We start from the raw sequence: 257,818 nt of genomic DNA, 5'->3' as shown, positions 1-257,818 counted from the left end.
GCGATCACTTAGGCTGCGGCGGCTTTCAAGTTTGGATCCTCCCACTGGGCATTCCCAAACTGTCCCCTCCGTAGGCCCATGGTGGGTGTCTCGGCTGGTCCCTCAAAATCTATGAGGGGAGGATGGGCTCCTCCTCCAGTTGTTCACCAGGGGGGATCGGGTTCCGGCACCCTCTCGGACTTGGACTCGAGAACAGTAGATACGGGTTTGTCAACCCCTTGTTTCTGGGCAGCTCATGCGACGGGTCATCCTCGATCTCATCCTCTGCTGGCTCGTACCTTTTTCCTCAGCTCGTGCCGTGAACAGCGGACAATCTCTGCCCACGAGGAGGGGTACTGGAAACTCGGATACGGCACCCACCCCCATCTGGCAGCTCCCTTGTGGTGTCATGATGTTGGCCTGTAACCTCGCTTCCTCAGTCCCTACCCCTGTGAACTGCCCTTCTGGCATCTTTGTGGGACTCGTACAGCTGGTGAGCAATCAGTGTCCTGATTAATCACTAACCACAATCAGCCCCAATTAGTCCTGGCCCGTCGAGAACTGGCACGTCCAGCAGAGGGAGCCATCGCCGCGTGATGTAGACTCCGTCTGTCACCAGATCTCAACGAGTCTCCCCTTGGTGGCTAACCTGCGGTACACCACACTACACACAATACACCATAATGACAAAGCGAAAACAGATTTTTAGAAATGTTTGCACATTTATTAAAAATTAAAAACATAAATAACTTATTTACATAGGTATTAAGACCCTTTGCTATGAGAAATTGAGCTCAGAAGTATCCTGTTTCCATTGATCATCCTTCAGATGTTTCGACAACTTGATTGGAGTCCACTGCGGTAAATTCAATTGATGGACATGATATGGAAAGACACACACCTGTCTATGTAAGGTCCCACAGTTGGCAGTTTGTCAGAGCAAAAACCAAGCCATGAGGTCGAAGGAATTGTGTCGAGGACGGGATTGTGTCGAGACACAGATCTGGGGAAGGGTACCAAAAAATGTCTGTAGCATTGAAGGTCCCCAAGAACACAGAGGCCTCCATCATTCTTAAATGGAAGAAGTTTGGAACCACCAATACTTTTCCTAGAGCTGGCCGACCAGCCAAACTAAACAATCGGGGGAGAAGGGCTTTGGTCAGGGAGGTGACCAAGAGCCTGATGGTCACTCTGACAGAGATCCAGAGGTCCTCTTTGGAGATGGGAAAACCTTCCAGAAGGACAACCACCTCTGCAGCACTCCACCAATCAGGCCTTTATGGTAGAGCGGCCAGATAGAAGCCACTCCTCGGTACAAGGCACATGACAGTCTGCTTGGAGTTTTCCAATAAGCACCTAAATGACTCAGACCATGAGAAACAAGATTCTCTGGTCTGATGAATCCTGGCACCATCCCTACGGTGAAGCATGGCTGTGGCATTATTATGCTTTGGGGATGTTTTTCAGTGGCAGGGACTAGGAGATTAGTCAGGATTGAGGGAAAGATGAACGGAGCAAAGTAGATAGAGATCCTTGATGAAAACCTGAATCCAGAGCGCTCAGGACCTCAGACTGGGGCTAAGATTCACCTTCCAACAGCACAATGACACTAGGCACACAGTCAAGACAGCACAGGAGTGGCTTTGGGACAAGTCTCTGAATATCCTTGAGTGGCCCAGCCAGAGCCCGGACTTGAACCCAATCGAACATCTCTGAAGAGGCCTGAAAATATCTGTGCAGCGACACTCCTCATCCAACCTGACAGAGCTTGAAAGGATCTGCAGAGAAGAATTGGAAAAACTCCCCAAATACAGGTGTGCCAAGCTTGTAGATTCATAAAGCATTGAGTAAAGGGTCTTAATGCTTATGTAATTGTGATATTTAAGTTTTTCATTAAAAACATGTTTTTCTTTTTTTTACTGTCATTACGGTGCATTGTGTGTAGATTGAAGAGGGCAAAAAAGAACAATTTAACACATTTTAGAATAAGGCTGTAATGTAACAAAATGTGGAAAAAGTCAAGGGGTCTGAATACTTTCAGAATGCACTGTATGTGTTGATTTCTAAGACAAACTAAGGTTTGTATCATTCAAAACTAAAGTTGCCAAATAACTCTACATCTAGCATATACAGTATGTTGGGAGAAATATGCCTTGCATTTTATTCAGCTAAGTTCAATTATGTTCTTCTTAAAATAAAATCATATAATATAAAAGAATGGCACGGGACGTATAAGCATATCTTGTCTGTTAAATGGACAAGCCTCTATCCTATTGCATGGCACATAGCATACAGTAGGCCAACTCATAGTCTGTTCTTCTGAAATACATTTTCTTCACATCATAATGTTCCTTTAGACCTGACTCAAATAAATCATGTATTTATTGGGATGGTGTATATCAAATACATGTATTATAAACATTTTTAAAGTAGATGTTCCAAGGCTTCGCATCAGTGGCTTGTATGCGGCTTGTACATTATGCCAGGAGGCCTGGAGATGCTAAACGGTTTGATGTTAATTAACGGTCAATTACCGTGGGACCAGCAGTCTTTTGCGTGACAATAACCAGCTGGCAACATTTCATGACAGCCACAGCCTTAATTCACCTTTGTTCTTTTTGTATGCATTTACTTGTAAGTAAATCTAACCTCTCTTGCCAGAAGTAATTATTATAATGTAGCAAGTAAAACCCGACACATTGCATTTACAGAAAATTACAGTATAAAATGACATTCTTGTTTAGAAGTCCATGCCACATATTGTATGAAATACTGACAGAACTTGTTTGTATTTACAAAGAGGTCTTTGAAGCGGGGCAGTCAGCTGTCCATGGCAATAACAAGCCATGGTATATTAAGGGCCTCGGTGATAAAATACCCACCCACACAGACATGCGTTTCACACAGCCTTTGTGCCTTTTTACCAGCTGATTACATAGCAAGCACATACATGTGTAGGATCTTAATTTAAAATCATCTGCAGCGACAGGAAATGTGAATTATTATGTGGATTATAATTCATAGACATTTTTGTAGGGGCTGATGCATTTTCCGTAAAGGAGCCTTTTTAAACCTCATGCATTGCAGGAAGGTTCTGCAATATGGTGATCAAATTAAGATCCGACATCTGTACACACGCCGTCATGTGCACACGCACGCATACATGTACCCATGCGTACACGCGTACACACGCGCACACACAAACACACAGCCATTGGGATAGTCAGTACCCTGACATATTGTCCTTTACCAATATTTCTACTTTATTCTCATATTGAAAATGTCCCTTTTCTCACATGGTGCACCCTTCCTCCTCCTCTTCCTCATCCTCTTCAACTTCCTTCTTCTCTTTGTATTAGTCAGTCTGTGTCTCATGGCTTTAAGAACACTGAGACAGAACACAGCTCCAAGGCTGCAGCGTTTTATCAATTTGGTCGCTCTCAGACATTAGCCGGGCAAGGCCAGCAGCCACTGTATCTGACATGTGACGACAGCCTTACAGCTACACCACATCCCCCCCACCATCATCTTATCATAGTCGAATATACAGCGTATCTGTTGGGTCCCAATGTGTTTCCTCATGTCTTTCTGTATCAGAGGGATCAACCATAACATATCCACCAGAGTGGCATGCCCATATTTTCTTTTAAATGTAGATATTTGTGGTTAAATGTTTTGTGGTTGTTTCTCTGTAATACTACTAGCCACCTATCTATTTTATGAAGTTGGCTGTAAGGGATTTCCTCCTCTTCTTCTGAAGAGGAGAGGGCGAAAAGGATCAGAGGACCAATATGTGGCGTGGTAAGTGTCCATGGTTCTTTTAATACGTAAATGTACACATGAATAACTGAATACAAAAACAAGAAACGTGAAAACCCCAAACAGTCCTATCTGGTGCAAACACAGAGACAGGAACAATCACCCACAAACACACAGTGAATCCCAGGCTACCTAAGTATGATTCTCAATCAGAGACAACTAATGATACCTGCCTCTGATTGAGAACCATACTAGGCCGAAACATAGAAATAACCAAATCATAGAAAAACAAACAGACTGCCCACCCCAACTCACGCCCTGACCATGCTAAATAATGACAAAACAAAGGAAATAAAGGTCAGAACGTGACATTGGCTTTAACTATCCCAGACTGGGAACCTGTCTCCCAACATCATAATTAGCTACCAAGAAGCCATTTCAGGGTATCAATCAAGTCAGAGTATTTAGCTTGTCTATCTATCTTAACTGGCATGCCTGCTGGCAAGGTAGGTAGACTTTAGAAAAGCAAACAATAACTAAATGTACTGAATTAGACTCTCATCCCTTTCAATATTTTACCCAGATTTTAGCAGAGAAGCATATATATATATATTTATTAAAAAGGTATGCTTAGATTTTCAGCAAAATAAACATAATGCTTAAGGCTCAAGATCGCAGGGAAAAGCTGTTTCAGGTGTTGGAGAATTTTTCAAACTTCCAGATGGGGGGCCTAATCCACCTCAGGACCACCGCCCAGCCATCCTCACGTGCATGACGCCCCTGATATCCTCAGCTCCTAATTAGATGCTAAGTTGCAGCAGCCTGGAGTAGAGAGAGGCTGACACACACTGACCACAGTACGTCTGAAGGTCATCAGGACCACTCATATGAATGGGCTATCAGAACTCACACTCTCACTCTGACCATGAAGAGAAGGCTCTGACTCACTCAGTCAAATGCAGCTCAAGTCACTTTTTATTTCCCCTGCTCACCTCTGCCCATTGCTCATCTCACTTTGCTCAATTCAACGGCTGTTTTCCACTCACAGTCACAGAGGGGGTGACTGCCTTCTGAGCAGCAGAGCTCTAGTCTGAATCACTGGTCTACTCTCAGACATACCTTTTTTGGTAACACTACTCAACTAGTCTAAAGAAGGCCAGTTTAATTGCTACTTTAATCAGCACAACTGTTTTCAGCTGTGCTAACATAATTAATTGCAAAAGGGTTTTCTAATGATCAATTAGCTTTTTCAAATGATAATCTTGGATTAGCTAACACAACGTGCCATTGGTTCACAGGAGTGATGGATGCTGATAATTAGCCTCTGCACAGCTATGTATAGTCATGACCAAAAGTTGAGATTGACACAAATATTAATTTTCACAAAGTCTACTGCCTCAGTTTGTATGATGGCAATTTGCATATACTCCAGAATGTTATGAAGAGTGATCAGATGAATTTCAATTAATTGCAAAGTCCCTCTTTGCCATGCAAATAAACTGAATCCCCCCAAAAAACAATTTCCACTGCATTTCAGCCCTGCCACAAAAGGACCAGCTGACATCATGTCAGTGATTATTTCGTTAACACAGGTGTGAATGTTGACGAGGACAAGGCTGGAGATCACTCTGTCATGCTGATTGAGTTTGAATAACAGACTGAAGCTTCAAAAGGAGGGTGGTGCTTGGAATCATTGTTCTTCCTGTGTCAATCATGGTTACAAAGGAAGGAAACACGTGCCGTCATCATTGCTTTGCACAAAAAGGGCTTCACAGGCAAGGATATTGCTGCCAGTGCTAAATCAACCATTTATCAGATCATCAAGAACTTCAAAGAGAGCGGTTCAATTGTTGTGAAGAAGGCCTCAGGGTGCCCAAGAAAGTCCAGCAAGCGCCAGGACCATCTCCTAAAGTTGATTCAGCTGCAGGATCGGGGCACCACCAGTACAGAGCTTGCTCAGTAATGGCAGCAGGCAGGTGTGAGTGCATCTGCACGCACAGTGAGGCAAATACTTTTGGAGGATGGCCTGGTGTCAAGAAGGGCACCAAAGAAGCCACTTCTCTCCAAGAAAAAACATCAGGTACAGACTGATATTCTGCAAAAGGTACAGGGATTGGTCTGCTGAGGACTGGGGTAAAGTCATTTTCTCTGATGAATCCCCTATCTGACTGTTTGGGGAAACCGGAAAAAAGCTTGTCCGGAGAAGACAAGGTGAGCACTACCATCAGTCCTGTGTCATGCTAACAGTAAGCATCCTGAGACCATTCATGTGTAGGGTTGCTTCTCAGCCAAGGGAGTGGGCTCACTCACAATTTTGCCTAAGAACACGAATAAAGAATGGTACCAACACATCCTCCACTTCTCCCAACCATCCAGGAACAGTTTGGTGATGAACAATGCATTTTCCAGCATGACGGAGCACCTTGCCATAAGGCAAAAGTGATAACTTAGTGGCTCAGGGAACATAACATCAATATTGTGGGTCCATGGCCAGGAAACTCCCCATACCTTAATCCCATTGAGAACTTGTGGAGGCGGGTGGACAAACAAAACCCCACAAATTCTGACAAACTCCAAGCATTGATTATGCAAGAATGGGCTGCCATCAGTGCCACTTCTGTGGCCCAGAAGTTAATTGACAGCATGCCAGGGCGGATTACAAAGGTCTTGAAAAAGAAGGGTCAACACTGCAAATATTGACTCGTTGCATCAACTTCATGTAATTGTCAATAAAAGCCTTTGACACTTATGAAATGCTTGTAATTATACTTCAGTATTCCATACTAACATCTGACAAAAATATCTAAAGACAGTGAAGCAGCAAAATTTGGGGAAATTAATATTTGTGTCACTCTCAAAACCTTTGGTCACGACTGATGACATTGCGTTAAAAATAAGACGTTTCCAGCTACAATAGTCATTTACAACATTAACAATGTCTACACTGTATTTCTGATCAATTTGATGTTATTTTAATGGACAAATTTGTTTGCTTTTCTTTCTAAAACAAGGACATTTCTAAGTGACCCCAAACGTTTGAACGGTAGTGTACCTATGCACACCCACACACTGACCATGACATGTATTCCTGATGGTTTCTGTTATTTGCCAAATAGAGAGAGACCCTGAAAACTTCCCAATGACTTTGTTATTGACTTTTAGCTTGACTGTCGTTACAGTGTATCACGAGTCGCAACACTCTGCATGGAGGTTCCACATATTGATTCCACACTGAAGTTAAAGTCAACCCCATCGCTGCTGGAGTGCCTGCTGCTCAGTGCTCTACACGTCCTTCAGAGTATCCATCCAACCTCAGCCACATAAAAACCTCCATAACGTCACACCCATGTGTGAGTCCCTACGTCCCATTACAAGAATGCTTTAACACACCATTCTGTGAACATTCACAGTGCCTCGCTGTTTTGCATACATAGAGGCAATGACATTTCCAATGACCCCACTTGGCCCTCACTGGCCCGAACACAGGGCACAGCAGCGGCATTACCAGCTGCCCTGTACTACACCATGTACAAACTGGCTGAGAACGCTGCATCCATCCGCTGTTATTGTAGTGATAATAGGTAACCAGGTAGTGAGTGCACAGAGAGCCTATGAGTATGTTATTACAACTCCAGCCTGCATTGCCTTCACAGGGAATTCTGTATACCAGCGGTTCCCAACCTTTTCCGTTCCGGGAACCACCAAATCACGGAAGTAAGCTTGAGGACGGCCTTTCAGGGAACTGTAATAAATCAATCATTGGAGATGTTTTCATGAAACACGTTTTACCCTTCAATGTGTTGTGTTATTATTTTATAGGTCACAATAAAGCTGTTCTTGATTCTGGCTCATGTGTTGCTTATGTTCATTCAGAATGGTTAATCACTGACTGCACAGTCATGTCTACATAATCAATGCAACAATTCAAACATGGATTATGTGTCAAATTCACCGGCATGGGCCGGGTCAATAACGTACAAAATGATTACGCTGAGAAATATACACTGACTGCACAAAACATTAGGAACACTTTCTCTTTCCATGAAAGCTATGATCCATTATTGATGTTACTTGTAAAATGCACTTCAACCAGTGTAGATGAAGGGGAGGAGACAGGTTAAAGAAGGGTTTTTAAGCATTGAGACAAGTGAGACATGGATTGTATACTGTATTTGCCATTCAGAGGGTGAATGGGCAAGACAAAATATTTAAGTGCCTTTGAACGGGGTATGGTAGTAGGTGCCTGACACACCATTTTGAGTGTGTGAAGAACTGCAACGGCGCTAGTGTTTTTCACACTCAACAGTTTCCCGTGTGTATCAAGAATGGTACACCAACAAAATGACATCCAGCCAACTTGACTCAACTTCGGGAAGCTTCAGAGTCAACATTGGCCGGGTATGGTTTTCAATCATGGACAGCTGTCGATCGTTGTCTCTGATTGAGAACTATACTTAGGTAGCCCTTTTTCCACCTATCGGTGTGGGAAGTTGACTTTGTTTAGGGCACATAGCCTTTGAGCTTCACGGTTTGTTTTTGTAGTGTTTGTAACGAAGTTCGTCTGTTGTTTGAAGAGAGTCAGACCGAAATGCAGCGTGTAGGTTACTCATGACTTTTAATGAAGATAATGCGGTACATGAAATAACTGAAAATACAAAAACAACAAACGAGAGAAACTAATTACAGCCTATCTGGTGACAAACACAGAGACAGGTACAATCACCCACGAAATACAACGCGCACTCAGGCTACCTAAATACGGTTCCCAATCCGAGACAACGAGAATCAGCTGACTCCAATTAGGAATCGCCTCAGGCAGCCAAGCCTAACTAGACACACCCCTAATAATACACACTCCCAATTAATAGAAACCCCAATACGAAATACAACATATAAACCCATGTCACACCCTGGCCTACCCAAACATATAACAAAAACACAAGATACAATGACCAAGGCGTGACAGGAGGGTCCGGGTGGGCGTCTGTCCATGGTGGCGGTTCTGGCTCGGGACGTGGACCCCACTCCATAAATGTCCTAGTTCCTCCCCTTCGCGTCCTAGGATAATCCACCTTCTCCGCCGACCATGGCCTAAAAGTCCTCACCCTGATCCCCACATAACTGAGGGGCAGCTCGGGACCGAGGGGCAGCTCGGGACAGAGGGGCAGCTCGGGACAGAGGGGCAGCTCGGGACAGAGGGGCAGCTCGGGACAGAGGGGCAGCTCGGGACAGAGGGGCAGCCCAGGATAGAGGGGCATCTCAGGACAGCAGGGCAGCTCAGGACAGAGGGGCATCTCAGGACAGAGGGGCAGCCCGGGACCGAAGCAGCCCGGTACTGAGGGGAAGCCCGGTACTGAGAGGGAGCCCAGTACAGAGAGGAAACCTAGTACTGAGAGGAAGCTCAGTACTGAGAGGAAGCTCAGTACTGAGAGGAAGCTCAGGCAGGTAGTAGGCTCCGGTAAATCCTGGCTGGCTGGTGGAACTGGATGATTCAGGTTGACGGGCAGATCTGGAAGATTCAGGTTGATGGGCAGATCTGGAAGAGACTGGTTGTCGGGCAGATCTGGAAGAGACTGGTTGTCGGGCAGATCTGGAAGAGACTGGTTGTCGGGCAGATCTGGAAGAGACTGGTTGTCTGGCAGATCTGGAAGAGACTGGTTGTCTGGCAGATCTGGAAGAGACTGGTTGTCTGGCAGATCTGGAAGAGACTGGTTGTCTGGCAGATCTGGAAGAGACTGGTTGTCTGGCAGATCTGGAAGAGACTGGTTGTCTGGCAGATCTGGAAGAGACTGGTTGTCTGGCGGCGCTGGGCTGACTGGCGGCACTGGCGGCGCTGGGCAGACTGGCGGTACTGGCGGCGCTGGGCAGACTGGCGGTACTGGCGGCGCTGGGCAGACTGGGAGCACTGGCGGCGCTGGGCAGACTGGGAGCACTAGCGGCGCTGGGCAGACTGGGAGCACTAGCGGTGCTGGGCAGACTGGCGGCGCTGGGCTGACTGGCGGCACTGGCGGTGCTGGGCAGACTGGGAGCTCTGGCGGCGCTGGGCAGACTGGGAGCTCTGGCGGCGCTGGGCAGACTGGGAGCTCTGGCGGCGCTAAACAGGCGAGGCGCACTGGACGCGCTGGGCCGACTGGTAGCACTGGTGGCGCTGGACAGACAGGAGACTCCGGCAGCGCAGGAGAGGAGAAAGGCTCTGGCTGCGCTGAACAGGCTGGAGACTCCGATAGCACAGGAGGGAGAAAAGCACTGGCTGTGCTGAACAGGCGATGCGCACTGGACGCGCTGGGCCGACTGGGAGCACTGGTGGCGCTGAACAGACAGGAGACTCCGGCAGCGCAAGAGGAGAGAAGGCTCTGGCTGCGCTAAACAGGCGGGAGACTCCGATAGCGCAGGAGAAGAGAACAGCTCTGGTTGCGCTAAACAAGCGGGAGACTCCGGCAGCGCAGGGAGGAGAAAAGCACTGGCTGCGCTGAACAGGCGAGGCGCACTGGAGGCCTGGTGCGTGGTGCTGGAACTGGTGGTACTGGCGCGAGGACACGCACAGGAAGCCTGGTGCGGGGAGCTGCTACCGGAGGACTGGTGTGTAGAGGTGGCTCTGGATAGACCGGACCGTGCAGGCGCACTGGAGCTCTTGAGCACCGAGCCTGCCCAAGCTTACCTGGCTCGATGCCCACTCTAGCCCGGCCAATAGGAAGGGCTGGTATGTGTCGCAGCTGGCTCTGCACCCACACCGTGCGCTCCATAGCATAACACGGTGCCTGCCCGGTCTCTCTAGCCCAACGGTGAGCACAGGGAGTATGTGCAGGTTTACTACCTGGCATAACTATTCTCCCTTTTAGCCCCCCAATATTTTTTGGGGGTGACTTTCCGGTTTCCAACCGCATCGCCGTGCTGCCTCCTCATACATGCGCCCTCCGCTTTAGCTGCCTCTATTTCCTGCTCCCAGGGTCCTTGGCCGTCTAATTCCTCCTCCCATGTCCAAATCTCCAAATGATGCAGTCTCTCCCATTGCAACTGCTCTTCACGATCAACAGGGAGAGTAGGCTCAGGTCTATTCTCTGACTCAGCCACTCTCTCTCTGCGCTTTCCCGTTACCTTCGGTTTTCGCTCTGTATAGCAATGCTTTCCTTCTCGATTCCATACGTGTATAGCCCTCTTCGCATTGCTGTAGGCCGCCCACCTGTCGACCTTTCTTCCCACGTCGTATAATCCCTGCTTCTGCCGTCCATAACGTCCTCCTTTAGATCCTGCCAGTTCACACGCTGCTCGGTCTGTGAATGGTGGTGGGTGATTCTGTAACGAAGTTCGTCTGTTGTTTGAAGAGAGTCAGACCGAAATGCAGCGTGTAGGTTACTCATGACTTTTAATGAAGATAATGCGGTACATGAAAATAACTGGAAATACAAAAACAACAAACGAGTGAAACTAATTACAGCCTATCTGGTGACTAACACTAAGACAGGTACAATCACCCACGAAATACAACGCGCACTCAGGCTGCCTAAATACGGTTCCCAATCCGAGACAACGAGAATCAGCTGACTCCAATTAGGAATCGCCTCAGGCAGCCAAGCCTAACTAGACACACCCCTAATAATACACACTCCCAATTAATACAAACCCCAATACGAAATACAACATATAAACCCATGTCACACCCTGGCCTACCCAAACATATAACAAAACAAACAAGATACAATGACCAAGGCGTGACAGTGTTTATTGTTTTGTCATTTGATTAATAACAGAAAATGTACGCTCACTACACTGCACCTTGGTCCTCTCCTTTCAACAGCCGTGACAGCAGGAGATCAAATACTTTTTTCCCTCAATGTATATACATACGATTGTATTTCTTTGCCTGTTTTGAATGTTAGTTTGGCTTTAATATGTGTCACATATCAGTTTGCAAACAATGTAAAAAAAAAAAAAATCCTTCAGTTAATAAAGCCACATACAAACATGGTCTCTTTTTTGCTTTCTTGAGTAAGGCAGCTCCAAAATGTAGGTGTTTCAGCCTAGCTCAGTGCTATCTGTGGTGGTGGGGCAGCCAGTGGAAAATACAAAGCGTAGGGGTTGGTAATGTTCCCTAGTAGCGATGTGATTGGCTCAATGTTCTGTCACTCATTTGGACACTATGTCACCGCACAATCTACAGGGAGAGCTCGAAAATCAAAGCCCCTTGGGTGCTGCCATAGATTTAAATTAAAAGTGCCCTACCAAGAAGGCTCAAGGTCATTGGCCACAGATGAAATTATGTCAAATCACGTTATATCTACCATAGCTTTGATTGGACTGATCATATCAACATCATACTTTGAAAATCTAAGCTAGCAAGTTAGACGAGCTGTCATCATCAGGAATCAATTCAACAATCTACTGGCAAATCCTTTTCAATCCTTGTTATGTGAAGAGAAATGATAGATTAAAACCTGCTCATCGGCCATTGGACATAAAAATTACACAACAAGTTGGAAAAAGCTCATTCAACAATGAGTGGTTTGGAAGGAATCAGTGGCTAACTGCAAGCTTTGCAAAGCAATCACTAGCCTGCTATTCAGTGGAGAGGGTGTGTGGTCAAAGTCTGGGTTTAAGTGTCTCTTTTCCAAGCTTAAAAGGATATACATTCAATTGCAACACACCATGGGCCAGAGAAGGTTCAATACATTGGCTGTGCTGTCAATCCACTGAAGATCAAGGGATGTCATGATTCTACCTTGTTTTTTTCTGAGTTCCCAGTTGTCTTGAAAGCACCATGAATCCAGAGAATGGCAGACTGTGATGATGAAATTTACCCACAAGAAGGACTGCCACTTCGCCTTCCTATTCAAGGGAGCACAGCACAACAAGGTGAGTCCAAAAATGCATTGTATGCTGCTGCATAAATTATGTAAAATGCCAGGGAGATATGTATACTGTAGCTAAGTAATACTAAGTGTATGTTGTGTAGTAAGCTGTTAGTAGCCCATATTCATCACCCTAATAATTTGGTCCCTTTCCCCCTTATAACTTAGCCTACTGTTCTGACTTGGTGGTGCACATGTAGCCTGTTTTAGAGAAATGTCATCAACGAATATTGTCTGCTTATATGCCCCCTTTATTTATCCTACGGTTCTGACTTGGTGTACAGTACAGGAAGAATACTGTAAGAACGTCCCATGTGTCACTGTACATTTCAAAAGTGCTGAACAAATAGTTGTATTGATCGTTCTAGCTCGCTCATTAATGTATTAATTGAAATTATGGATTGCCTCTTATCCGCTCATCATCCCCTTATGCCATAGTTTGTACCTCTCAATTGTCAGTAGAAAACACATTTGTTTAAGCAAGTCAGCCATATCAGCCATGTTGTTTTTTAAAAGGCAGTAAATGAGGCTGAATGAACTGTTTCGCTGTCAGACAAGGCTCCGCTGTTAGCCAGGTGTTGCGGTGATAAGGATTCACACAAAGAAAGATCTGCTGTTGGGACAGCTTTATGTAGGTCCTAACAGTTTGTATGCACCATTTGTCACCGTTATAATGCAATTAATGTATTGTTTAGTGTTGTGTAGTGCCTTTGCTGGCATGAATAAAAACAATTTGGGCGGGGAGTTGTGTGCGTGCATGCATATGAGTGTGTCTTTACATGCTAAAATCGCCACTGCTGATGAGCAAGATAAACCTCTAGCCCCTCATCCTGCTCTCTCTCCTGACAAACTAACTCCTCCAGAGGTGCAGCTTCCTCAGTCATTATCTCCTTTACCAATTAGAGTAGGTATAGGCACATGCCTTCACATAGGTAGGCAAGATGCAGAGATGTATATCAGTGTACACTGCAGTTAATTGGAGCTAATTGATATTGTTGGATGCTGTACATTTCAATGTATTGGATTTCAATTGTTTGGATTTAGATTGTGACGAAAATTAATTTTTGTGTGCTTTGGAATGTATGTGATTTGCATTAGTACATTTGCCAACATACTGTACTGAATGGGTCTTAAGAACGTGAAATGTCAGAAAAATAGTAGAGAGAATTATTTCTTTCATCACGTTCCCAGTCGGTCAGAAGTTTACATACACTCAATTAGTATTTGGTAGGATTGCTGTTAAATTGCTTAACTTGGGTCAAACGTTTTGGGTAGCCTTCCACAAGCTTCCCACAATAAGTTGGGCGAATTTTGGCTCATTCCTCCTGAAAGAGCTGGTGTAACTGAGTCAGGTTTGTTGGCCTCCTTGCTCGCACACGGTTTGCTGGCCTCCTTGCTCGCACACGCTAACCCTAAGCCCACAAATGTTCAATAGGATTGAGGTCAGGGCTTTGTAATGGCCACTCCAATACCTTGTCTTTGTGGTCCTTAAGCCATTTTGACACAACTTCGGAAGTATGCTTGGGGTCATTACCCATTTGGAAGACCCATTTGCGACTAAGCTTTAACTTCCTGACTGATGTCTTGAGATGTTGCTTCAATATATCCATACTTTTCCTACCTCATGATGCCATCTATTTTGTGAAGTGCACCAGTCGCTCCTCTAGCAAGGCATGCCCACAACATGATGCTGCCACCCCCGTGCTTCACGGTTGGGATTGTGTTCTTTGGCTTGCAAGCTTCCCCCTTTTTCCTCCAAACATAACAATGGTCATTATAGTTATATTTTCTTTCATCGGTCCAGAGGACATTTCTCCATAAAGTACAATCTTTGTCCCCATGTACAGTTGCACACCGTAGTCTGGCTTTTTGACGGTTTTGGAGCAGTGGTTTCTTCCTTGTTGAGTGGCCTTCCAGGTTATGTCGATTTTGGACCCGTTTTACTGTGGATATAGATACTTTTGAACCCGTTTCCTCCAGCATCTTCACAAGGTCCTTTGCTGTTGTTCTGGGAATGATTTGCACTTTTCGCACATTCATCTCTAGGAGACAGAACACGTCTCCTTCCTGAGCAGTATGACTGCTGCTTGGTCCCATGGTGTTTATACTTGCATACTATTGTTTGTACAGCTGAACGTGGTACCTTCAGGCGTTTGGAAATTGCTCCCAAGGATGAACCAGACTTATGGAGGTCTACAATTTTTTTTCTGGGGTCTTGGCTGATTTATTTTGATTTTCCCATGATGTTGAGCAAAGAGGCACTGAGTTTGAAGGTAGGCCTTGAAATACATCCACAGGTACACCTCCAATGGACTCAAATGATGTCAATTAGCTTATCAGAAGCTTTAAAGCCATGACATAATTTTCTGGATTTTTCCAAGCTGTTTATAGGGACATTCAACTTAGTGATTGTAAACCTCTGACCCACTGGAATTGTGATACAGTGAATTATAAGTGAAATCATACGTCTGTAAACAATTGTTGGAAAAATTACTTGTGTCATGCACAAAGTAGATGTCCTAACCGACTTGCCAAAACTATAGTTTGTTAACAAGACATTTGTGGAGTGGTTGAAAAATGACTCCAACCTAAGTGCATGTAAACTTCAACTGTATATTGTGTATGTACTGTATATATAGTGTTTGTACTGTATGTACAGTCCTGGCCAAAAGTTTTGAGAATGACACAAATATTAATTTTCACAAAGTCTGCTACCTCAGTTTATATGATGGCAATTTGCACATACTCCAGAATGTTATGAATGTCATCATTGCTTTGCACCTAAAGGTCTTCACAGGCAAGGATTTTGCTTCCAGTAAGATTGTACCTAAATCAACCATTTATTGGATAATCAAGAAAATCAAGAAGAGCGGTTCAATTGTTGTGAGGAAGGCTTCAGGGCGCCCAAGAAAGTCCAGCAAGCGCCAGGACCGTCTCCTAAAGTTGATTCAGCTGCGGGATCGGTGCACCACCAGTACAGAGCTTGCTCAGTAATGGCAGCAGGCAGGTGTGAGTGCATCTGCACGTGTTACGCCCTGAAAACGGGAGAAATAATCACGAGAGTGATACGGTGTTGTATTCTCAATTAAACTTTTAGTTCAATCCATTTCACAAAAGTAACACATTACAAAACAGAAAAAAAACATTATACAAATAACACAGCAAAATATCTTATTACCAATGCACATGTTCATTCACAATCGACATAAGATGGCAGCTACTCTCAGGACGATGCTATTCTTCGCTACAACCGAGCAGGGCTAATATTACTCTCTGAAAAACTTAACTCTAACTTCCTCAAGATGTTACTAAAACACACCTTGAAGACTCTTGACATGTTAGCGAGTTATAACATTTAAATTACTCTTTTTTATCATCAATAAAGTACCTGAAAACAGGGGAGAAATAATCACGAGTGATACGGTGTTGTATTCTCAATTCAACTTTTAGTTCAATGAGAAAAGACCGCGATTTCCCCAGGAATATGGGTGGAGACCAGAGCAATCGATCTCCGGCTCATAGATTAAGAGCATTTCGTAGATCACAGATTAACACTTTTAGGCAGCACAAAATAAAGTAATCAATATAATGTTTACACATTACTCTCACAATTCGTACCCTTTGTACACTTGATGGATTTTAACTTTAACACATGAATGTTATCAATCTCTATCAACTACTACTGAATGCATCTTTTAACCTTAGATGTTTTAAGATCCTCACATACTATGAACTTACTAATACTTTTTAATGTATAACAGGCTATGAATATTTCCTTTAACCTGTGCTCAGGAATGGCAGCAGGCAGGTGTGAGTGCATCTGCACGCACAGTGAGGCAAAGACTTTTGGAGGATGGCCTGGTGTCAAGAAGGGCAGCAAAGAAGCCACTTCTCTCCAGGAAAAACATCAGGGACAGACTGATATTCTTCAAAAGGTACAAGGATTGGACTGCTGAGGACTGGGGTAAAGTAATTATCATGATGAATCCCCTTTCCGATTGTTTGGGGCATCCGGGAAAAAAAGCGTGTCCGGAGAAGACAAGGTGAGCGCTACCATCATTCCTGCGTCATGCAGTAAAGCATCCTGAGACCATTCATGGGTGGAGTTGCTTCTCTGCCAAGGAAGTGGGCTCACTCACAATTTTGCCTAAAAACACAGCCGAGAACAAAGAATGGTACCAACACATCCTCCAAGAGCGACTTCTCCCAACCATCCAGGAACAGTTTGGTGATGATCGATGCCTTTTCCAGCATGACGGAGCACTTTGCCCAAAGTGTGTGCCAGTGGTGATTTTAGCATGTAAATCTTGCTGGGGCAAACTCCCCAATTTTTTTTAGAAGCATGCCAGCAAAGTCACTACAAAACAAAACACTAAACAACACATTAATTGCACTATAACGGTGACAAGAGGTGCCCCCAAACTGTAAGGGCCTACGTAAAGCTGTCCCAACAGCACCGCATTCCTTTCAGCACCATGGAGTGGAACCTTACCACCGCTACACTTGGCTATCACTGTATGTACTGTAAATGTTGTGTATGTACTATATTTACTCTATATATAGTGTATATACTGCATTACTGTATATAAAATGTATTTACTGTTTATATCATGTATGTGCTGTATATATAATGTATATATAGCGTATATATTGTATACACAGTGTATGTACTGTATGCACTGTATATACTTTACGTACTGCATATATAGTGTATGTACTGCATATATAGTGTATATACTGCATATATAAAGTGCATGTACTGTATGTACTTTATATGTAGTGTATATACTGTATATATAGTGTATGTACTGTTTGTACTTTATGTACTGTATGTACTGTATGAACTGTATATATAGTGTATGTACTGTGTATATAGCATTTGTACTTTTTATATAGTGTATTTTCCTGGGTCGACCACCCACCTGTCTATCTCTTCCCAAGTTGTATAGTCCAGATTCTGCTCCCAAATCCAATAATCCTGACATCGCTGCTCCTCCTGTCATCACGCTGCTTGGTCCTGTTTTGGTGGGTGATTCCATCACGGCTTTCTTCCTGGGAAGGAGAGGAGGACCAAAATGCAGCATGGTTAAAGTTAATGGTTCTTCAATAAGAAAAACTAAACATGAACACAAATACAAAATAAATAAAGTGAACTAGCAACGAAACAGTCCCGTGTGGCACAAACACTGACACAGGAAACAATCACCCACCAAAAACCCAAAGAATATGGCTGCCTAAATATGGTTCCCAATCAGAGACAACGATAGACAGCTGCCTCTAATTGAGAACCAATTGAGGCAACTGTAGACATACAATTTACCTAGAAAGGAAACAGCCCCATAAACTTACAAAACCCCTAGACAAGACAAACACATAAATCCCCATGCCACACCCTGACCTAACCAAAATAATAAAGAAAACAAAGATAACTAAGGCCAGGGCGTGACACTGGCAAACAGACTCAACAACATAATATTGTATCTCCTTCACGTCAAGAAAAGCACATGAGCTAATTATAATTCACAAAGTAAGCAAAACAATGAAATCATTCCAACACTGCCTACAATTATGAATAAGATACAGTATTAATGAGATATAAGCAATAGGCCTATAACAATGAGATGTATAAACAATGGCATAAGGCAACGATGAGCAGATTTGAGGCAATCCGTAATTTCCATTAAGACTAATGAGCGAGCTAAAATGGACGTAATCAATAGAACTATTTGTTCAGCACCTAAATGTACAGCAACATAATTCAGAACATGGGCTGTTCTTACAATTTTCTCCCTGTACACCAAGTCAGAATCATAGGATAAATAAATGGGGCATATAAGCAGACAAAGAAAGCTCTTACAACATTTGATGGTAACATTTCTCTAAAACAGGCTATAGGCTACATGTGCACCACCAAGTCAGAACAGAAGGCTAAGTGCTGAGGGGGAAATTATTTAGGGTGAGGCACATGGGCAATTTTGTCATCAAATTCTGGTATTCTCCGGATTTATGGTGCTTTCAAGACAAATGTGAAATCTGGGGGGACAAAACAAGGTTGAATCATGACGTCAGTGATCTTCAGGTCATAGCTCTAGAAAGAGACCTGAGTTCCTGACTTGGAATTACGAGTTGGATGACCGTTCAAGAAGTATTTTCCCAGTCAGTTAGTTTCTTTTCAGGGTTCCCATTTGTCTTGAACTCACTGAAGTCTGAGATTTCCCAGTTCCGAGTTTCAAATTGTTTTGAATGAGACAGAAGTCATGCTGAATTACATTGTTTGTAAATTTATATATAACAAGAATTAAAGACAAAACATGCAAAACAGGCAAAAAATATATATTTATATATATTCACTGATGTGTATGCATACGTGTGTGTGCGCATGTGTGTTTGTGTGACTGTATTTGTTGTCCAGTAAAGGCCATCAGTGTGTTGTCCCAGGGCCCAGCTGTAATAACCTGGCTCTCTGCCCTGTAGACCTCAGTTGCTGTCATCACGGTGACTGTAGAGCCAGGCTGGATGTCTGTAACCTGATATGCATCCTTTATCACTCCTCCCTCACTCTGGAACACTCTCTGGGAATGCATGCAAGAGATGCAGAAATGAATGGAAAAGCCTTTCTTACTTCCCTTAACAGTCTAATGGGACACTAGCAAAGGAGCCTGACTGAGATTCAAACTTGAGTTCCTGTGACTGTTAGTTCATCCATTATACCAAGAGGTCTGAACCTCTCCGCAAGGTCCCTAGGTGTATTACGAAGGTTGCTTCAAGGGCCCTTATTGTACCTGTACTGCCCTGAGGGCCCGGTTTGCATACAGGACCCCAGCGATGGTGTCTATGAGGGTCCCCTCCCCTGCCAGCAGGTTGACCTGGGGGAGCCTCTGGATGAACTCTTCTGGTCCCAGGGTCTCTGTGGGAACCTGGTTCTTCTCCAGGATGCTCTTGAACTGCTGGAAGTCCACATCATCAGGGCCCTTCAACAGGATACCAGTTCGCCTGGGAGTGGGAAGGGAAGAAACAAATGAAGTCCTACGGGTGTGTGGATGTTTGTGTATCATCAAGAGGAAATGTTACTGTTACCAGAGGCAGTTATTTAAGCACCATGCTTAAAGTGCCTAGTAAAAATAATGACATGGCATAAATGGAAACTGCAGTCTCCATTTTAAAGACAATATGTACATGAATAAACCATCTATAATAAGAAGCTTCCTTACAAACTCAGTCTGTGTGTAACATACAGTATAATACGGAAACTATTCAGATCTCTTCACTTTTTCCACATTGTGATCTGGGGAAGGGTACCAAAAAAGTTCTGAAGCATTGAAGGTTCCCAAGAACCTAGTGACCTCCGTCATTCTTAAATGGAAGAAGTTTGGAACCACCAAGATTCTTCCTAGAGCAGGGCTGCCTGGCCAAACTGAGCAATTGGGGGAGAGGGGCCTTGGTCAGGGAGGGGACCAAGAACCTGATGGTCACTCTCACAGAGCTCCAGGATTCCTCTGTGGAGATGGGAGAAACTTCCAAAAGGACAACCATCTCTGCAGCACTCTACTAATCAGGCCTTTATGGTACAGTGGCCAGACGGAAGCCACTCCTCAGTGAAAGGCACATGACCGCAGGCTTGGAGTTTGCCAAAAGGCATCTAAAGACTATCAGACCATGAGAAACAAGATTCTCTGGTCTGATGAAACCAAGATTGAACTCTTTGGCCTGAATGCCAAGCTCCCGCCTGGAGGAAACCTGTGTCGTGTTTTTGGCATCATTAAAGTGAAGACTGTAATTTTATCAAATCAATTCTCTGTAATTATTATTACGTGATTAAACTAATCATGTAAATGTAATTAACTAGGACGTCTGGGCACCAAGGAAAATCTTCAGATTACAAAGTTATAATTTCCTAATATAACTTTGCAGATAGTTTAATATCTGATCAATTAGGCTTCTAATTAATGAATTATACGTTACCTCACATTAGTCTCGTTCCAAGCGTCGTAAATTGTTGGTTATCTGCATGAACCCAGTCTGCCATGAATCATCCATATATCAATTGTCTTAATAATTTATTTACTAACTAACTAAATATTCCCAGAAATGCATAACAAACAACCAAGCAGTAGGGATGGTTACAAGGAAATGATAGGGGATGTGCCCTAGTGGGCTAAACCGGTACGGCGGCTTGGTAGACAAAGGGACTGAGAGGGCGTGAAAGACAAAAGACACTACACAGTTGATAATTATAATAATTGAAATGCTAATCTTTTGCACACTAACGCTTACTCATTCAGGAATAATTGCAATCAATATATGTATTTACGATCAGTGTGTCATTGTGATCTTTGTTGGAATCGTCCTTTTCTGTTGGAAAGTTCATCCGAGATTCTCTCTGCGTCCCTGGAGTCTTTGGTTAGATTGCATACTTCAGAGTAACATTCAGAAATGTTCTTACAGAATAGATGTTTCGGCGGTTGTCGGTCTTTTACGACCTGAGATAACAGATCCTGGGTGTAGGGGGAAGGGAGAGGTGGTGAGAGAGAGTTGGTGCTTGCTATATCCAAAGAGGGCCACGTCATGACACCTGGCACCATCCCTATGCTGAAGCATGGTGGTGGCAGCATCATGCTGTGGGGATGTTTTTCAGTGGCAGGGAATGAGAGACTAGTCAGGATCGAGGGAAAGTTGAATGGAGCAAAGAACAAAGAGATCCTTGATGAAAACCTTCTCCTTGATGAAAACCTTCTCCAGAGCACTCAGGACCTCAGACTTGAATGAAGGTTCACCTTCCAACAGGACAATGACCCTAAGCACACAGCCAAGACAATGCAGGGGTGACTTCGGGATAAGTCTTTGAATGTCCTTGAGTGGCTCAGCCAGATCCTGGACTTGAACCCGATCTAACCTCTCTGGAGAGACCTGAAAATTGCGACGCTCCCCATCCAACTTGAAAGAGCTTGAGAGGATCTGCAGAGAATAATGGGAGAAACTCCCCAAATACAGGTGTGCCAAGTTTGTAGCATCATACACAAGAAGACTTGAGGCTGCAATCTCTGCCAAAGGTGCTTCAACAAAGTACTGAGTAAAGGGTCTGAATACTAATGTAAAAGTGATTTTTCAGTTGTTTATTTTTTATAAACTAGCAAAAATTCTAAAAAACTGTTTTTACTTTGTCATAACGGGGTATTGTGTGTAGATTGATGAGGGAAATAAATTATTTAATTCATTTTAGAACAAGGCTGTAACGTAACAACATTTTGAAAAAATCAAGGGGTCTGAATACTTTCCGAATTCACCGTATGTTACCATGAAAGCATATAGTGAAAAAGGATTGAAACATAGCCTCTAAAATAAATAATGAATAAATTATTTTTTTTATGAATTTAGTTTGTTTTCAATTTATGAAAATAGTTTGTTGAGGTTTGTACTTGGCTAAGACTATGTTAACACAGTGGCCCTTTAAAGCAGCAATCAGCAGCTGAAACAATAACAAAGTTAATTCCCCGCCCCTGTATCGGTAAAACACTGAGGGATGTGGCTGGAGAAATGTAAACACTCTCAAATTCATAGACAGATGGCAGACTGTGAAGGAAAGAAGGCAGACTGAATGCAAGCAATGTAGATCACCTCAAGATAAAAATGTAATATTCAATATCGGTATGTTAGACTAAATATTAGCACTTCACAATCTGGTGGGTAATAACCTTCAATCTAGATAACAACGCAAAACAGATCATAAGACTAGAGAAATTTAGCGACAACTATTACGAAAACAAGCAACACCCAAACATGGTGATGTCTCAAAACGAAAACGTGACTCTTCTACAGACACAGACGATTTAATATTTTCACCACCAGGAATGGTAAAGGTCGAAACTGATCTGTTAAAATCAATAAATGACAAACTGGGCATACTTGCACTAGTCAGTAAGAATATAAAAGAGTTGAAGGCAAGCCTCAAGATGAGTGATGAAAAAGCGGCGATTTTTGAGAAAGACACAAACAAGCTAAAAGGGACAGTCAATAAGATTGAAACCGAAGTGAATGAACTTAAAAAGAAGATCATCGTTCTGAGAGAAGCCTTGCTTGACATACAGACTAGATCTATGAGAGAGAATCTGGTACTTACAGGTATCCAAGAAGAAGGAGAAGTTCCTGAATCTGTAGTTAGAAGGTTCCTCCTTACAACGCTTCAGAACCCAAGTGAAGCGCTTCAGAACCCGCGTGAAGCTGTCGACAAAATCCAACTTGAACGTGCACATCGCTTCGGACAGAGAGGGCAGAGGTATGAATGCCATGTTGCCAAATTTGCTTTCTTTAAAGATCAAATAATGGTTAAAAGCCTGGGTAAAAGACTTGCTGTCACGAAAATAAACATGAATGACCAGTTCCCCAAGGAAATTGCAGAATGAAGCAAAGTTCTGTATCCAAATTTCAAGGAAAATAGATTGGAAGGGAAACGCGTAGCTCACCTAGTCGATAAACTGTATATTGATAACCAATTGTTCAGAGACACAAAGACTACTTCATGGCTAACCGATGGTCTAACCGAATCAAGGGAATCGATTCCCTCCGGTCTCCGACCGGATGTTTTGGTCGAGCTCTCTCCAAGACATTTTTTCGAGACAGACACCTATAGAATTGACATCGCCTCCTGATGAATTTCATCGCTTATTAACGTGTACTAATACCTAAAGTTGCATTACAAAAGTATTTCGAAGTGTTTTGTGAAAGTTTATCGTCGACTTTTTGAATTTTAAAAAATGACGTTACGTTATGAAACGCTATTTTTTTCCGTTTATCACACAGTCTTCATAGATCGATATCTAGGCTATATATGGACCGATTTAATCGAAAAAAAGACCCAATAGTGATTATGGGACATCTAGGAGTGCCAACAAAGAAGATGGTCAAAGGTAATGAATGTTTTATATTTTATTTGTGCGGTTTGTGTAGCGACGGGTCTTTTGGGGTGTTACATGCTATCAGATAATAGCTTCTCATGCTTTCGCCGAAAAGCATTTTAAAAATCTGACTTGTTGCCTGGATTCACAACGAGTGTAGCTTTAATTCAATACCCTGCATGTGTATTTTAATGAACGTTTGAGTTTTAACTAATACTATTAGCATTTAGCGTAGCGCATTTGCATTTCCAGAGCTCTAGATGGGACGCCTGTGTGCCAGGTAGGAGCAAGAGGTTAATGCAACAGCTGTGTCAGATTTTTAAAAAACTTTCCGGAAAAAGCATAATCTGAGAACGGCGCTTAGAGCCCAAAACAGCCAGAGAAATATCCGCCATTTTGGAGTCAACAGAAGTTAGAAGTAACACCATAAATATTCACTTACCTTTGATGATCTTCATCAGAAAGCACTCCCAGGAATCCCAGTTCGACAATAAATGACTGATTTGTTCCATAAAGTTCCATAAAGTCCATCATTTATGTCCAAATAGCCACTTGTTGTTAGCGTGTTCAGCCCACTAATTAATCTTCATGAGGCGCAAGCACTTCGTCCAGACAAAAACTTGAAAAGTTCCGTTACAGGTCATAGAAACAACTCAAACGATGTATGGAATCAATCGTTAGGATGTTAACATAAAACATCAATAATGTTCCAACCGGAGAATTCCTATGTCTGAAGAAAAGCACTGGAACGAGAGGTAACTCTGTCGGGAACGCGCGTCACAAGCCTGAGATACTCTGCCAGACCACTGACTCAAAGAGGTCTCATGAGCCCCTCCTTCATAGTAGAATCCTCAAACCAGTTTCTAAAGACGGTTTACATCCAATGGAAGCCGTAGGAAGTGCAACTTGACTCCATAGACACTGTGTATTCGGTAGGCCAAGCTTTGAAAGAATACAAACCTCAGATGTCCCACTTCCTGGTTGGATTCTTCTCAGGTTTTCGCCTGCCATATGAGTTCTGTTATACTCACAGACATCATTCAAACAGTTTTAGAAACTTCAGAGTGTTTTCTATCCAATACTAATACTAATATGCATATATTAGCATGTGGGACAGAGTAGGAGTTCACGATGATTCACTCTGTTCACTCTGGGCACGCTATTCATCCAAAATTGAAAATGCTGCCCCCTATCCTAAAAAGGTTTTAAGAGAAGGAATATAATATATTGTTTACAGGAAACTCTTTCAACAATTTTAGATGAAGTTTTGTGGAAAAATGACTGGGGGATATATATATTTCTCCCACGGGCAAAGAAATTCAAATCGGGTGATGATATTAATTAACAGTCATTTTGATCCAAACTCGCAAATTGTCTAAACAGATCCTCAAAGTAGATGGATGATTTTAAATATGTTATTGGACCATAAACAGATATGGCTTAACCTATATGGTCAAAATAATGATGATCCAAGCTTCTTTGAAAATATATATAAGAATGTACCAACTCTACAAGCAACATTAGACTCTATTATTATGGTGGGGGATTTAAATACGGTTTTAAATACCTCTATGGACCGTAAAGGAGATCACACTACAAACTATCACCCTCAGGCACTTAAGGAAATCTATTTATTATTGCCATCGAAATGTTAGCTGTTAAAATTCGATCCAACAATATTATTAAGGGATTAGAAAGCCATGGCTGAATAACAAAGGTGTCATTGTATGCAGATAATTCTTGTTTTCTTTTAAAACCTCAATTGGAATCCCTCCACAGCATAGAAAATCTAGATACTTTTTCTAACCTCTCTGGATTTAAACCAAATATTACACATTGGATCACAAAAAAAATGCTACTTTTAAAATACTGTTGTAATGAATTCTCCTCTTCTTCCGAAGAGGAGAGGCGAAACGGATCAGAGGACCAATACGCGGCGTGGTAAGTATCCATGGTTCTTTTTAATACATTAAGGTACACATGAACAACTGACTACAAAAAAAAACAAGAAATGTGCAAACTCAAAACAGTCCTATCTGGTGCAAAGACAGAGACAGGAACAATCACCCACAAACACACAGTGAAACCCAGGCTACCTAAGTATGATTCTCAATCAGAGACAACTAATGACACCTGCCTCTGATTGAGAACCATACTAGGCCGAAACATAGAAATACCCAAAACCTAGAAAAACAAACATAGACTGCCCACCCAACTCACGCCCTGACCATACTAACTAAATACAAAACACAGGAAATAAAGGTCAGAACGTGACAACTGTGTAGTTTACCAATAAAATGGTCTGACGGGGATGTGGACATAATCGGTATACCTATCCCGAAATGAAGAAATGATCTCACTACAATACATTTTCATAGAAGGTTAGCAAAAATAGATAAGATCTTGCTACCATGGAAAGGAAAATACCTGTCTATTTGTTGAAAAATCACCCTGATTTAACTGTTTAGTCATATCACAGTTTACCTATTTGCATATGGTTTTTCCTACACCTAGTGACCTGCTTTTTAAATTATATGAACAAAAAATATGACTTTTGGGGGGGATTGTCAAGCCAGACAAAATTACAAGGGCCTATTTATATATTGAATATGAATTTGGAGGGCATAAATGATTAAAATGGAAATGTCTGCTCTTCCCAAAATTACAACTAATTGCAGCATTACCACACAAATGGAAGAGGCAAGTGGAAGGGGGAAAAGGTAAGGAAATTGTCTGTCGACCCTGCATGAAAGACCAAAAATGGTTAAAGAAAATTGTGATAAATAAAAATATATACCAGTTTCATTTCAGTACCAAAAAATGGACAGGTGTGCCATATAAATTGCAAAATAGTTGGGACGAGATTTTTTGATGTACCGATTCCTTGGCACATGGTTTATGAATTGACACTGAAAACGACACCGGATTAAACTTTGAATTTTTCAAATTAAATTATTATGCTAAATTCTTGCAACCAATATAATGTTATATAATATAATGTTACAATCTTCCCAGCTCGGCAGATTTTGCTGTGAGGAGGCAGAGTCATTAGACCATTTACTTTGGTACTGTCCAAACTGTATGTAGCTGGTCACAGGTCCAGGAATGGCTGAAGAAATGCAACATTTACCTACACTGCAGATAGCAATACTGGGTGATTTGAAAAGTCATAGTCAATCAATCAATAATATAATCATGATTTTAGCAACCATGTTTATATTTAATTTACAATCTGTAGAAACTATGAAAATAGGAACATTCAGTACTTTTGTGAAGCATCGCAGCACAGTTATATGGCAAATAGAAATCCAAAATGGATGGTGTTGAGAGATAGATGGGAGGGGTTGAATGGAGTTGAAGGGTGGGACTAATAACAACAAGATAACCAATGTAAAACATACGGGGTCTGTAAAATGAATATAGGTTCAGAAATGTTGTGAAATAGCACAGTTACAAATGGAAATCAAACTGGATGGACATCAGAAATAGAGGAAGGCCAGGACTAAAAACAAACAAAGACAGGACTAAAAACAAATATAACGATTGTAAAATAGACTGTGTCTGTAAAATGTGTATAGTATGTATAAACTGAAGGTAGAAGCCTAAGTGTTATTGTTTATTCGTTTACTCCAATTGGGGGAGGGGTGGAGGGTTTGCGAAGAATAATAAAGACATTTCCCCAAAAAGTGTGCATATGTATATATGTATATATTTATGTGTATATATAGTATGTGTATATATATGAATGTTTAGTGGATATGTATAAATATATATGATCATGAGGCATTTATAAGTTATATTCTTCAAGAATCAATGGGTACATATAGTATCATTTATTTTCTAGTCCAAAAATGGATGTGGGTGAAGGTATGGATGTGGTTGGAGTCCTGTCCTACCAACAGGTGCTTTCTTGAATTATGCTGCATTCATAACTAGTGGGAAATTCGGAAAATACTACTGGGTGCAAAAAGAGTTCTGTTTTTCATGTGTCTTGTATCATATTGTACAACAGCCGATGAAACCGATCACTGTAAAAGTGTGAAATAATTTGATCAGTGTTATTTCCTGATAGTTTCTGGTTGAAAATACAATATACACAGGACGTTCTAATCAGCAGGTTGTGCGTGGGTGGAGGAGTTTCAGCATCCCTGGTGACATCACCAGACGGTAAATAAGTTAATAGACAAAGAGACAAAGATAACAAAGATAACAAAGAGAGTTCCAAACCTCTCTGCCAAAAACAGCTTTTAGGTGTCCTCCCCCTTCCCAGCTCAGACCACTCCCAGACTGTCCTAACTATTTCTTGCTTAAGAAATAGTTTTTTGCTAAATATATGTTTTTGTTTCCTTTTGACCATTTTCATGGAAAACTATTACAGTAAGGTACTTAATTGTTACCCAGAAAGAATTTGATATTGATATAAAAACGTCAGCATTGGGACTTTATTAACCACAGTGTGGATCAATCCCCCAGAGTGGAGGGGCCTAATGAGAGGGATATATAACCTGAAAACTAGCTGTTATTGGCAGAGAGGTTTGGAAATCTCTTTGTTTGATCTGTTTATGCCACGTTCAAAACAACTTGGAACTCGGAAATCTCAGACTTCAGTGCGTTCAAGACAACTGGGAACTCAGAAAAAGATCTCCGAATGGGAAAAATCAATTTGAACAATCATCTGACTCTAAATTCCAAGTTGGGAATTTGGGCCTCTTTCTAGAGCTCCCACTCCGACATGAAGATCACTGAAATCATCGCTTGACTTCTTATTTTTTCTTAGTTCCCAGTTGAAAGCACCAATACTACCTGTTGATGTCACCAGGCAAAACTCCTCCCATATAAAACCTGCCGATTTTAACGGGCATGTGTGGATTTTCACACATTTACATTGTTAGTTTCATCAGCTGTTGTACAGTATGATACTAAATACAGGGAAACATTTACATTTTGACTGCAAAGTCTCTGGAAGGTTTGCAGAGACATAGAAAGAGAGAAAATAAACATTTGAGTGGGAAGACAATGGGTGTGAAAATGTTTAACCTATTACATTTCAGACTCAAAGCCATAAAAACTAACCAAGATAGTTTTCTGTAAAAAATGTAAGAGCCCTAATTGAACATTTTGAAAATGTGGCAGGTTGCTGTCATGCCAAATAGTGGCCACTGCCAGATAGTGGCCACCCTCTGCGTCACAATGAGCTAAAACAGGGTCACAAAGGGTGTTTTTTGGTCGTCTTACAAATCTTCATGGTATCAAAAGAATACACCTCACACACACATGGCTATTGGCTCAAATTGACGAAGACACTTGTACTTAAATGTATTTAAGTTTTAGTGTATATCCCCCCACGTATTGGATTATAAGTATTTATTTGATTTAGACTTAGACTATGCTTTTGGTAGGAAGGTTTTCAGTTACATTGTGCATTTTCTCATTGCACTTTTGGCCCCTACAGAACTATTCATTTGTTGTTGATGTTTGAATCCTTATTTTGTTGTTTATGCTGAACCCCTATGATTTTCTATTAATACCATTATTATTGCAGTGGCCAAGTTCCTCAATATCAAAGTTTGTGGTTTATGGAGAGGGCCGTGTTGTATGCTAGGGCCACCCGGGGCTGGCCTGAGCTGTAGGTATCTGAGTGGCTGCCTCTAATTGAATGGTCTGGGTGAGGGATGGTCTCTGGGGCGATGTATGACTGCTGTTTTCTCTGGTGCAGGCGGCCTGCTGTGATACATGTGCAGCACCACAGCCAGGAGACTGCTCCATTCATCAGCACTCCTCCCCCAACCCCCTAAGCCCGCTCCGCTGGGTGGGTGTAAATATGATCTGCACCCCAGTGCGGCCCGCCCGTCCTTGAGTGATGGGCACAGTGTCCGGAGGCTGCCCACAGGCATAGCTCTCATCTATCCTCCTCACTGAAGGATCCATTTGGCCGGTGAAATACATTCCAGGAACCTGGTATCGCTCACCAAGATTTACACAGCTTCCCCTCCTCTATCTTTCATTGTGTCAATGGTTTTTAAAGGTATACGCCAAGGACATCCCTGCAGTAAGCCCCACGCCTCAGCCCTTATGCCATCCTGTATATAACTTATACTGCACTGAGGGGATTCATGCTGGGGTTCAAATGCAGTTTGGAAGTCCTTCTTTTTCTTGCTGGTTTTGTAGTGTCATTTCACTCCCACACTAACATAGCTTCACCAGATCCCTGATAGCTCAGTGACCTTGAAAGGTATCCTATCAGCTTTGGTTTGTCTAAGCCAATGAGAACTGGCTCACAGTGGCATAATTGAATGCTTTCCAGTCATATCTATTCATGTAAATAAACATAGTGAGTGAAACTAGCCCAGGCTCAGTTCAGGGCACACTAGGCATAACAGTATAATGAGGAACAGGCTCCCCTTCTACATCATTTTTGATTAAGATAAAATAAAGTAGCAGCATACCTGAACAGTGTGACATGAGCCTCAGCCTCCAGTTTAGCCCAGAGCAGGTAGCATTCCTCCATCATGTGGGTGTAAAAGTCATGTTTATAAGCCTTCCCGATGATCCTGGTCTGGCCAAGGGAACTCCCCCGGGAGTGGGGCAGGATGAACGGAAGAATGACACAGCATAATGTCCTTATGGCTCTATATTGCAGTGTATGATTCTTATTGTGGTGCTCAATGGCCAGTAATGAGAAAAAGGTATCACTGATGAAGTGATATTGATTTGTAGCTTTGTGCTTATCCTGCAATGATAAGTGTTCTATTCTTACTGTATGTTACTGTCAGTTGAGCTATGTTAGATGTGTACACATGGAGTTTAAATATTAGGCCATAGACATGATGAATATACAGTGGGGCAAAAAAGTATTTAGTCAGCCACCAATAGTGCACGTTCTCCCACTTAAAAAGATGAGAGGCCTGTAATTTTCATCATTGGTACACTTCAACTATGACAGACAAAATGAGAAAAAAAATCCAGAAAATCACATTGTAAGATATTTAATGAATTTATTTGCATATTATGGTGGAAAATAAGTATTTGGTCAATAACAAAAGTTTATCTCAATACTTTGTTAAATACCCTTTGTTGGCAATGACAGAGGTCAAACGTGTTCTGTAAGTCTTCACAAGGTTTTCACACACTGTTGCTGGTATTTTGGCCCATTCCTCCATGCAGATCTCCTCTAGAGCAGTGATGTTTTGGGGCAGTTGCTTTGCAACATGGACTTTCAACTCCCTCCAAAGATTTTCTATGGGGTTGAGATCTGGAGACTGGCTAGGCCACTCCAGGACCTTGAAATGCTTCTTACGAAGCCACTCCTTCGTTGCCCGGCGGTGTGTTTGGGATCATTGTCATGCTGAAAGACCCAGCCACGTTTCATCTTTAATGCCCTTGCTGATGGTAGGCTTTGTTACTTTGGTCCCAGCTCTCTGCAGGTCATTCACAAGGTCCCCCCATGTGGTTCTGGGATTTTTGCTCACCGTTCTTGTGATCATTTTGACCCCACAGGGTGAGATCTTGTGTGGAGCCCCAGATCGAGGGAGATTATCAGTGGTCTTGTATGTCTTCCATTTCCTAATAATTGCTCCCACAGTTGATTTCTTCAAACCAAGCTGATTACCTATTGCAGATTCAGTCTTCCCAGCCTGGTGCAGAGCTACAATTTTGTTTCTGGTGTCCTTTGACAGCTCTTTGGTCTTGGCCATAGTGGAGTTTGGAGTGTGACTGTTTGAGGTTGTGGACAGGTGTCTTTTATACTGATAACAAGTTCAAACAGGTGCCATTAATACAGGTAACGAGTGGAGGACAGAGGAGCCTCTTAAAGAAGAAGTTACAGGTCTGTGAGAGCCAGAAATCTTGCTTGTTTGTTGGTGACCAAATACTTATTTTCCACCATAATTTGCTAATAAATTCATTAAAAATCCTACAATGTGATTTTCTGGATTTTCTTTTCTAATTTTGTTTGTCATAGTTGAAGTGTATCTATGATGAAAATTACAGGCCTCTCTCATCTTTTTAAGTGGGAGAACCTGCACAATTGGTGGCTGACTAAATACTTTTTTTGCCCCACTGTATAGTATATCTCAATTGTTTATTATTTTGAACAGCTGATGTAGTTGCATTTTGTATAAACAATCAAAATAATTTGGAGTTAGAATGTTATACATCACTTGAAAGGACACAACCTCTACTGCAGAGTTCCCCAACTGGCGGTCCGAGGGCTGAATTTGGCCCGAGGGTGATTTTATTTGGCCCCCAAGTTTTCTGAGCAATTAATTTTTAATTTAGGAAATCTGTTCCTAAGTATTCCCACTGATCATAAACAAATGCAAGCAAGATTTGAAATGATTATGATCAAATATTATATCTGTTTGGGCTTGCTGCCATAAATTTGCAGTCTACAAATTATTTTTTATTATGTTCTGGTCCCCCTACCATGCGCTCAAGATAAAAATCGGCCCACAGCTCAATCTAGTTGATGATACCTGCTCTACTGTCTACTTCAATGTCTGTACACAACTCTTGACGTTACAGTCAGCAAATAATGACATTTGAAAACATGACTAATCTGAAAATGTAAAAGGCACATACGGTTCTTGGTCTGTAGGGCTCAACTGTTAGGGATGATATGATAGTGATACTGTATGTAGAAGATCATAGAACATATGGATTTGACTGGATTCATCTGAAGAAGAAGAATCGGTCAGAACATAAGGAATAGTTTTAGAACATGTTATGACACCGTGAACATTGATGTTGTCGTTGTGAATAACTAATTCGAGCTACTATGTAGTGATGGCTCCTTTTTGAAGCCGTCTCTCTCTGACACAACTGATTTATCAAGAGACAAGATGATGACGACTGTGATTCTCTTCAATCTTCACAACAGTGAGATGTTATTTCCCACCCAGCGCTAGAAAGTCACAATGATTTGAAGTCAAAAGGGCAGATTATTTTCCATATAAGTAGGCCTACATACACCGCTCTCTTTGCTTCACACACTTCCAATCACCACTCTCACAGCATTAAAGACACAACAGACCAGTTCAGCATGTTAATGATCATCAACACATTGAGATTTGCACCCAACACAATTGCAGTTATCACACAAATGAAGAAATACATAGTGCATCGCGCACCAGAACAAAAGAGATGCATTCCAAATGCTCCAGTTTAATTAGAACTCAAACATGTGATACAGCAGAGTCGGGCATTCAGATGCATTTTGTTTTATTCATGGGACATTACTAGACGCTTTGCTTGTAGTGCTGTTGTTGTTCCCCTGTGCAAATTGCAGGGTTGGCACACATTGGCTCAATCATCAATCACACACTGCTGACTGCACACACACACACACACACACACACACACACACACACACACACACACACACACACACACACACACACACACACACACACACACACACACACACAGATATGACACCTAGGCATTTGAATCAGTTCCACAACCACACACTGCTGACCACACACACACACACACACACACTGATATGACACCTAGGGATTCAAATTAGTTCCACAACCACACAATGTTGACTGCACACACAATCATCAATCACACAGTGCTGACTGCACACACACGCACGCACACACGCACACACACACACTGATATGACACCTAGGCATTCAGATTAGTTCCACAACCACACACTGCTGACTACACACACACACTGATATGACACCTAGGCATTCAAATTAGTTCCACAATCTCTCTCACACACACACACACACTGATATGACACCTAGGCATTCAAATTAGTTCCACAATCTCTCTCTCACACACACACACACACACACACACACACACTGATATGACACCTAGGGATTCGAATTAGTTCCACAACCACACATTGCTGACTGCACACGCACACACACGCACACACACACACACACACACACACACACACACACACACACACACACACACACACACACACACACACACACACACACACACACACACACACACACACACACACACACAGATATGACACCTAGGCATTCAAACTAGCTCCACAACCACACACTGCTGACTACACACACACACACACACATATACGCACTGATATGACACCTAGGCATTCGAATTAGTTCCACAATCTCACACACACACACACACACTGATATGACACCTAGGCACACACAACACACACACACACACACACACACACACACACACACACACACACACACACACACACACACACACACACACACACACACACACACACACACACTGATATGACACCTATGGGATTCAAATTAGTTCCACAACCACACACACAATCATCAATCACACACTGCTGACTGCACACGCACGCACACACACACACACACACACACACACACACACACACACACACTGATAAGACACCTAGGCATTCGAATTAGTTCCACAATCTCACACACACACACACACACACACACACTGATATGACACCTAGGCATTCAAATTAGTTCCACAATCTCACACACACACACAATCACACACACACACACACACACACACACACACACACACACACACACACACACACACTGACGACACCTAGGCACAATCACACACACAATCACACACACACACACACACACACACACACACACACACACACACACACACACACACACACACACACACACTGATATGACACCTAGGCATTCGGATTAGTTCCACAATTCACACACACACACACACACACACACACTGATATGACACCTAGGCATTCAAATTAGTTCCACAATCTCACACACACACAATCTCACACACACACACACACACACACACACACACACACACACACACACACACACACACACACACACACACACACACACACACACACACACACACACTGATACGACACCTAGGCATTCGAATTAGTTCGACAACACACACACACACACACACACACACACACACACACACACACACACACACACACACACACACACACACACACTGATATGACACCTAGGGATTCAAATTAGTTCCACAACCACACACACAATCATCAATCACACACTGCTGACTGCACGCACGCACACACACACACACACACACACACACACACACACACACACACACACACACACACACACACACACACACACACACACACACACACACACACACACACACTGATATGACACCTAGGCATTCAAATTAGTTCCACAACCACACACTGCTGACTGCACACACAATCATCAATCACACACTGCTGACTGCACACACACACACACACACACACACACACACACACACACACACACACACACACACACACACACACACACACACACACACACACACACACACACACACACACACACACACACACACACACTGATGACACCTAGGCATTCTAATTAGTTCCACAACTAAGTATTCACCATAGTGGGGAGTAACAAGTGGAGCGTTGACTGTACTCTGACATCAAACTTCCAAGTTGCAAACTCTAAAGTGTTTCCCCCACTGTTTGCTTGATTGCTGCTTCATTGTAATGTGAGAGTGAGTGGGTGACGAAAACAATAACAAGCTCTCTTTTGATATATCTAATTTGGATTCAGGTACAGGAAAGGAGGCAAAAACTAAAGGCCACAGCTTTCTGATTATCACATGGGAGGAGAGAAAGAAGACACACTCATGCATGCACGCACACACATACGCTCACAAGCACGCTTGTTTATGCACACACACACATGCGTACTCGCACACACACTCCAAGCTTAAAGGCCCAGTGCTTTCAAAAACATGATTGTCCTGTGTTTTATATATATTTCCACACTATGAGGTTGGAATAATAATAAATAATACTGTGAAATTGTGAAAATGATGATAATGCCCTTTTAATGTAAGAGCTGTTTTGAACAGACCTCCTGAAGTGTCAGCCTGTTTAGGTGGGATGGAGTTTTGGCCTGCCTGGTGACATCTCCAGGTAGTAAATTAATTAATAGACCAATTAGAAAGAGAGTTACAAACTGCCAATAACAGCTAGTTTTCAGAGTTCTCCTCCCCACTCCTAGAGAATCCTAGCAAATGTATTTTGGACTATTTTAATCTGAAAAAAATCACACGATTTGTTACCCAGAAATGATTTGATATTGAGATACAAACAGTTGCATTGGACCTTTAAAGAGCTGAGGCACCCTGCTGCTCCTCCAAAATCACCATCTGCTGGCTGATATTTGACTCTCTGAGAGCATTTTATCCAGGCTGGCAGTACGCCTGCTCACCCTCCCACTCTGTGGGCTTTACCTCATCTTCTGAAACAATGCAATTTAAAGGGTAGCTCTTTGAAATATACTGAGTCAGGGTTTTGTCCCAGAGAACCGCTCAACACTGTATGCATTTGAGGGGCTATAAACATCGTCTTCAATCTATTTTCATGTGTGCTGCATGTCAACCTCAATGCGTTCTACATGCTCAGCTAAACCTATTTCTACGATATATAATATATAAACCAATAACCATGTTTCCATTCCCAGATTATTTATTCAGTGGTATAGCTCCAGATTAGTTTTGTCCCTGCACATAACCTATGTCCCTGGGATATCCTATACTAGCCTGTAATTAAATAGAAATCATTATTCAGTCATTTGTTTTGTTGTTGGGGCTCATACAGTTGATTCTGAGTAATAATTGACCCAGCTCACTTTAGACTGAAGAAAAACAAAATTCTAAAATGTACTAAAATGGTTCTAAAATGTACATAGTAGTCAGATGGAATAAACATACATATATTATATATAACAGCTCCTATAGATACTGTAGTGGAAATCCAAACCAGGGCGTATACATACGAGGGAAATGTCATTGTTAATCCATGTCCCCATGTGTTATTAAACATGATGCTGAGAGCTCCAGCTCAACCAACCAAAAGGGACTTAATTACCTTATATTTACAAGTTACACTATTTATTTCTGAACATGTCTAAATATAAGCCCTGCCTGTTGAATATTCATGTCCCCCATTGCTTGCACACAGGTTAATATTTGTCTGTGTCTGATGAATATCTGAAGGCTGATGAATAATGGATGTGCCTGGGCCTGCCTGTTATTTTTTTTATGACCAGCATTGGGTCTGCCTGGCTGAATCTGGCTGTGCCTGATGTGTCACGTGTCCATTCTGTCAGCTAGTGGAAGTGACTCCAGGGATCAGGTGTCTCTCTATGTCTGACACTGTTGCTGTACAGAGATCACCATTTGCTATCTACCCTGTTTTTTTTTTACACTTTTACGCAGTCAGCATTGCATAGCATGAGGACATGGTTTGGTTACTGGAGTTGAGCTTCTTGAGACCGGGACAAACTGTACTGAAGGAAATCTTAAAATGCCTCTTCTAAATGTTTTGTTTTGAAACCTCTACAGGATTGGTGTCCCCCCGCACAGGACGGTTAAACTAATGTAGGCTAATGTGATTAGCATGAGGTTGTAAGTAACATGAACATTTCCCAGGACATAGCCATATCTGATATGGGCAGAATGCTTAAATTCTTGTTAATCTAACTGCACTGTCCAATTTACAGTAGCTATTACAGTGAAATAATACCATGCTATAGTTTGAGGAGAGTGCACAATTACGAACTTGAAAATGCATTAATAAACCAATTAGGCACATTTGGGCAGTCTTGATACAATATTTGTAACAGACATGCAATGGTTCATTGGATCAGTCTAAAACGTTGCACATACACTGCTGCCATCTAGTGGTCAATATCTAAATTGCACTGGAATAATACATTATGGAATTTCTCTTGCATTTCAAAGATGATGGTACAAAAGAAATTCAAAATAATGGTTGTTTTTTTCTTTGTATTATCTTTTACCAGATCTAATGTCTTATGTTCTCTTGTATTCATTTAACATTTCCACAAATGTCAATGTGTTTCCTTTCAAATGGTATAAAAAGGTCCTGAGCAGTTGGATGTGGGTATGTCATTTAAGGCGAAAATTGAAAAAATGGGCGGATCCTTAAATGAAACAAAAATCTGTCTATTATTACTGTATTTAATACAAGGCACCATGAATCTACCTGATGTGTTTTAAAGTTCAGCCTCCTCTTTCCTTCCATGAGCAGCCTGTGTGTGTTTGGCTGCTGTGTCTGCTCCATCTGTGTTGTAGTCCTTTGACAGAGTGATTATGGATGTTGGTGTTCAGGCATGAAGAAGTGTCTGGCATGGCATGTGTTGCTCTAGAATCATTATGTGGAAATGACGAGACCGCAATTGGCAAACAAATATCACTTGTGATTTGACAACTATAATTGGAGTTATGGAATAGATCACACTAGTATTAAAACTAACTGCATATTAAAATAACTGAGCTAAGACAGATCATTGTTATTTGGATTAATTGTCAGGAATTGTGAAAAATGGAGTTTAAAGGTATTTGGCAATGGTGTATGTAAACTTCCGACTTCAACTGTATACAGTACATACACTACATATATAGTACATGAAGTACATATACTGAACATATAGTACATCCACTATATATAAGGTACATATAGTACATACACTATATATAAAATACATACCCGACCTACACAGTACATACACTAGATATACAGTACAAACAGTACCTAAGCTATATATACATAACATACAGTACAAACACTATATATACAGTACATACAGTACATACACTATACACACAGTACACACAGTACATACAGTACATACAGTACATACACTACACATACAGTACATATACTATACATACAGGACATACACTATCTATACAGTACATACACTAAACACACAGTACGTGCACTATAAATACACTACATACACTAAATATACAGTACAAACAGTAAGTACACTATAAATACAGCACATACAGTACACATACATACGCTATACATACAGTACATACACTATACACAGTACATACACTGTATATACAGTATATACACTGTAAATACAGTACATGCACTATATATACAGTATATACAGTACATCCCCTATATAGAGAGTAAATACACTATACATACAGTACATATACTATACATACAGTGCATATAATATCTATATAGTACATACACTATCTATACTGTACATATTCTAAACACACAGTGCATACACTAAATATACAGTACATACACCGTACATACAGTACATACACTATATATACATGATATACAGTACATACACCATATATAAAGTATATACACTATATGAAGTACATATAGAGTACATACAGTAAATACATTAGATATACATTAGATATAGCACATAAACTATACATACAGTACATACACTACGTATAGAGTACATGCACTATATATACAGTACATACAGTATATACACTACATATACAGCACAACCAGGACGTACACTATACATACAGTATATACACTCTATACACAGTACATACAGTACATACACTATATACACACACTATATATAGTATGTATATATAGTATACAGTATGTGCATTATGTATACAGTACATACAGTACGAACAATATATAGCCATTATATGTTTTATATATACAGCACATACAGCATATACACTACATATATTGTACATACAGTACATACATGATACATACAGTACATACACTATACATACAGTACATACACTACACTTACAGCGCATATACTATATATACAGTACATACAATACATACACTATACATACAGTACATACACTAAACATACAGTACATACACTATACATACAGTACATACACTATATACACAATATATACAGTGCATACAATATATATACAGTACATATATTACATACACTATATATACAAAAGTGTATGGACACCCATTCAAATGAGTGGAATCGACTTTTTCAACCACACCCATTGTTGACAAGTTTGTAAAGTCTAGCACACAGCCATTCGATCTCCATAGGAAAACATTGCCAGTAGAATGGCCTGACTGAAGAGCTCAGTGACTTTCAACCTGGCACCATCATAGGATGCCACCATCCTAACATGTCAGTTTGTCAAATTTCTGCGCTGCTTCCCGGGTCCACTGTAAGTGCTGTTATTGTGTAGTGGCAACATCTAGACGCAACAACGGCTCAGTCGCAGAGTGGTAGGGGTTTGGCATATGCCAGGAGAATGCTACCTGCCCCAATGCATAGTGCCAACTGTAAAGTTTGGTGGAGGAGGAATAATGGTCTGGGGCTGTTTTTCATGGTTCGGGCTAGGCCCCTTCGTTCCAGTGAAGGGAAATCTTCATGCTACAGCATACAATGACATTCTAGATGAGTCTGTGCCTCCAACTTTGTGGCAACAGTTTGGGGAAGGCCCTTTCCTGTTTGAGCATGACAATGCCCACATGCACAAAACGATGTTCATACAGAAATGGTTTGTCAAGATTGGTGTGGAAGAACTTGATTGGCCTGCACAGAGCCCTGACTTCAACCCCATCGAACACCTTTGGGATGAATTGGATCGCAGACTGCGAGCCAGGCCTAATCGCCCCACAGCAATGTTCCAACATCTAGTGTTAAACCTTCCCAGTTATAGCAGCAAAGGGGGGACCACCTCCATATTAATGCCCATGATTTTGGAATGAGATGTTCGATGAGCAGGTGTCCACATATTTCTGTTCATGTAGTGTATATAACGGCTGACATTTCATTCACCGACACACCAAGCTGACATGGGGACAATTGAAATCCACGTAAGTGTGTTCCTGTATTTAAACATTCCACTGTGTGTGGACCACACAGGTAAGAAGAGCACGATTCTGTATCTATTGTAACCTCTACTTTTCCTGGAACTACGTGAGAGCATATTTCCGTTTTTTTATCATAAATAAATAATCACCCTCTTGAGACCATAATCAGTGAATTATAGCGGTCTGTGTCTCTGACAGACACTGCAGGGTCAGACACAGGGCGGTAACAGGCACTGCGGGACACAGCCGGTCCGTCTCCAGAATAAATAACTCTATTTGTCCTCCCTTACTCTCAGCAGGGTCATGATTGAAAACACTTTCTATAATTCTGTAACTGAGATGATTTATAATCACATCTCTCAGGTCTGACTGCAGGAGAACAGACCCTTCATCTAGGGAAAACAAGACAATACGAGACACAAGGGCTTGAACATACAGAGAGGTTGACTACATGAATGTAACTACAGGAAACTATGTAATACAACCTACTGGGCACACCACGTAATTTCAACATGGACATTTGGGAAATATTTGGTTGAGACAGTGATCAATTCCAATTGAAAAACAATGTCTAAGTTTTGGTTATCACTTTGCTTTCAACCATTTAAAAGCACAAGAAAGTTCAAATGGGAATACAATATCAGATATTTTGTATTTAAATATAACGTGTTATCACTGTGCTTCATCTAATAGCACAACCAAATAACCTGGATTGCAGTTGAGATTACATTAAAAGTGGTCAATGCTGTTTGAGATTTTTCTCAAATTATTATTACAATATTGGGAAGATCTCCACAGACCTGTGACCTTTGTATGGTAACATGCTATCTTGAACATGCATGCTTCCTATGATTACATTTATAGTCACAATGTGGCCATGGGATGTATTATTCATTGTAAGGTTGAATAAATATTTCCATTTGTTTGAAAGATAGACTTAACTTTAGGCTTTTTACTGTATTGCAAAAGTAATCCTGAATTGTGTTTGGTTGTCAACGCAACCAAATATCAACATTTGAAGGAGATGTATCATCTGTGCCACTGACTTAGTTTGGATTTAATTACAGTTTGTCTAATTAATATTTGATATGTTGGTGTTAAGGGAATTTTTATCAATGATGACTAATTATGTATACATTTCAATCAGGACCGACTAATCCGAATACTATTATGCTACTGTACATGTATGAATTTTCTCTCTTGCTCCCAGTATTGAATATAATGTAGTGAATGTAGTCAAGAGTTTAGAACAATGACGGTCTGTTCCTTGGTACAAATTAATGAACTATGAATCCAGACTGTCTAGAATGCTTATCTACACTGACTGACCTTGGCTCTAGGCGAGGAGGGAATTCTTGAGAGCTATGGAGCTTTTCTACCTGTGTCAAGAAGAGAGGGAACATTTAGAAAACGCTGACGTCATTTTCAGTTTATAAAATAATGTGTATGAACTCAGTACTCTCTTGAATAAAGGCTGTTACTTGACTTTAAGACCGGGACTCTGTCCATTCCTATAAAATAAGGGTCTTACAAATTCTTATGAATTGACAGAGTGTTTAATTTGAATTGGGAATTAAAACAGAGGAATTCAATTCATTCAACAGTTGGATTCACCGTCTCCATCTCAACCAAAATTCAAAGTTAACGAATAGGACTAAATCACATCAAACTTTAAATGCACTTTTATTAAAGTTTGATGTGATTTTGTCATATTCTTTAACTTTGATTTTTGTTTGAGATGGAGGCATGAATCTTACATATAAATGATTCAATTGAAGATTCAATTTCAAGTCAATCAAAGTTTGAAACCGTCGGCATTTACAGTACAGGATGTATTGTCTATATTTAGTTGAACCCTGGGTTGAATATAAAACAATAGCTGTTGATGACGTCGCAAGTGGTACTGTACATATACCTAAATATGGATGATACTGTACACGACTTATAAAGTATGGTTACATTTCATTTGCTCTCTTAAACCTACCCTTTCAGGACTTCGATAGCAAGAGTATATATATATATATATAATATATAATATATAATATATATATATAATCATTCTCACGATAGCACATTGGTAGCAGTCAGGGACAATTATCAAAGCTGGGCTTGGTTAAAACCCTGCATGGGAGACCAAACGGATAACTGTAGATAGATCAATTCTCCAGTAGGAGGTGCTGCCCAAACTATAGTTTCTGATTGTTGATATAACGTAGAAGATCTGGTGTTGTTTCGAAGGTAAAAATTCAACATATTTTTTGCAAGGTTTGTCTATGTTGAAAATTGGTTACCGTGATGACATAACCCTTTGGTTGAAATTTCACCCTCAAAACATAGAAACACCAGCTAACTACAGCACAGGTAAATCCAGAGGATTCTGTACCGGGAGGGAGTGTGCGTTCTCTTCGAAGAAAGTCTGTTAAATGTGTCTGCCCTTATGTGCTGTGCTGCCGTTGCCAGGTGGTGAAGATCAATGTGTGCTACTGGAAGGAGAAGGTTCCGGGCACATATGACATCAGCTGCCCCATCCCTTGCTTTGTCCAGTTGGGAGTTGAGGGATCGCAGTACCACTTCTATGGCCTCCCACCCAATGAGTACCCAGGCCTGATGAAGGTGAGGAACACTGCCTGGATACGGTAAGTATCACCTTACTAACACTGAATAATGCAGGAACTATTAGAGTGCCATTTCCTTGGACAAAATGACTGCTGTCCTGTAGAGGGGATAGGCTAAAAGTAGCATTCCTTCACACTGTAATCAGATCCCTATTGTGAGGAATGAATACACAGAGGACGCTGTTTGTAGGGTTTGAGTGTATATCCCTAAGGATACATTGCATTTAGCTAGACAAACCCCACGTTCTACCCTTAATAAGACTTTAGAATATCACACCAACCAACGCATGTAATTAAGTCATAAACCTCAATGGTGAGAGATTCAGAATGTCTCTATGCTTCAGTAGTGGTATTGTCCTTGTGTTCATCAGATATGCTACCACATGGGCAGTGAGACGGAGCACAACGAGAGGGACCAACAGAGACAGGACGGACGTCCATCTCCTGTCCCAGTTTGTGTCCCACTACCTCCCGGGCCTGGAGCCAGAGCCAGCCGTGGTGGAGAGCTGCCTGTACACAGTTTCTCCAGTGGCGATTTTAGCATGTACATTTTGGTGGGGCAAACTCCCCAAAAAATGTTTAGATGCATGCCAGCAAAGCCACTACACAACACAAAAAATACAATAATTGCACTTGAACAGTGACAAACGGTGCCCACAAACTGTTAAGGTCTACATAAATCAAATCAAATGTATTTATATAGCCCTTCTTACATCAGCTGATATCTCAAAGTGCTGTATAGAAACCCAGCCTAAAACCCCAAACAGCAAGCAATGCAGGTGTTGAAGCACGGTGGCTAGGAAACACTCCCTAGAAAGGCCAAAACCTAAGAAGAAACCTAGAGAGGAACCAGGCTATGAGGGGTGGCCAGTCCTCTTCTGGCTGTGCCGGGTGGAGATTATAACAGAACATGGCCAAGATGTTAAAATGTTCATAAATGACCAGCATGGTGAAATAATAATCATCACAGTAGTTGTCGAGGGTGCAGCAAGTCAGCACCTCAGGAGTAAATGTCAGTTGGCTTTTCATAGCCGATCATTAAGAGTATTTCTACCGCTCCTGCTGTCTCTAGACAGTTGAAAACTGGGACAGGTAGCACGTCCGGTGAACAGGTCAGGGTCCCATAGCCGCAGGCAGAACAGTTGAAACTGGAGCAGCAGCATGGCCAGGTGGACTGTGGACAACAAGGAGTCGTCATGCCAGGTAGTCCTGAGGCATGGTCCTAGGGCTCAGGTCTTCCGAGAGAGAGAAAGAGAGAATTAGAGAGAGCATACTTAAATTCACACAGGACACCGGATAAGACATTAGAAGTACTCCAGATATAACAAACTGACCCTAGCCCCGACAAATAAACTACTGCAACATAAATACTGGAGGCTGAGAGAGGAGGGGTCAGGCGATTCTGTGGCCCCATCCGATGATACCCCCGGACAGGGCCAAACAGGAAGGATATAACCCTGTCGAGGGTGCACAGCCAAAGCACAGCCCACACACCACTAGAGGGATATCTTCAACCACCAACTTACCATCCTGAGACAAGGCCGAGTATAGCTCACAAAGATCTCCGCCACGGCACAACCAAATGGGGGGGCGCCAACCCAGACAGGAAGATCACGTCAGTGACTCAACCCACTCAAGTGACACACCCCTCCTAGGGACGGCATGAAAGAGCACCAGTAAGCCAGTGACTCAGCCCCTGTAATAGGGTTAGAGGCAGAGAATCCCAGTGGAGAGAGGGGAACCGGCCAGGCAGAGACAGCAAGGGTGGTTCGTTGCTCCAGAGCCTTTCCGTTCATCGTCACACTCCTGGGCCAGACTACACTCAATCATATGACCCACTGAAGAGATGAGTCTTCAGTAAAGACTTAAAGGTTGAGACCGAGTCTGCGTCTCTCACATGGGTAGGCAGACTATTCCATAAAAATGGAGCTCTATAGGAGAAAGCCCTGCCTCCAGCTGTTTGCTTCGAAATTCTAGGGACAATTAGGCGGCCTGCATCTTGTGACCATAGCGTATGTGTAGGTATGTACGGCAGGACCTAATCTGAGGTAGGAGCAAGCCCATGTGATGCTTTGTATGTTAGCAGTAAAACCTTCAAATCAGCCCTTGCCATAAAGCTATCCCAACAGCAGAGCTTTCTTTTCAGCACCATGGAGTGAATCCTTACCACTGCTACACCTGGCTATCAGCGGAGCCTTGTCTGCCAGCGAAACAGATCATTCAGCCTCACATAATTCCCTTCAAAAAACATATCTGATATGGCTGACTTGCTTAAACAAATATGGTTTCTACTGAGAATTGAGATGTACAAACTATGGCATAAGGGGATGATGAGGGGATAAGAGGCCATCCGTGATTTCAATTAAGACATTAATGAGCGAGCTAAAATGGACATAGTCAATATAACTATTTGTTCAGCACTTTTGAAATGTACAGTGACGGAATTCAGAACATGGGCTGTTCTTACAGTGTGCTCCCTGTACACCAAATCAGAAACGTGGGATAAATAAATAGGGTATATAAGCAGACACTGAAAGCTCTTACAATATTCGATGATTCCATTTCTCTAAATCAGAACAGTAGGCTAAGTTCTGAGTGGGAAAGGGACCAAATTATTAGGGTGAGGCACATGGGCTACTACCAGTTTACTGCACAACATACACTTAGTATTGCTTTCTTAGCTACATTATACATAAATCCCTGGCATATTACATCATTTATGCAGCAGCATACAAGATGTTTTTGGACTCCCCGTTGTTGTGCTGTGCTCACATGAACAGGAAGGTTGTGTGGTGGTTCTTGTGGGCAAATTTTGTCATCAAACTTTGTCATCAAAGTCGGGCATTCTCTGGATGTATTGTGCTTTCAAGACAACTGGGCACTTGGGAGGTTGAAAGGTTGAATCATGATGTCAGTGATCTTCACATCGGATCTCTAGAAAGAGGCCCGAGTTACGACTTGGAATTCCGAGTTGGATGGCTATTCAAATGTATTTTCCCAGCTCCCAGTTGTCTAGAAGTCACTGAAGTCAGAGATTTCCCAGTTCCAAATGTCCAGCTGTTTTGAACCTGGCAGAACTCATGCTGGATTGACAGCATGGCCAATGTATTCAACCTTTTCTGGCCCATTGTGTTGAATATTTATCCTTTTAAGCTTGGAAAAGAGACCCTTAAACCCAGAATTTGACCACACACCCACTCCACTGAATAGCAAGCTAGTGGTTGCTTTGCAACACTTGCAGTTAGCCACTCATTCCTTCCAAACCACTCATTGTTCAATTTGCGATTTCCAACTGGTTGTGTAATGTTTATGTCCAATGGCCGACGAGCACTGATACGTTCTACCTATTATTTCTTCATATGACAAGGATTGAAAAGGATTTGCCAGTAGATTGTCGACGTGATTCATGATGATGACTGCTTGTCTAGCTTGCTAACTAAGATTGGAAAGTATGATGTTGACATGATCAGTCCAATCAAAGCTACAGTAGATATAACCTGATTTGATGTCATTTTATCTGTGGTCAACTCTATGGCAGCACCCAAGGGGCTTGAATTATTTGATTTTTTTGCTGAACAGGTGGGGCTCTGAATGACGGGTCGCCACTGCTGCAGTCTCTGTACTACAGTAACCCAGAGCTGAACATTTCACTAGATTGGATTAATCCTCACAAATCTAACTAGAGACTTAGCCGTCTGACTAAACCATCAATATCATTAGTATTGGCTATTTTCAGAGCGTCGATAGAGGCTATCAACAATAACTGTAGAATGTGTTAATTCTAACAGCACTCATGACATTATGATTACAATGTTCTGTTGAGTGACTTAGTTGAGCGTGCGGATGGAACACAAGGTTAAGTTCAGCAATCCAGTTTGGATTCATGTAATTAGAATGAAAGCATTTGGCAAACTCTCAGAGAGACTCTAAACAACATTATTGAAGAGAGAACACTGAGACACATGTTCAGTACTCAAAACAACCCTCCAACCCTCCAACAAAGGCTCTTAATATTCTTGATTTACACTTGTAGATAAAATGTGGATAAGTTTACTGTACACAGGTGTACACTTTACAAGGAGTATGCATGCTCTCTTGTTGCCTGCAGGTCACAGCAGACCATCACTTTGTTCTAGATCGTCACCCTCACCACAACAACATCATCATTGGAGCAGGATTCTCAGGTATTTTACAGGAGTCCCTGTGTATTCACCTCTCACAGTATTGTGTTCTCAAATCTCTCTACAATATCTATCTGCACATTCCAGCAATATCTATCTGCACATGTCCCTAAAACCTACAGCCAAATGGCAACTTGTGTAAGTTTCTGCCAGCCCCTCAGTTGAAAGCCAGGTTTGTAGCCTGGCTGCGTCCCTTTTGATATTGACAGAATGTACTAATCCAGACTGGAAGACCATTCACTCATATCAGGAGACTTCCCAGAATGATTTCTGTCTGTTCAGCGGCTTCTGCTAAAGGATTCTGCAATTTTGCAAACTTGTAATTCATTTCTGCTCTTTAACAGTTTATAACCACGACCCGTACAACTTGGGGGGTTAGGAACTCCACCAAGCTCTGCCACAGCCCTGGCATGGTGCCAAAGCTATTCATCTTGCGGTGCATTGTCTTGCATGTAACGACACAACTGGAAAAACAACCGGCAGTCTGCTACGCTTAGCGTGCTCTATTGTTCTTCCAGCCTCCTCATATTCCTGGGGTTTATGGTTTATTACAAGCGTTCTATTGCTTTAATAAGGCATTAAGAGCAATGGACGGGGTCACCATGTATCACTATTAATTTGTTTGATGCTCTTATACCACCCACATATTGTTTACCGCGTTCACAGTGTAATACTCTCATATTGCACTTAAACCACTTATATTGTGCTCATCTAAATGGCTTACATGCTCGGTTCAGGTCTAATTCATCTGATTTGAATCTTTCTGTCATTTGAAAATATGAAATATATTATACTGGAATGCAATGGTAAATCATAAAGATATAGTAGCGCCAAATTTCAGGAAGGAATTTTCTGAACCTCGACTCATAATTATTGGGTTGTGCTACCTTTTGTCTACCCGAATAGTAATCAAGCAGACAGAATTAGACAAAAGAGATTCTGCTGGCCCTATTGTGTCTCCTCTCTCATTCTCTCTCCTTTCCCTCCATCCCTCCCTCCCCATCTCTTTGTGACACTGTATGCCTGTCGCGGCCAGGACCTGCTCCCCCAGGTCTACCATTGACCTCCTCTCACCTCAATAAGATTAATGTATTTTGGGCAGGCAGCACAATCACCCTTTGAGTGATCCACTCATCCCTCACCTTCGAAAAGCCTCCTTCCTCTCATCTGCTTGAACAGCTATTCTTAGAGAAAAGTGTGAGATGGAAAAAAAGTGAGAAGTGCAAAAAAAAGACTATTACCTGATTATAGTCATTCAAGTTCTACCTCATAATGCTCTCATTCTGTAGACGCTTTTGTTCGTAAATTACATACTCTACGTTTTACCCAGATTTATCTTTAGACATTGTATTATATGCACATATTTTAGACTGACATAAGGTCACTGAGCACTTTCTTTTCCCAGGTCATGGTTTCAAGTTTGGTCCAGTCATTGAGAAGGTGCTGTGTGAGCTGAGCCTTGGACAGATGCCCTCCTATGACCTCTCCCCATTCAAAATCCAGCAGTTCCAGTCCAACCCCAAATCCTCTTTATAGACCTACTGGAATCAGAAGCAAGTATTGATCCACTTTGGTTCATCTCAGTACAGACTGATTGACAAGGTCCAATGTGAACATTGTTGTGAATGTGAAGTATCCAAGTGCGTATGATGCCAATACCACCTCTCTTTGTGAATGTTGCACATACCATAGACTTCTGTATGATTTACAAACAAGGCAGCTACTCATTGACTTCATCAGAGCTGCATTATAAATCAAGATAATAATTCATGTAGATGATGAAGACTGAAACCTGTGTTGTTTATCTATAGGTTTTCAATCCCTGCCTTGGCACTCACTTTGATTTTCACCCCAGTGTTTCTCTCTGTAATGACAATCCCCCTCATAAAGCAAACACATTGTTAAAACGCCATCAGCTGTGGAGACATTAGTCTTTCTGCCGTGGAAGCTAACAGCTAACCCAGTAATGTTCCACAGTACCTGTTCTCTCTGTAAACATTTTCATCACTAATCAGCAAGTCACACAATGACCACAGTTCATCAGCTTCAATGGGGAAATTATACAGTGATCACCCTGGATATTTATTAACAGAGCTGGAAATGAATGTATTGATTGAGCTAGACAATGGCCACATTAAAAGGCCATTACATCAGCAGCACAGGGCTAAATCCATGCCTCTCCCTAAGCAGCAGCAGAGGCTGCATGAGCTGGGGCTGGGCCAGAGGCGGAGTGGTGCTTCATGCTGAGTAACCAGGGGAATACAGCACGTCAGAGGAGAGAAGAAGGCTAGAATTACATTACATTACACCACATGAGACATTCTCCAGACAAATTCATTTGTCAGGGGTGACTTCATCACTTGGGCCATTTTTACACCTCCTATATTCTGCTGTGTTACATTTTTACATTTTTATTTTGGAACAGTTGGATCTCTGCAATGTGCCTTGTATTAAAATAGCATGTTGAAATTTAGATTAGTATATAGGGTCATTTTTGTGTGTCAGTTGAAACAGGCAACACATTCAGAATAGCACCTGCAACACATTTCAAACGGTGGTCTAAGGTTCTGCGTTCAGCATGAAATGAGAAGCATTTTCATGCTCATTTTTCTAATTCCACCATTGTTTATCTAGCTGCACTCCTGTCCTCCATTCAAACCAAATTTGACAAAGTGAGATTCATGGCTGCTTTTAGGGAAACAGAAATGCAACGTTTAATGGTTTCTTTCCAGCTTTTCAATGCCGTATTTCGTGGTGGCCTAGATTACTTTTGATTTATACAGCAGAAAAGTTGGAAATTAAAACACAGGCATAGTAAATGCACTGTGTCAACAGGTAACTATGACAACACATTATTTTAAGGTAGAGAGGGCTGGTGGCTTACGCTAATGGAGGGGAATTATTGAGAGAGAAAGAACAGTGTGTATATCATTTTGAAGGGGGTGGGGGCTCACATTTGTGCCAAAATTCTACTGTATTGACATTCACTTCTTTAGCTTCTGATTCATTTTTTTTTAGATGGAGTTGAAGATCACAGACCTGGTCATTGGGGGACAAAATGCATGAGCTAAATTAATACGTCTAAAGGCAAACAATATTTCCCTTCAGCATCAGTTAAATGAAAAAGCTATGAAAATACTGTATCACAGAATGTGTTACTGCATCTGAAAGTTTGTGCATCATAGCTTTTAAAAGGAAAGTCTATGATGCACCAATGCCCTTGAATGTACTTAGTCAGATACAGCGCATTCGGAAAGCATTTTGTTACGTTACAGCCTTATTTCTAAAATGGATTCAATAAAACATCTTCAATCTAGACAAAATACCACATAATGACAGAGAAAACAGGTTTTTGGACATTGTAGCACACTTATTTAAAAAAAACTGATACCTTACTAACATAAGTATTTAGACCCTTTGTACTAGACTACAAATTGAGCTCAGGTGCATCCAGTTTCCACTGATCATCCTTGAGATGTTTCTACCACCTGTGGTCAATTCAATTGATTGGACATGATTTAGAAAGACATACACACCTGTCTATATAAGGACCCACAGTTGACAGTGCATGTCAGAGCAAAAACCAAGCCATGAGGTCGAAGGAATTGTCCGTAGAGCTCCGAGAAAGGATTGTGTCGGGGCACAGATTTCGGGAAGGGTACCAAAACATTTCTGCAGAATTTAAGGTCCCCAAGAACACAGTGGTCGCCATCATTCTTAAATGGAAGAAGTTTGGAACCACCAAGACTCTTCCTAGAGCTGGCACCCAGCCAAAAGGAGCAATCTGGGGAAAAGGTCTTTGGTCAGGGAGGTGACCAAGAACCAAATGGTCACTCAGAGAGCTCCAGAGTTCCTCTGTGGAGATGGGAGAACCTTCCAGAAGGACAACCATCTCTGCAGCACTCCACCAATCAGACATTTATAGTAGAGGGGTCAGACGGAAGCCACTCTTCAGTAAAAGGAAAATGACAGCCCGATTGGAGTTTGCCAAAAGGCACCTAAAGGACTCTGAAACAATGAGAAATAAGATTATCTGGCCTGATGAAACCAAGATTGAACTCTTTGGCCTGAATGCCAAGCGTCACGTCTGGAGGAAACCTGGCACCATCCCTACGGTGAAGCATGGTGGTGGCAGCATGCTGAGGGGATGTTTTTCAGTGGCAGTGACTGGGAGACTAGTCAGGATCGAGGCAAACATGAATGGAGCAAAGTACAGAGAGATCATTGATGAAAACCTACTCCAGAGCACTCAGGACCTCAGACTGGGATGAAGGTTCACCTTCCAACAGGACAACGACACTAAGCACACAGCCAAGACAACTCAGGAGTGGCTTCAGGACAAGTCTCTGAATTATCTTGAGTGGTCCAGCCAAAGCCCGGACTTGAACCTGATCGAACATCTCTGGAGAGACCTGAAAATAGCTGTGCTGTGACGCTCCCCATCCAACCTCACAGAGCTTGAGAGGATCTGCAGAGAAGAATGGGAGAAACTCCCCAAATACAGATGTGCCAAGCTTGTAGCGTCATACCCAAGAAGGCTGTAATTGCTCCCAAAGCTGCTTCAACAAAGTAAAGGGTCTGAATACTTATGTATGTAAATGTGATTTTTCAGTTTTTTATATTTAATACATTTATTTGCAGAAATGTCTAAAAACCTGTTTTTGCTTTGTCATTATGGGGTATTGTGTGTAGATTGAGGGGGGAAAACTTTTATCCATTTCAGAATAAGGCTGTAACGTAACAATGTGGACAAAGTGAAGGGGTCTGAATATTTTCCGAATACACTGTAAATATGGATATAACACCAAATCAAAGTTTAAAAAGAAAAGTATTCATCCTTATGAATGTTGCGAATAGGGAGACCAACAGGGCAGGCGAGCATAGAAACCAGCGGCAATATTTAGAATTGTAATGAGCTTGGTGCTTTTGGGAAGCTGTGAAAGTGTCAAACGATTTTTCTCCAGCTTCCCACTTTCAGAGGCCCATGTGGGAGGGTTCTCTCTCACTCTCTCCAATCCCTAAGACAGAGCAAGCTGCTCTGGGAAACATCCTGGGACCTCATCACAGAGGCACAGCACTTCCACTTTGGCAGGGACACAGAGCATGGCAGGAGTGTTTTGGCCACCTGCATGCTAGTAGTTGAAGATGGAAGAAGAGAACTCCAGTGCTGAATTTGGTTGGAGTCATAAAAGCTTTTGCTTTTTTCCACTCCAAAATGTTTCAGTAATTCTGTTTCTGGCTCACAGTCAGCTGTAATATGGCTGTATGGTAAGAAAACATTAAATCAAATATTTCTCCTCCACGATATCATTGAATCCCTTTCATGCTAAGTTCCACACACAGAGGGAAAACGGTTGTATTGTTCCTTAGGCCCTGTAAAGACCTATGCAAAATGTAAATATTGTTTGAGCTTACCTCTGAGCCCTCTGACAAAGGGCAACTACTGTGCAGTGTTCATTAGAGTGGAATTGACATGTGCAAACAAAGAAAAGCGCCCAAAGCAGCACCCTCCGCTGACTCTTCTCAGAGTTGCAAATGAATGCAGCTTCCTCACCTGGTCCCTGCAGGCGGTATCCTAGCGCCTCCAATCATCCTGTTATTGACAGAAGGCTGCCTGTGGAAAACTGTACGCACTAATCACAGAGGACGAGGCCTGAGTTAAGAAACATCCCCTCCTCTGCCTGCCTGTACCCCGGCAGGCCGTATTGCCTGAGAGAGGGGGCTCCATCCAAAGGGCAAAATGTGGAAATGTCCCCTGATCAAATGGAATGCAACACGTCAACACCTGCTGGGTGAGAAACTAATCCCCTATCATTCAGTGGCATCACACTTTAGAATGAATGAACCCAATCTCCTGGGTGAACTTGGACAGCATAGTCTAGACAGCAGAGCCAACAGCAGTGTCAAATGCAAGGTCACTGAATACTTCAAGTGTGGCCCTAGTAACATGGTGTGGCAGCATATCGACTCATTGCAATAGAGAGCTACGGGGGGCCACGACAGCGAGTGAAACTCAAATAACAGTTGTTGTAGCACTAAGGATTACTCACCCCGTACTGGAGGAATACTTTTTCTTTAACAAGACAGACGAGAAGGATTTACTTCAGACATCCGACAAGGCCCTCATCCCCATCATTCGCAGGAGAAAGAGATGGAGTTATGGAAGACGAAGGCCCGGGTGCCTTGTAAGGATCCGTCACCGAGAGGGTAATCCACCTTTACCGTCGGTCCTATTAGCCAACGTACGATCAATCGATAATAAAATAGACTTACTATGATCATGTATATCCTACCAACGGGACATTAAAAACTGTAATATCTTGTGTTTCACAGAGTCGTGGCTGAACGACGACATGAATAACATACAGCTGGCATGTTTTAAGCTTTTTTGGCAGGATAGAACAGCGGCCTCTGGTAAGACCAGGAGTGGCATTCTATGTATTTTGTAAACAACATCTGGTGCACGAAATCTAAGGAAGTCTCGAGGTTTTGCTCACCTGAGGTAGATTATCTCAAGATAAGCTGTAGACCACACTATTTACCAAGAGAGTTTTCATCTGTATTTTTCGTAGCCGTCTATTTACCACCACAAACCGATGCTGGCACTAAGACCGCAGTCAACCAGCTGTATAAGGCCGTAAGAAAACAGGAAAACGCTCATCTAGCAGCGCTCCTAGTGGCTGGGGACTTTAATTCAGGGAAACTTAAATCCATTTTACTTCATTTTTACCAGCATGTTAAATGTCCTAATCCAGGCACTTGTCATCTCCCGTCTGGATTACTGCAACTCGCTGTTGGCTGGGCTCCCTGCCTGTGCCATTAAACCCCTACAACTCATCCAGAACGCTGCAGCCCGTCTGGTGTTCAACCTTCCCAAGTTCTCTCACGTCACCCCGCTCCTCCGCTCTCTCCACTGGCTTCCAGTTGAAGCTCGCATCCGCTACAAGACCATGGTGCTTGCCTACGGAGCTGTGAGGGGAACGGCACCTCAGTACCTCCAGGCTCTGATCAGGCCCTACACCCAAACAAGGGCACTGCGTTCATCCACCTCTGGCCTGCTCGCCTCCCTACCACTGAGGAAGTACAGTTCCCGCTCAGCCCAGTCAAAACTGTTCGCTGCTCTGGCCCCCAATGGTGGAACAAACTCCCCCACGACGCCAGGACAGCGGAGTCAATCACCAGCTTCCGGAGACACCTGAAACCCCACCTCTTTAAGGAATACCTAGGATAGGATAAAGTAATCCTTCTCACCCCCCTTAAAAGATTTAGATGCACTATTGTAAAGTGGCTGTTCCACTGGATGTCATAAGGTGAATGCACCAATTTGTAAGTCGCTCTGGATAAGAGCGTCTGCTAAATGACTTAAATGTAAATGTAAATGTAAATGTGCAACCAGAAGAAAAATAACTCTAGACCACCTTTACTCCTCACACAGAGATGCAGACAAAGCTCTCCCTCACCCTCCATTTGGCAAATCTGACCATAACTCTATCCTCCTGATTCCTGCTTACAAGCAAAATCTAAAGCAGGAAGCACAAGGGACTCGGTCAATAAGAAAGTGGTCAGATGAAGCAGATGCTAAGCTATAGGACTGTTTTGCTAACACAGATTGGAATATGTTCTGGGATTCTTCCAAAGGCATTGAGGAGTACACCACATCACTGGCTTCATCAATAAGTGCCTCAACGATGTCATCCCCACAGTGATCGTACAAACATACCCCAACCAGAAGCCATGGATTACAGGCAAATATCTCACTGAGCTAAAGGGTAGAGCTTCTGCTTTCAAGGAGCGGGACTCTAACCTGGAATCTTATAAGAAATCACACTTTGCCCTCCGACGATCCATCAAACAGGCAAAGCATCAATACAGGACTAAGATTGAATCGTACTACACCGGCTCAGAAGCTCGTTGAATGTGGCAGGGCTTGCAACCTATTACAGACTACAAAGGGAAGCACAGCTGCGAGCTGCCCAGTGACACGAGCCTACCAGACGAGCTAAATTACTTATATGCTAGCTTCAAGGCAAGTAACACTGAAGCATGCATGAGAGCATCTGCAGTTCCGGACGACTGTGTGATCCCGCTCTCCGTAGCCGATGTAAGACCTTTAAACATGTCAACATTCACAAGGCCGCATGGCCAGACAGATTACCAGGACGTGTACTCCGAGCATGCGCTGACCATCTGGCAAGTGTCACCACTGACACTTCAACAACACATCTGCCACGCTGATCCTCAACACGGAGGCCCCTCAGGAGTGTTTGATCAGTCCCTCCTGTGCTCCCTGTTCACTCAGGACTGCATGGCCAGGCACGACTACAACACCATCATCAAGTTTGCAGATGACACAAGAGTGGTAGGCCTGATCACCAACAATGATGAGACAGCCTATAGGGAGGTCAGAGACCTGAACAGCTAATCAAAGAGTTACCCAGAACCTTCTTTTACGCTGCTGCTACTCTCTGTTCATTATCTATGCATAGTCACTTTAACTCTACCTACATGTACATTTTGCACATTGACTCTGTACCGGTACCCCCTGTATATACATTTACATTACATTTAAGTCATTTAGCAGACACTCTTATCCAGAGCGACTTATATAGCCTCGCTATTGTTATTTTACTGCTGCTGTTTAATTATTTACTTTTATTTTCAATTTTTTACTTAACACTTTTTTCTTAACTTCTTAAAGCATTGTTGGTTAAAGGGCTTGTAAGCATTTCTACACCTGTTGTATTTGGCGAATGTGACAAATAAAATATGATTTGGTAAACAACTAAAGAGCTCAGCTAAAAGCGCTGCCTGCCTTTGTTAGGCTGACCCCCCACCCCCCTCCACCGGGTTATGTAACAACGTTACTGCCGAAGAGGTGAAACCAGGAGAATTTAATCTGCCACTCAGTGGAAAGGATTGAAGTAAAGACAGACACACATCCACTCAGACTCACACTAGTCAGATTATGGGGACATCTCCCCTTCATAGGGTGCAGCACAGAACGGTTCGAGGTATAGAGGATTCCAGATTGGGTTGATGGGGGATTCGAGATACTAAACAGGGGATTCGTTTGAACATCAAAGTTAGTCTGAATGTCAACAAATGTACTACGCTATACTCATTAGTTACTTAGCATCTATGTAAGCCTCACTTCTCTAACACAATGCCTGATTGTCAAGTTTGTTTCTTATTGATTGCTTTTGTTGATGGAAATGTACCACGTTTAGGCCTAGATTCAATCAGATCGTTAACCGGCGAAAGCCGACACCCGCATAGCTAATGTTTTGGTGGTGTCAGAGGTGTAACTGCTTTGGAGCTGTCAAATGGGTGAGCAGCCACACCCCTCCCACTAACATTAGGTGTTCAGAACGTGTGTAGGCTTTATAGAAATAATGACGCAAATCTGATTTAATTGAGCCCTTTTAGCTTAATGTAAGATGATCTAGTTGCATAGTAGTGAGTGTGAGCAGTGTTCATACATTTGTCTGGTGTCTGGTTGTAATTATTAATTTCAATTGTGTTTGTTTTCCCTCTCCTCTACAGGGGGAAGATGGATGGTGTGATCAAGTGATGCACTTGAGGAGATGAGGAAAAACACTTCAGTAGAGCACATCAGTAAAATGTTCCTGCTGTTTTCAATAAATAACTTGCCTTATTTCCATCCAAACATTTCCGTATGATGACTAATTCAGCTCCAAACTATAACCGTATTACCATTCCACCATGCAATAAGACACAATATTACTGTAAACAAACCCCTGCATTTATTTACATTCAAATTCATGCCAAAAAAAGCATTCCTATCACAAGTGGTCAATTGTTCAATATCATGAAAATAAACAAACCTGTGAAAAGCTATGATGAATATACAATCAATTTCAAACATGTTATATATTAATATTTTGGAAAGCCAACAATGCCTATTCAGATGCAAAAACAAACATTCAACATACATATTTTTAACAAATCCCAACTCAGAAGCATTGACAAAGTGTCCAGTGTTCTGTATTATATTCGTACCTAATGCATAAAAAAAACTAGAAGTGTGAAAACAAGAAAATATATGCAAATAGTCTGTCCCACACACATGAACAGATAGAAGCAACGGAAACATGGAGACACACACAGATATACACTTGTGTACATACGCAAGCACCCGTCACCACACTATTCTACATAGAGATACAACATTTGCATATTTATATAAATTAATTAGGTCACGTTAATCTAAAGGATATCATTGTCACTCAGTAAGGCCAAATACAGATAGTGTATCCTACATGAGCAAATTCTTCCAGGGATCTCAGAGGATTTATACTGAACAAAAATATGAAACGCAACATGCAACAATTTCAAAATTTTTACTGAGTTACAGTTCATATAAGGAAATCAGTCAATTGAAATAAGTTGTCCCTCACCTGACTGGGCAGGGACGCAGCCGTGGTTGGGCCTATGAGAGATTGGCCCACCCACTGGAGAGCAAGGCACTGCAAATTAGAATGATTTTTTCTACACAAAAGTGTTTTTTTTTTACAGACAGGAATACTCCTTAGCTGTCCGGGTGGCTGGTCTCAAACGATCCAGCAGGTGAAGAAGCCAGATGTGGAGGTCCTGGGCTGGCGTGGCTACATGTGGTCTGTTGGACATACTGCCAAATTCTCTAAAACAACATTGGAGGCAGCTTATGGTAGAGAAATTAAATTCTCTGACAACAGCTCTGGTGGATATTCCTGCAGTCAGCATGCCAATTGCACACTCCTTCAAAACCTTGTGTTGTGCACATTTTAGAGCCATTTATATTGCGCAGCACAAGGTGCACCTGTGTAATGATCATGCTGTTTAATCGGCCTCTTGATATGCCACATCTGTCAGGTGGATGGATTCTCTTGGCAGAGGAGAAATGCTCACTAACAGGGATATAAAAAAAATGGGAGAAATCTCAAGATTTGAGAGAGATAAGTTTTCTGTGGATTTGGTAAAATTCTGGGATATTTTATTTCAGTTCATGAAATCATGATACCAACAATTCACATGTTGCGTTTATATTTTCGTTCAGAATACATTATAACTTTTGTCGCATACAGGTTTTTCCCCATAAGGGAGGTGGGCTTATAGCACTTAGGCCATTTGTCAAAAAAATAAGAAGATTTAATTATTATTCTTTTTTATATCCAGCGCATGTGTATCTTGAAAGATGAATATCCCTAGAAAGCCCCCCGTCACAACAGATAGTAAATATATTCCCTTTGAAAACCAACAGACATGACACGAGGAGACAAAAGCATGGCAGAGCTTTAAACGAGCAAGACCAAAAACCATTCCAGCATGAACTACTGTATGCAAATGTAGTAGATCCAATCCTTTTCCCTCAAAGCAGCTCCCCCTCCCGTTCAATAAGAACCATACTTTCCAACATTGATAGAAAAACAAAACAGTCTCGAAACAAGATAAGTCTTTCTTCTAGTTACTGATATTGGCTAAATATTGTTTGAAACGCATGACCAGAGACAGTCCGAACACATGTAGAGGAGACAATGGCATTTCTAAGTGCTAAGGAGGATAAGCTGGACTGTCAGGCATATGGGCCTGCAGTGAGAGGTCACATTGTAAGGGAGACTTAAACCGATCCTGCTACAGTCATTTGAATAAACCACAAGCTCTCCAGTCCTCAAACAACAGATGACAGCAGGAGCATAAGTTAGCCTATGAAAAGCAGTTCTCTTAAATAAGCCAGTGGTAATAAGCTCTACAGATATATCTTAAAATATGCCATTGGTGCTAAGCTCTATACTTATATTGATTCAAAGCTGCAGAGCTGAGGTGGCCACTATGCTGTAAGATTCTATGATGGAATTTCCCTTTTCCAAATCACCCTGTAAAGAATTCTTCAAAGCTCTTAGTAGCCACAGAAAATGGCTATGCCACATTCCATTTAGATTGAACCACGGCGAGTTCCACAGTATGTGCACTCTGACCTTCCGCTGTTCTTGCATCTGGTTCTAGCTAGCATTGCTCACCGATGTTCAAATGAGGATGGTATGGGGAGGTGCATTTTGATTAAATAAAGCATTATATCTGTCTCAGGTGTGTTCGTGTAGGATGGTGGTGGTAGTGAGAGATGTGACCGTCTCTGTTACGCTGTGGACTCTGCCAGCTTGCTATCACTGTCACTTTCCTTCAGGGAGTGTCTGCTCGAACGCGTCTCCTCTTTGTCCTCTTCACTGAGGTGTCTCCGGTACAGAGGAGGGCTGTGGGAGGAGAGAGGAGAAGAGAGAGCTTTTTATATAGGAGAAACGCTGCTGAATTGAACCCTGCCTGCAATCTATGGGTGCTTGAGATTTGCAGAGGTCACAGGTCACATATCAAGCCTACTGACTCCATCTTCCTCCGCGGGTCAGGGCCATGGTCAGCAGTATAAGCTGCTTGAATAGAAACGCAGCACATTACCCCCTTCAAAGTAACAAACAATGCTGGAGCAAAGATCATGCATGGCTGCCAATAGCCAAACAAACCAAAACACTGCAACATTACTAGATCCACAACACTAGTTTCATGCACAAAAAACAGTAAAGGTTTTCAAAATCAGAATGTGGACCTGTGTTTTTTCTCAGGTTTGTCCAGTGTTATATTCATTTATCTTGAAGCTTTCATAATCGCCATATGGTGAGATGGAAGGACAGGCTGAAAATAGAAAGGGTCCAAGGTAGGACAGTTTAGCATTCTGGTTTACGCTGTCATTACCCTTCGGGGGCTAACACAAAGCAGTGGTACAGTGACTATACACTACATGACCAAAAGTATGTGGACACCTGCTCATCAAACATCTCATTCCAAAATCATGGCCATTAATATGGAGTTGGTCCCCCTCTACTCTTTTGGGAAGGCTTTCCACTAGATGTTGGAACATTGCTGCAGGGACTTGCTTCAATTCAGCCACAATGGCATTATGTGTTCAATGGGGTTCAGGTTAGAGCTCTGTGCAGGCCACAATGATCTCGACAAACCATTTCTGTGTGGACCTTGCTTTGCGCACGGGGGCATTGTGATGCTAGACAATTTCGCTTCACAATAACAGCACTTACAGTTGACCGGGGCAGCTCTAGCAGGGGCAGACATTTCAGGAACTGACATATTGGAAAGGTGGCATCCTATGACAGTGCCATGTTGAAAGTCACTGAACTCTTCTGTACAGGCCATTCTACTGCCAATGTTTGTCTGTATAGATTGGATGGCTGTGTGCTCGATTTTATACACCAGTAGCCAAATCCACTCATTTGAAGGGGTGTCCATCTACTTTTGGCCATGTAGTGTGGCACGCAGACTCTGCAGGAAAGCTGAGTAACACCACCTCTTCAGACCAAGTGACTCTGCCCACTTGTTTCTATTATTATTGTCATGCTGTTGAAGTAACGGACCTACCGTATGTAAACGGTTCCCCTCAATCCAGCATATTAAATACATGGTGGATATATGCGAATGCAGTAATTAGTGTTCATGTTCAATCAGGTCTACAGTTATGTCTTGTTGAGGCCCGGAGGGAGCACATTTAAAGTGGCCATGCTTGATGGATGCTTGTCTATTAATATGTGCACCAACATGCAGTTAGCTTCCTCACCATCACCAAGCACCATGTTTAGGGAAGAAATCTCTATTGTCCCTTTGCACTCGTACCCGTATACGGGTTGAAAATGGAAGATTTAGGCACAGATAAACGCCTAAATTGGAACGCAGTGGCCATACAGTGACATGCTATACTGTACCTGACGTCAAAGCTCTGGCTCTTCGCATGACAGCCATTTTAAACTTGAGCACCTCGCACAAAAAGATGTTGTCCCCATCCCTCCTGCTAATTTGGCAACTTTTTGGGGGGCACATGTTTTGTTGTCGGGAGTGCGGGAAATGCTATAAATTAAGATGGTTATGTGTTTTGAAAGATGAGAAGTTGTGGATTATAATGAATACCGCTTTGATGTCATAAAAGCAAGCGCAACACTGGTGAATCCAAACGTGCACTTCACATTTCCACATCCGAAAGCTCAAGTCATACGCAGTGTCAAAGTTTCTGATCACTATGTTTGATGTACAGTTACAAGATGACATGGCATCATAACCCTGGGTTGTTCTGAACAGAAAGAGCCCGTTTGTCTATTGTGAAGAACATTTGCAGCAGCCCACCCACTATCATCGGTTTGCCTGAATTGCACTGTGAAAGCCTAACTCTGTAATCTCATATTTTATAACTTACCTAGTCATTTTGGCAATAGAACAGACTTTCAAAAACTGCCCACCTGACCTAGATTGTGATTTTTGGTTTGCGTAAACAACAGTAACTGTGTAATTGCGGGATGCAGGGTTGTGTTCCAAACAAAACAACTACAAGTGTGCTTGCCCTAGTTCCTCAACGGCACAGCTAGGAGAGCTCAAAAAACACCTTATAGTTGAAGACTCTTTTATGAGTCATGAAAGTGCATTGAAATTGCTTAGGAACTGTGCACACTTTGGAGAGACCAGATAGTCCTCTCAAACCCGTGTCTTTGTTTTTTGTCTTATGTCGCATCTACCTCACATTTTCCAGGAATATTCTTATCATGTGCATAATGTATCTAGACTATATCTTCAGATTTCTTTACCAACAAATGCACCAAAAAAGTACAGTCAATGTAAAACATAAAATCAACAGTGTAATATTTGGATTCAGTCTTGTGTCAGATGTTGTGACCTCGCCTTTGGTCTAATCATTTCCTCTTTCAACAGTTCCTTTCAAACGTTACAATTTCATTCATATGCTTTTCCTATTTTCTTCTGTAAGAAGTATCTCAATTTCGCCTCATCTATAGAGGCCAACTCCCACGAGTGTGAAGGGTTAACATGCAGAGACAATTATGTGTCCTGTTTTATTTGCTCAGGGACGGGAACCTGGCGCCACAACACATGTTTCATCTAGCAATGGTCATGAGTCATCACTACAATTCAGAAAGAAAGGCGTTGTGGTTTTTCACATCAACCCAGATACACATCGAGTGGAGGAACACTTATGGAATAAACTTGTGTTTATGTCAAATGAATAAGTAAGTAAAGAAATCAGACACACATGTTGATGGTAATAATGCTATAAAATAACTTTGTGGTCATACGCACATCCTTAAAAAAACATAGGGGCTGGGCTAATAAAGAATAATAGTATAGAACAGCACTTGATTGACAAGGTTCCATCCGAAATGGGATCTTCGTCAGGTCAAACACACCGAGTGCTCTTAATAAATATTTACAAAATGACAAAGTGGGTAACCTGGAAGGCAAGACAAATCAAAGTTAAGTGACATACTCAGGCAAGAAGTGGTCTGACATCAAACTCTTGATTCAGACCTCGAGGAGACATGGTACACAAACAGTGAATCCAATACAATTCTCTTCTCAACAATAGATTATCAGTATCTCGGCTCCACCTGGGAGTCATGACATGTTCGATGCCAATGTATCTCAGAGCGAATGTTGTGACGATATTTATTATGTTCTGGAACCATTCCATGCACCCATCTCATTGTTATTTCATTATTAGAGATATACAAATGTTCGTTGCACCCACCATGTGTCATGTCCGCAATGGTCATGTGAGGTGAAATGTGGATGTTTTGGGATGTGAACACTCAGTGTGTTTGACCTGACAAAAATCCATTTCGGATGGAAACCTTGTCAATAAAGTGGTGAATTGGGAGCTTTAACAGTGTGCGGGCCTTCTTGTTCTATACTATAAAGTCAACATGCTTGGTTAGTCACACCGTGCTTTCACTCCATTCCCAGGCATCACCTACTGCTGGCCAGGGGCTTTAGTCACTATCAGGCTTGTAGAGATATTTCATCACCATGCTGTCCATCTTCTTCTTCTTTTTCTTCTCATCCTTCTTACTTGGGGGTCTCTGTTCAGCGGCATCTTCCTCATCTGAGGCAGGGCGGGCTGGACCTCTCTTCACACTGTTGGAGCTGCGGTAGGAGACGGTGGAGGCCGAGCTGGAGGAAGAGGAGGACTCCGAAGAGGAAGATTCAGACTCGCTCTCTTTCTTCCTGGAGCCCTTCCTGGACTTCTTTCCCTTCTTCTTGGAGCTCTTCCTGCTGTGGCGGTCATCGGAGTCTGAGGAGCTGTCTGAGGAGCTCTTCTTCCTGGCCTTGCCTCTGCGGGAGCTGGAGCTGCTGGTGCTGTGGGAGCTGAAGCTGCTGGAGGACCTGGTGCTGTAGTCCACTGCCGAGCCAGACGCTGAGCGACGCACGCTGGATGCACTACGGCCCCGACCCTCGTCATCCCCCTTCACACTGTTCCGGTCATCCTCATCTTTATTTACCTCATTCTCTTCCTCGTCGTCAGACTCGTCCAGTTTGCTGCGTTTGAACTTGATGGGCTTGAAGCTGAGGACCTCGTTGATAGCCTTCTCCAGGTCAGGGTCAAGGTAGTTGCGGTGGGTGACAGCCTTAATGTCAGAGATGTCTGGGGGGTTGTCGTCAGAGGAGCGAGGCTGGGCCGGGGTGGAGAAGCTGCGGCCTTGGGAGTGGGGGCTGTAGGCAGAGGTTCCCTGACTGAAGGCCATGCTCAGAGCATCATCATCGTCGTCCATGCGCAGGCCGAACTCACTGAGTCGGCTGCTGCGGGCCACAGATATACGGGAGTCAGCCTTGCTCACGCTGCCTGGGCTGCGACCCCCAGTGCGCCTGCTCATGCTGGGGCTGACCGAGGTCCCGTATGAATCGCTACGCCCATCATCCTTCCAGGAGGTGCTACGCCGCAGGCCACGAGGGCTGGTACGACTAACACTGGTGATGCTGCTAATGGTGGACATATTGTCATCATCCATGTTTGGCATGGCTCTACGGCTGGACCTGCTAGGGGCCAGGGAGGACACCATGGAGTCCTTGTCAAAGTCAGGGCTGTGTGGGGCCCAGCGGCGCTCCAGACCCTTCCTGGCCCTGCTGGTGGCCTCAGAGTAGGCCTGGGAGATGACCGAACCACGGTCATCATCATCTTGTGACTTCTTCCTGTCATCCTGGTCTGTAGACTTAGACTTGGCCTTGCGTAGGGAGGAGCGGTCCGGGGTGTCGGACTGTTCTTTTAGCGTACTGAAGAGGGAGCTCTCGTCCCCCTGGCCTCCAATGGAGTCTTTCAGGTTGGAACGCTTCCTGTAGCTAAGGGAACTCATCACAGACACCGATCTGCTGTCTACTTCTTTGCCTTCCTTGCTACCTTCTGTAATCTCCTTAACCTCTTTGCCTCCCTTGGCATCTACATTCACTGCATATCTGAGATGCCATGAAGAGGAGGGTGTAGGAACAAGAACACCATGGAAACAATCAACAGAGACACAGAGAAACATAGAGAGAGAAAATATGAGAATTTACAGACAATGAAATTATGAAATTAAAAGTTCAGAAGGATGAAATACATATGATTGAATCCCTGAAGTGTAGAATGCTTGTCAACATTCCCCAAATATTCCAGCAGCATCTAACTGAAGTTCCTGATGACACTTTGTCCTCTGAAGTGAGTGTAATAAGGAAAGTTAAGTTGTGAGTCGATCTGCTAAAGCTCGTCAAAAAGAGCAGGTATATATTTGGGGCTATCCTGTGCTGTCTGCCAGGGGGGAGGAAATGCATTCATCTCAGGCAGAGCAGAGAGAGGGGCCATTTAGCAGGTTTGCCAGCTGGCCTTGGGCCACTTCAATAAATCTGACAGGCAGCACAGCACCCGTATCCCTCTTCCCTCTGCTGTGCCGGCTGCTGTCATTAGAGGGATGACAGGAAGGCAGAGAGAAATGACACCTAATCTCATGAAATACTCACCCTTCCATTCCACCCTGCCTCAGCTAATCCTGGGCTCTTTAGCTCTCAGCAGGGTAAACTCATATAGAAATGGGATGAGATTGAGGAAGCCATCACTGCTTTATCAGGGCCCAGCCAGAAGGAAGGGGGATGATAACATAATGAGGAGGCTGTCGACTGAGGAGGCTGATAGACAGACAAGTCAAGACAAGACTGACCTGGAGTTCTTCAGACTGCCCTCGTCTGACAGAGTCTTGGTGGAGCCCTTATTCTTGGACAGCCAGGACTTGACCCCGTCCACACGGTCCTCCACCTCTGAGTCCGTGTCCGACTCGTCACCACTGTGAGGAAGACAGGAGAGCAAACAGTGTTGTTATGTTGCTGTTGGTGTTGGCAGGAGGCAGAGCTGTTTAAAAAGAGTCATCTGGGAGGGTTAGCGAGGATCCACCATAGAGGAAACCTGTTGGTTTGGACAGGAAGTACAACACAGACAAATCCTATGTTTTGAATGTCATAAAGATAACAGCTTTCTGATTTAGTTAGTCAGACAGCATCTGTATTCCATTCATTGTGACAGTAACCTGGGATTGAGCAATGCAAAGGCAGACAGTCACAACAAGGTTTAGGAAGACAACAGCAGTCTGTTAACGTAGAGCGATGACAGACCTAGAATTTTGCACCCAGTCGCAAACTAGTTTACCAGTCAAAATCTAGTGTTGGACTCTGCTACTTCCTGGATATTGATACAAAAAAATATCAGCCACAAAGCTAAAGTTGGCCAAAGTAAGTTTGATGAAAAACCAAGAAGCCTCGTTTGAAATAGAGAAAAAAAATGATATTAGATATTGGTGCATCCATAAATATGAATGTGTATAGTCCTGAGTGCTTTCTCTTCCCCTGTTAAATGTATAATCACTTATGATGGGGGGCGGTCGAGCGAAACGAGTCATGGTGCCTCCGAGCACAGCGGAATGCAAATGAATGGAGCTCATGAAGGCGTAATTAACTCTGTGGCCATAGCAAGGCTTTTAGGATGTCTGTGGCGAGTGGCTGAGCGCGGCCTGTTGATGTAGATTGTTATTGGGGCTGAGCCGAAGAGATGGCCCTCTAGTCCTGGCCTTGACAATAACAAGCAGTAAACAGATACTGGAGGGAACCCGAGGAGAAATTATATTAGATCACGCTTGGGAAAGGTCGGCGGGAGCATTTCCATCCTGATTCATCTGTTCCTCAATCCTGCAGAGGTGAAGCTTCTCTGACACTGTATTATGCATCTGTTGCTTGATGGACGGGGGGGACGGACGGACGGACAGGGGAGTAGGAGAGGTGAGGGGAGAGGGGGACGGACAGGGGAGTAGGAGAGGTGAGGGGAGAGGGGGACGGACAGGGGAGTAGGAGAGGTGAGGGGAGAGGGACAGGGGAGTAGGAGAGGTGAGGGGAGAGGGGGACGGACAGGGGAGTAGGGAGGTGAGGGGAGAGGGACAGGGGAGTAGGAGAGGTGAGGGGAGAGGGGGACGGACAGGGGAGTAGGAGAGGTGAGGGGGCCACCCACAGGGGCTAAAGTCTTAGGTAATGGACAAACGTGTCTGGGAACAATTAAGCCTAGCAGTGTTCATTTGTTTCTAGTACCAGAATGAACTATACATGAACATTGACAGAAAAGAGCAACAATTTGGATCATAACCAACAACATTCAGTCTCTGCATCAATCCAAACAACAATTCCAGCGTCTGTTGTGACGTGACATCAATCGAAATGGCACTATTTTGAGACGAGTGATAAACACCAAAAGCAAAGGACAGGTTTCCTTTCTTCTTTGACCAGCTTATCTGGCAAGGCTGTGGAACAGGATGCAAAGTGCTTATCATGAGCCAACATAGTGCATCTTATTCAAAGAGGTCTCAGATGATGGCTTTCTTTAATGGTATAGACCGCTGGGCTGCATCGTCCTGCTCACATTTACATGCCTGCTATTAAAGCCTCCCACTGCAGAGAGCAATACAGCGGTATATCATACATTCAATCAAGTCTCCATGAACAAAGTGTTTGTGTTGCCTCCCCTCTCTGCATGTGCAGAACCACAGTTCCATGTACCTGCATAGAGATAGAGATGTGCTCTCAGAATGGATGGAGGCATACAGTACATAGCGGCAGGAAGTAGGGGTGCTGAGGGTGCTGCAACACCCCCTGATAAATCACAAAAAATTGTGGCCGTCTGGACATGGACATTTGCTACCTTACTAGACTCAGTCATTTAGGGTCTCTCTCATTTTCAATGTATCAAACAAAGCTTTCTGGGGAAAGATAGTTTACGGACTGTCTCCCACATGCAAGGCAAAACTAATCTCTTTTTCCCACAGACCGAAACACACAAACACCTGCACTGGAGCAGCTGTGGGACAGAGGCGCCTTGTAATCGAGTGCTTTGCAAATCGTGTCACACACAATTTATGTCTTTGGCCTCACACCACTGGCTAAGCAGCGCTGAGGCTCCAGGGAGCAAACAAGCACAGAGAATTTAGAGCCTGACATTAATCGCTTATGACAATCGGCCTCCACTGGTTGTATAGCTCTGTCCCACATACCTACAGTACATCCTCATGAAGCTCCATAGGGATGGTTCCTGTCTACAGTACATCCTCATGAAGCTCCATAGGGATGGTTCCTGTCTACAGTACATCCTCATGAAGCTCCATAGGGATGGTTCCCGTCTACAGTACATCCTCATGAAGCTCCATAGGGATGGTTCCCGTCTACAGTACATCCTCATGAAGCTCCATAGGGATGGTTCCCGTCTACAGTACATCCTCATGAAGCTCCATAGGGATGGTTCCTGTCTACAGTACATCCTCATGAAGCTCCATAGGGATGGTTCCTGTCTACAGTACATCCTCATGAAGCTCCATAGGGATGGTTCCCGTCTACAGTACAACCTCATGAAGCTCCATAGGGATGGTTCCTGTCTACAGTACATCCTCATGAAGCTCCATAGGGATGGTTCCCGTCTACAGTACAACCTCATGAAGCTCCATAGGGATGGTTCCCGTCTACAGTACATCCTCATGAAGCTCCATAGGGATGGTTCCCGTCTACAGTACAACCTCATGAAGCTCCATAGGGATGGTTCCCGTCTACAGTACAACCTCATGAAGCTCCATAGGGATGGTTCCTGTCTACAGTACATCCTCATGAAGCTCCATAGGGATGGTTCCCGTCTACAGTACAACCTCATGAAGCTCCAATGGCGATGGTTCCCGTCTACAGTACATCCTCATGAAGCTCCATAGGGATGGTTCCTGTCTACAGTACATCCTCAGGAAGCTCCATAGGGATGGTTCCTGTCTACAGTACATCCTCATGAAGCTCCATAGGGATGGTTCCTGTCTACAGTACATCCTCATGAAGCTCCATAGGGATGGTTCCCGTCTACAGTACATCCTCATGAAGCTCCATAGGGATGGTTCCTGTCTACAGTACATCCTCATGAAGCTCCATAGGGATGGTTCCTGTCTACAGTACATCCTCATGAAGCTCCATAGGGATGGTTCCTGTCTACAGTACATCATCATGAAGCTCCATAGGGATGGTTCCCGTCTACAGTACATCCTCATGAAGCTCCATAGGGATGGTTCCTGTCTACAGTACATCCTCATGAAGCTCCATAGGGATGGTTCCTGTCTACAGTACATCCTCATGAAGCTCCATAAGGATGGTTCCTGTCTACAGTAGATCCTCATGAAGCTCCATAGGGATGGTTCCTGTCTACAGTACATCCTCATGAAGCTCCATAAGGATGGTTCCTGTCTACAGTACATCCTCATGAAGCTCCATAGCGATGGTTCCTGTCTACAGTACATCCTCATGAAGCTCCATAGGGATGGTTCCTGTCTACAGTATTCTACACTTGCATCCTCTTGGTCCCAGCATTTCCTATCATGGTCAAACTGTTCACTGATTACGGCAGAGACAGGTCCATTAAATCCATGTTATTTGAGCAGTGTGCTGCAGTACACTGTGTACACACAGACTCACATACTCTACGGTCTTCAAAGGCCTGTACTGTTCAGGATATGTTTGTGTGATCTTCTTATGGCCATGAAAGGATACATTGGATAAAGAACTGCCTGAAAATGAAGTGTGCACTGGAAAGGTTGACACCCTTCCTTCCCTCTTAATGTTTCAAAGTACATCTCAGATAAGCTGGAAAGAGACGTCCAAGGGTTTCATACCGATTCATCATTTGTTATCCCCTTCACACGCACACAAAAACCATTCCTACCATTGTCACCTTTTATTGGTGCAATTACTCAAATCCAGATCAAAAATAAGTCCTAATCCTGCAGAACATTCCCTTCACAATTCGATGGCAAATCAATTCTTCCATTAATGTTTAGCTCGCTGCTGCTATTACATACAGATCAAAAGGGAGAACAAATTTGCTCCTAAGTAACCATGGTGATTCACTTTCTTTTCTCTTGAGCACAGCTAAGTGAGGAATCCACAAGCTTGATGCTGATGTACAGACAGACACCGTGCACTGTGCTGAATCACATGAGCTCGCCTGTCTGATGGCAAATGAATGAATAACAATGAGAGAAATTGACTCACAGGGCAGCGAAGTGTTCTCTCTTGGAACAAGCAATTAGAGGTTAATACTGACACAAATAAAACATGCTGCGAAAATGAACTGCAGACACTAACTACAAATCACATACAAAGCACCCTCTTTCATTCAAAATTGTGACGCACGTTTGCATTCTTCCATCAAGACATGACGAGCTACACTGGAAATGGAATGTTAACTTTAATTATGGGGCTTTAGAATAAATGATTTTATGTCCGAGTCCAAAGTGATTAAGACAGCACGGTGACTTGAGTAGAGCAAGCTAGGCGCTGCGAAACAAGCAGCTCAGCCAACCACACTCTACAGAGAGCAAACCTACCTTCCATCACAGAGAGATGGAAACAAGTAAACAAAGACTCAACCTTTTGTTATTAATAGGTTATACTGTATAGAAATCTACCAATGCTCTTGAACACAGTGAAATGAGTTAGTGGGTCCTCAAAAGCATGAATGTAAAATAGCATGAAGGTCCATGGTTGTTGCCTAAAATGGGACAATGGATCATGATATTTCATTGGAGAGTGATGCAGTATCGACAGGTATTCCATGACCGTGTTTAATAAAAAAAATAAAAAAAATAGATAGCATTTTTTTTCCACAGCGGTGAGCATCCCGCAAACAGTTAGGTTTGTAGAGATGCTAATCTTAAAGTAGTTTGAACTAAGTTCCTTCCGCTCAAAATGTCATCATTAAAACAGCAGAAGTGCAACGTCTCCCTAATACAGCATCATTCTCTCGTGGGACGAGGATTTTAAAACCTTGAAAGCAAAACAATAATGGGAAAAGAAAGGATGCATTGTCTGTTCTTACGTTTTGTTCTTTCGTTTCTGATACTTGGTCACCATGTCTTGTAAACTGGGCGATGAAGTGGGAGAGGAAACCAAAGAGAAAGAGAGAGGAACAGAAAAGGAGAAATACAGTTAACAGTTTGAGACCAACCCAACCGGGGATGTAGTGTGCCCCGGGATAGATAGAGCTTCATTGTGTGTGAAAAGAAGACAAGGGGGCTCAAAATAATTTGCTGCAGGAAATCTAATGAACATCTCTCCATAAGGTACGGTTTTGGGCAGTGATTCAGAATACCAGCTCACTCATCCTCTCTCTGACCTCATTGTTTAAAAGGGAGTCTAAACTCACTCTCAGAGGCCTTGTATGGCAACAGTGTTCATTTCACTGGGCCTCAGAGGTAGTGTAACCCTGAACATGCCAATAAAAGAGACCTCAGCAGGCAGCTAAACAAGAGGACAAACCAACAACGAATCAGGAAACAGGATTAAAGCAGGACAGACATTAAATAACAGGCAGTTGTTTTCTGTCAACTTTATTACAAAGAGAATCTGTCCTCTGACTGAAGAAGAGAGGGGGGCACCTACTTGTTCACGAGGTCATCGTCACCGTCACTGTCGACCATCTCATCCTCTATGGCGGCCTGCAAGTCTCCAATCCTCTTGAAGGCCAGCTTGAGGTCTGCCTGCAGACTCTGATTGGCTGCCTCCAGACTCTCTATGTCCATTTCCTAATGGATCATGATGCAGAGTAAGTGACTGTCACCCCAAACCCCTGTAAACCAAGACATCCCCACCCTAAATGAGGATATTAGCCCTGTATGACCTAACAAGGAGAGTTCAGTCCAAATGTCAGTACTCTGCTGACTGGGCCCTCTTCCTTACCAGCTCGTGCTTCTTGCGGCTGGCCTCGGCCTCCTTCTTGGACAGCTCAACCATCTCCTCTTTGATGTCCCTCATCTGTCTCTGTATGCGTTTGTTCTGCTCCTTCTCCCTGTTCTCTCCATTAACGCGGTGGTCTCTCTCCTCCGTCATCTTCTCCAGGTTCTCCTTCAGACGACCTGTAAGGCTCTGGGGACGAGGAGATGGAACTGGGTCAGAACCGCATAGAACACAGCTGAGACATCCAGCATAGGTGCCTGAGCAGTGAGCACATTTCACTTTGAGGTTTTTGGTGTGGTTAATGTAGTTGGAGAAGGGTCAAATTGAGGTCACTAAGAATTTCCAATTGAGCTCAGGTGTGCAGAAATCACAGCTGGCCAGAGAAAGATAGTATGGCTGTCGTAAAATATATGTCCCTCACAGCATTTGTTTAATGACCCAAAATGTGGCCTCACAGCTTGCCCTCTACCTCCCACATACAAGCCCCTCTCTCTTGCTCTCACACACACACTCCCTCCCCCTCCCTCCCACTCTCTCCCCTCCCACTCTCTCCCCCTCGCACTCACTCACTCCCTCCTTCTCCCCCTCACACTTTCCCCCTCTTTCTCCCTTTCTCCCCTCCCTCCCTCCCTCCCTCCCTCCCTCCCTCCCACTCACTCACTCACTCACTCACTCACTCACTCACTCACTCACTCACTCACTCACTCCCTCCTTCTCCCCCTCCCTCCCTCCTTCTCCCACTCCCTCCCTCCTTCTCCCACTCCCTTCCTCCTTCTCCCCCTCCCTCCCTCCTTCTCCCCCTTTCACTCTTTCTCCCCTTCCCTCCCTCCCCCTTCCCTCCCTCTTCCCATCCCTCTTCCCCTCCCGTCTCACCTCCAGGCGTTTGATCTGCGTCCTCTCGTACTCCAGCTTGGTCTCGAGCTCACGGATCTTGGCCTCCTGCCTGCTGACCAGGGACTTCTCCACCATGGACTGCTCCTGGAACTCCAGCTGGCTCTGCAGGGACTGCAACTGGAGGGGGGCAACACACACACAGTGACATACTGAAGCACTGATGACACCACACTGAACACCTCCACTCTGCCCTATGCAACCCTCCCTCTACTTCTTCTATAATCAATACTAGGCCTGCATTCAACAGATATGTGTTTATGCCCAAAATAAATGCCTTCGCCTCTTCCCTTCATCTGCATTGTGAATAGCATCCCCCCTGGCTGAAATGTTGGGAATCTAGCCAGCATTTTTGTTGCCTCTAATGTTAGTATTATCTGATGTGAATAGCCAATAAGCCGAGGATAGGATAACCCCAGTAGCCTCTACAGACCTAAATAACGATCACAGATCCCACTGCACAGCTTTGTGGAGGGGAATAAGATCAATGCTTTGCAAACTTGTTTCGTCTTAAGACTTTTCTCATATCTGATAAGAGGATGAAAGACATACACTAACTAAAAGTACCCAAAATGCACCAGGGCTCCTAATGAGGAGCTTTGCATCTGAGAGAAGGAGGATTTAGAGCTGGCCTTTCATGTCATTAAAGAACACAGTGTTCCTCTCATTGTGGATCTGTTAATCACTGCAGGGCTACAGGATTTAGATAGATACAATAGATAGATAGATAGCCATCTATCGCTGCCTTTGGTGGCAGCTCTTAAAACTACCTTACAGCAAAGCAGAGTGAGGGGTAAGATCAGGCTGTAAGCAAACAGACAGAGCTCTGATCCTCTCCAGGTGAATGTGCTGGTGTAGGTGTAGGACAACCTGTATGATTGTGCTGAGGGCATGATGTCCTCTGAGTGGCTGGTGAATGTGTGAGTAGATGGGGATGGGTGGGGGCAGGCAGGGGGATTGGGGCTCCCATGGCAGGCAGCCATGGCAGTGTGTAGTTACCTTGTCCTGGATCTCCTGCTTCTCCTTCATGGCTTCCTCCAGCTGGGCCTGCAGGTCACTGATCTGGGCCAGGTCTCTGGCAGACTGTCACATCACAAACACACAGAGATAGTTAGTTAGTTACAGTATTTGAAGAGTTTACTTCCAAAACAGTATATCCACCAATTTTTTACATTTGTGTTTTTTCATCAGCAATTATTGGTTATGCGTACCTTCAGGTGTGTGTAAAATATTACACATTTTTAATTCCTACATTTGAGATGTGTCTGAAATGTTCTATTTATTTTTTGCTAAATGCTATATATACAAACACACAGACACATTGTTTATCTCAAGTGAAATGTTCATATTTTTTTGCATTGTATTTGTCATTTAGCAGACACTCTTATCCAGAGAGACTTACTGGAGCTTCATTGCTCAAGGGCACAAACAGATGTTTCACCTACTTGGCTCAGGGATTTGGCCAACGCTCTTAGTCGAGAGGCTACCTGCTGCTCGTATATTTTACTGTGATATGTGGTCGTTCCACCTAGCCATCTTCATTTAAAGATGAATACCCTTACTGTAAGTCACTCTGAATAAGAGCAAAAATGTCAAATGTAAATGTTTTACATACAGATTTCATATTACTGTATCGAGTTATTTTTTTTTATTAAATATGGATGTCACGTATAATAATCAGCTGTGTAGCTGAGAGGGATGTACAGTATGTGTCATAGTTATAGTGCAGGTCTATAGACCAGAAGCTGTGTAGATGAGAGAGATGTACAGTATGTGTCATAGTTATAGTGCAGGTCTATAGACCAGAAGCTGTGTAGATGAGAGGGATGTACAGTATGTGTCATAGTTATAGTGCAGGTCTATAGACCAGAAGCTGTGTAGATGAGAGGGATGTACAGTATGTGTCATAGTTATAGTGCAGGTCTATAGACCAGAAGCTGTGTAGCTGAGAGGGATGTACTGTATGTGTCATAGTTATAGTGCAGGTCTATAGACCAGAAGCTGTGTAGATGAGAGGGATGTACAGTATGTGTCATAGTTATAGTGCAGGTCTATAGACCAGAAGCTGTGTAGCTGAGAGGGATGTACAGTATGTGTCATAGTTATAGTGCAGGTCTATAGACCAGAAGCTGTGTAGCTGAGAGGGATATACAGGATGTACAGTATGTGTCATAGTTATAGTGCAGGTCTATAGACCAGAAGCTGTGTAGCTGAGAGGGATGTACAGTATGTGTCATAGCTTTAGTGCAGGTCTACAGACCAGAAGCTGTGTAGCTGAGAGGGATGTACAGTATGTGTCATAGTTATAGTGCAGGTCTATAGACCAGAAGCTGTGTAGCTGAGAGGGATGTACAGTATGTGTCATAGTTATAGTGCAGGCCTATAGACCAGAAGCTGTGTAGCTGAGAGGATGTACAGGATGTACAGTATGTGTCATAGTTATAGTGCAGGTCTACAGACCAGAAGCTGTGTAGATGAGAGGGATGTACAGTATGTGTCATAGTTATAGTGCAGGTCTATAGACCAGAAGCTGTGTAGCTGAGAGGGATGTACAGTATGTGTCATAGTTATAGTGCAGGTCTATAGACCAGAAGCTGTGTAGCTGAGAGGGATGTACAGTATGTGTCATAGTTATAGTGCAGGTCTATAGACCAGAAGCTGTGTAGCTGAGAGGGATATACAGGATGTACAGTATGTGTCATAGTTATAGTGCAGGTCTACAGACCAGAAGCTGTGTAGATGAGAGGGATGTACAGTATGTGTCATAGTTATAGTGCAGGTCTATAGACCAGAAGCTGTGTAGCTGAGAGGGATGTACAGTATGTGTCATAGTTATAGTGCAGGTCTATAGACCAGAAGCTGTGTAGCTGAGAGGGATATACAGGATGTACAGTATGTGTCATAGTTATAGTGCAGGTCTATAGACCAGAAGCTGTGTAGCTGAGAGGGATGTACAGTATGTGTCATAGCTTTAGTGCAGGTCTACAGACCAGAAGCTGTGTAGCTGAGAGGGATGTACAGTATGTGTCATAGTTATAGTGCAGGTCTATAGACCAGAAGCTGTGTAGCTGAGAGGGATGTACAGTATGTGTATATATAATAGTCATAGTTATAGTGCAGGTCTATAGACCAGAAGCTGTGTAGCTGAGAGGGATGTACAGTATGTGTCATAGTTATAGTGCAGGTCTATAGACCAGAAGCTGTGTAGCTGAGAGGGATGTACAGTATGTGTCATAGTTATAGTGCAGGTCTATAGACCAGAAGCTGTGTAGCTGAGAGGGATGTACAGGATGTACAGTATGTGTCATAGTTATAGTGCAGGTCTACAGACCAGAAGCTGTGTAGATGAGAGGGATGTACAGTATGTGTCATAGTTATAGTGCAGGTCTATAGACCAGAAGCTGTGTAGCTGAGAGGGATGTACAGTATGTGTCATAGTTATAGTGCAGGTCTACAGACCAGAAGCTGTGTAGATGAGAGGGATGTACAGTATGTGTCATAGTTATAGTGCAGGTCTATAGACCAGAAGCTGTGTAGCTGAGAGGGATGTACAGTATGTGTCATAGTTATAGTGCAGGTCTACAGAAAAGAAGCTGTGTAGCTGAGAGGGATGTACAGTATGTGTCATAGTTATAGTGCAGGTCTATAGACCAGAAGCTGTGTAGCTGAGAGGGATGTACAGGATGTACAGTATGTGTCATAGTTATAGTGCAGGTCTACAGACCAGAAGCTGTGTAGATGAGAGGGATGTACAGTATGTGTCATAGTTATAGTGCAGGTCTATAGACCAGAAGCTGTGTAGCTGAGAGGGATGTACAGTATGTGTCATAGTTATAGTGCAGGTCTACAGACCAGAAGCTGTGTAGATGAGAGGGATGTACAGTATGTGTCATAGTTATAGTGCAGGTCTATAGACCAGAAGCTGTGTAGCTGAGAGGGATGTACTGTATGTGTCATAGTTATAGTGCAGGTCTATAGACCAGAAGCTGTGTAGATGAGAGGGATGTACAGTATGTGTCATAGTTATAGTGCAGGTCTATAGACCAGAAGCTGTGTAGATGAGAGGGATGTACAGTATGTGTCATAGTTATAGTGCAGGTCTATAGACCAGAAGCTGTTCAGGGGCAGGGTTTACCTGGGAGACGGCAGCCTTGTGTTTCTTCATCAGCTCGTTCATGTCCTCCTGGTCCTCCTCCATACGAGACTGCAGGTCGTTCTTCTCCCTTTGCAGGCGGGACACCTGCTCCTCAAGCTGAGAGAGAGGAAGAGGGGAAGAAAGAGAAATAAACTTTTTTTCAACCAGAGCCAGTGAAAGTAATCAATAGTCAAAAGCTGGCCAGTCATCTAATGGATATCTACCTGTGGCCTGACCCTGGTAGTGGATTAGTGTGATTTACTATAATCACACCTGATTGGGTCATTTAGGCCTGCAGACAGACCTTTGTGGCCAATGCACCATGTATTAGCTTGGAACTAGTGTCCTAAGGCAGATCATCAGATCTACTCTGGAGGGAAAGACACCCAGCCTCTTAGTATGCCATCCCAAACTGGAGACATTTAAAATACCTTTCATAGCCATAAATACACCAATTAGCAGCTCTACAGGGTCACTCTCCGTCCTCTCTCTGTCCCCAGAGGACCACAAGTGTCACTCTCTTCCCGCAATTTCCTCTAAAACACAGAAAGCACTCTCATGGGAAGTGATTATGGAACGCATTAATGAGGACATAAAAAACATCAACAATGCTAATTAAACCATTAGCACATAATCGAGAAATGGGCCATTTCCAGAAAAAACTAAAATGTCAATGATGATGGGGGGGGATTTGTGCATATTCGTGACAGTGTTTTAACACACACTAAAACAGTCTACCCTGTGTGAAAGGGCGCGTAAAAGAAACGACAGGCTCTACTACTGTTTTAATAACACTGTTTGGTTTTGTTGTGTAAAAAATGTCGTAAAGCGCTGTAATGACACAAATACGGAATGATTTCCTTAAAAAAATGTGTCGATTGTGTATCACTACAATAAACAGGGTCATCAAGCATGCAATCTCATTAGAATATACCAATCTGCATTTCTGTTCAATTAAATTAAAATTGCATGGACAGAAATGGTTCCTGTCACATAAACATGGAGTATAAAAAACATGAAGAACACCTGCTCTTTCCATGACAGACTGACCAGGTGAATCCAGGTGGAAGCTATGATCCCTTATTGATGCCACTTGTTCAATCCACTTCAATCAGTGTAGATCAGTTCCCAAACCGGGGTTACGGGGGTACGCGCAATGCTGTCGGGGGTACGCCAAATAAAACTGTGATTCACATTTTATTTTTAAACAGTACGTTTATATTTCCAGCTATACATTTGGGTGAGGTTTTTTCCCCTCGCCTGAGTAGCCCAATTTCACTGCCAAAAATAACATTTAACCAAGTAGTGTTCAGCTAAATAATAACATAATAACAAATAATTAACATCCAATCAGATTAAACATACCTCTCTTGCGGGAAGTCTTCACTCTTGCGCAGACATTTAGAAATGAAACATGACATTTCAAAAAATAAGCCACGGGAGTTTTTTGAGCGAGAAAAGACAACTTCAAGTAGTAAGACATGTATAAAAGCAACAGATACCATTAAATAGAAGGGGATAGAAGCGTCTTATATGGTGAGCTACCGAGTGGCTTGGACAGGCAAGGCCCATACTATTGTGGAGGACTTAATTCTTCCTGCTGCCGCGGACATGGCTGGGACAATGCTGGGGGAAAAAGGCCCAAAAAACTTTATCAAATAACACTGTTCACGACATGGCAGGTGATGTTTTGAAACAATTACTGCTTCGCATACAAGCCAGTGAATTATTGGCGTTACAGCTGGATGAGTCGACAGACGTGGAGGGCCTGGCACAGCTCATGCTATATGTCTGTTACAGCTGGATGAGTCAACAGACGTGGAGGGCCTGGCACAGCTCCTGGTATATGTCTGTTACAGCTGGATGAGTCAACAGACGTGGAGGGCCTGGCACAGCTCCTGCTATATGTCTGTTACAGCTGGATGTGTCAACAGACGTGGAGGGCCTGGCACAGCTCCTGCTATATGTCTGTTACAGCTGGATGTGTCAACAGACGTGGAGGGCCTGGCACAGCTCCTGCTAAATGTCTGTTACAGCTGGATGTGTCAACAGACGTGGAGGGCCTGGCACAGCTCCTGCTATATGTCTGTTACAGCTGGATGTGTCAACAGACGTGGAGGGCCTGGCACAGCTCCTGCTATATGTCTGTTACAGCTGGATGTGTCAACAGACGTGGAGGGCATGGCACAGCTCCTGCTAAATGTCTGTTACAGCTGGATGTGTCAACAGACGTGGAGGGCCTGGCACAGCTCCTGCTATATGTCTGTTACAGCTGGATGTGTCAACAGACGTGGAGGGCATGGCACAGCTCCTGCTATATGTCCAGGATATTTATGCAAACCAATGGAAACCAAGACAACATGAGAGGATATTTTTACGGGACAGCTTTGTGACATCCAATGGACTTTGGGTGTAAGATGTGTTGGTATCTGTACTAATGGCACAAAAGCCATGACAGGGAGACATAGTGGAATGGTAATGCGCGTGCAAGCAGTTGCACCCGATGCCACTTGATGTTAAAGCAAGGCCCCTGAACTCTCGTGTATTTTCTGTTTTTAATTGAGAGACGAGCTTAAAGTTTTCTTTACCGACCATAATTTTCACTTGTCTGACTGCTTGCATGATGACGAGTTTCTTACACGACTGGCCTGTCTGGGTGATGTTTTTCACTTGTCTGACCGCTTGCATGATGATGAGTTTCTCACACGACTGGCCTGTCTGGGTGATGTTTTTCACTTGTCTGACCGCTTGCATGATGACGAGTTTCTCACACGACTGGCCTATCTGGGTGATGTTTTTTCTCACCTGAATAATGTTCATCAAGTATTATTGGGACTCTCCACAACTATATTCAATGTGCGGGACAAAAATGAGGCCATGATTAAGAAGTTGGAGCTCTTTTCTGTCTGCATTAACAAGGAAAACACACAGGACTTTCCATCATTGTATGATTTTTTGTGTGCAAACAAACTCAGGCTTAAGGACAATATAGCGAAGCACCCGAGTGAGCTGGGTGCGCAATTACAAAGACACTTTCCCGAAAAACGGATGACACAAACAACTGGATTCGTTATCCATTTCATACCCTGCCTCCAGTCCATTTATCAATATCTGAACAAGAGAGTCTCATCGAAATTGCAACAAGCAGCTCTGTGAAAATTGAAATTAATCAGAAGCCACTGCCGGATTTCTGGATTGGGCTGCGCTCAGAGTATTATGCCTTGGCAAATCGTGCTGTTAAGACACTGATAACCTTTGCAACCACGTACCTATGTGAGAGTGGATTCTCGGCCCTCACTAACATGAAAACTAAATACAGGCACAGACTGTGTGTGGGAAATTATTTAAGACTCTCTCTAATACAACCCAACATTGCAGAGTTATGTGCATCCTTTCAAGCACACCCTCATTAACCTGTGGTGAATTATTCACCATTTGTGATGAACAAATAAAAGGTTTTGTAAGATGTAAGATGGCTAAATAAAGAACACAATTATTAATTATTATTATATTATAATTTTTGTCCTGGTCCTGTAACAGCTCTTTGTCACTTCCCACAAGCCGGGTTGTGACAAAAACTAACTCATATTCTTATGTTTAATAAATGTATTGTATAGTGTGTATGTGGCAGGCTTACAATGCTAGAAAAAAATAAACATTTGACAGTGCGCTGACCCAGGTCTAGAGGGGGTATATGCAGCTGGAGGTTGAATGTTCGAAGGGGTATGGGACTAAAAAAGGTTTGGGAACCACTGGTATAGATGAAGGGGAGGAGACAGGTTAAAGAAGGATGTTTAAGCCTTCGAGACAACTGAGACACACACAAAAGTACAGACACATGCATACGCACACATTGTGATATTGAACATTTTGTGATGTGGATATATGGTGGTCTAGGGATGTTATATGATGTACTGTTATCGTTAGCTCATTCAGTACGAACATAGTTCCCTGTTTTAGCTGTTGTTTTATATGCAATGTGGGTGCTTTGGTGTGTTTGGACCCCAGGAAGAGTAGCTGCTGCCTTGGCAGGAACTACTGGGTATCCATAATAAATACAAATACATGGATTGTGTATGTGTGCCATTCAGAGGGTGAATGGGCAAGACAAACGTGCCCTTGAACGGGTTACAGTAGTAGATGCCAGGCAAACCAGTTGGTGTCAAACTGCAACGCTGCTGGGTTTTTCATGCTCAACAGTTTTCTGTGTGTATCAGGAATGATCAACCACTCCAAAAGACATCCAGACAACGTGACACAACTGTAGGAGGCATTGGAGTCAACGTAGGCCAGCATCCTTTGACACCTTGTAGAGTCCATGCCCCAACTAATTGAGGCTGTCCAAAATGGGGGGGTGCAACTCAATATTAGGAAAGTGTTCCTAATGTTTGGCATACTCAGTGTATGTTTTACCTAGATAAATGGCTATCTTGTCTGATTTAACGAGGCTGTAAGCCCTTTTAAAAGGATATTGAAATACAGCACAGGATGTGGACGTACTCTGTGTGCAGTTCACACTAGGCAGCTATAATGGTAGGGAATCTTCTCATGTTGAGACGGGACAGCTGAGGGAGCTCTCACTCACCGACATCTTGACTTTGACCACGTCCTCCATCTGGATGTGCAAGTCCTCAATCTCTATCTCCATGCCCTTACGAGACTTCACCGCCGCCGCACACGTGAACTCTGACTCCTCCAGCTGTGAATGGATATATAACAGGAGGAGGAAGCGGAGGTGGTGTAAGAGGGGAAGAGAGGATTAGAAGGTCAAGGTCCGGGAAAATAAGAAATCTTCAGAAATCACTAAATGTAACACCCTGTCCTTGATCGGAAGAGCAAGTGCAATACATTTTTGACAGGACTATTTATAGTAGAAGAGCTGAGAATGTCACTGAAGCACCTGATTGACCTGATGTTAATAAGACGGGCCATGTCGTGTATTGTAGGGTGGTGTACCTGGTTTTTGAGCTGGGCGGTCTCTCTCTTGCTGGGGGCGTTGTTCTTTATGTGGTCCAGCATGATCTGTGCGTCAGCCAGCAGCACTTTGGTGCGTTTCAGGTCCTTCCTCAGCCTCTTCTCTGTCTCCACGTCCCTGCAGCCCACCTAGAGATGAACACGCAAACAGTCTCTGGGTCATTCCACCAATTCGGTAGAACTGACTTCTATTTTACAGGCTGACTACACTGCTCGCGTCGCGTGCGTTGCAAAATACATTTTGAAATCTATATTATTCAATTATTGCACCCACACTGCTCTCGCGCACCAACGAGCGTCTGCGTTGCCAAGGGCTAAATAGAAGTCAGTTCTATTTGTGACGCAGATCGCGCTACAAGTCCTGCCTCTCCCATCTCCTCATTGGTTTATAGAAACAGATACCCACATGCCATCTCCTCATTGGTTATACCCACGTGGGTGACTGAAAGACGAACGAGGTCGGTGGCGGTAATGCACCTAATTTATGAAAGCTGCCAATCGCAATATAAAGTCAAGAGAAGAAAAAGCCTAGAAGGCGGAGAGATGACTAGAAACGATTCGGTTGACTGTTTTATGTGTGGATTAATTGGCGGAGTAGAGGACCTTGTGCATTTCAGGTAAAATAACAACTCAATGTTTATATCCCAGGAAAAAATAGCTAGCAACAGCAAGCTAATTAAATAGGACAAATTAGCTAGCAAGTGCAAGCTAGCTAGCTAGCTAATTTGCCATACATGTTTAATGCTTTTCGACCTATCCCCAAATTAATATAATTGGTTCAGAGTTTGTTTTGATATTTTAACCTGCGTGTCGTGATTGCATTTGATGTGGGGGGACAAAATACATTTAAGCATGATGGCGCACGCGTGCAGCTGGTTTAGGTTCTGTGTTAGCCCTTGGCAATGCAGAAGCTCGTTGGCGCACGCATGCAGTGTGGGTGCAATAATTGAACAATATAGATTTCTACATTTATTTTGCAAAGCGACGTGAGCGGTGTAGACAACCTGTCAGAGCGATTTAAAAATGTATATTTAATTATTTTATTTATTTAACCTATATTTAACTTTGGAAATTCAGTTAAGAACAAATTCTTATTTATATTGACGGGGTGATGAGCACACACACATCAGTAACAGTGTGATGGGTTACCTGGTCCTGGGCAGACAGCAGTTTGGTCTCCAGCTCTCTCCTCTCACGCAGGACTTTCTGCTTGTCATCATACTCCTCCTCCAGCTGTACCTCCATCTGCTTCAGCTGTAGAATGGACATACAGACAGAGACAGCCAGGAAGAAGATAAGTAGACTCCGTAAACTTGGTCTCTGTGAATGGTTTGTCCTCTGACAAATCAACTGTAAATTTCGGTGTTCCTCAAGGCTCCGTTTTAGGACCGGTATTTATTTCACTATATATTTTACCTCTTGGGGATGTCATTCGGAAACATAATGTTATCTTTCACTGCTATGCGGACGACACACAACTGTACATTTCAATGGAACATGGTGAAGCCCCAAAATTGCCCTCCCTGGAAACCTGTGTTTCAGACATAAGAAAGTGTATGGCAGCAAATGTTCTACTTTTAAACTCAGACAAAACAGAGATGCTAGTTCTAGGTCCCAATAAACAAAAAGATCTTCTGTTGAATCTGACAATGAATCTTGATGGTTGTACAGTAATCTCAAATGAAACTGTGAAGGACCTCGGTGTTACTCTGGACCCTGATCTCTCTTTTCACGAACATAGAGACTGTTTCAAGGACAGCTTTTTCCATCTACATAACATTGCAAAAACCAGAAACTTTCTGTCCAAAAATGATGCCGAAAAATGTATCCATGATTTTGTCACTTCTAGGTTAGACTACTGCAATGCTCTACTTTTCGGCTACCCCGATAAAGCACTAAATACATTTCAGTTAGTGCTAAACACGGCTGCTAGACCCTTGACTAGAACCAAAAAATTTGATCATATTACTCCAGTGCTAGCCTCTCTACACTGGCTTCCTGTAAAGGCAAGGGCTGATTTCAAGGTTTTACGGCTAACCTACAAAGCATTACATGGGCTTGCTCCTACCCATCTTTCCGATTTGGTCCTGGCCGTACATACCTACACGTACGCTACGGTCACAAAATGCAGGCCTCCTTACTGTCCCTAGAATTTCTAAGCAAACAGCTGGAGGCAAGGCTTTCTCCTATAGAGCTCAATTTTTATGGAATAGTCTGCTTATCCGTGTGAGAGACGCAGACTTGGTCTCTATTGAAGGCTCATCTCTTCAATAGGTCCAATGATTGAGTGTAGTCTGGCCCAGGAGTGTGAAGGTGAACGGAAAGGCACTGGAGCAACGAACCGCCCTTGCTGTCTCTGGCTCGCCGGTTCCCCTCTCCCCAGTGGGATTCTCTGCCTCTAACCCTATTACAGGAGCTGAGTCACTGGCTAACTGATGCTCTTCCATGCCATCTCTAGGATGGGTGCGTCACTTGAGTGGGTTGAGTCTCTGACGTGGTCTTCCAGTCCGGGTTGGCGCCATCCCCTTGGGTTGTGCCGTGGGGTTATCTTTGTGAGCTATACTCGGCCTTGTCTCAGGATGGTAAGTTGGTGGTTGAATATATCCCTCTAGTGGTGTGGGGGCTATGCTTTGGCAAAGTGGGTGGGGTTATATCCTGCCTGTTTGGCCCTGTCCGGGGGTATCGTCGGACAGGGCCACAGTGGCTCCCGACCCCTCCTGTCTAAGCCTCCAGTATTTATTCTGCAATAGTTTGTGTGTCGGGGGGCTAGGGTCAGTCTGTTATATCTGGAGTATTTATCCTGTCTATCCGGTGTCCTGTGTTCATTTAAGTATTTTCTCTCTCTCTCTCTCGCTGTCCCCAGTCCACCTGGTCGTGCTGCTGCTCCAGTTTCAACTGTTCTGCCTGTGGCTATGGAACCCTGACCAGTTGACTGGACGTGCTACCTGTCCCAGAACTGCTGTTTTCAACTCTCTAGAGACAGCAGGAGCAGTAGAGATACTCTGAATTATCGGCTATGAAAAGCCAACTGACATTTACTCCTGAGGTGCTGACCTGTTGTACCCTCGACAACCACTGTGATTATTATTATTTGACCCTGCTGTTCATCTATAAACATCTGAACATCTTGGCCATGTTCTGTTATAATTTCCACCCGGCACATCCAGAAGAGGACTGGCCACCCCTCAGAGGGATCAATGTCATACTCTATGCGGCACTAAATGCCTGACTGTCAATGTGAAATTAATGTGGGTAAAAATGTATAAAGAATTATACAAGTACATAATCAAAACATTCCAAATGACGACAAATCACGTCAACAGTCATTTCCAGATATGGTTGCCATGACTTGTTGCTATTGGGGAAATTAAGGCAGTCAAGATAGGAATTCAGAGTGCAGCGTAATTTGACACGATTGCCTACACATTATTGTATGTGTTAGTTTAAGTGCCTGTCAGAGCTGTTGTATACTTGACATGGGTCGGCATGTTGTTTTTCTAAAGTAGGGAGGTTATGCATAGCTGATAAAACACAAATAGGACTGCTGTGGAAAATACAGTCGTGTGCTGAGTGTGAGCAGGCCTCCATACCTTCTTACTGCAGGACTGCCTGATCTCCTCCACCTCCTCATCTTTGCTCTCGATGTCTTTGGAGTGGGTCTGCCGCAGACTCACCATCTCCATCTCCAGACGCAGCTTGGCCTGAAGGACACGCACGAATAGACTGTTATAGACCGGCAACTCCTATAAGGGCTCTGTATTGTTCCCCTCTTCACCTCCTCTCCTCCTCCACTACCTGCTCCAGCATCTGGATGGTCCCGGCCTGCTCGTCCAGCTCCTCTTCCTGGTCTTTGACCTTGGCCTCCAGGTCGCGGAGGGTCTTCTTGGTCTTGGACAGCGACGCCTCGTCCTTGGACTCCTGGGAGGACAGGTCCTGTAGCTCCGCATCCAGCTGCTCCACCTTCAGCTGGACGGCACACAGCTCCATGTCTTTGTCCTGCAGACAGGCAAGCAGGTAGGCAGGGGGCAGTAAAAAGACAGAGATACTCAGAGGACTCCTGGACCAGGCCAGACATACAGAGGACATTGAGAACATGGTCTACGCAGGGGCAACGATAACATTATGATCTATCTTCCTTGTCCAGCTGGTACCTGCAGCTGCTGGCGCAGACTGAACAGCTCCCCAGTCATCATGTCTCTCTCCCGGCACAGCTTCTCTCTCAGGTTCTTCTCCCTCAGCACCTCGTCCTGGGCCTGGTTCTGCTCCAAGTCAAACCTGCAACACACAACACTCATGTTACACTACTGGCAGGCCGTCATACAGCCTCAAGACCTCTCCTAAGATCAAATATTTAACCAGGGCCATTTGTTGAGTTAAATCATTTACAACTGAATTCATTGCAATAAAAAACTATTTCACTTCCTCTCATCCCACTCAGGACTATAGCTAGCAGTATAGCTTCCATTTTAACCTCATTATCACTCACCTTTAAATGTTATGAGTGGCCTGTTAATTTACAATAGCATAATGTTCTATTCAATAGTCTGGGCCAGCTATACTTAGAAGTGTTCAGCTGAATTGTGAAGTGTTCTGAACTGTCAGGTCTCTTAATTCTCTTTTTCTTCTCTAAGAGGAGCCGTCCTCGGCTTTGCACAGCTGAAAATGATTACTCCCACAGAGCATCTTCAATTAGCCCCAGGGGAGAGATCACATTCTGTCACAGCACAAACCTCTCAAGTTCTAAAAGTCTGACTCATTCCCTTGGCTAATGCAATTCCACAGATTACAGCCAGTCTCTATTCTCTGTTCAAATGAAGAAATGTGTAGTTGTATCCTAGGTAGGTCACCTAGTGAGAGTGAGGAAATTTCAGCAGACAAAGAAACACGTTCATCACTTCTCCCTCTTTGGATGGTGTGTCATCTAGTGCTATATGTGACCGTCTCTTATATCTATAGTCAGTGTTAAATAACCAGAGCTGGTGAATGAAGGCTTTACCATTGTGTATTAGTGTGCGTGCGTGTACATACTTCCTCTGTTTCTTCTCCAGGTCGTGGTTGCGGCTCTGCTGGCCCTCCAGGTGCAGCTTGGTGTCCTGCAGCTCAGCTGTCAATCTGCTACACTTCTTCTTCAGCTGCTGCACAGAGCGCTGCACCTCATCACTGTCCGCCTGCAAGTCAGTCAGCTACACACACACCCACACAGTATGAGTGCTCTACTATCATACAGTATGAGACATCACTACAGTACACCAGGGAACAATATGGGATTAAGCATTAGTGTAAGACCAGGGCTGTACCCTTCTCTCCAGGTGTCTTTTATTCTGCTGCTCCGTCTCCAGCTTGTCTTCAAACTCCTGCTGGAGTCTCTTCTTGGTGAACTCAGTCTCCCGGATGGCTCGGTCGTACTTCAGCCGCCACTCTCCTCCTGTGAGACAGACCAAGGACAGTACATACGGTCAGGGAGTGACGGAAACAGACCATGGGACATTTGGAGTGACCAATCCTTTAATGCTAGATTGGCTGACTGAACGAGAATGGAGGCTCAATGTGACTGAGCCAGTGGATGCTGCTGAAGATCATTAGGTTAGAGACGATTTTCTGTGTCTCACATTCAAGCGTTGCCAACAACAGACACGGAAACTTCTACTAAACATTTCATCATAACTTGATAATACAAAGAAAAACCTTCAAGAAACTCAAGGGAACAAGAGTATCCCTCAAGATATCGTCTCTACTGAGGGACGATGACACTGAAAGTTCATCAACGACAAGGAGATTAATGTAAAAATGGACTTGACACCATTGAAAACAGAGTATAAAATCTGTAAGGGTTTATGGTGGAAGGGCAGAACCTAACAGCATAGCTACAGTTGTAAATGTGCATTTATTATTATTATTATTATTATTAATAATAATAATAATAATATTATAATATCATTCACTTCTCTTGTTTTGACCTATACTGTTGGAGCTCGGAGAATACGAATTTCACTGTACACTGCGATTACATCTGTGACCCTGTGCATGCGACTAATAAACTAATCTAATCAATCTAATCTAGAGCTTTAACTTGGCCCAGAGCTGTGGCTGTCAGAGACTATCTACACCAAAGCAGCAGAGACTAGAGGCGGGTCCAGGTTCATTTCTCAGACTTATCGTTTGAGAGGCTGTCCATTCCCCCTTCACACAGGAACACTGGGGCTTTCCATTACGAACAGACATTTGCATATATATAGTATAATGACAGCTTCCAGGGGCCACCGGCTCTGATCCACAAGATTATTTTCTAATTTATCTGAAACCTCCCCACTCTGGCTTTATGGAGGCCGGGTATTCGAGCTCCTTGACTCACGGGCACAGAGAGACTCAAGGACAATACACTCACAGCATGACACCTCACTCAATGCAGAAGATCAGAGGAGAGAGAGGACTCAGGCCTGACAATGGGCATCTTAATTCCACACTTGTAAATCCATAGAAGATCGGTCAATTCATGGGCCAGTTATATTATAATGCAACTATTGACCCAATTTCCTACTGTATGGAGTCTCAAATATTGTACTAAGGATGAGTCACACAATACCCTCATATTACCAGTTTGGAACTATTAAAGATGCACTATGCAGAAATCGCACCAGGTTGCAAAAATTCTAATAGTTTGCCTAATTTCAGTTTATTTGACAAAACAAGCAAGTATAGTGTAGAGATTCATTAAAACCATCCAAACCGCTGTGAAATATAGTTTCCATAACCACAAATATTGTATGAAACTTAAGAAAAAGCATAGAAATAGTGCACATAGAACAGATCTACCGCTTCTTAGGCTTGCTTTCAAACGAGAATGATAGATCTATAACGAGCATTTCTAGTGAATTTGGTCTGGTTGCCCAAAATGTTACATATTGCAGCTTTACATACCATTGGCCCCTTTCTAAGCTGTCTCTGTTAGCCTCTGAAAAACAAAGGTGATCATAATACAACTTACAACCCACTCTTCCGATGTCATTTGTGAGTAACCTCTTATACCAGTAGTCTTATACCAGTAGACAGTGCTATGGAGTGGGTTGAGAGCTTCAAGTTCTTTGGCGTCCACGTCACTAAGGACTTAAACATGGTCCACACACACCCACACAGTCGTGAAGAGGGCAAGACAGCGCCTCTTCCCCCTCAGGAGGCTGAAAAGATTTGGCATGGGTCCTCAAAAAGTTCTACAGCTGCACCATCAAGAGGATCTTGACTGGCTGCATCATCGCTTGGTATGATAATGCACCGCTGCACATTGATCTGGTACTGGTATTCCCTGTATATACAGTAGCTCCAGTCTCATGCATTTTATCAAGTATCAAGCCCCCTTTTTTCAAATGTTCACCTAAAATGACATACTCAAATCTAACTGCCTGTAGCTCAGGACCTGAAGCATTCATATGCATATTCTTGATACCATTTGAAAGGAAATACTTTGAAGTTTGTGGAAATGTGAAATTAATGTAGGATGATGTAACACATTAGATCTGGTATAAGATAGCACAAAGAAAAAAAAGCATGCGTTTTTTTTGTATTTTCTTTGGACCATCATCTTTGAAATGCAAGAGAAAGGCCATAATGTATTAATGCAGCCCAGGCGCAATTTAGATTTTGGCCACTGGATGGCAGCAGTGTATGTGCAAAGCTTTAGACTGATCCAATGAACCATTGCATTTCTGTTAAAACATGTGAATCGAGACTGCCCAAATGTGCCTACTTGGTTTATTAATACATTTTCAAGTTCAGAACTGTGCACTCTCCTCAAACAATAACATGGTATTCTTTCACTGTAATAGCTACTGTAAATTGGACAGTGCAGTTAACTTACGTTCTTGTTAATCTCTTAATCTCCAGTATCAGATATGTCTATGTCTTGGAAAATGTCCTTTTTACTTACTTATGTTACTTATGCTAATCACATTAACATCAACCGTCCCGCAGGGGACCCACCGATCCTCTAGAGGTTTTAAAGTCTACACCCGTTGTATTCGGCAAAGGACAAATACAATTTCATTTGATTTTTTATATTTATAATGCCATTCATTCACTCATAATGACAACAGAATAGTCATTCAATGGGTTTGTGTGGATAAGAGACTTTTGGCAGCAGAAGAACTCACCTGCATCATCATCGTCGTCGTCCATGTCCCCGTTGAGCTCTGCCGTTCTGATGAGACGAGCCTCCATCACCTCCATCTCCATACACTCCATCTGCTTCTTCATCAAGTCAAACTTAGCCTGAGGTAGACAGAGGTAGACAGAAAATGGAATATTCCCCCTACTAAATGTTATGTTCGTGCTCCATCTTCTCTGTCCTGTTATTTAGGCTCACAACATTAGTGTAAGTACAGACACTCAAGAGTGAGTGAGTCTGTCTGTACCTGTAGGTCCTTCATGTCTTTCTCCAGTCTCAGTCTCTCAGACGTCTCTGTCTCCAGCAGCTGGGAGGCCGACTCTCCAGTGTTCCTCTCATCCGCAAGCTCCGCTGACAACTCTGTGATCTGGAGGAACACACACACACACACACAGTATTTAATGTCTATGCCCCATGGCCTGGCCTATCTTCGGTCACAGTGCACTACAAACACACCCTCAAAAGGCTACCTATGAAGCCCGAGAGTCATATCCTCAGCCTACTTTTCTTATCACAGGCGGAGTCAAACACTGAACAAAGGTGGACTGTTTGAGTTGATAACCTGACACAGCTTCTGGTGAATGAAGACAGTATGACTGAGTTATACTACTCCTGCAGCAAACGCTGTCTCCCAGAATGCAGTGCATAGAAGAAAGGCCCCATGAGACTCACCCTGCTCTCCAGTCGATCACTGTTCAGTCTCAGTTCGTTCCTCTCTTTCTCAGTCTTCTCCAGCTTGCCCTTCAGATGCTGGATCTCCTCCTGGAAGAGAAAATACAGTACAAGCACAAATATAAGAACGGGAAAGAGACAGTAGAAAATAGCTACAGCAGAGGTAGCCATGTTGGAATCCTGTGCAACACTATGGAGATATTCACCACTCCCACCTGACATCATATAGCAACTCTGGAGACTTGACTCGTGGTCGTGGGTGTGCAATCACACATTTCCAAGTATGAAAACCCTTACTTTAGTCATGTGGAGCAGATTTGCAGTGGGTGAGGTTGGATGGCTAAACAGGCTTAGAGTCAGAAAGCGAGACAGAGATACTCACATCTTTTCCTCGAATCTGTTCCTCTGTGAGCTGCACCTCGATGAGCGGCCGTACGGTGGTGAACAGCTTCCACCAGGGCCAGCCCTTCACTCCCTTGTTCTTCTTGATGTTCTTCTGGATGCAGCGGATGGCCAGGTCGTGGGTCTGCTCAGCACACAGAGAAAGAGAGTGGGTGCGACGGTACTGGACTGTACTGTATGGGGCTGAGAGAGTGTGAATGCAGAGGAGAGAGTGGAAGCATAGTGCCGTACAGTGCAGAGGAGGTACAGTACAACAGAGCTAGCCCTACTACAGAAATAGAGACTATAGAGAATGAATATCTCATCAGATTAGTATTATCAGCCTAAACGTCACTGTGATTTACTCTTTGCTATTGAATAACGTGCTGTTTTTGATCTTGAGAAACCCTAGCCCTAGTCTCCATGTTATTGACATACAGAATGGCTGAACATGTACACATCCAATAATCATGTGTTGCAGCATCGGCAAACCAGCCAGGCCTCATCAGTCAAGCCTTCTCTGGAGAGTTGCTGCAGACCATTTTCCAAGGCTGGAAGCTCTTTTGATGAATTAAATCAAACATCAATACATCTTGGAAGCCGATTCCAAATGTTACACGATTTCCATGCAGCTTGTGCATGAGCATTTGTAGTGGCAGCAGATTATGGCAAAACCCAATTAGACAACACAATATTCCCAGCGTCAAGTAGATTCCGCCCCGAAGTCAGCCTCTATGGCCAATTAGGATTTGTTACGCCATGAAAGCCGTAACACAGTGCTACATTCAGCAAATCTCAGACAGACATATTCAACAGGACTCATTTGTGATGTTTAGACCTTAATGAATGAGGCAAACAGAAGAGAAATAAACAAAGGGCTATTCATATTGAGAGGGGGTCTGTCTGCTGTATGTCAGTCTGTTGAGAGGATGTGAATCGTGGGCCAAGATTCTGACATAATCATCTACACTCTTAGAAAAAAACGGTGTTATCTAGGGAACCGCCGAAGAACCCTTTTGGAACCCTTTTTTGTAAGAGTGTAGGGCTAGGTAGGAGTGGATGTCATTGCCTGGGTAATAGCTATGGTTCGGTGTGTCTCTCTCCTACCTGTGCATGAATGTGTGTGTGGCCTGCATGCATGTGTGTGTGTGCGTGCGCTGTGTTTGTGAAGACTGAGCTCTACTTGACGGTGCAGGAGAAGCACCCGCCCACACCACCTGCTTCCACTCAGTAGCGCACTCGCTGACTTAAAACAAGCGCTTAATTAGGAAGCCCATCGGCTGCTCTGTTCAATTCCCCCCGGCTCCCGGAGGTATACATGAGGAAAGAAAACACACAGAGGAAGACTGGGCTGTGTTTCAAAAGAAAACATCCTGTCTTCCATATGCCCTCCCTCCACTACTGTATGAGAGAGAGAGAGAGAGAGAGAGAGAGAGAGAGAGAGAGAGAGAGAGAGAGAGAGAGAGAGAGAGAGAGAGAGAGGAGATAGACACAGGCACACTTTCAAAAGGGAAATTGTTGCTTCTCGAAAGGGAGATATATATTCCTGGTGAAGTCATGCTGGGATGACTTCAAAAAGCTCTGGAAACCATGATAAATCAATCAAAAGTTACAGGACATTCTATGACACAGCCAGCCGCTTATCAAGCACCATGGGCTTTTCGTATGTTTGTCGCTGCCATAGAACACATTCCTAACACTCTCAGAGTGTATTTCCATCTAACCACGGCACATCTGTTGAGAACGGATACATCATACAGTGACATTATGGAAGCCTAATCAAATTTCATGAACGGGGTAGACGGAGTGAGAGCCCTAGTGGGTTTCATTATACAATCATTATTATAAGACAGGCCTCTGGATAGAGACACACTCCGTTAATCTTCCTGCTAGAGAGGGAGGAAGGAAAGAGGGAGGAGGGAACTCGATTCGCACAGTAATATACCACTTCACCGCATTCCTCCAATTACACTTTTCTATTTCTTGGGCTGGTGCATTTGGAATAACTACTTTTTTACAAACTGCATATATTTGTTAAATGTTATATATTTTCAGAGCAGACAGAGACACATGGCCTGGTCTATCATCATTACTATACTGACTAAACCAGACAGACTCAAGAAGTTTGCAATGAAAAACTCATTGTTTTATAGTTAATCTAGGGCGGCTAAGGTTTTGTGGTTTTTATCTGGTTAGGAGTGGTTGTTTCATATCAGTGTATGGAAACGGTTGTTTCTGTTCCAGTAGAAAAAGTCTAAAGAGTTGTTTGAGTAATTCTTGGTTTGGTGGTTCAATGTTCGCTGGAAATAATATCAGTTTTTTGACCTGATTGAACATTATATTAACATCATATTCATCAAGTCATGACTTCATATGTTTATGACTTTATATGACATTACAAACACATTATCTAAAAAGTTCATATAATGTTAAATCAAGTCAAAAACCTGATATTATTTCCAGCGAACAATGAACCACCAAACCAAGAATTACACAGACTTGGACTTTATTTTTCTACTGGAACAGAAACAACCGTTTCCATACACTGATATGAAACAACCACTCCTAACCAGATAAAAACCACAGAACCTTAGCTGTCACCCATAATTGAGTACTACATCTTACCTCACAAAAACCTGAACTTCAGTTCAGAGGCAAAGATTTTACAATAAAAAAAAATCAATTGAATCTTATCTTTCTATTAAAGATAAACGTACGGGAAGAAACAGAGGAGAAAGCATTCAGAAAAAAAATAGGCGACCCGAATAATGGATTTAGTAATGGTACAGTTAGCCTTCACACTGTTCCTCAGTGGTGATTTCCTGCCCTTTCCAGTGGATTATAAAGCGCTCCTCACCCTCAGTCTCTGAACGATGGCCTTTGAACTTAATAAGAGAAAACCTTGGCCTTTCCCGGGTTCCTATTTCCACCACATGCCCATTACTCAAAAGCTGCTTATTTTGTCATGAGGGCAAAACGAGAAGCACAAATCTTTAATAGAAGCAGAGATAACAAAAATGTATTAAGGCTAAAAACTTCAGCTTTTTGCTCAACTAGCTAAAAAATGATTCCCATAGGCCACCTTGGGAAGATACTGCAGCGTATGTCCATTTCTCAGAAAGCTTAAAGCCACATGGAGGCAACCTGGAAACAAAGAGAGTACAAAGACATGGCTGAAATGGAGGTAGTGTAGTGATGTCCTGTGGGTGGTGGTGAACCAGCCAGTGAGTGTAGTGATGTCCTGTGGGTGGTGGTGAACCAGCCAGTGAGTGTAGTGATGTCCTGTGGGTGGTGGTGAACCAGCCAGTGAGTGTAGGGATGTCCTGTGGGTGGTGGTGAACCAGCCAGTGAGTGTAGTGATGTCCTGTGGGTGGTGGTGAACCAGCCAGTGAGTGTAGTGATGTCCTGTGGGTGGTGGTGAACCAGCCAGTGAGTGTAGTGATGTCCTGTGGGTGGTGGTGAACCAGCCAGTGAGTGTAGTGATGTCCTGTGGGTGGTGGTGAACCAGCCAGTGAGTGTAGTGATGTCCTGTGGGTGGTGGTGAACCAGCCAGTGAGTGTAGTGATGTCCTGTGGGTGGTGGTGAACCAGCCAGTGAGTGTAGTGATGTCCTGTGGGTGGTTGTGTACCAGCCAGTGAACTCAGTTCTAGCCAGGCCAGATGAAGGCAGCCTGCTCACTCAGAGCGTAATCACACAGTGAAGGAGAGGAGTGCTGGATTCCATACATCAACTGCAAAAATGCTATCAGCGCCAGAGAGATGGCCCCATATCATGTGGAGAGAGATTAATGGAGGGACAAGGAGATAGAGCTGAGGAGAAGGAGATGCTGGCATGTATAATAGGGCTGCTTTTAAAAAGAGCTGATCAATGAGAGTGTGATTAAGGGGGACATGTCACCCCCCTGTCTCTGGTGCAGATAGTGACAGGGTGATTCAGGTGGGATGGGGGTGGGGTTAGGCCAATAGATTTACAGCAGAGCTAGCTGTAGTCCTATGGCGGAGAAAACAACCTTTAAAATGGGACGTGGAACAGGCTCCTTCACTCCAGACCCCGAGGCAACCACATCTCTCTATTTTAAATCACATGAAAGTTTGATTCTCTGTCTCTAAATCAATAGTAAAATATTGTTCTGTAGAGTTTACTGTAGAGCTTGCCGTAGTCTAAAAAAAGACTTCAGGGACAGGGGGAATATACAGTAGGAAGACTGAACTGTTCTCTACAACAAAAAACTATCAATGTAAATCATGGAAAATAAATCCTGGATTTCAAACTATAAAACAGTTTCTGATCATATTGGACAGTCACAGTCATAGCCTTGACATCCACAGTACGTCTTTTCCTCCTTCCCTGCTTCCATCTTTAAATCCTGCCTTTCTTCTGATGAAGTGAAGCCGTGGTGGAGTCATGCCTACCTTCCTCTTCTTGAAGGCCTGTCTGGCCAGGTACCCGCTGCAGGCTGCTTGGAACAGGGTGATGTTGCATCTGGTCTGCTCATCCCTCTGCTCCTCCAGTTTAGCCAAGGTCCCCGCTCTGAAGAACAACTGGGGAGGAAAGTACACACCTTTTAGTTCATCATCAAACAAAACAGATATAGTCACGTTTGTTCAAGTCTGGAGCTGATTTAAAACAAAATGGTCACATAATTGACTTGAAATTGACTTCAAGAGAGTATGCCTTTTTAGCACCTATTACACAAATATATTACATTACCAAGAAAGAGGTAGATCCATCCACTGTAGTCTAAAGACAACGGCCCTTTAATCCAAGAAGATTGGGTAATAAAGTAATTGAGCGTGTTTGAGTGGTAAGGTGAAAGCAACCGACTGTAGACGAAGGTCAAGGAGGGAAGTTGGGGAGGTATATCTTTGACAGCCGAAAGTCGGAAACTAAAAGGTGTTTATGAAAGTTTTTATTTATAATGTTGAAATATACATGTCTCCAACTCCAATAACACACACTCACAAACTGAAATCATATGTGTGTAGACTACATTGTACAAACAGTCAGTGAGAGAGCCTCAAATATCACATTCATTTGTATCACTCCACCATAGAAATGAATCGCACAAAAGCTCCTGTTTCAGTCATCCTTCCCCATTATGCAACAGACTTTGAAAGGCGCTGAAAAACGATGGTCACCGACTTAACAAAAGTGATCCGCTGGAACGCGCCTGTTATCTCTGCCAGAGAGTGTCAGCATTGTGTCCTCATTGGCCGGGTCAAAGATGAAACAGAGTTAAAGGGCCAGTAGAAGTGCCGTCACATGACAATCTCCTATCATTCACATACGCTCTGAGAGATATCATCAGGCCAGGGTCAGGCACAGTGTGAAGACTGGTGGGAGTCAGTCAGCTTAAAGGCGAAGGGTGGATGGGGATGGGAGAGTTGACAGGCTCCAGTGCTTTATAAAAGATCAAACCTCTCTGGCATACATGAAAGAACCAGTAGGTGGAACAGGCAAACACTTTTGTTATTTTACCTTTATTACTTAAGCAGGATATACTGTATTACCAATACGAAGAGGAGGGGTTCAGAAAACACACTGTACAGCAATGTTTAGAGGGATAATGTCATGAATTTGGCTTCAAAATAAAACAGTAAAGTCATGTTTGTCATATGCATTTTGTCCATAATGTAACTCTACATCAGAAAACCACAAGTTAGGAGATCTCTGGGTGTCGGCGTCATATTATGATCAGAATGGGTCAATCAAAGCGGACATGAGACGTGACTTCCTGTTGTGGCAGTGTTTACCACAGTGAGAGTTGTGTGGTGGACCCAGTGTCAGGAGAATATTTGGTGCTGCTGTTAATTGGCATTCTGCTGAGGCCACTGCTGTTGCTAGGACACAGTTGGAATGCTTTGTGAACCACCATCTTGGTGCTAATCTACTCCAAAGGCCATTTCAATCTCCAAACCCCGAAGGCAACAACAGCTGTCTCCCAAAAAATTACCATTTTTAATTACAATACTTTCTTGTTGGCTATGGGCCACTTCTCAGCTGATGGGATTAAACAGAAGTGTGCCAAGCAGTGTTTACTGTGATTAGTCTACAAGTGCCAGGGCGAAAGACAACATCGAAGACCATCACCTGCCAGAAATGACTCTATAACGACATGCATACAAAGGAGACATGATTGTGTGTCTCACGGTGAGGCTGGAAGGCAGGCATGCCTCTCAGACCCATCCTCCCCAGCCAAGAGACTTTCATGACAGGCAACACTTGTCAGACAGTTCACCCAGAGTCACAAACACATCCCCGCTAACAACAAACATTCCCACAACATTAGAGTCTCATTAGGTAATTAAATAACGTTTTCATAGGAATGTTCATGTGATGTTCAAGGAACGTTTCCAAGCGACCATTCCCTTAATGTCCAATAAAACTTACCCAGAACTTAAGATAATGTTCTAGACAGGTTTCATGGGAATGTTGCAAGAACATTCATGTGTCCAGTTTTCTGAGAGTTAGGAAATTATTCCATAAACCTCCTACCAAACATACACAGAACATGGTTGCCATGTTCTCACAACAAAACATATTAATATTCTAAACATGTTTTTATGGGAACGTTGCAAGAAGATACATTTTTTCCGCACCTCCTGTCATTACAGGCTGCATCACATTCGGTTGTGAATGGGAGTCCCATAGGGCGGCGCCTAATTGGCCCAGCGTCGTCCGGGTTTGGCTGTCATTGTAAATAACAATTTGTTCTTAACTGACTTGCCTAGTTAAATAAAAGTTAAATTAAATTATGCCATCCATGAGTAACGTGCGCAGGTAGCCTACATTAAGTAATAGTTTGACAATCAGTTAACATCATAACTAGCTGTGTTTATGCCACATTAAAAAGGGAGGCTAATACATTTTAAGTTAAAAGACATCTTTACTATTAGGTCCATAGAGATCCTATTAAATTAATATGGATTCTGTATGTAATTACTGTATATGATCAAATAGATATGTGCATGCACACATGGGAGGTCTCATATATAGAAATCCCTTCATTTGCTGAAATAAGTAAATCAAATCAATGATGAGAGACTAGTCAGAATAACTGATACCTGACATGGACATGGTGGCAGTGCAGGAAGATGGGAGTACAACGTCCCATGCAATGTACCATGAACCAAGAGGTTCTGAGTTCAAATCCCAGGAGAGGACATGTTGAATAATAATTACTGTATAAATAAACATGCACAAATATAATTGTGTGTCAAATATGTAAGTTGAAAGCACTCTGTTAAAAGCACTGTGTGTGTGTGAGTTGCCCGTACCTTGCCAAACTGAGAGATGAATGGATGAGTGGTTCACCAGTCAGGGCTTTGATTGGCTTGGCAAAAGTAACAAGATGTGATGTGAAATGACTTTCCTTTTTTCTTTTTTTTACACAAAAAATGATTATTTCAGCAAATGAAGGGCTGTTTGTGCATGCACTTATCTATTTGATCATATACAGTAATTACATACAGTATCCATATTAATTTAATAGGATCTCTATGGACCTAATAGTAAAGATGTCTTTTAACTTAAAATGTATTAGCCTCCCCTTTTTAATGTGGCATAAACACAGCTAGTTATGATGTTAACTGATTGTCAAACTATTACTTAATGTAGGCTACCTGCGCACGTTACTCATGGATGGCATAATGACAGGAGGTGCGGAATAAATACGTTTTAAGCCTCATTAAAATATATTTTTCTGCTTCGAATTTCCAACATTTGGTAGGCTATCAAATTGTCTATAATTAGATACATGCAGCTTCTCTTCTGTCATTACTTGATACTCGTCTAGAATATTAAATAAAGCCATGCTCACCAAATCGATAGAATGATCCATGTTTCATCAACAATCTAGTTGACATCGGTAAAGTTCTCTTTCATTTCTGCTTCTGTCACGGAGCGAGGACGTTAAGAAACCAGGGATAATTCCAAATGACATAATTATGACCGGATTTAAGGAATTTTAAAAAATGTGAAAAACAATCCTGCAAGTTTCTGATATTTTAGTGGACGCATATTTTTTGTGGTTGAAAATAAAATACGGTCAGCTTTTATGCTGCTGAAAGAAATTGCACGTAGGCCGGGAACACTTCATCCTTCAGAAGTTAATATTGTAATAGGCTCAATGTGAGGCCTATAGTCAGTGTCCAGACTTCTATTCCAACTATTAGGCTACTGGACGGAAATAATTCCGGCATCACGTCTAAATGAATGATATTCAGTGATTGTCATTCATTAAGCCTCCTACACTAAGCCTCCTACACAATTCTTGTAACTCCAATTGATGCATACACTGCTGTCCATGTGCGTCTTGGTCTCGGCCACTTATCTTTGCCTTGGCAAAAATGTGTTATCGTTGGAACACCGCATTTTGAGCGTATTCCACACGTTTTCAAGACTATTCACAAATTGTTCATGCGACTGACATGAGGTAATGATAAATACTGTGATAGCATACAGTTTTCATGGAATCTGTTTTCATTATTGTGATAGGCTCATGTTTTACCGGTATGGCGTACCACCACTATTTATTTTACCAGTAGTTCATACCGGACCATTCCAGTTTGCTTTCACCCCTGGAATAGTCAAAAATAACTGATAATGTACACAGACATGGTGACGTAGCAGAAATATATGACCGTTGTGAACCATAAGGTTGTGAGTTCAAATCCCAGGTAAGGACATATAATAATTACTGTATAAATGAACATGCACAATGTAATAATTTATGTGGTGTCAAATATGTACGGGGGCAGCAGGGTAGCCTAGTGGTTAGAGCGTTGGACTAGTAACCGGAAGGTTGCAAGTTCAAACCCCCGACCTAACAGGGTACAAATCTGTCTTTCTGCCCCTGAACAGTCAGTTAACCCACTGTTCCTAGACCATCATTGAAAATATAAATTTGTTCTTAACTGACTTGCCTAGTTAAATAAAGGTTTAAAAAAAAAATGTAAACATTGAAAGCACTGTGTGAGTATCCCTAACCATGCCAACAGGCAGAAAAAGAGCTGTGAATGGATCAGTGGTTCACCAATCAGGGCCTTGATGGGGTTGGCAACAGTTACAAGGTGTAATGTGTAATAAAAACACATTTTTCTAAGAACATGGCAACCATGTTCTGTGTATGTTTGGTAGAACGTTGATGTAATATTCTTCAAACCCTCAGAAAACTGGACACGCATGTTCTTGCAACGTCCCATAAAACACATCTAGAACATTAACATTGTAACCATGTTCTTAGTTAGATAAGTTCTGTTTGACATTAAGGGAATGTTCTCCTAACACAAACACATGCTAAAAAGGCTAAGAATGTTTTTTGCTAACAAAGATAGAATGTTCCCCTAACTAACGGAAAACTAGACCCCCAAACATTAGGGGGAAATTACGGGTAACATTATGAAAACGTTCTCTCTCAGAATTGTTACTGGGATTCCTCAAGGAAAAACGAAAAAGGAGGAATCTTTAGCTACAAGTTGAAGAAACCTACTGTATGCATGGGACAACATCTGTTTTCTGGGTTTCTATAACCCATTTTCACTCAATGTAATATGAACAGAGGTAGTTTAACCAGTGACTAATTCAAAGCGTGAAGTGTTTTAATGTTGTGGTAGTATTGGTACTCACCCTACTCAGTCCCATGTGATAGCTGCTCTTCTCCAGGTCCAGGGACTCCAGCAGCTCCTCTACCGCCTTGAAACGCACACAAACATACAGATCATTCCCTGCCCGTCTACCCCCTCTACAGCAGTCCCGCAAAGCTGCCAACTGACACAATCCCATCATCCCAACAACCACTCCTCTAATCAGACAGATTGACAGAATCCTGATCTGTCGTCCTTTCACATTCTACCTCACACATCCGGCCCGATTCCCACCCTCTCCTCTTCTATTCTCAAGGACACAGAGCATGTGCAGGGAGAGAGGCAAAAACTGACCAGACAGCTCGTCCTCCAGAATCCACCTTCTCCAAGCTTGTTCCTCCTGGCCCCGTGGTGGTCTCGGCCCCATAGCAGCCTTGAACACATACAGTCTCTGCAGAGGGGCACCACCTGCAGCTCTCCCTCTCTGTGTTACGGTCGGTCTCTGTGTGTCTCTCTACTGTCCCTTTCCCTGGGTGGTGTGGACAGGTCCACTTGAGCCCCCAGCCTGAAAGGCCCCATCTAGATTACACTGTGAGAGGAGCTGCAGCCCCGAGCACTGAGGGCCTTTTGTCTGACGCCGTTTCCACAGAAACCCCGCTACGAGACACTGACTGCTTTTCTCTCTCTGTACCACCTTCGCTCAGTCTCTCACACTCTTCTGTAAAGAGTAGCTTTTGTGTTCTTTTCCCCACCATTTCACTTCAGCCTGGCTCCTCTTTCAGGGGACCAATACACAATTGACCCTCATTGATAGTTAACCTCAGAGTGGAACCCTCATTAGAAATCCTCCCTTCACAGGTTGGGTCACACTAAAATATTTTTAGGCCCTCTCACCATTTACATTGCAGTGGAGAGTTCCTATCCTAAGAAAATCATTAGGGTAAAACCACCAGGCAGGCAGCCTCCAGAGTAGACAATATATTTCACAAAGTTGATAAGTTCAGCCCTAAACCCCAGTGCAATTAGAAGGCCTTTCCTTCCTGTCTCTGCTTCTGCCATGTTGATTAGGTCATCACAATGGCTCTGATTAACGGAGGTTTATTCCTCTGTCAGTGGGCTACTGACAGCCAGGAAGGAGACGGCCTCTTCAGATTATTAATGTAACACTACAGACCTCAGCTATGCTCCACACACACACACACAGAAAAATAGACTGACCCTCTTCTCATCCTTCACTATGTAGTTGCGGCCAAGTTTCTTGGTCAGGTGGGGTGCCAGCACATCGAAGCGGCGGCGGAATTCTGAGAAGACCATGTGATCAGGGTATCCTGTAAAGACAACGACATGGGGGCAAGGTTACGGAGCTACAATTTTTTACAGAACTATTTATTCTAACCACATAGTCTACATGACATACAGTAGAGCAGTGTTGGTCGTTTGGTTTGTTTGTGAAGGAAACTATACTCCAGTCTAGGCAGGTCAGAACCTTCCTCATCTAACAACCACAGCCTCTAGCTCTGTCAGCCTTCTCACCTTGTCTGTAGATTCTGAGGGCGTCCAGCAGCTTGGAGCCGCGGAGCTGGGACCGGAGCAGGGCCACATCCAGCTGCATCAGGCCAGAGTCTCCACTCTCCCCCTGGGCCTCCAACTCCCCTCTGCCCACCCGCAGGGCATCAGCATTGGGCAGCAAGCAGTGGACAAAGTGAACCCTGGACCTCCTTACCGTGTCCAGCAGAGCATCCTGAAGGAGAGAAGGGTTAGCTGGGACTCAAATGATAACAGTGATAGAGGGCTAGAGGATAGGGCAAGGCCTCACCGTGCACCGTGACTTACTCAAGGGTACATAGGCAGATGTTTCACCTAGTTGCCTTGGGGATTCGAACCAGCAACCTTTAGGTTACTGGACCAACGTTATTAACCACTAGGCTACCTGCCGCCCCAAACACTGTGTGAACACCTCTCTCAGAGGGAGGGCGTACATTAGGCAATGCTAATTAAAAGACTCCATTTACTAAATCAGCTCGTGTATAGGATTTAAATGAGGGGCTTGTGGCCCAACACCACGTGGATATACACATAATAAAACATGAACAGAAGTGAAAATATAATAAGTTATTTGGGGCCCTCTCGATCGCTCTCCCTCTCACAGTCCCTCGACCAGACCTGGCCCCTGCAGATGGCCCCTAGCCTCTCACCACTTGTAGTTTGATCTGGATACAGAGGGACTTCTTCTTGACGGCTGCCACCCCAGTGGTAAAGGTCTTCCTCATGCTGGTGGCACGCCGCAAGGTCAGCTGGGAAACGCCCTCGAGGCCAGCAATGGAGCCTGACAGGATGGTGGCCCCACCCCCTCGACTCATAAACAGACCACTGATGTTCTTCCTACAGAGGAGAGCGACAAATCCAACACGGTCAGAAATGTCTATTGCAAGTGTTGCTAATCAAGCTAAAACGTTATGTGGGACGGGTGTTACTTTTGGGAGTCCTGTAGGAGACTCCCTGCGTTGGTCGAGACAGGGTTCTGTTTAGCATGGCTCAGCCAACCACGGGCGTCATACTCCACCCAGTCTGTACCATGGCTGTGGCCCAGCAGGAAGTGATGTAGTCTCTCACTCTTCAACAGCAAGGTGTGACCTGACCAGTAGAGAGGATAAAGGAGTTGATAACAATTATGTATGCCAATGTTTGCGTGTATGGATGTCTACAGTATGTGTGGTAATGAACATTATGTGAAAAAGAAGAAAAACAACAAATCATTGTCACCTTTCAGCAGACAATATATTTTCTATAAACCTGTATTTTATGTGTTTTTGAAGTAAAATCATTTTAGAATATGGCAGTTTAGAAAACAGAGAATTCTTTGAACATAAACACTGTTTGCTGCTATAGTTTTCTCCCCATCGTTTTACAGTGAAGAATAATAGAAACAGAGTGGCACATTGCATACCACACCATATCTGGGTGATTAGTGCAGTTCTGTTAAAGTAATCTTTCAACTCTGCCACTGCATTGGTAGCCGGACTGCCAGTCTGTTAATACTCTCATCCCTACTCCTTATGGAATTGCCATGCAATTGTTTGGCTTGACAATCACAACGCAGGAGGCAAAAGCACAAACTGATCTGGGACCAGGCTAGTGTATTGGTGGGTTCAATGTAAAACTGACTTTACCTGATGATGCCATTCTGAATCATTAAAATCATCCAAAGGACAGTTGGTAGAATGTTTGAATGTAGAATGTCTGGTCGATAAGAGCGACAGTGTTGATTTGAACCCCATTTTATTGCTTTCCCATGGTGATTCTATTCATTAGAACGCAATTACATTTGAAAATGATGAAATCAAAATGTTTGTAGAATGAAGAACGTTAGAACAGTTGGTTGATAGGCACCAATGCTGATTTAGAAAATCCCTTTTGGTGGCAACAACCTCAAAACTAGACGTGCAGCTTGTTTCTGCTATCCAAGATTTTCAATTGTTAAATCGGTAGAGCATGACACTTGTAATGCCAGGGTAGTAGGTTCCATTTCCGGGACCAGCCATGCATAAAATGTACGCACGCATGACTGTATGTCGCTTTGGATAAAAGCATTTACTAAATGGCATATCATTTTACAAAATGAGCTTCTACACCCAGCAATTTAACCAGTCTGTACTATGGATGGCACAGGAGCATCGATATCTTCCTATCAAATATTTTTTTCTTATCAGTATTTGGTTAATTGCTTATTTTTGTGTATTATCGACACTCTATACTGAACAAAAAAAAACAACATGCAACAATTTTACTGAGTTACAGTTCATAAGGAAATCAGTCAATTGAAATTAATAAATTAGGCCCTAATCTATGGATTTCATATGACTAAGCAGGGGCGCAGCCATGGGTGGGCCTGGGAGGACATAGGCCCACCCACTGGGGAGCCAGGCCCACCCACTGGGGAGCCAGGCCCAGCCACTGGGGAGCCAGGCCCACCCACTGGGGAACCAGGCCCACCCACTGGGGAACCAGGCCCAGCCAATCAAAATAATTTATTTATTACAGACAGAAATACTCAGTATTTCATCAGCTGGCCGGGTGGCTGGTCTCAGACGATCCTGCAGGTGAAGAAGCCGTATGTTGTCACGCCCTGGTCGAGGTATTTTGTGTTTATCTTCATTTATTTGGTCAGGCCAGGGTGTGGCATGGGGTTTTTGTATGTGGTGTGTTGGTATTGGGATTGTAGCTTAGTGGGGTGTTCTAGTTAAGTCTATGGCTGTCTGAAGTGGTTCTCAATCAGAGGCAGGTGTTTGTCGTTGTCTCTGATTGGGAACCATATTTATGCAGCCATATTCTTTGTGTGTTTAGTGGGTGATTGTCCTTAGTGTCCTTGATACGGTCTCTGTGTTACTTTGCACCAGTATTAGGCTGTTTCGGTTTTCGTGGTACGTTTATTGTTTTTGTATTTGATTCGTGTTTACTTTGTTTCATTAAACATGGATCGCAATAGCCACGCTGCATTTTGGTCTGACTCTCCTTCACATACAGAAAACCGTTACAGAATAACCCACCACAGGACCAAGCAGCGTGTCAACAGGCAGGAGCCACAGGAGAAGCAACAAAGGCAGCAACAGCGGCGCAATGAGGAATGGACATGGGACGATATATTGGATGGCAAGGGTTGCTACACATGGGAGGAGATCCTGGCGGGAAGGGATCGCCTTCCATGGGAACAGGTGGAGGCAGCGAGGAGAGCAGAGGCAGCCGGAGAGAGGAGCCGGCGATATGAGGGAACGCGGTTGGCAAGGAAGCCTGGGAGACAGCCCCAAAAATTTCTTGGGGGGGGCTCACAGGGAGTATGGCTACGCCAGGTAGGAAACCTGCGCAAGCTCCCTGTGCTTACCGGGGGGCTAGAGAGACCGGGCAGGCACCGTGTTATGCTGTGGTGCGCACGGTGTCTCCAGTGCGGGTGCATAGCCCGGTGCGGTATATTCCAGCTCCGTGTATCGGCCGGGCTAGATTGAGCGTCAAGCCAAATGCCATGAAGCCGGCTCTACGCATCTGGTCCCCAGTGAGTCTCCTTGGGCCGGCTTACATGGCACCAGCCTTGCGCTCGGTGTCTCCGGTTCGCCTGCATAGCCCAGTGCGGGCTATTCCACCTCGCCGCACTGGCAGGGCGACCGAGAGCATTCAACCGGGTAAGGTTGGGCAGGCTCGGTGCTCAAGAGCTCCAGTGCGCCTGCACGGTCCGATCTATCCAGTACCACCTCCACACCCCAGCCCTCCGGTAGCAGCTCCCCGCACCAGGCTTCCTGTGCGTGTTCTTGGTCCAGTCCCACCAGTGCCAGCACCACGCATCAGGCCTACAGTGCGCCTCGCCTCTCCAGCGCTGCCGGAGTCTCCCGCCTGTTCAGCGCAGCCAAAGCCTTCCTCATCTCCAGCGCTGCCGGAGTCTCCCACCTGTTCAGCGCAGCCAGAGCCTTCCTCCTCTACAGCGCTGCTGGAGTTTCCCGCCTGTTCAGCGCTGCCAGAGCCCTCCTCCTCTACAGCGTGCTGGAGTCTCCTGCCTGTTCAGTGCAGCCAGAGCTGCCAGCCTGCATGGAGCAGCCAGAGCTGCCAGTCAACCAGACTCTTCCAGATCCGCCAGCCAGCCAGGATCTGCCGGAGCCAACTACCTGCCTGAGCTTCCTCTCAGTGCCGAGCTTCCTCTCAGTGCCGAGCTTCCCCTCAGTGCCGAGCTGCCCCTCAGTCCCGAGCTGCCCCTCAGTCCCGAGCTGCCCCTCAGTCCCGAGCTGCCCCTCAGTCCCGAGCTGCCCCTCAGTCCCGAGCTGCCCCTCAGTCCTGATCTGCTCCTCAGTCCAGTGGGGTTCTGGGTGAGGACTTCTAGGCCAAGGTCGGCGGCGAGGGTGGACTATCCAAGGACGCGAGGAGGAGGGACTAAGACGGTGATCGAGTGGGGTCCACGTCCCGCACCGGAGCCGCCACCATGGACAGACGCCCACCCCGGACCCTCCCTATTGTTTTGAGGTGCGTCCAGGAGTCCGCACCTGGGGGGGGTTCTGTCATGCCCTGGTCGAGCTATTTTGTGTTTATCTTCACTTATTTGGTCAGGCCAGGGTGTGGCATGGGGTTTTTGTATGTGGTGTGTTGGTATTGGGATTGTAGCTTGGTGGGGGGTTCTAGTTAAGTCTATGGCTGTCTGAAGTGGTTCTCAATCAGAGGCCGGTGTATGTCGTTGTCTCTGATTGGGAACCATATTTAGGCAGCCATATTCTTTGTGTTTAGTGGGTGATTGTCCTTAGTGTCCTTGTTACGGTCTCTGTGTTACTTTGCACCAGTATTAGGCTGTTTCGGTTTTCGTGGTACGTTTATTGTTTTTGTATTTGATTCGTGTTTACTTTGTTTCATTAAACATGGATCGCAATAGCCACGCTGCATTTTGGTCTGACTCTCCTTCACAGAAAACCGTTACAGATGTGGAGATCCTGGGCTGGCGGGGTTACACGTGGTCTGCGATTGTGAGGCCAGTTTAACGAACTGCCAAATTCTCTAAAACGACGTTGGAGGCGGCTAATGGTAGAGAAATTAACATTTAATTATCTGGCAACAGCTCTGGTGGACATTCCTGCAGTCAGCATGCCAATTGCACAGTCCCTCAAAACTTGAGATCTGTGGCATTATGTTGTGTGACTAAACTGCACATTTTAGAGTGGCCTTCTATTGTCCCCAACACAAGATGCACCTGTGTAATGATCATGCTGTTTAATCAGCTCCATGATATGCCACACCTGTCAGGTGGATGGATTATCTTGGCAAAGGAGAAATGCTCACTAACGGGGATGTAAACAAAATTAGAGAAATAAGCTTTTTGTGAATATGGAACAGTTCTGGGATTTTTATTTCAGCTCATGAAACTAACACTATATGCTGCGTTTACATTTTTGTTCAGTGTATGTTTAGAATGCACTTAGGTACATATAGAACCGGTTTTATGAGTGAATTTCTCAGATATCTGGCATTGTGAGTGCGACTGGAAGTCCCAGTCCCTAAATATGACCAGCTTCCGCTTCCACAAGCAGCACTGGCCTGAACAGGAGAAACGCAGGCTGTTCCACAAGCAGCACTGGCCTGAACAGCATAAATGCAGGCTGTTCCACAAGCAGCACTGGCCTGAACAGGAGAAACGCAGGCTGTTCCAAAAGCAGCACTGGCCTGAACAGGAGAAACGCAGGCTGTTCCACAAGCAGCACTGGCCTGAACAGGAGAAACGCAGGCTGTTCCACAAGCAGCACTGGCCTGAACAGGAGAAACGCAGGCTGTTCCACAAGCAGCACTGGCCTGAACAGGAGAAACGCAGGCTGTTCCACAAGCAGCACTGGCCTGAACAGGAGAAACGCAGGCTGTTCCACAAGCAGCACTGGCCTGAACAGGAGAAACGCAGGCTGTTCCACAAGCAGCACTGGCCTGAACAGGAGAAACGCAGGCTGTTCCAAAAGCAGCACTGGCCTGAACAGGAGAAACGCAGGCTGTTCCACAAGCAGCACTGGCCTGAACAGGAGAAACGCAGGCTGTTCCACAAGCAGCACTGGCCTGAACAGGAGAAACGCAGGCTGTTCCACAAGCACATGGCGGTGAGGTGCAAGGTTGAATTTTACAGTAAAGCGAGGAGGGAGTTCTATGATCAGCGTGTGACCTCAGGCAACAAGTTGCTGTTTTCTGATGAAGAGAGAAACTGGAAGCCATTCCAGGGGTGCTAGAGTTGGGCGCAGAGATGGGCTTCCTGTGAATCTCTGCCCCTCTGTTGAATTACTATTGATTTATTTTGGAGAAGTAGTATTAAGATAAGATTGGATGATATAAAACAAGATTGGTAGGCATAGTAGGTGTGATAAGTGTAGGTTAGTGTCTATTTTAATCAAAATAAATATTCAGTCAAAATAAATCACATTTGAAGTATAACAATAGTGCTGGATTTTTTTGTGAGGCGTGTGTGTCTCTGTACCTTTGCTCTCGCCCTCGGCAGGGCCGTAGTAGCTGAAGAGACGTCCCAGTAGAGTGTCCTCAGAGCCCCCAGGCTGCAGAGCCTCCTCCTCCATCAGCCACAACAGGCCCCTCGCCTCATCAGTCCTCAGCGTCCGCACCTGGCACACCCACAGGTCAGACTCGCTTCCAACCCCTCACCTCACTGAATAGATAACATCTACTGTACTCTTGACACATTTTCAGTCCTTCAGATGGTTGTAGAATCAACAGTCTCACCAAAATACACACAAACAGACTAACTGGGCATCCGTTTGCTTTTCAGCCTACACATACTGACTCACTTTAGCAAACACACCCAGCCAGCCAGCCCACTCCTACTCAAACTCCAAGGCCTGAAGCGAAGTCAGCTCTGATCTACTTTGTGGGAATCATTCTGTAAGCCTGAGGAAATTTCATCAGCATTTGTTGTAAGTCTTTCACCTGGAATACCACAACAACTCCCAACTCTCCGGACTATTTCCACAACAAACACTGACACAAAATAGTGTAAAGGAGTCAGTTTACCATATTTAGCACCAAAATACCCCGCTGACAATACAGTGAAACACTGCTTTCAGGTTCATGCTTTTTATTAAATAACAACCACAAAAAAATACAACAGTTTTTTTTCATAAAGCTTCATAAAGTTTTTTTAAGGTCCAGACAGCAGAGAGGGACAGGCCATTAGCCATGACTCTTGTTAGGCCTAATATCAGAGTAATAGCTCAGAGAGCACTGGAGCGTTCAGGAAGCCTGCTCTAAACAGGCCACTTCACAAATTACCACTAGAATGCTGGCCGCAAATGAGTTTTTTGGTATAATTGAACTCTAACCCCTTTTTCTCTTCAAATGGCTCTTTCTGAATTCAAATCAAATCAAATGTTATTTGTCACATGCACATGGTGAGCAGATGTTAATGCGAGTGTAGCGAAATGCTTGTGCTTCTAGTTCCGACAATGCAGTAATAACCAACAAGTAATCTAACTAACAATTCCAAAACTACTGTCTTATACACAGTGTAAGGGGATAAAGAATATGTACATAAAGATATATGAATGAGTGATGGTACAGAGCAGCATAGGCAAGATACAGTAGATGGTATCGAGTACAGTATATACATATGAGATGAGTATGTAAACAAAGTGGCATAGTTAAAGTGGCTAGTGATACATGTATTACATAAGGATGCAGTAGATGATATAGAGTACAGTATATACGTATGCATATGAGATGAATAATGTAGGGTATGTAACATTATATTAGGTAGCATTGTTTAAAGTGGCTAGTGATATATTTTACATCATTTCCCATCAATTCCCATTATTAAAGTGGCTGGAGTTGAGTCAGTGTTTTGGCAGCAGCCACTCAAAGTTAGTGGTGGCTGTTTAACAGTCTGATGGCCTTGAGATAGAAGCTGTTTTTCAGTCTCTCGGTCCCAGCTTTGATGCACCTGTACTGACCTCGCCTTCTGGATGATAGCGGGGTGAACAGGCAGTGGCTCGGGTGGTTGTTGTCCTTGATGATCTTTATGGCCTTCCTGTAACATCGGGTGGTGTAGGTGTCCTGGAGGGCAGGTAGTTTGCCCCCGGTGATGCGCTGTGCAGACCTCACTACCCTCTGGAGAGCCTTACGGTTGTGGGCGGAGCAGTTGCCGTACCAGGCGGTGATACAGCCCGCCAAGATGCTCTCGATTGTGCATCTGTAGAAGTTTGTGAGTGCCGAATTTCTTCAGCCTCCTGAGATTGAAGAGGCGCTGCTGCGCCTTCTTCACGATGCTGTCTGTGTGAGTGGACCAATTCAGTTTGTCTGTGATGTGTATGCCGAGGAACTTAAAACTTACTACCCTCTCCACTACTGTTCCATCGATGTGGATAGGGGGGTGTTCCCTCTGCTGTTTCCTGAAGTCCACAATCATCTCCTTGGTTTTGTTGACGTTGAGTGTGAGGTTATTTTCCTGACACCACACTCCGAGGGCCCTCACCTCCTCCCTTTCGGCCATCTCGTCGTCGTTGGTAATCAAGCCTACCACTGTTGTGTCGTCCACAAACTTGATGATTGAGTTGGAGGCGTGCGTGGCCACGCAGTCGTGGGTGAACAGGGAGTACAGGAGAGGGCTCAGAATGCACCCTTGTGGGGCCCCAGTGTTGAGGATCAGCGAGGTGGAGATGTTGTTGCCTACCCTCACCACCTGGGGGCGGACCGTCAGGAAGTCCAGTACCAGTTGCACAGGGCGGGGTCGAGACCCAGGGTCTCGAGCTTGATGACGAGCTTGGAGGGTACTATGGTGTTGAATGCCGAGCTGTAGTCGATGAACAGCATTCTCACATAGGTATTCCTCTTGTCCAGATGGGTTAGGGCAGTGTGCAGTGTGGTTGAGATTGCATCGTCTGTGGACCTATTTGGGCGGTAAGCAAATTGGAGTGGGTCTAGGGTGTCGGGTAGGGTGGAGGTGATATGGTCCTTGACTAGTCTCTCAAAGCACTTCATGATGACGGAAGTGAGTGCTACGGGGCGGTAGTCGTTTAGCTCAGTTACCTTAGCTTTCTTGGGAACAGGAACAATGGTGGCCCTCTTGAAGCATGTGGGAACAGCAGACTGTATAGGGATTGATTGAATATGTCCGTAAACACACCGGCCAGCTGGTCTGCGCATGCTCTGAGGGCGCGGCTGGGGATGCCGTCTGGGCCTGCAGCCTTGCGAGGGTTAACACGTTTAAATGGTTTACTCACCTCGGCGGCAGTGAAGGAGAGTCCGCATGTTTTCGTTGCAGGCCGTGTCAGTGGCAGTGTATTGTCCTCAAAGCTGGCAAAGAGTTATTTAGTCTGCCTGGGAACAAGACATCCTGGTCCGTGCCTGGGCTGGTTTTCTTCTTGTAGTCCGTGATTGACTGTAGACCCTGCCACATGCCTCTTGTGTCTGAGCCGTTGAATTGAGATTCTACTTTGTCTCTATACTGACGCTTAGCTTGTTTGATAGCCTTGCGGAGGGAATAGCTGCACTGTTTGTATTCGGTCATGTTACCAGTCATCTTGCCCTGATTAAAAGCAGTGGTTCACGCTTTCAGTTTCACACGAATGCTGCCATCAATCCACGGTTTCTGGTTAGGGAATGTTTTAATCGTTGCTATGGGAACGACGTCTTCAACGCACGTTCTAATGAACTCGCACACCGAATCAGCGTATTCGTCAATGTTGTTATCTGACGCAATACGAAACATATCCCAGTCCACGTGATGGAAGCAGTCTTGGAGTGTGGAATCAGCTTGGTCGGACCAGCGTTGGACAGACCTCAGCGTGGGAGCTTCTTGTTTTAGTTTCTGTCTGTAGGCAGGGATCAACAAAATGGAGTCGTGGTCAGCTTTTCCAAAAGGAGGGCGGGGCAGGGCCTTATATGCGTCGCGGAAGTTAGAGTAACAATGATCCAAGGTTTTTCCACCCCTGGTTGCGCAATCGATATGCTGATAAAATTTATGGAGTCTTGTTTTCAGATTAGCCTTGTTAAAATCCCCAGCTACAATGAATGCAGCCTCCGGATAAATGGATTCCAGTTTGCAAAGAGTCAAATAAAGTTCGTTCAGAGCCATCGATGTGTCTGCTTGGGGGGGAAATATATATGGCTGTGATTATAATCGAAGAGAATTCTCTTGGTAGATAATGCGGTCGACATTTGATTGTGAGGAATTCTAAATCAGGTGAACAGAAGGATTTGAGTTCCTGTATGTTTCTTTGATCACACCATGTCTCGTTAGCCATAAGGCACGCGCCCCCTCCCCTCTTCTTACCAGAAAGATGTTTGTTTCTGTCGGCGCGATGTGTGGAGAAACCCGCTGGCTGCACCACCTCGGATAGCGTCTCTCCAGTGAGCCATGTTTCCGTGAAGCAAAGAACGTTACAGTCTCTGATGTCCCTCTGGAATGCTACCCTTGCTCGGATTTCATCAACCTTGTTGTCAAGAGACTGGACATTGGCGAGAAGAATGCTAGGGAGTGGTGCACGATGTGCCCGTCTCCGGAGTCTGACCAGAAGACCGCCTCGTTTCCCTCTTTTACAGAGTCGGTTTTTTTTGGGGTCGCTGGCTGGGATCCATTCCGTTGTCCTGGTTGAAAGGCAGAACACAGGCTCCGCATCGCGAAAATCATATTCTTGGTCGTACTGATGGTGAGTTGACGCTGATCTTATATTCAGTAGTTCTTCTCGACTGTATGTAATGAAACCTAAGATGACCTGGGGTACTAATGTAAGAAATAACACGTAAAAAAAAAAAAAACTGCATAGTTTCCTAGCAACGCGAAGCGAGGCGGCCATCTCTGTCGGCGCCGGAAGTTCAAGAATATACAGTCTATACCCACCTACTGGTATAATCTGAAGAAAATGTTTTTTATCAGTGTTAGCACATTGTTATTATCAATAGAGAAAGATAACTACTGTAGTAGTGTTGAGTGCAATGGCCTTTTAGACCTAGAAAAAGCTCAGCAAAGCCATATAAAAGCTCTCTGTTAGACATACAAGTACACAGTAAAACCTGTTCCTGGGCCTCGCTAAAAGCCTTCACAGCAAGCAAACAGACCCCAGTGAACCCATGGGTACTGAGTCTTTTATGTCAGGGGACAACATTTGAAGTGTCAGTGTAAATCCAACTGTCAGCTTTCCTCCTAGTGTCTCGACATCAACAGAGAGTGATCTCTAAGAGCGTGGGCTGTGCTGTCCCATTCTTTTGTTTTTGTCAGCCTTCAAAGGCTTTGGCCTTCTGCAGCCATCTGCTATACCCTGGTTCAGTGCTTTTGATGACAGCTCCAGCAGGGCCAGGACCCCTTAAAAGGTAGAGCACTCAAACCAACTTATTACACCGCCGACCATGACACTCTCAACACCTTGTCATTTTTGGTTTCCACGGCACACACACTGGAGGAGAAGCAAAACACAGATTTTGTTTTCTTCCACCTGAGTGGGTTTTCTAGTCTTTTCCTTCAACCCTCTCTCTGTTGATTCCTCTACAGAAGCATTCGTATATTATGCTCACTGAAAATGTTTACAATAAACAGAAAACTCTCAAATCTGCAAAAATGCATACAACTGACTCATTGTGAGTCCCAAAGGACTCATGAATGTAATTATATGTGCATAGCAGTGCACGGTACACACGGTGTGGGCAGCGAGAGAGGCAGGGTGTCAGGACTACAAAACAAAGTGGCAAGAGCTTCAGAAGGGAGTTTAGATAATGATGCTCTGGAATGTGCCATTACTAAAGAGAAATGGCACAGAAAGGTGTAGACAGAGAGTACTGCTGTACAGCGTGACACTGCCATGGCCGTAAACTCTGTAACCAGGTAAACTCGTGTGAATATAGGTATTGAAAGGAGTGTCCTTACCAGTGCTTGACTTGACGCTTGGTCTACTGCAGCTACAGACAGAGAGGTGCTAGGTTCCATGTCATCTAATGGAAGCTCTATGTTCTCCTAGAGGGGTGATGAGGGGGGTTAGTAACCAATGACAACGACATAAGTCTGAAGACAGGGCGCCAAGTTTGAAGTTTTCTACTATAGAGATTAGTTCATCATCACCTACAGTATAGACATAATAACATAATAAATAGTAATACAATGTTGGAAACTGCTCATAAAATGCTGTTAAATGGCTACAGGCTATGAAAGTGAAAGCATTGTGTTTTTTACAATGGGAGTGATTAGACATACATTGGTTAGGACAGAGTGTTGGCAGGGATATTTCCGCCCTATTATGATGGGTGTATAGTCTAGTATTCTGCTATGAGAAGAGAGGGAGTTAGAGAGTGGGGAGTTATTCATCCTCGTCGAGCGAGCAGCTCCACTGCTGTGCAGCTCAGCCCAGTTCACACAGCCAGTGATGAGTGACCTCGCTTTGGGCTCGGCAGGGGAGGAGAAATGGCAATCATATGGCCATTATATAGGCTCACTGTGTGACACTATTAATGAGAGGGAGGAAACCATGAGCTCTATGTAGCTCTAACTTGCCATGGCTTACAGGCAGGAATAGTGCAGATTTTCTGTCCTGAAGTATGGATTCTATGGGAGTATGTATATTTGAATCCTTAAAGCAGGGTTCCACGACTGGCGGCCCGCGGTTCAGATTTGCCCCCCCAAGTTTTCTGAGAAAAAAAACCCTATAATATTTGTTTTATTGCTGGACATAAAGGACTGGAAAAACACTAGCAAATCAACTCCAAATAATTAAATTATTTGAAAATATATGTTCCAAAAGTATTCCCACGCATAATAGAGAGATATACAGTACAAACATAAGCAAGGTTTGAAATGATTACGTTTTAATCAAACACTAAATCTGTTTGGACTACTTGTAGTCAATTTGCAGTATACACATGTTTTCGAATTATGCTCCGCCCCCTGACCATCCACTCAAGAGAGAATTGCCCCGCATCTTAATCTAGTTGATGATCCCTGCCTTAAAGTTTGAACCAGCAGCTGCTACATCAGGGTTTCCTAAACTCGGTCCTGGAGACCCCAAGGGGAACACGTTTTGTTTTTTTCACCTAACACTACACAGCTGATTCCTATAAATCAACTAATCGTCAAGCTTTCATTATTTGAATCAGTTGTGTCAGGCGAGGCCAATAACCAAAACGTGCACCCCTTAGGGTCCCGAGGAGTTCAATTTTCTTACTTATTTATTTATAATATGCACCCAATGATTTATGTAGCACATAACTTATAAATACCTCATGAGCTTAGTTCAACTGTTGTACCCCATCAGAACCCAAAATATAAGCTTGTTATACTCCAAGGTTTGTAAATGTAAACAAACACTATATAGCCTCAAAACATGGTTAAAACATCATGAATGATCTGTCCTTGCATCCATAGCTCTGTCTATGAATTTGAGAGTGGTTACATTTCTCCAGTACCATCCCTCAGCTTTTTACCAAAACAGGGGCGGTGAAAATGCTTTGATATTGTTTTAACTGCTGATTGACGCTTTAAAGTGTGTGTGTGTTAGTGTATGTGTTTTAGTATGTGTGTATTAGTGTATGTGTTTTAGTGTGTGTGTATGTTAGTGTCTGTATGTTAGAGTGTGCGTCAGTTTATGTGTTTTAGTGTGTGTGTATGTATGTTAGTGTATGTGTTTTAGTGTGTGTGTATGTTAGTGTGTGTTAGTGTGTGTTAGTGTGTGTGTTAGTGTGTTAGTGTGTGTGTGTGTGTGTGTGTGTGTTAGTGCATGCGTTTGTGTGGGGTCAATATGTGTGTGTGTGTGCGCATTAGTGTTTATGTGTGTGTGTGTGTGTGTATATTAATATACCTCTTTGTATCTCTCTAGCTCCTGTACAAAGGTGCGCTGATAGAACAGTGTCTGCAGGCGCTCCTGGGTGTAGTTATGGCAGAGCTCTTCAAAGGTGGCTCCTCGCTCCCGCTTGGCCAGGCGAGGGTTCTGAAAGCCCGGGGTGTCCACGATGAGCAGGGAGCACAGAGAGTGCTGGCTGGACTTTAGAGCCCTGACACACACACACACACACACACACACACACACACACACACACACACACACACACACACACACACACACACACACACACACACACACACACACACACACACACACACACACACACACACACACACACACACACACACACACGAAGACAACCAACAACAACAAAAAGTCAGCAAGACAACAAGTACAAGGCAGCAGACTCTAAACAGAGAGGCCAGCTGTAGTGGTGTCCGTGCGTCATCTCCCTCCATCTCTGGTAAAGTAGTGACTAACCTGTTTATGAGGGAGATGAGGAGGGTGAAGAGCTCCGAGTACAGCCCAGATGCCATGGCTTCTAAACACTCCATGGCTGTGGTCTTGGAACCTGGTGGTAGAACAGGTGAGAAGAGAAACAAATTTACAGCAATATGCCTGTCATCAGATCAGACCGCATACATCACAGCAGAGGCATAGGATACTCTGCTCACTCCAGTAAGTGTTTGATTTGAAAATGGGAGAACTGCAGGGAACCAGCTAAGCCTAGTGCTATTGCCCTTCAATCTCAGAGATGGTGTGAGAGGAAGACAGGTGAATCACAACCATGTCTTATATGTGACAACGTGGGAGGGAGGGCAAGGTGGGAAGGAGGGCAAGGTAAAATAAAGGCTAACTGTCAAATTTTACTGTGATACGGTTCTGCCTATATGTCCTTCGAACTGTGCACGTCAACCTCTGATAAAACTCCCAGAGGTACTGTACATGTTGAAAAAAATCAATGGAATGCAATTATCATTTCAAGGGCAATGCATGGAGGACTTCTAAAATTCTCCTGATATATTTTTGTTATACCTACCTATCAATAACCACTCTGTTTCTGTGGTAGTCATTACTAAGATAAGCTTTAACGTTCAGAGACGTGTGTCATCTCCTCGAGGTGATGAGCTGGTGTGCGTGCATAGTCCCAGGTGTACCTGAGGCTTCTCCTGCTGCATCGTCTGTCCCCTGGCGTATAGAGCTGGCTCTGGGCAGGGTGCCTTTGGCCTGGTGCTTGAAGATGGAGGAGGAGAGCTCTTCCAGGGTGCAGCCCAGCAGGTAGGCAGCCTTCTGCGCCCACTCGTGACGTGCAAACTGCTTCCTACCGGCTGAGACGCACAAAAATAGCACCATTATCCCCTCTGCCAACAACCATACAGCTTCTATCCACGACAGGAGACTACAGTTACTGGAATAGGAGGTGTATGTATGGGTTTGATCGACCGTGCCCCAGGCTAACACCGCTGCGATGGTATAAAAGCTAATAATAATCCCCTCATCAGGACAGTGAAATGTAGCCTACAAAGGACATGCACGGTACTGGGCATCCAAATGGTACAAACCCAACATTTTCTCATTTGTCCACAGTCCCATTAGCTAAAAGCCTTTTTGCAGCTACTTTTTCAAATGTTATTTTTCTCACAGCTACAAGTCCTTCATCCACAGTACATGATTACAGGGACTATCATTCCAAAGTACAATGACTTTGCATTAACACGAGCCTCGGTCTGCAAACCAAGATTGACTTTAATCTGGTGGATGGGTGATGTGAGTGGATAGGAGTGGCTTTTCATTTCAGTGCGTTATTGGAGAGGAACCCTCCTCAGACACTTAAGAGGGTGACTGACTAGGGAACATAGAACAGTTGGGCTTCTGACTGAGGCATGCTGTAATCTCCCTGTTTCATCGGCCTATGAGAGCGGCACATGCCGCTGCGCTGTGACAAACAAGAGAGTTGTGAAGACGATCAAAGTGAAACACTGAGAACTTCATTAAAATGCTAATGACGCCATGTCTGCTCACAGTGATAAAAGCACAGAGGCAGGACATAACAATATGGAGAGGGGTGTGTTTACCTTTCTCTTCGTCTGCGATGCAAGGAGAGCGGCATGCAACATGCAAGTAAGAACAGGTAGTTAAAACAGTTAGTACAGAAGTCCTGTATACAGTGGATGAGCAGACAAACTGTGATCTGATAAGTTGATCTGATAAGCCTTCTCTCACACAAACACAAACATACACGCACGGCACTGACACACAAACAGCAGCAAGATCACATCGAGGTGCGGGGGGGAGAACGAGCATGCAGGTTCTGACTAACACGCGGCATTCAGGAGCTTTATCGAAAAACCTCTCCTGAGAGTTGAGGAATGAAACAGCCCACACTTGTCAGCACACCCAATCAACCTCCCATTCATTGTCAGATCTACTGGAAGGAGGTGCATAAAGTCATGCAATTCTTTAGTGTATCTACACTGCAACTCACGAATAAAGGTCTAGAGTGCCCTCTGGTGTTACCTAGTCAAACTGCACTGCTTATCATTCAAATGTGTTTCTGCAAACCTGCAAGGAACTCACCCGTTTCTCAACTCTCTATAATACTACTAAGATGTTTTAATATTACAAGAGGGCAACAAGTGGTAACTGATTTCCACCAAGTGGCAAACAACTAATTTTTGTGTCAATTATCTGACAGATTGTAACCCAACAAAATGTGTATATTTAGATTGTAGTTGATAAATTAACCCTGCAGAGGAAGAGAGGAAAATGAGATCAACACAGTAGAAGACACAGAAACACACAGAAGGGTGTTTGTTCGGGTTCATTACCAATTTCCTCGATGACTGACACTGCAGAGAAGGCAACGTTAGACAATGTGAATGAACATTCCAACTGCACTCAAACCCGTTTTTCATTACTACAGTGGAAAGAATCTGTCTTGTTCTGGGCTGTCAGGCAAATAGCAATCAAACATACTGGGTTGTTCCCTGCTGAGGTACAGCAGCAAGCAGACACTGGGAACAAGGCAAGGCATTTAGACAGCTTAAGGCTGATGTTGGGCTGGGACTTTGTCGCCTCGTAAGCTGGAATACTTAAAACTCTTCAGTTGTTGCACGACTGTCTCAAACTGACATCAACCAGTTTGGTTCTGTGTTACGCACGGCTGAACGGTAAAGGAATGCAATTAACATCTCCCCTGCAGACAGTAAAACTTGGCATTATTGACAGGGCCTCTAGAGTTCACAACTGTCTTTGTCACAAATGTTCTCTGCCCGAGAAGCTCCTTGAAACAAACAAATAAAGGCCCTGGATAGATGGCAGCTGTAGCATCATGAATTCTGTTATTTTGGAATAAACCCAATATCTCTTTGCTTGACTTTACTCTTGCAACTACACTATGTACATTCATAATATTTAGTTGAATCTGTCATTGTTAGTAGTAAATGATCTGTAATTGAAATACAGAACGCAGCTGCATTAACACTATAAGCCTCTGAATTAACATCTGACATAGTGACTGAGTGGGCTCCTGGTGTGTACTGTACTGTAATTCTTACCCTTGGTGGCCCCTGCAGCTCCTAGATGATAGATGGCCCCCAGGACCAGCCAGAAGGCCCTCTGCTCCTCCCCACTGATCCCCAGGACCTTCATAGCTGCCTGCAGCTTGGTGAACTGCTGGGAGGCCCGCTGCTTGTCTTCAGACTGGGCAAGCACGGGGGGAGAAACAACAGGAATCTATATGGACTGTCTTTATTATAAAAACCATAGTGTGAATCTATTCACTCAAAACCAAATAAAACGTTCCTGACAAAGGTCTTTGGGGCCCTGGCAAGAGTTACCTTGGGTTGAGGTATGATTCCGAAGGCGTTGTTTTCAGCAAAGTGGTTAAAGTGCAGCTCAGTCCTGGAATGGCAATCAAACAAGCTGTCAGTCAGTCACCATGACAAGACTATACCTGACAGAGCTACTCAGAGTTTCTGACCAACGGACACTCACAAGTAAATAAAGGACAGAGAGAGGAGAAAGAGAGAGAGGAGAGAGAAAGAGAGAGAGGAGAAAGAGAGAGAGGAGAGAGAAAGAGAGAGAGGAGAAAGATAGAGAGGAGAGAGAAAGAGAGAGAGGAGAAAGATAGAGAGGAGAGAAAAAGAGAGAGAGGAGAGAGAAAGAGAGGAGAAAGGGAGAGAGGAGAGAGAAAGAGAGGAGAAAGATAGAGAGGAGAGAGAGAGGAGAAAGATAGAGACGAGAGAGAAAGAGGGAGAGGAGAGAAAGAGAGGAGAAAGAGAGAGAGGAGAGAGAAAGAGTGAGAAAGAGAGAGAGGAGAGAGAAAGAGAGAGAAAGAGAGAGAGGAGAGAGAAAGAGAGGAGAAAGATAGAGAGGAGAGAGAAAGAGAGAGAAAGAGAGAATAGGTAAAGGTTCACTCTACACAGAGGTCTGAGGAAGATGACAGCTTACTTTAGAGAACTGTCGGCTCCAGCCATCATGTAGTAGAAGACATTGAAGGTGGACTCTCCCTCTGGCCGCCTGGTCACCCTTAGCTTCTCCAGCAGCATGGTCTGAATGGAGGCCGAGGCCACCTGGCCAGCCTGGTCAAAGTCCAGGGACACGATGTGGGAAAAGCGACTGGCATTCCCGTTCATGGAGGTGGAGCTGTTCCCAAAGGCCTCCAGGATGGTATAGACCGCCTGCCACTTCTCCGCTGGGAGACACACAGAAACAAGCCAAATAGTACATACATACATACGTTGCAAGTAAATATCAGACATACAGTGGACTGTGAAATGAAGAAGAAAAACAAGTTTTTCCCTAAACTGTGTTCTAACTTACTGCATGTTCTTTCCCCTGGAAACCTACCAGAGAAGGTCTTGCCAGTGCTGCCGGCGATGGTGACCAGGTACTGGACCAGGTGTTGACAGTTGATAGTCTTGCCGCTGCCGCTCTTGCCCAGCAGCACAATGGACTGGTCCTGACGCGTGGTCAACAGGTTCCTATAGGCTGACTGGGCAACACCATAGATGTGAGGTGCCGTGTCCTCCCTCCTGCACCCCTTAAACATGTGCATCACCTGGGGGGAGAGGGAGAGATGTCATTCTCACCATATAAAGCCCCACAAATTAAACAAACCCAGTCCTACTTGCCCTTCCTGGTTTACTTGCTACTCTAATAGAAGATATCCCCTCCCCATCCTGCTAACCCCAGGCTCCACCCAGGACTGTACCTTCTCAGAGTACATGGAGGGGGCGCTGATGGGGTTGATGACCACCATGTTGGGCCCAGCGTGGGTATGGATGAGGTTACCCCCGTAGCGCTGGCGCAGAGAGTGCATCACACTGGACTCATTGAGGTACTGCAGCGAGGACAGGTCCTCCACCCGGTCAAACAATGGAGGGTTGGCCTACACACAGGGGTCAGAGGTGAAAGAGATCATACATCCCAGACTTCAGATAATTAAACTAAAATTCAATAGGTGAAAATGTTTGGTGCCCTGCTGGGGCTAAACAGCATGTACATTTTGGTGAGTTTAGGCTAACCTTCTCCACATCATCTTCATCCACATCCAGCAACGAGCCGTCACTCTCCAGTCGGATCTTGACTTTCCCCTCTGGCAGACTGCCTGGCTCCGTCTTCAACAGGGTCGCTGTGGTGACAGAACAGGGTCAATAGGATCTACAGCCACTCATTAGCCACATATTTAGTCATCTAAAAATGGTGTGTTTGTCTAGGCTGGATGTGTTATATTCAATACAAGTGTGAAATAGTGCACAATCAATACAAATTTGGTTGACTATTTCTGTCAGATAAATCAACAAATGGAATCTGTGATGTACATGTAATATGTTTTAATGTGGCCCCTATTGTGGTGAATGGCCTAGTGATTCAGGTCTACTAACCCAAGGAGAATCCATCCTTGTGAACCAGCCATACTTTCTCTGTGCCGTACCAGGCCTTCTCAGCAGCTATTTGCTCCTCGGTCTTCACCTAGGAGAGAGAGAGGACAGACAGACAGGGTTAGTTCACTGCTATAAAGCTCAGAGGCAGGAGCAAAGGTGAATACCCAGAGAGAATAATTAGCTAGATGAATAACTCCAGTGGAGGGGGTATTGTCACCGCAGTAACCTGACAAAGTGGAACAGGAGGACAGGAACAGGTGTGGATTGAGGTCTGGTTTCCTCATCTCCTTAAGGGAGGAGTTTTGGGTTTCAGGTCTAGTTCTCCCCCACGCAGCATTTGACCCAACCACCCAGTAGTCCACCCACCCCAAACCCCCAACTCCACACCTAGCATCCACTCATGACCCACTAGGCAGGCCCCTGGTCCCCACTCTGTGTTTACCATCAGATCCCGCTCTGCAACCAAACTACTGAGAACCCACTCTCACTCACAATAACAGGACAGATGGTACATAACCCAATACAACAACACATGACTTGACTGGCTGCACATCAGTACCACATACTTCACCACAATGTTTATGAAGACTGTGGTAGACCTGCAGTATAATATGAGCAAACTAAAGACACATAATCCTATGACAATTTATATGTGGACACATCATGCAATTTGAGTAACTCGGTTTTCCTCAAACTCGACCTGAAAATCATAGTGAAAAGCAAGACTGGTAAAGCATAGACACTCAGTGCAAACCTACTACAGAATACTGAGGAACTCACTTCACCGGCAGTCAGAAAAGGTTTAATAAGTCATGTATTTCATGAGTTTCTCACTATTCTACTGGTTTATCATCACAGATACAAAATCCCAGATGAGGATGTTGGTTCTGTGATTTACACACAACAGCACACTCCAGGGAAGGGACTGAGGGAGATGCATGGGGTATTGCAATCAGGCATAGCAGTGGCCAGACCTTGGGTTGAGAGGCGGCCGTGTGGGCCGCCTGCAGGAGGGCCACGGGGTCCTGATCCAACTGTGTCTGGAAGAGGGCAGGAAGAGTTGGATGTAATCACGGTCAGAGGTCAACTTCGAAGTTCATACTGCATGCTCAAACATGCCAACAGCCACGTAACAAGTATATTCCGTGAATTTGCCTAGAGGGTAGCATAACACATGCAGATGAAGAAAACAACTGACACCCACACTTTTGCTGTGAGAAAAAAAAAAATGGGGGAAAAATTATAATCCTTCTAGCTTTACCAGTCTAAGTTACTAAGTCCAGCAGAGCCCGTCTGTGGGGGTGTGCTTAGGTCATATTACTGGGACTTCCAGCACTGCAGCACAGACACAGGGAAAGAATTCAGTCCGTAACAACATGGTGGGGGAATGATTAAGGGGCGCAGGCAGAACCCCAGGTGGGTGAGACAGAGGTTAGGGGACGGCGGGGTCAGTTAAGGAGAGCAGGCTTACACCCCAACATGAGACACAAGCACACAGTCCAGCCAGGCCGTGTGTGAGGGCGGTGGGTGAGTGGCGAGCGGTGTGACAAGGGACAGACAGTACCTATGAGGAGACCACCGGATAGCCACGGCCACGAGGACAGCAGCAAACAGCGGAGCAACACACAGAGGGGAGGGGAGAAGAGACAGCAGAAGATGGGAAGGAGGAGCCAGGAGATGAGAGGAAAGGGCGATATTAAAAACAGATCACAGAGGGGTTTTTAGAGTGGATGTGACAGCTGTGATCTGGGATCAATGGTTCAGTCTCAATCCAACATCAAAGAACACAATATCCTCACCAAGTGGATAAAAACAGACTTGGACTTCAAGGGAAATGAACACCCCTTTGTCAGAAAGTGAATGTCAAAAGGACAGAATACAAATGTAAGGACATAGATGTGTGAATCCGGCAAATGAGGACATGACTGAGTAATGATATTGCCTGTTAAAACAGAAGGGACAAAGAAAGGGAGAGAGAGGAGAGGAATAGTCTCTGCACATACATATGTGAAACAGGGTCCAAAAGTCAGCCACTGGAAAGCTGTGTGTGCAATGTCATATCAAAAGAATTAACATTTTCTCACTTGACTAAAATCTATATTGTGACTGTGCAAACATGTTGTAATTAGTTAGTTATAGCACTACATTATATTAAGTTTGAAAACCCAGCTGTGAAATCACACCAAAGCCTCCTCTCAGAGAGAGAGACAGTGCCCACCATGAACCCACACATAACCTCCATTCATATGAACCCTTATCTATATGACTTAGCCATGATGATAGGAGACCATAAGACTAAGACTGACAGACTCTGATCTCTAAGCTGATGAGACATAAAATGGACGCTGCTAATCGGGGTTCACATTACAGCACCACAGGGCACCTCATAATGCAAACCCTGCTACTAGTGGTCAACACCAGATTTGGGCCACATGCGACAGTGCACCTGTCCCCATGCGGGAGCACAGCAGGGTGGCACGGACCCATGGCAGGGGAAGATTTGGTAATAGTACAGCAGGGTGGCACGGACCCATGGCAGGGGAAGATTTGGTAATAGTACAGCAGGGTGGCACGGACCCATTGCAGGGGAAGATTTGGTAATAGTACAGCAGGGTGGCATGGACCCATGGCAGGGGAAGATTTGGTAATAGTACAGTAGGGTGGCATGGACCCATGGCAGGGGAAGATTTGGTAATAGTACAGCAGGGTGACATGTACCCATGGCAGGGGAAGATTTGGTAATAGTACAGCAGGGTGGCATGGACCCATGGCAGGGGAAGATTTGGTAATAGTACAGCAGGGTGACATGGACCCATGGCAGGGGAAGATTTGGTAATAGTACAGCAGGGTGGCATGGACCCATGGCAGGGGAAGATTTGGTAATAGTACAGCAGGGTGGCATGGACCCATGGCAGGGGAAGATTTGGTAATAGTACAGCAGGGTGACATGGAACCATGGCAGGGGAAGATTTGGTAATAGTACAGCAGGGTGGCATGGACCCATGGCAGGGGAAGATTTGGTAATAGTACAGCAGGGTGGCATGGACCCATGGCAGGGGAAGATTTGGTAATAGCACAACAGAGCAGGCAGACACACAGACTGAAAGAGAGAGGTGAAGTTACAGTAGAGCCAGCTCCGGTGAAGATCTTTCTCAGACGCCTGTGGTTCTCGTCTGTAGGGACCAGCTCTGGAACCTACAGGAGGTCACACCACCAACACCGGTGAGTCCTCACCCAGCCACTCCAGAGTCTATTGTTGCCATGGTGCTAAAGGTTTGTTATGCATGTTGGGGGCCCCTTGTATATGTCATTTCCTCTGGCCAATCCCAGGTCATTTACTCTTACTGTGATCCATCTAATGTCAATTCTGAATCATAAGGTAGGCTAAGTCAACCTAGCCTACATTAACAATATTTAAAAATACTGTAATTTACCATTGCACAGCATATTCTAACATCTACAACACCCAGACAATCAGAAGCATACCAGCTGCAGGACACACACCTGTTCTTTGGAGCCAGGGGTGCCCTGAGGCTGGGACTGAGTACTCCCAGAGGAGGGCTTCCCAGCAGGAGAAGAACCAGAAGCTGCTTTCACCTTGATATATCAACACACACACACACACACATATACACATACACACACACACACACACACACACACACACACACACACACACACACACACACACACACACACACACACACACACACACACACACACACACACACACACACACACACACACACACACACACACACACACACACACACAGGAGAGTCAGTGACCTCTTACAAAGTCTTCCACACACCATGCTCCTGATAAGGACAACACACTCAATCCCGTCATGCTCAAATCCTATAAAACACACAGCGTTCCTCAAGCCCATTCCAGTTGAAACAAAATCCTCATATTTTGGACAAGGATCTTCCCAACGTTTTGGTACATTATTCTCTACAATGTTCAATGGTTTTTCTTCATTAATAAGGCTGCCATTAGTTGTCCTCCGTGGTCTAGTGTTAGGCAAGTCTGGATAGTGTTCCCAGGGAGTTCCCCAAAGCCTGGTGAAAATGAGTAATGGCCCAGTGCCTCAGATCAGCCTGGCTCTCTGTGGACCAGCCATGACCAGACCCTTATACCTACTGATGAGGCTGAGATGGGAAATACTACCTTTTATTTAATTTTGTACCTTTTCTCACTGCAGGAAGACTACGGTTTGAAGTAAATGAGCCAGTTAGTAGCCAGTTAACACTTTGCTGATGCAAATGAATTAAGCAGCAGTTTCTACCATTGCAGCAAGACAAGAGAGATCCTGTGGAGAGACATACACTACATGACCAAAAGTTTGCTGCTCGTCGAACATCTCATTCCAAAATCGTGGGGATTAATATGGAGTTGTTCCCCCTTTGCTGCTATAACAGCTTCCGCTGTTCTGGGAAGGCTTTCCACTAGATGTTGGAACATTGCTGCGGGTGCCTTCTTCCATTCAGCCACAAGAGCATTAGTGAGGTTGGACACTGGTTAGGCGATTAGGCCTGGCTCGCAGTCGGTGCTCCAATTCATCCCATAGGTGTTCGATGGGGTTGAGGTCAGGGCTCTGTGCAGGCCAGTAAAGTTCTTCCACACCGATCTCAGCACACCATTTCTGTATGGACCTCGTTTTGTGCACAGGGGCATTGTCATGCTGAAACAGGAAAGGGTCTTCACCAAACTGTTGCCACAAAGTTGGAAGCACAGAATTGTCTCGAATGTCGTTGTACGCTGTAGCATTAAGATTTCCATTCACTCGAGCTAAAGGGCCTAACCCGAACCATGAAAAACAGCCCCGGACCATTAATCTTCCTCCACCAAACTTTACAGTTGGCACTATGCATTGGAGCAGGTAGCATTCTCCTGGCATCCACCAAATCCAGACTTGTCCATCTGGCTGCCAGATGGTAACGTTTGATTTATCACTCCAGAGGACGCGTTTCCACTGCTCCAGAGCCCAATGGCGGCGAGTTTTACACCACTCTAGCCAACGCTTGGCATTGCGTAGTGATCGAAAGGCTTGTGTGCTGCTGCTCGGCCATGGAACCGCATTTCATGAAGCTCCAGATGAACAATTATTGTACTGAAGTTACACCCAGAGACAGTTTGGAACTCGGTAGTGAGAATTGCAATTGAGGACAGGTGTTTTTTACGCGCTACACACTTCAGCACTCGGCGGCCCCGTTCTGTGAGCTTGTGTGGCCTACCACTTCGCGGCTGAGCCATTGTTGCTCCTAGACGTTTCCACTTCACAGTTGACAGGGGAAGCCAATGTTTGTCTAAGGAGATTGCATGGCTGTGTGCTCGATTTTGTACTCCTGTCAGCAAACAGGTGTGGCTGAAATAGCCGAATCCATTCATTTGAAGGGGTTTCCACATACTTTTCTATATATAGTGTATGATCCCTATCCACTCAGCATATTGTGAAAAGTCAAATCCATAGGCATAATTATTAATTGTGTTAATTTCACACACAGAATGGGTTAATAGGTGTTCAGTGCACACATCAGAACCGCATGCACCATTGAATTATGTAATACTCTCTTTAGGCAGGCATTTTGAGGGCACACACTCTGTACCTCTGGCTTCTTCACAGCCCATGAGCGAGGGGCAGGGACGAACCCTGGAGGAGGGGCAAGAGGGTCGGATTTCGGGGCAGGGATAAAACCTGGGGGGCGGGCAAGGGGATTTTGTCTTGGGGCAGGAATAAAGCCTGGAGGAGGGGCAAAATGGTTGTTTTTTGGCACAGGGGCAGGGATGAAACCTGGAGGGGGGGCAAGGGGGTTGACTTTGGTTTTGGGTGCAGGGATGAAGCCTGGAGGAGGGGCGAGGGGGTTGGCTTTCGGTGCGGGTGTGGGTATGAACCCTGTTGGAGGGATGGTGGGGTTTGATTTGGGGGGAGTAGGAGTGGACACGGAGGTGGACGGCGCCTCATCTTCTTTTACTGCTGGAGGCTCCTGGCTCTCTACCTCCTTCTCTTCCTCCTGTTCCTTCTCCTCCTCTTTATCCTCCTTGCGGTCTTGAGTACGCGTGCGAGGCCGGTGATCCTTGGTCCTCCCTCGGCCCATCAGGCTGGCCAGACCCATGGAGATGTCATCCTTCTCATCCTTTTTGCCGGAGAGGGGAGCAGTCTTGGGTACAGATGTGGCTATAGGGGCAGCTTTAGGAAGCTCTGTGCTGGGGGCCTGAGGCTGCTCCTCCACCCCAGGCACTACCCTCCTCACCACCCTCCTAATAACCTTCACCACCTTCTTCTGAGTGGGACCCTGGTCCTCTGTGCTCTCCTGCCTGGAGGAGGAGGCAGCTGGTGGGTCAGGGCCTCCCATGACACTGTCACTCCTGGTTGTGTCGCTGGTTGATGATGTCAACGGCTGTGGGTCACCACTTGTTTCTGTTTCAGCTTCCACACCATCAGACTAGACACACACACACACACACACACACAGGTATAAGTAAGGAGGAGCCAATATCAGAGATACTGTATAGAAGACCCAAAGCTGTAGAGTTGTGTTTCATAAACTAAACACCATCATTTTTCACTGGCCAAAGCCCATGCCATTGTTATGTTATTTAGAGTGGCTGTTTGCCATCCCGTAGTCTTCTTTACCAAGCATCTGTCTAGTCTACAGGAAGGAAAGCTGTGTCAAACATCCACCAGCACACAAACTACATGTCCAACTTGTTGGATGTGAGTAATTTATACACATGAATGTTTCTACTTTTTCATATTTCCTTTCGCTACACAGAGCTATAATACCTCAGATCATAAACCATGACTGGAAGAATTTCTTTCTCACAGATTGTCAACATCAGATTAAATGTGGTTTACGTTGGCTTATACAGGTCCCCCATTGCAAAGACCTCTTTCAGATAGAATCTGTGGAGCACTGTCTCACTGCCCAGGATTAGTCTTCCTGTACTGTTCATTACTCTGTGACTACATCAAGGCCTACAGGTGACACCTCTACTGCATGGCAATATGGTGCTATATTGAATAACCAACTAACGGCTAACCAACACCCTGAAAACCCTGAGAGTCAATGACACGGGTGAAGAGAGACTGCCACTTTGCTGGGAGAAGAAATCATCAAAGGTCCTACTCCTAGATTGGTAGATGCTACTATTAAAAAGCACACAGCGTTACACTTACATCTGAGGCTGGCTTGGTTTCAACTTCAACCTACAAGAGAGGATGGTCAAGAGAGGACGATCAAACCCGGAACTAAAGCTCACTCATGCAAGAACAACATGCTCATCTCTACCACGAACATCCTTCCTCTGTCCACAGAGAAGACAATCCTACTCTTCAGCCTAAAGCTCAGCTGACAACAGTACATGTGCAGGAATCTACTAAAGGTGCAAACACAAAGGTAAAACAAGACTTCCCTTTTGCCGCCAGAATGAAAAGCGTGAACTGTAAGCCATGGTAGTAGCCCAGAAGTCATGGGCTGAACCGGGAGAGTGGAGGTGAGGGGAAGGAGGGAGGGAGGGAGGGAGAGGAAGAGTGTAAGGTCGAGATAGACAGTACAGAGAGAGTAGAAAGAGAGGATATGAGGATGGACTGATGAGAGTGCGTGCGTTTCGGGGTGGACGGTAGGTAGGGGGACGAGGACTGGCGTCTTTCTTCACACTAGCTACTACCAACAGGGCAGTAGGACCATGCAGGCTGAGGCAGCACTGAGGACAGAAGACATGAAGAACAGGATGAAATGGATACATACAGTACAGGCAGACAGGAGAGACAATTTACCTCATGGAGACAGGACATCAGTTCACAAGCACACGATGGAAATAGATCAATCTTTTGCAAATCTTCTTATTTCTTCTAAAAAAGTATTTCAATATCAATAGAATCACAACTACATTTCATCATTATATATTCAAATATTCTCCTCCGCTTTTATTTGACTACAGTATGTCATATATTTGACATACGGGAGTAGTGCAATGTTGTGAATGCTGCATTAGGTCTGCCTGTTATTAGAGTGTATATGTCGGACATACCGGTGGTTTAATCTGCAGGCTAAGAGTGTCACTGACTCTATCGCTGCCATATCAGACTCAGCTTATCAGGTGAAACCCTGTGGTTTCTCTATGTTGTTAAGAGAGTTAAAAGTGAACATGTCAGTGAAAGGTGATCACAGGAGAATCAATTGTCACCAGACCTCAGATTTCTGCGTCAGTAGTAACAGTAGAAAAAAGGGTACAGGCCAAAATAGAACCAAGCAAACAGTCATACACACACAAACAACAGTTGTGGCTAGAATTTATATAGCTACGGATGGAAGTGCGGCATACATCGCAGGTTCGTAAGTTCTCCTAACCTGCTACAAAAAGTTAATTCTGTCAGTCGCGCTATGCCATCTAATTAAAACCACAAACATATGGATTTGTCTCATGTTGATGACATCACAAGAAGCAAACAATGACAACATAGAAGTGTAACTGACATGGACACCGCACCTAGGAGGCACTACACAGATCTGTGGTTCTGGCTATCCTTTGTAAACAAGCTACCAGGTCAACCTCTAAAGGCTAAATACATTAAGAGTATTACATAGTCTCCAATATTGTGTCTCCATCTCCAATATTGTTCCATTCAGATTTACCTTTCAGTTATAGCCAAGAACACTGCCAACTGTCATCTTAGCCCAAAACAAGTTCAAAACTGTGGTACATGACAGCCACGGGCTGTGCAGTACAGAAAGTAGGCACGCTGGGCATTCTCTATAAGCAGCAGGGCTGAAATGAGTGGCTCAGCAACGTGTTTCACCATTCTGCCCTAGCTTTCATCAGACAGCTTCCACTTCTATTAATAGTTATCAGCAGCAGAGGAGGCCATTCTGAGACGCAACTAGAGCCCTATTGCTCATGGTACAGCAGACAGACACAATCCGAAAGGAACACACTACCAGGCCCATACAGAGTCTGGGCAACTCTTCTGTTACCTTGTGTCGTCTGGAGGCCCGATCAGTTTTGTCTCCCTCACCGGATCAGGGAAGAATTGGATGTGGGTTTGAGGAGAACGCGGTTGCTCGCCCTGGTAGAGGAGGAGGTTGAGTAGAACCACAGGAGTTGAAATCGTCACAGCTAGCACTGCATGCAGAGCTGGGTTAGGGATCTGTCGTAACGCGATAGGACCCTGGGTGGAACGCTGGGAGGGCGGGGAGGGGGACAGACGGAAGGGGGACAGCTGCTGGGATACAGAGGAGGCTATAAATAGCAGCACACAACAAGCACCATGACACTACCATGCCAATTACCCCCAACCCCCTCTCTTATCTCCTGTAGTGTGTGCCCCACCCAGCAGAATGACAGGGAGAGATAGTTTAGGTCTTCTCTGTCCCTCTCAGGCCCAAATCACTGGCCCTCCCTACCTTTCCTTGTCCAGTCTTAGCGAGGCCTGTGTAGGCATGCCAGAGTAAATCTGGAGGGGCAATGGGAAAGTCTAATCCCTCCGTCTTTTAGAGCCACATACAGAGGTAGGTTAAAGACTTTGAACTACATTCATGATGTGTCAAACCAACACAGGACCTTCATGCGTTAAGTTCATAAAGACAGGTACACACAGGTACAAGCACAAATCATTCATGCCAATGACTGAAATAATGTAAAGCGCATCTTGATTTAGAATCACAGGTTTTTTTTTCTCCAAATGATGTTTACAGCATATAAAGGCATCAGAAAAGTAGGCATACTGATCAGTATCATTTGGGCTCAGAGAGCACAGACTACCACCAGAGGGACATTACTTTTCTCTTTGTTCGCCGAGTTTCACTTTGCATCCTACGCCACAAGAGGGAGCTATAAGCCTTTACAACATTTACTTCTGCTTTTCAATTCTAGGAAGGTATCAGTTAATCATTCTACTGCCCTATATTCAACATTCATATGAATTGTCATTTTACCAGAATTGGAGTTGAAAAAATACAACAAGACACATTGATAACAGTACGTGTTTAGCCTGTAGCTGAGAAAATAATATTACTCCAAAACAATCCATTGTGGGAAAACCGGTGTGACATAACATGTGGTCTGGGCCCGGAGGGAGAGAAGAGCATTCAGCTGCTGATTGGGTGAGGTGAGCAGGGGGAGTGGCTGCAGGAGGACAACACGGAACTGCAGGCGGTGAAGCCGGGCTCTGCTAGACCAGGCTGGTGGAATCCAATTTATCTGTTCCATCTAACACAGCCCAGCCGGTTAATCCTTCCTTCCCCACAGTGTGTGTGTGTGTGTGTGTGTGTGTGTGTGTGTGTGTGTGTGTCTATATATGTTAAACACTGATCAACGATTACTGACCTCCAACTCCACACACAGCTCTGATTCTGACCCAGTTCAAACTGAGGTTGGACCTATAAGATTTATGAGATTCTGTCATGAACATGACCTAGATTATCCAGAGTCACAGTAAATACAGACCTGATTACAGCACAAGTATAGAAAGCCAAGAGTTAGCATCAGAAAACACACAGATGGAGAGTAGCTTATAAACAACCTGCTACAGCTCTGTTAGAAAGAGGTGTGAACACACACAAGGCTGACAAATGACTTAAGAGGAAGTGATTATCAAGCTCAATTAGCGAGGTGAAAATGAGCTTTTAGAGGAAGGCAAGACAACCACATGGCAAATTGCTATTGTATTCAGCTGGTGAATTTAACAGGTGAATTACACTTCAACACGAGAGCAAAGTGTGTGTGGAAGCTGAAGGGAAATGGCAGCAGACAGTGAGCAGGTCTATGTAGGTTGACACAGACTGTGAGGAGAGTGAAGAACACTGCCAACAGGCTATCAGGCTATGGTCTGAGACATGTGAGGATACAAGAGGCACACCACCACACTGCCACTAATGACCCCATTGTGTCCCCTTCAGCCTGCCTCTCAGGGCACTGCACAACACCCATCACAAAACACACACACTCCGCAGTCCACACGCACACTAACACAAACACACACACCAACTCTGAAAACTCACAGGCAGGCAGAGGGGCAAGGCCAGGCTTATTATTTCCGCCACACTGTGGGCACCGTTCAGCCCCCAGACACAGAGAGACTGATGGCATGGGCACAAATAGCAGCATGGAGCCATTCACTGGGTTGAATAGAGGGGTGATCATGGAGTAGAGAAGAAAGGGAGAGGGGGCAGAGAGACCCACACACAGGGAGTCAGGAAACAGAACAGATTTGTTCCACTGTGAACTCCACTAGGGGTGTGACTGGGTGATCAAGCCAATCAAAACACCACACTCTACACCGATAAAAGAGTTTCGGGGCAATAACAATAGGTTAAGACCATTCCAGACATAAAACACACAGTGATGATTAAGCGCAATGGCAGCTGCTATTAGAAACCTGAAAGGCTGAGGGTGTGTCTGTTTGAGTGCCGATGTCCAAACACAGCAGGAGGACGAAGACTATGTCAATGAAATTCCTCAACACACCCGCTTTGCAGGCGCAACCACATTCAGAATGTTCATTCAGAATGATTTCCTATCAGAGATATTAAACTGCAAAAAAAGCATTCCCTTCCTGGTCTAAACTAGCATATGTGAGAGCTTGGCTTGCTACAGGGGTAGGAGTCATGATTCTATATATTTTTTAACAACTTTTATTTATTCCGGGGAGCCCAATTGAGACCATGGTCACATTCTCAATGGCACCCTGAGAACAAACAATTCGCCCCCCCCTGTAAACCTGACAGCTTTATTAGTAGCCACAGTAGCCCAGCCCATCTAATCCCAGTGTCTGTAGTGGACTAATGCTGAGTGTTTACTGTGAGAGCATTGCCTCACTGGGACTAGGGAGGATGTCATTGAACTGGGCTGCTGCTTGGGCGGGAGATTAAGACGATTTACTCATTTCCTAATGACAAAAGCTTGTCTGCAGCTAGGCAGGACATATGCCTGAGATAAAGTTATTAAGTCCACTCATGTTCCGCTACTTATAAGTGGGGCTGGGGTAACTGTACTAACTGGGGCTAAAAAGCTTTTGGGAGTCATTCCACCTCAAAAAAAAAGCACAAGAGGATTTTGACACTAACCAATCTCCGATTGATGTAGGAACAGATCCAATTTGCATTACTGAAGCATTATTTTGTTGAAATAGTATTTGATCTCTGAGAAATTAAGCTAATTGATTGCACCCAAATTGGCCATTTTAATTTATATGATTAATATAATATTCAGTAAATATAGTACTTAAACATCCCATTTAGACCTAAATTCTTCCTAACAATGAGTAAGGCATGAGGAATACAATAAAATGAAAAAAAGAAGCCAGCCCCGGACCCCACACACACAATGTATTTTCATCATGAGCAAAAGCTAAAGGTTTTCTACCCAAAGTTGCAAAGAAAATGGAGTGATTCATTTAATAAACCAGCAAAATTGACAAAAGGGTGTGGTGAAAGTAGAAGGAACCGCGGCATCTAGTGGGCAAAACCTGGTACTTTCACACTAATTTATAATAAATAATGCAAGCAACTTCAAATGGCTAATTTCTCTAAACAGGGGAGGGGGGCATCACCAGAATCACAGGGAACACATTACAAAATGGTGAACAAGTAATACTCGGAAGCCGCAGCTCCATACTACTTGTAAAACATAGAACTGATACTTTATACTGGTTGTGGAGGTGGGATTGGCATGTGATGTGTGGGGTCCATGGTTGGCTTCGGACCATATTATTGGATTCCTCATGCGTTACCTAGTGGTAGGGAGAAGTTTGGTCCAAATCAGGATGTTGGGTACAATCATTTGTGGAATATAATGTGAATGCTGTAAATGAAAAGGGCCAATTTGAAGCAAATCAATTAGCTTTAATTCTCAGAGATCAAATAAAATTTAAACAAAATAATGTTTCAGGAATCTTAAACGTACCTGTCTTTAACTACAGAAAATATTTCATAACAATCTGAGATGGTGGGTGTCAAGGCTTGCTGAAATGACATGGAATGACCCTGGGAGCTGGTCTGAGATGAGAGGAGTGGGGTAGCCAGGCGGTGATATCCGAGCTGCTGCATATGTCCATGGTGGACCAGTGTAATGGATCACTGGCTAAACTAATCAACCCCTGTTGAAACAACGGACTCTCTGCAGTGAGAACATCATGGGATAATTTGAGGACCTGGCACTTGAAAAGAACCAGACTGTTTCTGTGTGCTGCTCATAGCCACATACAGCTGCCGCAGCAGCCTTTCTAATATAATTTTTAGTCTACAGTACATTTTGTTGGCAGGTTAGACGGGGGGCTCCACTACTACACTGAGCATCTCAAACCAAATCACAGTTTATTTGTCAAGTGTGCCGAATACAACAGTGAAATGCTTACTTACAGGCTCTAACCAACAGTGCAAAAAGGTATTAGGTGAACAACAGGTAAGTTAAAGTAAAAACAACAGGTAAGTAAAGGCACAATGCAGATAGCCCAGTTAGCCAATGTGCGGGAGCACTGGTTGGTCGGCCCTATTGAGGTAGTATGTACATGAATGTATAGTTAAAGTGACGATGCATATATATCTCAGGAGCCAAGTTGAAGTACAGGAAGTTAAAACTGGTTCCCTTTTCAGTCATTTACCCCACAAGAAAACTCTTGAGCAAACTGGAATTTGACCTGTGCACACAGAAATAGGGGTTGACAGTAAAACAGGATAATTTCATCTCTCTGTGTGGCTGAGTCATTAAACAGAGAATCGGTGAGTGAGTGAGTTGTCTAGAGCTCCAAACGTACGTAAACAAACACAAATGTACACAATAACCAGGTGTGTCTTGTTGTGCCACAGAGTGAGATAGGAATATCAGTCTGAAGAGCATGTTGGTCCTAGTGGTATAGACAGGCAGACCACTCTCCACGAGGGGGCTAATGGGGAGTAGCCCCTCAGTTCAAACTTGAAACAAATGAGTGACAGGTTGGCATGAAAAAAAATCTGTATCTCTGCTGTGCTGAGTCAGCATAATGGTCAGAGCACACCGTGGTGTGTGTAGGGGGGCTATGGAAAACCACTGGGCAGTTAGGTATGACTTCTTCGGGTTTACATTTTTTAAAAACAGGGAGAAAGAAAACACTTCTCATCTCTGTAGTAGGTCAAATAAATAACGTGATACGCCTCCGCCTGTAATATTTGATTAATAAGGCCGGGGTTAAATTTACCAGTCGGGCCCTGGTGAGGACACTGTGTTGGAGGCCAAACTGTCTCACTTGTGCAGGAGTGTCTGCCCTATGATGGGGTGTGTGAGGATTTCATACCGACACTGACTGACAGTGAATTAATGATGACCGAGCTCTCTCCGGAGCCTGAAGAAGAGAGGGTGTTCTCCGACCCTTTCCCCAGGCTTGGAGAGAAAATGACTGCACCGCAAAATGTTCCTGGGTGTGGCAAGGAAGTTGCGTCACTGCTTGGGAGGTCTAGAGACAACCCCAATGTCCACTGTGCATCGTTCGGGAGAGAATGCTCCATTAATCTGCATCAGCTAAGGCCCATGCAGGGAAGTTTGTGCCCCCGCATCGCCAAACGGTTAGTGGATAGTGTTAAGGGCAAAGTGTTCATCTACCTTGAGGCAACTGCTATAATCCTTTATTTTTGCTCCACCAATCTACATGGACTTATAATGTTTGTCAATATGTACCATGTACTCGTTTTGGAATGTGCCCTTCTGTCTTGCAGTCACATGCCTATTAGTTTGAGTAGTGTGTGCGTTTAAGGGGGGTGGTCAAAAATACTGAACCGTAACGACTACAGTTGAAGGGAAAATGTCCACTGCTACATCCTGACAATGTTTATGAGGTTATTCCTTATGTGTGAGGTACGTGCCTCGGGCATCATTTCAAATGTCGAGGCCAGAATAAGGGGAGGGATGTGTGGCAAACTGGAATTTGACCTGTGCACACAGAAATAGGTGTTGACAGCAAAAAGACTGTAATTTAATGTCTCCGTTTGAATGAGTCAGTAATCAGCGAATCAGTGAGTCAGAATAAGTGAGTTGTCTGGAATTAAACACACACAAAATAACCAGGTGTGTCTTGTTGTGCCACAGAGTGAGATAGGAATATCAGTCTGAAGAGCATGTTGGTCCTAGTGGTATAGACAGGCATACCAGTCTCCACGAGGGGGATAAAGGGGCTTAGCCCCTCAGTTCAAACTTGTGCCCCCTCAGTTTTAGTTTTATGTCATTATATAAATATAGCAAAAAAGTTCAAATGATTGGATGACAGATTGGTGAGAGAAAAATCTATCTCCGCTGCACTGTGACAGCATAATGGACAGAGCACGCCGCGGTGTGTCGAGGGGCTATGGAAAGCCACTGGGCAGTTAGGTATGACTCCTTTGGGTTTCCATTAAAAAAACAGGGAAAAACACTTTTCATCTCTATAGTAGGTCAAGTAAATAACGTGATACGCCTCCGCTTGTTAAATTTGATTTTCATTTATAAAAATGGGCCAGTCGGACCCTGATAAGAACACCGTGTTGGAGGCCGAACGGTCTCATTTCTGAGGTGACTAGTAGACTCAAAGGGAGAGAAAATAAAGTGTGACGTTGAATCAAAGAGAGAGAAAGACAATAGTTAACCGTTGTGAACAAATTAATTTCTTTAAAAATGGATAAGCAAGAGAGAGAGAAAGAGAGAGCTAGCTATATTTCATTGTATTTTTTCACTTTCACTTAGCTAGCGAATGCAGCTAGCCATTTTAGCCTGCACAAACACCCAGCTCAAACAGAAAGGGATGCTATGTTAGCTAGCTGGCTATGGCTATCCAACACTGGAACTCTTCCAAGTCAAAGTAAGCTTTTGGTTTTATTAATTGATTGCAACCAGGGCCTGTGGGTGTAACTGCTAAACTGCTTGCTGACTGTACACTGTACTACATGATTGCATCAGATTTTCTAACGCGTTAGTTCTAGCAGCTATGTTGACTATGACGTTAGATAATATGGTGACAACGATGTAGGCCATGTGTAGCAGTTAGCGGTTATAATATGAAGGCTTGGCTTGGAAAGGTTTTCACCAGGTCACAGACAGTTGATGTGCTGTGCACTGAAGTCCACAAGCCAAGGGGAAAATGATCATGCTGTTTGTATGTGGCTGCAATGAAAGTGAACTGTATTTGCGTGTGATCAGGGGTGGATTCATTCAGCTAATTCTGTTGAAAAAAAATATCTTAAAACGGAAGCAAAGGCAACGAAACAGGCATAAACATACCAGAATTTGTCCAATAGAAACTCTTGCTTGCAGCTGTTGGACAAATGATTACACTCTAGATCAGCTAGATGCAGGCAAGAGCATGCAAGACGGTATAGAATGTGTCACCTTGATTACTCAAATTTCTCGACCTGCGCACCTAGCGTGTATTGTAAACGTTCACTCATAGGCTAGTTTGTAGCAACCTCATTATAGGGAACTGTTGAGTATCATGTAGTAGCCTAAACCTATCGATGTTACATTGAGCTCGGTGAATGGAATATGAATGGCAGAACCAATATGTTGTAATAGAAATAAGGCCATGCTCGTAAAAACAAATATCATCCTCCCTCATCCTCAACGTCACCGACCGCCACTGCTACTGAGTAACTGATCTGAAGGATCAGGGGCCTCAGTTGTAAGTGTTGCATAAATGTAACAGTAAATATCTGCGTACGCCATTTCTGAAAAGAATGGACATTTATCAACTTGACGCACGCCATAAATACACGTTTCCCGGTGTAAATCAGACCGGTCGTAAAACTGTGTGAACAATCATTTACTCTGCCTGAAAATACCCATCATTCACCTTTTATGGTATGGTGACAATAACACCCCTATTTGCTGTATAGTTTGGAAGTATTAGACCAAGACATTATCTAAAGGAAATAGCAATGGTGAACTTGATCAAATGTCTTTGGGAGGTGTTGGCAGAATGTTGTTTTCTTTTGCAGTGACATTTGTGGTATCTGACCGTTTCTGAAAAAAAACTATTGCAAATTGTTGTGGACCTGTAAACAGATCATTTGAATGCAATAATGTTTTGCGTTCACTTTTTCCCTAAACTGAATATGCTGCCCTGCCTGCGAATTCTGAAACATTGTCTACTCGGAAAAAAACTTTACAATTAAATGAGAGATGTAGTAGCCATAAAAAATGGCCATGCACGGGAATCAATGGTTTATAAATGAAATATTGTCTACACCGTTAAACTACGCTTCGGATCGCATAGAGAGAAATAGACAACTTGAAATAGCTTATCTATTTACTATTGTGAATTAAATTAAATGAGGTATCGGACAAATGGTAGTCTATCCTAACTTCTTGTATCACTATAGGCTATTTCGCAAGTAGCCTATGAAACCATAACAGTCAGAAAAGGTAAGGAATTTATTCTGCAATGATCATTGAAATATATGCCTATTTCTATTTCAGAGTGCAAACAGAAATAGATTTTCGTTTTTCTCACTAACGCCAAATTATTGCATCTTGTTATTATATTTAGCTAGGCTACCAGTGTTTCTGATATGAGTAAGAGTGTCATCATATATTCCCCAAGTAGCACAAGGCTACTTCTGCTTTCTTTCAATGCAATACTTCAACCACTAGAAACTGTGCATATGCATGGTCTAAAGTTTGCAGGAGGATAAGCACATTCTCACATCAAATTCAGTTTTATAAATGCCAACTCCTGCATGAAAATACTAAAGCTGATCTACCCCCTAAAATAGATATTTTTTAACATTTACGTGAGAATTGTTTACATCACAACTAATCAGAGATTAATTGACACCATCGTCAGACATCTGCCAACTTGGTCAAATCGAGCTAATTTATGCTAACCAACGTATAATAAGAAAAACAGAAGCCATTTACTACTGTGAGGTGTGGGTAAAATGCTGCATGATTATTTGCATCAGAGTGGCCATTTGTTTTGGAGCTGGCCAAACTGCCTGGCTGGTGCGCACCGGAATTAAAATGGTTCCCAGACCTAAACAAATGGTCCCCTAATGTGGTTTAAGCATGGTTGTGGAGACCTAAACAAATGGTCCCCTAATGTGGTTTAAGCATGGTTGTGGAGACCTAAACAAATGGTCCCCTAATGTGGTTTAAGCATGGTTGTGGAGACCTAAACAAATGGTCCCCTAATGTGGTTTAAGCATGGTTGTGGAGACCTAAACAAATGGTCCCCTAATGTGGTTTAAGCATGGTTGTGGAGACCTAAACAAATGGTCCCCTAATGTGGTTTAAGCATGGTTGTGGAGACCTAAACAAATGGTCCCCTAATGTGGTTTAAGCATGGTTGTGGAGATAGGAAAACAACAACATTGGATGTTGTTTTTTAAATGTTTTATATTGAGGCTGTTCTGAGGGCAAAAGAGGAAACTCAATATTAGGAAGGTGTTCCTAATATTTTGTACACTCAGTATATTACAAAATGATTGATATAAGCCTATAGCCTACATTATTTATACTTTAATGCTGTCATCTCAGTTTACGTTTGAAAAATATTTTTATACAGTGCGTTCGGACGTTTTCCACATTTTTTTATGTTACAGTCTTATTCTACAATGGATTCAATTGTTACTTCCCCCTCATTATTCTACACACAATTCCCCATAATGACGAAGCAAAAACAGGTTAGGAAATTTTTGCAAATATCACATTTACATAAGTATTCAGACCCTTTAATCAGTACTTTGTTGAGGCACCTTTGGCAGCGATTACAGCCTCGAGTCTTCTTGGGTATAACACTACAAGCTTGGCACATCTGTATTTGGGGAGTTTCTTCCATTCTTCTCTGCAGATCCTATCAAGCTCTGTCAGGTTGGATGGCGAGTGTTGCTGCACAGCTATTTTCAGGTCTCTCCAGAGATGTTCAATCTAGTTCAAGTCCGGTCTCTGGCTGGGCCATTCAATGACATTGAAACTTGTTCCGAAGCCACTCCTGCGTTGTCTTGGCTGTGTGCTTAGGGTTATTGTCCTGTTGATAGGTGAACCTTTGCCCTAGTCTGAGGTCCTGAGCACTCTGGAGTAGGTTTCCATCAAGGATCTCTCTGTACTTTGCTCTGTTCATTTTTCCCTTGATCCTGACTAGTCTCCCAGTCCCTGCCACTGAAAAACGTCCCCACAGCATTTATATATGAATGTTTCTGCTCAGTGTTCGAGATCAATTGACACCCTTTACTAAGGAGCATTGAGACGTATTCTAAACTGCAAAACCCTTACGCAACACAGCACTTTACATACCAGGGTTGGCTGGCCTTCTCTAGATCACTAGTAGGCTCAGTCACTGGTTTATTTTTTATTTACAAAGCCAATTTGGGTTTACTATTTCATTCAGCCCTTTTTATTGTTCAGAAATGTGGTGGAGACTGATTCCCTGACCTGTCAATGTTTTTAATTTCCTGTTTTATGATTGTTATACTTTTGTGAATTCTGTTTTCTTACTATATTACCTGTGGTTTTTCATGCTGTCTGTCTGTAATTGTGTAATGACTTGGTGCTGCCTATCTTGGACAGGACACTCTTGTAAAAGAGATTTCAAATCTCAATAAGCCCTTCCAAGTTAAATAAAGGTTAAATAAAATGTAAAGAATGCTGCCACCACCATGTTTCACCATAGGGATGGTACCAGGTTTCCTCTAAATGTGACACTTGGCATTCAGGCTAAAGATTCCAATCTGGGTTTCATCAGACCAGAGAATCTTGTTTCTCAAGTCTGAGAGTCCTTTAGGTGCCTTTTAGCAAACTATTAGCGGGCTGTCATGTGCCTTTTACCAAGGAGTGGCTTTTGTCTGGCCACTCTACCATAAAGGCCTGATTGTTGGAGTGCTGCAGAGATGGCTGTCCTTCTGGAATCTTCTCCCATGTCCACAGAGGAACTCTAGAACTCTGTCAGAGTGACCATCGGGTTCTTGGTCAACTCCCTGACCAAGGCCATTCTCCCCCGATTGCTCAGTTCAGCCGGGCGGCCAGCTCTAGGAAGAGTCTTGGTGGTTCTAAACTTCTTCCATTTAAGAACGATGGAGGCCACTATATTTTTGGGGACCTTCAATTCTACAGAAATGTTTTGTTAGACCTGAGCTCAATTTCAAGTCTCATAGCAAACGGTCTGAATACTTATGTAAATAAGTCATTTGTTTTAGATGTTTTATAAAATTGTAAACATTTCTCAAAACCTGTTTTCGCGTTGTCATTATTATTATTGGGTATTATTGGGTATTGTGTGTAGATTTATGAGGAACATTTCTTATTGAATCGATTTTAGAATAAGGCTGTAACGTAACAAAATGAAGAAAAAGTCAAGGGGTCGGAAACTTTCCGAATGCACGGTATGTCATTGGTTTGTATCAACTGCAAAAACATTGGCAACTTTGTATTTGTAGTCAACTTTGTTTTGAAATTATTGGCGGAGATCTATGTTTAGTGGAGATCTTCTGTGTAGAAAGTGACACAGGAGGGCAATGAAAGCATCCAACAACTCATTTAGCTGTTCTACTATTGGTCCGAGGCAGGTGTTTGATTACGAGTGTTTTCAAGTGCAAAGTTAATAACAACGGTTTTGGGAAACCGCTCAGAAATGTAACAATGCTCCTATGAACGATGAACTTAGCCTTAAGATGCTTTTGGGGAAACTGGGCCCAGATCATTATCAATTATACATTTAAGTGATAATGCCCAAGAAGCCGGTGTTTTGGAGGATATATTTGCACGGGTGTTGTTAGGCCCGAGAAGAAGTTGAGGGCCGGCAAACCGTGCCAATATGTCCTACAAACACCGGCTTCAAGGGCATTATCACTTTTATTCAACTGGTTACCAACATACAAATAATGATTGACATATTCCCATTAAAAACTTTATTTTGTTGAATTTATTCATACTATTTGATCTTTCCACAAGATATCGTCCCGACACAACTCCAGAGTTGCTATCCAAGCCGGCTGGTCGTTCTATCGGTTTGTTTGCCAGAGACGCGACCCAGTCGTTCAGTCTTTTTGTTCTGTATCTATCATTTGTGTTACCCCCCCCACCACCACCACGGTTTCATATGTGCGGATCAGTCGGGTTTTTGTTCTGTATCTAAATTGCAGAGTTGCAGTGAAAAGATAAAGACTAGACAGATGCTGTGTTTTACTCTGAAGCCTGAAGGTTGATTTGATCATTTTTTTAAAGCAGTTGTGTGTTCTGTACACGTGAACGTGGCATGTTGAATCCGAACTAATCATTCCTGGATGCTCGAGTTGCAAAAAGCAAAGAAGAAAAAAGAGCAGTGACAGCCATGGAGCTAGCGGAGGAGCTGAAGAACTGGAAAAGCCTCCCGCTTCATTTAAGTCTCATGTATGGGAGCATTTTGGCTTCCCTGTCAAATATGATGACGGAAGAAGGGTAATGGACAACACCACAGTGTGTAGGCATTACAGTGTGTAGGCATTGTGCATGGCCACACATTTAAAGCGTCATCCCCCTGGTGTGTCAGTGATGGAAGCCAACTCAGCCAAGAGAACTTCTCACCGCGGCATTTAAGCAGCCCTTTGCTGCAGAATCAGCACGGGCTAAAGCCATCACCAAATCTATTGGGATGTTTATCGCTGCAGACATGAGGCCATACTCTGTTGTGGAAAACAAAGGGTTAAAACATTGGGTGAAAGTGCTTGAGCCACGCTAGAAAATCCCCTGGCGCACCCACTTCAGTATGAAGATAATGTCAGATCTTTATGAACAGGAAAATATCAAAATTGTCCACAAATGATCCACGGCATCCTCTGTTGCCCTCACCACAGACGGGTGGACCTCCAGGGCAACGGAAAGCTATGTGACTGTGACTGCTCACTACCCCACAGAGGAGTGGGAGATGTAAAGTCCGGTGCTACAGACACGCCCCCTCTATGAGAGTCACACAGGCACAAATCTCGTGCAGGTACTGCTAGGAGCAGTAGCAGAGTGAAAGCTAGAGAGGCTTCAAGAAATATCCCAATTACCACAGATAATGCCAAGAACCAAGTAAATGCAGTGATAGAGGCTGGACTGGGGCCACAGATAGCTTGCTTTGCACATGTGATCAATTTAGCATCCCAAAAGGGAATCTCTGTGAACCAGATGAACCGCCTCCTTGGGAGGATCAGGAAGGTGGTTTCCTTTTTCCACCGAAGCACAACAATGTGCTTAAGACCAAGCAAGAAATGTTCCAGCTACCGACCCACAAGCTCATACACCATGTCACAACAAGATGGAACTCCACTTCTGATATGTTGGAGTGCTATCTTGAGCAGCAGGCAGCTGTATACTCTGCACTGACAGACAAGACCCTGGAAAAAATAAAGACATCGTCACCTTGTCTGATGATGACGTGAAAGTGGCAGGAGGTCCTCCAGGTGTTCAAACCCCTCAAAACGGTTACAACCCTATTGAGCACTGAAACTGTACCGTCTGTGTCCATGATCCTACTTCTGAAAACAAGGATTCTACAATCCATGGCTCCAGGTGAGGAAGACAGCACTATCACTAGAGAGGACCTGAACCCCAGATACCCCCCTAATGTACAGGACTACCTTCAGGTTCACGTCCCTGTCTCCCATAGACCCTGTCCTACACCGGAGGACATACAGTGATCTCACCACTTAGATTGTAGCCAATGAATAGGTTAAAAAAAAGTCAATTACTTTATTTATATACTGCAGTCTAATCTTAGTCTATACTATTGCTATTAGAATCATCCATTTTTTATTTGGAATAATAATGGCTTTTACCAAATGTTATTGCCACAATTATAGTTCTATGAAATATGAAAATAAATATGTAGTTGAATAGATCAAGTCATTTTTTTCTGCAGGGTCAAGCCACAGAGCCAACAGGAGCAGACTCAGAGGCATCTCCTCCACAAAATCATTTGGTCATGAAGGAGCTTTTTGGGGAGACCTTTGCGAGCAAGAATACAGGATTTACAGGCCATTTTTTCATTCACTATTGTTCAAAGGAAAAAGGTATCATGCCTCATATTGCACTTTAATTTAACAATCGAGTATTGAATGTTTTATTTAAAGATTTTATTATTTCAACATTGAAAAGTTCCTTGCTCCAAGTGTTCTTTAAGTAATAAATGGAAAGCAAAGTTATATTTGTCTCCCCCTTTTTTTTGCTGATCCGAAAAAATGATCCGATCCGTGACTCAGAACCGCGATCCGATCCATGAGTTTTGTGATCCGTTGCACCACTAGTATCTATAGATGCGACCCATTCATTCGTTCTAAAATGTTCCATTGCCATACTGGCAATGTTCTTATCCCGTGCTTGCTAGCTAGCCAACTACGGCTAACTTACAGTCACGTCAAAACAGTGCAGCCAGAATAACTACAGTAGCTGCATTTGCATTTGTTGAAGCTGTTTTCTAGTCACATTTATTTGGAAACATCCATAACAATGAGCTAATGAGGCACAATTTCGCCTGGAATAGAAAATGTGCTCTCTCGTCAGGACACGGTTGTTCACAGGAGCGAGCCAACATCACAGCGAACACAATAACTTCAAACTGAAGAAAAAGACTGCAAACTAGCTGCATTTTACCTTTTTCCAATTGACATTTCTTTATATATATCCATAAAAATTATGCCAACTGATTCATGATTTAGACTGGCTGAGAAACGTTGCATGCCTGACTGTCTCATCCCGACTCGTTCATTACTATGAGACAGCTGGAGATGGAATTAGAATATTGAAACAATGTTGCAAATGTCAGAGAATCAGACTGCAATGTTTATACAAATCTCCCCTGCTGAAAACGAAATGATATTCTAAAAGAAATGTGAGATGTTTTTATAGTGGAGATAAAGGTTATAAATTGCCTGGCTGGGCTGATGAGACAGTGGATTGTGCAGTCAGATGGAACAGAGTAAATAGGCATTTTAACGTCAGATTTAGCCGGTTATAACTTGTGGAATAGACACCGGCTGGAATGCGGTTTTAACCAATCAGCATTCAAGAATCGACCAACCCATTGTATAATTTAGTATAAAACAAATTATTGCGACCAAATAATCTGCTGGTGCCACCAACTGAAAAGGTTTGTAGCACAATTGCCACCAGTGGGAAAGGTTCATGTAGAACCCTGGCCCAGTTAAGCCCATTGAATGATATACTGTTGTTTAGTACTCATATTAACATGAACATATTCCTTATTTTCATACAGTCAATGATACGTTTACATTCTCCTTTTTGACTGTTCAATTAACGTTTCAACACCACAATTGAAACCAGTCGGGTCACTGTTGTGCAGCTCATTCTACAGCTGACTGACTCTGGAATGATGAGGACGTTTTCCTATGATTAAGAGAAAACTGATGAGAGTATCCTAATAGATAGGGAGTAAACCATACTGTCAGTGACAGAACACCAGCAGAATGTACACTGTGAAGGAGGTACACCTAGCAGCAGCCCATTGCAAAGCCATGCCCAGAATATACACAAATCTGTCTCACGCAAACTAGGTCCATCTTCCATAAAGAAACAAATGTCTATCATCTTCTTTTTTTAATCCTTCCACACTGAACACACTCATGAGCTCTGATTCTTACATAAGACCTTTAAGAGCATTCTTCCAGCTCTTCCAACAACATCTCCTTCAATTTAAATCAAACTAGAAGGTTGCACAGGATAAGCGCTAGCACTCAACTGTAATTTGATGCTTCAGTTGACTCTCGATGAGTAGCGTTACAGTAGTCTGATGTGAACAACTGATCCATCTTGCTCAAGCCGCTGAAGAAGAAGCTGTACGCTAATTTGAATTGCCTTCACTCTTACATAAATACAAATGCTTAACTAGGCACCAAGTACATGGGGAGTTAGGCCATGACAGACATTCAGTACATTTTTTTATTCAGTGACAGCCCCAAGTGAACAATGTACACTAGTCTCTATTTTAGCACATCATCGACTTCCAGAATCTGTCGGGAGCACATCTTGACCCATCATCTTTACACAAAGAACTTAATGGAGGACTCCTGGCAGTGGCCAGAGTGCAGCATAGCAGGCCGGTAGCCTGGGACAGAGTGTCTTCCTGCACACCACGGAGAGAGGAGAGGCCAGCGCTCAACAGCCACAGCTAGGGACACAGCTATGGATACACAGCTCCAAAACAGGCCAGGAAGCACACTGACAGCTCTGAGGAAGATAGGAAAACAGAAAGGCCTGTGCAGAAGAATACATCTTTAGAACCCTGTAGTGTAGACAGTGGCTGAGGTCCAACAGACAGACCCTTGTTTCCATTGATTCAGCAGCTGGTCCCGGGCCCCTGATTATCCATTACATAATCTAATTTGGTCCAAACATTCATTGTTGATCCATTCAGAAACAGTTTGTGCTAGACAACACGCTGTGAGCACTGGACATCAGTGGGCAATATCTTGAACCAAGCAGTGACAACTGTGTTGGAGGAATTGTGTAGTATTTGCTAACAGCTTCCAGCCTGTGGGGAAGGTTTTGGTATGCAAGCTAAATGCAAACCATCAGAGAGTGGTAAGGCGTGACCGCGCGCACGGACGCACACACACACACACACACACAGGTGAACTTCTGAAACCTGTCTGGCTGGTTTTTACAAAACAGGCTCACTTGTTGAGTCCTCAATCACTGACTGTACAGTATATGGCGCTGCATATTGGCTTCCATGTCCCTTGCAGACGTCACATAAAGTCATCTGTTGATAGTAAGCGAGAGCCATAAGCAGGTTTACACTGTCCAAAGATCATTGCAGGTGTATAATGTGGAAGTACATGGGTTAGCTACCCACTAGGCACAAACTGATTGAATTAACGTTGTTTCAACATCATTTGTAAATGTATTGTGACTTGGAATCTAAGTGGAAATGACTTTTGATTTGAAAAAAGTCACGGTTGTTTTGAGGGTGTCATTTCAACCACAGGATTATGTTATTGTAACCCATTTTAAACAGACACAAACCTTGTATAAAATACATTGAATTTGTACCTTTGATCTTAAAAGTTACAACCACTAACAGAAAAAAATAGGCTCAGCAGCACCTCCTACTGGAGAGTCAATTTACAGCTATTAATTTGCTCTCCCAACCAGGGTTTTAACCAAGCCCAGCTTTGATATGTCACCAACTACTACAAATGTGCAATTGTGAGAACGATTAGAGAGATCTCTTAATAACTAAATATATATTCAGTGTTGCTGTCAAAGTCATTCCAAAGGGTAGGTTTACAGTAACCATACTTTATATGTCATATATCATCAATGATACTATTTAGTCCAATAGAGCATTTGCAAAGTCATCATCAGCTATTGTCTCAATTCAACCCAGGGTTCAACTAAAAACCAAAAATACATACTGTATAGGACATGCATTTCAATCTTTGGTTGATTTCCAATGTAATCTTCACGTTAATCAATCATTAATATGTTAGATTCCCTTGTCAACCCAAAATCAAAGTTAAATCAAACTTTATTTCAATTTAATTGATTAGATTAGATTTAGTCCTATTCGTTAACTTAGATTTTTGGTTGAGATGGAGACAGGAATCCAACATATAAAATATACATTTATAGACAAACTGGATATTGAATTGTGTTTGGTTGTAAACACAACCAAATGTCAACATTTGAAGGATATGTATATGTATCTTCTACTTGGATAGTTCCATCTGTGCCACTGACTTAGTCTGGATTTAATTCCAACTGGTCTACAAACCAATAATTGATATGTTGGATTCACATCACCATTTCAACCAAAAACTGAAGTTAAAGAATAGGACTATATTACAATAAACTTTAATTGCACTTTACATAACGGGATTTCATTTAGCAAATTCTTTAACGATGATTCTTGGTTGAGATGGAGACATGAATCCAACATATCAATTTGAAAACGAACTGCAAACTCTGCGACAAACCATCAAACAGGCAAAGCGTCAAAACAGGGCTAAGATTGAATCATACTACACCGGCTCCAACGCTCGTCTTATGTGGCAGAGCTTGCAAACTATTACAGACTACAAAGGGAAGCACAGCCCCGAGCTGCCCAGTGACAAGAGCCTATCAGATGAGCTAAATCACTTCTTTTCTCGCTTCGAGGCAAGCAACACTGAGGCATGCATGAGAGCGTCAGCTGTTCCGGACGACGGCGTGATCACGCTCTCTGTAGCCAATGTGAGTAAGACCTTTAAACAGGTCAACATACACAAGGCTGTAGTGCCAGACGGATTGCCAGGATGTGTGCTAGCTAGCAGGTGTCTTCACTGACATTTTCAACATGTCCCTGATTGAGTCTGTAAAACCTGTTTCAAGCAGTCCACCATAGTCCCTGTGCCCAAGAACACAAATGAAAACTGCCTAAATGACTACAGACCCGTAGCACTCATGTCCATAGCCATGAAGTGCTTTGAAAGGCTGGTCATGGCTCACATCAACACACTTATCCCAGAAACTTTAGACCCACTCCAATTTGCATGCCACCCAAACAGATCCACAGATGATACAATCTCTATTGTACGCCACACTGCCTTTTCCCACCTGGACAAAAGGAACGCTTATGTGAGAATGCTATTCACAGCTCAGTGTTCAACACCATAGTACCCTCAAAGCTCATCACTAAGCTAAGGATCCTGGGATTAAACACCTCCCTCTGCAACTGGATCCTGGACTTCATGACAGGGCGCCCCCAGGTGGTGAGGGTAGAGAGCAACACATCTGCCACGCTGAGCCTCAACACTGGAGCACCCCAGGGGTGCGTGCTCAGTCCCCTCCTATACTCCCTGTTCACCCACAACTGCATGACCAGGCACGACTCCAACATTAAGTTTGCCGAAGACACAACAGTGGTAGGCCTGATCACTTGCACCATGTACTTTACATGTAATCTCAACTACAATCCAGGTCATTTGGTTGTGCACAGTGATAACCCATTACGTTGTTATATAAATAAACTGACATTTTATTCCCATTTGAACTTTGATGTGCTTTTAAAATGGTTGAAAGCGCAGTTATAACACATTTAGGTGACAACTAAACCAAAAATCAGACATTGTTTTTCCATTGAAATTTGGTTGTGCTTTTTGTATTGTGATAACACATCGGAAATTCACCAAATTTCTGTCTGTCTTTTTGAGTGGGTGAATAAATGTTGAAATTTCATTGATCGATGTCTGAACCAAATGTTACCCACATTTCCACTTGGAAAGGATGTGGTGTGCCCGGTGGGTACTAGATAGTGTTCTGGATCTAATTTCTTCTTCAAACAAATCCTATCCATTGTATCCATGCCAATAGATACATTTTTAAAGTGGCCTGATCATCCTTGCACAAATAGAAGTTGCCAGCCCATATTCAACAAAACAGAGTTCTACTTCCACAGCACTGACTTGATCTAGATCTTATTATAACATCCTATTAATAGAGCTGCTGGTTGGTTCTAGGTCACACTCTCATGCTATCATTTCTTACTGTTTCAAATGGCCTGTCTCTGACGATCATGGTCATGACCAGTGGTATCTGGGACATAGTGCCAGGGACGGGGGTCCCTCAGCTGGTTATAACCAACATACTCCATAGACCAATTAGACCCCGGCATCAATAGGCTCCTAAAGTTCTCTGGTTGCGATGTTGTGAGGTGGGATGGGCAGTTTGAACACTCAGAACAAACAGACTGCACCATGTTGAGTATACACACCTGTTTCATGGTGCATTCCACACAACTGTTCCTGACAGTCTTGTTCCTGTGACAAAGGGAGTTCCACACTCCAGGAGTCATACACTTTTACACTTGATCCCTATGGGTTGAAATTGCAAAGAGCCAATGTGATGCAGAGTTACAGATCCTGAAGGAGGAGCTCTGATGTGATGTGTTGGTTCAGACCAAAGTCTTCTATGGAGGAGATAAGAGGTTTAGAATGGAGAAACATGGTTTGTATGGTCAAAGTAGAGCTATCTACCCCCTCTTGGAGTTGACTGGAATTGGTGAAACCTGAAAGGCAGCCAGTAGAACTCAATCAAGTTAACAACTCCAGTGTCAGGTTAAAACAGATCTAAAACAGGAGGCATTTGGAGCCATTTTCACAAGTATATGGTGACTTTTCAAAGGTCTTAGTATAAAACTCAACCGGCAACACTTGTAAAAGTTTTACATCGATTCCCACTGCGGTCACATACCAAAATGTGTGGACTGACTGCTGTCACTTTGGATGAAAGGGTCTGCTACATAAATTGCGAAATGTTTATGTTTTTGTGTAGTTACCTTTTCAATTTAACTGCACAGGCACATTTAATTTGGAAGGTTTTTGGGAAAGCCTTTCCATCTTCCAGAATAGCGTTTAGGCCTTAGCATGTTAGCTTCGCAACATGTTTTACTGTTCCTTCATTGTTTGAAACCTGGACCTTTTACATCACATTATGAGGCATGTTTTACCTTGCTTCAAAGTAGCCCAAAATCCCACCATTAAAACATGGAGACAATCATCATATGCACTCTCCTGTTCTATTGGTTTTCAAAATCAACTTTCTTTCATTGTCTAGCAACCAAAGGCATTATCCTAGCCAAATGAGCATCTTATGATAGTTGTAGCATCCTTAGATCTCCCCTATTTTTCCTTTCCTCTCTGTCCATGAAACTGCTTGCAAGTGCAGTGCGCATTTCAGAACAGCGTTTTAGCGCAAATTGCAATTTGGAACATTTGCGAGCAATGGGACCTGCCGCGCAGGAATCTCAGCCCACATAGAAGCACGGGATTAAACTTCATTCAACTTTCTAGAGCAGTGGTCACCAACCGGTCGATTGCGATCTCCAAGGCACTCCTAATCGATCGCCAAACATTTCTGTAAAAAAAAAAAAGATAATGCCTTGTGTTACTATTTTTTGTTTTGTTATTAGTCTCAGGCTGTTGGCGGTAGATGCACCTAATTCAGCTGCCCTGACAGCCGGGTAGGAGAACTGTTGCCATTTTGATCCATTTAATGGATCTGGAGGTACAAACTCTACCTTCCCAGCAGGTCCAGAGAGCAAATCAAGTGCACTATAAGCCTACGCTGGCCAATCGGATGGCTCACATGACCGTGTCTGCAGTAACGTAGCAGACATAAAAGCAAGCTACAGAAAAGTTGACACAGATTTCAAAACATTTAGAACCATGAATAGAGCGCCTCTCGAGATGGGCAGTGGTGTAAGGCGGTGCACAGTTGGCCTAGTGTCGTCTGGGTTAGGGGAGGTTTGCCCGGCTGGGATGTCCTTGTCCCATCGCGCTCTAGTGACTCTTTGTGCATCCTTGTGCATGCACGCTGACTTCGGTCGCCAGGTGTACGGTGTTTCCTCCGACACATTGGTGCGGCTGGCTTCCGGGTTAAGCGAGCAGTGTATTAAGAATCAGCGTGATTTGGCACTCGACCTTCGCCTGTCCCTAGTCCATTGCAACAATGGGAGTTGCAGCAATGGAACAAGACTAACTACCAATTGGATATCACGAAATTGGGGAGAAGGGGTAAAAAGAGAGACTGTCAACAAATACAGCAAAGAGATGCTGTTTTTACAAGTGAGTTCATGTTTAAGTTCTTACTTAGCACTGTCAGCACTTTGTATTCAACACTTTTATGGCTACTGCTTGGCCTCTGACCGCAAGGCACCACAGAGGGTATTGTGTACGTCCCAGTACATCACTGGGGCCAAGCTTCCTGCCATCCAGGACCTCCATACCAGGGGGTGTCAGAGGAAGGCTCTAAAAAATTGCCAAAGTCTCCACCTGGCAAGTGGTACCAGACCTCCAAGTCTAGATCCAAAAGTCCTGATCAGGTCAGGTTACACGAGACCACAACCCTACAGATTATCTCTCAACCCCAACAGAGGAGGAGAGATCTAGGGGTCTGAAGATGTGTGGGTTTTATGACCCCTCACGCCCCTAGTAAATCTCAGGCCACAGACAAATTCCTTTGTCCCGTTACTATGGAGAACCAGCCTCAGAACATTAAACATGAAATAAAAGGGACTTTGGAACAATGGTTTTCGTCAGCCACAATGGTGGTCACATGACAATAGATGGAATATGAAAATGTATGTCATTTTTGTTTTGTTATTAAAGGTTAATAGATGACGTTATTACGAAAACATTATAACGTGAAGAGTCTTCCTAGTATATGTTTGATGTTTATACATTGTACGTTGTGTGGAAAATGTCCAAATCAAAGGGAATGTTTTGGTAAAGATGAAATGTTAAGTTAGTTGTCTAAAATTGGATTTGAATCAAAATCTAGACCTTGCCTCGTTAACTTGGTATGCCCAGAGAATTGCCCTAAAGGCGGTTACGCCCACTTCTGACCCAAGGGTATAAAACCTGTGAGTATAGAATTGACAGACTACGTGATCCATGCTGCAGCCAAGGTCTAAAAAGTCAACGAACCCAGAACGCAACACAAGTTCTAATCAATAGCCTATAATGTGTTTTGTCTATGTGTATCTTTTATCATCATTTTAGCTTTTTAGTAAATAAATATTCAACTAAGATTGGTGTGGTACGAACTCATTGGTGAGACCCGGGTCCGTGCAGATTCACGGGCTATACGATGTTCAGAACGAGATTGGTAGAGGTAACTGGTTAATTAGCGGCTGTTGTGAAATCGATATTCTGATATTCTTTGAGCTAATTTGGGAAGTAGAAACTCAATAAAAACTAGTTTTCCCATGGTGCCCTAGGTTAATGAGTTAATAATCGCTTGATTCGGTTAATCATGCAATTAGAAACTTTAACCATTCGATGAACAACAGTCGTCACATTAACTAATACAACGTCACGACATAACCATGCAAGAGATTTTGTTGAAGACAGAAAGCATCGGAGTAGGATTCTATTGCATTGACACACACTACTCAGTCCGTAATACCATGGTCAAAACATGTCGATACGACAGTAGCCAAGATGGGGAGAAGTTTGTCCATAATAAAGCGCTGCTCTGCCTTCTTGAAAACACTAAAAAAGGCAGGTCCTACAGGCCCTAGTTTTGTCGCACCTGGTCATGTGGTCAGGTGCCACAAAGAGGGACTTAGGAAATGTGCAATTGGCTCAGAACAGGATAGCACAGCTGGCCCTTAAATGTACAGCTAACAATGATATGCATGTCAATCTCTCCTGGCTCAAAGCGGAGGAGAGATTGACTTCATCACCACTTGTTTTTATATCACCTCTTATAAAAACAAGTGGTGATGAAGCCACCAAACTTATGGACAAACTTCTCCCCATCTTGGAACATGTCGTATCGACATGTTTTGACCATGGTAGTTTACAATCCAGGCTTACTCCAAGCAGTTTAGTCACCTCAACTTGCCCAGTTTCCACATTATTCATTACAAATTAATGCACCGAGCAGTCTGTTTACACTACTACACTAGCACACAACTCGGATACCCATGCATACCCACAAGGCATGGCACCAGAGGTCTCTTCACAATCCATAAGTCCAAAACAGACTGTGGGAAGCGCACAGTTCTAAATAGGGCCATGACTACATGGAACTCTATTCCACATCAGGTAACTGATGCAAGCAGTAGAATCAGATTTATTTTAAAACAGCAGCTAATTCCTAATAAAATACAAATGAGCGTGTGCACTGAGAGCTGCATGTAGCCACGTGTGCACATTTTGTTCATATCCTTTGCTAGTTAGTGAGTAATTAGCCCAGTTATAGATCATTTGTAGTCAGCAGTAGGGGAGTGATAGCTTCCTACAATAGAACAAAAACATATACATTGAGACATCTTTGAAAACCAAGTCAGGTAAGGAGCATTTTTTTGTCTTAAAAGGGGCCCTGTATTTTGAGACAGGCTTGAATAAGCTAAGTAGCCAATAGGCAGAGGGTAGCAGATTGTCTGGTTCTCATAATAGTGGTATGTAACTAATAATGCATTTTATTTTGTAAAGTGGTTTCTTGCATCAAACACCACAACATTGTCAGTCACCTCCTTGTTTGAAGGACACATGGATAAACAGGTTAATGTCAAGCCCTGTTGGCCTCATGGAATGTAGGCCTACATTAAACACCACACATTAGCTGCTACTTTAGGCTGAATGTTAGAACAGCTAATTCCAAGTGAAAATGTTATGGGATTCATTTTCAACCGGTAGGCTTTCTCCTTGACTAAACTAGGCTCGTAAAATAACATTTTATTCATATTTCCAGATCACATTCCAGTTTGTTATTGAAGCACAGGAAACTTCACATGTTCATGAAGGGATTTCTGCAACAATAAATAAATAAATACTGTGAAGTAGGTACCAGCGTCAAACGCCCACCTTCCTGAAACTAGTTACATTTCTCCTTTTCTGAAATATCCTCTTTGATATTGTGGGAGAAATGTCTGTGATTTCAATCTGCCGTTTATTCTATCCCACTCTCTCTTTTTGTGGGGAGGAAATGTCAAGTATTTCCTGAAGCTGGTGTGTGCGGTTGTCAAGGAGAGGTACCTTGAATTCTCTTGATTTTCTGCCATTATTCTGAGTAATTTCTTCTTTACAGTTTTTTAAATAGCTTTTGTTCAATTTTCACAAGTACACTATATAATAAACTCAGCAAAAAAAAGAAAAAAAGTCCTCTCACTGTCAGCTGCGTTTATTTTCAGCAAACTTAACGAGTGTAAATATTTGTATGAACATAAGATTCAACAGCTGAGACAAACTGGAATAATGTGTCCCTGAACGAAGAGGGGTCAAAATCAAAAGTAACCGTCAGTATCTGGTGTGGCCACCAGATGCATTAAGTACTGCAGTGCATCTCCTCCTCATGGACCGCACCAGGATTTGCCAGTTCTTGCTGTGAGATGTTACCCCACTCTTCCACCAAGGCATCGGACATTTCTGGAGGGAATGGCCCTAGCCCTCACCCTCCAATCCAACAGGTCCCAGACGTGCTCAATGGGATTGCGATCCTGGCTCTTCGCTGGCCATGGCAGAATACTGACATTCCTGTCTTGCAGGAAATCAGGCACAGAACGAGCAGTATGGCTGATGGCATTGTCATTCTGGAGGGTCATGTCAGGATGAGCCTGCAGGAAGGGTACCACATGAGGGAGGAGGATGTATTTCCTGTAACGCACAGTGTTGAGATTGCCTGCAATGACAACAAGCTCAGTCCGATGATGCTGTGACACACCGCCCCAGACCATGACGGAACCTCCACTTCAATCCCGCTCCAGAATACAGGCCTCGGTGTAAAACTCATTCCTTCGGCGATTAACGCGAATCCGACCATCACCAGTGGTGAGACAAAACCGCAACTCGTCAATGAAGAGCACTTTGTGCCAGTCCTGTCTGGTCCAGCGATGGTGGGTTTGTTCCCATAGGCGATGTTGTTGCCCTCAGTCCAGCCTCTCTCAGCCTATTGTGGACAGTCTGAGCACTGATGGAGGGATTGTGCGTTCCTGGTGTAACTCAGGCAGTTGTTGCCAACCTGTACCTGTCCCGCAGGTGTAATGTTCGAATGTACTGATCCAGTGCAGGTGTTACACATGGTCTGCCACTGCGAGGACGTTCAACTGTCTGTCCTGTAGCGCTATCTTAGGCATCTCACAGTACAGACAATGCAATTTATTGCCCTGGCCACATCTGCAGTCCTCATGCCTCCTTGCAGCATGCCTAAGGCACGTTCACGCAGATGAGCAGGGACCCTGGGCATCTTTTTTTTGTGTATTTCAGAGTCAGTAGAAAGGCCTCTTTAGTGTCCCAACTTTTCATAACTGTGACCTTAATTGTCTACCGTCTGTAAGCTGTTAGTGTCTTAACGACCGTTCCACAGGTGCATGTTCATTAATTGTTTATGGTTCATTGAACAAGCATGGGAAAGATCTGTTTAGTTATTTGGATTTTTACGAATTATCAGGGCCCTGAAAAAATAATGTTTATTTTTTTTGCTGAGTTTATACACAAAAGTGGTTATTTCAGCAACACCTGTTGCTGAGTTGTATGAAATCGAGCACACTGCCATGCAATCTCCATAGACAAATATTGGCAGTAGAATGGCCTTCCTGAAGAGCTCAGAGACTTTCAACGTGGCACTGTCATAGGATGCCCTATAACAGGGGCTGAGTCACTGTCTTACTGGTGCTCTTCCATGCCGTCCCTGGGAGGGGTTCAGGGTGGTAAGTTGGTGGTTGAAGGTTGAAGATATCCCTCTAGTGGTGTGGGGGCTGTGCTTTGGCAAAGTGGGTGGGGTTATATCCTGCCTGTTTGGCCCTGTCCGAGGGTATCGTTGGATGGGGCTACAGTGTCTCTTGACCACTCCTGTCTCAGCCTCCAGTATTTATGCTGCAGTAGTTGATGTGTCGGGGGGCTATGGCCAGTCTGTTATATCTGAAGTATTTTCCTGTCTTATTCGGGGTCCTGTGTGAATTTAAGTATGCTCTCTCTCTCTTTCTTTCTTTTTTTTTATCTCTCTCTCTCGGAGGACCTGAGCCCTAGGACCATGCCTCAGGCCTACCTGGCCTGATGACTCCTTGCTGTCCCCAGTCCACCTGGTCATGCTGCTGCTCCAGTTTCAACTGTTCTGCCTGCGGCTATAGAATCATGACCTGTTCACCGGACGTGCTACCTGTCCCAGACCTGCTGTTTTCAACTCTCTAGAGACAGCAGGAGCGGTAGAGATACTCTGAATGATCGGCTATGAAAAGCCAACTGACATTTACTCCTGAGGTGCTGACTTGTTGCACCCTCTACAACCACTGTGATTATTATTATTTGACCCTGCTGGTCATCTATGAACATCTTGGCCATGTTCTGTTATAATCTCCACCCGGCACAGCCAGAAGAGGACTGGCCACCCCTCATATTCTGGTTTCTCTAGGTTTCTTCCTAGGTTTTGGCCTTTCTAGGGAGTTTTTCCTAGCCATCATGCTTCAACACCTGCATTGCTTGCTGTTTGGGGTTTTAGGCTGGGTTTCTGTACAGCACTTTGAGATATCAGCTTTGAGATATCAAATATACATTTGATTCTGATTTGATGCCACCTTTCCAACAAGTCAGTTAGTCGAATTTCTGCCCTGCTAGTGATGCCCGAGACATCTGCAAGTGCTGTTATTGTGAAGTGGAAACGTCTAGGAGCAACAATGACTCAGCCGCGAAGTGGTAGGCCATAAAAGCTTACAGAATGGGACCACCGAGTGCTGAAGCTTGTAAAATTGGTCTGTACTCTGTTGCAACACTCACTACCGAGTGCCTCTGGAAGCAACGTCAGCACAAGAACTGTTCGTCCGGAGCTTCATGAAATGGGTTTCCATGCACAATGCCAAGCGTTGGCTGGAGTGGTGTAAAGCTCACCGCCATTGGACTCTGGAGCAGTGGAAACGGATTCTCTAGACTGAAGCTTCACCATCTGGTGGTCCGACAGACAAATCTGGGTTTGGGAGATGCCAGGAGAATGCTACCTGCCCAAATGCATAGTGCCAACTGTAAAGTTTGGTGGAGGAGGAATAATGGTCTGGGGCTGTTTTTCATAGTTCAGGCTAGGCCTCTTAGTTCCAGTGAATGGAACTCTTAATGCTACAGCATACAATGACATTCTAGAAGATTCTGTGTTTGACTGGCCTGAACGAAGCCCTGACCTCAACCCCATTGAACACCTTTGGGATGAATTGGAATGCCGACTGTGAGCCAGGCCTAATCGCCCAACATCAGCGCCCGACCTCACTAATGCTCGTGGCTGAAGAGAAGCAAGACCCCACAGCAATGTTCCAACATCTACTGGCAATCCTTCTCGGAAGAGTGGAGGCTATTATAGTAGCAAAAGGAGGACTAACTTCATATTGATGCCTATGATTCTGGAATGAGATGTTCGATAAACGGGTGTCCACTTTCCTTTGGCCATCTGGTGTATGTGGTAAATTTTCACTACAAAACTCATAACGGATCATCCAAAAGGCCGTTTCAAAACCCTAAGCTCATTTTCAATTGACGAAGTACAACACAAAAATTGTCACTTTTTTACCAATCAGTGTTCGATCTACAAATACATGTTTCTCATTGATATATATGTATAAAGTCATAATGTAGTGCTCACAATCTTTTCAATAAAATTCTCTTTTCTTTTGTTAACATACATCTGACTGCCTCCTGAGTGGCACTGCGGTGTATGGCACTGCATAACAGTGTTGCAGCATCACTACAGCCTGGGGTTCAATCCTGTATCACAACAGGCCGTGACCGGGGAGTCCAATAGGGCGGCGCACAATTGGCCCAGCGTCGTCCGGGTTAGGGGAGGGTTTGGCAGGGCTCATCGTGCTCTAGCAACCCCTTGTGGCAGGCCGGGCGCCTACAGGCTGACAACAGTCATCAGTTGAACGGTGTTTCCTCCGACACATTGGTGCAACATTTAAAAAGAATGTGGCCTTCCCTGGTCAGTATTGATAATATTTGCTGCCATAGATTTTTATAGACACAGCTATGGACAACTGCTAAAGTGATGCTACAGCGTTAAACAACATTGCTGCCCAGAATTTAGCTGGAGCTAAACAAAGGAGACGCATTCACAAAAATAAATGGGAAATCGTAGAGATGGGCAGGGCTAAGGCTTAAGAGGGTGTGAACAATGCTGAATGGGCATACACAAAGAAGAGCTCTCTAGCTAGTGTAAAATTCTCTACAAAATCTTTCAGCTACTTTTTCTCAAAAGTTCGGTTACAAGTTGATCAACTTTTAAAGTAGCATAACTTCGCCCAACTACAGTGTATGATATATCAGTTTGAAACTAAGTCTGTACTTTTTTAAAAATGCTTTTAAAAAGTTTGGGAAGAAAAGCCCAGATAGACTGTTGGTAGTTCGGTGAGCTTTGTCATGAAACAACTGTAGTTACATTCACACTCAGTAAAAAAAAATATATTTTTTTTTTTTCATGTTTACATATAACAATAGAAAAGGGGCCAAGAATAAAAACAAATATGATGCTAAGTATATTACAATGTTCACAGTGCCTTTATGTGTAAGCCTCTGAGCATCTGGTTGCCAGGTGTGTGGATCCTGCCTGTCAAGCCTGCATACTGGTGGTGGCTATGGGAGAGTAACGAGAAACACAACACCTTCACACTGCTTGTTTATGTGCAGTCCAGAGGCACAAAGTACATACCCACCCAGCCCCATCCATTTAACTAGCGGTGGTGACCTGGTCACATTGGCAATATGGACACGTATGAACACATACATTTGAGGAATTGTGAAATCAAATGGACAGTGCCGTATTCTGTGCAGTTCTATTTTAAAAATGTAGACTCTAGGTAGACAGCAGTACAGAGCAATGTCCACATTCCTGGGCAATGCAGGAAGAAAGCCAACATTCCACACACCTTGCCAAAAGAGAAGGAAATGGACTTTGATACTATAAATATTCTCAAAATGACATCTAGTGGTACAGCAACCAGAGAAAAGATCCTTTCTTTAGCACTCAGCTAGAGATCCATCTACCCAATCCATTCTAAACTCTCTGATTAACACAACGTGATTGTAAATTCCCCCTCCAGCTCCTTTAACCATCTGCAGAAAGTCACACATTCCCAGCACAACTCCATACCAACCCACAGCTTGCTGTACAGGACCAAGAGGACAATGGCCACAATACAAGGGTATGAAAAGAGGATATGATCAAGTACAGCACATTATGTAAATCAGAAGACCAGTCCAGACCTGTTTGATGGTGCTCTGCTAAGTCTACTAAATCTGACAACAATACCCCAGTCAGGGGTTTATCTGGAGCCTAAGTCAGTGGGGCATCTGTCTGTAGAGGGCATGGGCCTGCTGGGTGGTTGGTACTAAGCTTCTAAGCTAACCAACCCACTGCCCTGACCCAGCAGGGTGTGTGAAAGATAGGGCACACATCTGGGTAGAACCTCAGAATTGCCTTAGTAGTGAACCAGGATACAGACTAATACATACTCTGTCCAGGGAGTGGCAAAGGCTCGGACTGGACACCCTTCTCACATTTAGTCAGTAGATTTGAGTGATTTTTCCCAGGCTTTTATTCTGACTCTTGCTGAAGCCCTGCGTGCAGCAGGCATTGGGCACCAGAATAACAAACCCTCTGGTGACTGACATGGATATGTACCACCAGTCTAATAAAAAGAAGCTGTGATCTTCACTTCCTCTTCACACGAGGAAGCAAAAACACTCCCATTCAATTTCACTTCCATTTTAGACCATGTATTATGACTCAGCAGGATCCTTGAATTAGTGATGATGTTCCTGTATCTCTACACAACAAATGGACCGGATTAGGACCTAATCACCAGTAATAAAAAGTGGATAGTAAAATGTTGGGGAATCTTGTCATATACAGTAACTGCTGGAGAGGAGGAAAAGAGTAGGAATGACAGGAGTCCTACTCTGGTAGCCTACCAGAGAGACAGTAGAAAGACCTGCTACACGGGTGTCGGGTTTAAAAGGTTATATTTATGAACAGAGCATAGAGTATTGACCAAAAGTCCATCAAATCCTTATAAAAACCATGACAATATGCTTCTCTTGTAACTACTGCAGTGCAACTTGAACCAAAAAGTCATGTCATGAGATTGTAGACAACTGCAAACTGGTCCTTCACTTGTTATTGCAACAACATATGGCCATGGGGCTGTTGTAATCTTTGTGCCATTGTCCTTCAAACCCCCCCCCAGCTCTTCTTTGTTTGGAGTCAAAGGGGGAGGTGGGTATGGGATTACATACACCAAACACACACACACAGGACAGCGTCATCAAGCCTCTCCACTGAAGACAGCTCCTCACAGTTTTATTTCACCTTTATTTAACCAGGTAGGCCAGTTGAGAACAAGTTCTCATTTACAACTGACCTGGCCAAGATAAAGCAAAGCAGTGCGACACAAACACAGAGTTACACATGGAATAAACAAACGTACAGTCAATAACAATAGAAAGATATGTATACTGTGTGTGCAAATGAAGTAAGGAGGTAATGCAATAAATAGGCCATAGTGGCCAAGTAATGACAATTTAGCAATTAACACTGGAGTGATAGATGTGCAGATGTAAGTAGAAATAGTGGTGTGCAAAAGAGCAGAAAAACAAAAACGGGATGAGGTAGGTAGTTGGTTGGATGGACTATTTACAGATGGGCTGTGTACAGCTGCAGCGATCAGTAAATTGCCTGACAGCTGATGCTTAAAGTTAGTGAGGGAGATATAAGTCTCCAACTTCAGTGATTTTTGCAATGGGTTCCAGTCATTGGCAGCAGAGAACTGGAAGGAAAGGCGGCCAAAGGAGGTGTTGGCTTTTGAGATGACCAGTAAAATATACCTGCTGGAGCTCGTGCTACGAGTGGGTGTTGCTATGGTGAGCAGTGAGCTGAGATAAGGCGGAGCTTTACCTAGCAGAGAGTTATAGATGACCTGGAGGCAGTGGATTTGGCGACAAATATGTAGCGAGGGCCAGCCAACGAGTGCATACAGGTCGCAGTGGTGGGTAGTATATGGCTTTGGTATAAAAAATATATATAAAACCAGATGGCACTGTGATAGACACCCGGCATACAGAGAGAAACGTGTCACCCTCTCTGTGAGGGGTGGCCACCCTCTCTGAGGTGACTGTGGAACAATGTAGTGACTTCAGAAATTATTCACAGCACTTTACTTTTTCCACATTTTGTTGTGTTACATTTTAAATTCAGGCTGTATCACATTGACACTGTGTCACTTATCTACACACAATACCTCGTAATGTCAAAGTGGAATTTTGCTTGTCGATTTTTTCTTTTATTAAAATAAAAAATGTAAAGCTGAAATGTCTTGAGTCAATAAGTATTCAACCCCTTTGTTATGGCAAGCCTAAATAAGTTGAGGAGTAAAAATGTGCTTAACAAATCGCATAATTCAACCACAAAAAACAGGGAGGTTTTTCAATGCCTTGCAAAGAAGGGCACCGATTAGTAGATGTGTGAACAGACGCTGAATATCCCTTTGAGTATGGCAAAATTATTCATTACATTTTGGATGGTGTATCAAAACACCCAGTTACTACAAAGATACAGCTATCCTTCATAACTCAGTTGCTGGAGAGGAAGGAAACTGCACAGAGATTAAAACAGTTACAGAGTTTAATGGTTGTGATATGAGAAAACTGAGGATGGATCAACAACATTGTAATTACTTGACAATACTAACCCAAATGACAGAGTCAATAGAAGGAAGCCTGTACAGAATAAAAATATTCCAAAACATGCATCCTGTTTGCAACAAGGCACTTAAATAATACTGCAAATATTGTACAATCCAGATGTGCAAAGCTCTTAGAGACTTGCCCAAAAAGACTGTAATCGCCACCAAAGGTGCTTCTACAAAGTAGAACTCAGGGGTGTGAATACTTATGTAAATGACACATGCATTTCATTTCAATACATTTCTAAAAGCATGTTTTTACTTTGTCATTATGGGGTAGTGTGTGTAAATGGATGAGAACAAAGACCTATTGAATCGATTTTGAATTCAGGTAGTAGCCCAACAAAAATGTGGAATAAATCAAGGGGATTAATAATTTCTGAAGGCACTGCAGTACTGTGCTTACTGGTTTCCTAACTGAGAGGCAGGCATCCCTGCTGACGAATGCCAAACATGAGAAAACCCACTCAGTATGGGGCTGTACAGCCATGCTTCACATTCCCAGGTGAGACAAGTGTGGAAGGTAAACACTACTTCTCTTAATGACAACTAAATACTTAAACAGTATTTAGTCATCAACTGGATATAGGTAGGTAGGTTGAACCTGTAGGTTCATGCTCTACAACATCCGCAGAGTACGACCCTGCCTCACACAGGAAGCGGCGCAGGTCCTAATCCAGGCACTTGTCATCTCCCGTCTGGATTACTGCAACTCGCTGTTGGCTGGGCTCCCTGCCTGTGCCATTAAACCCCTACAACTCATCCAGAACGCCGCAGCCCGTCTGGTGTTCAACCTTCCCAAGTTCTCTCACGTCACCCCGCTCCTCCGCTCTCTCCACTGGCTTCCAGTTGAATCTCGCATCCGCTACAAGACCATGGTGCTTGCCTACGGAGCTGTGAGGGGAACGGCACCTCAGTACCTCCAGGCTCTGATCAGGCCCTACACCCAAACAAGGGCACTGCGTTCATCCACCTCTGGCCTGCTCGCCTCCCTACCACTGAGGAAGTACAGTTCCCGCTCAGCCCAGTCAAAACTGTTCGCTGCTCTGGCTCCCCAATGGTGGAACACACTCCCTCACGACGCCAGGACAGCGGAGTCAATCACCACCTTCCGGAGACACGGAGACACCTGAAACCCCACCTCTTTAAGGAATACCTAGGATAGGATAAAGTAATCCTTCTCCCCCCCTTAAAAGATTTAGATGCACTATTGTAAAGTGGCTGTTCCACTGGATGTCATAAGGTGAATGCACCAATTTGTAAGTCGCTCTGGATAAGAGCGTCTGCTAAATGACTTAAATGTATGTAAATGTAAATGGATATACAGGTCCAGAAACAGTCAACTCTTCCTGACACACACAGTTAATTTCAATGGAAGGGTAGTGATAAGCGTTTGATAGATTGCTGGAAAATTGTGTTTAGAAACTTATGATAAAAGCAGCACAGAGCATGTGCAGTGCAGTGTTCAACCTATAAGAAAATAAGATACCCACACTTCCTCATTAGGAACTGGCCTTTTCCAACAGGCCATTCACAAATTCTCTCAGGTACAGACTCACAGTCATCAGCATTCAGCAGAGTCCACTGATATGTGGAATCTATTACTGGCAGCACCTTGGTTGAAAAGGTTAAAAAGGCAAGAAAAATTAAGTACTTACATCGAAGGCCTCCCTGCGCAGCCACTCACTGCTCCTCAGCCAGCAGCGGCTCAGCTCACTCAGCTCCACGATGGGCTGAACCTTTAACCTCACAGAGTCCCCAGACTGACGGATCTTCTCCACGATCTCGTCCCGGCTCTTATTCTCCACGTTGTGCCCATTGATCTCCACCAACCTGTCTCCAGGCACCAGACCCAGCGCCAGGTCCTTGGTACCGGCTCCAGGCTCAGCAAAGTGGACCACCCTCCGGTAGACCCCACCGTCAGACCTCCGGTCCAACATGGTGGTGCGGCGCAAGGAGAAACCAAAGTCTCCTGTGTTGTGGCGCTGCAGCTCCAGTTCCCTGGGCTCAGGCATAGGTGGAGCCATGACGCCAGGCAGTCGCAGATCTGCAGGGAAGGTCTTCTCCACCACTTCTGGGATGTGAACCTTCTTCCCAGCCCTGCTGCGGACCTGGGGACGCTGCTGCGAACCCTGTCTGTGGTAGGTGTCAAACACCTTGTCCTCTAACTGGGGAGATGGTTGAGTTGAGCTTGGTGTGGAAGCCTCAGAGGCACTCTCCTCTTTGCTCCTCTGGGAGAAGGAGAAGGGCTTCATGATCTGGTCCACCTGGGAGTTCTGCTTGGCCAGACCACCGAACTTGGCCGCCCGCTCCTTCACAGAGATGCGATGGGGGTCCTGTCCCCCCTCCCCCTTGATGTCATTGCTGGAGCTGGCTGCACTCACCTGGCCCAGGTCCAGGACCATGCTGCCACGGTTACTGAAGCGATCAGCATCTAGATCAGTAAGGCTGAGCTCTGTGTTACTAGCCACCTTGATAGGGATGGGGCTGGAGATCTCCAGCTTGACCTTGGAGTCCCTCTTAGAGCCTCCTCGGTGGAGGTTGAAGAAGCCCCGCCTCTGGCTCATCTCGTCCAGGCTCGTCAGCTCTGCCTGGGACATCCTCTCCTTTTTGTCCTTCCTGTCTTTTTTCTCCTTCTTCCTCTCATCCTTGTCTTTCTTAATTAGATGGAACATATTTGGCTCCAGATAGCAACCCCCTCAAGGTTGGTTTGTGTCAGTTTACACCAGGGGAGGTTCCATACACAAGTGAAGTATCAGTTCACGTTTTTGACCCAGGTCATGGAAACATCTGGGTGACACTTTGAAATGTAATCAGAGGGGCCATGAGGAGAGAAGAGACAATCAAGTAAGTATTTGGCCAGGCCATTATAATCCAACAATCATCCAATACAATGGCAATGAGGTATCCTTACAGATCATGCCCATGGCTAGAGACGATGACTCATCACAGAGAGAGTGTTTGTTACCCGGGAATGTCTAGGCTCATTTAAAGTAGCTGTCCAGATTTCTATGAAATATGACCTATAATTACAATGAGTGAGATAGTTATTTCCAATTTCTTTATTAAGTACGTTAACGGCCTAGATACAGTGAACATGTGAAAATTATGATCATGCCCTTTTAGTGTAAGAGCTGTTTGAAATGACTACATTAAATTTCTGCCAGTTTTTGTGGGATGCAATTTTGGTCTACCAGGTGACATCATGTAATCTAAATTGTAATCTAAGTAATCCCCATAAGTAATCTTTTAGCATAACAGGGCCATAAACAATAACTAGTAATGCTGCATACACCAAAGGAAACATCTTTCTTGTAAAAATGTGTTAAATTGCTGAGGTGTAGTCACTTCTGAGGACATAAGCTACACAGTACAAATATGATACAAATATTTTATATGTATTTCCTATTGAACAAAACTGTATGAATAAGGATTGAAGTGACCGACTTAAGCTTTCTAAATATAATCAAATTATAAAATGGCCAAGTGTAAGAGTTCACCTTCCTTATAAATGTAAAATGCATATTTGCATATTTTCTAAAGGTCTCTCTTGATCAAAATGTCTGTCCCAACTGTTTTGAACGTCACACCGAGCTCTGGCTTGGCTTCCTGAACTTGTTAAAAAACGATTTCTGTTTGTCATAGAGAGACAATATTAATATGAGATAAAAGGAGAGTTCCTTTTATCTCATATTAATATTGTCTATGACAAGCAGAAATTGTTTTTGGTTTAAAATCTATTAATTATTTTAGATGACTTTGATCAAGTTGGCTATAAAATGGACCTGCTAGTGATGAAACCTGCTGCGCTACCATGTAAGGATTGCAGACGTGTGCTTTGTCAGTCTCTGGGAAGTAGGGTTCAGCCAGTAGTCAACATCTTGAATGTAATGGCAAAATGTAGCATTCCACCTAACTTGACATACCCAAAAATAACAGCTATTCATGTGTAATTACATGGTTCTGACATGCAAAAACTTGGAAAGACATCTGGGAGATGAGGAAATGATCAGAAGACAGGAGTTACATAGTTCAGAATACACAAGATCAAGTATACATAAAAATATATATATATATATATCAAAGTTATCAAACAAACTTGGTTACACAATTGTTCTTTATTAAAGAAAAAAAAATAGAAATAAGCTGAACTATTTACAAAATGGCATTTGTTTTACATCACAGGTGTAAATTATTAGATTTCACTTTCACCATTCTTGTGCACGTCGTGAAAGTCTCTGCCAGGAAACAAAAAGCAAACTGGCATTTCGAACAGAAGATCTGGCATTTCCCCATTTTTCCCTCCTGTGTTTGGTTCAATGCTTGCAGTTCTTCCTTTTGGCATGTGTGTTGGATAGTGGCGCTCACCTTGAGTGGGGGGTCTTGTGATGGTTGTGAGGTTGCTTTGGGCCTCCAATTCAGTCATTTCCAACACCAGCTGCTCTCAGAAGGCCAACCAGGAGACGGGTTTGACCTTTTGCTTTGGCCATCTGCTTGTAGAGAATGAAAACATTTACTGTAGCAATGTCCACAAAGTGGTCGAAAAAAGTCTTCCTGGTCTTGTGGAGGACCTGGTAGTAGCCTATCAGAGCATCAGATAGGTCGACACCCCCCATGATGGCATTGTAGTCCTTCACAGAAATAGGGACATTCTCACCCGTGCCCCATTGGCATTTTCCACCCTCCTTGAGACATGGTCATTATTGAATGCCTTATGCTGTGTGGTGAGCATGGTTACTCTTCTAGTGTCCTTCCATTTCACAAAACGCAGCTTGTTAGTCCTGATCCGACATTGGGTCCCCCTCTCCACTGTCTTTGTCATGTCGTTTACCTTGGTCTTGGGGGAAAAGATTCTGTTCGGATGAATGGTGCCATAGGCTCTTATTTTCTTGTTCAGGAGGTCTATGAAAAGTATGGAACTAGTATACAAATGATCCACAAAGAGCTTGTACCCACTGCCAAGTAAGGGGAAGTCCATCAGCTGCATGACAGTCATAACTAAGGCCCTTAGTTATGTGGGTGTTATCGCCTTGCCTTCATAAATGAAAAAGTTCCATGTGTAGTCGGAGGCTGAATCGGCTGGTTGACTTATTTGTCATATATTGCTTCAATGAGGCAACCATGCGCTCATCTATAGATAGATTTTGAGCAGGCTGGATGTAAGTTTTGCATGCCTCCACCATGTCATGATAAAGGGGCTTGACTCTTGCAAGACGATTGCAGCCCCCTTCTTATGGACATTCCCTGATCCTTTTGTGGGTTACTCATGTGAAGAGTACGGTTGATGGTCAAGAATCGGTTTTCACTCATGATGGAGGTGGGGAACTTGAACCGATAGAGTGGGGACTCTAGTTGTCAACTAGTCTTGATACATTTACCAGTCCCATGTAAATCACCAAGGAAATGTAGTTGATCATGTCACCCCTGGTGACAGGTTTCCAGGACATCTTCCTTCCCCCTGCAGCTTCATGTCCCCATACTTGTTATTACTAATTAGCATCCCCAGTACAGAGGTGGTAAAGTAGAGCTGAAACATCTGTAAGGGGGTGTATGTTTCATCACTAAACTTTATCTGTACAGTTACTCACAAAGAAGGTCTGAAGAACACACACAATGCAAAGAGTAACACTTTGGAGACAAATGCAGAGGTGAGAACCACAAATAAACAATAGCCATGAGAGTTTAGTGGCCTCTCCAAAGTTACCAGGACGAAACTTAGAACAGCAAACAGTGAACTAATATGAAACATAGACAATAACTACTTTGGAATTATATAACATTGAAATTACTTGTTACATAGGCCTATGTAAACTAAATCCAAAGCACAAAAAGTAGACAACTTATAAAAAATGAAATACATATAGTAAATTAGCCATACAGAGTCATGAAAATAATTTGCTTACAGATCTAAAAGTGGATCCTTCTCGAAAGCAATCTTCGTCGGCCAAGTCCAAATCCTCATTGTTGTCCAAATCGCTCCCCTGATCCGAGTCCGACTCCAGTATTTTATTCAAAGCTTCTATGTCTGTGTACTTATTCATAGCTGCCTTCTTTTAAGCTTCCTGTTCAATATTCTTAGTTTTTACCTTTTTATTCCCCCGTGAGAAGCCATCTTTTATGCTAAAGCGATGAAATCTGTTTACAATGTAATGTAGTGTGCTCGGTGCGTCTCATCTCTGAGCCAGGTAGCAATAGTTTGCATTACGCATAAAGGTTCTAAGCCTTGCTTTGTTCCACCCAGGTCAACTGTATATCCCTGGAAAGCTTTTCTCATTGGCTACAAGACTGTCAAGGTCCCATAGTAGCCCTGTGTAATGGATGCCTACAGATGTGCAAAGAGTCATTCGGTGGACACTCGATGTTGCCATTAAGTCATACATCATCAAATAACATTGGCAATATGCTAGATTTGTTTCTACCAAACTAATGATTAGCCCCATGTAGCGTTAGCTCAAACACAGACCAAATTGAAGCTTACCTTGTAAGATGTTTACTGTTTGGTGAAAACTTTGTGTAAAATAAACATTTTGACCCTCGGGGCTGGTGATCAATAACAGTAGGTCACAGACAGACAAATAAGATATCCTCATGATCTGTGGAGTCCCGGCTTTCAGTGTGTATGACTGTATTCTGTGTTTATTTTGTTTATGCTCACAACACTAACCGGAATGTAGGTCTCAGCCCACTTTAAATGAGGTCATCGGCTCGGCCTCTCCTTATAAATTAGTATGTCCATACATGGTAGTAAGTCACAAAGATTTGAAGGTACAGATCAATGCCAAGATACTAATGTATGCACACATGACTGTAAGTCGCTTTGGATAAAAGCGTCTGCTAAATGGCATATATTATTATTATTATATATTACTTAGCTTTCCGCAGGCACCCTGCTTTTGCAGATAGGGGCTACCGTTCTCATACTAGACTATATTGAATAGGGTCCCCAAATATGGGGACTTTACATTTAAGAGGTTAATGGACAGTCGGAAGAGAGAATGAAATTGTAGGAGAGACACCAATCTTCAATTGGTGTCAGAGTTCACGTCATACTTCAGAAGTAATTATACCCATATACAGACAATGAGCAGAGAGGAAGAGGCTAAGCAAAAGAAACAACCAAAAGGTTCATGGCTAGAATGAATCCAGCTTTTGTGAATTTATCATCAGATTTCACTTTAATTAACCAAGCAGGTTAGAATAATTAGGTTAACGTTAGGAAAAAGGCCAAAACGCTAAAACACAAACAATAAAATGAACTTTTGATGTTATTTTGATACAAGCTGGATCCCTTCTAGCCATGAGAGGCCCAACTCCACAAAATCGGTCTTCTATAGCAGGTGGCATTACTAGGTTTCTTCCGGTACCCAAGTGAGGAGTTTTTGTATGGAGGTCAAAGAGAGTCAAATTTGGTCAACAAAAAAATCGAAATGTCTTATTTGCTACGTGAGGTTTATTTGATTGAATAGAAGTGGACTAAGTTTTGTACACTTCACCTTTTCCCAAAGTTTAAAAAAGGGTGCTGTTTAGAAGTGCAAGAGCTAATTGAGTTATTGCACATGCGCACTTCACAGACTAGAAGTTCCCTAATGGAAATAGATGCTTGAACACGCTAATAGGCTCTCGTTAGCTCGTGCTTGGCTCTGCTCCTTGATTGTTCTGCCCGATAGGATTCATTTGCTCCCATTGGAAACAACAGGTTGTGGTCTATCTTGGGTTAGTTGTATATCCAAAGATTTTTACATCTGTGTCCGTGAAAACCATAACTACCGCTCAATGCAAGCAATTATGATCTACGGTGTACACAGATCCATTCATAAGCGAAAATGTCAGTCGGAACCAGTACCAGAACCACGCAGGTCCCCTAAACAAGGGACTTAATATTTAACTGGTTTAATAGACCAATAACAAAAGAGAGTTCCAAACCTCTTTTCCAATAACAGCACATTTTTGCAGTTACTTCCAATTTAAAGATACAGTATATTATGCTGGAATATAGAAAAGTACTCTTATGAACATGCAAATCAAATTTAAAAGACCCAATGCAGCGGCTTTAATATTAATATCAATTCATTTCCCAGTAACAATTTAGTGCCTAACTAATATATTTCCATTAAAATTGGCCCAAAAAAATAGCAAAAAACTATTTCTCAAGTGAACATTTTGCTAGTGTAACGGATGTGAAACGGCTAGCTTAGTTAGCGGTGTGCGCTAAATAGCGTTTCAATCGGTGACGTCAAATGCTCTGAGACCTTGAAGTAGTAGTTCCCCTTGCTCTGCAAGGGCTGTGGCTTTTGTGGAGTGATGGGTAACGATGCTTCGTGGGTGACTGTTGTTGATGTGTGCAGAGGGTCCCTGGTTCGCGCCCGGGTATGGGCAAGGGGACGGTCTAAAGTTATACGGTACACTAGGACTGTCTGGGAGTGGTCTGCGTGGGGAGGAGAAAACTGAAAACAAACTTTTGTTGGCAGATGGAGTTGGAACTCTTTCTTTTTGGTCTACTAACCAATTTACTGCATGGTGATATCACCATGGAAAGCCGAAACTCCCGCCCATGCAAACCCGCAGTTTAGAAGGTCCTGTGTAGATTCTATTTTCAACCAGCAACTATCAGGAAATAACACTAATCAATGTTTTTCCATCGGCTGTTGTACAACATGATACAAAACATAGGAAAACAGAATTTTGACTGCACTTGGCCTTTAAACTGCCAGGGCCTGGGAGTGGGTCAGCTTTACACAGCAATTCATTTCAATGTGTCAATTAACTTAGTCACCAAGGGCTAGGTAGAAGCAACCAGACACCATTGTTGTAGCGAAGGTATCAAATGTGTTGGAGGCTGCCTTTCATTAAATAACAATGTTGCTGCTTTTCTGTCAGTAAACTGTTCAAAACCACTACACTTACAAGTGATATTCCACAATTTCAGGCAGATTACTGTGGGGTTTCCAAAACAAGTTGGTATGCTGATATGACTTTTGTAAGTTTCCATTGACGTGACACAAGTAATGTTCTTTCCAAGTTGTAAGTGGGAGGGAAAAGAGAGTGTGTCCCTGTTGACCCTTCATTGAAACCTAATGTGCCCGAAGAAAAAGGGACCAGGGTTTCCGAAGTAGACTCCCTTTATACAGGTACAGTCCCAGTCCTGAGGGGCCAAAGAGTGTGCTGGCTTTTATCTCATCTTAATCAATTATAATCGCAAAACAACTGGGAACTCGGATATCTCCGACTTCCGACTGGGGAAAATAATTTTGAACGGTCATTCAACTCGGCATCTTTCGAGAGCTCTGACTTTCCAACCTGAAAATCACAGACGTCATGATTTGACCTTCCTTTATACCGAGTTCCCATTTGTCTTGAAAACATCATATATTGGATCATGTATGGATCTTCATCTTCCAATCAGGTTGCTGAATCGGAAGCCATTCCCTTCCTGACCACCTCACTCCAACCACGCCCTGCAGCTGAAGGCTGTCAGTGAATTAGTGGGGATAAGCGTTCTCTTTACTATTGCAACACATTGATAAACCACACTAGACAAAAATAAATAAGACACTGCCATTCTCCAATTTACATGGGAATATCAATAAAGTTACACAAACTAGGCTACTGACCCTCCTCCCCATGCGTCTCGTGCCGCACAGCACTGCTATGAGAAGCAGTCATGCATGGACAAATTTGACCACTATCTAAAAACAAAAAGATAAGCCTATAAACTGAATATGAACAGTAGCATATATTATCTGCGATATGATTGCCTATAGCCTATGCGAGCCATACGTCTAGTGGGAATTACAAACAAATTAACAAATGTAACCACCAAGGGTAAAAACTGGTTGAATTAATGTTATTTCCACGTAATTTCAACCCCCAAAATCTGTGATGATGTTGAATCAACGCGAAAAACTGATTGGATTTGCAAAAAGTCAACGAAAGGGCATTTCGTTTTTTTTTTTTTTTTACCTAACTTTTAACCTAAATCCAATGACATGGTGACACGTGTTGTTGATATCACGTTGAATTCATGTTAAATTGACAACTCAACCAATTGTAAATCAAAACTATACGTTGAAAGGACGTCTGTGCCATTGGGCTGTTCGGTTATACCTGCAACAACATATTCCTGAAATAATGTATACATCGTTGCTGAATTATTGCCTACTCGTATCCAACACGGTGGAGAGTTTATTGTCGCTGTAGTCACAGCTTGGTCATAATGCGCTCCCTTTAAGCTGCTTTGCCCTCATTCTTTATCACACTGGTGGCTTCACATGACCAACAGTTTAATCGAGAGCAGAAAGATGTAGCATACACACCGTGGTCTAATTACAAAATAAAAACGAATATTAAGTTACTCACCGCTCAGTGATATGCTGGTTTAGTGTTGGTGAGCAGTCCGATGAAGGGTTGAGTAAGATTGTAAGTAGCTTCAGCAGTTTTATTGCAGTGTCTGCCTTTGCAGGGCAGTCCAGTCGATTAAGGCATGACTTAGAGTCAGCTAGTTTGCAGTGGCCCCTACTGGCTTGTTTGGGGACATTAGACTATAGGGACAGAGGGATCATATGGAAGACCAAACGTGCCATAATTAGAATTAAATTAATAAATGCACACATAAATAGATACATATATGAATAAATAAATAAATGCACAAATAAATAGATAAATAAATGAATGAATGATTGCACATATAAATAGATTAATAAAATAATGAATTAATGGTTGCACATATAAATAGATAAATGAATTGAAATGAAATGATTGATGATTTATTTATGTATTTCTTCCTCCAATATAAGGCACCGGACTACAGCCATATAGTTTTGAACCTAGAAGAAGACGGTGTCACAAAGACGGTGTCACAAAGTGCTATTTTAATTTTAAAAAATTTAATTGTACCTTTATTTAACCAGGCAAGTCAGTTAAGAACATATTCTTATTTTCAGCCTGGGAACAGTGGGTTAACTGCCTGTTCAGGTACAAAACTACAGATTTGTACCTTGTCAGCTGAGGGGTTTGAACTCGCAACCTTCCGGTTACTAGTCCAACACTCTAACCACTAGGCTACGCTGCCGCCCACTATACAGAAACCCAGCCTAAAACCCCAAACAGCAAGCAATGCAGATGTAGAAGCACATGACTTGGAAAAACTCCCTAGACAGGCAGGTTCCTAGGAAAAAACCTAGAGAGGAACCAGGCTCTGAGGGGTGGCCACTCCTCTGCTTGGTGGAGATTATAACAGAACATGGCCATTAAGGCCAGATTGTTCTTCAAGATGTTCAAACGTTCATAGATGACCAGAAGGGTCAAATAACAATAATCACAGTGGTTGTAGAGGGTGCAACAGGTCAGCACCTCAGGAGTAAATGTCAGTTGGCTTTTCATAGCAGAGCATTCAGACAGCAGGTGCTGTAGAGAGAGAGTCAAAAACAGCAGGTCCGGGACAAGGTAGCACGTCCGGTGAACAGGTCAGGGTTCCATAGACGGAGGCAGGACAGTTGAAACTGGAGCAGCAGAACGACCGGACTGGAGACAGATCACTTATTAAACAATAGTAGACACTTAATTAATAAGCTAGCAGCTAGCTAACTATAGTTAAATAAAGAGGAGCATGTTTTCGTGATGGAATAAATAACTAATGTTCGCCTTAGCAATTGTTACTGAGATGAGAGTTGTAAATTCACTTGTATGCAATGTCATTTGCTGATAACTACTTTTTTGAGCCAAAGTGTACTTACTATGCCTGTGATACGTGGTTGTATGCACTAACTGTAAGTCACTCTGGATAAGAGTAAATATGTCATAGCCATTATAACAAAATGGCTTGGATACTTTTAATCAGATCTATTGCTGTCATTTAAAGACATAAATGTGACATAGGTACTTGAATCCTAAATACAGGTACCATTTTCTTTTGTTAAGCTCTGCAGATTTGTCATCTGATTTCTGGAGCCTGGTGGAGATGGATGCAACCATACCACAAGGCAGGGAATTTCTCTGCATCCAGGTTGAGCCATGCTACCAGCAGGAACATGGTGCATCCTGGCAGTAAGTCATGTTTGTCACTAACTTCTATGGTATCTGAAACACAAAGACAACACTTAGAGTTTATGATTCAAAAGGTGTAAAGTAAATGCAAGTCTCATGTCCAGGGTGAATACATTGTTATTAAAGTATACCCCCCCCCCTGCCCTGGCGTCCTACCTGGTCGCATACCTGGTTGACCGGGATGCCAGCGTTGGACATCTGCTACGCCTGGGTCCAGGATGTCCCTAGAGGGGAGGGCCCACCGGCCTCTCTTCCAGGTATGACGACAGCGGCGGAAGAACATCTGGTCCTAATGTAACAGTATAACTTTAGACCGTCCCCTCGCCCACACCCGGGCGCGAACCAGGGACCCTCTGCACACATCAACAACAGTCACCCACGAAGCATCGTTACCCATCGCTCCACAAAAGCCACTGCCCTTGCAGAGCAAGGGGAACCACTACTTCAAGGTCTCAGAGCAAGTGACGTCACCGATTGAAACGCTATTTAGCGCGAACCACCGCTAACGAAACTAGCCGTTTCACATCCGTTACACTAAGGTATGCCAACATCTTCCTGCTCAGGGAAGAGTGGGGACAAGGGGCGATAGACCCATGGCAGAGCAAGGAAGGGTGTTATGGGCGTATTCGACCCACACTAGTTGCTGGCTCCAGGTGGTGGGGTTGTTTTCCACCATAATTTGCAAAAACATTCATTAAAAATTCCTACAATGTGATTTTCTGGGAAAAAAATTCTCATTTTGTCTGTCATAGTTGAAGTACCTATGATGAAATTACCGGCCTCTCTCATCTTTTTAAGTGGAAGAACAATTGGTGGCTGACTAAATACTTTTTTGCCCCACTGTATCTCACATGATGACCATTGGGAAAACAAAACAGATTTTTTTAACACAATAGCATCCTCATCTGGACTGAAGTTGAATGGCATTTGGTTCCTCATATCCAAATGACCATTATTAAGTTCATATGTAGGTGTAGCCTATATCCTTCTTTGTTCTTTGCCTGTTTTGATTATATTTGTATTTTCATACATGGAACAAAACACAATGGTATCCACTGTTTATCCTGGAATTATTTTATTCAATAATCTACTCAATCATGATAACATTGCATTGTTTCAGCTCAGTCAGTAGGGCTGAATCTGTTGTGAAAGTCAGTAAGATAAGCAAAAAACAGCTCAAATCAGCTCAGTAGCGATTTTATACAGCATTGATTAATGGCAGGGATGAAAGATGCCTGGTACACAGTATTTAAAAGTCAATGACATCAATTAACACCAAACAGAACATCTTCATGACACCCCAAAAAAATGTATGACAAAAGAAATCCTGGAGATCAAATTTACCAAACCAGTGTTTGATTATGAAATGAGCTCCCAGTTCTACAAGGCATTTATTTATTTTTTTGTGACCAACTTTTTATTTCATTTTTTCAGAAGGGGGGTTACAGGTACAGTACAGGTATAACAAGTCATATACACTATCAGTCCAAAAATCTAGAACACCTACTCATTCAAGGGTTTTTCTTATTTTTTACTATTTTCTACATTGTAGAATAATAATGAAGACATCAAAACTATGAAATAACACATATGGAGTCATGTAGTAACCAAAGAAGTGTTAAACAAATCTAAATATATGTCATATTTGAGATTCTTCAAATAGCCACCCTTTGCCTTGATGACAGCTTTGCACACTCTTGGCATTCTCTCAACCAGCTTCACCTGGAATGCTTTTCCGACAGCCTTGAAGGAGTACCCACATATGCTGAGCACTTGTTGGCTGCTTTTCCTTCACTCTGCGGTCGAACTCTTTCCCAAACTATCTCCATTTAGTTGAGGTTGGGTGATTGTGGAGGCCAAGTCATCTGATGCAGCACTCCATCACTCTCCTTCTTGGTAAAATAGCCCTTACACAGCCTGGAGGTGTGATGGGTCATTGTCCTGTTGGAAAATAAATGATAGTCCCACTAAGCGCAAACCAGATGGGATGGTGTATCACTGCAGAATGCTGTGGTAGCCATGCTGGTTAAGTGTGCCTTGAATTCTAAATAAATCAGAGACAGTGTCACCAGCAAAGCAGCCCACATCATAACACCTCCTCCTTCATGCTTTACGGTGGGAAATACACATGCAGAGATCATCCGTTCACCCACACAACGTCTCACAAAACACGGCGGTTGGAACCAAAATATCCAATTTGGACTCCAGAATAGACTCCAGACCAAAGGACAAATTTCCACCGGTCTAATGTCCATTGCTCATGTTTCTGTCCATTGCTCATGTTTCTGCCCCAACAAGTCTCTTCTTATTGGTGTCCTTTAGTAGTGGTTTCTTTGCAGCAATTCGACCGTGAAGACCTGATTCATGCAGTCTCCTCTGAACAGTTGATGTTGGGATGTGTCTGTTACTTGAACACTGTGAAGCATTTATTTGGGCTGCAATTTCTGAGGCTGGTTACTCAAATTAACTTATCCTCTGCAGCAGAGGTAACTCTGGGTCTTCCATTCTTGTGGCGGTCCCCGTGATTGCCAGTTTCATCATAGCGCTTGATGGTTTTTGCGACTGAATTTGAAGAAACTTTCAAAGTTCTTGAAATGTTCCATCTTGACTGACCTGATCTTAAAATAATGATGCATTGTTTTTATTTTCTTATTTGAGCTGTTCTTGCCATAATATGGACTTAAACTTTTACCAAATATTCTGTATACCCCCCTTAAAAATATACTTTAAGGAAAATGTTTTTATATACAGTACCAGTCAAAAGTTTGGACACACCTACTCATTCAAGGGGTTTTCTTTCTTTTTACTATTTTCTACATTGTAGAATAATAGTGAAGACATCAAAACGTTGAAATAACACATTCTTCAAATAGCCACACTTTGCCTTGATGACAGCTTTGCACACTCCTGGTATTCTCTCACTCACCTGCTCTCAAGATACCTTGTTAAAGTTACTAAAGTAATCTTCTAATCAAGAGAAAGGGGCCATCTTCTCTTAGATTTTCTAGATATTAGCATGAGGTAAAACTGGTAGTGTAACTAAGAAGAACATTTTATGACAAAAACTGCCAACAAACCACTTTTGTAATAATAACTTGATAAATTGTTTTTTTTTTTTAAGTTTTTATTTTGTATTTAAATGTATATTATATTTGTTGAAATTGTGGCAAGTATAATTTCCTTTTGAAACCATTTCATTGGTTAAATTACAGATGTGATATGAATAGTTGGGTTGTTCGACAATATTAGTGCTTTCTGCATCACTTTGACATTCTAAGTAAAGGTTTTGCACAAATAAAAGCCTGTTATATTTAATAAAGTGCCCTGTAATATAGACCACATGGAAAATTAAATCAATCAGATTTTGTATATGAATTCAACTTACTAAAGTGCCTCTGTGCATCCTCTGTGACTTTTAGGAAGATTTTAAAGATTTTTAACCCACTTAACCACAACATTTCTCCAAGTTTTCACCATCATTATAAAGCCTTGGTTATGTTGGAAAAGTCATTTCTGAAGAGTATTATTTATTTTATGTCATTAGTGATTCATTTTAAGATTATATTTTTTTAGGTCAACCCTGTTATCTCAACTGGACTGTTTGAGTATGGTTAAACTATTCAAAAGAGACACTGAACATGATCTCATAGTCAAATCATTGTGTATATGCCAGTTCTACTCTTTATGACCATTTTCTGGTGTTTTGTGGTGGAAAATCAAGCAGGTCCAGCATAACACATCAATCCTATTACCCCTAGATAGGCCAGAAATTATTTAACAATTAAACATTTTTGGTGAAGCTTGCATTCAATTGCCCCTCCCTGTTGCACACAACAAGCTTCCATTCCCCCTGTCACAGGGGGATTTATTGCTGATTTAAGATTAAATCACCACCCTGTTACGGTCAACCTTGTTACTTTATTTGGCACTTATTAGGCACATACTATAGTCGTTTGTTTTATGTAACCTACTGAAATGGGCAAATGGGTTTTTCATTAGGCTGTACATGTGCTCTTTATGATAGAATGTTAAAATTAGGTGAAATAAAACTTCCTATTTTTTTTCAATACTCAAACGGCACCAAAGTGGTTACATATTAAAGTTGATCATTTCTACCCATGTACACAGAAATGTGAGCACATCCAGTTTTCAATGCTTTTGCTGGCTATGGGTACTCCTATGGAATTTCTAAAGATTCACTGCAAAAGACTCAAAGGACTATTACTTTTGCAGTCTTACTGTAAACAACTGTAATCCATCTTCAGTTGATTGGAAGAAGCAAAAGAAGAATATTCAACGGAAAGAAAAAATACACAGTTTGACAGTTCACAGCCAGGATTTCTTGCCTCTGCCTATTTTAGTTATGTTGGCCAGTTTGGCCTTAGTGCGTTCTTTCTCATCTGGGCTTCTCTTGGAGGTGCACTCTACTGTGGAGTCAGTCTCAAAGGAGATGGCTGGGGTGTGGGTGGGCAACACTCCACTGCTCTTCTCCTGGGACATGGGAGGGGAGGTCTGCAGGACCACCCTGCCTCGTAGGGAGTGTTTGAGCTGCAGCAGCAGAGGGTTGTGGTTGTGATACAGGTCCACAAGTTCCACAGGGTCCCTCTCTGGCTCGCAGCATGTAGAGCAGGCAGAGCACAGCACACGGAAAATATAGACCCAGCCCAGGTAGTGCAGCTCCACAATGTTCAGGATGAAGCATCCCAGGCTGATGCTGAACATGAAGTTGAGGAAGATGGTCTTCTCTGTGGCACGAGACACAAAACAGTCAGTCCAGTTAGGACAGGGGTAGGTCTCACAGCGGAACAGTTGAGGCACTTCAAAGCCAAACAGGTAGTACTGGCCCACCAGGAAGGCTATCTCCATGATGGAGCGCAGCACCACGTGAATGATGTAGGTCAGCAGCACTTGGCTGGACAGCTCGGTGGGATCCTTCCCCACCTCCCGCAAGTCCTCCTCCAGCAGGCTCTGCTCCAAATACCCCCCCTCCCGGGCGCCCCACTCCTTCTCATAGCAGGGGTTGAAGGAGCGGTTGCTGGCCTCCAGGGTTTCCCCATCCTCCACCCCTACATGTTTGAGACTTTCACGTGCAGGAGGAGGCTTGGCGACCTCATGGATCTTCTCAGGCTCTAACTTCTCATCCTTGGCTATCTTGTGCAACACATAGACAATGTAGAAGATAGACGGTGTGGAGACGAGCACTATCTGGAAGACCCAGAAACGCAGGTGTGAGACTGGGGCGAAGGTGTCGTAGCAGACGTTGTTGCAACCAGGCTGCAGGGTGTTGCAGGTGAACTTGGACTGCTCATCGCTGTACACTGCATCCCCCACCAGGGTCACCAGCAGGATGCGGAAGATGAGGAGCATGGTCAGCCAGATCTTGCCGATCACCGTGGAGTGGTTCTGAACCTCCGTTAAGAAGCGACCAAGAATGGACCAGTCTCCCATTTCTTAACCTGGGGGAACACAGATGAAAAACAAACAGCAGAGGCCTATGGTGTGTTGAACCCACCACACTACAATATTATGCCCCACAGGCAAATCAACATTAGTGCTACAGTCTTTGAAGGAGTGAAACATGGATGGAACCTGCGCATCTGCAGCGCTGATGTATTTCCTTGTAATTTATCAAGGTCTTTAATGAGTGAGCCATCAGCACAGTTTAGTCTCACTACTGAATATGAAGTGTCTATTGCGGGAGGGGCACATGCTAAGTCAGCAGAACCATGAAGCCATAAAACAGGTCAACACATAATATGTCATCCAACATCCTCCAAGAGGGGCCTCAAAATACTTTCACAATGTCACACAACATACTTAAGACACAGTATACTGTAGACTATGTTGGAACATGTCTCTATGTGTTATGTAGATGTACTTGGCTCAAGGGATCTGGAATATTCTAAATAATATGAGAAAATGCTTAATTTGATACATGAAATGATTATGTAGAAAGAGAAAATTAAATATAGGTTATTCTCCATAATACCAACACAACTCTTCATTATCCCTGACAGACTCCGCTCTTCATTATCCCTGACAGACACAGCTCTACACGATCCCTGACAGACACCGCTCTTCCTTATCCCTGACAGACACCACTCTTCATTATCCCTGACAGACACCGCTCTTCATTATCCCTGACAGACACTGCCCTACATTAACCCTGACAGACACCGCTCTACATTATCCCTGACAGACACAGCTCTACATTATTCCTGACAGACACTGCCCTACATTAACCCTGACAGACACCCCTCTACATTATCCCCGACAGACACAGATCTACACGATCCCTGACAGACACCCCTCTACATTATCCCTGACAGACACTGCCCTACATTAACCCTGACAGACACCGCTCTACATTATCCCTGACAGACACAGCTCTTCATTATCCCTGACAGACACTGCTCTACATTATCCCTGACAGACACCGCTCTACATTATCCCTGACAGACACCGCTCTACATTATCCCTGATAGACACTGGTCTTCATGATCCCTGACAGACACCGCTCTACATTATCCCTGATAGACACCGATCTTCATTATCCCTGACAGACACCGCTCTACATCATTCCTGACAGACACCGCTCTACATTATTCCTGACAGACACACAAACTACAGTACATCATGAACTAATAAGAACAATACCTCAATAATTGTATAAATCTCAATCATTTGTAAATGTAGCCTACCCCTCCACTCAACCTAGTCCATAACAGTCCATAGTGAAAAGAAAAACACTGACTGCAGACTGTCATTGTCCAAAAATAAAATCCTAATGAGTGATTATTGGAGGAACTTACCTTGGGAAAATGTATTTCTTTCCGATCCAAATCTGGAAAAATGCCAAAGCAAGCAATCTGCATAACTATCTTTGAAGTGGGAGCTGGTCGTTGGACGTTATGGAGTCTATTGAGCTGGATGAGGAGAGAATGGGCTGACCACACATATTCCCTAACTCCATCTGAAACACTCATTGTACTGTATGTGAACAAAGGCGTTCAATGTACAGTGGGACAAAGATTTAAATGCACAATGGGGGGCACCTTTTCTAAACAGCCGTTCAGTCAAGCACAGAGTTCAAAGAACGTGCTGGAAAAATTGTCAACAATACTAATTCGTAAATAGATATTTGTTTGCCTTTAAAAGGTAGAGCTGAGGAATTGGAATAAAAATAAATCATGTGCGACTGCTTATACACCCATACCTACTTTTACTCTTATTTACTTTAAAAGGTTATGTAATATTGTAACAGTATAATATTTACCTCATCTATCATAAATGCAATAATCACAAATTAACCAATAAAACTAAGAATTATTATTAATGTTATTAATGACACTGTTATTAATGAGGCTGGGTTTGGGTCAATTTGGTGTACAGTGCATTCGGAAAGTATACAGAACCCTTGATTTTTGACCCGTTTTGCTACATTATAGCCTTATTTCAAAATGGATGAAATAGTTTCTTCCCTCATCAATCTACACACAATACCACATAATAACAAAGCAAAAACTGGTTTTCATAAAAAGTTAAATATCACATTTACACAAGTATTCAGACCCTTTGCTCAGTACTTTGTTGAAGAACCTTTGGCAGTGACTAGAGCCTTGATTCTTCTTGGAAATTATGCTAACAGCTTGACACACCTGCATTTGTGGAGTTTCTCTCATTCTTCTCTGCAGATCCTCTCAAGCTCTGTCTAGTTGGATGGGGAGCGTCGCTGCGTAGCTCTTTTCAGGTCTCTCCAGAGATGTTCGATCAGGTTCAAGTTCGGGCTCCGGCTAGGCCACTCAAGGACATTCAGAGACTTGTCCCGAAGTCACTGTGTGCTTGGGGTCATTGTCCTGTTGGAAGGTGAACCTTCACCCCAGTCTGAGGTCCTGAGCACTCTGGAGCAGGTTTTCATCAAGGATCTATCTGTACTTTGCTCTATTCATCTTGCCCTCAACCCTGACTAGTCTCCCAATCCATGCCGATGAAAAACATCCCCACAGCATGATGCTGCCACCACCATGCTACACCGTAGGGATGGTGCCAGGTTTCCTCCAGATGTGACGCATGGCATTTATGCATTTAGGCCAGTTCCATCTTGGTTTCATCAGGCCAGAGGATCTTGTTTCTCATGGTCTGAGTCCTTTTAAGTGCCTTGGCAAACTTCAAGTGAGCTGTCTTGTGCCTTTTACTGAGGAGTGGCCACTCTACTATAAAAACCTGATTGGTGGAGTGCTGCAGAGATGGTTGTCCTTCTGGAAGGTTCTCCACAGAGGAACTCTGGAGCTCTGTCAGAGTGACCATCAGGTTTTTGGTCAAATCCTTGACCAAGGCCCTTTACCACGATTGCTTAGTTTGGTCGGGTGACCAGCTCTAGTCTCGGTGGTTCCAAACTTCAACCATTTAAAAATGATCAATGGAAACATTATGCACGTGAGCACATTTCGAGTCTCATAGCAAAGGGTCTGAATACTTATTTAAATAAGGTATTTCTATTTCTGTTTGTATACATTTGTAAAAATGTCTAAACATCTGTTTTTGCTTGTTCTTGAAGAGAGGTGCATTCCATATGGTTTAGTCTGACGGTAAGAAGCACGCTCTCTCCTCTCACCTGTGATAACACTTCCTGGTCACCTGTAGACCTGTGACCAATGACCTATAACCAACATAGAGATGGAAAGAGGTCTCAACTTTGTATCTGTGCCATTGTGGCGACTGTGACAGCATGGGAAGTGCCATTGGAGCTATCTCCAGGGTCTTCACTAGTTACCACAGACTCAAATTCATAATTATGTCTAAACCCCACCTCTTTCTAAAATGTACTTTTTAAAATCTGATTTTAAACCAAACCCTAGCCTTAACCGTAACCAAACTGCTAATCTTATGCCTAACCCCAACCTTAAATTAAGACCAAAAAGCTCATTTGAGTCTTTATTCATTTTTAAGATAGACTTTGTGGCTTTGGTAACGAGTGACAACCATGTTTGAAAGAAGTTTAAAGCTAATATTGGTGATGTACCGCCACCTGCAGTGCTGGAGTCCTGAACCAGATCATACGTGTCATTAATTTATTGTGGCCACTAGATGGCGGTGATATAGCTTAAAGCCATTTACAAATCATAGCAAGACATTGCTCTGATCATTGTCTGATTGCTCCCAACTAATTACTGTATATATGAATGAACAACGCAATTGACACCATTCATTCCTATATGAAGACTCAATTAATTTATCCTTAACTTCTTCTTTATGAGATTTTTAAATAATCAGTTCAAAGACATACATCTGGAGTATTAGAAACTATTATTAGTACCATGATTGTCTTCAAGAACGGCTTTATCTCTTGAGAGGGGGCAGTCGTTCTCCCCTGCTCCCAACCCATTGTAATCTCCACCCAGTTGACTACTGTGCTGCATGGCTATGTCCATGCAAAAATGGGTCATATCCAAGTTGATATCTCTATGCATATAAACCCCCTCCCTGACACCCAAAAGTGCTCATTACATTTTGAATGCTTAGCAGGACAGAAAATGGTCCAAATCACACACTTATCAAGAGAACATTCCTGGTCATCCCTACTGCCTCTGATCTGGCGGACTCACAAAGTGTTGGAGTGAGTGTTGGAGTGTGACCGTGGCAATCTGTAAATGTAAAAAACAAGAGAATTGTACCATCTCATTTGCTTAATATAAGGAATTTTTAATTATTCATACTTTTGATACTTAAGTATATTTTAGCAACTACATGTTGATACTTAAGTATATTTAAAAACAAATACTTTTAGAAATTGACTCAAGTAGTATTTTACTGGGTGCCTTTCACTTTTACTTGAGTCATTTTCTATTGAGGTATCTTTCCTTTAACTCAAGTATGATAATTGAGTACTTTTTCCTCCACTGCTATTTTATACATATAAATTGGATGACATATTCAGCAAATTACCAGCAGAGGGAGTTCCCTTTGAATCCATTTGCCCATTCACTGTGTTGGTGGTGCTCAAAACATGTATAACTTCAGAAGTAGCAGAGAGCCCCACACTGGAAATGTAATGTACTTGTAGAGTATATTGGACTCATCATTGTAGTGTCTTAAAGAAAGACCAAAATATTTTAAATTCCCCAACTTTATTCAATTATTTCTCAATAACACTTTTGGATACAGACTTCAAAGGTACAGTTGAAGTCAGAAGTTACGTACACATTTTTGTTTTTCAAGTGTTTTTCAAGCACTCCACACATTTCTTGTTAACAAACTATAGTTTTGGCAAGTCGGTTAGGACATCTACTTTGTGCATGACACAAGTAATCTTTCCAACAATTGTTTACAGAGAGATGATTTCACTTATCACAATTCCAGTGGGTCAGAAGTTTACATACACTAAGTTGACTGTGCCTTTAAACAGCTTGGAAAGATCCAGAAAATGATGTCATGGCTTTAGAAGCTTCTGATAGGCTATTTGACATCATTTGAGTCCATTGGAGGTGTACCTGTGGATGTATTTCAAGGCCTATCTTCACACTCAGTGCCTCTTTGCTCAACATCATGGGAAAATCTAAATAAATCAGCCAAGACCTCTGAAAAAAAATTGTAGACCTCCATATGTCTGGTTCATCCTTGGGAGCAATTTCCAAATGCCTGAAGGTACCACATTCATCTGTACAAACAATAGTATGCAAGTATAAACACCATGGGACCACACAGCTGTCATACCGCTCAGGAAGGAGATGCGTTCTGTCTCCTAGAGATGAATGTACTTTGGTGCAAAAAGTGCAAATCAATCCCAGAACAACAGCAAAGGACCATGTGAAGATGCTGGAGGAAACCAGTACAAAATTATCTATATCCACAGTAAAACGAGTCCTATATCGACATAACCTGAAAGGCCGCTCAGCATGGAAGAAGCCACTGCTCCAAAACCGCCATAAAAAAGCCAGACTACGGTTTGCAACTACACATGGGGACAAATATCGTACTTTTTGGAGAAATGTCCTCTGGTCTGATGAAACAAAAATATAACTGTTTGGCCATAATGTCCATTGGGGGGAAAAAGGGGAGGCTTTCAAGCCGAAGAACACCATCCCAACCACAGGGGTGGCAGCATCATGTTGTGGGGGTGTTTTGATGCAGGAGGGACTGGTGCCCTTCACAAAATAGATGGCATCGTGAGGAAGGACAATGATGTGGATATATTGAAGCAACATCTCAAGACATCAGTCAGGAAGTTAAAGCTTGGTCGCAAATGGGTCTTCCAAATGGACAATGACCCCAAGCAGACGACCAAAGTTGTTGCAAAATGGCTGAAGGACAACAAAGTCAAGGTACTGGAGTGGCCATCACAAAGCCCTGACCTCAATCCTATAGAATATATCTGGGCAGAACTGAAAAAGTGTGTGCAAGCAAGGAGGCCTACAAACCTGACTCAGTTACGCCAGCTCTGTCAGGAGGAATAGGCCAAAATTCACCCAACTTATTGTGGGAATCTTGTGGAAGGCTACCCGAAATGTTTGACCCAAGTTAAACAATTGAATGGCAATGCTACCAAATACCATTTGAGTGTATGTAAACTTCTGACCCACTGGGAATGTGATGAAAGAAATAAAAACTGAAATAAATCATTTTCTCTACTATTATTCTGACATTTCACATTCTTAAAACAAAGTGGTGATCCTAACTGACCTAAAATGGGGAATGTTTACTAGGATTAAATGTCATGAATTGTGAAAAACTGAGTTTAAATGTATTTGGCTAAGGTGTATGTAAACTTCCGACTTCAACTGTATGCCAAACGTCATACCCCAAAGAACCTTTCTATGGATTTAATTTCAGGAAGCTTCAAAACATTATAACACAACGTGCACAAACTGGTTGAATCAACCAAGTCTCAACGTAATTTGCCAATGTATTCTGAATTCGAATCTACATTGAAAATACATTTTGATTTGAAAAAAGTCATCAAAAAGTAATCAACTGTTGTTTTGAGCATGACATTTCAACCACAGGATTATGTCATCATGGTAACTACATTTCAACATAGACAAACCCTGTGTAAAATATGAATTTGTACCTTTAAAACAACAGCAGATTTTCAAAGTTACTGTATAAACACTATCAGAAAACAAAAAACAATTGGCTGGGCATCATCTCCTACTGGAGAACATATCTATGTAAAGCTACCTTTTGGTCTTTCATCCAGGTACTATAGCTGCTCTTAGCAATGTGGGTGTATTTACATACTCTAGTGTTGCTTTCAATTGTTTGGGTTACACAAAAACAGTCCACGGGAAGGCAGAAGTTAAATACTATTCTATTTCTACCTACAGGGCTGGTGGGCAGGTCATTTGGTTGTTATTGCAGGGGGATTTGAGACCAAAAATAATCGTATTATTAAACAGACTTGTGGGGGAAATTTATCTTGACATGAGGTAAGCAGAGATGAAGTGGGTTACTTTAAATGGATTAAAAATGAAAAGCTGAAATGTCTTGAATCAATAAGTATTCAACCCCTTTCATGGCAAGTCTAAATAAGTTCAGGAGTAAAACTTTGCTTATCAAGTAACATAATAAGTTGCATGGGCTCACACTGTTTAACATGATTTTTGAATGACTACCTCATCTCTCTATCCCACGCATACAATTATCTGTAAGGTCCTTCAATCGAGCAGTGAATTTCAAACACAGATTCAACCACAAAGACCAGGGAAGTTTTCCAATGCTTTGCAAAGAAGGGCACCTATAGGTATAAAAAATCTGACATTGAACATCCCTTTGAGCATGGTGAAGTTATTAATTACATGTTGGATAGTGTATCAATACACTCAGTCACTACAAAGATACAAGCATCCTTCCTTGCAGACAAGCTAAATGACTTCTATGTGCACTTTGAGGCAAGCAACACTGAAGCATGCATGAGAGCACCAGCTGTTCCGGACAACTGTGTGATCACACTCTCCGTAGCCGATGTGAGTAAGACCTTTAAACAGGTCAACATTCACAAGGCCATGGGGCCAGATGGATTACCAGAATGTGTGCTCAGAGCATGCGCTGACCAACTGGCGAGAGTTTTCATTGACATTTTTAAACTGTCCCTGACCGACTCTGTAATACCTACATGTTTCAAGCAGGCCACCATAGTCCCAGTGACCAAGAACCCTAAGGTAACCTGCCTAAATGACTCCTGAACCGTAGAACTCACATCTGTGGCCATTAAGTGCTTTGAAAGGCTGGTCATGGCTCACATCAACATCATCATCCCAGAAACTCTAGACCCACCCTAATTTGCATAACAACAGATCCATAGATGACGCCATCTCTATTGCATGATCGCACCTAGACAAAAGGAACACCTACGTGAGAATGCTATTCATTGACTACAGCTCAGCGTTCAACACCATAGTGCCCTCAAAGCTCATCACTAAGCTAAGGACCCTGAGACTAAACACCTCCCTCTGCAACTGGATCCTGGACTTCCTGATGGGCCGTCCCCAGGTGGTAAGGGTAGGCAAAAACACATCTGCCACGCTGATCCTCAACAAAGGAGCCCCTCAGGGGTGTGTGCTTAGTCCCCTCATGTGTTCCCTGTTCACCCACTACTACGAAGCCAACCACAACTTTAACACCATCATTAAGTTTGCTGACAGCACAATGGTGGTAGGTCTGATCACCGACAACGATGAGATAGCCTATAGGGAGGAGATCCGAGACCTGGCGGTGTGGTGCCAGTGTAACGGATGTGAAACGGCTAGCTTAGTTAGCGGTGGTACGCGCTAAATAGCATTTCAATCGATGACGTCACTTGCTCTGAGACCTTGAAGTAGTAGTTCCCCTTGCTCTGCAAGGGCCGCGGCTTTTGTGGAGCGATGGGTAACGATGCTTCGTGGGTGACTGTTGTTGATGTGTGCAGAGGGTCCCTGGTTCGCGCCCGGGTATGCGCGAGGGAACGGTCTAAAGTTATACTGTTACACCAGGACAACAACCTCTCCTTCAACGTGATCAAGACAAATGATCTGATCGTGGACTACAGGAAAAGGAGGGGCGAGCACGCCCCCATTCACATTGACGGGGCTGTAGTGGAGCAGGTCGAGAGCTTCAAGCTCATTAGTGTCCACATCACCAACAAATTACCATGGTCCAAACACACCAACACAGTCATGAAGAGGGCAAGAGGGCCTATTTCCCCTCAGGAGACTGAAAAGATTTGGCATGGGTCCTCAGATCCTCAAAAAGTTCTACAGCTGCACCATCGAGAGCATCCTGGCTAGTTGCATCGTCGCCTGGTATGGCAACTGCTCAGCATCCAACCGCACGGCGCTACAGAGGGTAGTGTGTACGGGCCAGTACATCACTGGGGCCAAGCTTCCTGCCATCCAGGACTTTTATACCAGGCGATGTCAAAGACTCCAGTCACCCTAGTCATAGACTTATCTCTGCTACCGCACGGCCAACGGTACCAGAGCGCCAAGTCAAGGTCCAAAAGGCTCCTTTAACAACTTTTACCCCCAAGCCATAAGACTGCTGAACAGTTAATCAAATGGCTACCTGGACTATTTTCCATTGACCCCACCTATTTTTTTTTACGCTGCCGCTACTCAGTTTATTATCTATGCATAGTCACTTTACCCCTACCTGCATGTACATATTACCTCAATTTCCTCGACTAACCTGTACCCTCGTACATTGACTCGATACCGGTACCCCCTGTATATAGTCTCGTTATTGTTATTTTATTGTGTTACCTTTATTTTTTACTTTAGTTTATTTAGTTCATATTTTCTTAACTCTTATTTTTCTTAAAACTACATGTTTGGTTAAGGGCTTGTAAGTAAGCATTTCACGGTAAGTCTACACTTGTTGTATTCGGCACAAAATAACATTTAATTTAATTTGAATAACCATTGAGCACAAATGTATTGCTCTGACAATGTTTAACGTCAGATTAGTTAACAAGTCTGTACTGAAAACAGAAATTAACTATTATTTCTGGAACATAACCTCCAGGCAGGGATGCCATCTAAATGTGGAAGAGTCACTGCTCGGGCAGCTCCAACATTATGCTATAGGCTATAACTGGAGGTATTTCACAGCTGGTACTTACAGGGCATAGGTGGAGAGAAAGAAAAAACTCCTGAGGCTAACCTATATGAAATGAATACTTGGGGTAGCCTTTTAAAATACTCTAGGGGAGATTGGGTCATATAGGAGAAGGTCATTGTTGCTATTCTCTAGATTATTGCCATGCTACCCTGCTGCCAACATACTTGGGATCAATGAGTGAATGAGGGCTCCAGAGGGGAGAGGTGTTTAGCGTGAGTTATACGGATACAGAAGCCAGTGTCACAAAGCCTTACGATCAGGAAGAAGGCAGCCAGTGACACACACATCTCTTACATTTTATTTTATGTAATTTTAACTCAGTTGCTGGAGAGGGAGGAAACTGCTCAGGGATTTCACCATGAGGCCCACTGTGACATTAAAACAGTTACAGAGTTTAATGGCTGTGATAGGAGAAAACTGAGGCTGTATCAACAACATAGTTACTCCACAATACTAACCTAATTGACAGAGTGAAAAGAAGGAAGCCTGTACAAAACATGCATCCTGTTTGCAACAAGGCACTAAAGTAATGCTACAACAAATGTGTCAAAGCATGTGTCCTGAATACAAAGTGTTATGTTTTGGGCAAATCCAATACAACATATTACTGAGGACAGCTCTCCATACATTCAAGCATAGTGGTGGCTGCATCATATTATGGGTATGCTTGTAATCGTTCGGGATTGGGGAGATTTTCAGGATAGAAAAAAAAGACAAAATGGAACTAAGCCCAGGCAAAATCCTAGAAAAAACCCTGTTTCAGTCTGCTATCCACCAGACACTGGGAGATGAATTCACCTTTCAGCAGGACAATAATCTAAAACACAAGGCCAAATTTACACAGGAGTTGCTTGCCAAGAGGACAGTGAATGTTCCTGAGTGGCCGAGTTACAGTTTTGACTTAAATCTGCTTGAACAACTAAGGAAAGACCTGAAAATGATTGTCTAGCAATTATCAACAAACAATTTGACAGAGGTTGGGCCAGGTTACTGGATCGAATCCAGGAGCTGACGAGGTAAACATCTGTCGTTCTGCCCACTGTTCCCCTGTAGGCCGTCATTGTAAATAAGAATTTGTTCTTAACTGACTTGCCTGGTTAAAAAAATGTTTAAAGTGTTTTTATCAAAAGCAATTACTTGTGCATGTGAGAACATAGAATCATACTAATTGCATGCTTAATATGGCCTAGGCTACGTCACTTTTGTTTTGAGCCGACTTCGCCATGGACTTTGAACGGGGCACCTGGCTCATGCACGGGATGTAGCCCGGTTCAAAAAACTAATGCAACCCGTAGTCTGACGACTCCCGCTTAAATTATTCCGCTGCTTTGTCGTTCGCTACATACTTTCATTGCCGAGAATAAACTAACGTCCGTCGATGTAGCGTAGCGTTTGACCGGAGCAAGGTGTTTGTGTAACCAGGCAAGGTAGCCCGTACCAGTTAGTCGAATACCCTCACTGATCAACTCTACCATTTATTTAATGCCCCCTCACGTAGTTATATATTGTATTTAATATATGTTGGATATTCATTCTATATAATTACTATTTATGTGAATCATTTGTTGTGCTAAAAATAAGTGATACACTTTGATATGACAACTACAGTACTACCCCCCACACAAAAAAATGCTTTAGAAGTGGAACAGTCCAAGGGTTACAGGAAGTTGTAGCAGCTGCCATGTTTGGCTGCTTTGTTCAGGTTTCTTGAAGGTTTCCTGCAGATTTTTTTAAAGTGTTGCAATGGAACCGAGCTGGAGTACATTTCTATTTCAAGTAAGTACCTTTTGATACCCGAAAAGTACGACAATTGACGGAATAACTAGCAAACTCAAGACATTTATGGTTTGACGTTTTTCAAATGTATAATTTTAGGTAAAGCTATCCAAGCAAAACAATGGTAAATAACATCCAGGCTTCCAGCTGTGAGGTAGCTAGGGCATGACGCTAAGATAAATCAGTTATTTTCGCTTTCATTTTTTTTGTATTACTATGGTGGTAAATATTTTTTTTAACTTAATTATTATTTAAGTTAGCTTGTTAGATCAACGCCGGCAAACACCAGGGATCACTCGCAGGCTCCAAGAACGCCACCGTTACGAGCCAGCCAATCTGTCTCTTGTTTTTTGTTGTTGCCCCGAACCATTGATGCGTTTTTTTGCTGTTTGATGGTGGGAATTTACTTTATAAACAACGTCTCCATATAGCTAAAATATTCGTCCAGACATAACTCGAAAACGAAAAATACTTTACCGATTGACTTTTACTTCCTTACTATTTCGCTCGTCAGCGTTGAACGTTTCCCTTACCACCTCAAGTCGAAATAGCCAACTAGTTAACTAGCTTAGCTAGCTAAACATTGTGACTGCGGGTAGAGAGAGAATTCAAACTATGCACGCATGAAAGCAGTGTTGTTGCCCCATTTATTTCAGTGTGCGACATCCTGATTCAGTGATGGAGATTTCAATCTATAACGTCACTGTATACATATCTCCGATATAGCTCGACGAACTAACGTCAGAAGTTCAACTAGATTGTTCAACATGGGTAACTGGTCACATTTGTCTATTTTTGTCTTTGGCCTGCATTCAAGCAAATGACTTCTCTTACCAGTTTCCATTACTAGTCTACATCATACTCGCTGCACCAACTTGTATCGTATTTGGTTTATCATAAAATAGGACATGTTCTTTTTAGTGTGCATTCAGTCAAATGTTGTCCCCAGTTTAGTTTATACAGCTACTGCGTGTTTTGGCAAGAAGCTATAAACACAGGCATAGCCTACAACTGTGGCAGTGAGGGGGTAAAAAAATCGATAGATACATCGGGATATTATTTTTAATGATAGTCAAAACTATTGGATATTTCGTAATATAATTGTTGTACTAGTTTGCTGTGCCTGCACCAAAATTCCAGAATTTTTCCTTAACTTTTTCTCTATCTTCTATTTTAAATAGGGAACAAATGTGTTTTCATCACTTATTTTGGTGACTGATAAACATTTTCTAATGGCTCTCTTGTCCCTCTGCAATATGTTTGGAACATGGAATTGCAATAAATTCACTGTCAAATCATGATACATATCGTATAGGCACTGAAGTACTGTGATATCGTTTCGTGTGGTCAGTGGCAAGTAGCAGCCCTAATATGTGGTGGAATGATTTTGATTAGTGCTTGTTTTTCAACAAATTAAGGTCAAGGAAACATCATAGCCTCGGATGTTATACATTAGCTGACTTCTTGTGTTTTGTCTATTGGATCCTTAAGGAGAGTTGTGGCAAGCTCCACAAAAACAAAACTATTCAACCCATTAGGCCTACACAGATATGGGCCTACAATGTGGCATTTCAAGTAATGGTGTTCAAACTGCTTTCAACCTGAATATAACATTCCAGATGGCTGATATACAGTTGAAGTCGGAAGTTTACACTTAGGTTGGAGTCATTTAAAACTCATTTCAACCACTCTGCAAATTTCTTGTTAACAAACTATAGTTTTGGCAAGTCTGTTAGGACATCTACTTTATGCATGACACAAGTCATTTTCAATTGTTTACAATTGTTTCACTTATAATTCACTGTATCACAATTCCAGTGGGTCAGAAGTTTACATACACTAAGTTGACTGTGCCTTTAATAACCTGTTAAGGAAGTAGAGAATTCAGGCAGCTTTTCGCAGCTTTTTGTTAAAAATCGCGCAACATTTCAGCGCCCTGCTATTCATGCCAGGAATATAGTATATGCATATGATTAGTATGTGTGGATAGAAAACACTCAGACGTTTCTAAAACTGTTTCAATCACGGCTGTGGCTTTAACAGAACGTGCGTTTCATCCAAAAGTGCAGGGAAATCTGTTTACTGAAAATGGAAAAATATATCCTTCCGCGACGTAAAGGAATTGTTCAAAGTGAACCGAATTAAATAGGGCCGAGTTTACATTGCCTACAGCTTCCACAGGGTCTCGAGTCATGTAATTTGATTCGCAATTGATTCTTGGTCTAACCCAAACAAGGGAACTCCTTCCCTGCTGTCTCCGACGGGATGATTGGTCGACCTCTTTTCAGACATGTTTTTCTACATGGAGAGCTCCTGATGAATTGTATCGCTTATTAACGTGTACTAATACCTAAAGTTGCATTAGAACAGTATTTCGAAGTGTTTTGTGAAAGTTTATCGTCGACTTTTTGAATTTAAAAAAATGACGTTACGTTATGAAACACTTTTTTTCCATTTATCACACATTATTCTTAGATCGATATCTAGGCTATATATGGACCGATTTAATCGAAAAAAGACCCTAAATGATGTTTATGGGACATCTAGGAGTGCGAAGAAAGAAGCCCGTCAAAGGTAATTAATGTTTTATATTTTATTTCAGCGTTTTGGTTTGCGACGGATAACGCAAAATCTGCCGTGTTGGGTGACGTTGCAGTATTTTGAGGGTGCATGGTATCAGATAATAGCTTCTCATGCTTTCGCCGAAAAGCATTTTACAAATCTGACTCGGTGGATAGATTCACAACGAGTGTAGCTTTAATTCAGTATATTGTATGTCAATTTTAATGAAAGTTTGAGTTTTATCAAAAACTATACGTGGCGCACTTGAAATTTCCGCTGATTTGATCCCCACAGCGGGAGCACTTCCCTAATTAAACAGCTTGGAAAATTCCAGAAAATTATGGGTTTAGAAGCTTCTGATAGGCTCATTAACATAATTTGAGTCAATTGGAGGTGTACCTGTGGATGTATTTCAAGGCCTATCTTCAAACTCAGTGCCTCTTTGCTTGACATCATGGGAAAATCAAAAGAAATCAGCCAAGACCCCAGACTTTTTTGTAGACCTCCACAAGTCTGGTTCATCCTTGGGAACAATTTCCAAATGCCTGAAGGTACCCCGTTCAGCTGTACAAACAACAGTACGCAAGTATAAACACCATGGGACCACGCACCAGTCACACCGCTCAGGAAGGAGACACGTTCTGTCTCCTAGAGATGAATGTACTTTGGTGCAAAAAGTGCAAATCAATCCCAGAACAACAGCAAAGGACCATGTGAAGATGCTGGAGGAAACCAGTACAAAATTATCTATATCCACAGTAAAACGAGTCCTATATCGACATAACCTGAAAGGCCGCTCAGCATGGAAGAAGCCACTGCTCCAAAATCACTATAAAAAAGCCAGACTACAGTTTGCAACTGCATATGGGGACAAAAATTTGTACTTTTTGGAGAAATGTCCTCTGGTTTGATGAAACAGAAACAGAACTGTTTGGCCATAATGGCCATTGTTATGTTTGGAGGAAAAATGGAGAGGCTTGCAAGCTGAAGAACACCATCCCAACCGTGAAGCACGGGGGTGGGAGCATCATGTTGTGGGAGGGCTTTCCTGCAGGAGAAACTGGTGCACTTCACAAAATAGATGGCATCATGTGGAAGGACAATTATGTGGATATATTGAAGCAGCATCTCAAGACCTCAATCAGGAAGTTAAAGCTTGGTGGCAAATTGGTCTTCCAAATGGACAATGACCCCAAGCATACTTCCAAAAATGTGGAAAAATGCCTAAGGACAACAAAGTCAAGGTATTGGAGTGACCATCACAAAGCCCTGACCTCAATCCTATAGAAAATATGTGGGCAGAACTGAAAAAGTCTGCGTGAGCAAGGAGGCCTATGAATCGGAGTCAGTTACTCCAGCTCTGTCAGGAGGAATGGGCCAAAATTCGCTCAACTTATTGTGGGAAGCTTGTGGAAGGCTACCTGAAACGTTTGACCCAAGTTAAACAATTTAAAGGCAATGCTACCAAATACGAATTGAGTGTATTTAAACTTCTGACCCACTGGGAATGTGATGAAAGAAATAAAAGCTTAAATAAATCATTCTCTTCTATTATTCTGAAATTTCACATTCTAAAAATAAAGTGGGGATCCTAACTGAACTAAAACTGGGAATTTTTACGAGGATTACTTGTCAGGAATTGTGAAACAGAGTTCAAATGTATTTGGCTAAGGTGTATGTAAACTTCCGACTTCAACTGTATGTCCTCGTTATGGTATCACACATTTTATACTTTAGATTATAAACATTCCTTGCAGTTGATCTCCCCCAGTGGCAAATGGCTCCACCTTCAAAAATACATTATTTTGAATGGGAGCTCAGATTATTGGAGTGATTCAAATATTTACTCTCTGGGCAAGCTCTTAGCCCTGTTTCTGCTTTGAAGTTATTATTGTAATTGTCCCAGCTAACTTCTATTTCCAACGTTCAGACATGTGTAGCTGTTGCTTGCTAATTGTAATGGGCCCAGAGCCTGTCTAGGCTAAGTGGCAGTTTGTCTCCAAATACTGAGTACAGTGCAGCCATTTTGCTGAGTTTGGGATGGTGTTTGTGTGATGTGGTTATGCTAATGTCAACAGTCATTGATCATTAGGTGTTAGGAAGTGACACATGGGATGAAAGTTAATGCAGCACTCTTGCTGATTTCTCAAACACAACTGCTAGTGGTCATGAATCATTGTGTCTTGTATGTCATTTTCACATTCAGTGAGATTAAAGGACTTTTTCCTCATCTTGTGTGCAGTGCAGCAAACCAAAATACTGTCTGCTTAGCGTAACATATGATTACTATGTCAGTTGTCTTTTATGTTTAATTGATTCATAAGCATTTTGATGCACATGCAATAACTCTGTAGGCGACCAATAACATTTAATTTGATCCTATTCCTACCAGATTCTTTCGCCCATATGGAGCAGCACTGTTTATTGTGTTGTCTGAGTGAGCGTTGTCTTTTATGCTATCTCATCAGACTTTGAACCACCGTTTAGTCAAACGGTAGCAGCTGGGGGCCAGTGGGTTCAACTCTCCATCACTACTCAAGAGCAGATGGGAAAAATCTTTTCATTTTGATTTCCCATTTTATGATTAAAGTGGTGCTTGACAAAGGTAAGGTTAATGTGCTCTCTGAGTGAGCTAAAGTACTATAATCCTTTATTACTCACCTGCAACGGCAAAAAATACAAGATTTGTTTGTGTCACTGGCTGCCTTGTTCCTGACAGAAAGGCTTTGTGACACTGGCTTCTGCATCTGCATGACTCCCACTAAACACCTCTCCCCTCTGGAGCCCTCATTCACTCATTGATCCCAAGTATGTTGGCAGCAGGGTAGCATGGCAATGATCTAGAGAATAGCAACAATGACCTTCTCCTATATGACCCAATCTCCCCTAGAGTATTTTAAAAGGCTACCCCAAGTATTCATTTCATATAGGTTAGCCTCAGGAGTTTTTTCTTTCTCTCCACCTATGCCCTGTAAGTACCAGCTGTGAAATACCTCCAGTTATAGCCTATAGCATAATGTTGGAGCTGCCCGAGCAGTGACTCTTCCACATTTAGATGGCCTACTAGAATACATCCCTGCCTGGAGGTTATGTTCCAGAAATAATAGTTCATTTCTGTTTTCAGTACAGACTTGTTAACTAATCTGACGTTAAACATTGTCAGAGCAATACATTTGTGCTCAATAGTTATTCAAATTTAAATAATTTTATTTGTCACATGCTCCAAATACAACAAGTGTAGACCTTACAGTGAAATTCTTACATACAAGCCCTTAACCAACAGGGCAGTTCAAGAAGAAGTAAGAAAATATTTTCCAACTAAAGTAAAAAATTAAGTAACTCAAGAATGATGCTCAAGTTTGTTATTAAGGTGCATGAAAGTATGTTCCAGAGGGCATTTCTGCTAAAATACAAATTTACATTTTTTTTATTTTTTTTTATGGCTCTCCTGTGAAGTCGTGACTTGCGACTTACTCCTACTTTCCTGAAACGGATCACATGTATTTAAATGTATTGATTTCCTTATATTTATTAGGCATAGGCCCACCCACTTGGGAGCCAGGCCCAGCCAATCAGAATTTGTTATTCCCCACAAAAGGGCTTTATTACAGACAGAAATACTCCTCAGTTTCATCAGCTGTCCTGGTGGCTGATCTCAGACGATCCCACAGGTTAGGAAGCCGGATGTGGAGGTCCTGGGCTGGCGTGGTTACACGCGGCCTGCGGTTGTGATGCTGGTTGGATGTTCTGCCAAAATCTCTAAAACAACATTGGAGGTGGCTTATGGTAGAGAAATGAACATTTAAAATCTCTGGCAACAGCTCTGGTGGACATTCCTGCATTCAGGATGCCAATTGCACGCTCCCTCAACTTGAGACATCTGTGGCGTTGTGTAACAAAACTGCACATATTAGTGGCCTTTTGCCCTCAGCACAAGGTGCACCTGTGTAATGATCATGCTCTTTAATCAGCTTCTTGATATCCCACACATTTCATGTGGATGGATTATCTTCGCAATGGAGAAATACTCACGAACAGGGATGTTAACAAATTTGTGCTCAACATTTTGAGCGAAATAAGCTTTCTGTGCGTATGTATAACTTTTTATTTCAGCTCATGAAACATATGACCAACACTTTGCATGTTGCGATTTTATATTTTTGTTCAGTATATTTCACATGGAATTAAAAGCCAGTCGCCAATCAGTACTGTTAGTCTTTTTCAGAATCCTTTATTCTCCCTGCCTTCCAGTTTGATGTTATTTATGTTGGAGTGACCTTAGTCTTCAGAGCACATTTGTATCAAAATGGTCAGAGTGGCATGAAAGCACAGCAGGCTGCAGGTCAAGGACCTCTGTCTTTGGGCCAGGCTGTCTGGATCAGTGGGTCGGAGACAGACAGACAGAAAGAGGGCTAGAAAATGATGACTAATCCTGGAAGGTATCGAGCGTGAGCAGGTGCGCAGACAATAGGGGCCGGTGGGCACGGTGGCTTTCTTCCTGAGCTACCAGGTCCCCCTGGGTCTGAGAGCGTGACTGCTTGTCTGGGCTGAGGCTTGTCTGGGCTGAGTGTGTATGTGTGTGTGTGTGTGTGGAGAAATGCAGCCCCTGTCCCATGAATACAGGAGCCAAATCAGAGAAGATGCGCACACACAAAGACTTCCTGTTGGGCACTGGGTGCATCTTTCACAATAGGGCAGATGAAGTAAGGAGGAGAATGTGGGATTTGTTTTTAGTTTCTCATCTGTTCCCTCTTAGCTGGCCTTGTTGGCTGGATGGCTGAACGTGAAAGGGAAGGGTAGGATATTTAACCTTGCCCTTTCGTGCTTTTTGCGGAAGAGAACATGGTTGTCTTAATTGCAGCATCCCCCCCACCCCCTCTTTTATTTCAGTTGGTCACTGTAAGACGGGTGGGTTTGTCTGTCTCCAGACAGTTATGTTTCTTTTGGTGAAAAAACTGTGAATATAGTGTCAACGTATTTCCCCCAGCATCACCCATATCATAAATCTCTCAATAGAACAAGTGCGGGTTCCAAATGAACTGAACCTTGCTTGGATTATCAGACTACGCAAGACAAGTAGTAAGGTAGACCAAGGTTACTACAGGCCTGTATCTATTCTGGGAGTCCTTTCCAAAGTCCTGGGGCCTAAATTAATAAATGTTATGTAAATTTCACAGTTTCCATTTCTGAAGTCTGTGTATGTACAAAATATAGAGATTTATGAACTTGGCGCACGCCATACATAAACATGTTTCCCATTATAAATTTGACCGGTCTGTCATAAAACTGCGTGCATTAGCGAGTATTTTAAATCCACCATTCACCTTTTATGGTAACAATAACGGCCTCTTATTTGCTGTATAATTTGGAACTGTTGTCATTAGGCCACGGCATGCAAAATACCATGTGTTGTTTAATATTTAGTTTTATCAATAGATTATTGGGTTTCAATGAGTATGTTTACATTGTCGTGGTAATTTCCTGTATTACTAAACATTGAGAGAGCAAACCACACACAAGTCAGTTATATTATAAAGTCCATCTTTAATTATATGAGCTTCACCATAGCCCTTTTTGACTCTTAGATCAGTTCAGTGTCTATAAATGAATTCTCAGTGCTTACAAAACAATTCTTAGTATCATTTATAGCCAAGACACACCGCTCCCAACTCGCATGACGAATAACAGATCTTAGGAACATTACAAAGGGCCTTTTACTTGAAAGAGGAGTATCCCATCCAGACAGCATTAGCTATAAATTATCGTTCAGTTTGGTCTCTTTAGATGAGATTCTAATCTCGTTCTTGGTACCACTTAGGACCAAAACATTAACTCATCCAATGGCATATATCAATTGTCAATTCTAGATACTCCCATCTCAAATTACAACCCTCCTGGACAAGCTCACGGAGAGGAGTGAGCCTCTAGGTCAAGATGAGGGGACATACAATAGTTAGACACATTCCCATAAGAAGACAAGCCTCCATTCTGTCCTCCTCCCCTTCTTATATTCTTCATAGCATCACATGGTTTAGCAGATACATTGACATACGAAGACAAGCCTGACCTTTCCCCTCTCTGGGCCCCAAGTGACTAAGCCCGAGCTGAGAAGGGATAACTGCAACTGCCAACAGTATAGTCCAAAAGAAGACATTCTAATGACAAGAATAGGATAAAACATATTATTTATCTATGTTACCTAACTATTTATGATTCAGCCACGACAACATGCACACTAATACTTTTCTGAGCAATCTTTCAAATTATTAGGACGTGTAATCGCCTTGGTTGGTGTTCCAGCTGTGAGTTTGATCTGCGTAAAGCCAAGAGTGTGCAAAGCTGTCATCAAGGCAAAGGGTGGCTACACTTTTTAAGAATCTCAAATATAGTTTTATTTAACACTTTAAAAAAAAAGGTTGCTACATGATGCCATATGTGTTATTTCATAGTTTTATTCTACAATGTAGAAAATAGTAAAAATAAAGAAAAACCCTTGAATGAGTAGGTGTGTCCAAACTTTAGAATGGTACTGTATATTTTAAGAATATAATGGAATATAGAATTCAATTTTTGTTTCTCTTAGAATAAAAACCTTTGAAACAGTTTTAGTAAGTTATAAGCTATGGTCCAGTTGCAGCTTTTTCTGACAGGTGAAAGTTTATTTATTTATTTTTTTGATTGTGTGCGTGTGACAAAGGATGAGCAATTCTTATTAAACAAACACTCAAATAGGCAACGGAAGCAGGAACAGCATAGGGCTGAGTGACTCACTCATTCCTGGCTTTCGTTCAAAATAAGTTATTATAATGCAGAGTTAAAGACAAATTATTTCTGATTGTCGTTAGCATGCATTCTCTCCTCACTGAAGCTAATTTTGTTTTAAATTGTGTAGATTATAATAAATGAATGTTTGTAGGAGTTGATGTGTTTTTTGCTAGGGCAAATCTGGCCTGTGATATTGAGTTAGAAATTTAAAACATTAGTACTTAAGCATCGAATACATTGCAAGTTTTCCTTTTTCGGGTTATTAGGCTACACTTTATGGTAGGACTCAACTCTGACTGCAGCACCTATCTGTAGTATAAACTGTGTCACATGTTTTTTTTCTCACACCACAGCCAACCTATTAGACTGTCCTTTTGGAAGTTAATGGAGGTGTGAATGTTTGTCAGTCTCTCCCACCGCACGAGTCCTGCATCAGGCAACAACAAAAATTAGCTGGCAGGTGGTCCCGGAGTTGAGTAAATACAGTGGCGCAATTACACCTGAATGTGGACTGACGATTTTCAAAAATAGGATACTTGTGCCTTACAGCCCGTTACATAAACGAAGAGTGGATGTTCTACAGTGCCGCTCAAACTGCAGAAAACATAAGGCCAGCTATTGTGAAAGAATACTTGTGGATCTGGTTGATTTTTCACTTCAAGAGCCCTACTGTCCACCTGGTAATTGTGTGGTTTCAAAGGATATAGCGTCACCTTGAGATGGATGTGTGGTTTCAGAGAGAAGTCAGCTGCGAGCCTGCGACCAGGCACGGTGGATGACATCCTTTTCCTTGCACAGCAATTTGAAGAAATCCAGTGATTAATGGACTGTTTTTGGAGTTGTTATAGTATATTTATTTGTCTAATGTTAGACTCTTTAAAGCAATTTGAGTTGTCAGTGTGCTGCATTGCATTGTGGATATATATATATATATATATATATATATATATATATATATTTTCTTAATTCATGGCAGGGTTTCTTTTTAGCCAAATGATGAAAAGACATGCAGACAATTTAATTAATGCAGGAAAAGAGAAATAATAGCCTACTGTCTGTAGTCGTAAAAACAATTATGCTAAATAAATTGATATTTTGTTGGGTAATTGATCGGCTCTCGGAACTCATTAAGAGATTGATTCGATCTTCAATATAATAATTCAGAAGGTTAAACCCATAGGTTTTAGGTTGTGTTGGGGAGAGTGATGCGGGCACTGGAGATGTTAGGTCTGGGCAGGCGGTGGTGTGTTCTTTTTTTTTTTTTTGTCTAAAAAGACTAAATAAAATCTTACAGAAAAATTTAAGGAAAAATGACAAGCTTGCAACACGCATCTGATTTATTAATTATGAATAGGATTTATTTGATTTTTGTTAACATTCATTGTAACCACAATGTCACAAATAATTGAACACATACACCATGAGCAGATGAAGTTGTTAAACTTTTTTTTTTAAATGGCAATTTTTTCTTTTTTACCCCCTTTTCTCCCCAATTTCGATCTGGTCTCGACGCTGCAACTCCCCAACAGGCTCAGGAGGCGAAGGTCGAGTCATGCGTCCTCTGAAAAAATACATGGCCAGCAAAACCGCACATCTTCACAAAACATATTTCAACCCTGCAGGCGCGACACAACACATGCCGTAACTTTGTCAAGCATCTTCTGTTGGCACTCCAATATGTCCCATAAACATCAGATATGGTCCATTTTGTTCAATTTAATTCCGTCGATTATATATCCAAAATGTCCATTTATTTGGTGCGTTTATCCAGAAAAACACTGGTTCCAACTTGCGCAACGTGATTACAAAATATCTCAAAAGTTACCTGTAAACTTTGCCAAAACATTTCAAACTACTTCATTTTGAACAGGGCTACTTCTTCATAACACAAAGGAAAAACCTCAACCAATTTCTAAAGACTGGTGACATCCAGTGGAAGCGGTAGGAACTGCAAGAAGGTCCCTTAGAAATCTGGATTCCCAATGAAAACTCATTGAAAAGAGGGTGACCTCAAATAAATATCTGAATGGTTTTTCCTCTGGGTTTCGCCTGCCATATAAGTTCTGCTATTCTCAGACACGATACAAACAGTTTTAGAATCTTCAGAGTGTTTTCTATCCAAATCTACTAATAATATGAATATCTTATCTTCTGTGGATGAGTAGCAAGCAGTTGAATTTGGCCATGCATTTCATCCGGATGTGAAAATACTGCCCCCTGTCACCAAGAAGTTAAGCAAAATGCATCGGGAGAGGAAGGCAATGTTGGTAGTTTCCGGTTTATTGTCCCAGCTCTATTACAGTACACAGTTGTTGCGTGGTATACTGGTACCTTGGTAATATCACGATACCAAAACGTCATACGGATACCAACATTTTAGAATACCGTAGTACAGTTTCATATGATTCTGACATTTTCATCCCTACTGCTCTAAAGAACCTGCTGGTACCTGTTATAAAATGTTTTGTCAGTTTGTTTATAAATTCAGTTGAATTGAAGCAACAGCTACTAGTCTCTTGTATGCACAGGTACAATATCCACTTAACTTTTATACTCGCATCAGGTGTAGCAGCTGTAATCAGCCAGCCGCATCCCCTACCAGCCCTCTCACCTGCCCCCCCCCCCGTCCGCTCTTCATGTCTATTCCTCATCAGTTAAAAGTATATATATATTTTAGCTGGGATGTAGAACCAGACGCTGGTGAGTCTTCTGTTGGTAGGTTTGTACATTGGAGCAGCCTGTAAAGCGAGCTATGTTGATGTAGCATTGCATCACCTGTTGTATAACCAAGAGCACAGACCATTCTGAGTAGACTTTGAGTTCACTGTCATGCAGCCTCAGTGTCGGATAGGGAAAGTGGAGCGCCGCTTCACGACAGCCATGCTTGCAGCTTTACAGTAAAGACAATGACTTCTCTAGTCTAAACGTTTTTTTTTCTCTCTTTCTTTTGGTAGTAGCGCGCATTTTACACTGAACAAAAATATAAACGCAACATGCAACAATTTCAGATTTGACTGAGTTACAGTTCATATAAGGAAATCAGTCAAATGAAATAAATACATTGGTCCCTAATCTATGGATCTCACATGCCTGGGCAGGGTTACAGCCATGGGTGGGCCTTGGAGGGCATAGGCCTACCCACTTGGGGAGCCAGACCCAGTCTGGTTGTCTGTGGTTGTGAGGCCAGTTGGACCTACTGCCAAGTTCTCTAAAACTATGTTGGAGGCAGCTTATGGTTGAGAAATGAACCTTCAATTATCTGGCGATAGCTCTGTTGGACAAACCTGCAGTCAGCATGCCAATTCTGTTTGGTGCTAACGTTTTAAGTTGGGACTAGTGTGTGTATGCATGTTTGAGAGAGACTCTGTGTTAACTGAAGCGTAAAGGTTTCATGACGTGTTTTCCTCTTACTGACACAATGACATGCATGTCATTATGCATGTACAGTGCATTCGGAAAGTATTCAGACCCCTTAACTTTTTCCACATTTTGTAACGTTACAGCCTTATCCTAAAATGGAATTGTTTTCTTTACTCAACAATTTACACACAATACCCCGTAATGACAAAGCAAAACAGGTTTTTAGAAATGTTTGCAAATGTATTATACATTTTTCTTTAAATATCACATTTACATAAGTATTCAGACCCTTTACTCTGTACTTTGTTGAAGCACCTTTGGCAGCGATTACAGCCTTGACTCTTCTTGGGTATGACGCTACAAGCTTGGCACATCTGTATTTGGAGCTCTGTCAGGTTGGATGGGGAGCGTTGCTGCACAAATATTTTTTAGGTCTTTCCAGAGATGTTCGATCAGGTTCAAGTCCGGGCTCTGGCTTGGCCACTCAAGGACATTCCCGAGACTTGTCCCGAAGCCACTCCTGCGTTGTCTTGGCTGTGTGCTTAGGGTCGTTGTCCTGTTGGAAGGTGAACCTTCACCCCAGTCTGAGAACCTGCTCCAGAGTGCTCAGGACTTCATCAAGGATCTCTGTACTTTTCTCCGTTCCTCTTTCCCTCGGTCCTTACTAGTCTCCCAGTCCCTGCCGCTGAAAAACATCCACACAGCATGATGCTGCCACCATGCTTCACCGTAGGCATGGTGCCAGGTTTCCTCCAGGCGTGAGCTTGGCATACAGGCCAGAGTTCAATCTTCAAATCAAATTTATTTGTCACATACCCAATCTTGGTTTCATCAGACCAGAGAATATTGTTTGTCATGGTCTGAGTCCTTCAGGTGCCTTTTGGTTTACTTAAAGTAGGCGGTCATGTGCCTTTTTACTGAGGTGCTTCCGTCTGGCCACTCTACCATAAAGGCCTGATTGGTGGAGTGCTGCAGAGGTGGCTGTCCTTCTTGAAGGTTCTCCCATCTCCACAGAGGAACTCTGGAGCTCTGTCAGAGTGACCATAGGGTTCTTGGTCACCTCCCGGACCAAGGACCTTCTCCCCGATTGCTCAGTTTTGCCGGGTGCCAGCTATAGGAAGAGTCTTGGTGGTTCCAAACTTTCTCCATTTATGAATGATGGAGGCCACCGTGCTCTCGGGGACCTTCAATATTGCAGAAATGTTTTAGTGCCATTCCCCAGATCTGTGCCTCAACACAATCCTGTCTCGGCGCTCTACGGACAATTCCTACAGCACGGTCTACAGCACTGCATCTCAGTGCTAGAGGAGTCACTACAGTCCCTGGTTCGAATCCAGGCTGTGTCACATCTGTGATTGGGAGTCCCACAGTGTTGTCTGGGTTTGGCCAGGGTAGGCAGTCATTGTAAAAAATAATTTGTTCTTAACTGACTTGCCTAGTTAAATAAAGGTTTACATTTTTTTGGGTTTGCTATTTTAGTACTAAGTTCGCTGTCTATCTAGGTGGTTAGCTTCTTCCAAAATCAAGCATTCGCTTGGTAACAGTAGAGCATCCCCTTCTGGATCAAGAGCCTTGCTGTTTAATATTTGTGTGTGCAGCAGACTGTGAGTAGCAATTTTGAGTTACTTGTATGACTTTATAAGCTGGAATGTCGTCTGTTCTGAAAATAGTTTAGGTCAGACTGAAATGTACTCTTTAGCATTTAGTTAGCATTCTCAATGGGATTTTACATGTACTTGTTAGCATTATTAACCTTCGGATTACAGAGGCTGTGTGGTTAGAAAATAGTGTTCGGTGGCGGTATTACTGAATATCCTGGTATGACAATCTGGATACCGCCCAAGCCTACTGTTTAGTTCGCACTGAAGCTGAGGAGACAGGCAGACAGACTAGGTTTTCCAGCACTGCGTGTGATTTTATTTATTAATGTCAGTCGACGTGGGTAACTTCCAGCTTTGACGTCACTAACCTTTTCCCACAGCTGGGGACCTCTGCCTGCTGTGCAGTACAACCATGTGCTCTTATAACTGAACTGCCTGATTTTAGCAGCAGCAGCACATTAAGGCCCCTCCCCTCTCCGCCAGATCTTTTCCAATTGGGCTGCTTTGGGTGGTGGCTGGACGTGGCGGTTCTCTATTGGGGTGGCGGGTTTGTAAAGGCCTGAGTTAAACAGAACACTGATAGGAATTCCTTTTAAAATTACATTAAAATGTTGTAATTTCTCAATACCACAAGACAAACTTTTCTGATTATAGTTGTTTTTGTCATCACTTCATGTTAGTTTTATGTACACATATTTGGATAAAGAACAAGATACACCACAGATTAAGCCAAAATTACTAAACTATGCATTTTATTTTTCTGAAAATGTCCTTAATATTGGTGCATGCTGGTTTCAGAGATGAGACTGCATGTTTTGGACTGTTGCGTAGTTTTCTATTGGAAAAACTGCACTGAGCTCTATTAGAGATTCAGTAACCCAATAGATCACATTTTTATTTGTTTATCCCAAATTACTCTCTCAATTCTAAAATCACTGATCTTAATACAATTGACTAAAATACAACTTATTTTAGCATAAGTATTTTCAAAAGTCAAATGTGGACTTAAGCATAAAAAGTGACTTTTCTATAGGAACGGTTATTACTCCAAGATCTTAACAGGTAGTATTGGTATATTAGGATGTGGATATGTGTGTTTCTAAGGTACTTTAGATGCATTTCTAAATTGAATGGAATCCTTTAGGCAAATGGCATAACATGACATGCCTATAAAGTATCTAAATATGTGAGGTATGGACCAAGACTGTATTGGGAAATCAAACAACAGTATAGGCAAGTGCTAAAACAGTCACAATGAGGGATATCCTGGGGCGGCAGCGTAGCCTAGTGGTTAGAGCGTTGGACTAGTAACCAGAAGTTTGCGAGTTCAAAACCCCCGAGCTGACAAGGTACAAATCTGTCGTTCTGCCCCTGAACAGGCAGTTAACCCACTGTTCCCAGGCAGTCATTGAAAATAAGAATATGTTCTTAACTGACTTGCCTGGTTAAATAAAGGTTAAAAAAAAAAATCCTCCGTTAAGAGGTGGGATTTCTCTTTGCTGAAACATTCTAGATTGTGGCTTTAACTAAATTTTAAAATGGTTTTTATACACCCATATTTCTTGACAACCTCTGTTAAACATCAGTTATTTGAATAAGTAATCTATACAGTAGGTGTAAGCAGTGGTCCTAGTAAATAAAATAAGCAGCACCGCACAACCATTGACTACATTAGAATTGACTTATTCTCATTACCGAAAAGGACCTAAAAATTATGCAGTAATGAGAAATGTGTTTCCAGTAAAGAGGCCCTTAGCTTAATCTGCAAGTAGTAGGAGACAGCCAATGAGTCGGCAAACAATTGACTTCATCGCAAAAGCCCATTCATTTCTAGGCCTGTGGCGGTCAAGAAATTGTCAGCCGGTTATTGTCATGCAAAAGTATGCCAGTCTCCCCATAATTGATCGATAATTGGCATAACATTTTTTAGCATCTACAGGCCTCCTCATGCAAATCAAATCAAACTTTATTTGTCACATGCAACATGTGTAGATCTTACCGTGAAATGCTTACTTACAAGCTCCGAACCAACAATGCACTTCAGTAAAGAGTTCAAATATTTACGAAATAAACTAAAGTAATAAATAAATAACGAGGTTATATACAGGGGGTACCGGTACCGACTCAATATGCGTAGGTACAGGTTAGTTGAGGTCATTTGTACATGCAGGTAGAGGTGAAGTGACTATGCGTAGATAATAAACAGCGAGTAGCAGCTGTGTAAAAACAAATGGGGTCAATGTAAGTAGTCTGGGTGGCCATTTGAAGAATTGTTCAGCAGTCTTATGGCTTGGGGGTAGAAGCTGTTGAGGGTCCTTTTGGTCCTAGACTTGGCAGTCCGATACCGCTTGTCTTGCGGTAGCAGAGAGAATAGTCTATGACTTGGGTGACTGGAGTCTTTGACTATTTTTGGGGCTTTCCTCTGACATTGCCTAGTGTATATAGGTCCTGTATGCCATGAAGCGTGGTCCCAGTGATGTACTGTGCCGTACACCCAGTGATGTACATGCCGCTGATGCACGGCTTTGTAATATACACCATCAAATCAAAGTTTATTTGTCACGTGTGCCCAATACAACAGGTGTAGGTAGACCTTACAGTAAAATGCTTACTTACAGGCTCTAACCAATAGTGCAAAAAAGTTATTCGGTGAACAATAGGTAAGTAAAGATACACACAATATTTATTTTAGTCAGGTCGAAAGAAACGTATGAAGAAAATGTATTTCAGAAGAATAGTCTTGTTAATTTAGCTGACAAGATATCCTTGTCTCATGCCATTATTTAAAATCTGATTTTATAGTAAGAAGCTTCACAGCTGTTCTCATCAAGTGATCATATTTTCACCAATCAGACTATTCTCAAATGAATCTAATCTTAACAAATTGTACATATTAGTATTGAATTAAATGGCCCATTTATCAAAGGGGCAGGGGGGGAATACATGCCATCTGTATGCATTCAAATAGCGAATGGAGGCCACACGCTTTCCGCCAGTCAGATTTGTAGGCTACATCATTTTTCATAGCAGAGCATGTGCTTCATATGAGTAGCTGATGAATAAATTTAAGAACACTTCATTCACTCCCAGCATCAACCAGTGTTTGAGGAGCATGATCTCGCTGCCCGACAGGTGATATTCCATCCGCACTCTGTATGCCATAGGCTCTCCATGTTTTTTTGCAACAAAACATATTTCTGTAAACTGTTGACAGCCCGTCAGCGTGGTAGAGAAAGGAATAAAGGAGAGAGCAGTTGAAACGCATGGTGCTGAGATTCTGTATAGCTTAATAGTGTCACCCAATTCATTATGGAAATGTTAACAATGCCCTGTTACTAGGCTATTCAAGATCAAATACAAATGCACTAATTGTAGGCTTACTGTAAGCCGCCCTGCACAATCAATGAACCAACAGCATCGCCTAGGGCTATACAGTGCATTTGGAAATGTTACATAAGTATTCAGACGCTTTACTCGGTACTTTGTTGAAGCACCTTTGGTAATGATTACAGCATTGGGTCTTCTTGGGTATAACGCTACACACAAGCTTGGCTCACTTGTATTTGGGGAGTTTCTCCCATTCTTCTCTGAGAATCCTCTCAAGCTCTGTCAGGTTGGATGCGGAGCATTGCTGCACAGATATTTTCAGATCTCTCCAGAGATGTTCAAATCCGGGCTCTGGCTGGGCCACTCAAGGACATTCAGAGTCTTGTCCCGAAGCCACTCCTGCGTTGTCTTGGCTGTGTGCTTAGGGTCATTGTCCTGTTGGAAGGTGAACCTTCACCCAGTCGGAGGTCCTGAGTGCTCTGGAGCAGGTTTTCATTAAGGATCTCTCTGTACTTTGCTCCGTTCAACTTTCCCTTGATCCTGACTAGTCTCCCAGTCCCTGCTGCTAAAATAATATCCCCAGCATGATTTTGCAACCACCATGCTTCACCGTAGGGATGGTGCCAGGTTTCTTCCAGATGTGACGCTTGGCATTCAGGCCAAAGAGTTCAATCTTGGTTTAATCAGATCAGAGAATCTTGTTTCTCTTGGTCTAGGAGTTTGCCAAAAGGCACATAAAGGACTCTTAAACTGGCTGTCATGCCTTTTTATGAAGTAGTGGTTTTGTCTGGCCACTCCACCATAAAGGCCCTATTGGTGGAGTGCTTCAGAGATGGTTGTCCTTCTGGAAGGTTCTTTCATCTTCACAGAGGAACTCTGGAGCTCTGTCAGAGTGACCATCAGGTTCTTGGTTACCTCTCTGACCAAGGCCCTTCTCCCACGATTGCTCAGTTTGGCTGGGCGGCCAGCTCTAGGAAGAGCCTTGCTGGTTCCAAACTTCTTCCATTTAACAAGGATGGAGACCACTGCGTTCTTGGGGACCTTCAATGCTGCAGAAATGTTTTGGTACCCTGCCCCAGATCTGTGCCTCGACACAATCCTGTCTCGGAGTTCTACTGACAATTCCTTCAACCTGATGGCTTGGTTTTTGCTCTGACATGCGCTGTCAACTGTGGGACCTTATATAGACAGTGGTGTGCCTTTCCAAGTCATGTCCAATCAATTGCATTTACAACAGGTAGACTCCAATCAAGTTGTAGAATCTCAAGGATGATCAATCGATATCGGATGCACCTGAGCTCAATTTTGAATCTCAGAGCAAAGGGTCTGAATACTTATCTAAATACTTTATTTTAAAAATATTTTATTCGTAAATAAATGTCAAAGCTTTTCTAAAATCCTGTTTTTCGCTTTGCCATTATGGGGTATTGTGTGGAGATTTTTTAAAATTGTATTTCACCCATTTTAGAATAAGGCTGTAACGAAACAAAATGTGCAGAAGGGGTCTGAATACTTTCCGAGTGCACTGTACTTTCTCTCCCGGACTCATGGATAGAAAGTCTGGAGCGTAGCATAAGGTAACCAGTCCATCCAGTATGCATCATAATACGGTCCACACTCAAATGTGTTTACTAGAGTTTGTTTAAATTTGGAGTATTGGCTAGACAAATTATGCACCAAAGACAACTTAAATCTATGTTTTTGCATGTTTTCCAGCTGTGTGTAATATGCGGTAGGCTATGTATTGTATTGCAGCATAATGATCATTTTAATTCAGGCTTTTCTTTCTGGCTTGGGCTCATAAGCCTATGCATAAACTCTAATATGCTATAGGTGTTTTTGAATTCATCACATTAGAAAGCATTTCCCATTTTGTTGTGTTAGGCCTTGAAACAACATCCACAACCATGTTTCAACCTGCTGTTGAACTTCTGATCATTGATCATCACAGTGAGGTACATTTTAAAAGTAAGAGACGCCTACTGTTTTGATGATAAGTGTATGCTGTGCTTTTCAATTGTGACATCAATGCAAACAGTGGTTAGAGGAACAACAGCGCCTGCAGTACTATTAGGACCTGATGGTAGTTAGCAAGTTGGGTAATACCAAAGCATGTCCAGAGTGCATAAAAGGAGATTACCATGTCACATGGAATTTTACTGCGGTCATGACTCATGACATCCGGTGTGGCAGTAATATGGTCACTGCAACACCCCTATGCATGCCTCTATGTTGGTATGTTAATGGATCTCTCTTAAGTTTTTCCCAATTTTAGTTATTTTTGTTGTTTTCGCTAACGAGAAGATTAAGTGTCGTGAAGGGGTTGTTTGAGAATACAATCCTTATTCTGGAGTTATAGCTTCTAAGTGAAGAAATGAAATGAACTTGTGCTCCTCCAAGGACTACTTCTTTAGATCAGGAGTCTTAAACTTTTTCAGTCTGGGACCCAAATGAGAAATTCTGTGTTTTCCTGGGACCCAATCTTAGGAAAATATGCAACTACACATAAATAACGGTACATTTCATTGCCCCTAAGCCTAAAACATATGCAATATAGACAAAAACAAATAACAAATGTTTTATTTTCTCGTATTAAAACACTCTAACATATCTGTCTACGTTGGAACTGTTACTGTTAAAATACAATAAATAATTTCATTCTGAACTGGAATAAACAGATTAATCACATCACACAGATGTGGACCCGAAAACACACACACAGTCCTAATGAGAGCATGTCTATTCTGGGCTCTGTTTTTGACAGTGTAACACTGAGGTTATGCTCAGCCTTGAAACAGTTTCTGTACTTGTTTTTTAAACTGGATCAGAACTTCTACTGCGTTCTCAGTCAGGCAGGAGACTACTTCCTGTTGTAGATGAACAACCCAGAACTGTGTGAGTGTGCCTCAAAAACATCTCGCTTCAATCAGTTTATTCCAGTTAAGAATAAAAAATATGATTCTATTTTAACAGCAACAGTTCCAACCTAAACTAGTTTTCAACAATAATTTCTACAGTAAGATGTACAGCGGGCCTGATCATTTCTACATTGAAATGTACAGTGGGCCTGATTTTAAATAAAAAAATATTTTTAAAAAATCATCTTCATCTGTATTGTTACTTAAGGCTGCACATCCGTAGCTACTTTGCTTTGGTGAATGTTAGTGATTTAGCTGTGTACAAGGCCAGGGGATTGTTTGAAAAACTCAGTTAGTTAGTACTCCCTTATTTCTGCTTATCAACACCTGTTATAAAATGACAACAATGTCTTGCTAGCTGACTAACTTTTCCACTGTCAAATCACTGTTTCCTGAAGCATTCTGCCCTGTTCTGAAAGAACTTCCTGGGTTTACCATCATTCTGTGGATGTTTTGGTCAGGACTTGTCATTTATTAATTTGTTCGTTATGAGACTCATTACTACTAAACTCTTCACCGCACAAAACACACTGTGGGCGCTCCTCGTTATACATTTGTATGAAAGATAAATTCATCACTGTATATTTTTTGGTTCCTGACAATTGAGCTCCGTCAGAACTTGTGGCTAGCATGAGTCCATTTGATGACAGCGGTGAGTGATGGCGAGTGGGGATGCGTAGTCATTGGCAGATGGCGCATCATCTGCTGCTGAACGACAGCGCTGCATCGTGTGTGTGTGTTGCAGTGATCTTCAAGAAAACTGCTGTAAACAGCGAAGCACACGGGCAACTCCCTCTCACTCACGCAGCTGGCAGACTGAGCAGAGACCGCTGCTAAATAGACTGCGCAGATGCACTTGACCAATAGCCATTACACGGGAGACAATGCCATCCTGTCTGATGTTCAGACTCTGCTTGCAGATGTAAGAGATCTGTACTGCTCTTCCCCCTTCACTGTTGCTCCAAGCAGAGGAAATGCATCAAAAGTGTGAAGGCTTCTGCCTGAAGCCCATACACGCCCAGAGTACATGTTGGACACTAAGTATGCTGTCTCCGCTTGAGGTCGACCGATTAATCGGAATGGCCGATTTTAATTAGGACTGATTTCAAGTTTTCACAACCATCGGAAATCGATATATATATATATATATATATTTTTTTTACACCTTTATCTAATTAGGCAAGTCAGTTAACACATTCTTATTTTCAATGACGGCCTAGGAACGGTGGGTTAACTGCTTCGTTTCAGGGGCAGAAAGACAGATTTTCACCTCGTCAGCTCGGGGATCCAATCTTGCAACCTTACAGTTAACTAGTCCAACGAAATAACGACCTGCCTCTCTCTCGTGGCACTCCACAAGGAGACTTGTTACGCAAATGCAGTAAGCCAAGGTAAGTTGCTAGCTAGCATTACATTTATCTTATTAAAAACAATCATAATCACTAGTTAACTACACATGGTTGATGATATTACTAGATATTATCTAGCGTGTCCTGCGTTATAATCTGACTGAGCATACAAGTATCTGACTGAGCGGTGGTAGGCAGAAGCAGGCGCGTAAACATTAATTCAAACAGCACTTTTGTGCGTTTTGCCAGCTGCTCTGCGTTGTGCTTCAATCATTGCACTGTTTATGACTTCAAGCCTATCAGCTCCCGAGATGAGGCTGGTGTAACCGAAGTGAAATGGCTGGCTAGTTAGCGCGCGGTAATAGCGTTTCAAACTTCACTCGCTCTGAGCCTTGGGGTGGTTGTTTCCCTTGCTCTGCATGGGTAACGCTGCTTCGATGTGGTGGCTGTTGTGTTGCTGGTTCGAGCCCAGGGAGGAGCGAGGAGAGGGACGGAAGCTATACTGTTACACTGGCAATACTAAAGTGCCTATAAGAACATCCAATAGTCAAAGATTAATGAAATACAAATGGTATAGAGGGAAATAGTCCTATAATAACTACAACCTAAAACTTCTTACCCAGAATATTGAAGACTCATGCTAAAAGGAACCACCAGCTTTCATAATGTTCTCATGTTCTGAGCAAGGAACTGAAACGCTAGCTTTCTTACATAGGACATATTGCACTTTTACTTTCTTCTCCAACACTTTGTTTTTGCATTAAGTTAAAATAAGTGTTAATTCAGTATTGTTGTATACAGTTATTTTTTTAATCGTCCGATAAATCGGTATCAGCTTTTTTGGTCCTCCAATAAAATCTGTATCGGCTCTGAAAAATCATCGGTCAACCTCTAGTCTCCGCCACCTTGGCCTGGATGAGGTCAAGGTTCTTGGCAGTCTGGCGAAGTACACTTCCAAGCAGGGTCTTTGGGATGGAGATGCAATATGTCAGTCGTGCCAACATATCTCATCAGCCACCTGGTGGAAAGGACTTTGTGGATCTGAGGCTCTTTCCCCTGTTGCTTCCATCATCCTCCAAATCCCACCAACATCAGCCGCCTCAACTGGTCTTTGCTTGGGAACACACACCAAAGCACACAACAGGCTGAACAATACAAGGGTTGAACAATTGGTGGCCATCAGTTTGAATTTGAGGCTTTTTGAGCCTGATAACGAGCCATCCTCAACAAGGTTGGAAATTGACAGTGAAGATGAGGCCTCGGAGTCTGATGTTCAAGAGGTGGACATTGTGGAGGTCCAAGGAGAATACATGGAAGCCTGAGAGGAAGACAACCAAATCTTTAGTATTTACATTTACATTTAAGTCATTTAGCAGACGCTCTTATCCAGAGCGACTTACAAATTGGTGCATACACCTTATGACATCCAGTGGAACAGCCACTTACAATAGTGCATCTAAATCTTTTTAGGGGGGGAGAAGGATTACTTACCCTATCCTAGGTATCCTAGGTATTCCTTGAAGAGGTGGGGTTTCAGGTGTCTCCGGAAGGTGGTGATTGACTCCGCTGTCCTGGCGTCGTGAGGGAGTTTGTTCCACCATTGGGGGCCAGAGCAGCGAACAGTTTTGACTGGGCTGAGCGGGAACTGTACTTCCTCAGTGGTAGGGAGGCGAGCAGGCCAGAGGTGGATGAACGCAGTGCCCTTGTTTGGGTGTAGGGCCTGATCAGAGCCTGGAGGTACTGAGGTGCCGTTCCCCTCACAGCTCCGTAGGCAAGCACCATGGTCTTGTAGCGGATGCGAGCTTCAACTGGAAGCCAGTGGAGAGAGCGGAGGAGCGGGGTGACGTGAGAGAACTTGGGAAGGTTGAACACCAGACGGGCTGCGGCGTTCTGGATGAGTTGTAGGGGTTTAATGGCACAGGCAGGGAGCCCAGCCAACAGCGAGTTGCAGTAATCAAGACGGGAGATGACAAGTGCCTGGATTAGGACCTGCGCCGCTTCCTGTGTGAGGCAGGGTCGTACTCTGCGGATGTTGTAGAGCATGAACCTACAGGAACGGGACACCGCCTTGATGTTAGTTGAGTATCTAGACTCTCATTTTACAGATGTATGTTGAAATTGTTTTTGGGAGATGCGCTGGATCATTCAATATTCCCTTTTGTTGTTCAATGACATCATCCCATGTGATGAGTCAAATTGAATTAAAGTTCAATTCGTAACTTTTTTTCTATTGGAAGGATTTAATCATTTGTAATTGTCTACTTATGATAAGGTTACATGTTTGTTTCTGTTTCTATATGATAGGGTAAATATATCCAATGCAAAAAACATCTACAATTTTAAATTGTATAAATATTAATGTGCATATATTCCCGTTAATTCCCACGGAAAGTTCCCCAAAATGTGCAACCCTAATCAAGGGTGAAATAAAACATTTATTAAAAAAATGATTGGAGTTTTTATAGCAAGTGTTACGGTAATGAGAAACATTTCCAGTGTTTTCATGTAATACGTATTATAATTGAATGTAGACTTCAACTAGTATCCACGTTTTATGATTTAAGGACAAACACCATGTATGTTATTCAAATAAGTTTTGTTTTATAAAATGACCTGAATTGAATGAGAATTTAGGGTTGAAAATGTACAAAATTCAGGTGAAACTAGAATGTATTTCAAATAAGGCACTGCTATAAACTAGGCATCTTACTCTTCAGATTGATCGTTAATAGTTGCAGATGCGTCAGAGTTTTCTAACTCCATTTGCTACTGCAGTGGTTCGAATCACCCAGTATACCAGGGCCTTGTCTGGCTGAGCTCATGCCCAGGTTGCTGCTGTATTTTGGCAGGCTACTTTTACAGTCACATGAAGAGTGCACCATCATGGCGGGGGATCATTTTTCATATATGCTAGCAGGTTTGGATCCCACAGCAGGAGCAGCAGCAGGCTGCTAGTGTGCCTCCTCACTAATGACAGAGCCAGGGCCTATTTTTGTCCCTTTAAAACACCAACAGTCACTGACCCTGCTTATTTTGCGTGATTCATCGAATAGATGCCCCAGACATCAATACTGTGGCTTGGTACAAAGGTGATTGTTTATAAGGGACTTGGATGTCAATAGATTACAGTAGCAACTATGTGCAGTAAAGGACTTTGGAAAATGATATTCCTAGTTGCTGTGGTTTTAGACTAGAGACCAGGGTTGTTGTGGCGATTTATCTGGTTGAATGTTTTCAGGTTTTCCAGTACATTTCCTCCCGTTGTATTTTCAGCTGACTGAAGTCACTCTTGCATGTCATTAGTCATTCAGCAGAGTGGCGGTAGTGCTGACTGCTATGTTCTGTCCTCTGTGGTCTACTCTGCGATGCCACATGCGCCAAGAAGGACTAACTGTCTATTTTGGTGTTGCTTCCGATGCAATGGCTTTTGCCTCGCAATCACACCTGCAGCCAGCCACGCTTTAACTCTCCAACTCTCTACAGCCTCACTTCAGCGGAGGAGCTGTGAACTAACTCAAAGGGCACAAGCTCTGTGTGAAATTGAATAACCACCACACAGAGTGTGTTCAATCTCCATGTGTTGTGCAAACTCATGTAGCTTCTAGGCCCAAGCTATGGCTGAGGTGGACGAGTCACCAAAGCAAAGCCGCCCCAGCAGCACTGGAGCGTTTTAAGATGTAGCCTTTGAATGGCATTGAGATTTTCCTGTTCCTAATAGTTGTTGCATGTGAATGGCTCCCAGATTAGGCTATTCCCAGTAGGCCATCTAAGACAGCAACACAACACAAAGAGAGCCTAATGCTAAATTAATTTCCTCCCAAACTAATATCCCCACCGCAAGAGTGCTTATATTAAGGAGGAATGTGAAGATGTAGGCTAATCTCCAAAAAGTGTCAGGTTACATAAAGGAGAAAGGCAGAGCTACAAGGATGTGAAGTGAATGTGGCTGTTTTGAGTAACACAAACCTGAACTTTCAGTGAGCTATCTCTTACAGCTAGCCTGTAGCAGACAGCAAGAATGGCCCATGGTAGTTTCAACCTGTAATTCTACCCTGTCTGTTCCAACAGGGAGGCCACCTGCTACACGTTCAGACAACTAAATACTGTAATATTGTGTTGATTGAAAATTGAACTTATGTTGATCTGTGTTTCACCTTGCTCTGATGTGATGTCTCTACAGCAGGCCAATGAAGCCCTCCACCACCAGCACCAGGTGGCCCAGAACAGCCTGCTGCCACTGCTCAACTCTGGGAGTGAGCCGGTGGACCAGAAGCCTGTAATGCCCATCCTCCTGGACCAGAAACCCCCTGCCAGTGCCGCCGAGCTCCTCAAAGACAATGTGGCCTGCGGGACTGGCAGCGGCAGGGGACCCATGCCCTTAGTAAAGAAGGAGCACAAGAGCAAGACACCCTTCATCTGTGGCTACTGCAACAAGGCCTTCCGTGACAGCTACCACCTGCGTCGCCACGAATCCTGCCACACGGGCGTCAAGATGGTGTCCCGGCCCAAGAAGACGGCTCAGACAGCCCCCACCATGGTGCCTCTCATCTCCACCCTGCCCAGGGAGAATAGTGGGCAGCCCTCCTACATATCCACCATCGCAGGCATCCTCACCACGGCCACCCCCTCTGTGTCTTCAGCCTCCAGCATCATGTCTCCAGCCTCTATGATCAATATACCCCAGCAGAGCCAGCCCAAAAGGCCTGCCAAGCCAGTGAAGAAGAACCACGGCTGTGAGATGTGTGGCAAGGCCTTCCGAGATGTCTACCACCTGAACCGTCACAAGCTGTCCCACTCGGACGAGAAGCCCTACGAGTGCCCCATCTGCCAGCAGCGTTTCAAGAGGAAGGACCGCATGACCTACCACGTGCGCTCTCACGACGGTGGAGTCCACAAGCCCTATGTCTGTTCCGTGTGTGGGAAAGGCTTCTCCAGGTAGGCCAATCATGCACATTCACAACCACTCGCCAGCTGCCATACATTTCAAGTATAAGTGCTTGCTATATATTACAGACTCAACTAATTCAGATCATGTAGGTACACAGGTGTTAGTCTACACATTCTATAGTGTTAGACAAGCACTTATAGAGACACTCTATCTCTGTGCATGACCATCAGTTGCTCAATGTGACATTAACGTGGTGCACGTCCCATTTGGCTGCTGCCCTCACGGATTTATAGTAGCGTTGAATGCTCTTGACTCGGTGCCTTTGTGGTCCCCAGCATGTTTAAACAGTCACGCTTTAGAGTGCAGTTCAACTCCAGCGTCCAAAAGTTCCCCCCTGCGAGGACAGGCATGCAGGCAGAGAGGAGTGAGGCAGGGGGAGGGGAAAGGCGGCTTTGATTTGTGCGTCATGCTGTGGTTCCCGCCAGCTCGTCAACCCTTCCCCAGGGAATGCCATTTAAAACAGACCTAGGAGGCAGGAGCCTGGGATTTCCTCTTTTACACACACACACACACACACACACACACACACACACACACACAGCGGATCCCATTCTGCTCCTGTGCTGCTGCTTAAGGCCGTTACACACTTTACTCAAACGCAGCGTCAGGGGTGTCGTTTTCTATAGTTCTATGTACTTTTGTGCGCCCAAAATGTATACCATGCGCCATCACTCTGTTTGCGTAGGGTGTTTAGTGCCCTTTACAGGGCCCAGTTTGTTTTAAGTCTAACCCACCTGGAATGACTGTTCATTCCATTCTTTCCAAGCATAGCCAACAGTGGCCTTGTAAGATTTCCTCTTTCAACATTTACTGCAACATCCACTCACTACTTCCAGCTATGCGTCACTAGTAATCTGTGGGCGTGGCAAATTGACTTCACTTTCGAAGAAGCAAAGGGCTCCTCTTACAGCTTGTTTAAAACAGTACTGTAGCAATGAGGTTTGTGCAGTAGGCTACAGTATAGGCCCAATACATTATTGCTGCATATTGGCTTTGCTTTATTTGCCCTGTTTGTTTGCTGGGCTGATGGTGTCTGCATCTGATGGTCAGTGTAGGGAAAGAGCAGCAGATGTCCCTGGTGTCTGCATCTGATGGTCAGTGTAGGGAAGGAGCAGCAGACGTCCCTGGTGTCTGCATCTGATGGTCAGTGTAGGGAAGGAGCAGCAGATGTCCCTGGTGTCTGCATCTGATGGTCAGTGTTGAAGGAGCAGCAGACGTCCCTGGTGTCTGCATCTGACGGTCAGTGTAGGGAAAGAGCAGCAGACGTCCCTGGTGTCTGCATCTGACGGTCAGTGTAGGGAAGGAGCAGCAGACGTCCCTGGTGTCTCCATCTGATGGTCAGTGTAGGGAAGGAGCAGCAGATGTCCCTGGTGTCTGCATCTGATGGTCAGTGTAGGGAAGGAGCAGCAGACGTCCCTGGTGTCTGCATCTGATGGTCAGTGTAGGGAAAGAGCAGCAGACGTCCCTGGTGTCTGCATCTGACGGTCAGTGTAGGGAAGGAGCAGCAGACGTCCCTGGTGTCTGCATCTGATGGTCAGTGTAGGGAAAGAGCAGCAGACTGAGCTCTCTCTTTCCACCGCTGACCAAAAAGGGACATCAGTCTTCCAGCTGATGGCGAAACTCATGTCGCGCCGCATTATTTCTGCCTCATGCACAAATTCATGTCATGTTAGTTCTATGAACGGAGAAAGTGAAATATTCCTCGATATAAAATAATTTTCGCAAATCATTCATTCATTACAGCTGCAGTGTTGGTTGTAGTGTGAGTGGAAGTAGGAAGAATATGCATTTTATGGCATTGTATTGAATAAAAAGTGCTGACAGTGCTGAGCAAGAACTTAAACATGAACTCACTCATAAAAACAGCTGTTCTTGGCTGTATTCATTGAGTCTCTCATCTTTATTATTATGATTTTTTAATCTGTCGACTTTGCTTTAGTTTTCTTTTACGCCTGCTATGTTACGGCAGACACGGTAATCTGAGTCATCCGATTGGCCAGCGGTAGGCCTATAGTGCACTTGATTTGCTCTCTGGGCCCGCTGGGGAGGTGGACACATGAAATGGTTCAAAATGAGAACACTTCGCCTACCCGGTGTGCATTGCAACGGAACCGGGTAATCGAGTACATTATTAATCACATACAACTAATCGTTCGAGTTTTCTCTACAATATTATAACCTTAATGTGCTTTTACTTAACTGATTAAATTAGGGGGGAAATGGTTTTATTCGATTTCTGTTAAAACGCTAAGAGAAAGTAAGACAATTCCATGTGAATTCACAATGCAGATGGTCTGTCGTGTTTCCTGTGGAGAGAGAAAATGTTATAATTTATGATGCTGCTGCACTTGCTTTTCACGAGAGGGGCGCGTGTAGCTTTTTGTTGTCGTCCAATCACAAGTCATGTGGCAAGTTAAGATTTCAGTACTGGCTCCGAAGCAGCATGTGTATGCTACATGTTGTGTCTGTAGAGTTGCTAGGGCAACAGGCCTGCCTGCTCTGCTCGGAGAACAGGACGAGAGCATCAAGATGGTGGCAGCTGTACGAATAACTCATCCAAAGGGCTTTGACTTCTCAAACACAGCAGAAAGCTAACACAATATGATGCCCCATCTTAATTCAGCCACTCACTTAGATCAAATAGCAAGCTAATCTTAGGTGTGTGTTTTTCACACAGGAAAACAATCAAATAAAAATACATTTCACCTTTTATTTAACCAGGTAGGCCAGTTGAGAACAAGTTCTCATTTACAACTGCGACCTGGCCAAGATAAAGCAAAGCAGTGCCACTAAAAACAATAGTTACACACAAACAAATGTACAGTCAATAACAGTAGAAAAATCTATGTACAGTGTGTGCAAATGTAAAAGAGTAAGGATGTAAGGCAATAAATCGGCCACTGAAGCAAAATAATTACAATTTAGCATTAACACTGGAGTAATAAATGTGCAGATGATGATGTGCAAGTAGAGATACTGGGGTGCAAGAGGATAAGTAACAATATGGGAATGAGGTAGTTTGGTGTGCTATTTACAGATTGGCTGTGTACAGTGATCAGTTTTTCCAGTCATTGGCAGCAGAGAACTGGAAGGAAAGGCAGCCAAAGGAAGTGTTTGCTTTGGGGATGACCAGTGAAATATACCTGCTGGTGCGTGTGCTATGGGAGGGTTTTACTATGGTGACCAGTGAGCTGAGAAGGCAGGGCTTTACCTACAAAAACTTATAGATGGCCTGGAGCCAGTGGGTTTGGCAACGAATATGAAGTGATGGCCAGCCAACAAGAGCATACAGGTCACAGTGGTGGGTAGTATTGGGCTTTGGTGACAAACCAGGTGGCACTGTGATAAACTACATCCAGTTTGCTGAGTAGTGTTGGAGGCTATTTTGTAAATGACATCACCGAAGTCAAGGATCGGTGGGATAGTCAGTTTTACAAGGGTATGTTTGGAGGCTTTGTTGCGAAATAGGAAGCCGATTCATGATTTATTTTTGGATTGGAGATGTTTAATGTGAGTCTGGAAGGAGAGTTTACAGTCTAACCAGACACTTAGAATATGTGGACAACTACAAATACCTAAGTCTGAACCGTCCAGAGTGGTGATGCTAGTCGGGCGGGTGCGGGCAGTGATCGGTTGAAGAGCATGTATTTAGTTTTACTAGCATTTAAGAACAGTTGGAGGCCACGGAAGGAGTGTTGTATGGCATTGAAGCTTGTTTGTTAGTTATCGAAAGTAAGGCGCAAAAACTAAACTTAAGAATGGGAAGCATAGAAATAGTACACATAGACATGCTTTCAAAAGAGTGACTGATCTATAATGTACATTTCTATGTGAATTTGATCAGATCACCTAAAAGTTATATTACAACTTTAAATGTTTTAACATTGAAACGTTAACACCCCTAGATTAAATAAGACATTCGTTTGTTGTGACCATTGCTAGTTTAAACTGCTCAGCTCTTGGTTGTATCTCCTCCATTTTTTTGATGTTGGGAGTTGGTAACATTTGGAGGCGTTTCCATGCTTTGGACCAATCAAAATCAACTTGATACTCGTGTCATTTTCATCAACAGATCTGTGGTTTTGTATTCCTCTAACCCAGGTCAATCAACGATGCGGGGCCGTTTCTATGGCGGTTTAAAGGGAAAGACTCATAAATACACCATGAAAACTGGAACAGATTGTCTTCGGGGAGGGGAGATATTTATATTTTGTAAATTAATATATAGACCCAATTTTGTTTTGTAGACAGCCAATTTAATTTAGAAAAAAAACCTATCACACTAACCTGCAGCCACTAGCTAGTTTGTCAGTTGACATTTTGAAGTTGGTGCCATTCTGCCCGCGGAGCAGTGTCTTGTTTATTTTGAGCAGCGTCCACTTTTTGACCATGGCTGTAATGACATTGTATTCACTCTAATCATGCTAAATTCTGAGTAAATTGTCTGTAACTTGTTAACCATATACGGTAGACATAGGGTCTTGACTATTGTTTTTCCAATGCAATTCTCTGTTTCTTTATGACTATTGAATGAAATAATAATTTTATGGGTTGGGTGAACACCCTACATTATGCTCTCTGTCCAAACTGGAATCTTAGAGCTGGGCAGTTAAGGGAAGAACCCGGCTTGGTTCCAACACAGTGACGCAGAGGTTTATCAGCACATTGAAAAGTGAGGTCCGGCCAGCAGAATAACGTAACTCTGAGTCACTGTCAGACAGCCAGCCAGCCAGGTCTGCAGGCGCTCCCTCTCTCTTCTTGCGCCCCTCTCTTCTCTGTGTGTGTGTGTGGTGTGTGTGTGTGTGTGGAAGCTGCTGTCCTCCTCGGTTAAAGAAGAGAAGTCATTCTGGTTCACAGCACCTCTGAAAAGATTCCACTTGACTCATCTCCTTTGTAACAAAACCACTACCAGTGTGAAACTGTCTCACTTTGGCCCAGCTGTTAGTTTTGGAGTTCTCCACACCATTCCTTATGACAGTGATGAAATGATTTAGCTCCTAGCCTGTCTGCTGTTGTCCAGGTTTTCAGTCAAACTAATGGGAGCTGCGATGAATGGGATGTGTGAACAGTGGAGTCTCACTGGAAAGGTCAAAAGTTAAGAAACAGACTGTTGTGTGTCTATTAATATTCTACAGCAAGATTCACTTTTTTTCACCTCTCTCCTCCAGGCCAGACCACCTGAGCTGCCACGTGAAGCATGTCCACTCCTCAGAAAGACCATTCAAATGCCAAGTAACGGTGAGAGAGAGAGCTGTACTGTGTGGCCTTATTAGGGCCACTTGTCAACAGCTCATAGGGCCAATTGTCATAGGGCCACTTGTCAACTAGCTGACATTTCTGTCAGCTAGCATGAACTCTCCCACTTTGCACTTCCTTCTCTGCCGGCGCTGACAGTACTTGTTAGTTTCCAGCATCAAAAGGAATGATTATAACTGTGCCCAACTAGTGTCTTTAAAATGAGCCGTAATTGCAGTCGGTTCATGACACCATACTCCAGTAGGCTATGCCCTGTGACTCCAGTAGGCTATGCCCTGTGGCCCCAGTAGATATTTATGATGATCTATAAGCCTTTATAGTTGGACATGTTCCTTGCAGTCTGAATGATGAAAGCTGGCTGTGTTAGATAAATGATTAAAGCTGCACTTGGCACAAAGCTGGGTGGCACTATGAATAGTAGTGTGCCTCTGGCCTGACCTTATGACCCTGTTCTCCTCTCCTCCCCCAGGCCTGTACTTCTGCCTTCGCCACCAAAGACAGACTGCGCTCCCACATGATCCGACATGAAGGGAAGGTCACCTGCAACATCTGCGGCAAGATGCTGAGCGCAGCCTACATCACCAGCCATCTAAAGACACACGGCCAGACCAACTTTAATTCCTCTAACAAAGGTAAGTCACGTAAGTCACGTTAGCCCTATCTCACCAGCCCCCCCCCCCAACTCAAACTGTCTTTCTAATTTGATTGATTTAATACTTTATTGTCCCTTTAGGTGAACAGCAGCTCCTGGCATACACATACACACAAAATCAAAAAACAGGACAAAGCCAACACAACTTCACTTATGGACAAGACATACATTTGATCATGTAGTGTATGTGGACACCTGTTCGTCAAACATCTCATTCCAAAAATCATGGACTTTAATATGGAGTTGGCCCACCCTTTGCTGCTATAACAGCTGTTACTCTTCTGGGAATGCGTTCCACTAAATGTTGGAACATTGGGGCGGCAGGGTAGCCTAGTGGTTAGAGCGTTGGACTAGTAACTGAGCTGACAAGGTACAAATCTGTCGTTATGCCCCTGAACAGGCAGTTAACCCACTGTTCCTAGGCCGTCATTGAAAATAAGAATTTGTTCTTAACTGCCTTGCCTAGTAAAATAAAGGTAAAATAAAATTGCTGCAAGGACTTGCTTCCAGTCAGCCACGAGCATTAGTGAGGTCGGGCACTGATGTTGCGTGATTAGGCTTGGCTCGCAGTCTGTTCCGATTCATCCCAACTGTGTTTGAGCGGGTTGAGGTCAGGGCTCTGTGCAGGCCAGTCAAGTTCTTCCACACCCATCTTGACAAACCATTTCTGTATGGACCTTGCATTGCATGGGGGCATTGTCATGCTGAAACAGGAAAGGGTCTTCCCCAAACTGGTGCCACAGATTTGGAAGCACAGAATTGTCTAGAATGTCGTATTCTGTAGCGTGAAGATTTCCTTTCACTGGAACTAAGGGGCCTAGAACCATGAAAAACAGCCCCAGACCATTATTCTGCCTCCACCAAACTTTACAGTTGGCACTATGCATTTGGGCAAGTAGTGTTCTCCTGGCATCCGCTAAACCCATATTCATCCGTCAAACGGCCAGATTAAGTGTGATTCATCACTCCAGAGATGGCGTTTCCACTGCTCCAGAGTCCAATGGCGGCAAGCATTTTACCACTCCAGCCAATACCTGGCATTGGAGATCTTAGGCTTGTATGGAGTTCCTCGGCCATGGAAACACATTTCATGAAGTTCCCAACTAACAGTTCTTGTGCTAATGTTGCTTCCAGAGGCAGTTTGGAACTGTGTTGCAACAAAGGACAGACAATTTTTACGTGCTTCACGTTCTGTGAGGTTGTGTGGCCTATCACTTCGTTCCTGAGCAGTTATTGCTCCTAGAGATTTCCACTTCACAATAACGCCACTTACAGTTGACCGGGGAAGCTATAGCAGTGCAGAAATTTGACAAACTGCTGACTTGTTGGAAAGGTGGCATCCTATGACAGAGTTTTTCAGTAAGGTCATTCTACTGCCAATGCTTTTGTCTATGGAGATTGCATGGCAGTGTGCTCTATTTTATACTCCTGTCAGCAACGGATGTGGCTGAAATAGCCAAATCCACTAATTTGAAGGGGTGTCCACATACTTTTGTATATACATTGCATTTGGTACGTTTTCAAGAGCCCTTTACGTTTGCCACATTTTGTTACTTTGCAGCCTTATTCTAAAATGGATTAAATTGCCCCCCCCCTTCGTCGATCTACACACAGTACCCCATAATGACAAAGAATAAAAAGGTTTTTAGAATTTTTTGCAAATGTATATATAAAAATACAAAACTGAAATATCACATTTACATAAGTATTCAGACCCTTTACTCAGTACTTTGTTGAAGCACCTTTGGCAGTGATTACAGCCTTGAGTCTTGGGTATGATGCCATACAACTCTCCTTCCGTGGCCTCAAATTGCTCTTAAATACAAGTAAAACTAAATGCATGCTCTTCAACTGATCGCTGCCCGCACCTGCCCGCCCGTCCAACATCACTACTCTGGACGTTTCTGACTTAGAAATGTGGACAACTACAAATACCTAGGTGTCTGGTTAGACTGTAAACTCTCCTTCCAGACTCACATTAAGCACCAATCCAAAGTTAAATCTAGAATCGGCTTCCTATTTCGCAACAAAGCATCCTTCACTCATGCTGCCAAACATACCCTCGTAATACTGACCATCCTACTGATCCTCCTACTGATCCTACTACCCACCACTGCGACCTGTATGCTCTCGTTGGCTGACCCTCGCTTCATACTCGTTGTAAAACCCACTGGCTCCATGTCATCTACAAGACCCTGCTAGGTAAAGTCTCCCCTTATCTCAGTTCGCTGGTCACCATAGCAACACCCACCTGTAGCACACGCGCCAGCAGGTATATCTCTCTGGTCACTCCCAAAACCAATTCTTCCTTTGGCCGCCTCTCCTTCCAGTTCTCTGCTGCCAATGAGTGGAACGAACTACAAAAATCTCTGAAACTGAAAACCTTTATCTCCCTCACTAACGTTAAGCACCAGCTGTCAGAGCAGCTCACAGATTACTGCACCTGTACATAGCCCATCTATAATTTAGCCCAAAAAACAACCTCTTTCCCCCTGCTGTATTTATTTATTTAGCTCCTTTGCACCCCATTATTTATATCTCTACCTTGCACATTCTTCCACTGCAAATCTACCATTCCAGTGTTTTACTTGCTATATTATATATATATATATACTATGACCCGTTCCGTCCTTCCCCTAAGGACGTAGGCCAGGGTGTGTGCCACTTCTGGTGTTTGTACCAACCTTGCCCACCTGAGGTGGGGCCTGTAGAGTGCACTGAGTGACACCCTGACCCTAGCGCAGCAGCCTTGGCTGGCCTGCAGACAACCTTTTATAACACCTATGTGTCTATTTCTGAATAGGGGACTGGCAGTGGAACTCCTCAGGGGGACAAAAAGGTAATAATAATAATGTAGCATTGTGTGAAAACCAAACCTTACCCCAAACCCCCTGCCTGCAACCCTGCCTGCAACCCAAGATTACACACAGTCACATCACACACACAAGTATAAGGCAAGGATAAATCGATGTTAGGATGTGGGTAAACTCCCAAAAGGGGGGCAGCGGTGCATTTCTGCTGAGAGCCAAATGAATATAGGGAAAACGCTGCATGATAGTATGTCACTTCATTTACAAACATTGCATCATTAGATTCCACAGAAATTTCTGTGCCCTAATTTTACAACTGTTTTACTATACTATGTACAGCAAGAATGACCGCTAGAGAGTTTTATTTTTACTGTTTAACCTATACATGATTTACCTGCTTCAGTATTTCTTTAGAAAAGCATGCATTTGTCGCATTAAAGAAGTGTGAAATGGTTGTTATTATGGTCAGTTTTAGTTTAATCTGTGCTGCAGGTGAGTCAAGGCAGTAAAGAGAGGAATACTGAAGGTGTATACTGCAGAAATACTCTGTATACTGCAAAAATAGTCTCTGTACACTGCAAAAAAGAATCTCTGCAAAATAGTCAAGTACAGACCTCATTCCTCCCTCTGTTTTAATGGCGGGGAATAACCAGTAAGTCTGTGTGTACAGGTATTTGTTTGATTTAGCAGTGAACCTTAAACACTATATCCTCTATCCCGTTCTCTAGACAGTAATGATGTCCACAACTCTGCCTCAGCCACACCTGTAACAGGCTCCGCCACCATCACCACGATGAACAGGGGAAACTCCATCAACAACCCCGTCACCTTAGCGTCGCAAATGAACATTTCCACCAACACGGTGAACGTCAGCCTCCAGCACCCAGTCACCATCACTGGACCCATCAACATCGCCTCGCTCAACATCCCTACCACGGCACACATGAATATTGCCCACCCTCTGGCCATCAGCACCCCAATGGCCATGACAATGTCCGGGCCCCTCAACATCGCCATGAGGTCCATGGAGAGTATGCCTTTTCTGTCCCAAGTCCTGCCTTCGTCCCCACCCTGGTAAAAAAAAAAAAAAGGTGGAGAGAATTAGGCAAAACAAGAGATGATGATGCCTCCTCCTTACCCCCATCTTTCCCCAGCCCACTACTCAGACCTGGAAATGAAAGTTTAGCCTACTTGTGCCGTGCAGCGGGAGAGACCCTCCCTGTCACATGGCTCCAACCCAACCGATGCTACATCACAGAAAAGAGAACCAGAACAGTTGTGTAGAAGTTAGGTTGGGTTTTGTCTTATCTGAATTACTTCAAAATTAGATGTAGTGAGTCGAAGTGTTCTACAGTGATGCCTACATTAGTCGGGATAGGATGAACAAGAGGGGAGGACTCCTCAAGTCTCGCTAAACGCCCATACCTTTGCAATTGGAAGATCGTTTTTAAAAGCACTAATGCAATAAGTATGAATTTCTGGTTTTATAGTTCCATAGGTTCTCTTACAAAGCCAGTGGGTGTTTCTTATAAGTTGTTTTTATCTATAGCCTGCTAATCAGTATTTAATATTTTTAGGAGAGCAGTCAAACAAAAGGGACAAAGACTTCCATTTGGACGGAAGGTTATTTTTTCACAGCTGTGAAACTTTGTTTTTCAAATAAGAGGTCTTGAGGTACATGTTAATGTATTCTCACCATCAATAATTGAATCTGTATTTTGTTGAAGTGGATATCTGGAAATTGTCCCTCTTGACTGTTAAATATGTGTACAGTTAGTTTTTTTTCTCTGTGTTAGGGATGGCAGAGGTGTGCTTCTTTTGTTTGGTCATCAGTTGACGTAAATTGTTTTACACAACCTGAAAGAGGACTGAATTGCACTGAAAGCATATCCCATGTGTCACTTAACTGCAGTATTATCAATGATCAAATTGGAGTGTTGGGTAACCAGCCTACATAATAACAGGGCCATCTAGTGGCTTGCAAATGCCATTGAGGAAATTATCCCGAAGTTCACAAATGTGTATTTCTTTTATTATTATTATTATTATTATCACATTGGTGATGGTTTATAGTTTAGTTACAAATATTTGATACCCTTTTTAATATTGGTTTTGATGATCCTGATAGTATGGACATTCTGCTCAGATAACACACTGAGAGTAGCCCTGTAAACTTTATTTTTTGTTTTATGTTATTGAATTCACATCTAACAAACTTGATCCTTTTCCCATGTTACCTTGTAAATATTTAACCATATACCTTTTTTTGCTAAAAGAAAATGTAGAAGTCCTTAAGACTAGGGATCTAAGAACTCTTTAATTTTGTGAACATAGCTGTCCATTTTAATAATCATGTCAGCAAACTATACTTTCAATCAAACATCCATTGTCTCCGCCTGTGTCATGGTGATTTATGGATGAGGTGACGGATGTATTTAGAACAAAACACTAATGGTTTTTGAGAAGTGTATGAAAGTAATTTACTACTAGATCATGTTGTAGTGTGATGCAGACAATTTAGTTGAGCCAACATGGCCTCAGCAGCACATCTCAAGCATTGAGACCCATAGATTACTAGATAAGACGTTCTTACTTGGCCATATCACTTTTGCAAGGTTTCTGTGCTGTGTGAGGTATAGTATTCCCTGAAAGATCACACAAGATGCAGGCACATTTTTCCCACAAGTTCATTCAAAGAAAATCCAATGCTGAGCGTTTTCTTGTGCATTGAGTAGATTAACTATAATTGCCTGTTCTGTTTGCCAAATTTGATACATTGAGGTTCAAATAAGATAATATTTTGAATTGAATATTTCATCATTTTAAACTAGAAGAAAATAACAATGATTTGGAAATTATTGGACCTCTGTGAAGGCATTGAATGTATATCTTTGTACAAAACTATTTTAGTTCTGAGAATGTCAGCTACAATAGACATGTGAAAGAATCTTTTTATAAATATTTTGTATTAGAACATTAACAATGGTAATTTTGTATATACCTATGAAGACTAGGCTTTCTGATTAGCAGAAAGGTAAAACATTCCTACATTTTTTTTAATGTATGTTTGAAATTATTACGTAAACATGCTCAATGTTTTATGTGCCTTTTTTTTATTTGGATTGTCTAAATAAAATAAAACATGATGGGTGGGCTTTGTGGCTGTGTGCCATTTCCTGGTGAGTGAGCCTATGGTGGGAGGCTAGCTGTTCCACTCATTAGAGCCTCTACACTCATACCCCACAGTAGTACAGATGTTCACACACTTTTTTGACAACAGTCGTGTTTCCTCTTGTCAGATTGCTTTGTGCCTTTTTTGGCTTTTAGGCCATTTGGGGCCTTGTTCTGTGATTTGAGACACCAAGGGGCTGCCGAGTGGCGCAGTGGTCTGAGGCACTGCATCGATTCCAGGCTGTATCACAACCGGCCTTGATGGGGAGTCCAGTAGGGCGGCCCACAATTGGCTCAGTGTCGAGTTAGGGTTTGGCTGACGTAAGCAGTCATTGTAAATAAGAATTTGTTATTAACTGACTTGCCTAGTTAAATAAGGGTTTTTAAAACAAAAACGGTCCAGTTTGCCAGACACAGATTAAGCCTAGTCAGACAACATTTTTCAATAGTTTCACCATTGAAATTGCTACCTTGTCCAAGTCTAAGCTTTGTTTGTGCGAAACCTGATGGGGTTGATGCTCTATTGAGTTACTGATGATGTGTGAATGACCTTTCCAGTCTTTATTGCCTGCTGCAGAATAAATTACTACTGTTTTATTCAGGTCAATTGCCCACTCATTTTCACCTGATCCTCCTTTGATGTGTCCACAGTTCAAGGTGGCTAGATGATGCTCCCTATTTAAAATGGTAAAATATTTGAAAAGATAAAGGAGATTAGTCTTAAATATTGCATATTTTCATTTAGAAACGATCTACAGTATTTGGTTAGTATATTCAGTAGACTGATATGTAGGCCAACATTCTGCTATCTCAGCTGACCATCAACAGCTAAAATTAAGTTTTATTGCTGTAAACGTTCTTGATATTTATCTGAGAGCCTGTCATAGCTTACACAACCAAAAACCCAATTTCATTCAAGTGTGAACATTCTTAGAGGCTCAGTTTAAATTGAATTGTGAGTACCCCAAATGAAAAACAAGTGTGGGAAGAAGGAAGCAGGTGTTTTTTGTTTTGAGCCTTGTCTCCTCTCCAAAAGAGAATGAATACAACTATTTTCGAGTGAATCTATTATGAATTAACACATAACACCAGTTAATAACATATAAAAGCAAAAATATGGCGATTACAATTTTGCTATGCTTCTCATTTTTAAATATTTTTTATACATAAAATCAAATAGGACGTAGATTGCATAATTGCTGTTTTCCCCTATCCAAACATACTTACTTACAAACGTGTAACAAATAAGACCCTGCCCCCACTGATAAAAGTATCTTTGTTGCCTTATGTGCAAATTTCATATTTCTCCGCTAGGCTCCTCTCTTGCGCCATCTGTCTGAAGCCCAAATACATGGTCAAGCAAGGCTATCCGCGCCCAACTGTATTTGCGTGATGGCTTGACGGTCGTAGAGAGGTGGTAAGAGGGAGACGACACTGGTCACGTTCAGGACCATCAGTCAATGGATGACAGCACAGCATTCAGTCGCAACCGCAGCTTGCGCCAAGAGAAAACACCACTTTTGGTCAACGTTTACCCTCGACCCTCGGGTAAACCAAGCATTGTCTTTTAATGTTGATAATAGGAACGGGGTGGCTAACGTCATTTTTCTATCTTCAGATGTTCGTCCGCTCTTCACCTGGTAAGGGGGTTTACATTTCACACATCAAACATTTAGCTTACAAACCCTATCTAGCTACATTTCAATTGCGCAAACGTTCAAATGTGTCGCTTTATGTTTTAAATACTAATACGCTATTCAATGTTAGGTATCTTATAGATAGCAAGCAGCAACATGCAAACCTGTAAAAAAAAATACTATCCGTCAACTCGTCAGCTAGCTAGAAGATAACCAACCAGCTAGCCTGTCTGGTAAGGCGGGGGGATGAGAAGTCGCGTACTTCACTGGTCCACGGAACTAATTACTTGCTATCAGGGATTCTTGACGTCGTCCAAATTGAAGTTGAAATTTAAGAGCGTTAAGGTCAGGGTATGGACATCCCAAGGATTCTAGATAGTACTAAGCGTGTTTCACTAGCCATATAGCTGGGTGCACCAGGAGCAATCGCGGGGTCTTTGATCTTATGCTGCTGCCTTTGCCCGGCTCAGGTGTCAATGGCCGGGGTTAATTATGTTTTAATAGCAGGTGCATCTGTATGCTATAATCACCTATTTATCATGTTATCTCTGGTTAGCAGATTTGTCATTCCCGCCGCCTATTGTATTCTTGTAATACATTGTGTTTCAGAAAGCACTAAATAAATATTTGAATGTGCCTTTTATAATTTTCCCAGAGCTATATATTTACAGTATGGCTCTGGACACAAGATCACACCATGCCAGCGTAGATCCATTATTCTGTCAATTCTCACATAGAAACTATTAGGGATCAATGAAAGAAAGATTTGTTTGTTAGGGCCAGGATGATATCACAATATTCATTAGTTTTATTTATTTTACCAGGCAAGTCAGTTAAGAACAAATTCTTATTTTCAATGAAGGCCTAGTTCAGGGGCAGAACAACAGTTTTTTTTTTTTTTTTACCTTGTCAGCTGGGAGATTTGTACTTGCAACCTTTCAGTTACTAGTCCAATGTTCTAACCACTAGGCTACCCTGCCACCCCAACTGTATGCCACTGAACCTTGAGAGTAGAGGTCGACCGATTATGATTTTTCAACGCTGATACTGATTATCGGAGGACCAAAAACATCCCATACCGATTAATCGGCCGATTTATAAAAAATAAAAATAAAAATAAAATAATAATAATATATATTTTTAAAAATATATGTATTTGTAATAATGACAATTACAACAATACTGAATGAACACTTATTTTAACTTTATTTTATTTTATACATCAATAAAATCAATTTAGCCTCAAATAAATAATGAAACATATTCAATTTGGTTTAAATAATGCAAAAACAAAGTGTTGGAGAAGAAAGTAAAAGTGCAATATGTGCCATGTAAGAAAGCTAATGTTTAAGTTCCTTCCTCAGAACATGAGAACATATGAAAGCTGGTGGTTCCTTTTAACATCAGTCTTCAATATTCCCAGGTAAGAAGTTTTAGGTTGTAGTTATTATAGGACTATTTCTCTCTATACCATTTGTATTTCATATACCTTTGACTATTGGATGTTCTTATAGGCACTTTAGTATTGCCAGTGTAACAGTATAGCTTCCATCCCTCTCCTCCCCGCTACCTGGGCTCAAAACAGGAACACATCGACAACAGCCACCCTCGAAGCAGCGTTACCCATGCAGAGCAAAGGGAACAACTACTCCAAGTCTCAGAGCGAGTGACGTTTGAAACGCTATTAGCGCTCACCCTGCTAACTAGCTAGCCATTTCACATCATTACACCAGCCTAATCTCGGAAGTTGATAGGCTTGAAGTCATAAACTGCGCAATGCTTGAAGCATTGCGAATAGCTGCTGGCAAAACGCACTAAAGTGCAGTTTGAATGAATGCTTACGAGCCTGCTGGTGCCTACCATCGCTCAGTCAGACTGCTCTATCACATCATAGACTTAATTATAAAATAATAACACACAGAACTACGAGCCTTAGGTCATTAATATGGTCGAATCCGTAAACTAATTTCAAAAACAAAACTTTTATTCTTTCTGTGAAATACGGAACCGTTCCGTATTTTATCTAACGGGTGGCATCCCTAAGTCTAAATATTGCTGTTACATTGCACAACCTTCAATGTTATGTCATCATTATGTAAAATTCTGGCAAATTAGTCCGCAATGCGCCAGGCGGCCCAAACTGTTGTATATACCCTGACTCTGCGTGCAATGAACGCAAGAGAAGTGACACAATTTCACCTGGTTAATATTGCCTGCTACCCTGGATTTATTTTAGCTAAATATGCAGGTTTAAAAATATATACTTCTGTATATTAATTTTAAGAAAGGCATTGATTTTTATTTTTTATTTCACCTTTATTTAACCAGGTAGGCAAGTTGAAAACAAGTTCTCATTTACAATTGCGACCTGGCCAAGATAAAGCAAAGCAGTTCGACACATACAACGACACAGAGTTACACATGGAGTAAAACAAACATACAGTCAATAATACAGTATAAACAAGTCTATATACGATGTGAGCAAATGAGGTGAGATAAGGGAGGTAAAGGCAAAAAAAAGGCCACGGTGGCAAAGTAAATACAATATAGCAAGTAAAACACTGGAATGCTAGATTTGCAGTGGAAGAATGTGCAAAGTATAAATAAAAATAATGGGGTGCAAATGAGCAAAATTAATTAATTTATTAAATACAGTAGGGAAAGAGGTAGTTATTTGGGCTAAATTATAGGTGGGATATGTACAGGTGCAGTAATCTGTGAGCTGCTCTGACAGTTGGTGCTTAAAGCTAGTGAGGGAGGTAAGTGTTTCCAGTTTCAGAGATTTTTGTAGTTCGTTCCAGTCATTGGCAGCAGAGAACTGGAAGGAGAGGCGGCCAAAGAAAGAATTGGTTTTGGGGGTGACTAGAGAGAAATACCTGCAGGAGCGTGTGCTACAGGTGGGAGATGCTATGGTGACCAGCGAGCTGAGATAAGGGGGACTTTACCTAGCAGGGTCTTGTAGATGACATGGAGCCAGTGGGTTTGGCGACGACTATGAAGCGAGTGCCAGCCAACGAGAGCGTACAGGTCGCAATGGTGGGTAGTATATGGGGCTTTGGTGACAAAACGGATTGCACTGTGATAGACTGCATCCAATTTGTTGAGTAGGGTATTGGAGGCTATTTTGTAAATGACATCGCCAAAGTTTTACAAGGGTATGTTTGGCAGCGTGAGTGAAGGATGCTTTGTTGCGAAATAGGAAGCCAATTCTAGATTTAACTTTGGATTGGAGATGTTTGATATGGGTCTGGAAGGAGAGTTTACAGTCTAACCAGACACCTAAGTATTTGTAGTTGTCCACGTATTCTAAGTCAGAGCCGTCCAGAGTAGTGATGTTGGACAGGCGGGCAGGTGCAGGTAGCGATCGGTTGAAGAGCATGCATTTAGTTTTACTTGTATTTAAGAGCAATTGGAGGCCACGGAAGGAGAGTTGTATGGCATTGAATCTTGCCTGGAGGGTTGTTAACACAGTGTCCAAAGAAGGGCCAGAAGTATACAGATGTTTATGGTTAGGTACACATTGGAGCAACGGCGGTCCTTTTTCACGAATGCGCACCGCATCGATTATATGCAACGCAGGACACTCTAGATAAACTAGTAATATCATCAACCATGTGTTGATAACTAGTGATTATGATTTATTGTTTTTTAGAAGATAAGTTTAATGCTAGCTAGCAACTTACCTTGGCTTCTTACTGCATTTGCGTAACAGGCAGGCTCCTCGTGAGGCAGGTGGTTAGAGCGTTGGACTAGTTAACCGCAATAATAGGAATTGAATCCCTGAGCTGACAAGGTAAAAATCTGTCGTTCTGCCACTGAACAAGGCAGTTAACCCACCATTCCTAAGCCGTCATTGAAAATAAGAATGTGACTTGCCTAGTTAAATAAAGTTGTAAAAAAAAAAAAAACGGCAAAATCGGCATTCAAAAGTACACATTTCCGATTGTTATGAAAACTTGAAATCGGCCCTAATTAATCGGCCATTCCGATTAATCGGTCGACCTCTACTTGAGATGCAAGCATAGTCATAGTGGCACTGCTTAGTGTCTTTTCAACAGTCTCCTTATTCTTATGTGAAACCAATAGGGCAGAATCATCTGCATACAGGAACAGAGGGCATGAACAGGCAGAGTCCATGTCATGTATGTAGAGCAAAAAAGCAAAGGCCCCAAAACACTCCCCTGGGGGACACCACAATTTATCTCATTAGCATCAGACAGCGGCACGCCCACATACACATCAGTTAGGTATGCATTCACCCATAATAAGGAGTTGGTGCCAAAACCAATTGCTTACAGTTTGTGCAATAAAATATCATGGTTCACAGTATCAAATGCTTTTTGTAGGTCAACCATTACCATATCACAGAAGTTGCCCTTGTCGATTTCTTGCTTGATCAAATCATTCAAGTATAGTAAACGTGTCAGTAGAATAGGATTGTCTAAAACCGAACTGAAGGTCATATAAAATGTTATGGTCATCAATGTGCTTTAGGATCTGTTCACAGATTCACTTATTTCATAAGGTCCAATACGATCAGCAGCATCACACAGAAATCTAGCCTGGATGTTATACAGTCCTGTAGCTTTCTGTTTGTCAAGGTATTTAAGTCTTTGTAACATCTGAGGTGGAAACCTGGGAAAATCCAAATTGTCCTTCGGAGATGCCCTTGGCTGAATAATAGGTTTGAATAGGATGGTTGGAGTTGGCCAACATGGTTGCTGGCAATGGTGGTGAACAATTCATTAAAATGATCAGCCACCTGTGCTCTGTCAAAAGGTTTACAGTACCATTGATGTTCAGTCCAATGCTGTTTGACTGTTTTTGGCTTGTTGCAAGTGCCTAGATCCTTGAGAGTAGAATCCAGTAGAATCACTCCAGAGTTAAGTAAGCCACAATATGCAGTACATATATTTGAAGGATCTCGTTAAAGTAACTCTGGTCTGGAGGTCTATACAGAGCCGCTACCAAAATTGGTTTGCTCTTAGGTAAAATATATATCTAGCCAAACTGCTTCCATGCGATCATGGTTTAAATCAGTTCTCATGTCAAAACTAATGTCCGCTCTGACATAGATGTACACATCCCCTTCTCTCTGATTTCTGTCCTTTTGGGTAATTAGGAAGTTTCCTCTTTCTGGCGAGCAAGCAAATCTCATCTATTTTTTGGCAGTAGACTGCATACATTAAGATGTAGACCAGTGATCACCAACCTTTTCTGATTCAAGATCACTTCCCTAGTCAAAAAGCAAGCTGAGATCTACTGCTCAGATATTTGTTTTTACATTAACCTCACACAGTTTTGTAGGAATGAAGTTTGGGCAGTAGGTCTAATACATTATCACAGCATATTGGCTATATGATTGGCCTGCCAATATTGTTAATCAGACCATATTATATTTCAAAACTCAAGCTTTGGTAACAAAATACATTAGTTGGTTTAGCACTTGTGAGGCACTGTGGAGCATGAATTGAAATCATTTGCTTTTTTATTTTACTGGACTGATGGAACCTGCATCTGATGGTCAACGAGGTCAAATCACGACATCAGTGATCTTCAGGTCGAAAAGTCAAAGCTCTAGAAAGATCCCCGAGTTTCCGACTTGGAATTCCGAGTTCGATGACCATTCAAAACTATTTTTCCCAACTGCCTCTCACGGTCCCTGCTTTCTCCTTCCTTTCCTCCGGTGAGACTGACCAGAGAGAGGGGACATCGTCTTCCACCTGATGGCGAAACTCGAGTCGCACCGCATCTGCCTCATGCACAAATTCATGTTGTTCCTATGACCAGAGAAAGTTAAATATTCCTTAATATTAAAACCGACATGACGAGCTGCTGGTGATTTGAGCTATCCGAATGGACAGAGCAGTAGGTGCACTCAATTTAGTCACAGATTTGCCGGTCCGCCGGGCAGGCGTAGGTTATCTTATGGGAACACTTTTCTACCCGGTGAGCAGGACTTTTGAATCAAGTGCACTTACCGGCAACAGCTCAACACGATTTTAAAGAAGGAGCGCAAGCCTTTATCGTTTGATGGCTTTTCTACAGAAATATTTGGTGATCGACCGGTTGGCGACCACTGATGTAGACAATGCCAACCTCTGTGGGCGAGGGGCTTGACTCTGGATGATGTTGTCATCTAGAGTCACACGTATTTATTTTCCAACCTATAGCACACAATATTTTACAAACAGCAGGTTTTTAGAGGACCAGTGTTTTAATTTTTGCCATGAAAAAAATATTGGGATACTGGTCGTCACAGCCCTAATATTCATCAAATGTTCAGCACCAATTGGTAGATAAATTGGTTCAGCACCAATTGGTAGATAAAACAAATACTGATCATGTATATTATTTAGGGTAAGGAAAATATATATAAATAATAAAAAAATATATATATAGTTTGGAAAGCATTTACACACTAAATACAGTGAGCTCCAAAAGTATTGGGACAGTGACACGTTGTTTTTTTTGGCTCTCTACTCTGGCACTTTGGATTTGAAATCATACAATAAGGTGACACGTGCAGGGTATTTTCATCCATATCGTGTGAAATGTTTTGAAATTACAGCACTTTTTGCGTATAGTCCCCCCATTTTAGGGGACCAAAAGTATTGGGACAAATTCACTTAAATGCAGGGTATTTTCATCCATATCGTGTGAAATGTTTAGAAATTACAGCACTTTTTGCGTATAGTCCCCCCATTTTAGGGGACCAAAGGTATTGGGACAAATTCACTTAAATGCAGGGTATTTTCATCCATATCGTGTGAAATGTTTAGAAATTACAGCACTTTTTGCGTATAGTCCCCCCATTTTAGGGGACCAAAAGTATTGGGACAAATTCACTTAAATGCATCCAACAAGTTGGAAGAGTCACAAGCTTGATGTAATCATTGCATGCTAGGAATATGGGACCAAACACTAAACGTTTGACTACTTTAATACACATGCTGTTTGTTTTGGTTTGTGTTTCAGATTTTTTCATGCCCAATAATGTATTGTGTCCTTTTGGAGTCACTTTTATTGTAAATAAGAATATAATATGTTTCTAAACACTTCTCCATTTAATGTGGATGCTGCCATGATTACGGATAATCCAGAATTAATTGTGAATAAAATGAGTGAGAAAGTTAGATGCACAAATATCATACCCCGAAGACATGCTCACATCTCACCACTACAATAACAAGGCAGGTTAGCATTTTTCTAATGTTTTGTACACTATATTGGTGAATGAAAATACAGTGGTTTGATTCATCTAAAAAGTTGCCATATTCAATTGTTCAACCCATGAAATTATTGGAAGGTGAGTAAAGTGTACAGTAGTTGTTTAACAGTATTCCTATGAATCTGTCCTAATAATCCTCACTAATCATGGAACTGTGAACTGTGCTAGGCTTGGGTGATATACTGTTTATACCGTATACTGGGCTATTTTGATATACAGACGGTATGATTTTCAATAAGTTCCTTCAGAAAGTATTCATACGCCTTGACTTATTCCACATTGTGTTGTGTTACAGCCTGAATTCAAAATTGTATTTTCTCACCCACAAGGCACGATAAAAACAAAGAAATGTTTGCAAATGTATTATACAGTTATTTAATGTACATAATATTCACACACATGAGTCAATACTTGGTAGAAGCACCTTTTGGCAGCGATTACAGCTGTGAGTCTTTCTGGGTACGTCTCTAAGAGCTTTCTACACCTGGATTGTGTAACGATTCGAATGGAAGGGGGAGCATCATAGTCCTAATGAACTATTCACTGCCAGAGAGTAGGCCATACTGCCAACAAAGTATACTATGCAGCCTACACTGTCAATGATACCTTAACTCAGGAGGAGGATTTTGAGGTTCCTGTAAGAGATCCCATCTTTTCATATTGATTGGCTAAATCCAAAACATCTAGACTAGGCCTAGCTAGCCAAATATAATATTTGTGTGTAGGCCCACCTATCACCACATGTTGTCCATTGTGTCTGTCTTCCATCACAGAGATTTATCAAACAGTCCTTTGTCTTCTACCGGTAGGCCCTATCTGTAATCAGCTCAGGGCCTAAACCAGCAGGCATTAGTTATGGGTGATGTAAGCAAGCCCTATGCTGCATGTAATTCACAAGAGCAAAGCAGTCCTCCCCTGGCTCCCATATCGGTAAGCAGCTACAGTAGCCTAAATGAGGACAAAGAGCTGTGGTGGATTGTGGTGCTAAATATAGCTGGGCGCTAGGTTCAGATTAGTGTTGAATAGTGAAAAGTGAGGAATCGGTGTGTGGGAAATATCATTCAGCCAGCTCTGAGATGATTGATTTTACACCAAGGGCCCCTGAACCCCTCAGACAGCTCATTGGCTTTAATTGATGTAGGCCTATTTTTATCCCAGATAAGTATCTGGAAGAAGAGCTTGACCAATGATTCTGCTTGTGAATCTGTTGCTGCCAGTCAACCCTGTCTTTCAGTCAGTTCAGCCTAACATAAATTATGCTGAATGGAAAGTAGGAATGTAAAGATAGTATTTTTGTATGTTCAGTGTCTGGCCTCTGCTGAACTGTGGCACTTCTCTGTATCAGATCATATGGTGTGCCATGACATCTAGAAAAGTTTTTTTGAGCAGAAACTCTTAGAACTGTTAGCAGGCAATCCATAGGCCAGTGCAGAGCAGTGTGTCCTTGGTGCAGCACTGTGATTCACAGGTTCACGTCCCACTGCCCTATTTCATTCTGAGTGCTCCATTATGTTTTCAAATGACCTCCCCTGTCAGGGCAGTACGATCTAGAGCAGGGTTATGGGACAATCTGCCTGCTCTCCTTGTGCTCTAATGCAGCAGCGGTGTACCAGGTTCAGTTCCACCACCTGGTCCAAGTCTCAGACCCTACTAGCATTTAAACAACTTGATCCAGTGCCTCTGTGAACTCTTGTTATCCCTAATCTGACACTGTCTAATGCCTACTGACTGACTGTGATGAGGTCCTGCTGGGCTAGGCTGGCTTCATAGTCACACCTCCTGGCCCAGGTCTCTGGGAAACAAACTACCGCATGGCGGTGTGGAGTGTTGACTCAGTGGCAGCCTGATTAATTCAGCTCCTGTAACCTACTTAGGCGGTGCATGTATCGGCCCTCTGGGTCACGATGCAGTTGGCAGCGGGTGGTGCCTCTGCCCTTCCCTGGCACTGGCTGACTCTATTCTGGTGTCTGGGGACACAAGCGTTGCCGTGGGAATGCAGACGCCTAGGGTGTCGAGGTCGAGAAAGTAATGCATTCAGACAGCGCCTCTGCCTGAGAGGGATCCAGCTGATTGGAGAAAAAAAGATGGAGAAATTTAAATATGATGACATTGTTTGAGCACTAGGAATTTGGAAACTACACACTCAACATGGTTTAATGTGCCAATAAATTAGCACAATCTACTGATTCGTTTTTTCTAATTACCGCCGTCTTGGAGCTAGTATTGGGATCATGTATACTGTGCTAATGCCGACACAAAAAAGTCTAAATAAAGTAACAGAGCATTGTACAATACGGCGAACTTAGCAAATGAGGCATTTGTGATAAGAACATGGGGGCTGCCATCTTTATGCACCTTCGCTATTGTAACGCCGCCTTCTTTCTGTGTGTGTGTGTCTTCAAAAAATGTGTAGCCTTTTTATAACCTCCTTGGACACACGATTGCTCGAGTGGAACTCCTCCATTTGCACCGCTGCTCATTGTGTTGATGCCTGTCTGCTTCATTCTGTTCCTGTTCCCGACACTGCAGGTGCTGGAGGGATGTGTGGGTTGGAAGTGTTAGGACACATCTAGTCCACCTCTGCTCAGAGAGAACACATCTAGTCCACCTCTGCTCAGAGAGAACACATCTAGTCCACCTCTGCTCAGAGAGAACACATCTAGTCCACCTCTGCTCAGAGAGAACACATCTAGTCCACCTCTGCTCAGAGAGAACACATCTAGTCCACCTCTGCTCAGAGAGAACACATCTAGTCCACCTCTGCTCAGAGAGAACACATCTAGTCCACCTCTTCTCAGAGAGAACACATCTAGTCCACCTCTTCTCAGAGAGAACATAGCACTGTGTCTTCCACACACTGCCTGCCTGGGGAGACCAGCCACCACATCCTCAGAGCATTGGATGCAGCTGGGTCAAAACCAGAGGAGAAGAGAGAATGGCTTTCTGTGGTGCTGTGAGGATGAGAGGATAACTGGGCCAAGCACTGAGGGCCCTGAGGTGGACAGGCACAGTTGAAGCAGCAGGCCAGGGTTGAGCCAGGCAGGCAGTGGGCACCCACCGTCCAGGGACCAGGAGCCACCATTTCTCGAGTGGTGTGGCCGGCGCGGAGGAGGGGTGCCGTGCGGAGGCTGGAGGCACTCTGGATGATGACCAGCCTGTTCCGCCGCCGCAACAGTGGTAACCATGGTGATGTGGCATCACACAACGACAGCCCAGTCCCAGCTGAACTCAACAACGGTAATCCCAGTGGGGGTGGGCGAACGGTGCGGCGTCTGGAGTTCAACCAGGCTATGGAGGACTTCAGGACTATGTTCCCCAACATGGAGCAGGAGGTGATAGAGTGTGTGCTGCGGGCCAACCACGGAGCCGTGGACTCCACTATCGACCAGCTGCTCCAGATTAGCCTGGAAGGACACGGCTCTGATGACGGCTCCGACTCAGAGGACAGCATCCCCCTTGAGGTACGTCTGCATGGGGGCAGGGGCGCTGGTATGAGAACTTGTGAGTAGCCCAGATAAAACTAAATGAACACAACCTAAGACAGTCTGAGACCATAGCATGTCATGAAATGTATGTCAAGGTTGTCAGCTACTTTTTCACCCAATAGTAGTCATTCATTCACACACCTTATTTCCCTGTGTTTTGCCTCTTCAAACCAGATGGTTGTTCTTGGGGAGGGAAAAGTATTTTTAATGTTGCTCTTAATATGCTTTTGTCGTGGGTGACATGCATTTCTCTGGGGGGCAGGTGATTATGCACTGCTATTGTGGATAGAAAGCTTTGATAAAGTGCCTAAAGCGATCTTCAAAAGCTTGACAATAGCTAGAGGTGCACACTTTGGTCTCTCGTGCAATGGGGTGACTGTTGTGGACAGCCAAGACCAGCCATTCCTTAGGAACTCCCTTGGTGCTGATACATAAACTATTGCTGAGTAGTAACAAGATTGTATCAAGTGCAATATTGGACTGGCAAGCTGTTCACTTTGTATTTGATTAAATTACTGCAGGTCTCTCAGTTTCAGCCATATTGAGTGTTTTTATTAGCCTTTGTCCACTCTGGCTGTATTCCACCATGCACCACACAGGTTATGAACTGTTTGTTTATTTCCCCCAATCATTTTGAAAGACTTGAGGGAGAAAGAGGAAGATTAAGAGCTGCACTTAAAAATTACACTGAATGTACAAAACATTAAGAGTGCTTTCTAATATTGAGTTGCACCTCCCATTTTGCCCTCAGAACAGCCTCCATTTTTCATGGCATGGACTCTCCAAGGTGTCGAAAGTGTTCCACAGGGATGCTGGCCCATGTTGACTCCAATTCTTCCCATTGTTGTGTTAAGTTGGCTCGATGTCCTTTGGGTGGTGGACCATTCTTGATACACACGGGAAACTGTTGAGTGTGAAAAACCCAGCAGCGTTGCAGTTCTTGACACAAACCGGTGCGCCTGGCACCTAAACACCCCATTCAAAGGCACTTCAATATTTTGTCTTGCCCATTCAGGCTCTGATTGGCACACATACACAATCCATGTCTCAATTGTCTCAAGGCTTAAAAATCCTTCTTTAACATGTCTCCTCCCCTTCATCTACACTGACTGAAGTGGATTGAACAAGTGACATTATTAAGGGATCATAGCTTTCACCTGGATTCACCTGGTCAGTCTGTCAGCCTATTCTACCTAACATGCTAGGCTGTTTTAAAAGTAAAGTTAATTTCAATCAACCATTTATTAAATACAGGATTAAAGAGTGCTGTTGGTCTAGTTGAATTAAACAGCTCAATACCAAGCGCTCACAATGCCTCTAATTTAGGGCAGAGAGGCTGTGCTGTATTGCCAATGAGTAGTTATAATACAGATTCATAATTAATTTAATCTGCTCTTTGAAGTGTCCACATGTGCCATCTGATGGGATTTTCAAGACCTTTTAGAACATTCTCAATGGTTCCCCTGACCTCTGACCCTGTAGATCTTGGAGCGGACGTTGGAGCCGGACAGCTCTGACGAGGAGCCCCCGCCGGTCTACTCTCCGCCCTCCTATGACATGCACATCTACGACAGGAAGTACCCAGATCAGGTCCTGCCCACAGCATCACCACCACCCAGGCAAGAGAAGAAGGGGAGGGAGAGAGGGCTCAGGGCTGTCTGCGTGGCTCTGACCTCATTTCATCACATAAAGGAGAATGATAGATGGCAGGGATAGTGTGAATGAATGAATGCATTTTCTCTTATACCATCATTTACATGAGTGATGAGATGCATATATTCTTCGTTGTTGCTTTCTCAATATCTAATGCATGATATGGCTGCTCAGCAATTCATGTTGTGAGTGCTTTGAAAGCCAAGAGGTTCGTGATACATTGAATGCTCCACCTGCTGTCTAATGAATGCTACTGCATTAGCTATGAAGTCCATGTTCTGTACTGTACCCTAACTTGAGTAGATCTGTAGACATAATGCTAGTGACACTTTTGTTAGATGTAGACAATCTTATGTGTGCCAAGGAGGGAACCTGTGAGAAGAAATAAGAGAAACAGACAGGTTTATGCTAGACCGATCCTTTGAAGATGACCAAAACACGTCATTATTGATATGTACTCTTATAGAACATAGCATTGGGACTAACAATATCCTTTCCCATCTCTGTGCCAGCTTTGATGCCAGTCAATCCCGTCCCTGCCAGCCCCCTCCTGGTCCACACCCTCCTGCCAGTCAAAGGCAGATTGGAAGTTACAGGAACTGGAACCCACCGTTACTAGGCAACCTCCCTGATGATTTCCTCCGGATCCTGCCTCAGCAGCTGGATCGTCTGCCAGTAGGTAGATTTATGGGTCAGCCCCTAATGGACCATTAACCCACACTCCCATCACTTACAGACCACTGCCTGGCGCTCTGCTCTCATGGCCAACTTTGCAACAGACTGCACATGAAGAAAAATACAGTTCAACTATTTATACAGATTCAATTTCCTGGTACACCCCCCATTTTTAAAAATTCATGGTGCAATATTATTCAAAGCTGAAGCATTTCCACATAGGACTTTGACACGTCTAACATTGTTCTCTCTGGTCCCTCCCTTCCTGCAGCGCTCTCACAGCAGCCTAACGCCGACTAGTCTGACCCAGCCCTCCTGCTCTTCCTCCCTGTTGTCCATGACGCAGCAGGTTGAGCCTGGGGCTGGGGCGGCGGCCAGGGCAGGCCAGGTTGGCATGGAGACGGACCAGGAGAGAAAGCTGAAGCAGTACTTGGAGGATGAGCGCATAGCCCTCTTCCTGCAGAACGAGGAGTTTATGAGGGAGCTGCAGCGCAACCGCGAGTTCCTCATCGCCCTTGAGAGAGGTGTGCATACACATACAAACGTTTTTTAAAAATGCATCATTTGCAAAGGTCTTATACACTACTTAGTGATGATATCACTATGCTTTCATCCCCAGCAATCAAGCTATGAAGAGTCAGTAAAAGAAGGTCTCTGTCATGGCAGTGCTTTTCTCCTCATTCCCTCCACCTCTTCTCTAGTAGTGCATGAAGGAGAGCTTGTCAGCTCCTGCTACATGCCTCCATGCTTTTAACTCCATTGATGCTGAGACATCGGCTCCCTCTGTTTTTAGATCGGCTGCAGTATGAGTCAAAGGCATCCAAGTACCATCATTCACCAGCTTTCATGGGGACGTCCACTCCAGGTAGATATCGTTCATCTGCACTCCATAGCATTTAGCTCCATTCTCGTTCTGGCTCAGTCTGAGACTGTCCGGGTTTCTTCATGCGGGGCCTGTGTACAGCGGGCTCATGCAGTGAAATGCCTTATTTTCAAGGCACACAGAGAAAGTGTGACTTGTTGTGCATCTCAGTTGTTGTGTGTGTCTCTGTGTGCATCCCTGTGTGTCTTTCTCTTGTGCTCGCATGTCTCTGTGCGTGGTCTATTTCACGCTGCTTGTCTGTGTTCTAGGAGATAATTGTGCCTCAGGCTCTGGGGAGGCCTGCACCAATGTTACAGATGACGCCTTGTTCCGTGACAAACTCAAGCACATGGGCAAATGTAAGAACACTCAATCTGTCGCTCTCTGGGCCATAACCAAATCATTTTCTCAATGTGTGTGTCTCTATCACTTCAAAATTCAAAATGTAATTAGAACTTTCCATATTGGGCATGTGCAGTTAGCATGACGTGCTTCTAGCAGTACGTGGAACTGTAAATGATGGATGCTGAAGGACATGACCCTTTCACAGTCTGTGCTATAGGAAAACCAACTTTCCTACCGTCTCTGCACTTGAATTAGATGTTAATAAGATGTTTTTTTAAATATATAATGATGTATTCATGGACATATGCTTCTTCAAATCAGAACAATCATATTCAATTTAAAAAAACGTTCTATTTGATCCTGTAATCCTCCACAGCTACGCGAAAGAAGCTTTTTGAAATCGCTAGAGCTTTCTCTGAAAACACCCGAAGAAGAAAAACAAAAAGGAGGGCCCTCATGAAACATCATTCGTATCCTTCCACTTCACCAGTGGTCCCTGCCACCACCCATCACCCCCCACCCCCACCCTTTCCCTAGTGTCGAGAAATCGACCCGAGGCAATAGTGACTAGGGTCTGGTTTCAATTACGGACTGTTTTGGTATAGAGGAACTACCTCACTATTACTATCCTCTTGAATAAAATACTAAATAGTAGCAAGTAAGTCAAAGATCACAGAGGTTATTTTAAATGAGTGCATTTCGCATCAACAACCTTCATTAAAGCCCTTGCAAAGGTTTTGCCTGCAAACTTTGGTTTCAAATCGTGACGTTCTGGCATGTCTGCATTGTGATTTGTTGAGAGGACCCACCCCAGACATTTTTCCCCCCTTATTGAAGTTGCCAAAAGAGTAGGTCATTGAAACCAGATCCTGGCCTAGGGTCGGGTTTACAAGACGATCCTCTCTCTGGCAGGCCTCCATGCTCAGGAGTCATTGCCCAATGGATCTTTTATACCTTGCCAGAAGTGACAGTGAGGTTCAAATGAACTGAACAGATGTGCTTGCATTGTACAGATGTAATTAACAATCCCTCAGAGACTTCTCTGCATGTTGATGAGTGGCTGTAATATCTGCCTTTGTTTCTACTGTTGATGTCATTTGTTTTGAGTTCCAGGGAAAGTCCCATTTAGTATCCAGTTGGCGGGTCATATGCTGGGCTTCATCATATTTACATTTTAGTAATTTAGCAGATGCTCTTATCCAGAGCGACTTACAGTAGTGAGTGCAAACATTTTCATACCGTTAGGGCTGTGCTGAATTAGGAGGTCCTTTCATGGCCTTGACTCTGATCTTGCATTCATAGTATTGTGTATAAACGTCTGCCTCTCTCCTTAACATCCTCTACCAGACTGGGTAATGCTGCCTCCACTGCCAACCTCTTGGAAGATGAAGAAGCTGGACACCTGAGTGGTACATTTATCCATGTTGTTTTAATATCATTCTAATCAAAAACCTAATTGAATCGTATGAGGCATGATTATTCCATTGTTTCATTTAGGCCTAGTCCAACTGTAAACAGGGAGGTGAATTTAGTCCGCATGCTAGTTTGTATGAACCTAACTCATGTGTCTGTACAGAGGAGGACAGCATGCTCAAGAGACCAGGCCCTCAGGAAGAGCAGGTGCCCCAACAGGAAGTGTTATCATGGTGAGAGAGCAGTAACACTGCACACAAAAAACATACTAATTACTATACCTTGAAAAATTTACATTTTTCATCTTTTGGATTTCCTCAACTAACCATTATCTTAACTATTTCTTTGACAGAGTTGTCATATAGTTTTGTCTGTGACAATGGAAGAACAATATGGCTCACACTACCCTCTTCTTGACCTGAACCAGCCTGTCCCAAGTCCCTTGGAATATTACTACTTTCAGATGAAATTTCCCAGTTATGAAGTCGTAAGTCCTGTTTTAGAAGTGAGAGCAATGCTTCCTACCAATGAGATGTCATCTAGCACGATGAGCTAGCTAACATTGCTAATGATAAAGTTAGCTAGCTTGCTTAACTTTGACAATATGGTAAACTAGCTATTATCCACATTGATAAGTTTGACAGCGTCAAACATTAATTTGCTTTATCATTTTATGGTTGATGAAAGGTCAGTGATGAAACGTCACAACTCTTAAATTGGTTATCTTCTCTGACTTTCACTCTTGGAATTCCACCATGGGAGGGTTGTTCAAGTGCTTATTTCCCAGTCAGAACATCATATTTCCCACTTGAGTAGCATTTGAAGGCAGCATATTGCTCTTTTGATTTCATGTTTCAGAAATCAAACTAGCTAGTTAGGCACTTTTTAAAATATTTAAGTTATGTCAAATGTATTGTTATTGATGGTGAATATTTAAAAAATGTTAGATTTAAAATATTGAAATTATTCCTGATAATTGCTGGGTGATACAGTAAAGGCACAGTGAAAGCTGGAGTTGTAATTCTGATAGGACTCAGGACCCTAGTGCATTTTACTCTCATATGAATGGATTTGAACATGTCTAGCTCCGGAACATTCAAACAGTCCATTTCTGGCCCCATGTGAGTTTCTCTGTGTGCAACAGTGAATGTTCTAGTTTATGCTTCCCCCAATGCAATTATATTCTCCCAATCTGAGACTATACTCTCTACCAAGTTGTCTGCCTTAAGGTTCAACAACAAGGTCCAGATAGGAACATTTCCCCCATTGATCTAATGGTACAGTTGAAGTCGAAAGTTTACATACATTTAGGTTGGAGTCATTTAAAACTCATTTTTCAACCACTCAACAAATTTTTTGTTAACACATTATAGTATTGGCAAGTGGGTTAGGACATCTGCTTTGTGCATGACACAAGTAATTTTTCCAACAATTGTTTACAGAGAGATTATTTCACTTATAATTCACTGTATCACAATTCCAGTGGGTCAGAAGGTAACATACACTAAGTTGACTGTGCATTTAAACAGCTTGGAAAATTCCAGAAAATTAGTTCATGGCTTTAGAAGCTTCTGATAGGCTAATTGACATCATTTGAGTCCATTGGAGGTGTGGATGTATTTCAAGGCCTACCTTCAAACCCAGTGCCTCTTTGCTTGACATCAGGTGTAAATCAAAAGAAATCAGCCAAGATATATGTGGATATATTGAAGCAACATCTCAAGACATCAGTCAGGAAGTTAAAGCTTGGTCGCAAATGGGTCTTCCAAATGGACAGTCACCCTCAGCATACTTCCAAAGTTATGGCTGAAGGACAAAGTGAAGGTATTGGAGTGGCCATCACAAAGCCCTGACCTCAATCCTAAAGAGGATATGTGGGCAGAACTGAAAAAGTGTGTGCGAGCAAGGAGACCTCCAAACCTGACTCAGTTACACCAGCTCTGTCAGAAGGAATGGGCCAAAATTCACCCAAGTTATTGTGGGAAGCTTGTGGAAGGCTAACTGAAAAGTTTGACCCAAGTTCAACGATTGAAAGGCAATGCTACCAAATACTAATTGAGTGTATGTCAACTTCTGACCCATTGGGAATGTGATGAAATAAATAAAAGCTGAAATAAATCATTCTCTACTATTATTCTGACATTTCATGTTCTTAAAATAAAGTGGTGATCCTAACTGACTTAAGACAGGGAATGTTTACGAGGATTAAATGTCAGGATTTGTGAAAAACTGAGTTTAAATGTATTTGTCTAAGGTGTATGTAAACTTCCAACTTTAACTGTATATTCCCAGAGTGTAACGGTTTTCTAGGTGTGGTGAAGGAGAGTCGGACCAAAACGCAGCGTGTAGATCACGATCCATGGTTAATCAACAAACGTAAACATGAATTAACACAAACACTACAAAACGTAACGAAAACCGAAACAGCCTATACTTGTCAACTAACACAGTGACAGGAACAAAGTCACTAAGGACAATCACCCACGACAAACTCAAAGAATATGGCTGCCTAAATATGGTTCCCAATCAGAGACAACGATAAACACCTGCCTCTGATTGAGAACCACTCCAGACAGCCATAGACTTTGCTCGATCACCCCACTAGCTACAATCCCAATATATACACACCAAAACCCCAAGACAAAACACACCACAATACAAAAACCCCATGCCACACCCTGGCCTGACCCAATACATAAAGATAAACACAAAATACTTCGACCAGGGCATGACACAGAGATGACTAATGTAGGGGAATACTGTTTCCAGTGTAACCAGCGAGCCCTGGTTTGAATCTGAATCTGGACCTTCAGTGTAACAGTATCCATGGGTTTTCACCTTTAGCATGCCTATGCCTATTTAGTAAGTTTATAAAATAATTAATTTACTGTTTCTCATGTACATTATTAGAAACACTATGAAGTTCCTTCTTCTGTTTGTGGCCCCTACATCTTTTTTGCTTACAGTAGAGCAGTTAGTCCTTCAATTGTGAGTTGAGGCTTAACTGTCACAGTTAACTCTACTTGCAATTTTCATATTCTACCATTTTCATTCTTAATGAATTGTCTTTTTCAACCACGTGTTCTTGCTGGTGAATATCACTGCTATGTCTCTCAGAGTATACCTCTTTGCACCTCAGAACTTTTACTCAAGTAGTATGTTTTTGTTATTTAAAGAAGAAGAAATGATGTCTATTATTTGAAGATAACAGTTTTACTCCTGTGTTGCTTGTAGCTACTTAGGAAAGGAAGCTCGAGACTATCACACTGATCCAATGGCTTTATGTGATCCTACTGTAAATGAGACCAGTAAGACTTGATAGAAGTTTTTATATTATGTCTTCCATATTATTTTTTGGACAATACCAGTACTTCCTGATATTGCTCAAGCTGGTTTAGACTTGTATTTATAAAGTGCATTTAGAAATTAGTCAGACCCCTTGACTTTTTTCCACATTGTTACGTTGTAGCCAAAAGATCTAAAATTGATCAAATTGTTTTTTTCACCTCATCAATCTACACACAATAACCCATAATGACAAAGCAAAAACAGTTATTTACAAAATGTTCCCGCAAAATTATACAAAATTAAAAATGGAAATATGACAAGTATTCAGACCCTTTACTCAGTACTTGAAGCACATTTTGCAGCGTTAACAGCCTCGAGTTTTCTTGGGTATGACGCTACGAGCTTGACACACCTGTATTTGGGGAGTTTCTCCCATTTTTCTCTGCAGATCCGCTCAAGCTCTGTCAGTTTGGATGGGGAGTGTCACTGCACAGCTTTTTTTCAGGTCTCTCCAGAGATGTTCGATAGTTTTCAAGCCTGGGCTCTGGCTGGGCCACACAAGGACATTCAGAGATTTGTCCCGAATCCACTCCTGCATTGTCTTTGCTGTGTGCTTAGGGTCATTGTCCTGTTGGAAGGTGAACCTTTTCCCCCAGTCTGAGGTCCTGAGCACTCTGGAGCAGGTTTTCATCAAGGATCTCTCTGTACTTTGCTCCGTTCTTCTTTCCCTCGACCCTGACTGGTCTCCCAGTCCCTGCCTCTGAAAACGTCTCCACAGCATGATGCTGCCACCACCATGCTTCACCGTAGGGATGTTGCCAGGTTTCCTCCAGACGTGATGCTTGGCATTCAGGCCAGAGTTCAATCTTGGTTTCATCAGACCAGAAAATCTTGTTTCTCATGGTCTGAGAGTCCTTTAGGTGCCTTTTGGCAAACTCCAAGTTGGCTGTCATGCAGTTGTGGAAAAAGTACCCGACTCTCATACTTGAGTAAAAGTAAAGATACCGTAATAGAATATGACTCAAGTATAAGTCAGTCATCCAGTAAAATTCTACTTGAGTAAAGGTCTGAAAGTATTTGGTTTAAAATATACTTACAGTGGGGCAAAAAAGTATTTAGTCAGCCACCAATTGTGCAAGTTCTCCCACTTGAAAAGATGAGAGGCCTGTAATTTTCATCATAGGTACACTTCAACTATGACAGACAAAATGAGGGGGGAAAAATTCAGAAAATCACATTGTAGGATTTTTAATGAATTTACTTGCAAATTATGGTGGAAAATAAGTATTTGGTCAATAACAAAAGTTTATCTCAATACTTTGTTATATACCCTTTGTTGGCAATGACAGAGGTCAAACGTTTTCTGTAAGTATTCACAAGGTTTTCACACACTGTTGCTGGTATTTTGGCCCATTCCTCCATGCAGATCTCCTCTAGAGCAGTGATGTTTTGGGGCTGTCGCTGGGCAACACGGACTTTCAACTCCCTCCAAAGATTTTCTATGGGGTTGAGATCTGGAGACTGGCTAGGCCACTCCAGGACCTTGAAATGCTTCTTACGAAGCCACTCCTTCGTTGCCCAGGCGGTGTGTTTGGGATCATTGTCATGCTGAAAGACCCAGCCACGTTTCATCTTCAATGCCCTTGCTGATGGAAGGAGGTTTTCACTCAAAATCTCAAGATATCTCCCCATTCATTCTTTCCTTTACACGGATCAGACGTCCTGGTCCCTTTGCAGAAAAACAGTCCCAGAGCATGATGTTTCCACCCCCATGCTTCACAGTAGGTATGGTGTTCTTTGGATGCAACTCAGCATTGTTTGTCCTCCAAACACGACGAGTTGAGGTTTTACCAAAAAGTTATATTTTGGTTTCATCTGACCATATGACATTCTCCCAATCTTCTTCTGGATCATCCAAATGCTCTCTAGCGAACTTCATACGGGCCGGGACATGTACTGGCTTAAGCAGGGGGATACGTCTGGCACTGCAGGATTTGAGTCCCTGGCGGCGTAGTGTGTTACTGATGGTAGGCTTTGTTACTTTAGTCCCAGCTCTCTGCAGGTCATTCACTAGGTCCCCCCGTTCTGGGATTTTTGCTCACTGTTCTTGTAATCATTTTGACCCCACGGGATGAGATCTTGCGTGGAGCCCCAGATCGAGGGAGATTATCAGTGGTCTTGTATGTCTTCCATTTCCTAATAATTGCTCCCACAGTTGATTTCTTCAAACCAAGCTGCTTACCTATTGCCGATTCAGTCTTCCCAGCCTGGTGCAGGTCTACAATTTTGTTTCTGGTGTCCTTTGACAGCTCTTTGGTCTTGGCCATAGTGGAGTTTGGAGTGTGACTGTTTGAGGTTGTGGACAGGTGTCTTTTATACTGATAACAAGTTCAAACAGGTGCCATTAATACAGGTAACGAGTGGAGGACAGAATAGCCTCTTAAAGAAGAAGTTACAGGTCTGTGAGAGCCAGAAATCTTGCTTGTTTGTCGGTGACCAAATACTTATTCTCCACCATAATTTGCAAATAAATTCATTAAAAATCCTGTCTATCATAGTTGAAGTGTACCTATGTTGAAAATTACATGCCTCATCTTTTTAAGTGGGAGAACTTGCACAATTGGTGGCTGATTAAATACTTTTTTGCCCCACTGTAAGTAATCAAAAGAACAAGTATAAATAATTATTTATATTAAGCAAACCAGATGGCACCATTTTCTTGGATGGAATATGAAATTACATTCTTCCAATATGCTGTGATAGGTCCCATGTTGCTCAGTTGGTGGAGCATGATAGTTAGTCTTGTCCCATCGCTGCAACTCTCGTATGGACTCTGGAGTGGCGAAGGTCGAGAGCCATGCGTCCTCCGAAACACGACCCCGCCAAGCCGCTGATTCTTGACATACTGCTTGCTTAATCCGTAAGCCAGCCGTACCAATGTGTCTGAGGAAACACTGTACAACTGGCGACTGAAGTCAGCTTGCATGCTCCCATAAAGGCCTGATTGGTGGAGTGCTGCAGAGATGGTGGTCCTTCTGGAAGGTTCTCCCATCTTCACAGAGGAACTCTGGAGCTCTGTCAGTGTCCATCGGGTTCTTGGTTACCTCCCTGACCAAGGCCCTTCTCCCGCGATTGCTCAGTTTAGCCGGGCGGCTAGCTCTAGTAAGAGTCTTGGTGGTTCCAAACTTCTTCCATTTAAGAATAATGGAGGCCACTGGGTTCTTAGGGATCTTCGATGCTGCGTACATTTTTTTTGTGTCCTTCCCCAGATCTGTGCCTCGACACAATCCTGCATCTGGGCTCTACGGACAATTCCTTCAACCTCATGGCTTGGTTTTTGCACTGACATACACTGTCAATTGTGGGCATTATATAGACAGGTGTGTACCTTTGCAAATCATGTTCAATCAATTGAATTTACCACAGGTGGACTCAGTCAAGTTGAACAGACATCTGAAGGATGATCAATGGAAACAGGATGCACCAGAGCTCAATTTCAAATCTCATAGCAAAGGGTCTGAATACTTATATAAATAAGGTATTTCTTTGTTTTTTTTAAATATATATATATAAATTAACAAACATAAAAATAACAATTTTTGCTTTATCATTATGGGGTATTGTGTGTAGATTGAGTTTTTGTATTTAATCACTTTTAGAATAAGGATGTAACATAAGAAATTCTGGAAAAAGTGAAGGGGTCTGAATACTTTCTGAATGCACTGTATGTAGCTAGATATGTATAAATTGAAATGGTTTAAACGACTTATGATCTTGGGGATGTCACTACCATAAACTATGTAGATATGCCGTAGGTAGCAAGAAAATAATCGATGCTCAGGGAATCTTACTCAGCCGCAATTTTCTTGTTGTGTTTCACCCTCTTCTCTGCTATTTACCCCAACTGATTAAACACAGCTGAAAATATTCTGATATGTTCTGATATTATATGTGTTCCATAGCCTAGTATGGTATAGTCCTTGTGGGTGGATTTTCTTTGGACCAATTTATAATTGGTTTTGTTATTGCATTCTCTAGCTATACAAGAGAGAAAAGATACAACTCTGTTGGCCTTTTCTGGAATACAATTCGATACAAATGGCAAGACTTTTCAATATCAGTCCTACCCTAAAGAAAATACTGTTTTAGCAAATGCAATTTAGATGACAATGTCTTCTTATCAGACCACAAACCTAATTATCACGATGTCTAGCTGTAGCTTCCCTCTACTTTAACAAAGGTGAACTAGAGGATTACGTGTTCTCATGTAAGCCAGGATTTCATTTCAGTCTGAGCATTTTTTTTGGGGGGGGGGTTGCGTGATTGTTTAATTATTCTATTGTCCTGTGTGTTGGTCAGGGGGCACCTGCGACTTGGCATAATGATATTTTCTTCCATGTTACCGTAGCTCCCTCCAAAGGATTGTGTGTTACATGAATGTACAGTATAGAGCCAATGTTGATTAAAACATGAACCATTTAGAGTGCACGTCTTTGGGCTTGTTATCCTGAATGACTCACCATCAACCCAATCAGAAGACAAAATGTATTTAATGCTAATTTGTGATTCTTATTGTACGCATTATACTGTATTCCTCTATTTTCCTATTTGAAAAAGCATATATGCTGGAAACTTATCAGCCAATTACATTACAATTCATGTTATCAAATGCAGGTTGAAGAAAAATGGATGTTAATGCTTTTTATGACTTGTACAATTGATTTGTATCTGTGAGAGACATGCTGGTGTAGATCTAGAGAAATTATCTAATCTAGCATAGTATAATCTCTACTTCTCAACCTAATTCAAAAATAGGAAAATATACACTTCTGTCTTTTGCATTTTCAAGATAACTTTCATAAACAAATATTTTCTTATACTGCTTTTGTTTGCTACGTGAATAATACAGTTGTGTTATACCCTGTGTTCTTGGTCTTTTTCTGTGTGACAGATGTTAAATCAACATAGAACTATAGTAGGGCATGTTATATCTGATGTATGTTGTATGTGCCAGTGTGTGCTCCCATGCTCTGTGGTTTAAAGACGAGTTCCCAGAATATAACATTGTGAGCGGACATTCTTTCCCTTCCCTCTATTGTCTCTGTTTCCTGTTGCTCCTCATTAAGTGTGAATGAAGGATCTGCCAGAGTTGCCTCATGCCTAAGTATCTAGATGCCTAATTTAAAGGAAGTGACATCAACACTGACTGAGAACTGCCACTGATTTTCTTGCAGGTTTACTTCTATGTGCTCTATTTGAGTCTGCATTTACCATAGATATCCTATTACATTTCTCGGATTAATTAGTTCTAATTCCTAAATATATGGTGTTTACCATTTTAAATATGGTATGTCAGACATATCACTTTTATTTCTGTTTTACGTAAATACCTGTGCTTTCATGCTTGGTACAAAGTAATTACACAGGTTATTTCTCTGGAATAAGCCTAATGTAAACTGTTGCCATTTTATTCAGTTTCTCATGTCCAATGCATCTCCCGACTTAACAAGGACTATTTGTGATAGTAATCAATGATGCTCAGTAAAATTATTCAATCTCACTGCCTCTACTTTTTCGACTAAGTTAAAGGCCCAGTGCAGAAGATGTGATTTTTCTGTGTTTTATATATATTACCACACAGAGGTTGGAACAATATTGTGAAAATTATCATAATGCCCTTTTAGTGTACTAGATATTTGAAATGACCACCTGAAATTTCTGCCTGTTTTGGTGGCATGGAGTGTTAAGTAAGTAGTTCCAAACCTCTCTTCCAATAACAGCTAGATTTCTAATTTCCCCTCCCCACTCAGACCACCCCCAGACTGTCCTAGCAAAATTATTCCTTGAGAAAATGCTCTTTGAAGCTATTTTGGTTTATTTTGTACAATTTCCATTTAAAACAATCACAGTAAAGTACTTAAATGTTACAAAAATAATTTAATATTGAGATCAAAACGGCTGCATTGGATCTTTAATGGTTTTGGAGTTTGCCCACTGAGCTCTAACGGCAAACCTACTTTGCCCAGTAGATGGTGGTCTACACAAATGTATTTAACTTCATCGCATCTGCATCCCATGTGCAGTTTTTTCCTCATTGCATTTCTTCCGATAGTACTGTATTGTACTGTACCCCTGTTTTTTCTCTTTTGTTATCATGCTAATCTCTACCATATTCCCCCAGTATCTTGATTGTCCTTGCTCTTCTGTTTTGTAGTTCTATTCTTTATTCCTCCCTTGCCGTCAGTCTTTCTTTGTCTCTGCATGGCCTCCCGCGGTAGTCATTGCCACCCCTGTCCTGAAGGGGGCTCCAGCCTGTATGTGTTGTAGTGGCAACTGGGCAAGCAGGGCTGGCTATGGCTGAGTGACATGCATGTTGGTGTGATTAAGCCTGTCAGGCCTTTATGCTGCTATTTGCATGGCAACTGCAGATGGAGCTTTAATCTAAGCCTGACTGTCCACCCTGCTCCTCAGATCATGCCTGGTTCTGGTGTCCACCTCCCTGTCCGAGGTTAGGATTGGGATGTTCAATGTCCCTTTTTACATATGCGGTGTGTCTAAACTAGACATGTGAACCTCACACTCAAGACTTTACAATTTAGATTGTACAACAGGCAGGCTGTGTTGTTATGGAGCAGCAGTCCCAGTGTCTGTGGCCCTTCCTGGGCTCATCCTCTCTCCTCAGACCTGCAGGGTTGGCTCAGGAGATCCCCGTCACAAAAGGACACGCAATCAGATTGTCCACAATCCAATTGAATCTGATGCAACGCTGCCTGGGAGGCTTGCCCCTACACTAAGATGCAGCAGCCTGGCTGGCCAATGGGGCTGCAGTACAAACCGCCTAAAAGGCCGCCAGGCCGATTGGGCTGGCAAAGGATGTGTGTGTCTACCCTCAGCTCAGCAAGTCATGTCAACAAGCTGACAAGTGCCTCCTTTCCTCACTCGTCCTATTGCTTTCAGACCAAATTGTCAGCTTTTCTGTAAATGAGGCCTTGCTGAATTTGGGGGAATTCTAACTTTGAGAAATTGCTTTGCTTACCTTGATGCTCTCTGTGCCTTACCCTTGGCAAGAATGTAACAAGCTCAGTCCAATACACACAAAAAAGGAGAGCACGTTTCTGGAAACGAGACTTACTCTTTGAGTGTGTAGGTGATGTAAAAGGTGGCAGAGTCTCCGGAGTCTAAGCCAGGACACACGTTGATGTCAGTGTGTGTCTCTAGTCAGCATTGCTATGTGGGGCTGAGAAAGCAAGAGGAGAGCGGTCACATACCCTGAAGGTGACAGTGGGACCTTATAGGGGATTACCTTGTAATCTGCATTTAGGATGAGTGCCTACTAAAATAGCTTATTTTGTGCTCTGATCTCTCTCAATGTAGTGGCTAAGTGTGTGGAGTCATAAGCCAGCACCCACATGTGCTTATCCAGGACAGGGCTCACTCATAAGGGCTTACATTCACCAGACTCGCAGCTCAAATCTTGCCTTTGTGATCCTATCACCTTCCCACTCTCAT

The 257,818-nt window shown here is 43.1% G+C and overlaps 4 protein-coding genes across 20 annotated transcripts; 2 read left to right on the top strand and 2 right to left on the bottom strand.

Annotated features, from left to right (window-relative positions):
* Positions 1 to 56,667: 56,667 nt before the first annotated feature.
* Positions 56,668 to 172,590, bottom strand: LOC118390287 (unconventional myosin-XVIIIa-like). Of its 14 annotated transcripts, XM_052457230.1 has the most exons (46): positions 129,956 to 130,113; positions 128,396 to 128,684; positions 128,158 to 128,189; positions 126,587 to 127,423; positions 124,482 to 124,574; positions 124,101 to 124,172; positions 121,952 to 122,017; positions 120,978 to 121,065; positions 120,618 to 120,724; positions 120,305 to 120,481; positions 119,914 to 120,151; positions 119,542 to 119,785; positions 118,929 to 118,992; positions 118,647 to 118,791; positions 116,247 to 116,417; positions 115,570 to 115,660; positions 115,105 to 115,297; positions 113,184 to 113,270; positions 107,796 to 107,934; positions 102,292 to 102,451; positions 102,013 to 102,199; positions 101,351 to 101,558; positions 101,036 to 101,145; positions 99,861 to 99,926; positions 94,646 to 94,774; positions 90,235 to 90,378; positions 89,853 to 89,942; positions 89,428 to 89,547; positions 89,167 to 89,284; positions 86,320 to 86,447; positions 86,051 to 86,205; positions 85,174 to 85,297; positions 84,818 to 85,018; positions 84,613 to 84,723; positions 82,172 to 82,276; positions 81,005 to 81,151; positions 80,634 to 80,747; positions 76,049 to 76,165; positions 72,913 to 72,996; positions 71,896 to 72,033; positions 71,026 to 71,211; positions 70,729 to 70,871; positions 70,166 to 70,210; positions 64,950 to 65,072; positions 62,739 to 64,212; positions 56,668 to 59,174 (listed from the first exon to the last, which is right to left on the bottom strand). In XM_052457230.1, the coding sequence occupies exons 2-45, from the start codon at positions 128,430 to 128,432 to the stop codon at positions 62,754 to 62,756; spliced, it is 7,593 nt and encodes a 2,530-aa protein (XP_052313190.1). In that variant the 5' UTR covers positions 128,433 to 128,684; positions 129,956 to 130,113; the 3' UTR covers positions 56,668 to 59,174; positions 62,739 to 62,753. The 14 variants fall into 14 exon arrangements, with proteins under 14 accessions (XP_052313190.1, XP_052313183.1, XP_052313185.1 ...); XM_052457223.1 differs by lacking the exons at positions 128,158 to 128,189; positions 128,396 to 128,684; positions 129,956 to 130,113 and adding exons at positions 163,749 to 164,890; positions 172,447 to 172,590; XM_052457225.1 differs by lacking the exons at positions 128,158 to 128,189; positions 128,396 to 128,684; positions 129,956 to 130,113 and adding exons at positions 163,749 to 164,890; positions 172,447 to 172,590 and having other exon boundaries at positions 119,941 to 120,151.
* Positions 172,591 to 175,201: 2,611 nt separating this feature from the next.
* LOC118390285 (gap junction delta-2 protein-like) lies at positions 175,202 to 182,709 on the bottom strand. Its single transcript, XM_035780689.2, has 2 exons — positions 180,945 to 182,709; positions 175,202 to 179,588 (listed from the first exon to the last, which is right to left on the bottom strand). Exon 2 carries the CDS (start codon positions 179,578 to 179,580, stop codon positions 178,459 to 178,461), a length of 1,122 nt encoding a protein of 373 aa, XP_035636582.1. The 5' UTR covers positions 179,581 to 179,588; positions 180,945 to 182,709; the 3' UTR covers positions 175,202 to 178,458.
* Positions 182,710 to 190,030: 7,321 nt separating this feature from the next.
* Positions 190,031 to 229,700, top strand: LOC118390283 (vascular endothelial zinc finger 1-like). Of its 3 annotated transcripts, none has more exons than XM_035780687.2 (6): positions 190,031 to 190,241; positions 217,064 to 217,818; positions 223,000 to 223,069; positions 223,557 to 223,719; positions 226,543 to 226,578; positions 227,278 to 229,700. In XM_035780687.2, exons 2-6 carry the CDS (start codon positions 217,163 to 217,165, stop codon positions 227,625 to 227,627), a joined length of 1,275 nt encoding a protein of 424 aa, XP_035636580.1. In that variant the 5' UTR covers positions 190,031 to 190,241; positions 217,064 to 217,162; the 3' UTR covers positions 227,628 to 229,700. The 3 variants fall into 3 exon arrangements, with proteins under 3 accessions (XP_035636580.1, XP_035636578.1, XP_035636579.1); XM_035780685.2 differs by lacking the exon at positions 190,031 to 190,241 and adding an exon at positions 190,869 to 191,001; XM_035780686.2 differs by lacking the exons at positions 190,031 to 190,241; positions 226,543 to 226,578 and adding an exon at positions 190,869 to 191,001.
* Positions 229,701 to 231,227: 1,527 nt separating this feature from the next.
* Positions 231,228 to 255,233, top strand: LOC118390284 (CUE domain-containing protein 1-like). 2 transcript variants are annotated; one of them, XM_035780688.2, is made up of 11 exons: positions 231,228 to 231,360; positions 241,118 to 242,049; positions 243,556 to 243,692; positions 244,239 to 244,401; positions 244,673 to 244,925; positions 245,195 to 245,266; positions 245,533 to 245,622; positions 245,985 to 246,078; positions 246,956 to 247,017; positions 247,185 to 247,254; positions 247,374 to 255,233. In XM_035780688.2, coding segments are annotated over exons 2-11 (1,260 nt in total). In that variant the 5' UTR covers positions 231,228 to 231,360; positions 241,118 to 241,731; the 3' UTR covers positions 247,375 to 255,233. The 2 variants fall into 2 exon arrangements, 1 of the variants encoding a protein (XP_035636581.1); XR_004826929.2 differs by lacking the exon at positions 245,985 to 246,078.
* The last annotated feature ends 2,585 nt before the right edge of the window (positions 255,234 to 257,818 follow it).

Source organism: Oncorhynchus keta, chromosome 11, assembly GCF_023373465.1.
Source record: "Oncorhynchus keta strain PuntledgeMale-10-30-2019 chromosome 11, Oket_V2, whole genome shotgun sequence".
Classification (NCBI taxonomy): Eukaryota; Metazoa; Chordata; class Actinopteri; order Salmoniformes; family Salmonidae; genus Oncorhynchus; species Oncorhynchus keta.
The sequence above is the reverse complement of the archived record's forward strand: the minus strand, read 5'-3'. Positions and strand labels throughout refer to the sequence as shown.

Bases quoted from the DNA above. Each gene is read 5' to 3' on its own strand.
- LOC118390287 (XM_052457223.1), bottom strand. From the start codon at position 164,765: ATGTTCCATCTAATTAAGAAAGACAAGGATGAGAGGAAGAAGGAGAAA. The intron at 124,575-126,586 runs GTACAGAGTGTG...TGATATATCAAG, and splicing joins GGGCTGTGAAGAAGCCAGAG to GTGAAAGCAGCTTCTGGTTC. The intron at 94,775-99,860 runs GTGAGTACCAAT...TTTCCTCCCCAG, and splicing joins ATCACATGGGACTGAGTAGG to TTGTTCTTCAGAGCGGGGAC.
- LOC118390285 (XM_035780689.2), bottom strand. From the start codon at position 179,580: ATGGGAGACTGGTCCATTCTTGGTCGCTTCTTAACGGAGGTTCAGAAC.
- LOC118390283 (XM_035780685.2), top strand. From the start codon at position 190,969: ATGGAACCGAGCTGGAGTACATTTCTATTTCAA. The intron at 223,070-223,556 runs GTGAGAGAGAGA...CTCCTCCCCCAG, and splicing joins CATTCAAATGCCAAGTAACG to GCCTGTACTTCTGCCTTCGC. The intron at 226,579-227,277 runs GTAATAATAATA...CCCGTTCTCTAG, and splicing joins CTCCTCAGGGGGACAAAAAG to ACAGTAATGATGTCCACAAC.
- LOC118390284 (XM_035780688.2), top strand. From the start codon at position 241,732: ATGATGACCAGCCTGTTCCGCCGCCGCAACAGTGGTAACCATGGTGAT. The intron at 245,267-245,532 runs GTAGATATCGTT...TCTGTGTTCTAG, and splicing joins CATGGGGACGTCCACTCCAG to GAGATAATTGTGCCTCAGGC. The intron at 247,018-247,184 runs GTACATTTATCC...GTGTCTGTACAG, and splicing joins AGAAGCTGGACACCTGAGTG to AGGAGGACAGCATGCTCAAG.